The sequence below is a fragment of the Argiope bruennichi genome, chromosome 10, assembly GCF_947563725.1.
Source record: "Argiope bruennichi chromosome 10, qqArgBrue1.1, whole genome shotgun sequence".
Taxonomy (NCBI): domain Eukaryota; kingdom Metazoa; phylum Arthropoda; class Arachnida; order Araneae; family Araneidae; genus Argiope; species Argiope bruennichi.
In genome coordinates, this window is record NC_079160.1 from 106,064,750 (window position 1) to 106,353,107 (window position 288,358).

A 288,358-nucleotide genomic window follows, 5' to 3' on the forward strand; every position below is an offset into this window, starting at 1 on the left:
CGGCCTGGTATGTTTTTGCTTTCCCCTGACCATTAACAACAGGGGGTAAACTTTCCCGCGTCTCGACCATCGCCACCCCCTAAACACCGGGGATTTTGAATAGGACTGACTGATCAATCAAGTAATAAATCTGTCGACGCAGGGCAATTGCCATGCGGTTTTTCAACTAAGAAGTTGGTTTTCGCTCTGAGAACTAAGAACTTCTCTTTTAATCTGTAATGTTTGCAGAAAATAGAATTTGTTCAAAAATAAATTTAAAAAAAAATCCGCAGTATGATTTTATAAATTTTTATTAGTAATAGAAAAATTTGTTTAATAAATTATTTAAAAGGAATTATCATTCATCAAATTGCATTACGAATATAATACATTCTTTTTACTGACATTCAGTGAATTTTACTTAAGTTTTTTCTAATTTTTAGTTGTAAGCCTTTTACTCGCATATTTGGTATTCGAAATGAAAATAGCATGATTTATAGCTCCCTGATTGAAATAAATTATAAAAAATTATTATTAATTTAAAAATACTACATTCATTTCGGATATAAATCTGTTATAATCTGTTATTGAAAATTATAAATAAAAATTTATAAAAATTTTTTGTTTATTTTTTGATTTTTGTTTTTCATTTCATTTTTTTTAAGTTTTGAAAAATAATAAAACAATCTTTTGTCAATATATAGTAGGTGAATATTTTAATGATAATATGTTGATGAAAATATTATTAACTTGAATATTTTTGACTAATTATCTTATTTTGAAATAATTAAAAAATAAGTTGAAATAATAAATTTTTAAAGTTAATTTTAATGCTAAAATAAGAAAACATAGTGTATCCATTTACTCACGAGGCTTATATCTGATAAAAATCATCATTTCATTCATATTTTTAATAAGTGAATATTTTGAATGTCAATTTCTTATATCATTCCTAATTTTGTCACAAATCTTGGTAAAAATGACTTATAGTCAGTGCAGAAATATTTTCATAAATCCAAGCATTTCTCTGCCGTTAAATATTGCGAAGAATCTTTCTTTCATCTAACTCCATCAATGAAATCAAAATTTCAACTGTACCCATTTTATTAAGTTACAACATTATGATTTTTTATGAAAATTCGTAAATTATCTCGTAGATAATTTACGAAAAATGAGACTTAGCTGCATGTGTCCAACAGTTAAGAATTACCCTTTCAGACTCTTGCTTCCATGCTCTTCATTTCTGAACAATTCAAACGAATTTCACTGGCAATATTTATAAGGTATTTCGCTGCATGTGAATTTCAAAAGGTAGATGCACAATAAAATAAATGAAAAACAATCTAGAGTAAGTAATCATAACTTCAATAACGTTTAAAACCAGTGAGTGAAAATTAAGGTTTTTATTTCATTGCAACAATAAAAATACTTGCTACAAATTTTGGCACACTCATTAAAATAAAACAAATTATAGATATTAATGAATCTGTAATTATTTTATTATTTTACCAGTTCCTTATTTTTCCAGTTTGTGCAAGAAGGGCAGAAATTCTTCATTTAAATGATCTTATCCTCCGGTCACAAAAATTGGATGGGAGAAAATTTGCTTAACAATGACATTACATATTAAGAAGGTTGTGCTAAATCAGAAATAATATATATATATAAGTTATTTTATATTTTTAAGAAAAATAGAGATAAGCGTGAATTGTTACATCATAGAATTAATTAGCAAAGACAGGTCGGAGAATCATGTTGGTGTGATAAAGCAGAAAGTTATTGGTGGTCTAGTCACAGATGACTCATCGTGGTCTCATGATGTTAAAATGTTCTCATAATGTTAAATGTCTCATGATGTTCTTATCATCTGTAACTACTTTTTATCAAAGCAAAAATAATATTCACAAATAGCTTTTTAAAAATCCAAACGCTACTATTTTCGTAAATTATGAATTTTTAAAGCATAGTAAAAATTTTAATTAAAATTTTTCCGTGGTAATTCGAAGAAAAGTAAATTAACTAATTTGACATTTGTATATTAATTTATCGAATTTAAGCATATTTTACATCAATATATTTCATTATGGAAGTGAAATTAAATTGTCTTCATTGTTGCTTCTATCATTTCAACCTAATTTTTTTCCATTGTTGATATCAAGATATGATCCAACTAATTATTTAATGCTGAGTATCTTTCAGTGGTATGCTTTTGTTAAAAATTCTGTTATACTTTAGATAAAGTTCAAGTGCAGAATCAAGCATTGGTGAAACATTTTTAGCTCATTTTTGAAAATTGCTATTAGGATTGCCCTTAGGAAGTGCATTAGAAATAAATTTCCTAAAGGAAGCAATTTTTCTATTGGAAAAAATCTTCAGTAGTATCTGATCAATAGCCGAATTTCAACCAGAATATAAACAAATTTAGTAAGAAAATCCATTTGCATTGTATTAGTGAACAGAGAAATCGAATTTTTTATTTTATTTTTTAGTCATTACTTATTATTGAATATATTAAGAAATACGTCTTTAAATCTTCTATGAAAAAAAACTTTAATGGATATGAAAATCAAAAATAGTAGAGCACACACTTTGTTTGACATAAAATCTAAAACTGATTAAAGAGCAAAGCTTAAAAACTTTTTTTTCATAGATTATTGCCATAATACCCAGGTTAACTTAATAAAAAGAACACCGCTTTCAGGAGTGATGAATTAATCTTTTGAATCCAAGACTCATAAATTTCAAGAATGGTAAAGATTAAAAGAACTACTCAAAACCTCTTTCAAGAATTAATTCTTGTCTTGCTGAATGCCTAGCAAGGGAAAATATCCTCCCTTTCAATGCAAGATTCGTATTAAAAGTACTTCTATTGTACAATCTGCCTGGCGCATGTTCTATATAACCCATTTTGAGACACTAATTTTCCTTGAATAGGCTGTTGTTCACCAGATGTAACACTTCTCTTTGTAATGTAACTTGGGCAACTTTAAGCACTAAACCTACCGACATTTTACTGCTTGATTTGATCGTAAAACTTCTTTTAACAATGCGAACAAGCCGAAAAACTACTTTCACATAGAGAAACACATGGATTTTCTTACCGAATACTAGCAATTGAAAGGAACCGAGATCCATAGATAAAAAAAGTTCTGAATCCACAGCCTTGTGATACGTTCAAACAGTTAGAAATCGTATCAGCCTTTAATACATTTATTTAATTTCATTAAATAGTTAATGCTGTTTTATTGCAAAGCAATAATTATAATTGCACAGATACATTCATTAATTCTATTCTTCAAAGCAATATCATACACATCATCCAATTTTGAAGAATATAAATAAATGTTTTCCATTTATTAAATATATTTTCTTTCTTTCATATGCCATTTTTTTAATAGTCCTTATTATTACCAAGTAATTTTTTTCATTTACGCTTTTCACAGCCCGTCACAAGACACAACTCTTCCTCCCATTTCAATGTGCTTTGATTTTTTTATAGAGATTTTAAATATATATTTATAATATAATTATATATTTTAAAGATATAATTTCTAAAAAAATATTTTTTATATTTATAAAAAAAGCGGTTTTTTTTATAACCTGAGCCCTCTCCCCCCCCCAAAAAAAAACGAAAGACAAATATGATTTGCAAAAACCAGTGAACAACGCTTGTATTTAAATAGTGAAATAAAAAATAATATTAAGCAGTATAAGAGAATAATAGTAACTACATTTATCAAGATACTTTAAATAAAAACGTCTATAAAAAAATTAAAAACGCTTTTACTAAAAACTCATTCTAAACAGTAAAAAATAAATAATTAGATCCAAAAATTTTCAAATTTGCCTTTCATTACGTATTAAATGCTTGGCCAAAATCTATATACAAAGCTTAAACAATAGTTAAAATTACATTTATAAATAAATATTTGTCTCGCTTAATAATTGGGATGAAAATAAATTTAAAAATTTTATATAAGGATTTGTTTTTTTATATTTTACAGCATTTTAATAAAAGTATTATTAAAAGTTCAAACGTACTTTTTTATGAACTAATCACAATCATTAACTGTTATACATGATTATGACATGTAAATATGAGGGATTCCCTACCTTTAATAAGTATAATAGTTTTCATTTGGATATTAAATTTGTGGCGAAATAATGAAATATCCAAATCAGAAATGAAGTATACAGCTCATATCACCAATCGATCCTGCAATCGCGAATTCTTACGAAAAGCGTTATTTCCCCTTTTCGGGAGTTCGTTCCCCTAATTGGAGGGACCACCCAAATTCTAACTGTCAGCGAAAACCACAAAATGACCTTAACAAGCAGATGACCCACCCCGTTTATTGCATTTAAGGGGGAAAGCATTGACGACTTTCTACGTTGGAGCCGGGTTAATAGCAGTTTGCGGAAAGCAACTTCCTACGTTCCAGCCGGGTTCAAAACAGTTTTCGGAAAGCAACTTCCTACGTTCCAGCCGGTATTCAAGAGACACGTTGGAGCGACTTTCTACGTTCCAGCCGGTTGAAGGGTTAACATTATTAGTACAGTAGAAGATTATAGTCTTATATAGTATTATATAAAAGATTATACCGTAGAAGATTATAGTAAGAAAGAGAGGATGAGGTGTTGAAAATACGCCGTTGCCTTATTATTTTTTCTCTATACGGAATAAAATGAGTATAATCAAAAGAATATCGAAAGAGAGTCCTTGGTGATTAAATATATATATTTTCTACATATTACATAAAGAAAAAAGGAAAAAGGAAAAATATCACTTATAATCTTGAGCCTTACTAAACATGATAATTTAATCTAAATTTACATAAAAAACATTGTGAAGCAATATTTTTGGTGAAATGTTTCTGCCTTGATTGCATCAATCGTTACCTGTTCATGTCATAACTGTTCAAGATGCATGTTATGACATGAACGAAATGTCAGCCTAAAGATATTATTTTAATAAAAGTAAAATTGAATATCCTAATTTGGAGCTAAAGTCTTTTTTATAATAGCTTTAATATTGGCAAAAGCCTACGAATAAAAAATTAGACAAAGTAAAAAAAAATTTAATTTCAATTTTGAATTTAAAAAAATTAAATATATATAAGAAATTAAAATTGGTGTAACTGAAAAGCTGATATTTTGAATTTTAAAAAGATGCAACAGTGTTTCTGTTACATTGTTATCGTTCAAATTGAGAGAGAAAAAAACTTTAAAATTTTGACAAATTCAATTTTTAAAAACATCTTCCAGTTATCACCAGCTTTTAACCCTTTAAAGGCCCATTTTTTTTCTAGTCATATTATGTTAAATTTTTAGGCTTGAAATTAGAATAAGAAAAGGGATTCATTTAGCTTATTAGATAAATTTCATTTGATTAATTAATAATTAAGTAACAAATCAAGACACATCATTTTGATTGAGGTAAAGAACTAAAGCATCTAAATTTCTGTCTTTCTAAAAAAATGTGTCAGAACTTATGCCAACCTAGAAAATTTTATACAAAGATTGATAAATTTGGTGGGAAGCATACTTCCCACGGCCCTAGAAAGGGTTAAACAAGTAATTACATTGCAAAGTTGGAAGTTCTAAATCCATTTATTTGTCCTGAAAGACATTTCATTCTCTGCGTTTTAACACTAACTTTATTTTTATATTTTTTTGAATCACAATATTCACGGATAAAAATGCTGCCTTAAAGACATTATAATGTTAATATAATTCCTAATCTGCTTAGATATTAGCACTTTTTTCAAATACTAATGTCTTTTGAAGCAAGGATAAACCTCTGTGGAATTGGCTCAATACTATTTTTATCACTAGTGACGAAAGTTGTTTTCAGTCATACCTTAAGATGATATAGATAGTTATCCGGTATATCTGCATACTTGATTAAAAGTTGCATCGTACCATTTGCAAATAACTCTATTCTAAGACTCATTTCTCACGTCTGACGTTTAAAATTTTTAGACAGAGATAGACCAGCTGCCAATTGCTTGAATTTCAGCAAACTATTTAATCTTTCAAACACGACGGCAGATTTCTACAGCGTCATTAAATGGAAATATTTTGGGAAATGGAAATGTACATGCAAAACTTTCTTTGATGAACGTGCAGACAATATTTGAATATATAAAGAATAAAATAAATGGTGCTTTTAGAAAAAGAATGCAGAAGATAATAATTAAAATAGAGCGTGTAGTCATGTCTACAGAAAAGTGAATGCGATTTCATTAAATATTTAATTTTTCTATGTTATGAAAAAAAATTTAAAATTTAAGTGCTTATTATTACTTTCTTAACTATTCTTTTATAAACAGTCTAGATATGGAAGCAGAAGAAATTTAATCCTTAGATTTTTGTTATTACTTTTTTAAAAACTTTTTTCGTTTATAATGAGGAACTTTCATTATCAAATAACCTTGATTTCATAGTACATTAAATTGCTAAAATTCATGCAGTTTTGTGTTCTCGATGATAATAGGATATTTTTAAAATATTAAAGCATAATTATTTGTCAATTGATAAAATTTAGTATAATTTTTATTCTATACGTTAGACTCAGAAACTGCAAATTTCAATGTATGCGGCATTTCTTGCGGAAGCCATATAAAGAGAGGGTAATAAATATCAGCTTTTATTTGTAATTTTGAAGAGACTTTACGAATTAACGCTAAAACACCTCTGTACCACTCATAAATCCTGAAAAATTTCAAGTACTAATACAATATTGGATTGGATTGAATTTTAATGGCGCAATAGTCAAATATGGTAATATTGAACCAAACAAATGCTCCATGTAAAGGCCCTATGTAATAAAATTGTTAACCCTGTCACTGCGAACAGCACCTTTAGGCGTTCCGTTATAAATGCTCACTCAGAGCGAACAGCACCTATAGGCCAGAAGGCAAAGTTGCTCTCTCCGAACGAACAGAGCCTTTTGTGACATATCCTACCCTTAAGAAGGTTTCTAAAACGTTTTTATAAGTAATTGTTTTATTCCGTTCTTGTGCGTTAGGGTTTCGATTTACCTGATTTGGATTGATTTTTTATGGGATAATTATGATTAGTTTTATTTATAGTCTTTTGTAAATTTAAATAAACAAATAATTAAATGGAGAAAAAATAACAAATAAAAAAATGATAAATTACTACCATAAATTTGTGGGAATACGGCAATTTGTTATCAATAACTGTCTAATAATGTCCATTAAGTCGTTGGTTTTCAACACGCTAGCACTACACGCTTCTTGTGCAGAGATTTTTTTACATAATCAAATATAATTATCCACAAATTTTGTCCCGATCATGGGCAAATAGACGACGAATATGAGCTGCGATGATATAGAATTGTCATCGAATTCTGACCTGTCTGAAACGTATGGTGAAATTGGATTCAAAGGTAAAATTCAAAATATATACAAGAGACACCTACTTCCAAGTAGCTCGGAATCTGATTTTGAAAACATTGAAGAATTACCAGACATCTATCCGAGACAATTTCTTTGGTGCACTAAATTTCACTCCAAAAGCTTTTAATTTTGATCAACAGGACCATCACGCCGGCTGCCTATAGCGTAATTCATTTTTGGGCTCTCCGCCGTGAAAGAATTAAAATTATAAAACAGTAATACTTACAATAAAAAACGTCCTATTTGTAAAAACATATTAAAATCCAGCAATAAAAATTTCCTAGCCTCCTTTTTGAGTTCGTTTTAGGCTAAATATTGTTCCAACAGTATTAATTGAATTTCCAAACTTCAATATTTCAATGAAGTAAAAATTCGAAAACAAATTAACAAAGATAAATCTTCGAACGGTTATTAAAGAAAATCACTGCTGGCTTTTGACATGGTGCTTTTTTAAGTACCTGTGATAGGCGGGAGTATTTGATGTTTTAGCCTGAAAGGTTTTAAAATTCACCCACTGAAATGAGCTCTGATTCATATTTTGTTTGAAAGTTGCTTCAACTTTTTTTATTGTAAGTTGTTGTTCTGAAACAACAGGAGAAAAGTCTTCTATGATTTCATTTGGATTATATTCTAAGATATTTTTAGATGTAGATGCTTCAATTTCATGGTGAGTATCTTGGTGAGAGATGTCTTTTGACTTAGACTGAGCGTCAGAATTTAAATGTGGTGGCTGACTTTCATTACTACTTGCGACAACTTTTACAGCATGTGTTGAATGAGAAATATTGTCTACTTCCATAGAAGGAGAGAGACGAGATTTGTTAAGTTTTATAACCAGCTAAATCCTATAAAGTGGGAACTGCACCGAAGGTCGAAATAGTATCACATTTCTGAATGGAAGTAGAAGGAATTTCAGTTTGTGCAATCAATGGAACTAAATAAGAAATTGTATGTGTGTGTTTACGAACTGGGAGCGTTGTTTCTGAATAATATTTTCATTTGGCATATTCTGAATGTTTGCCTTTTTAATCTCATCCAAAGAACCAGAAACATAGCTATTGACTGGAGTAGGTACTTTTGATGCAACCCTTCTCCGGGCCTCTGTATATGTAATTTGCTTCTTTACTTTTGTTGCGAGGATTTCATTTTCAAATTTCCAAGCCATACAGTTTCTAGAAAAAGAAGGACGGTCGCTTCTACAGTCGACATATCTCTCCTTTGCAGTGCATCCAGTAATTTCGTAGCCTACTTCAGCACAACGGGCGCATGTCTGTGTCACTTGGCCGAAAGTCTGTTAATGCCCAAAACTCTGGCACTTGAAACATAGTAAAGAGTTCGGGATATAAGACATAACAGACCGATGCATGTATCCTACTTTTATATATTCTGGTATATCATGATTTCTGAATGTAAACACAATATGCTTCGCATTTAGAAGCTGGCTATCTTTTCGTAAGGTTATGCGCCGCACAGGGCTGAAGCCCTAACTTGCAAGTTTTTCAGCGATTTCCTCTTCAGGTATATGAAACATTCTCCACAAGTAATAACACCTTTTGAAAAAGCTAGCGTTTGATGAGGGTTAACAGATAAAGATATTGTAGACATTAATTTCAGTTTTATTATTTTTTGGGATTGCTTTCAGTTGCGGCCTTTACAAGTAAATCTCCTGATTTAAGTTTTTTAATTTATTTGACTTCACCAACAAAGATTTTTCAAGTAAAAATGACGAAATGCCATGAAAACTTTTTTCACGGACAAGCGTTTAGTAATGAAAACTTTGGAAATGACGCAGAGGAAATGTTAGTAGCATCTTGTTGCCCACTGAAAGGACAAAGCTTTCGTTACCCATATGACATTGTTTAAACTTCAGACCCGACAGCACTACCCACCACGGAGCCTAACAAGGAAAGGCAGCCACCGGTTCTGGTCATTCCCTGTCTCAGCGCTTACCTTAAGCGGCGGTCCCACGACCGGTCCAGACGGCAGACGGGTCATGCATTCCCCTTTCGACCCCTCTTGCGGTTTTCTGGGGTGCTTTGAAGTTTGTCCAGTTTACCGGCAATTTGTCGGTAAACTGGACCTATAACTGGACCTGGTAAACCTATGCGCTCAGAATCATTCCCGGAGACGGTGACCACCCTTAACACCAATCCCAAGAAATGACCCCTTCGCTTCTTCCTAAGCAGACTAACAACTGAGGTGGCTAGCTACCGGCCAATTGATACACCGGAGACCACAATGCACCACCCGTCTAATGGGTCGTCACGCACGGCTAACAAGTGGGGTTTTTGGCTGTCCATGAGAAGCAAACAGAGTGGCAGCAACTTCTCATGGAGAGCTCTCTCGCTTGCCGTCGAGGGAAAGAATAAATAAATCAGCTTTAGAGGAGTAGAATCTGGAAGGCAGACCGGATCCCTAGGGTACCCCTGTATTTTGAAAACCGTCACACATGAAGGAGGCGTTTCCCTACGGAGCAATGCAATATTAAAAGATACAATATTACTTACATAATATGTAGAGAATTTCACCAAATCTTTTAAGTTTTAATTGCATTTACTTGCCGTTTTTCAAGCATCATGAGGATTGTTTCTTAAATTTTGAGCAGTGGTCAGAGCATGGAACTATACCTAGGTCGCCGGCTCTCTATATTTTTATATCGCACAGGCACGAGAGGGTCTATGGAGCCTAAAGGATTTTGCACATATCACACCTACTTTCAAGAGTTCTTTGACGGAATTTGATTACGAACCTGGTTGAATGTAGCCCCATGGTCGAGATTATAATACCAGATCACAACCATCTCCTATTTAATACAAAGAATATTTTAATGAGTACAATTCAAGATACGACAGTTGAAAACTAGAATGCACACTTTCATATATTTTGTATAATAACCAATAATTTATAATTTAATTCAATCACATATGCTTCTGGAATCAAAAGAATTCCTCCACATCCGCTCAATACTAAGGATTTATAATTAATAACACCTTGACTACCGTGATCACCGGTGGCCGGCGGGCCATATAAATTACATTGCGAGAAGTTCAAAGCGGCAGTCAACGTGTTAAATATAATTTCTTATGCAATGAAAAATCCTCATACTAAAGAATGTATTTCAAGTGGCATTAAATTAGAATAAATGAGAAAATATTGTTTCTGCATGAAAATACAACCGAGAAATATTCTATCAGTTTGCTCTACAGATATTCCTTGAAGATTTCACTCTATTTATTTACACGAAAATCTCTTGATATCTAGAATACGATACTATTCCAGAAAACTCAGATCTCGGTCCAGTTTGACAGATGAATCAGTCTGATTTTATAAGTGATGGCATTATGTCTCCGTGTTTCCTGTATAATCATTTTGGAGGTCACTGAGGCCATTTGGCTCACACTTGTGACTCATGCCTGTTATAAAATTAGATTATCTTTTCTCTACAATTTGTTGTTTAAAATAGAGAAATAGTCATCTAAATAGAAGACCCGAATGATAGGTATGGACGAGAATGGAATCATGCCAGAGAACATGTTCATATAAATACGAATATGTGTGGTCATAACGACCATCATTATGGTTATGGAATAAAAGATAGCCTTTTTTCCCCCTCTTTGAAGTACCAAGTATCATTTAACAACCAAAACGGAAAACAAAATATAGCCGTATTAAGAAGGCATCAGAAAGGATGAAATTATAATAAAATTAAGAATTGGAAAGACCAAAACCAATTCAGATTTTATACATTGGATTTGATCTAGAAACATATTATCATCATCACTTTTTATTTTACAAATATGGAATAGAATACAACGTTTCTACGGAATACTGGATTGTAGTACAGATGTGTTCTAAAGGAAAACATACAAAAGATTTTTCAATTATTCAAAAAAACAGAAAGAAACATTTTCTTTCATTCCGGCGGCAATTTTAATTTCAACGGCTGAAATGCATTTATAAATTATGGCGAGTCATAAAACCATTATTATTTTGTAATTAACTTTTATATCTGTCAGTAAGACATAGATAATGTCATCACCTGTAGGCAATGAAATCTCCAAATTTCCTCGAAGCGATGATGTTCAAAATCAAAAGACAGCATGCATTAAAATTGCAAGAATTATCTGTCATTTGCATTCTTATGTCACGACCGACTTATTATTCTGAAGAATAGGTTGTTTTTGGCCTATTGTTAGAAACTGAGTTATCAGAGCGGCATGATAGCAGAAACTCACCAATATTTAGGAATTAAAACAAAACTATAGTTATATTTCAAGATTACTTAGTTCTGTTGTTGTTGTTGTTTCTAATGGCACTTGTCATAGACAAGCCCACTGACTTTAGAAGTCAGTGATTTTAAGCCAAGGGTGCATCTCTTGTTTTTTCAGTAGCGCCCTCTAGGGCCAAGAGTACGACTTAGCTACACACATCTCACAACCCTTTTTCCGGGGTAGATTTCATTCATGCATTACATTCACTCATCTACAGCTCATAATTTAGATCTGAATCAGAGAACGCTCACCCCTGATCCAGTACCCCCCAGTGGTATTACTCTCGACATGGAGGACTTTGTGACCACGACAGATTTATACGTGCGCCAGCCACCACACGCCCGGAGAGTCTTCGGCCGGCGGGATTCAAGCTCTCAACCCAAGGGATGCGAATCCAGCGCCCAACCAATCCCGGTCCAAATTCAATTCTAGCAATGCATAATTGCTAAATTGAATTTGGACCGAGAGTATCGAGTAGTTCCTGCTAAATTGTCAGGAAGCAAATATTTTAATATTGGTATGTCATGATGAAGAAGATAACAGATTACTATCCATTTTTTAATGTTAATTTCAGAATTTTTAATTTTTTGACATAAGTTTTTACTATCCAAATTACATATGACATAATCATTTTTGGAGAGATTTTATTTGATGATTTTTGGCATGAGATCCTGCAATAGGATACGATGCGTCAGAAACCAAAAATATTTAATTTTTGAGGGGATTGATCATCACAAAGTATTTAAATGACATCTGAATAAACATAAATTGCATAATTGAATCTATTAAAATAGAATCAATTTGAAATCGCAACTTACTATTTTTAAAAAATATTTTATATATTTAGTTAATGTTTATAGAGATTCGGGCCTTATTTTTTTTTTTTTTTTTTTTTTTTGTACTTACAAATTTAAACAGTCACAATAATTTTTGTTCAATATAATGCTATTTTCAATTAATTATTCTAATTTTTTAGGAAGATCGCCAATAGTAAATGGAAACGATTTAAATTTTTTAAGAAACGTCGCAAGCGTAGTTTAGCGATGCAACAATTGATCGGAAATTGATAAATAAGATAAAATAAGAATATCAAAAGATAAATCAATATATATTATTTTATCATCATTACATTACCACAGAAGATACTCAATGTTTCAACTACTTACGTGAAACAAGTTGAGAAGAAGCATTGATTGATAAATAGTCTCTTTAAAAGTCCATATTTCAACTACAATCCCCATTTCACTTGTATTTTCGTCATCTTATGCAGACTCTTATTTGCTTTCCCTTCAAAAAAAAGGAATAAGAGAAATCCAAGTTTGTTCTTTATTTTGTTTTTGATCCAGTGGTGAATAGTGGTTGGAATAGCAGTTTTCATGAAATACCGCAATTAGTCCATCGCATTCGCCTTTTTTCTAGATTAAAATCTCATTTAATTCACGAAACATGTTCAGATATATGTAAAGACAGAACTACTCGATAAGTCGGGCCTTAAAGCAAGCGTTCGAATCTTCCTATTACACGTTGTGGTGAAAATTCACATCAACTCTAATCCATAGTCTAAATGGGTCAGTCGATGGTGTAAAAGAAATCGATGCATCGATAGTAGTATTGTCTTACTCCAGTCTGTTAGTCCCAAAAAAGCAGACGTAAAAATATATTTCGTGATTAACGGTAATAAATGGACTGGTTCCATATTGCCGTGCGACACTACAAACGAATGACTTCGTACGAATGTCCGAGCCTTCTTTTGATGTCCGTATGAAAGATATACAACCACTGGACATCTACAAATGCAACTGTAAGACTCTTTATATTGGTAGCTTGTACGTAAAAATCCCAGCACACGGTGTTGCAATCATGCGTTCAATCCAAGAAGGCGCTTTTAGCAACATGTTGCGCCATCTTTATTTCTAGGACCTCAGCTTACCGAATGATGGTCATCTGAAGGAATCGAACTGTGTAGGTGAGCAGAAGTTATAGGCATGCAGCAACTTCTATTCCTCCATTCACACTTTTACAGCTTTAACTATTTTTCATAAAATTGTATTGTAAATGGTAACTTATTAATAGAAGTCCTGACACATGTTGCTGCAAACTATCATGCGCCCAATCCTGGAAGGTGATTTTAGCATCACGCAGCATCATATTTATTTCTAGAAGTTTCGCTTGCCCAATAATGGCTGGCTGAAGTAATCGAAAAACTGTGCTTGTGAGCAGAAGTTGTGGGCATGCAGCGCCCTCTATTTCACTATTCACAATTATAACCTGCTTTCCTGAAATTGTATTCTTTGGATATTACCACTTCCTGTCATACTGCAATAATCATTTCAATGTTATACTTCCTCAAAAGAGAGATTACAATTATGACCGACATCTATAATCAAGGTATTGGAATTTTCCGCCAATTAATTTTGCCGTATTTTGCGAGACTGCAGTAATCGAACATGTGAACAGAAGTGTTGGGTATACAGCGCCCTCTATCTCACTACTCACAACTATAACCTTATTTCTTGAAATTGTATTCTTTAGGTATTATCCACTTCTTGTCATATTGCAATAAGTTATCCTATACTTCGTCAACAGATAGATTGCAAATATGGCCGACATCCATAATCAAGGTATTCGAAATGTTTGCCAATTCATTTTGCCGAATGATGGCCGACTGAAGTAGTCGAACAACTCAGCATGTAAGCAGAAGTTGTGGGCATGTAGCGCCCTCTATTTCACTATTCACAACTGTAACCTTCTTTCGGGAAATTGTATTCTTTGGATATTACCTCCTCCTTGTCAAACTGCAATACATTATCGTATACTTCATCAACAGATAGATTGCAAATATGACCGACATCCATAATCAAGGTATTCGAATTATTGCTGATTCATCTGAAGAGCACAAACTTTACTATATGTTCTCTATACCTGAACTCGATGCCAAACAAGTAAGGTCCTTTGTAGATGATTATCACACTAGCTGTGACCGTTTTACAACTTCGTGGAGGTTTGAAATGATCTTTGAGAGGCAGTTTGACAACAACTGTGTGTTCAGATCTCTTGCTCTAAGAAGAAAGGATTCTACGAATCGCCACGTTGAGGTGGTTATAACAGTATCCTATTTTGATGGTAATCATCCCCATCCTTTCTATTCGGAACATTTTAAAAGAGACAGAATGCTACCCGATTCAGAACTGCATGAATCTGTTGCTCGAATCATACAGTATGCAAGACCCAGAATCTATCCTTATAATTCGTTGGTTGTTAAAGTCTCCATATTTATTCGAAATTGTCATTCAGAAAGTAGTATGGATTCTGCAACGATTTTATAACGCATTATTACTGTTGTTAAAATCTCAGATATATTCAAATTTTTTACTGAAAAAGTAATACAGATTTTTCATCAATCTAAGTATTTTAAAATGATTAAGCGCCTTGTTGAAATGTACAAAAATTGTAGATTCCCAGTTTATTGTAAGAAAAATATAGATTGCAGTTTTTAGATATATATATACAACTATTTTCCTTAAATGCGAACTTCTGAACTTCATAATTATTGTGCATATATTTGGAAGAAAAATTGCATAAATAACCAAATGAAATTAGAATGATACGATTCTGTTGGTTTTAAGATATTCCAAGATAGAATAAAAGGTATCTTCTTCAAGTTTAAGCTTGGTATGCATTGCTTTCTTAACGTCAAAGACATTTTAGAAAAATGTTTTAGTTAAGTCAGTTGATATTGGAATTTTATTGGAAAAGAATTTTAGCATAGTTTTTAAAAATATATTTGTGATAAGAAGGATTTAATAAATCTATTATTTTTAAAAAAATCATAAGGATTTGAGCTACCAGCAGAAGTTGTGAAATATCTTCGAAAAGGAATTATATACATTTATTTTCTTTACAAACAAATAAAAAGATTGAAATTTTTTTTCATTTATGCTAAATTTTTATTGAATAGTACTTAAATTGTATACTCATAAAAAAAAACATATAAAACATCATAAGGACTTTCAATGTCTCGGATTTGGTTTATAATTTCTTTAATTGATTTGTTTAGTATAATTTTAGTCTTACAAGTAAATATGTTATATTTTATCATTTATTTTATACGACAGATAATATGCAGCATTATAGAGTTCACATAGCGTTGTGTGCTTATTTAGTGCTTTTGTTGTAATTATCTGTTTATATTACATTGTTATTCATCATATTTACATTTAAATTTTATAAATAAAGTACTTTTTAACTATGTATGACTCGTTTTGTGAGACTTTCGAATCTAGTGATCACATTTTCCAATCTAGTGATAAAAATAAAGATGTTAAATTTCAATCATCAAGCTGCTTCCGTTGACAAATTATCGATTTCATAAGTAATGGATAAGCTAACGTCTCTTGAACGTTTTTATGTTTGAATCCTAATTTAATGTAATCCCGAGTTTGTCGCTAATATGGTAACCCAAAAAAGCAAATGGAATAGTTTTCCTATTAACACTAATACCGATTTGTTTACAATATTTTCACTTGTTGAGTTGTGCATTTATTATAGCAGTTTTGTAAGAAATGGAAATTAAAAGTAACTGGCAAATAAACACCCTTAAAAATTTAATTAAAAATTACATTTTATAATTGAAAGTATTTTTACTGCTAATAAAACATTCAATGTTATTTTTAAATTGAACTATTATAATCTTTATTCTTTTGCAATTTTTACCGAATTATGTTATTCTAATTAAAATCGTCTGTATATGAATTTATTGGTGCAGAAAATAAAAAAAAAAGTAAAAACATCTGCTTGAACATTTTGAATCGTTTGTCTTTATCTCTTAATTTATCTTTTAATGATTAATTAATATCTTACCATTCTAATATATATCTTTGTCATTTGTTTTATTCGTGGATTTGCAGTAATTATTCTATAAATTTGTGTGTTCGATAATCCGATAGCTCATTATTGGGGTAGTCGGACATCGGATGGCGCCGACATAATGATGTTTGCATACATGAAAAGCTCTGTTTTTTTTTTTGTTTGTTAATGGAAATTATTTTCAGCTCAAATGAAGAATTAGTTGAACCGAGTAAGTATATATCTTCAACTTTTTTTTTTTTTTAGAAAAGCTACAATTTTTAGTTGCGAAGCTATTACAAACGGTTTACAAATGGTTCTTGTTAGTTTTAGAATCCTTAAATAAGAGAAACTACAAAGCATCTTTAGTTCGAATTTTACTGTCTAAAGTACAGACTTGCTCAGCCGATGTACAAAAGTTTGTTATTTCAGAATTCAAATGAGATTCAGCAATTGTGACTCATAAAGATTAAAAAAAAAAGCGTTTTCTTTGATAAAACGATCTAGTCAATAAATCTCATAACTTTAGTAAAAATAGTGGATAACTGTAATTTTTTCTCAGTTTTGTTTATATGGTCAGCCATATTCATTGGCGACTTTGTACTGATGGCCCCCTTGGCGATATATGGGGTCCACTAAACTAGGATTTTATCATTTTCAATCCTAAATATGGTAAAAAATCTGCATTTTTTATGAAGATCTCCAAACCAATTTACATTTTTCTAGCTTGTTGCATTATTCGGTTGTTGAGCATAATATCCGACAGAATGTGATTACCTTCAGACATAATTCCAAAAATGTCTAATTCGGACTCTGAGAGGTGTGGCAATTGAAGATTCATCATACATCAAAATCAAAATTTTTAACAATGACGTTGCTTCCATGTTTCATTTATAAATATATAATAATGTTAAATTTTCTATAAATAATTTAAATATTGCATCATCACTATAGCTATATCAAGAACAGATCCGATCTATTCAACCAATATATAAAAATTTAAATCAGTTAATTTTTATTCAACTGTCCTAAGCGAAGTCCTTCTATTGTGTTTTTAAACCGTGGGATAGGATTCTCAAAACTTTCTTCATACTCTCTAATAAAAAATTTTATTCCTACATCCCTATAAAAAATACATTCATTTTTGTGAATGCATCTAATTTTAATGTGTAATATCCGATTCTTGTCTGCATTTGAAATATCACCACCCGTTGAAAACAGTAGTGGTTAAATTTGCAATTCATTATCTGGAGGAAATAGCTATACAACGATCTTTTTTTTTTTTTTTTGGCTTAATATTAGCCTTCTACTTGAAGCAAGGAGTTGACAAATCTTTTTATTCTTTTGCATTTGAATAAGGAATTCATTGATATGCCAATTGATGGTTTTAACTCAACTATTTTTTTTTCTTTTGTAATTTTAACGTTATGACCATCGATTATCAATCTGTGTAGGATTACTGCTGGTTTTATTGCATTTTACCATTAACAATAATTACTTTGCATAATAATTACTTTGGAGTAATTACTTTGTAATAATTATATAATAATTACTTTGAAATGGAAATTACGAAACTTATACACTTTCGTTGTCATGATTCGAACCTGAGATACGGAAGTAATAAGTGGATGGCAATTATAGGCGAGTCATGCGGTAACAAATACAGTGGGTAAAAAAAATTTCCGTAAGCAGCTATGACTGTTAATAAAAGTTTAATTTTTGGCACAAAATACTTTGTTATGAAAATGAAAATTTTAAAATTGGTTTAACACAATTCCATTTATTATTTATGAATATTATAAGGGAAAAACTATGAAGAAAATTAAATACTTAAATTGAAGGAATAAAAAAATGCCACTAATAAGGAACAAAAAAGTTTCCGTACGGTATTTATATAGTACATGAAAAACCTTTTTCATACTGACTAACTTGTATTTAATGATCAGTAGGCCTTCCTTTGGACTTTATCATTTCTCTCAAATGTTGTGGCATAACCATCAGTTTTTGTTGTTGTTGTTGTTGTTGTTGTTTCTGAAGAAATACTACTCCAAATGTCTTAATTGGCCCTTTTGAGTTCAACCTTGTTCTTTGTGTCATAGTTTTTTTAGTTCACGACCGATTTCTTCCAATAAATGTCCTATAAGGATTAAATCGGGAGACTGGGGAGGGCTATGAAGTTGTTTTTTAACATAATAGAGACATTACTCTTGACAAATCTTGGAGGTGTGCTTAGGATCGTTGTCCTGTTGAAAAGTAAAGTTCATTCCAAGGAACAGTTTATCTGCATTGGTTAAAACATTTTGTTTTAGAATGTCAAGATATATGTACCTATCCATATTTCTATTTATAAAACATAAATTCCGACACCAGCAGCACTTATACACCCCCATACCATATTCCAACCCTCACAATACTTCACAGTTCCACATAAATTCTTAAGTAACGTATGCTGTTTTGATTCCCTCCAGATCATAACTCGACCATCTGACCCACGGATATTAAATTTTGATTCATCACTAAAAAAGATCGATTCCCAAAAAGATAGAGACTTGCTTATATACTTCTTCGTAAACTCGAGACGCTTTTTCTGTAGCAGAGACTTATAACAGGCTTCTTATGGGCCCCACATCCATTATAACCTTTTTTTAAATGACATTTCTTACAATTTAAGATGCGAATTTAATGTAATCAACCGTTAAATCAGCTGCAAGTTGAGGTGCACTAATACGTGGGATTATCTTGCACCTTACACATGATATTTCTTTTGTGCAAGCGATTTAACTTCGAAGTTCTTCCGGATCGATCTCTATCCTCAAACGTTTACACATACGGCATCTTTCAATTATATACTACACTGTAGACTTTGGTTTGTAAGTCATTTCACGGATTTTTTTTTCATAAATAATCCATTTTTTCGCAACCGAATCACTAACTCTCGAATGGATTTCTGAATTTTCATTTTTAAGACGATCTGCGAAACATTGGAATTAAATAACTGTTGTTATGCCGTATTCTTCACTCTAACAAACCATCAAACTTCGAATATTTACTGTGGATTAGCTGTAGAGAAAGTCGGGAGGAATTTGCATATTGCTTACGGAAACTTTTTTTGCATGATACTTCGTCATTTTTCTTAAAAATTGCAAACAGACTTGCTGAGTTTTGTAAAAAAGAGAAATTTATTATGAAACTCCCTTTTAAAGACTCATATTAACATTATATAAGTAGTTTATAAAGATAAAAAGCAAAGATTAGAAATTATGCTAGTTTATTTTTATTTTAGTCTCCCGTCAGGAAACTCTTTTTACCCACTGTATATCAAAACACATGAAGAAGAAAGCTTTGGTCATATTGTGAAAATATTTGACGTATTTCAAGGCAGTTTCCCATTCATTTCTTTTTATATTTGCGTAATTATTTATCTTGTTCGGTGTATGGTTTGTGTGTGAGAGAGAGTTTTATATTTTGTTTGATATTTTTCACTCGAAAGAGCAATATTTTCTTACTATTTCAACCCTATGATTATAAACTATCTACACAATCAATGTAGAAATATTGTGAGATTTGCTGCCTCCTATCGCCATCATTACTGACATTCAGGATGCAAATTCTGAAGCAATCTTTAAATTAAAATTATGAAGAATTACTTCTATAGTGTATCTCTTATGATGGTTTTTTTTAATTTCCTCATTCATTTCTTCTACAATTATTATATCTTATCCTCATGAAATTTATCTGCCATAAATGTAGAAATATCATGCGAATATTGTTGCTATTTTTATCATAGACAGATAAAAGCATATATACTGCATATTTTAAAAATTCAAGAATTGTTTTGTAAGAATGTTCTAAATTCAAGAATTTAGAACATTTTACTTCATTTTTTATGCATTAGTATTTATATTATGTTTAATAAAATATTCTAAATTCTTGAACTTTTGAATTCCGAAGAAAGTGGTACAGAAAAATTTATGAAACAACGTTTACAATTGCTTCAGTATTTAAAATAAAACAGAAATCCTTGGTTAGACATCTGAATTCTCACGCAAGAAGCATTGAAAATACAACTGATTTCGTCAAGAAATCGATATTTTCATAAAAGCAACATTCCATGTATCAGGAAAACTTCACAGGAAACTAAATAGTCACTATTTTAGAGAGTGGCATTATGTAGTTGTAGAGGAATTCACAAAAAGTGAATACTTCTGTGCCATGTCACAATAAAAAATGTTTAACACCTTTTATTCAGAAAAACGGAAACAGGTAGAAATTATATGGACATGTTGGGAATAAAATTATTTCACAACTACTTGAGTTCAATTCACTCTTTCAACAAAATGAAGTCTCACCTTATTGGTATTTGGATCATTTAAGTGTTTTAAATTCGACAATGAATTCGACACTGTTTTCTCAAATTTAGATTTTTACATCTACTTTAAAACTTGGCATACGAATTTAATTAACTTCCTGATTAGATGACACATCCTATCTTGGACATTTAATGCCATTTTAATTTTTATAATACTATAAGGAGATTTAAAGATACTGACGCATTTTTAATGATTTTTACATTTTAAATTATTTAATACCTTCACTTAATTGTAGATTTAAAGTTAAAAATTTAGTAATTGGATGCACATGGGAATACGATTCGTCTTTGCGTCCCTTGGGTTGTGATTTCGAACCCATCGGCCGAAGACCGTTCGTGATTGTGCTGGGTGGCGCACGTATAAATTCATGGTGGTCTCAAAGCTCTCCATGTATTTAATGTACTTGAGGTGGTCTGTTTTTCAAATGTACTTCGTAAGTAATCTAAAATGTTTCAGTATTAAACAATATGCACTTTGTGTTACCAGAACGCTATTAATCTACAGTTATCGCTTTTTTTTTTAAATTTTACTTGTTCTATTATAATTTCAAAAACTTGCTTTTATATTGAAAGTTTTATTAAAAAACATTAAAATCTTTTTAATTAGATTTATATACTTTCCAGGTGTATTTAAAATAATTTCTAACGCATTTTTAACTTTTCGAATACTACAGTATTAAGCAATGTAACAGCTGCATCACAAAGGGCCTGGATAGCCTCGTTGATAGGGAGTTGGATTCGCGTCCCTTGGGCTGCGAATTCGAACCCACCGGCCGAAGACCCTTCGTGCGCGTGGTGGCTAGCGCACATATATAAATCCGTCGTGGTCACAAAGCTCTCCATGTCGAGAGTAATATCACTGGGGTACTGGATCAGGGGTGATCGTTCCCTCATTCAGGTCTAAATTACGATCTGTGGATGAGTGAATGAAATGCATAATTATGAAGTCCGCCCCGTAAAAAGGATTGTGACGTGTGGGTAGCTAAGTAGTACTCTTGGCCCTAGATGGCGCTACTGAAAGACAAGAGAGGCACTCTTGTCTTAAATTCACTGATTTCTAAAGTCAGTGAGTTTGTCTATGACAAGTACCATTTGAAACAACAACACAGCTGCATCATATCTTAAAGTTCCATTGAAAATATTCTTTTTCTTCGTCTTTTTTTTCCGCTTGTGAATCTTTGAAATGACGATATCTAATTCGAATATAAATCGATAGAATGTTTCAAATAATTTATCTGCGACTGAATAACGACTCAAATAAGAATTGTTGGCACAATATTTTTCTCTGCTGTTTCTCCGGAGAGAATATACCTTTCTATTTGAATCTATGGTTATATTTTTGTCGTATGACTGAAAATTTTAATCCACAGATATTGCAATAGCAGTGAAACTAAATATATTTTGAAGAAAAAAAAAAACACATAATGTTATGTTAGATACTATTTTAATGTTTGTAGTTATGATTTTATTAGGAAAGTCTAAGATTTACGTTTGTGTTACAAGCATTGCGTTCTTACAAAATTTTCAGTTATAAAATGATTGCTTGGTAACAAAGAATTCCTGGGAAACTGGAAAGCTTCTTTTCAAAGATATCGTTGAAGTAAATCTCAATTTTGTAATCAAATCGTAAAAATCTCAATTGTCAGAGTCTCTCCAATTTTAATCATGCATTACTTATGTAATATATGTTACGATAAGAGTGATAAATCGATTAATCAGTTTAACAATTATTATTAATAATACTCACATGAGGATACTGATTTAAAGTATGATCTTGTATGTTTATATGTGTGTGTGTGTAGTGTCTTTGATCATTATTCGTTCACATATTCTATTCCGACTGTGATATTCTAGAGTGCCTTTCACCTTCAAAAATTGGAAACAATTTTTTGTAATGATTTAATTTAGCTATGATATTAATTTTAGTCTACGATATAAGTAATTCTAAATTTTATTAAATATAGTTGTCCAGTGTAACTATCAGTCTTCATTCAGGAAACGAATTTGCGTGATAATTAAGCATGTAAATTTTTTTTATGTATCTCATTTTGGGAACATTGACAGAGTGTAAACACATTGGCAACATACTCATGTGCCTTTTGTCATTTTTATTGGTATGCATATATTATTACTTTTTGCACAATCTGATATTGACTAACTAACTATAATAATATCTGATTATAATGTTATCTAATAATTATTCACAGTTTGAAATGTTAATAAAATAATTATCTTTGTTAGTTTGAATTCGTTATTTTTGATGTTTTACATGATAGACATTTTTTAAATGAGTGGTAGTGGTTTCCTTCCTCCGCATCCAATTGTAATGGGTAATGCTATGATTTTAGTTTTAGTTTAGTTATATTAACGTCCCGTTGTTAAGCAACACTAGGGCTATTTTGGGACGGATCTTGTAATTTTGAACCGTGGTCAGATGACGAGGATGGCATCTGAGCTGGCACCCCCTTTCCACGGCACACCACACCAGCGGGAGGACGTTTGGCGTGACGGATTTATAGTGCAACAGACCCCCTTTCACAATGATTCTTCTGTGGAATCGGGTCTCGAACCTGAAACCCTACGGCTCACAAGCCGAGACCTTATCACCCGGCCACCGCAGCTTAGGTAATGCTATGAAGAACTTGCATTGGTGAAAGGTAGTTACAAAATAAATCTTTGGTCCGTGTTTTACGGACTTTATAGCTAAAATATATCCTTTGATCTATTTTTGCTGGCCGCCGATTGACCCCAAAATTTGACTCACAATTTCACTTGTAGTGAGTTACAAGATAATATATCGAATATATTGATTTAAATCATTATATTTAGGAATTATTGAGCTTACATGTATGTGAAAGAATAGACTTGTTAGAAAGTAAATCTTTTAACGGGTTCTGTTCAAAATTTGAAAATTATCTATATTTTAGATGCTAAACTTGTCTAATAAATTTCATCAACCTAGCTCTTTGAGTTTTATAAATGTCAAGTTCTCTTTTACTCAAACAAAACAACAATCAGAGTTCTTGTAAATGGGTTTCGTTCAAAATGCTGATAGAAATCTACAAATTTCTTCGAATTTCAGTCGTCTGGTTCAAATCGTTTTTGACTTATCATATTCAGAGACCCACATGCCGAAAATGTCTATTTCGTACTCGGACAGGTCTGAAATTTGAAGATTCATCAAAATCTAGGGTTAGAGGTTTTTGACGATTGCAATACTTCTTCTATACTTCATATACGAGGAAATAAAATATTCGATTTTTATGTCAGTGCCTAATACTTTTCTTCACAAATTTTTCTTTGAGAAAGTTCTCATTGAATATCTGACTCAAGATAATTTAAATAATAATGCGTGCTGATATTATGCCAACTGATCACTCATTGATTATAAAAGACTTAGGCAAATTCGAGTTCGAGTTTGGGATCAAGCGGCAACTTCGAGTTCGAGATCAGGCGGCCTCCATTCAAAATTCCGATTCTACTAGATTCATCGTGTATGCAGACATAATAGATACTAAATCTGACATTGTGGCCAAACCCTTTTCCCAATTAGTGAGATGTGGAAATTTAGGAACAGTTTTCGGCTCTTTCATCTGAACTGGGTACAAATTAACGAGGTTTGTCCTTTACATGACATTAAAACTATATCTTAGTTATAAAATATGATTGTTTTAATTATTTTGTGTTTGAATATATCTTTCAATAAAACATAAATATAATTGAGCACATATAAAGAAGAGCTTTGAAAAATGCAATGCCTACAATGTTTAAATATTTATTTAAATTTCAGAATATATAAATATCTTTTTCATGGAAATATAAAGAATGGAAATATAGTGCTTTTCCACTTTTTCGTCTTCTGATTAAAGCCATTGTATCTAAAAAAATTGAGACATCTGTTAGTAAATATATCATTATAATATATATATATATATATATATATATATATATATATATATATATATATATGCATCAAGTAACATCGATAAAAAAAACTTCCCCGGCTCTTTTATCTCATTTTTCAAAGACATAAATCGAATTGTATTATTGATTATTTCATTAAAAATATATTAAAAGAATTTTTCAACATTTTTATAAATTTTAAAGGTTTTATTCCTGGAATTTATTTCTGAAATATTTATTTTTGAATAGTTGGTCAACATTTTATGAGTGTTTCAGAAAATTATTTACATAAAATATTATAAAAATTCTCTTTCAAACGGATATACAAGATAGAAATGTATGACTTCATTGCACAATGTTTGGACACTATAAGTGATCACACACATTGATGATGATCTAACAGCTAGTCACCATGACAATGTTCACGCGTGGTTAAATAGCTAATACGAAGTTAGTATATTTTCCATTAGTATATTTCCACCTCTCGAAGTTAGTATATTTTCCATTAGTATATTACCACCTCTCGAAGTTAGTATATTTTCCATTAGTATATTTCCACCTCTCGAAGTTAGTATATTTTCCATTAGTATATTTCCACCTCTCGAAGTTAGTATATTTTCCATTAGTATATTTCCACCTCTCGAAGTTAGTATATTTCCATCTCTCGAAGTTAGTATATTTTCCATTAGTATATTTCCACCTCTCGAAGTTTGTATATTTTCCTACAAAATTTGTTCCGTTCACTAATCAATTATGATTTGAGATAATGTTGTATCCTAAATGTCAGCTCCAGATCAGCTGTCCTTATATTATTTTCATTGATTTCATGTTTTTAACTATCTTACATGACTTTCATGTTTGTAAATTGATAGAACTTTATTATCAATTTTCACTCATTTTTTTATGTGCTATATGAATGGAAAATATTGCACATTAGTTTTCTTAATGATTATGCATTATTTTAATGTTCTACTTATTTATTAATCAAAGATTAATTTTTTGCTTCTACATATGTGGCGCCATCTAGTAAAATATTTTAAAACTAAATATCTAAATTAAAAAGAGGAAATAAAACCAAGATAAGTATTACATTTAATATATATTACGAAATATATTTTTTAGAAAATTCTTTAATAAAATTTATTGAAAATTATACTTATTGTGCTATTTATAAAATATGGAAAAAATAAAATTTTAATAAATCCCCTTTCTCTGCTTGGATTTGATGTTTTTGATAACTAGAAGATTTTCTACAAATGAGCTGTTTGTCAATGAAAATATATATTTATTTTATTTTTTAACCATTATATGTATATGTTAGAACACAAAAAAATTAGGAATCTTTTGAAATAATTTAATAATTTACGGTTCACAATTATTTATAAGAAAATAAAAATAGTAGACATTAAAATTATAATTTTCTTAGAATCTTTCAATTAACCCTGTATTATTTGATTATTGTATTTTAATTCTTATTCTAAAAATAAAGGATCTTTAATCAAACTAAAGAATTTGAACGAGCTTTAATATAAATCTATAATAATATAAGTAAGATAAGATTGGCATAAGATAAAATGCCAAATTTGATGCATTTTTCCCTTATGTTATTGAAATATGGTGTGACCTGTGACAAGAAAAAAACACTTATTTTCTAAATATTTTTTTGAGCATAGAAGATTCAAAATATTTTTTCTTCAAAAACAAATCGAAATTGAATTATTCAAAGATAACAATGAATTACTTTTAAAATACAAATATTTTGCAAAAAAATTGAAGATGAGCATTTAGAAAGGGTTTAATTTTCAAATAACTCATTTTCAAACGGAATACTTAAAACTATGTAATGAAACTTACCTATGAAGTGCAAAAAGTTACGTTTGAAGTTTCGTTTCTTATAAGTCAGAGACTTCCGACACCACTTGTTAAGGAATGCAGAGACTCTAAAAAAATAATTAAAAAAAACCCACATTCATAGAAAAATTTTTTTGATCAAAAATAATTTTGATTTTTTTTAATAAGAATTAGCAGATTTTATGAATAATTCTAATTCTCTTAATAATCTTATTCACGAAAAGGTTTTTTTCGAACATTATTTTTTTTCTTCTGTGAAGTGAATGATCTTAGTGTAACGAGGGAAAAAGAATTTTTTGAATTAGGACTTCTACCGCTGAATTACTGATTAGAAAATTTCTACAGATTCGAAAAGATAATTTTTATTTGCCTACGGCCTTATAGAGCCATATAACAGGAAAAAATGATCCCCTGTAAGCACTTTTGTTTGAGATTGCTTTGCTTTTAATTATTAGGAAATCTTTAAAATATTTTTGCGTAAGAATGTAAGATTTTTTTCTAAAAACCAACAAAAATTTCATGTACTTGGGGTTTTATATGGAACTGCAGGTAATATTTCTTTTTGATTCTTTTTTATCATGGCATTTATTTATTCATTGAAAATAATTTAGTATTGAATTATTTATTTATTGCTTTGAACGAGATATGTAACCGATAGGGATTGCAATACCGAACCAAAATTTCAATACCGGTATTCGGTATTTTTTAAATCTTAATACCGGGATACCGGTTTTAATACCGGTATTAGAAATTTTTAAAAAAGAAAGAAAACACAGGTGTTCCTTTGTTTTATTTGTCAGTTTTGTTAGAGAGTGTAAATATCACAAAAATTAATTCGTAACTTATAAATTATAACAGTATAAAACCACAAAAAAGTAAAGAAACATCTTATTTATTTAAATCACAAAAAGTATAAATATCCCTATTAAGTCTGTGGTACTATTACAAATTTTTGAAATGTGATCTTAAAAAACATAATGCATCAATTTTGCTGTCATTAAGACTGAAAAGTAATTTTGTGTAAAAATTACCAGTTGTCGAAAACGCTGTTTCGGCATATTCGCTAGTTGGTGGTACTGTTAGCAATGCGCGATATACTTTTTCCAAGTATTTACCTCTAAATCCCTCGTTTTCAAATGAATCGATTTCTCGTCGGATGGTTTTGGATATAGCTGATTTCTGTATTGTATTTTGGTTCATTGAAATTTTTTTATTTATCGCTAATTCTAATTTTTGTTTCAAGAGACAATTCCTTTTCACTATCGACAGTAGTGACATCATAATCTTCGATAATTGAACCGAATTCTTCTGAATGTGGATAGGTTTGTGGGTTAAAAATTTTAAGAAAATTTATTCTAAACTTAATTAGATTTGAATCCGTTATTTTCTTTTCTTCTTTTTCATATTCATTTTTAAAATCATTATAATTATGTAAATACCATAAGACATTTTCTATCTCGGAATGCCTTTCTCCTGTGCGATTTTTCAATGTAATATATAATTCTTCAGATAGTGATGTGTACTGTTCTTTCAGTGACTGCAACATGAAATTCATTGTTGTATCAGCTGTTAATAAATTAGAATCTCTTCGACGTAATGCCTCAATAGTCAGTTTTATTGGAAGTAGAGCTGATATAGTTTTGGATATTAAGTCGAATTCACTAACTGAAAAATTAAATTACAGGTTTAAGTCGATTATTGCTTTTTGGATTGGATTTCTCAGTTTCAAAAATCGTTCCATCATTAGGAGTAAACTGTTCCAACGTGTTTTAGAATCTAATATGAACATATATTTTGTTTTATTTTCAGTTAGTCTATATTTTAGTAAAATTTCTTTTTTATAGGGGAACGTTTAAATATCTTTACAATTTTTTGAACTTTATAAATTATAGGAAGCAATTCTTGATAGGTTAATATTTCATCCTCATTAGCAATAACTTCTTCAACAATTACATTGATATTATCTTCATTGTCAATATCACTCTCACTCTTATTTTTTTTGAAAGTTGGAATCCGAAATTTCTATATCCACAGTATTTGGATTCTTCTGTTCTTTATCTTTTTGATATAATACATCTATTACTCCTAATTGAATTCCATGTGCATAGCACAACTGCTGATTTGTACCAATCAACTTCACAACTTTTTTCATAATTGTTGCTTCATCAGTCGTTAAGGATACAATATTTTCTTTCAGGGATAATCCATGTTTCGCTAATTTAGAATTAAGCTATTAATTAAGCCATTAATTAGCTAATTAATTTTGCCCGTTAGGGAGACATAAAAACAAAAACGTATACTATTTTGCTATGTTCGCGCTATCTGAACATATAGTGGAGACAATTTTAAAAATTTCTAGTAAATACCGAAAAAACGGTATTTAAACTTGTGAATATTGGTATTACAAAATTGTAGAAATGGCTCAAAATACCGGTATTCGGTATCCCGGTATACCGGTATTGCAATCCCTAGTAACCGATAACTGTTGATATATTTCATTCAATGGAATGTAGAAGCTTGGAATTTTATGAAATTACAATGAGTGATGACAACAGATGGTTTACAAATTTGGCAATTAGTGCTATTAAATTATAAACTAGCAATATTATAACCATAGAAATCAAATGGTTAAAAAGCTGTACACATAGGACAGAATATGAGTCGTGTAAAGTAAATGTACTCATTAAATAATGAGATATGTGCGAATTTTTATGATCGACGATCATTTAACACTTGACTAGGGAGGTGAAATTTTAGGACTTAACAGGAGAGGTGCGGTCTACGAGACCGCATTTCATTTACACTGAAATTAAATTTCTAATAAATGTATTAGTATGAAAAATTGCCAATATATTTCGCAGATATTTTTCTTGATATATAGATATGTTTTAGAAATTTTTCAAAATATATAATCATTGAAAAAGTAAATACGTTGGAACATACATTTTCTTCTCAAATTACATGTTACAATAAATAATATCCTTGAAAAAACATATTGCTTTTTACTTTATAAATAATATTTATTTTTTATAGTATATAAAGATATATAGAAGACAATATAATGTAAAATTCAACAATTATATGAAAAATAAAAAATAAAAATTGACAATATGTAAAATTGGCCCTATTTTTATCGGCTTGTGTGACTTCCATAGCACGATTTTCTAGGGCATTTTAAACATACAGGTTAAGAACCAGTATAAAAATCAACCTATAAATTCTGTATATATATCTCTTGGTATATTAATATATTTAATTAATTTTTCAAAATACATTATCACTTGAAAAATTAATTATGTTTGAACATACAGTCAGTTTCAGTTCAGAATCAGTTTCATCAAAAAAACCTTCTATACAATTATCCTTATCACTAAAACCACTTTCTGCTTCACTTAAAAGTGTCTGGAACACTGCTTCATAATAGGATCAGTAAATTGGATGATATTTCGGGGCCCAAGTTTAACGTCATCTGCTAAGCTTTGTTTATCACTGAGACACTAACAGGGAGGTGCGATCTTAGAGACCACGTTCATATAAATATCTGAATTATTTTAAAAAGCATCCGCTGAAATCGGTTGAAAAAGTGCACGTGTATTGAAGGTCACAAAACAGGAAGCTATTTGGTCAATCCATTCAATAAAGTTAAAAATAGAATAGGGGTGACCGAAAATCCATCGCTAGCGATCTCACAGACCGCACGTCCTCAGTTAAGGGTTAATAGTAATTTTCATTACGAATGTCTTGAACTTAGACTAAAAGTGATTTAAGAATATTTCAACTTCATACTTTTGTAAACACCATCATTACTCTAAAAGAAAAACAATTAGATAGTTGAAATATTAAAAAAATGGTACTTACTCAAACTATGACCAATAGAATCTGAAATATAATTATAAATAGTTTAAAATTAATTTTTCTCTACTTTTTTAAAGAAGCATCGCTGCATAAATGTATTTTAATTAATTTATTACATTTAACGTCAGAATTTAAAGTTTTGAAATTTGCTTGTATGGAAATAAAATATTTTATTTCTATTACAGTATTTAAAAAAATATCTTCTTTCATAATTTGAAATTTTTCAGTGAACAGAAAATTAATTCATTATTACTCACGTGATAATATTTATACGTTAGTATACCCCCTGTAAATTTCATAATGCGTGATTTATAACGGTAATACATGCAGAAATCTACAAATAATCTATTGGATTTAGAGGAACCACAGTTGGCAGACAAATATTTCTTGGGTGATTTTCGTTTACTAAAAAAGATTTTTAATGTATAATTCGGCTTTTTAATTAAAAGATAATAAAAATTCAAAAGTTTCATTTAATAATTTCAAATGGATTTGTTGCAAGGAAGCTATTTTCATGATACTTTCATACAAAATATCGTCAATGATAATATTTACCATGATTCAATGTTTATCACTGATTTTAATAAATTGAAAATATATTTAAAGTTCATTTCACACTATACTTTAACTTTTTTAGTAAATACGTTTATAAACATGCAGAGTGCAATAATATTAAATAAATTATGTGTTTATTTTAAGGTAATAAATAGTATTAATAATAAAATTAATAAATATTACAAAGACTCTTATTAATACTGAAACATCATCAAATTATTATATTTCGGAATAAAGGTTTTACTCTTCTTTAATATTTCAAATTAATTATTCGTAATGCTTTTTGTTAAAGTTTTGAATATATTTTAAAATTTTTTTTTATTTTATTAAAAAGCTTTTTTATATATATTTTCTTATAGATGTTTCTCATTTCATTGAATTCAAATCACGAATTAAGAAAAATTCTTCAAAAATCCTGCAATCATTAAAAAAAAAAGAAAAAAAAACCCTTGAAAAATAAATCACAAAATTCAAAAAAAAAAAAAAAAAAAAAAAAAAAAAACCTTGTAAAATAGATCACAAAATTAAAAAAAACAAAAAAAAAAAAAAAACCTTGAAAAATAGATCACAAAATTCAAAAAAAAAAAAAAAAAAAACAAAAAAAAAAAAAAAAAAAAACCTTGAAAAATAGATCACAAAATTCAAAAAAAAAAAAACAAAAAAAAAAAAAACCTTGAAAAATAGATCACAAAATTCTTGAAAAATCGCGCAAATTTTTAAATGCACAATTTTCGCAGTGATACAAAAGCATATTTCTTTTTATTTAGTGATTCGTATTGTAAAACAAATTCTTCAAAATATTTTTGCAAAATAATACTGAATCACTGAAGATTTTTCATATTATTTCAAGAAAATTTATGATAAACTCTTGGAAATATTTTTCGAAAATTGTTTTCCTTCATTTTAAGAAAAATTCGAAGAGTTTCATTCCTTTAAAAAAATACCAAATATTACTTTAAAATGAAAAAAATACATTCATTTATACTATAGTAAATTTACTATCTCTAAAACAAATATTCATTCACCATTTATAGTATAATTATCGAACACAATGTTGAACAAAACTAATTTAGACATCCCTGATATTCAAAGAACTCTTTTGCTTTCATTTTTTCCATATAAATGTTACCGATATTTATGTTATATTATCAATTTTATTTTAATTTAAAGTTTGCAAAAATTATATTACAAATTAAAAATTAATTATTGATTTTGTTTTGTGTATCTAAATATCTCAATTATAAATACAAATAAGTACAAATACTGTGCATTACCAAAGTAGAATATATTTCGTCTTGAAATTAATTTATTTACTAATAGTAACAAAATATGATGTATAGATTGTTGCCAAATGCAGATGAAAATTATAATAATGTTTGATAAAATGTTTTTTATGTATGTGTGTGAAATGATCTCTTTATAATAAATTTTGACAGTAGTTGTGTTATACAGTGTACACGCCAGTGACAATATCGAACAAAATTCCTTACCTTTGATAGCTGTCAAGTCATCTGCAGAACATAAAATAAAATTTTGTTGATAAAATATATCAATACTTCTTAGTTAAAAAATTTCAAAAAGTTTTAAAATTACAAAAATACTATGTAAAATTGTGCATTTGAACAAATTTAAAATAAGTTATTTAAATTTTGAGTTGCATTCTTTTAATTATATATATATATATATATATATATATATATAAGTAACCAATCTTAAGTAAGAAAAAGTTTGAAAACGAAACTAAAATGAAAACAAAACAAAACAGTTTCGAAATCGCAACTAAAATTTGTAACCTATTTAAACTAAAACCAAAAAAGAACTTCATAGTATTTAGAGAGCGCAATTGCAGCTACTTCTAAAACACAGATGAATTGATACAAAAGTATTAGAATCAAGTTAATAGGAAAAACAAAAAATCAAATAAAAATTAAACCAAAAAAATTATAAAAAATATAAAAAAAGAATCCGGCCTGAAGATTTTTTCAAGGGTCACCCTCAGGCAGGGATTCAAAGAAAGGGATTTTTTCTGTGAGGAAATACAGACATTGTCTAATAATGATTCCTCGTGACCCGAAAATCCCCTGAAATTTTGCTCAAGAGATATACCATTTTAACAGAAAGGAAATACAAAACAACAAATTAGAAGAAATTAACCACAACAAAGTAAAAAAACAATAACAAAAATAACAATAAAAACAAAAAATAGCACTAAAATTAAAAATTAAAAACGAAAAGGCCAGTACATACCATCAACAGTCAAGGAAACTTTAAACTATCGATTATGATTCCCTGTTTTTAAAAAACTAACGAATCCGAAATTTTTTAATTAAACAAGGTATGGTTTGGGATTAATCCTTTGGCTTAAATAAAAATAGAACTTTCCTTGCATATTGGATCACTCAATAGATGGCGCTGGGAGCCTGCATCTGTTTACATAATTTACCGTTAGTTTTTTAAAAACAGGGAATCATAATCGATAGTTTAAAGTTTCCTTGACTGTTGATGGTATGTACTGGCCTTTTCGTTTTTAATTTTTAATTTTAGTGCTATTTTTTGTTTGTATTGTTATTTTTGTTATTGTATTTTTACTTTGTTGTGGTTAATTTCTTCTAATTTGTTGTTTTGTATTTCCTTTCTGTTAAAATGGTATATCTCTTGAGCAAAATTTCAGGGGATTTTCGGGTCACGAGGAATCATTATTAGACAATGTCTGTATTTCCTCACAGAAAAAATCCCTTTCTTTGAATCCCTGCCTGAGGGTGACCCTTGAAAAAGTCTTCAGGCCGGATTCTTTTTTTATATTTTTTATAATTTTTTTGGTTTAATTTTTATTTGATTTTTTGTTTTTCCTATTAACTTGATTCTAATACTTTTGTATATATATATATATATATATATATATATATATATATATATATATATATATATATATATATATATAAATGATGAAAAATTTCATTATCAAAGAAGTAATTTCTTGATACTTCCACCTTAATTTTCTAACTCTCATATTCAATTTTAGGTCGATGATATATTGAAATTTATACTGAACGAACAACCATATCCGTACTTATGATTGCTTGGATACAGTTGGCTTCTGAAATTTAAGATGTCTTGTTTGTGGTCTGATTCAACTATAGATCCACAGAGCATGCTTGCCTTTATCTCGTAAACTGAGACATCATTGCTCAAGTGTTACCATGATGAACTAAGAGAAATGAAGAGATTGAGGAAAGTGAAATATCAACTCAGCTTCTGCAATTTAAGGTCTTTAAATGCTAGCTCAATAACAATTTTGCTGTTCAAATTTTCAGAGTTTTTATGCTGTAAAAGTAGTAACAATCTTATAAATTTTATATCATATAATTTTACGCACTTCTATTCATAATTATTTTTTATAAAAATTGTTTCCTGGCTTGCTTCTTCATTCATATCCACCCCCCCCCCAAACTGATGAGGAGCAACCTACACTCTAGGAAATTGGATGTGGCATTTCTTAATATTAGTTTAACCCCTGATTCAATAAAAAATCCACTGAGTATACTGGTTTATATCTCTTTGGCTTTTTAACATGATCACACTTGTCAATGAAAACGCAGAGTTCGATAAAAGTCATTTGATACTTGATTCAGCAATAAAAGTCCATCAGCAATGAAATGAGCAATAAAACTCCATCGAGTATAATGACTTATACTCGATGGAGTATAAGTCACTCCTTAAATGCAACGTCATTGGTCGAAAGCCCCTTGCAGAAGAGGCAAAGAGGTCAATAAAAATCAAATATGACTTCAAGTACAATCATTATAGCTTCTTACTTGTAGCAATTAGTAAAATGTATGTGACCACAGCGGCATACAATACAATATGTATTGTTTATACATACAATCAATATATATATACAATAAGTGTGAATATGCATATATTGTAGTTACTGATATATATTGCACATACATATGTTAAATATAGAATTTAACAAGGGTTACTGATATGTCCCATTAAAATACCACGTCATGGTAAATAAGAGATATCCAGCTACAATGGAGGTATCGTTTACTTTCGAATTTAGTAACTGTCTTGGAAATTACTTTGCATTAATGAATGCAATATTTTCAATTCATTAAATGACTTTGCATTCCATCTTGAGACTCCCATCTATAAATTGAATATTATTCAATGTGAAGTAAAATGAATTAAAAATGTACTTACCCTTGTTTAGATTATCTGCAATAAAAAACAATGATTTTTAATAGATAAAATGAAGAGGGTATTTACAAATTTTTAAAATAATTTCGGGGCCATTTAATGTTTAATGTAAATATTACTTTTTTAAACGTTCGTTCACATAGATTTTCTGGGCTCTAAATGTGCATCACGATTATCATGATAAAAGTACTTTTCGTAAAATTTCCAACAGTATTCATTTCTGTTCTGCTCTTCTCCAGAACCTCTTAATAATTGTGGGTTTACCCTTAGAAGGAGCTCTTTTTTAATATTCCATCGATATAATATCAAGGAGACCTCGCAGGAATGTGTTGCAAAGGTGTATATGCAATACTTGAAATAGTTTTTTTTTTTCAAAGGAGGTAATGGTATTTTTCAAAATATCACTAGCAGCTTTATCTTGAGAGAATTTAATTCTTTAAAATTCATTGCGATAAAGAAAGAGAATTTATTCTGTAAGTATTTATCAAAAAATTTTCTCTCAACAGCGCGTTTTAACATTTTAACATTTTCTTGGGGCCCCTCGAAATAAAGGTTGAGATGCTTCCGGCATGGTGGTTGGATCTCGCCACCCTGGAGGGTACACTAATAGGTGAGGGATCTGACTCCTCCCATCGATGACGGGACGTACTTCCTTCGGGATAGGTTGTACCGTGGCCGGTGATGGCCTTTAGGACTCAACCACAGTTCCCTCTAATGTTGCTGTTGTGGCAGTCCGATCATTCAGTTTTTATGGTTTAAATCCGTGTGCCTTCGTGGCGAGTCGGAGAGTTAGATGGCTGACTTATGTTTCATTTTCTAATATAACAGAAATCTAGGACTATCGCAAACTCCTCATTGAAACTTTCTCTACATTGAAGGAAGAAGATTTGTACATTTTTTTTTCGTTTATAAATAGATCAAATTTCACTGAGATAATTTAGGTAAATCCATACTTCACCTTCCATTTAACTTCTATTAAATAACTTTTATAGATCCATAGTTGAATAATTCCAGAAATTTCAAATTACTCGATCTAGCAAACTTCTTTTGACTGATCATATATTTAGCTATCTGATTACAGTTTAGGATTTCTAGATCTTCGTGTATCGTCAAAAGCGCAGGATTAAATAAATTGATTTTGAAGTAATAGATCTGAATCCGGAATCAGAAATAAGATGCGAATAATCAATTTAAAATTTCACATAATCTTATGAAATTATATTGACAACACAGATAATTATTTGGTTATAATTTTTTTCCATAATATTTGCAATCAGAAAAACATATTTTTATACTTAAACAGATCACTTTGATGAAATTACCAAATTAATGAATAAAAATGAATTAAATTGATTAATTAATTATTAAATTATTAAATTCATATTTTATAAATTGTTTCTTTTTCATATGGTGTTTGATAAAATAAATAAAATATTTCGATCATCAAACTTCTTTTTAAAATCCCATAATTCAAATATTCTATATTAAGTATATTAAAAAAACAAAATTCATTATTATTCATTTTAAATATTACTTACGTATGGTAATGGTAAGCACCTCTGTAAATGAACAAAGAATTAGAATATATCCATAATTGCGTTCATAAGTTAACAATAATTTAAAATGCATACAATATAAATGCAAAAAAACGGGTTTCTATATTATTAAGTATGATAGTATAAGTCCATTTTAGTTGGATTATGTGGTGTCTCAAATCAGTTAGTATTATGAAAATGGGGATCTAATTATGCTAAATTAATAACATAATACGCAATGTATTGCTACTGATTGTTATCTAGCAGAAATTCCAAATTAACGTTATTTAATTATAACAAATACAAAATTCAGTTACAAAATGGTATAATACGATTAATATGGCACGAAATGACTCTTTCTGAATTTAAATACGAGGAACAGAAAGCAAAGTAAGCTCGTTTGTTTGCTCATGACTTCAAACCATGACGTTCTAGCCTGTCTACTGGTTTTCAGATGTGTTCAACATCTATTATCCGTCTTCGCAAGCCATAGCAAAACTTTCAGTGCCCATTTTTATCTAATAGCATGCAAAACTGATGCAGGAGATGTTGTGGCTTTGTAGTAAGATCTCGGCTCATGAGCCATAGGGTTTCAGGTTCGAGACATGATTTCACCGTCGTGTAAGGGAGTCGGTTGCACGTGAAATCTGTTCCGGCCAAACGCCCTCCCGTTGATGTGGAGAGAGGGGTGCCAGCTCAGGTGTCGTCCTCGTCATTTGACGGCGGTTCAAAATTACAAGGACCATCTCAAAATAGCCCTGGTGTTGCTTAAAACTGGACGTTAATATAATTAAAACTAAAACTGAAAAAAGGCAACGCTGTTGCACGTATTATTTGCGCATCATCCAAATCCAACCCAGTGTTTAGATACATTGGAAGAGATATCATGCGCATTAATTTTGAAAATCCACATCCATCTTCGTCAGTCACAACTCAAATCTTAATTAATCTTACTGTGTTCGACTTTCATGTCACGATGATACAAAAGAATTTTTCATTCAGCATCGAAAACCCTTACCATGTTCAAATGGAATGACCTAAGGACCATTCATTTAGAAAACTGTAACCGAAGGGTGCATTTAAATCTTAACCTGCAAATTCATATGGTGTAGGATGACTACAAAAGACAGCCATTGATATCACTATTTTTAATTATTTGTTTACAGATTAATTCCCTCTTGTCAAACTGCCATCGTGTAAATAGTAGGAATGGTTTCCCTGAAACTTTCTCTCATTCTTCCTAATAAGGATATTGTGCCTCTCCCTACCCCTGCTTAAAATTCTAAATCTTAGACAAATATGGGAATATCACGAGAGCTAATTTAATCGGTATCTATGCTTTAGATGATAAATCGACATACTAAATTTTATCCACCTATGTCGTTTTATTTTATAATTACAATATAAATTTATAATCGGATAAACGGACAGATATGCTTCTTCTAAATGGATTTAGTTCAAAATTTGATCAAAATCTAAAAAATTTAGTGGAAGATCATATAAGAAATTACATCCATATAGCTTCAGATTTTCGGTAACAGAACATACGATACAAAATCCTTGAATATGAAATATATTTAGTTTCTGCTAATTCACTTGTCTGCTTGGAAAACAACTATTCAATACAAAATTCCAGCCACTTCATCTGTTGAAAAAAATAATTCAGAAGCAGGGCGTAGAATCAGGGAGTAGGTCAATTTCTCCAAAATTTCATTTCAATAAATCTGGTCTATAAATTAAAAGCTTAATCCCAACAAAAAAATTCAGAGCGATTAGCATCAAATCTTTCAGAACTAAAATGAAGATAAATTTAAAAAAAGTAACTGTTATTAATAAGTTTATATTTAAATATCCATATATTTCTTTTAAGTGAAATAAGTAAAATATAAGTAACTTGATAAATTTGTCAACCTTATAATTTATTTAATATGGATTCTGCTCAGATTAGATTGATTCATTAATAATTGAAGGTAACTATTTAGTTATTAAAGCACATAGATATCTCCTGAATCATTATTATATTTAATAAATTCCACATAGCTTATTTATTTAATTGCTTTTTATTTATTATTGCAAGTGCAACCATTATATTGGAAATATCTTTAAGCCATTGTGATTTTGGTTTGAAACCTTTCCCTCAAATTTTCGCCCTTCTTATTTTTCTTAATTCAAGAAATTACAGAATCCCTTTTCTATGACCAACGTTTATGTTTGCCTTATTATTGCCAAAAATGTGAATTATAACGAAGAAAACGAATCAAATGTTGAATAATTTTTTTAATGTGAGAACTGCGCCATATGAGTTTAGATAATATGTACGTACGCAGCATTTGAAACACCGCAGGTAGAGGAATTTATTTATTATCAATTATGACTGTATTTGTCATATGGAATGGAGTCAAATAAATTGTATTCATTCAATGATAAAATTTAATTTTATATCATAACAATTATGGTATTTTTTTCCATTTATATATAACAGTATTTATATTTCATTCTCACATACATTAGTCAAAAGATTTTTAATGAATGAATATAATAGTACAAAATCTTTTTCACTTACTAATCAAAGCCTCTGAAAATCAAATACAGCCATTAGATATGATTGAATAGATTAGATAATATATCTTAAAATTAAATAGTAAATATTGTGTCATAAATGTAATTTTCATTACCACCATAACAATTTACCAAATAAATGAATATCACATTATAACGCAGAACTTCTAAGCAAACATCTAACGTCTATTTAAGACAGAAATGTTTAGAATCGCAATTATTATTTTCATTTTTCCTTTCTCTTTGCTACTTGCTAATTTTTTAATTCAGTCCATTCATCCATGCCCATTTGAGCTTCCTAAGTAGATAAGAAAAATAATCCAAAAAGTGTGAAAATATGTAATTTTCAAAATAAATAAATAAATATAAAAAATATTCAAAAATATATAAGTAGATATATTTTTTGTAGTAACTCTTAAAATGTAAACCGTTATTCAATCCTTCATTTCCGATCCATTCAAATCCGATGTTAAAAGGTTAAAAAGTTTGCAAGGTAAATTTGATACGTAACTTGAAGTTTAAGCCTCATTTATATCCAAAAATTATTAAGGTTTTGAATTTTTTGAGTTAGCCCTGAGCTTTGTGTACTTTGGTTTGTTTGACTACTCATTTTCTGGTTAATTTCTTCAAATATGATTGAGTTAAATATATAGAAAAATAATCATTGCATAGTACCCGGTGGTTATAATTAAACATCCCCTATAGACAGCATCTTGCAACGCAAACGGATAAACGGATTGCAGCGAAATTTGGTATATAGACTAGACACGAGATGCGCTCACGCAATACCGAATAAAATTTTTAGTTCCAAAATGTCCACCAGAGGGCGCCTTTTCTTGAAAAACATTAAATTTAACACAAAATAGAATACAGAAACATTATTAACAATCCAAAACAAGAATTATGAGTAATAAAACATAAAACATGAGAAAAGCTGTCAATTCTAGGGAAAAAATTGTCGAGATTTGCATGTTTGCGAAGAGGAGGAAGCTTTATGCAAATCAGGTTAGGGTAAGAAACGGCTGCAATCGTTGTCATGTTTTATGTGGAAGTTTCCGGCTGTAATGATGATGATATCTTGCTGCGATGGTGTTGCGACGTTGAATGACTTAAAGAACTCCATAACGCTTCATGTGCGAAGCATCACAACTGATCATCATGATCTGCTGTTAAACACACTGTACATCTACGTGAAATTTTGCTGATGAGTGAGGGTGGTCACATGGCCTTTCCTTACATCATCCTGGACTCGATAAACAACTGCTCCTCTAGTGCAATTTCGTCCTAATCTGTTCTTGTTTCTGCAAACTGAACTGTTTCTTCCTCTCAAAGACCGTACTGTTATTTTTTCCTTACCTTTACTTAATATGGTTCGATGACAAGGTAATCAGAAACTAGTCAATAAATGTTAATATGGTTTCTGTATTCCGTTTTGGTCGTTTATTGTGTTAAAATTAATGTTTTTCCGGAAACGGCATCCTCTGGTGGACATTTTGGAACTAAATTATTTTTTTTTTTTCGAAATTCTGTGAGCGCATCTCGTGTATAGTCTATATACCAAATTTCGATGCAATCCGTTCATCCGTTTGCGTTGTATGATGCTGTTTATAGAGGATGTTTAATTATAACCACCCCTATACAAAAATGGACTAAGCTCAAAATTTTCTATTTTCTACGTGTTTTTTCCTCTGTATATCAAACGGATATTTTGATTCCGGTCTCTACTAATAAATAAAAACAAATGCCTTTGTCTGTGAGCGTATGCGGTTGTCTGTTAAATCTCTACAAGACAGGTAATTGGGTTTAGAATTGATAAATTTGACAAAAGCAACTTTAGCAATTAGTTGAGGGAGAAACGTTTTTTTGTCTTGAAATTTAACTTAAATTGTATTCAATTATTTAATTTAAAATTAATTTAATTTAAATTTTAATTAATTATTGATATAATTTCTATGTTATTAAATTGGTTATTTTATTTATACTATTTGTTTAATTTAATTTAAATTTAATTTATTAAAATTAAGAAAATTTTTGAAGTGTTCGTTTATAAATTCAGAAAAATGGCAACAAAGGCATTATACTTCATTAGTTTTAAAATTTAAAATTATATCTGTAATGATAGCAATTTAACTGTAGAGCAATTTTTATTTATTGTTTTTTTTCAAAAAGTTTTAAATGCCGTTTGTTGTATCAAGTCTTATTTTTGTGTTAAAATACAAGAAAAAAAAACTGCAAACTTTCATTGTCATAATTAATAACTAGATTTTCTTCTGTATGAAACACTGAAAAATAGAGATTCTGCTTATTATTATTTGGCAAATCCAAAGTGAATGTTAACTTTCTGGTTTAATTATTATTTATTTTTTTTGTGAAATCTCAGAATTGAGCCCCCTGAAATATTAAAAATAGTACGAAATTAATCCAATAGGCCAAATGATTATAACTGCCATTTAATTTTTTCAGTATGATTCAATTCAACTTCCATGCTGTTAGATCTATTACCATAATACCTGCAAAATGAGGTGCCCCAATTAAATGTTGTGATCCATAACGAATCTCACATTAAATTAAATATAGTGAAGTTGCAGCTCCGCTTAAGAGGACTTGTATATAAATGCTAGATAATCCATTTTATTATGTGATAGTGGCACGTTCCTCCACTTCATTGAAAGAATTCATGTACAAAAAAAAGCCGGATAGATGCTCGACTATTAAAACAAATCTACAAAAAATTTACTTAAATAATTTTATAATAATTAGTTAAATTACATCAAATTGACGTTAAATAATACTTTCTGAAGGAACTATTCATACCAAGTTATAGAAATATATCTTTAATTGAGATTAAGAAATAAACATCAACAAAAAATTCAGTGAACAGTTTAATCGGTCAATGAGGGTTTCATAAAAAATCAGTTTTACTAAAAATTAAGAAATCTACGGGGTGGTTTTAATTAAAGTTTCATTTTGAAATGGTCATAAAAGGAAAAACTACTGGACCAAATGTTTTCAAAAAAAGTTAAAAACTCACTACCAGGAGTAAAATGACGCTGTATCAATATTGTTAAGCAAAACACGATATGAAGACATCGGTTTAAAATGTGTTTAATCGTTTCTGAAACGTTTTACAAAGCATGTTGAAAGTATGTTACCTCAAAAGCACTCTTTAAAGTGAAGAACTGAAAGATGCGATACACTGACATGTGCATAACATTCCTCCTGATATACTAAGAGCTACTGTTGAGAATGCAGTGATGCGATTTAACTTGTTTTCAGAAAATGATAGACGCCACATTGAACATGCTTTGTAACATGTTTCAGAAACGATTAAACACATTTTACACGTTTTCATGTCCTGCTTTGCTTAACAATATTGCAACAGCGCCATTCCTCCCTGGTGGTGAGTTTTTGAGCCTTTTTGGGGAGGGGGGGGGGGTGAAAAGAAATTCCCATGGCCTTCTTTAAATTATTACCTAGTTCAATAACAATTGGTCCAGTAGTTTTAATTTTATGACTATTTCGAAGTCGAACTTTAATTATAACCTAGCCACCTTTTGGTAATAATCTGGATCTCGAGAGTATTAATTTATTTAATTTCAATTAAACCTTTGGTATATATCTTGAATTTAGGATTTCTTCAACAAATTATTAATGTGACAAATATTAAGATCTGTTTTTTAAGCCTTACAACTGTCTGCTTACAAAAGTTATATAAATGGCTCTTGTAAGCAGACAGATTTAAGACTGTAATGGCTCCAAGTCAAAAGACATCATAGCATCATTAAAAATTTTAGTGTCTATTGATCTATTCCAAATTGCACCTTTTTTTTTGAGGTAATGTAACTTTTTTTTCTGATTCCTCACGTTAAATACTATAAATTGAAACTCTGATGCTTTCTCCAATGTTTTATTAGCCTCATTACATACATAGAAGAAGAATGAACGGAAGAATTACATATTAAGAATGAACATTCTTCTTCATTCTATCATTCTTTTTATATTTCCATAAAAAGTTGTACAGTCTCTATGAAATTAATTAAATATGAAAGTTAATGTTATCTTACCATCAGGAGAATCTAAAACAAAGATACTTTCTCATAAATCGTTGCCAATAATAATAATATATAAAAAAATTCTTTTAACTATCAAATAGAGTAATGCTACATTCTTTTTTCTGTTTTCTTTTTTTTTTTGCGATATTCTGCGTGATTATTAATGCCATGGTTGCATGGCTATTCTAAAATCATTTATTGTTGCTAGTACCTTACATTGATTTTTAACTTTTCACTTCGTACGTGATTGTGATTTTGCCGATTTAGGAAGTGTTACGGAGTTTTTGAACTCAAGATTCTTAACTACGCGATTGAAGAGTAATATGATTAGTAGCATGACACTAAGATTACTTAGTAAGTGGTTGTGCTTAGCTGCATTAAATTTTTTCTTAAAACAGTAAACTGATTATTAATTATATATCAGGAAAAGAAAATTAAGAAGGCAGAGTTTTGCATAAGTGTTTTTTTTCGATAATCTCGATCCAGAAACAAATCGGTGTGACGAAGCTACAATGAAGACGTAGGCATAATAAGATGGCTGGGACTTTTAGCGCTTTTCGGAAATGCAGGATCGCAAGTTTAGTTTTTTTATCGCGATGTTATCACTTATATCTATTTTCTCGATTAATCTTATTAAAAGTTTCCAGTGGAATTTTGGCAATGTTGCAAAATAAGGTCTCTACGGATTTCTTTATTCTTAATAAATCATAGCTTGTTACTAATTTGCCGAACCGTCCTATTTTTCAATCTCTCTAATATAATGATGTGAGTCTTGGCACATTGAAAAGTTTGGTAGATTTATAATGGTGTAAAGCTTTGGCTTTAGATCGTAGGTGTTTTAAAGCTATGGTGAAAATTAGACGTTCTTCGGAAGCGTATGATTGTAAGTTTTAATCGCTTTGATGACTACGTTATCACTTTTATTTGTTTTCTGGAAGAATTTTATTGAAAGTTTCTTGCTGAATCTCTGCAATGTTGCAAAAAATAAGGTCTATATGGATGTCTTTATTCCTGACAAACCATGGCATTTATTGATTTGCAGAACCGTCATAGTTTTCAATCTTTCTAATGCAATGATATGAGTCTTGGCACATTTGGCAAGTCTTGGCATATTTAAAATGGAGTAAAACTTGGCTTTAGATCCTTTGTAGTTCTTTTTAATTTTGGTAATATATTTTTCAAAAGTTAAGTGCTTATCTAGAGAGACGCCATGCTAACGTGTATCATTACTCCACTGAATAACTTTTCGAAACAAATGTAATGGTGAGCATTTAGGATGTTTCATCAATCCTTCCCAAGGAACCAGAATACCAGAAACTTAATAATGAATATTAATATCTTAGTTTTCTATCCAAAGAATTTCCAGCTTTCCTCATTCTTTGAAGAAAGAGTTAAGAATTTGATAATTTATAATGAATGCTAAGGTATTAGAATAGGTGAGATGTGTAGAAAAGTACACCCAAAATATATTCAAGTAGACCTAGCTTTACTAATGGCTCAAGAAAGATGAATATTTGTGTAGCAATTGTGGGTGGGTATTTTGAAAAAGAATAAATAAATGCTGTAATCCATTCTTAAAATAAGTTCACTGACTAAATTTCATTTTTTTTAATTGCAACTTTAACTTTCTCCATTTCATAAGTTTGTAACACATGATATTGAATTATAACAGAAAATAATATCTCCCAATAACTAAATAAAGAGAAAAGAATTGAAATTTTATTTGCCTATGTTTGAGAGAATTTTTAAAGCAAAACCATTTTTTTTCCTTAATTCATATTAGATAATATTATTTAAAACCTTTCCCTCTCTGAATATTAGGTTTATTTGATGTATATTCACACGAGTGAATATTGAAAAGATCGAACAAAACAGCTATGGAAATGGATAAAATATCCTAACCGTAAAAAAATCTAAAGCATTTAAGGATATAAGCAATTGCAAATATAAGCAAATATAAATACAAATATTAATATTAATATATAAATTACAAATATAAGCAATTGCATTGCAATTTCTCCAAAAGTGGAAATATCATCACTTCCTAATTTACAGACAGAGGAACATTAAAATGGTACTCAGCCAACAAATTTTTTTGTATTATTTGTAACACGGTGAACAGTTTATTTAAAGGTTACAAAGCTAAAAGTTACAAAGAAATGCCAAATATTATAAAGAATCGATTACTGTTCAAATGTTTTCAGATTTTCTTATAAATTCACATAGCATTATTGAAAGAATTGTTTCTGTTAATGAGACTTAAATTTTTAATAATTCATTTGTGATTTTCTCAATATAAATTATTAACTCCGTAGGTCATTACACCAGATATTATGTGTATAATAATAATTTGCTTTTTAATAATTCTGCCTCCTAAATAAAATGGTATTTCTTTAGTTATTTGGCGCAATTTAGCTATTTGGCGTTAATAGGCGCAAATTAACACATTTACTGCTATTTACGAGATATCTCGTATTAAACGGCTGTAAAATGAAGCGTTTATAAATTTCGCTGGCAGTGAATATGTTGACCGTTCAGCTTTTACATGCCTGATTTAGACTAATGTCTCAAAAGAAAAAAATATTTAGACATATTTACTTGTACTAAAAATTTTCAGCAATTCTTTCACATTGCCTGAAAGTGGAAAAATAATATCATATCATTCAATAGTCGATAACAGTAAAAACTGAAAGCATTTAAATTGTAAATACATGATATAACAAAAAATATCTCAGATTTAAAACAAAGATAACTCTAACAAACAAATTAGAAAAACATTTTATAAATTTAGGAGGGGGGGGGCATTCTCAAATTTCATTTCTTTAACATTAGCTGATTATTTCATTGTACGACCTTGCATGTTTATTTTCAGTTCCACTGAATTATGATAATTTTCATTGAGCTAGTATTGTATGTCTTGAATTTGTTTTGAGGAGCAATAACACAATGACACACTTTTTGTGTCATCAAATCATATGGAAAATTATTTGCTAAATGCGTTTCGTTGCAATTAAGACCATCTTTATCCCGGCAAGTAGAAAGTCAATAATACATTGGTTTCATCGATTTATTTAGTTTATGCTATAGTCGGAAGCAAAGGGTTATATGTATAGGAGAGAATGTACTATGGATGCAGTAAATATTTGTTCAGATTATTAATAATATTAGCCATGGATTGTGAAGTTCCTACCCGACTTCTTGCAAAGTTTGAGAAAGCAATTGCCTTATAAACCCGAATTTCAACATCCGATGCAAGCTGTGTACTATAATCTGACAAGTTCCATAGAAATGAAAGATAAGTTTAAATAAATAGTAGATATTGTTAGGGTATCATATTGAAGTAACAATGATCTTTTATATGGATAATGGGTAAAATTCACTTCATTTAAATTTTTTGATTAAGACTAAATATCTTAAGCCTCTGGGGAAACAGTAATTGCTATAAATCTTTTATTTCATTTATAGTTTTAACTAATACTGAATTTTTTGAGCCTCTTTGAAATAATAATTGTTATAAATCTTTAATTGCACTTAAATTGTAGAAGTCTTATTGTTCTTAAATATACGCACTAAATATTAAGGATCGTTGCGATTTTCTACCTGGTGTCACATATACGCTTTCCTTCGGGATATTACTCGATAGACAACATGTTTCACAATATTGTCTGATATTATATTGTATAATATTATTTAATTTAAGCAACGTTCAACAATATTGTACAATATTGTATGCACTTTCAATAATATTGTACAATATTGTTAGATATTATTCATCGTTAAACAATACAGTACAATATTATTCAATATTCAACAATATTGTACGCTATTGTGCGATATTATTCAATATTCAACAATATTGTACGCTATTGTGCGATATTATTCAATATTCAACAATATTGTACACTATTATGCAATATTCAACAATATTGTACACTATTATGCAATATTCAACAATATTGTACAGTATTGTGAGATATTACATTATATTCCATTATATTCAACAATATTATACGAAATTGTGAATATTGTCTAATGCCATACAATATTGTCCAATATATGTGCGCTACTGGCGATGGGTCTTCAATTATCCCCGTGCAATAAAATCCTAATCAGTTAAGAAACTTAAATATCTAGTATCTTGTACATCTGCTTACTCTCACATATCTTTTTATATCATTGCATCAATAATTATTTTTCATGGTTTCATGGATTATGTTGTTATAAATTGATTTTAAAGAACTGCATTGTCTTTATAGCACTGAATTAATCTTAGCGTTTCATATATAGTAGCGGGGAATGGTAAAGCATCATTTGTGCGAATTTTTTTATCAAAATGATATATATATATATATATATATATATATATATATATATATAATTTAATAAATAATACCATTGAAAAGTGAATAATTTTGATCGATTTGTAATATGAATGCAAAATATTTTGTGCTTTTGCATTATTCTCTAATTATTTATGCCCACCATTTTTATGAAAACAATGGGGAAAGACTATAGTGATAATTTTTTTCTATAGTGTTTATAGGTTCCCATTACGAGTATATGTTTCTAAATACAATGGAATTTCGATATACAAGAATAAAATCAGATATTTGAATCTGCTTTAGAGAGTTACATGTCTATCACGTATTCAAGTGATTCATTTAAACAACTGAACGCGCAGTAAGGACACAATTTTTCGATTCCTTTCCGGCATGCAGATGTAATTTTAATAAATTTTAAAACAGAGCTAATGCTAAGGATCACAAGACTGAACAAATCTTATGAATATATCAAATTGCTAACTAAGTAATCATCAACAATAAAACAGATAACTCACCAACTGTTCCATCTACAGGGAAACAATTTTTATGATTATTTGAACCAAAAATTTAAAATATAAAGATTTGAAAAAGAAAAATTGATATTCTTTATATATAATTTGAATATTAATTAGTCTTAAAAATTAACAATTGCAAAAATTCTGTATGTTGAAAAAGAAAACGGTGAAAGTATAAAATATTGAAGTTATGGACTTAACCCTCTCTTTCTTTAATCTTTGCCCAGAAAATTTTGCGGAGAATTTCCGGAATTTACTTGTACATACTATTAAGTCTACTATTTAATCATCTGTTTTCTATGAACATGAGAACAATTGGGAATCTAAATACTGAAATGCCTCAGTTCATCTTTCAAAAATAAGAAAATTTCGCTAAAACTTCAATAACTGCAATAATATATCGAATTTCGAAGACATTGATATACAAAAAGGCCTCTGCATAGATGTTAGCTATTAAAAGGATTTGTGAAAAGAAATCTATTAAGTTGTTCCTATTTTCAGGGTGATCCACTCTAACGAGCAAAGCACACGCCTCAGACATTCACACTACAAAGGAAATTACATTTAATGTTCTTGGGATAATCGATCATTTGCAGTAATTTGTACGGACATTTAGAAGGCTTCATATCGAAGGTGTAAATTTACTTATTTGCACGTAATTAAAATGTGCAGATAAAACATTACTTATGAGATAACATATACAAAACTAATATTAATTCATAAAATGATGTAATAAAGGATCTCTAACAAAGTAGGTATTTCAGATGTTGAAAACAAGAAGAAAATTACACTTAATAAAGTTTGCTTGGATATTGCAGTAATTTTTTTGAAAGGCCGTTTTGGATGCTTTATATCGAAGGAGCAAATTTGTTTGTTTACCCATATTTACTAAGTAATTATTGCAATAACAATTCCTATGAGGCAACAAAAACAAAACTGTTGTATTAATCACAAGATTACTTTCACTTTGCAAATGCAGTTCTTATGCCAGCGTGCAGCATTCATTACTTCTAGGCCAAAACAATCACCTGATTTTGGAGCAAATTACATTTGGATGCAATATTTCTTAAAATACTTCAAATATCAAGATCACTTTCAGGGTTCCCTAAGATTTTACATTTAACAAAAAATCATACGTCCTTTCATCATTTTTTTTCCTTTAATGCAATAAATATGATATTTTAATATATCGACTATATTAAAAGTGATTCTTTTGTGATTATTAATTATAATAATAATTGTATGCGTAACATGAGTCTAAATGAAATACTGATTATCTGGAAAACAATTATAGTTGAAAATAAGTAAAATTAAATTCTATGTAGTGAATTGTATTGTTTCTCTCTAATACGTCAGAAATCATTAAATAATAAATTATTTCAAAAATATAAATGAAAAACGAAGTATTGTAACGCATTATGATAAAAAAATCAATTAAAATTCAAATGAATTATAATTAAATTACCCTCAAGATAATAAAAACCAAAAGTTTGAATGATTATAGCAATAAGGAAAAAAAATATTCCACCTTACTAGGCAATATTATTCTACGACTTTTGAAATACAGTCATGTAGTTCGAAACAATTATTTTACCATGAAATATAATATTAAAATGCTTACATTAAAAGAAATTTTTATTACCTTTAAATTAGAAAATTTGTTATTTCATGATATATCTTATTTAAATAATGGATTAAATTAGTTTAATGTAAGTTACAGTTCTATTTTACACTTTAACTATTTAGAAAAAAATAAAACTAATTTAAAACCCAAGATAACAATCTGAAAGGGAATAATTCAATTGTATCTAATTAGCATAAAGTTAATACATTTCATAATTTAATTTTCAGACATTAAAACATTGGATATTTAAGGTTCGAAATTCTTTTCAATAACAAATTATTTAAGTGACAGGAGACACAAATTGGAGCTTTAAAGTATCTTTAACTTCAATAAGTAAGCTCCATTTTAAAGATAATAGAAGTTAAAAGCGTATTCATCAGTAAAATAGTGATTTTTATTAATTATCTGACGTTTATTAGTTTATAGAATGCCTATTTATTTTATAAAGTAATTAGCAATTAGCTTAGTTTGTGAGTATTTTTTACTAGACTCTTTTTGCTTATTTCATATCTCAGTTGCACACATTATTAAACTGCATACAATGACGAGTTTGACTTTTGTATCAGATTACTGAATTTTTAGTTTTAAATCCGCAATTAAGTGAAAGAATTAATTAATTTAAAACAAAAATATCGCTTAAAAACGTATCATTATCTGAAATACCCTTATATTATAATAAAAATTAAAATAATAATAATTTTTCCCAATAGAGTATACTATTTGAAAAGGAAGTTAAGTAAATTTGTATATCAATAGACTAATAATGTTTATAATACATAAATTCGCATCCTATATAAATAACATACTCTTAGGCAATGATTAATCGAAAATTATAAGATTATTAATTCAGAACTTTTGCTAAATAAAGTGCCTTACTAATAAACATCAAAAACAGAATAAATGTTATTTAAAGATAATCAAACAAGAGAAAGAGAAAATGTCTTACTTGTCAAACGAGCTGAAAAAATATTGTTAATAAATAAGACATTAATGTAAAAATATTTTTGATTTCAAATTTTATGATTCCTGAAAAATTTATGTTATTATTTTAGAAAATATTTTGTTTCAACAAATATATACTTTTGTAATCGAAAAATCGATTGCATTTATGGACATTGCAAGCTATTATACAAGTGAGGTTGCAGGATAGGTTTGTTTTAAAACGAAGAAGTCAATTATGCATTTGGTTTACTTTTTCAGTTGGTTTAATATTTCTATAAATTAACTAGCTGATAAGTTGTATTGTGAGAACGTTTTGTAGTTCTGATTCTAGTGCATATCCACTGAATACTTGAAATACTTTTATATCCCTTGTGGCTTTTGTACTGAATTATAACAATTTTGAATGATTTAATTGTTGCTTAAAAGTTTAAAAAAATCCATGCATGCCCAGCATAGGATAAATCGGTGAAATTGATGAAGGAAGGAATCGGTGAAGGAATTGAAAAATGGTAATGATACAATTAGAAACTATTAAAAAAAAAAACAAAGTAATTTTTTCAAAAACTTTCCATTCATTTTTGAAACGTGTTTTTTCAAAAACGCATTCGCGCTGATATTCGCTTATCTAAGCCATTATAAAAAAAGAATCAAATGAATATGTTAATAACTTTTTCAGTTCACTATTTAAAGATCTATCTGATGTAATGTTTGTTTTTAAGAAAAATCATTTTGTTTTTTCTCTTCCAACATTCTTTCCTTTTTTCAGTTGTAGATAAGATGGACAAAATGTCACATCTGTTAGAAGAAAGGACAGTAATTTGTAAAAATTGTTATTGTAGATGTAGTCAAGAGATCAACTTGTGCTGTCATATTATTTTCGGCTTTAGACCAGCAGTAATGAAAGTAGTACACTTGTATTTTCAATAAAAATTAACCATTATTTTGCTAACAGAAAACTTTCAACACAGTTTGCTCATTTAAACGAATATTTTTATGTTTACTTTCATTAATTTATTAAAGATTGAACAATTTTTCTTGACAGATTAATCAAATGATATATTAAAATATATCTTGTCTCATATTTGGTGCAGAGGAAGCAAAAATCAATCATTCTTAATGTTGAACGAATAATTTATATTTGTTTTACCTATTAACTTCCAAGTTGTATAAGTTAGAAAAATTATATATATATATATATATATATATATATATATATATGGTTTTTTACAAATGGATATCGTTATAAAATGATCAATAAACTCATTTCAATAAAAATCAAAAGTTTAAGTAACAGATCTATACTATAACTACTAAATTATGTACAGGGTATCCCACAAGGTATTCAGCGTCTAATAGTTCGGATAGAACACGTCAAGATGAATATTTTTATATATAACATGTGGGGTCTCCGAATATAGCGTCAAAGTCTAATTACACGAAGAACGTTAGTTACGAATCCGACAGTTTGTGTTCTAAATTATGATGCATGCGACGATTGCACAATATGTCAGCTTCCCTAGGACTAGAAATTTGTGACAACCAATGAGAGGAAATGCGCGTCAGTTTGTGGATATGTAAATTCCTATGCGGTTCTGCTCCCTTACAAAATTCAAATCAATCACCATCGACCAATGGTTTAAGGAGGTTTGATTTTGCAGGCAGATGATTAATAAAGTTGAATGCAGCGAAATTGATTTTAATCGGATGGGTTCAGTGACGAGGCGCATTTCCACCTAGAAGAATAGGTTAATAAACAGTTCTGGAGTTCTTTCCACCTAGAAGAATATGTTAATAAGCAGTTCTGGAGTTCTTTCCACCTAGACGGATATGTTAATAAACAGTTCTGGAGTTCTTTCCACCTAGAAGAATATGTTAATAAACAGTGGCCTAGATTTGGAGGTTCTGGGCCACTGAAAATCATCATGCAACAGTTCGACCACTGCACCCACTTAGGCTCACAGTTTGATGTGCGTTATCTCCCAAAGGTGTCATTGGCACAGTTTATGTTATCGAAAATATCATCGGTGCAGCTTATTTTGTCATGTTGAAAGACGGTGTCACCCCATTCTTGCCTGGCATAAACAAGATAAGCAATAACTGGTTTATGTAAGATCGTGCTAGACCTCATCGCACTCAGGGAAACTTCGATCTCTTAGCAGAACGTTTTCACGATGGACTGATCGGATTGTATTCCATTATGAGTACAGGCAATGGCATAGAGTAACCACTTTACTCGCCGGATCTTAACCCGTGCCACATTTTTTATGGGGATGTCTGAAAGACACAGTATATCTCATACAGCACTCTACACTGGACAACTTGAAAGCTGCAATGGAAACTGAGGTTAAGAACATTGGAATTGTTTTGTAGAAAGCAGCTGCGAAATTCTATTCCACACTTCATTATGTCATTTGTTCGTATGGACGACATTTCGAAAATTTGTTATATTGAAAGTTCTCAATATACATTTATTTTCACTTTTTTTTCCTCTCATTTCTTGAATTTTTCTTCACACAAGCTTCACACCTTAATTAGACTATGACGCTATAGTCGGGAGCCTTACATATTATAAGTCAAAATACTCGCCATGACGTGTTCTATCCGAATCTGTAAGTATTAGACGCTGTATGCCTTGTGGGACACCCTGTATTTATGAAGGATATTTTGCATTATGATACAAAAAACATAGCAGAAATATAATGTTTCAAATATGAAAATTCTATTCCGTTGAACTTAAAAACGAATTTTAAATTTGTTCATTTGTTGTATAGAAACGAAGCTCTATTCTGTACACAAATACAGAATACCCTTTTTTCTGATACACAGCTATGACAGTAAAACTAAACTGCCAGACATACCAAATATATTTTTGGCGACTAGTGGCTACTCAAAATTCCAAATTATCAAATGGGAATCGAGGCAGCTAATGATTTACAAAATGCTCAATTTATCTGACTTTAAACTTTACTTTAATGAAAAATCACTTTAATGAAATGATTTCGTTATTTTGATTGCATATATTTAGTTAAAATTTTAACGATTCAATGAAGGTTTCATAAAAATATTAACATTTGGTATAAAGGGCGTCTGTTATAACTTTTTCTATATAGAAGTACGCACAGTAAAATCTTATGAATAAAACCAGATTTCATATGTAGATTGTGAAAGGCATAAAAAGATAAACTGCTTAAAAATATATCATTAAAAGTAATCAACAGAAAAATCGCTGACGATGTCGAAGCGGAAACCTGTCAGTGCGCACAATGAAACCATGCAAATTGAAAAAAAAAATTATGCCGAAGTTTATTAATGTTCAAGTTATCAAAAAATACACATTGTATTGAATAATTCATTGTGTATTAAATGTATTACGAAAACTAATTAACTTAAAGAATGAAATTAAAAGGAAGTAATCATTTATTAATGAACAATGGGATGTCCTGGCATACTTGTAGCATTCCCAATAGCTGACACTTAGTGTTTATAAAATATTGCATCGATAAAATTTGTCACGGGATTCATTCTTTTGCCATTTTTGGAATTCATCCCCTCATACCCTCCACAATCTGTAAACGAAATTTAGTGTCCTTCCGTTCATTAATTTTATAGAAAAATGCTTCAAAATAGGAAAAGTATCTTTTTAATATTCACTCTATTAAATTGAATATAGACCATGTTACAAAAATGAAGAAGTTTTCTGTTTTTATTTCTACTTATATTGTTGCCATATCTGAAAGTATAATAATCTCTACAGAATAGAAATTTTCAAGTCAAAGGCCTTCAGTAAAGAAGAAATTAAAAAAATTTCTATTCATAAGCCATTTAATTTCAAATATAAATCCAGATTAATTTTAAAATTGCTGATTAAAAGTTTAATATTTATTTCTTATGTTTATGTCTTTGTGGCAGTTATTGAATAGGAAAGAATAGCAATAAATTTCCCGAATTCAGTAGTGTTTCTATTCTTTTTATCGATACTTTTGTATCACAATAAAGCAACATACCTTTTCTTTTGATTACATTATATTAAACATTCATATACAAAATCCTATTAATGTAAGTGATGTAAATTATCAGATTTTTAGATATAATGTAAATAATTGATATACAAAATTATAAAATATCGATGCATATAATTTACATGAATTTTAATATTTCAAGCAGAACTTGTAACTTATTGACAAAACTTACAACAGAGCTAAAAAGTTTAATATGATCAACCATTTTCAAATTTTTATTAATGCTGCTTGGTTTCATGAAAAATATGTGATATTCGAATGAATTCATTTTTGTATTTATTCCAGATTCAACTGTAATAGGTTAATGAAATACTTTTATGTAATTGAATGATCATACATTTATTAGAACAGAATGTTTGTCCTGTAATTTAAAACAAAATATCTTGCTATTATCGAACGATGAATAAAATAAGTTAACAATATTAATAACACTTTTATATCTGGCTTTTATGGAGAATTCAAATGAGCGTTTATTGAGGGTACTTTAATGTACTTACCTACACTATCCATAGCACAATCTGTAATGAACATAAATTTAATTAAAGCTAACTGTATTTTCAGTTACTTAAAATTTAATGGGAAATTATTTTCTTTAAACACGATTTCAAATAACAAATTATTGAGTAGAATATATATTTGGAAATCAGAATAAAGTGTAAATTTGGTTAATATTCTGTGATATAATTATTAATCTTTCTCTCATTATTATGCATTTACGCTTGAAATTCATGAGTTGGAGCATATAGATTTTCAGTATGATAAGTTATTTCCGTTGGGTATATTGAATATACTTAAATTACTTCCCATTAAAGTTAAAAGTCATAATTGATTAGAAGATTATTTTTATTTGACGCTATTCATAATTAAATTAGGAGAAAACAAATGGTTAACAAATTATTAGTTAGAATAAATATTTGGAAATCAGAATAAAGTGTAAATTTGGTTAATATTCTGTGATATAATTATTAATCTTTCTCTCATTATTATGCATTTACATTTGAAATTCATGAGTTGGAGCATATAGATTTTCAGTATGATAAGTTACTTCCGCTGGGTATATTGAATATACTTAAATCACCTCTCATTAAAGTTAAAAGACATAATTGATTAGGAGATTATTTTTATTTGACGCTATTCATAATTAAATTAGGAGAAAACAAATGGTTAACAAATTATTAGTTAGAATAAATATTTGGAAATCAGAATAAAGTGTAAATTTGGTTAATATACTGTGATATAATTATTAATCTTTCTCTCATTATTATGCATTTACGCTTGAAATTCATGAGTTGGAGCATATAGATTTTCAGTATGATAAGTTATTTCCGCTGGGTATATTGAATATACTTAAATCACTTCTCATTAAAGTTAAAAGTCATAATTGATTAGGAGATTATTTTTATTTGATGCTATTCATAATTAAATAAGGAAAAAAACAAATGGATTAACAAACTATTAGTTAGAATTAATATTTGGAAATCAAAATAAAGTGCAGACTTCACTAATTTGCTATAATATAATTGTTAAAGTTTAACCTCTTTCACTACCTCGCATATATACTTACATGCATGATTCATTCCAATTTATATAGGAGAAGAATTTGTTCTTAAGGAATGGGATTTCTCCATGTTCCATTCTTATTTGCTTCAACGCCTTAAATTACTTCTCAGTAAGAAAAGTAATATAACTCATTAAGGAGGGAGATTAATTTGATGTTATTTATAATTAAATAAGAAGAAAAGGAATGGTGAACAAATTATTGGTTAGACTATAAGTGTAGACTTATAAATAAAGTGCAGATTTTGTTAAAATATTATGATATAATTATTAAAACTTAATCTCCTTCATTATCATGCATATACAAATATATGATTCATTATAATTTATATAAGTAAGATAAAAATTCGGTATATTTATGTGGCAATTATAATGATTTCGAATGAATCCTATTAAATGAGTCTAAATAAAGAAACAATGAAATTTTCATAAACGTCTAATGATAAGATAATTAGAATTCTTAAATGATAATTCTATAAATATCTATATCATAAATTGAATACACAATTAAAATAAAGAAACTGAAGATAATTAGAATTCTTAAATGATAATTCTATAAATATTCATATCATAAATTGAATACACAATTAAAATAAAGAAACTGAAGATAATTAGAATTCTTAAATGATAATTCTATAAATATTCATATCATAAATTGAATACACAATTAAAATAAAGAAACTGAAAAAAGGTCTTATCTTACTTAGAATGGCTGTTGAAGCATCTATAAAAATTACAAAGAATCAATATTTCAAGCTATATAATTACATTATTTAATATTGATAGTCAATTTATTTGAATAATTGTAATTCAGTTCTAGACCGCAATCTAAACCCTTGACCACATACTTAATCATTGCTAGTACATCAATTCGCCAATACAACTACGGAAGCAAGAATGCTTGTAATATGATTGAAATGACAAAGAATTACAGAAAATGTAACATTGTTAAAATAAGATTCTATTGTAAATAAACAGCTGGAAAATATTATAATTATCAGTGGATTTATTATTTATTATTATATTAAACTTATGATTAATGATTTTTTTTAATTTTAAGAAATATATCTGATACTCTTAAATTATATTGCATATCATATTTATGAATTACTCTCCCAAGTAACTATTATTCTACAAATAACTGCAAAAACGTGATATTTCGAATATAATAAAAAATAGTTGAATCCTAAATTGATATGGAATTTAATAAAATCATCATTGTAATTATTAAAATGCAGCATATGAAATTTTTCCATACAACTTACTAATGAAAAACTGTTATTATTTGATTATTAATGAAACATAACGTAAGTTACTGATATTAAATTTTATATATGATATGCAATTGTCTTATGTTACTGTTGGCTATAATGCCACTAGTAATTTATATTACATCATCATTATTTTTTACTATGTATGATTTTCGACTTGATGATATAACATTGACGCTATATATTATTTTTCAATATATTTTAAGTATATACTTTTACATCTTATTTAACAATTATTTGTAAATTACCATTATAAATATTTTGTAGTATTTATATGCTGCAAATTAAAATAATATAAAATAATTCATTCATTATTAAATGCACTATTTAATGTAATTTTAATTTTTGGTATGTAAAAATATTCAGGTATTAAAAATCATATGATTTTTTAAAGAAATATTATGAAACTATAAAATATTTCTTAAGATTTGAACAACAAAAGGAATTTATTTTCCTTCATTCTCAATGTCATTTTATATTTGACATAAAATATTCACAATTTATTGCAAATATCAAGACAAAAATCTAAATAATTTTATCATAAATCATTATATCACGGTGAGAAAATGCAATCAAGGTAGGTGAATATGTTAAAAAGTAAAATTTTTTTAGGAATCTATGATTTTTTTAAATTTAATATTCTTAAAGTTTAAAAAGTTTTCTTTATAATACAGCTTGAATTTTATTTTAAGTCATTTGGGGGGGGGTAGGAGGGGAAGTTTCATTAGTTGTTATATTTGATTTGCATACATTTTAAGGCTATTTTTAGACGCTTTTTTTTCAAACTCTAATCTTTGATTGTATTTTTTCATGAAAAACTTTATAAATTAAAATCTAATGCACATTATTTATTTAAATTTGGTATCATAATTTCACAATATGATTTTTAGCTTCTTAACGAAAGAAAATAAGCTATTCATTCAGATATATTTTATAGTTGTTTTAATGCTTCCCAATGGGGAAAAAAATAGAAAATTTCATCTTCTTTATTATTCGAAATCCAATATTAATGAATAGATGGAAAAAAAGCTTATTTTTTAGCTCAGAAACTATATAATATATTTCTTAAGTTTAATGCAAAAGTTTAAGCAAGTCCTTCACTAATTCCCTAAACTAAAGCGTGTCCCAAAATTAATGCACACCAAATGGGTGTCTAAAATTAACGCAAATTTGAATTTGCTACTAATCATGCTGTAAAGTATTGACAACAACATTAAAACACATTGAACAGCTGATAGTTTAGGGCTAATAAAAATGGAAAATTACACGATAGAATAACGTGTTTTCATTGTGGAACAATATTGCAAAAATAATGAAACTCTGGTGGCCCCAGTTCGAAAATTTTAGAATTGACCCCCTAGATCGTGTTATTTAACACCATTGAATTTCTTTTTATGGAGTATTTTGAAATGACAAAGGCCCACAAGCTTGCAAGCTAACAAGCACGCGTGCTTGAAGGAGGAAATTAAAAGCTGCATCAACGAATTCAGTCACATTTATGCAAAATAGTCATGGAAAATTTCACAAAAGAGTGCGCATGTTCCTGCAAAGGTGTGGAGGCCATTTACCCTATTTTTTATTAATTACATAACCCTATCCTGTGTACTTTACGATTCAATAAAAAATATATCAATTTAAAGAAAAAGGACTGTGTTTTTTATTTAATTCAAACCTTGCATTAACACGTTGTTCCATCGTGTAGCGCTCTATTTTTACGAATTTTAAACTATAAGCTGTGAAGTTCTTTTTTAACAGGGTTGCCAACAGTTTGCTGCACAAATGGTGGCAAATTCAAATCTTGCGATAATTTTGGTACATCCTTTGGAAGAATTCTGATGTATTCCACTTTTTAGCCATAAAACCCCCTGTTTTTTTAAATTTTCAAAATTTTGTTTCACTTATCTGATATATTTTGGCTTTATAGATGTTTCTTTAATACCTTTTATTCAAAAATTTAAAAAATAAAACTATTTTAAAATGATTTTTTTTAAGTTATCCCGAACATACCTTAATCAAGATAATCAGAAAGCATTATCGAATTGCTACACATCTTAATATGTCTATACAGTTTAATTGCTATGCATTTTGATTTAAATGATTAATGATGATTGCTACCTTCATCAAGATAATCAGAGAACATTATTGAATTGCTATACATTTTAATACTAATTAAAATAATTGATTATGATTACTTTTAACAGAAATTTCAAATGCAAATTTAAGGCAATAAATTCTAAATATTAATAAAAATTGATTTTAATTTTATTTGCTATTATTTTGAAGATATCTAGTAATAAAGTAATTTTAGCACATCAAAAATAGAAGCTTATATTCTTACCACCAACTGGATTTGCAGGAAAAGCAGTAGATCCATCACCTATTTTTTTTGACAAGAGAAACAAAAACTAAATACATGTGAAGAAAATTATTGAGAACACTAAAACATAAAGTTTACTCTAATGTCCTGTTTAGTTTGGAATTTTCGTTAAATAATTATATATGAAATGTACTAAGAGGTAATACTGGAATTGAGAAATATTTTATTATTAATATTTTGATAAATTTTCATGCTTAAAAACTCTACTCGATCATTTTGGGAACTATATCTATCTTTTCTTCCATTTTATGTGTACCTGAAAAAATGTAGAAATCTGGAATTCTCTTACAATAAAATAGTAGGGTTTTATTTATTTATTGAAATTTCAACGAAATTCTTTTAATGGAAGCCTACCTGTATGTTAATTTATATGTATGCAAGCATGATGTTTCAAAATTTTAACGAGTTAGTCGGAATTTCAAATGCAATTTTATTATTAAAATTGTGGATAATTATTACACAAATTGTGGATAATTTGCATAAAAATATCAAATTCTTTACTGTCCGTCGATCTATCTATTTATATATTATAAACGCGAATGCGATGATTGGAAAATGCAATAAAGGCTAGTAATTGATTATTAGTAAATGCACTTAAGGATCCAAATACAGTTCTGTACTCAATTTTGAATAATTTAATTTTAAGTCAAATTCTTAACTGTCCTTCTATCTGTTCTATCTATGTCTATGAGAATGCAATGACTGAAAAATACAATAAAATACAATACAATACAATACAATACAATACAATACAATATAGTGAATGATTTTAATATATGCTCTTAAGAGTTAAAATGCAGTTCTGAACCTAAATGTGGACACATTATTTGAATATATATGAGTTCTTGTATATATGAACTCTAAAGCTGAAAAACACTAAGTTCGATAAATAGAATTCGATAGGTGTACCTGTAGTTGTTTTGGTATACGCATTTTGGACAAACCAATCAACAAGAAGAGGTCAAACATTTGAAATTTATTAACGGCTAGAAGTTTGTATTGCTTATTTAATTTTCAAGAGAGTAATAAAAATATAAGCAAAACAAATGTGACTTTTGTGTTTAGTATATGTCTCTGAGTTATTAAAAATTCAAGGGAAGAAAAATCTAGCATTATTATTAATAAATGAAAAATATATAATTAAAATCAAAAGATGCACGATTTTAATCAATAATAATTTTATAGTCTTGATATGGTTCAATAATTGTTTCCGAATGAAACTAGCCAGTAAATATGGCTTTCATATTTGGAAAACAAAAATAAATTAAAAATATTTCTATATATATGAAGCATAAGCATACGACAACGATGGTATGCACTTCCGTATGCTAAATTTAAATGTATAAAATATAAATTGTGTTAAATTGCAATATACAGAATTATCAGTAAAGCTCTATTAAGCGCTGTAAATTCAAATTGGCGTTTCATATAGCCAGGAAAGTAGCATGTACTCTTACTATGCTGAAGTAACCACTATGAAAGTGACTTATATATATATATATATATATATATATATATATATATATTACCCAACATTATTAGAAAAATTCATGTTATAGCATAATAAAATCTTAAGGAAAAGTTTAATGGAGTTATCTTTAAAATTGACGGAGATATTTGATATAAAATATGAGATTTTGACTTGAAAAAGAGCTTCCCAAAATTGAAAATGCATTCTCCAGCAGTATCATACAGTTTTTCGAATTAAGCAGGTGTGCAAGAGCGTATTTTTCAATACATTAAGAATATATACATTTTTCAATTTTAGAACGCACCCTTTTTTAAGTTACGAAAATCTCATAATTTTAATCACAAATGTTTCCACCAATTTTACAGATAGTTTCATTAAAATTTTTGATGTTTTATTATGGTATAGCGTACATTTTTCAAATGGACTTTCCGGATGATATCCTTTATTATTTTTTTAAATTTTATGTAATTTCCCTATTTCGCCTGTAAACTTTCTGGAGCAGTGTAAGCTTTCTCAATAAATTTATGAAGTGCGAAACGTCTAATGTCTATGATGGTATTCAGAAACATTACAAGAAAATGGAGATAAGTATCAAAGATTTCCCAGATAATATTCTATGAAGGAAACTCAAATGGTAATGGGGTTTTGGTTCTACTAGTAGTATCCGCTTTACGTATGCTGATGCTATGCATGTCAGGAAAAATCTTATATACAGTTGTTTCAATTGTAAACCGTCAACTTTTACGAACCTATCTATCACCACCATCATCTCTTACTTATATATCCTTTTACAATAAATGATAAAGTTGTCAGAGATAAGAATACGGTGCTGTCTCAAAATTATTATCATCTGCTTTGAGAGATGCGCATTATCATTGGAGATAAGGTCAACAGTTTTTGTATTTGATGCTGCAGAGGAAGCTACAACGAGCTTATAGGACTGAGGTTTCTCAAAATTATCATCATCTGCCTTTGAGAGATGCGCACCATCATTGGAGATAAGGTCAACAGTTTTTGTATTTGATGCTGCAGAGGAAGCTACAACGAGCTTATAGGACTGAGGTTTCTCAAAATTATCATCATCTGCCTTTGAGAGATGCGCACCATCATTGGAGATAAGGTCAACAGTTTTTGTATTTGATCCTGCAGAGGAAGCTACAACGAGCTTACTAAGTAGGACTGAGGTATCTCAAAATTATCATCATCTGCCTTTGAGAGATACGCACCATCATTGGAGATAAGATCAACAATTTTTGTATTTTATCCTGCAGGGGAAGCTACAACGAGATTACTAAGTAGAACTCAGGACATATCTAAAGATGAAGTGTGATAGAAATCGAAAAAGAAGAAAGAACTCTTCATAGATTGCACTAAAGAATCCTATAAATATGCTCAGTGTACAGTGATTTCGATTTTGTCAGGAAAATATCTTTTGTTATCGAGGTTTATAATCGATTGAAGAAATTAAATGGAGTTGGATTGTGTATAATAAAGTGTAGTTTCTTGATAGTTTAGTAAATTTTGTAATAATGATGAACGCCTTCATAGCGTGACAATTAATGTGTCAGATCATAATCACATATTCATGCATGTAAGCAGGACGGAAAAATCATGAATGAAGGCATTACACCATTGAAAAATTGTATTAACCCTTAACTGGGGACGTGCGGTCTGTGAGACCGCTAGCGATGGATTTTCTGTCACCCCTATTCTATCTTTACCTCATTTGAATGGATTGACCCTGCAGCTTCCTGTTTTGTGACCTTCAATACACGTGCACTTTTTCAACCGATTTCAGCAGATGCTTTTTAAAATAATTCAGTTATCTCTTCGAGCGCGGTCTCTAAGACCGCAACTCCCTGTTAGTGTCCCACTGATAAACAAGGCTTAGCAGATGGTGCTAAAACTTGGGCCCCGAAATATCATCCAAATTACTTATCCTATTATGAAGCAGTGCTCCAGACACTTTTAAATGAAGCAGAAAGTGGTTTTAGTGATAAGGATAATTGTATAGAAAGGGTTTTTTGATGAAACTGGTTCTGATATGTATGTTCAAACATAATGAATTTTTTTAGTGATAATGTATTTTGAAAAATTTATAAAATATATTAATATACCAAGAGATATATATACAGAATTTATAGGTTGATTTTTATACTAGTACTTTACCTGTATGTTTAAAATGCCCTAGAAAACCGTGCAATGAAAGTCACACAAGCCGATAAAAAAAGGGCCAATTTTACCCATTGTCATTTTTTTTATTTTTCATATAAATGTTGAATTTTATATTACATTGTCTTCTATATACCTTCATATACTGTAAAAATAAATATGGTTTAAAAAGTAATATGCCTTTTCAAGAATATTATTTATTGTAACATGTAATTTGAGAATAAAATGTATGTTCCAACGCATTTACTTTTTTCAATGATAATATATTTTGAAAAATTTCTAAAACATATCGATATATCAAGAAAAATATCTGCAAAATATATTGGCAGTTTTTCATACTAATACATTCATTAGAAAATTTAATTTGAGTGTGAATGAAACGCGGTCTTGTAGACCGCACCTCCCCAGTTAAGTCCTAAAATTTGACCTCTCCAGTTAAGGGTTAATTTCTATACATACAGAATTATAAATAAATAAAAAAATGCAGGGAATCTGATTTTTCTCATCAACGTTACAAAATGCGCATATATGCCCACATGCATATATGCAGAAAAACATATATCATTATAAAAGTTAGATAAGAACACACACACACACACACACAAAAATCTTACCATCAGGAGTTGTAGAAATTACTGGTGGATCCGTTGGCATTACTAAAAACAAGAGGAAAATATCATTACAAGGAGTATCGCATATTTCTGTTTTTATATTTTCGTTTTAGATTTAATCTTTCAATACAAATTTCACAATTATAAGTTTGTATCTTATTTAGTAAAATTAGAATAAGCGAGAAATATTCATTGAAATGGAAGGTTTTGTGCTTCGACCAATTCTCAAAGGTCGCGACAAAATTCGCAAGTTTGAGTCATCTATCCCAACAGACTTAAGCATATGGTGGCTGATACTACCATGTTTATAACGCAGTACAATGAATAAATCAGAGTGTAAATTTTAAATATCTTCCTTGCAACAATTTGTAATACAGAACTACAAGTTTAGCAACAAAACCGCATACAAAATTTTGTTTCTCCAAATACTCACGAATATATAGACCAAAATATGGCCATTTCATACATGGACTTAATCAAAAATTTAATATTCTTATGGTTAATTTTAATTTTATACCTCGGGGGGAACTCAAAACTTTATTTACAGATGAGAAACTTTCAGCATGGTATTTGGTTCTGCCTGTCTTTGTTGGTACAGAAATAGTGTGGGGTTGGATATCCCCTACCAACTCCGGGACGTGCCTTCCACGAAAGGATTGATACTGTGATTTGTGTTTGTAATTAGAATTGCCCCATAGTTCCCACCAATGCTGTAGCGGCTTTCCGAAGCATTCGCTTTCAGATTCGGTGTGTTTCAAGATAGGCCAGACTAATAGACCGTAATATATCCTTGTATATTTCCACTGATCACTGATGCTTAATACCATTCTTTTAGCTTTTTGCTTTTTTAAGTTATCGAATTTGCACACACATGGGCAGATAGATAAATAAACCATAGGAATATTTCGTCCAAAAATGCTCAGAAAACTTCAGCTTTGTTGTTAAGACCATCAGTTGCATTTGACTCAATATATCTATAAATATGTTCTTATAGACAGGCCATAGCTCCAAGAGATTCTAAACCGTAGATACTCGATATTTCTATTGTAATGAAAATTTCTGCTAAATTATTTCTTATGAAATTGAAATTACTCTAAATTTCTCGAATTTCCAATATTATAACGATTAAATTGCTTTGAAATTTCCAGTCCAAGGAAGGAAGAAGCGGCTGTAGTCTCCCCGAATCTTTTCTCGCCTATTCTTCGATTATGGCCCTATCCTACCTTCCATAATAAGAAGTTTTATGGACTTTGGATAAGATGGCATTAGGGAGCAATAGTTTCACAACATAGATCTTTAAGATAAATCTTACTAACGCGTGAATATGTGTTTGGACCTCCCGTTTTGCAGAATGAATGGAATCAAAATTTCACACGGAGCTATAGTATTGGGTTGTTTATTTATAGGCAGATGGAATTTACACTTTCTTTTGTTTTGTTACCGTGTTCAAAGTACCTTACCAATATTTTTTTCTTATTGTTTGGACTTCTATAATTCATTTAGTGAAATATATATATATATATATATATATATATATATATATATATATATATATATATATATATATATATATATATATATATATATATATATATATATATATCGATTTGTTCTTTAGTTTTGTTTTTATCTTAATTTAAAAATGGAAGAACAAGATTTGCACTTCAGACATATTTTATTGTATTATTTCCGAAAAGGCAAGAATGCATCGTAAGGGGGTAATCGCATACGGCACATAACAAGAAGTTATGTGCCGTATATGGAAATGAAGCCTTGAAATAAAGGCAATGTCAAAATTGATTAGTCAGATTTCATCCTAGTAATTTTTCATTGAAACATGCCATGAGATCCATAACAAGGCCATTATCGATTCATAGAATCATAGCACAATGCGTGATATTACACAGAAGCTCAGTATATCGCCTGCATGTATAGAAAAAAAAAACTTTAAAAGTTTGGTTATGTGAAGAAACTCAATCTACGGATCCCTCACCAACAAGAGGAAATTTATTTGGCGTAATGCATTAGCATCTGCGTTCGCATCTGACACGCAACGAAATTGACCCATTTTCTAAAAGACTAATTACTGGCGAACAAAAAGGGGATAGCTTATAACAATATTAATCTGAGGAGATCGTGGGTCTTTCAAAATGAATCAGCCCAGACGGCATCAAAAGCAGAGATTCATCTAAAAAAGATTATGCTATCAGTCTGGTTGGATTATATAAGGATTCTGCACTTTCAACTTTTACCAAACAACCAAACGATCAAATCAATCGTGTACATTAAACAACTCACCAAACTGAGGGATGCAGTTCAAGCAAAGCGACCAGAAGTGGCAAATCGTAAGAGTGTTGTTTTCCACCATGATAATGCAAAGCCCCGTACATCTTTGGTCACTCGCCAAAAATTATTGGATCTGGATTGGGATGTGTTGTCACATCCGCCATTTAGTCCAGACCTTGCAAATTCAGACTATTTATTTCGTTCCATATAGAACTCGTTAAGCTGTAAAATTTTCAATGACGCTAATGATGTAAAATCACACTTAATTCAGTTTTTTGATAGCGAAGATCAGAAATTTTACGAATGGGGAATTATTACATGTCTGAACGATGGCGAAAGGTCATCGACAAAAACGAACTGTACCTAATTGAATAAAGCTATATTTTTAAGCAAAAATTTTGTATTTTCATTCTTATTTAAAATCCACAATTACTTTGTTGCTAACCCAATAGTAGTAAAATTCCATTTGCCATTGAATTAAGTCATCATGTTTAGGAGTTATTGTGCTTACAGAAAAGAACAGACAGACAGACGATAAATTTATTGACGGATTTGCTTCAAAACTTGACAAATATCTATATTTTAGATGTTAAACCTGTTTAAAAAAATTTATGTGTCTAGTTCACTGCGTGCTGGAGTTAGCAAATTCACTTGTAATCGGCCAGTCATACAGACAAATTTCCTCTGAAAAGATTTCGTTCAAAATTTGATAGAAATCTTCAAATTTGGTCGTCAGCCGATATATCAGATTTCATCCATGTATCTCAAAGCATTTCTGAGTTGTCATATTCACAGCCTGATAGATATAACATCAAAAATGTATTTTTCAGACTCCAGGAACTCTATAATCTAAAGATTCATTAAATTTTCAAGTTCGTTTTTTTTTTTTTTTTTTTTTTTTTTTTTTTACGTTTACAGTACCTCCTCAATACTTCAAACAAGAGAAAATAAAAAAAAACTATTTACAACTTTCCATTGATAAAGTTTCCATTCAAGAAATACTTAAATGATATACTTAACTATATACATCTAATGATAAATTTATTAATGCAATAAATGCAATGATATACATTAAAATGATATATATATCTAAAGATTCATTAATTGTCAAGTTCGATTTTTTTTTCTTTTTTGCGTTTACAATACTTCCTCTGTACATCATATACGAGACAATAAAAAAGTATTTCACGATTTTCGATTGAGAAAGCTTCCATTCAAGAAATTCTTAAAATGATATACTTATCTACCTAAACTATCGACAGCATTTCATATAGTTTACATCCTCCAAGCAGTTACAAGCAAAATTTACGCAATACTGGCGAAAACGTTGAAAGATTATAAATGTTGCGAGTTACTATTGTGGAGGATAGTTATGAGCGAGGATAGAACCTGGTATCTTGTGGTTCGCAGCCCAGTAACAAGACCACAAGACAAAATCAAAACTTGCGTCTGGTAGCTGTTATCTGGCTTATAAACTTTCACCACCCCGTCAATAAATTTATCAGCAGTGATTATTTGATTACCACTAAATTTCTACCTTCAAATCACTATTTGCTCTGTCTTTAATACTCTCATGTAGCTGTGATTTTAACTATGTTTGGCGCAGCATAGTTAATATCTTGACTTTTGCGCCATGAAAAAAAAACAAAAAAAAACAACAATCAAAATCTGCTTTATCTATAGGTGCATTTCATAAGTTTTTTGAATAAAGACATTTTAGAAACTCTTTGAATAGAGGGATTTGAATGGAGGAACGTTCAGAATTGCCATAGACAATTCTGAACTTTCTCTCCTACTTTTAAAGTCCTTCATAGTAAAACTGAAAGAATAATTGACAAGATATTGCATCCTGATCAAATGCATCCAGTAAATGAACATAATCTTTCCCATTTTTTTAAGCCGAATATAAAATATTATAGCACATTTCTGCTTGCTTAAGTTCTCGCCATTATAACAACTACGAACTACAAACAATATTATCTGTTCAACTGAATACATATTCATCTGATTTAGCAATTTTTCGATGAAATGATACAAATTCAAAAAAAAAAAAAAAAAAAAACTCCAAATGGATGAATAAGTATGTACAATTAATAAAAAAGAATGAGTTTGCTGCCGCTTTATAAGACACACTGTTTAACATACAACTATCGAATTTAGCACAAATAAATTATGAAGGATATGAATATGCATCTTGGAGCAATTTTTTTTTATCAAATTTTCTTTGAAATTTAAATTAATCAAATTTTAAATGAGTTTTTTCCATAGGTTTCAAAATTCTTATGGAATAAAAATTAATCCTACATCATTTTAAAACATTACCCTTTAAGTGATATATATTTTACGTTTTACACAATTTTTTCTTTACTATTGCTATCATTAAATAACTTTATGGATTTTTGCAAATATATATTTATTTTCTTCTTAACAAAGTATAGAAAAAGCTAAACACCAAAACATTCTGACTAGAGATTTTGCCTAATTTCTTCTATTCAGACATCTTTAAGTTAAAAAAAAAAAAAAAAACACACATTTTTGGAATAAGGTCTGTCTGTGAATTTGACAAGTTAAAAACATGCTGAGCTAGAGATAGGAAATATGGTATATAGACTTTACATTTTATTTCTAGATTGCTACCAAACTTTTAACAACTCATTCAGAGGAAGTCTGTGTTTCTAATTGTTCGAATACAATAGAATTTGATATCCACATTAGTGAGATAAATTAAATTTGGTACACAGATTTACCAACTAAAACTCAGATTCGTATCAAAGGTCGAATCAAATTTGTCATAATCTTGATCATCTGTCTGTCTGCATTTTTATGTGCATGAAATTTCAAAGACATAGATAAATGAATTTTGGAATATTATCATGTAGCAGCTATCATATCTGAATTTCAAATTTTTATTTTAACTAGTGGGTCAAAAGATGTAAAAATACAAATTCGGTTTTCTTATATTTGTTTAGTAATTACATGTCTTTCTAGCTGTTGAATGCCATTGGCTTGTGTTTAATAATATGCAAGTAGATTTATTAAAGAATATTCGAAAAAGTTTAGAAGAGACCACACTTGCTGATCTCCCTTGTTTCTAAAAGATTCAAATCTTGTCCTTGTTCCGTTAAACTTTTAATCACATGATGAAATTATTATCGCATTTTATTGCTGAAAGTTAAGGAAGAAAGTTTATATTTATTTTCTTAGTAATTTACATCTTTACTGAGGAAGCGAAGCTCCAATGCTGTGAAAAACAAAGCACAATTAGAAAATCAATTAAATTTACAGTTATGATTACGATTTTTATGATTTGCAGTTATAATTAACTCCATCTGGACATTTCCTGTGTACAATCAAAATACTGTCTAGAATCTACTGAAATAGTATCGTTTCAATGTCTGTCTTAATTCGATACTTAAAAATATGCCCTACAGAGAATAATGAGCATCAAATTATGCGTAAGGGATGCAGTAGAAGTTAAACACAGCCACTAATTCTGGTGACTCAGTTGGTCGTCAAAGTGGCTAGAAATTTATAAAAAAAAAAAAGAAGAACAAATTCAGCATTTACCTCTATATCGGCGGCGAGGCCTTGAATTATGATTACTGTACCATCCTGAAAGAAAGTAAGAAAATCTTTAATATTTAAAATTTTCTCGAAATCGCAGAAAAGCAACATACTTTGGCCTTTCTAGTTTCACTAGGGGTAGATAAATACTTTGAAGAAAACGTTTTTTAATAAATTTTGTATTCGTATTTTGAATAGAAATCCTTTTATGAGATTTCAGATAATTCTTCCTTAACCCCTGAATGCTGAGTATCGATCATGTTAACAAATTTTGTATTTTTATTTTGAATACAAATTCTTTTATGAGATATTAGATCATTGCTCACTAACCCCTGAATGCTGAGTATCGGTAATGTTAATAAATTTTGTATTTGTATTTTGAATACAAATTCTTTTATGGGATTTTAGATCATTGCTCACTAACCCCTAAAGCCTGAGTATCGATAATGTTAATAAATTTTCTATTCTTAATTCGAATACAAAATCTTTTCTGAGATTTCAGATCATTACTCCTTAACCCCTGATTGCTGAGTGTCCCTTTTAAGTAGCATAACTAGTTTTTATCTTTTAAAATATCATGAAAATATGTTTCAGGCTCTAATACCTATTGTTTCCAGTGAGATGCCTATTACTACAATCTGACATCGCATCTTCTTTCCTAGAACTTGTTTATTCTAATCAGTTTGGAATGGATATGAATAAAAAAGGGAATTCTGGAGAAGTAATTTCTTTTGAAATAGAAATGCGAGAAGTTTTTTGACAAAATTTAGAAAGGTGGAATTGTTTTTATCTCATACGGTTCTCCAAACATCAACAGAAAATGTTTTACTGAAACAGTCTTTCACATCATCATTTTTTTGTTGTTGTTGATTAGCACTTTTCTTTTCTGCACAGAATACTTACGAACTTGAAATATGTATCCCAGAGTTGAGTAAGTATATGTGATTCCCTGTCAGTTGAGTAAGTATAAGTGATTCCTGTCAGTAGAGTAATTATATGTAATTTAATGTTAATTGAACAAGTATATGTGATTCCTGTCAGTTGAGTTAGTATATGTGATTTCTGTCAGTAGAGTAAGTATATGTAATTTCCTGTCAATTGAATAAGTATATATGATTCCTGTCAGTTGAGTAAGTATATGTGAAAAGATTTATTAAGAAAAAAATTATGTTCAAGTTTACATACAGTACACAAAATAATATTGCGATATTTATACCCAATGCAATACAACTAAAAAAATTAGTGTTTAATGGGAGGAGGGAAAAGAGTAAGCATCGAGTTTTATTAAGTATATTCCAAACATGAGCAAACCTATTTACAACATGTCAACACGATATCTACTTTTAAAATATCAATGTTTTCCCGTTTGTGATTATATGTCCTTTTTGCATTGTTTGTATATTTGGGAGTTCTATATTTTGTTCTGTAATTCTGAAGCAGAATTTGCTACTTAAAATATTGAGGTATTTATATCTATAACTATCTCTGTTCATAGTTTTTTTCTCGATTGAAGTTCAGTGTGGATGATTGGCAACAAGTTGTTCAGTAATGGTTTATTAGGTTTCGAACAAAAATGTGATTTCTTAAAACATTTTTTTTTGGTATGATTTTTTGGTATGAACCAACGAATAATTTTAAAAAACATTTTTAAATCGCGTTTTACAAAATATAATTCTTAAGTGTTAAAGTGAACACAAACATCGAGATAATTGCCCCTATGCATAGAAAATTATAAAAACGCAGTAAAATCTACTGTAATGGCAATGAAAAATATTGACTTTTCGAAGGAATAAAACGAAAATGCTGAGAATTTTAATTATAAAATGCAGAATTTAGTTACTTTAATCGAAATAAAAAATAATAGTAAAGAAATAAGACTTGCATCAGTTTTAAAATAAATATATATTGCAGATTGGCAATGCATGAAACATATAAATTGCAAAGAGAAAAATTCTAAAATATATCAGTGCAATTAAACAGAACTTGTTTTCAGTTTAGTTTAATCTTATAAATCGAAAACATTTTTTATTATACAAAAATAAAACTTACTTGAACGTGGAAACGGTTGAGGAGCAGGGTTTGATTGACCTGTTAAAAACAATTCAATTATTTTCAAAAAAATAATTTTAGTTATATCCAAATGTATAGAGGAATAAAAAAATTTTATGAATCAATTAAGAAATATATTTGCAATTATACTAGTTCATTTATTATCTTATTTTTATTATAAATTGTATAAAAAAAATTTAAAAATCAGTTAAGAAATGAGATTGTTATTACTCTAGTTTATTTATTATCTCAATACATGTAGGGAAAAAGTGAATTGTATTCGTTTTAAAATTGAAACCAAACAAAACAAACATATAAGAATTAATAAAATGCAGCAAATTTTATTTTTCGCTTCTTCATTTCATTCGCTTATATTGGACTGGTAACTAAGTGATTGAGGATTTTATATAAGAAGAGAATTTGAAAATTTTAATTAAAAATATAAAATTAATACATTTGAAATTTTTATTTGAATATGAAAAATTAAATCAATTTTGTCGAACACCTTTTGCTATCTTTCAGTCAGTGCTATACCGCCATCATCGTAAAATTCTGGATTTTTGTTAGTAAATAAAGGAATTAAATGAGATTTTACACTGTCAGTGTCATTAAAAGTTTTATTATTTAATGAGTTCTGCAATGAACCAAATAAATGGAAATCTAGCGGGGCTCTCAGAAATAACACGGTGGATGTAACAACACATTCCAACCTATTTCTATAATTTCCGATGACCTGAAATGCTCATTTCGAAATAAAACTTAGAAAAATATCTACTAAAATACAGAAAAGTACTTTATTTAAAGAAATATCGGTATTTAACATGATCTTATTTTTATTCCATATGTATTATAAAAGCCAATTTCAATACTGGTGTGTGAAGAAAACTTAATCTTTTTTTTTTTCATCTATCGTAATCACGTCGTGCAGTCCGGTGCTCTATGAAAACATGAATATTCTTATTCCCATAATAATTCACCCATAATAATTCACACCAGGCACTATGGAATAGTTTAGATATTTATCTTTGTGTAGATATATAATGCCATATAAACTTGTTTTACATAAATATCAAATTTATTTTTTCGGGGTGAAAAACTGAATCGTTGAAGAAATAAGTCGCATTTCAGAAAGGGAAATATATTGTTACAAATCTGTAATTTTGCTATCCGGCTCGAATAGTGTCATCCTGGAAAAACCGTTAAAACTTTTGTAAGATCTGTACTGTGCGTGCTGAGCTTGGCGACCATTTGGCGACTTGGCGTTGAATTTGGAGAGTTTGGTGACTAAATGGATAATACCGGAAAGTTCGAGAAATTTCACGATCCATCCAGTAATAACAGAGATACACCCAGGTACGCCCTGATTGGTCTGAAGTTTCTAGCCCCGCCTCCCGGAACTATAAAAGACGAGCACTCTGAAGCTGCGGAGAAGAAGTTGTGTGGATCGTCAGAAGTGGTGTGTGAGAGAGTCGGAGTCGCCGACAAGTAGAGAAACTGGAGGATTAGACAGCAAAAAAGCTGCTGAACTATAGAGATATAATGAGCTGCGGTATTACGATTTATTGACGGTATTTGTAGAAAGAAGAAAAATTTTGTAACAATATGCTGATAAAAGATGTCAATTCACATCATCTTGAAATTAAAGAGTTATATATTAATGCATTAATATAATAATAAATACAAATATATCATTAATATTATTCAAAGTTTAAATTTGATTTAGTTTGTCAAAACTATTGTCCATTTTTTGGACCTCTTATAGTTTGTGTTATTTTGTCTGGATAACTAAATTTAATATCTTAAAACATGTAGAACATACCGGAAACGTATACATTTTGAAGCACAAAATGAAAAATTGTTGACAAATATATTTTTGCAGCTAGTTTTATTTTATTCAATTATAATATTTAGCCTTTTTAACTCTAAAATTCTTACCTGGATCCCCGAATGCCTGTGAGCCGCTAACAGCATCTGTTAAAAAACAATAATATTTTTTTAGAAAAGACATTTTTAACTACATCAATATAGTCAGATAATTATAATAAATAATAATAAAATAACAATGATTCTAATTATTCCAGTTTAAATTAGCCTTAATCATGCATGAAATACACACGATTTAAAGCTAAAGATAAGGAATCATAAATCAACAAATCCGTTCAATTTATTTCCTTTTTTCAATTATAAACTTTGAGAAATTTTAGTTGTAATGAAAAATTTGTTGGAATCTGCGAAAGCTTGAGCACCGTTTAATGAGCCTGCTCAATGAAAAAATTAAAATGAGTATTTATTTTTTAAAAGGGATTTGTAAAAATATTTTAATTCTATCGATTTCTCGCAAAATTATAAGAATAAAAATTTATAAAAAAAATAACTGTGGAAGCTGATCGTTTTATATCAAATTGATTTGTATCAAATACATTGGATTCATCTTTAAATTTTTGAGTTATAAAGGTAAAAATAAGATTATTTTTTTATCTTATCCAATTAGTAATGCAATCCTCAGATTAGTCTTCAGTAATCCTCATGCAATTAACAGGATACAGCCGTATCCGTGCAACAATATTCAGCAGACAAGCGTATCTGAGCTCAAGTGTCATCGACAAGTTTGCTAAAAGTGTCTTAGTCTTATCAGTATAAAATAAATCAGTAAATTTATTATTTCATTTGAAATATAAAATACTCTTCTAATAAATAAAATTTTAATACTTTTTTGCTCCTACAAATTTACTTCGTCATTCTACAAATATTTAAATTCCTTTCTTGACCTTCCATCATTATATTCTATGTGTCAGTGATCTTTCCCAAAGGAAACATTTAAATATTTTCTGCATTTTTAGTGCTATTTTGCAATGTGCACTAATTAGCAATCCGACATTCAATAGAATTGTCTACGTTCATTACAATATTTAGATATATCTGCTATAAATGTAAACTAAAAATGTTTAAAGATCTAAGTGCAAGACAATTTATTCTTCTTAAGTTTACATTAAAACCTCGCATGGGTAAAGAATTGTTCATTGCAGAATATGGAAAGTGTGTGGCTGTTTTTTAAATGGCTTAAGGCATCAGAGCACGTTCGGAGCACTTTTTTAAAAAAACATGGTGTAGACATACTTTAACCATATTTCGGGATTTAAGACTATTCAAAATTAGTAATGAGATGTGAATATTTGAAATAAACATTAAAACGTTTTGAAACACATTAGGAGCACTTTTTTAGAAAAACATGGTGTATACATACTTTAACCATATTTCTGGATTTCAGACTATACAAAATTAGTAATAAGATGCTAATATTTGAAATAAACATTAAATAAACATTAATTAACATTATTAAATAAACATTAATTATTTGGAGAAACTCGAAAAATTAGATCAGATTATATGTGGATCCGTTTCAAATCATAATGTATTTTTTTATAGAAATAGAAAAAAAGTCCATAAAGTTAATTCTACAGCATATGAATTTTTTATCCTTATTAGTTTTGTTAGTGTACACCATATGGTATCTTAACGCATGTTTATCAAACATTCATTGTTTTCCTAAAAATTTAGAAAATAATGAAATGAAAAATTAATTTAAGTTAAGTAGATTACAGATTCCCGCGAGTGCGAATGATATAGCATTCATTTTCATTGTGAAGCAAAGTAAGAAGAATATTATGGTATTCCAAATTCTTTATTTAATTCAAAATGAGAAGAAATCGCGTTTCATTTTATCCAACTTATGAAAATGTTTATTACAAGCGAATGAAAAGTTTAGAAAACATAATTTCATCAAGGAGTAATAAAATAATTATTTATATTTGGAGGTCTAGCAAGTATAGGTTTTAACAAAGGTTTAATAAGGTATAGTAAACAATTTAGAAAATGCTGTAATTGAAGATTAATTCCGATTAAGTGAATTACATTTTTAGAATGTTTGCGAATGTGAACGCTACATTATTCTTTTTTTTTTTCTGTTTGTTTGTGATGCAAAGTAATATGAATTGTTATGGCATTCCCAATTCTTTATTTAATTCAAAATGAGAAGAAAATGCGTTTCATTTCATCCAACTTATGAAAATGTTTATTACAAGCGAATGAAAAATTTAGGAAACATAATTTCATCAAAGAGTAAGAAAATAACTATTATTAGCCAATAATGGTTTTAAAAAAGGTTTAATAAGGTATAATAAATAATTTAGAAAATGTTGGAATTTAACATTAATTCCAATTCAGTGGATTACAGATTTAGAATGTTTGCAGATGTAAAGGAATGAGCACATCATTTTCATTGTAATGCAAAGAAATATGAATGTTATAGCATTCAAATTCTTTATTTAATTCAAAACGCGAAGAAATTGTGTTTGAATTTATCCAGCTTATAAAAATGTTTACAATAAACAAATGAGTAACTTAAGTAATATAATTTTATCAAGGCTTAATAAAATAACTATCTGTGTTTGGAGGCTATCAGAGGCAAAATTATTAAGCAGAAAGATATTAAATTTAATTTTTGGACGTTTGAATGCAATAGGAAACTGTATTCTGAAACTGAAGAAATATGTACCAAACTTCAACAATTCTGGAAATTTTGGCGCCATTGAAAGAGTAAAACGGCCATATATTTGCATGAAATTGTTTAGTGCTTTTACGTGTGCATAATAATAATGTCACTAATTTACTATAAAGCATTTCTTAATGGTTTAGTAAAAAAGTGTGTTCTCCACAATAAACTATGCATTATGGGCAAACAATAGATATCATAAAAGGACAATATTGTTTTTGGGTATGATTTTCAGTAACACTGTGACTTCCACCACGCTATGAAGAAAATGATCTAGAAATTTTTTTCAATATCTTAGATTCTACAAAGACACCGCTTGGTATCGACAAAAAAGAAAGCCACAAATTCATTTAGTTTAATTCTATTAACATCCCGTTTTAAAACAACACCAGGACTATTTTGGGACGGACCTGTAATTTTGAACCACGGTCAGATGACGAGGACGTCACCTGTTAGCACCCCCTTTTTCCAAACTTCCACACCACACTACCGGGTGGGCGTGTGACCTCTACGGATTCAGCGTGCACCGGACTCACTTATAAAACGATTCTTCGTTGAGTGTTGAACATAAAGACCTCCACTTCCAAAGCCTAGACCACCCGACCCTAAAACATACCTTCACCCTCTGTCCCAAATCTATTTGCATCTTCTCTTCACTGAAAAGATCAGCTATATTAACAGCAAAATTTGCCCGATAGAACGGTCAGCTTCATTCTCGGATATTACTCCATAATATGTAGCGACAAGTTTGAATTGGCGAGCTTTTTAGAGACTTAGTGTTTAAATTTGGTGTCAAATGCTTATTTTGGAAAATTCTATGTCTTGATGCTTAGTGTAACTATGTTCATGAAACACTGGAAAATTTCCAGAAAGTTTAGTCCCTCACTTCGCCAGGTTATAAAGGCTGCATAATCTTCAGGGAATGGCTTTTAGAATTGGTATAGCTGTTGAAAGCAGGAATGTTTACCAATCTTGGCGATATCTGTGATTTGCGCTAATATATAACTATCGCTAAGCTCTATTGTTATTAAGTTCTTCAGTTAAAAATATAAACATATTTTTTCTCATTTTGGGAATTTGTCGTGCACACAAAAGAAATTGGTTAGTACAATTAGATGTGATTCTGATTCTAATTAATTTCTATTTTGTTAAATAAATCACTAAATTTAATTAGATTAATCATAAATTGAGTTTTTTAATATATGTTATGATTATAATGAGTCGCATATTTTGGGTGAATATCAGCTGACTTTCGTTTACAGAAAAGAAAATTGGAAAATTTTACAGTTGCTCTACACTTGTATGTAACTATTTTTAACTCCGTCAGCGTGAAATTGTGTGTATTTTTAGTATATATAATGGTCATCATAAGACACATATTTTGGAAGAATAGCAGCTGAAATTCATTTACACAACTAAAAGTCGTGAAATTTTACCGTTGTTTCTCACTAATAAATAACTATTTTTAACTCGGTCAATAAGAAATTTTTGTTTGTGTTTTTATATATATTATGATGATAATAAGACACATATTTTGGAAAAATATCGTCTGACTTTCATTTACATAACGGAAAATTAGAAAATTTTACAGTTGCTGCTCACTAATATATGACTATTTTTTACTCTGTCCGGGTGAAATTGTGTGTATTTTTAATATACATTATGATCATAACGACACGCATATTTTTGAAGAATATCAGCTGAAATTCATTTACACAACTAAAAGTCGGGAAATTTTACTGTCGTTGCTCACTAATAAATAACTATTTTTAACTTCGTCAATACGAAATTTTTATGTGTTTTTTTATATATATTATGATGATAATAAGACACATATTTTGGAAAAATATCGTCTGACTTTCATTTACATAACGAAAAATTAGAAAATTTTACAGTTGCTGCTCACTAATATATGACTATTTTTTACTCTGTCCGGGTGAAATTGTGTGTATTTTTAATATACATTATGATCATAATGACACGCATATTTTTGAAGAATATCAGCTGAAATTCATTTACACAACTAATAGTCGGGAAATTTTACTGTCGTTGCTCACTAATAAATAACTATTTTTAACTTCGTCAATACGAAATTTTTATGTGTTTTTTTATATATATTATGATGATAATAAGACACATATTTTGGAAAAATATCGTCTGACTTTCATTTACACAACGGAAAATTAGAAAATTTTACAGTTGCTGCTCACTAATATATGACTATTTTTTACTCTGTCAGGGTGAAATGGTGTGCATTTTTAATATACATTATGATCATAATGAGACGCATATTTTTGAAGAATATCAGCTGAAATTCATTTACACAACTTAAAACCCAGAAATTTTACCGTTGTTTCTCACCAATAAATAATTATTTTTAACTCCGTCATTACGAAATTTTTGTGTGTTTTCTATATATATTATGATCATAATAAGACACATATTTTGGAAAAATATGGTCTGAATTTCATTTACATAACGGAAAGTTGGAAAACTTTACCATTGCTACTCACTAATATATGACTGTTTTTAACTCCGTCATCATGAAAATACCTCTCTTGCTGAATTTTTTCCTGAAGAATTCAACTTCACCATAACCTTATTCTAGAGGAATGTGTAACACGTTTACAGGAAATATCGAATGGAAGATTTTATTTTAAGTAGATTTATTTAGGAATCTGTTATATCATCCATCACCAGCTTCATAACATCATATTCTCAAACATCAATGGATATTCATGACAGATGTGTAAATTAACCGCAATAATTCGTAGAATTGCTTTGCATAAGAATTACATAATGTTATACAGATCTCGCATGATGTATATGGGACCTGTTATTACCAGCGGATACATGTTTCATCTATTTACAAACTCAATAATCATTTTTTTTTAACGAATACTCCATTTTTAGTTTTCAATTTTTTTTAATATGTTAATTTACATTTAACAAATAAAACAGACTGAAAAAAATTACTTACCATCATTATTTTTATCACCTAAATAAATGGTGTAAATAAATTTTATGAAAAAATACAATACACATAATTTAAAGTAACGTCTTCTTTAAACTATCAGCTATTTAATTCAACGATATGTCAATTGTTCGCAAGTTTAATTTCAACATGAAAATTAAGATATTTTTCCTATTTACGAGCTTTAATTTTAAAAAATTCCTATTTTTTGTTTTTTCGATTTAAATTATTATTATGTGAGAACGTGATGTTGTTTTGGTTTGAAGTTTTTGAAGCCTCAAAATTCGTACGAAACGACTTGTTCAATCTTCAAAAGAATTATATATATATATATAATGACTTCAAAAATAATAATGTTCTCACATGATAACGTGGAATTTGCGATCATAAGTTTCATTTTTTTTATTAATTTACATTTAAAAAACAAAATCTTAAGAATGCAGAGAACAATTCACCATAATTATTATTTTAACATAAAGAATGAAATTTAATTAATGCTTATGAAAAAAATCTTCTGTAGAAATAAGTCTTCTGTAAAATATCGGTTAAAAAATTAAACTACATTTCTTTTCATTAAAATTTCAATTTCAACATAAAAATTAATTTTTTAAAATATTTTTTATATAAATATTTGGTTTATATCCTTACGAGCTGATGTTTAAATTACCTTTGAATAAAAAAAAATCAATTTTTATTTTATTGGCTTATTATATTTTACTAACTTACATTTATTTAATAAATTGCTAAGAATTGAAAAGAAACCTTACCATCATCATCGTTTCCATCTAAAAAAAGAAATTTAAATAATTTTTAGGAAACAAAAACTCAACAAGGAGCAAAATAGGAACAAAAACTCATGTGATTTGAATACTTGAAGAAGAAAGGTCTTTTTTTTTTTTTTTTTTTTTTTTTTTTTTTTTAAATCGGTAACTTCAAAAATCTACTGATATTCCACTCGTCCAAAATTTTCATTTTTTTTTAAATCTGTAACTTTCACTCATCCAAAATTTTCATTTCTATATAAAATTATAAATTTTTCATGTCTTTTTAAATATAGTATTTGTTTTATCTGTTACGAACCCAAAGCTGAAAAATGTTAGAAACAAAAGTTAATTTTCAATTTGATTGATTTAAGTTTATATTACATATTTACATTTAAGAAGTAAGCGATTAAGAATGCTTAGAATAACTTGCCACCATTATTGTATCGACTTGGAAATAAAGAATTAATCACTTTCTTCAAAAAATTATTGTAAAGTTGAATGCTTTAAGAAGTAATGTCTTCTTCAAGGATGAAAAATATTTCTTTCATTTGGTCAAAAATTGCATTTTATTACAGAAATTATAATTTTTAAATGTTTTTTTCTCTGCAATTATATATTTTATTTATTTACAAATTCAATAACTTTTGAAAAAAAATCAATTTTCAGTTTGATTAATTTAAGCTTATATTACATATTTACACTTAGAAAATAAGCCTTTAAGAATGCTGAGAATAACTTGCCACCATTATTGTATCGACTTGAAAACAAAGAATTAATCACTTTCTTCAAAAAAATTATTATAAAGTTGAGTGCTTCAAGAATTAATGTCTTCTTCAAGAATAAAAAATATTTGTTTCATTTGATTAAAAATTACATTTCATTACTAAAGTTATAATTTTAAATATCTTTTTCTTCAAATAATGTTTTATTTATTTACGAATTCATAAATTTTGAAAAAATTCCACATTTTGATTGATTAAGTTAATATTATATATTTATTTTTTTAAATTAAATCGCGAAAAATGTAAAGAATAACTCAACATGATCATTGTTTTGATCTAAAGCGAAGTATTTAAACAAGTCTCCCTAAAAAAAAAGTTTCTAAATTTGAAATATTGAAAATCAGAAATTTTTATAATATTCAGTTACAAAATTGAACGATAATTCGTTTGTTCAAAATGTTCATTCTAATACGAAAACTTTAATTATTTGGTATCATTTTATGCAAAATGCTAGCTTTATCTATCTTCAAGCTCAATTTTTTAGCGAAAAATATTTATTTTTAATACGTAAAAGAGAAAAAAAGAAAATAATTGCTTACCATCCTCATTGTTCAAAACTAAAAAACATAAGAATTAATCTATTTATAAGAAATAATTCCTGTAAAATTGAATACTTAACGAAGTAAATTCTTTTTTAAATTATCATTACAAAATTTAATAATAATTCTATTCATCACAGTTTCCATTATTACGTGACAACTTTAATATCTTGGTGTCTTTTTTTATGCAAAAGACTCGGTTTTATTATTTACTAGCTAGTACTCGGAGCGCTGCTTCCGCAAAAGAAATAATTATGGAAATATTGCTTAAAATTTAAAATAGCTGTCTTGCTTAATTAGGAATGATAGAAAGACTGATATTTATTTTCTTATCGGCAATGAATGCATTCATTGAAATTGATATAATATATAAAGGAGAAGTACAAATAATATTTTTTTTTTACTTTATTATTCAAGTGCTTTAGAGTAGACAATGTTTTTTGTTTTTCCATCTTCAGCAAAAATAAATAAATTTCTTGGCTGTTCGACTCGTAAGCATACACAATACAGCTGGCCATGTGAAAAACATGGATTTTCTAGATTCAATCCTCACACTTGAAGTGATTGACCTTGCTCCTTGTTGATGGTCATCAAGAATGCAAGTCGAATGAAAAACTGCAGTTGTTTGAAATCCAAAGGTATATCGGTGAGAATAATATGAATGCGTGGAAGAGCACGTCTTCTCCAATAGACTTTCCGTTAAGAATAGTTGCCTCGCTTCTTGCCTCATATGGACCTTTTAATTCTGATGCGCGTGATCAAGTAGCATATGCACATTTCTTTCGATTAGTGCCACATGTTGATTTTGAGATTCTGAAGCATATAAGCATATGAAATTGCAGTTCGCAAACGATCTGCTTTATTGTTATCTTGTAGTTCCTCGTTTGTTTGGGGAACTCAAATTGGCTTATTTCTACTTGCTGCGTTGGTATATCTATTAAGTGACGAACGTTTGGGGACATGTTTTTTGTCAAAGCAATCAACACGATATACAATTGTATAACCGAAATATTGTTTGTCGATTCATTGAATAAATAGAAAAATTACTGTTTGTACTGGAAAATTTCCATTTCGTATAACTTAATGTGATCGCCATTTGTAATAATAATTCTATTTTGTATGAGATTTGAGATAAACTTTGAATAATATGTGCGGTTTGTCGCAGACAAAATATTGTGCATGATGAATGACAACATCCTGTGTAGATAACTATTCATTAAGGTGTATGTATACACTTGAAACTTCAAAAATCGTTCAAAATATCGAATATTTTTTTATTGTTTAATAACGTTTTCTGATCCTTTAGCTTTCAAACGATACCAAGATGTTGTCAATATTCGGAATATTTCTCGAGTTATAATTATTTTTCTTGAGGTGCTTTCATTAAAACCTCTAGTTACGGTGTTTTTAAAACTCATTTTATGAAGAATGATATTTTTCCACTCTGTTGCTTCATTCAAACAATCATAACTCAACAAGAAATGAACCAAATACAGTTATTTATATATCAAAATAATCTGTATGAAATAGCGGATGTTTTGTGCCTCAATAAAAGTTATATGTATAGAAATAAATTTTCAATAGCTGTTTAAAATTTAAAATTACAGATAAAATCTCGCTTTTTCTATTCATTGTTGATGAAAAAATTGTTTTAAAAAAACTATACATTTTTATAACTTGTTTGAGGCAGACAACATGAAGACTCATATTAGGCATCATTTCCAACTAGAATTGTGTGTCTGTACAAATTAGAATTTAAGATATCATGTTTCAAAAAATAAGCTAATTAGCTCATTGAATATTATTTAATTAATTAATAATTAGTGTAATATGGTTTTTTCTCACTGAAATGAGTTTAAACATATATTAATAACCTACTGTGAAAAAACTGGATTTTTAAAGTTAAAATTTAAAAAAAAAATCTTTAAATGTGTACGTACACCTTAATGAGAAGAAAAAAAAATCAGTGCTTTCACTAAATATTTTAGATTTCATTCCACTCACATTGATTGGAATCAATCATAATAATTTGATTTGATTTGATATATGAGATGTGCTGTTTGCCGTTCACTGTTTGTCTTTTATCAGTTGTCAATTTTAAAATATGTCCTTCCCGCAGGTGCACGCAATAAGTTGACCAAGTTCCCTCGCAATCAGTTGAAAAGATACAAACAGCGGAAAAGGTACAAACAAAAAAATCATTTTTATTTATTAGATATGATAACTGTACTATGCCAAATAACCGTACAGGTGTAAGCAATAAGTTCGTACCTTATGACCAAATTTCATCTGAATCATTTGAACGGTACGGCAGCACATAAGGTATGAACAAATAAAAAAATTCTTTTTTATATATTAAATGGACCACATGTATTTTCGAGTAAAAAGTCCATTCTAACTTTATTAAATTTTGATTATAATAATTTGCATCCAATAAGGGATAAATAAGAAAAGGATAAGAATAACTTACCGCCAATATTGTTTAAATCTGAAAAAATAAAAATTAATCTATTTTTCAGAAAAAAAATCCTTATAAAATTAGATGTTTGTCAAAAGAAACTCTTCTTTAAATTGTTAGTCACTAAATTCAACGGTAATGTGCTTCATCAAAATTTTTACCTCTAATTTTAAACTGTTTTTAATGTAACTGTTTAAAATTTTAAAATGTTGAAACTGTTTAGAAAAACAATTTTCAATTTGATTGATTTAAATTTATACTATAAACTCATGTTTAAACAGTAAACAATTAAAAATAATAAAATAACTTACCGTCATTATTGTTTTGACCTACAAAAAGAAATTTAATGATTCTTATAAAAAAAATTCTATTAAAGTTAAAGGCTCAGGCATAAAATCAATCTCCATATTATTAAAAATAAGATTCACTTATATTTCGTTCATCTCAAATTTCCATTTTTGTTAAAAATGAATATTTTTATACAAAATTCTTTTTATATCTATATACTAATGTACGCTTTTATTTTTTATAAGGAATCCCTTTTATATTTTGATTGATATAAATTCGTTTTATAAATTTATTTTTAATAAATAAATAATTTAAAAATAAAAAGAACAGCTTACCATCACTATTGTATCCATCTAAAAAAAAATTAATAAATTCATATGAATATTCTTCCGAATCTGAATGGTTCATTTTAATCTCTAATAACAAAAGTATTTCTTCGTGTTCTGCGTTTTCCTACTTTAGTTGATATACTTTAAGTATCATTTCATAATTGATCCAGCTTTGAATTTTTGAATGAAAGTGTCCATTTTGAGGTAATTATTTCAGTATTTATGTAAAATTTTCAATTTAAAATATAAAATTAACTTTCAACATTTATGATCTTAAAAGTGTAAGCAAATATTCAGAAAATCTTTATCTTCTTAAATTAAAAGAATAAGTACAATTTAAGGACCACCAAGTTGATAAATTTTTGTATTTGTTATAAAAAATACAAGTCTTCGGGACTGTTTAATAATAAGATAAATACTAGGGTTTTTACTTGGTACTCAATTTTTCCGCTGGAGTTTATTATTTTCTCCTTATTCATATTTTAAATTGCAGAGATATCCTGCTCTTTACAGATTTTTATAACCTAAAGAATATGCTAATCATAATGTTAAATAATAATATGTTAATAACTAATATATTATTTTTGAATAATAATAAAGAAAGAGTTTAATAAATAAAGAATAAATAAATCGAAATAAATGCAATTTTGGTTTTTTAAGGAATTGCTGATAATTCAGCTCGTTTAATAGTTCGAAAATTTAACGATATTAAGTTTATCCATAATTCTCATTTCATCATTAAAATTATTTTTTAAATTTCTTTTTATTAAATTTATTAGTTTTGCATACTATATCGTGTAAAAATCTACTATTTTTAGCAAAAATCATATTTTTAGTTTCATTGTTTTAAATTTATTTTGTTGATTTATAATTCATAATAAATAATTAGAAAAAAAGAGCAGTTTGTCACCGTTATTGTACTATCTAAAAAGTGTCATTATTCGTGTTTAATATATTAAGAATTTTTAAGTATTAGTGTTTAAACTCTTTTTAAAATTAATTAATTCAATATATATTTTATCACAAATAATATGATTTTATTGACATTCTGCAGGACAAATTTCACTTATTACTTTTGGATTTGGTCAAGTGCTCGTCATGAAATCATTGTTCCAGAATTGATTATTAATGATTGATTTCTGATTCTTTAAAAATAAAACACAATTTAAGCATCTCTCATTAGAGTTTAAGTAAGCCTTTAGAAAACTTGTTGTTATATTATCCTAAAATTTAAGTAGAGACCTTACTTAAAATGTTATTAGTTTAATAAATGTAAATTATAAATAATTTAAGTTTTTTGAAATTAATTCATCAAAAATATGTTTACAATTGATTTTTTCCATTCACATTTATTGATTTATAATTACTTTTTAACTTTTAACTGAGAGTTGTCCATTTCAAGTTTTTATAGCATATCGTGATAAATATGTTAAACACGTTTCTCCATAAAATAAGTTTTATTTCGATTTCTTATTTAAATATAGCTTATTTTATGGAGAATCATTGGGCATTCAAATATATTACATTTATTCAAATGAAAAACAGCTGTATAAATAACACCAATGTAAATTCAATCATTGAGCTTTCAAATACATGGTGGAATAATTTTAAAAAATTTAAAAACACAATATTATTTTAGATTTGAATTTAATCATAAATTTTACAAACTCATTCAAAATATTTTTAAAAAGGATCTGTTAAAAATAGCTCAGCTTATAATATAAATTCAGCTGCATAGCTAACAGCTAGAAAATTCGTTTATAATACGTTTATCCAAAATTTCCATTTTATCAAGAAATTTTAATAGTTTTATTTTTATTTTATATAAATTATTGTTTATATCTATTTATGAAAGGAAACTTTATTATTTCTTAATAAATTTACCATTTTTTGTTTGACACATTTCTTATTACTTATATTTAATAAATAAATCATTAGAAATAAAAATACAAACTTACCATCAGTGTTGAATTCATCTAAAAGTAAGATTAAATCGGTTCTTCATTAAAAATAATTTTAAAGTTGAGAATTTCATTGTAATAATAATAATTCTGTATGAATTTTCTAACCCTCTGCTCAACAAATTATTCATAATGATCAAAAATTTGGTGCAATTATAAGTAGAAGATTTTAATGATGATTTACACCATTTATAAATAAGGTTTAAGCAAATAGTCACAAAATTAAAAAATAAATTGAATGAAAAATAAAATTGAAAATGAACTTTTACAGTGTATACTAAAATGTCAATATAATAAATTATTATAATTATATTATATAATCAATTTCAGTATAATAAATTATTTTTATAGAGAATATTAACTCAATTTTCCATTATTCCTTAAATAAATTAAAAACAGCATAGTAAGAAGAATAATTTTTCATCCGCTTTCAATTCGACATTACTTATAATATTAGATAGAAACAAGGAAAATAGTTTTAATTTCGGTGAAACAAGGAAGTATTTTTTTTAAATCATAAACAAAATACTTTTTTTAAATTGTCAAACTTTAGGTAAACCTTACAAGACAATTAAAATGTTATAAACAGCAATAATTTTTTCAACTTCTAAAAATGTGGAAAAATAACTTTGTTTGTAATGCAATTATTGAGGAGGATAAAAAATAAAAATGTCGGAATCTTATTTAATTTTAATCAATTAAATCATTGTCGTCAGTTCGTACGTTTCTCAGATGTTTATATGTGCCAATATTCATAGTTGTAGAGTAGACGATCTGTCCTGTAGAGGGCCAACATAAATTTTCTTTTATTCTATTCGTTATTAGTATTTATTCATTCTTTTGTCTAATAGCATGCATACATACATTGTACAATGATGTATGATATTAAACAAAATTCTAAATATTGTATAATATTGTTAAATATTGAATTATACAATATAATATCATTGTCAGACAGGATATGTTACATGATACTGTAGAGATAACCATATTTATTTCATCATTAAGTATGCATTTTGATCCAATAAGATTGGCATATTGAATCGAAATTTTGATTTTTAACAATAATAATAATGTAAAAATCTCATATCCAGTTGCATCAGAAACGTTATTTCAAAACTAAGTAAATTCTGTATCTCGATATCATGAAGTACAACATGATGATGAAAATCGTTGAAATCGTAAATCTTCGAGATATATCCATATATTGAGAAAGAAAGTTTATCATAATTTGATTTCCAAATGAAAGAGACACTTTAAAATTGACATTATAAGCCTCTGAACATGATCCTACGATCTGGTAAAATCTATGCCCGAGAATTAAAAAAACAAGTACAACCAAAATCATTACTTATAGTGTTGCTTCTTCGAAATAATTAGCAGCGTTAAAAGCGGTTACAAACAAGCAATTAATAGTCTTCAGTTTAAAAGAAAGAAGCTGATTGGATAACAGGAAAGTTTTCTGACATCTAGTATTTCTAAGTGCTTCAGGAAATCGGTGTTTATTTATTTATCATTAATCTCTAGGGCTACTATTGTTTTCTTTAGCTGGATTTACTAAGATTAAAACTATTTATGAGCAAATTATTATACTTGTTATTTCTGCTTGGCAGAAATTGTAATTTATTGCAATAATATGCATATTCATACATATATCGACAAATACCACAGAGGTACAAGTTATTTTTATGGTGGAAGTACTCGTTTACTTTTACATTTATTTTTAACTTTTAGATAATTACATAAGAACACCAAGATAATGGGTCTATTTGGTGACTTTAGGGTTACGCCAAGATTGGGAAGATCTATTATCTTTAAGATTCAAAGATTTCACCACGATGGTTGCAACCCTATGTTTAATTAGCAATTTTCATATTACGCCAAAATTTTCAACTTCCAACTTACAAATCGCCAAGTGGGCAACGGTTTGCCTTTTTTGGCAGTTTATCGCAGGATTTGTACTAAAAAGGGTACTTATGTACGTATTAACGCAACCAGGCCAAAATTCGCATAAATCACCAAATTTGGCGACCCTACTTACGGCAACCCTACGTGTTATACGTGGTTTTTCGTAAAGAAATTATTTTGCTTACTGGTTAGATTGAATGCCGTGAAATACTTTAACTATGGGTATTTGGGATCTGCCTGCGAGTAAAAAGATGCAGTTGAATTGTTACAGGGATATGGAATTATACCGAACGAACGTACTTGTAAAAATTCTCATAAAATGAAACTGTATTTTGGAAAGCAAATCTTCTGGAAATGTAACGTCGAAGAGTGCAATCAACACTTGGGTCGCCAAAATCGCCACAAATCGCGCCAGCCTGGTTGCGATAATACGTAAGTACCGAAACAAGAAATTATGTGGTGAATATATGAAGTTAAAATTCAGATATCTAAGTTTTTATTGTTTAGATCGTATTGACAAATTCACTTATTTAGAATATTTTGAAATTTTAAATTATTCCCCTCCCCACACACACACACATACGTAGGAGAAAAAAATAGATTGAGAGTCAAATATTTGAAAGATTTGTGCTAAGATAATCTATAATGCTAGAAAATTGAAATATCATGTTTAAAAGCACACTAATGGAGGGGTAGATATATTCTATCAAGAGAAATATTTATCCCTTAAATTTCATTTAAAAGATTTCCTTGCGCATTTGTTAGAAATCTGCAATTTTGGTGAAAGGTTCGCATTCAGTACTTAATTTATGAACATACAGTAGACTCCCGATTATCCGCGGGCGGGTTATCCGCGCCTGCCGCACAAAGGTTTTTTTTTTTTTTTTTTGACTGATTTTTTCAAAAAGGTGCAGTTTTACAGTCATGCTTTTGTAATTACATAATACATTACAGTATTGAAACAATACATATGCATTAACTTTTCTGTGTATCCTTGATGCCTCTCGTAAATACAAAGCACTTTTCTGTTTTCATTAACAAAATGCATTTTACGTTAGTTTTGAGTGATATACTAAAATATTAAGCTTAGTTAAACATTTCCTACTGTTTATTTTACGTTTTATTGTACATAAAACGATTTTTCAAAGTTGGAATGACTGTTTTCTTTTTTTGCTATACACGTTTTTAGCTTTTTTTCGGATTATCCGCGATTTTTGTTATCCGCGGCGGCCGCGCCACCCAATTCCGCGGATAATCGGGAGTGTACTGTAATTGTCTTTTATTTAATAATTGTATTCACCGTCTAGGGAATATGCTTCCATCTTTTTAATTATGCTTGTGGCGAATTTGCGATGAGCGAGGATAGAACCTGGGATCTTGTGGTTCGCAATCCAGTAACATGACCATAATACAAAAGCAATTGCTTGGGTAGCTTAGCTGTTAACTGGCTTATAAGCTTTCACCACAGACTCTCCCTCCAGTGAGACGAACGATATGGCTGTTTAATGGTGATGTATTTAACTGTTGATTCTAATACGCATGTACCCATTTGGGTAGCGCCAAGCGTTATGGCGAGCATGTGTGGTTGCTGATGCCTTTGCTGCGTCAAGTGAGTCTGACGACATTGGGTTGCTGCGGCCTTTTTGCGTTGCTGCTTCAAATAAATCTGACGACTTTGGTTTGCTGTGAGTAGATGGTGCCACAACAGCTGTACGAAGGTTGAAGATTCATCGCTCGGGTCACCAATGTAGCAGACTGAATTGGGCGAGGATTGAACCTGAGACCTTGTGGTTCGCAGTCCAGTAGCATGACTATGATACAAAGCAATTGCTCGGGTAGCGTCGCTGTTAACTGGCTTATAAGCTTTCATCACACACACACACACACAAGAAAATTTAAAACAGAGAAATCTAACAAGTTTGGAGGCAAAATTCCTTTTTCATGTTTCACTCGATTCATTTATTTTGTGTACAAGAAAGTAAAATTTTGAACATTATATAAAATCGAGGAAATTGATGCATCAAAATAAAAAAAATGAGGAAATTAAACAAATATGCAACAATGCGATTAATATGTTTCTTAACAAAGAATAATCATCACTGCACCTTCTTAAAAATTTTTTAATCTCAAGAATTTTAAATAAAACAATTAATTGCTACTCGTAAATACACAAATTAATAAAAGTTCTGTTATTTTTTTTTTCATTTCATTCTTTTTTGCTGCTGTTCGATATTGTCGGCAGACTATTTATTTTGATTTTAGGAAATCAAAGAAATGCAAACTACTTCTAAAAAGAAAAGTATCAAAACAATTTCTTTTCAACAATTTCTTCAATAAATTTCATTCTTTTTTTAAATAATTACTGAATATCACATATTTGACTGAAATACTTACCGCAATCATCGTCTATAAAATTATAATTATATTAGATAATATATTATAAAATTGCACAGAAACAATTCAGTTTATAAAACTTATAACTCTAAAGATATTTGCAAAAATATTTAACTTATTTTCAGGAACTTTAAATCATTTGAATGAATGTCTTTGTTGTTTGCTTTTCCTAGTTACAAAATTAGTTCAGTTATATTTTGGTTATTATACGGAAACATAACTTATAAAAATAGAATTTACAAAAATCATTTTTAGAAATTATATGAATTCTAACATAACAGCACTTTGTCTAAAATAACTTTGCATGGTTTAAATATAAATATTGTTACATTTCTAAATTCTTCTCTCAAAATTTTTATTTAGAAAATTCAGACACGAAAGTATAATTTCAACGAGAATAATTTCTCCATGTCATGTGCTTATGTCTTACTGAACACATACTGTAAGACGAGCAGAAAAAAAAGAGAAAAGATTTTTTTTAGAATAAAAGAAATTTAACAATGGTGAATTCCGTTCTATCAAAAGGTTCTTGCTGTTTGGCAATTGCTTTGCCATTTAATTCTGTAAAAAAATTTCGGTGAATCTTATTTCTCCACAAGGAATTTCTTGAAAATTTTCAATCGAATACTTGGAAATTCTTTTTTTATTTATTTTGTCCAGTAATTTGGGAAACATTTTCCAAAAAAATATTTTCTGAAATTCTGAAGAGAACTAAAGCTGTGTCTGCTAATTATATGTTGTGTAACATTAACAAAAATGTTTAGTTAAATTATAAAAACAGAACACATTTATACAAAATTTAAAATATTACAAAAAATTAAATAAAATTAAGAATATTGTTATTTTATTATTTTTAAAATTTCTATAATATATATATATATATATATATATATATATATATATATATATATCTTACCAGTATTAGGATCATTTAATGACTGTAAAGTGTCTGAAAACAAAAACAAAAAAAAATAATGAATAATTATTAAATATTTTTTTAATAATAAAAAACAATATTCATGTTTTTAATCCTAATTCGAAGAGGTAATTCTTTAATAACATAAATTGTTCCTCTAAGATTAGATCAATGTAAGGGTTGATTAGTGAAATTCAGTCTTCTTCACTGGCGAAATAGAACTCAAAGTAGACATTCACTGCAAAATAACAGCTCTATTCATGAGGGGGAAAAACCCTTTCTAAATCGAATAGTTAGAACTTTCTATTTCGAAGATTGGAAATCGAGTTTTGAAAGCGTTGCATCTTAATGTGTGAAAATTTTTACTTTCCATTTATTTATATTTTTAGAAATTAGTTAGAAAATAACAATTTAGACTACGTTTAGAAAATGATAGTAACTCTATAGATTCAGCATATGCGTATTGAAGAAAACGAGATCCATGCTCTAGGATGGTGTGAATGCTGGAATGAAATTTCTCTAGAAGAATTTTAACGGATGAAATAGATCATGGTTTTACACAGAACTCATACAAAAAGGTATCGAACTATTGAAAACTGAATTTGTCTAAAAATAAGAGATTACTCCCTTTTTAAATGATCAATTCTATTCGTAATTTAAAAGATAGGGAGTCATTTTTTTCTTTACTTTGAATTTATATCTGCTATAAATTAAACCAGAAATACCAATTAGAAAGTACAACTTACCACCAAGACCGCCAGTTACTGGATCTAAGACACCTAAATATTGAAAAGATCATTGAAATCCAAAAACGAATTTTCAATTTTTGTTAAATTGTGTCATATATTATAAAATCTGCTTAAGATTTAGTAAATACTTTCATTTAACTTGCTCCGTTTTATACTTGCGTAACAGAAGGTAGTAATAAAATTCCTAGTATCTTTCTGATCAGCAAGATTTTGAAAATTTTCTCCACTACAAGTTATTTTCTGAACTTTAGTATCCTTTACATATTTTTATTCGTATCAATAATAATAACTAAATGAATATTAACTAAAAATCTAGATTTAAAAGGTAGAAAATTATTGATGTAAAACCATTTATCAATTGAATATAAATGCCGATTAGAAAGAACAACTTACCACCAAGACCGCCAGTTACTGGATCTAAGACACCTAAATATTGAATTGAAATTCAGAATTTCAATTAACAAGTAAGTTTTTAAAAATTAGAAAGTTATATATCCAATTTGATACAATTTATTTATTAAAGTCACTAATGATCGAAACGGTATTTCTCATTCTCAATTTTTGTTTTCAAAAAGATATTATGTGCCAAAATGAATAATGTGTTTCCACAAAGTGCACACAATGGAAACACTTTGTCAATTAACAAGTCTTCACAAGTGATTTTATTAATAAGCTACATTCAAAGCTTTATTCCAATATGATATCAAACATTTTATATTAAAAATGCAGGAAATAAATACTATTACGTAGTAACAAATGCTTAAATATTTTTATTTTTTTATTTATAAAATAAACTTACCAAATTTGTTCTCTTGATATTAAATACCAAAAACGAGATCAAATCGAGTTTTAAGAACTACTTTGGTGTGTACGTATGCTTGTATATGATAATAGTAATTAATTAATCATAATAAACTGAACAGATCAAATTTCGTATGGACAGATTGCATAAAAATTGATAGTAGTTCAAAAGTTAGAACATATCTTGAGCCCATACTTTATTTTTTCACAGTACTTTAAAACTAAACAAAATCTAAGCATTAAAAAATATACTTTTAACAACCGCATTATAACTAATGATAAGAAAGGATTGAAAACATTAGATATTTCCTTATTTGTTACATATACTTACTTACGTGTTACTTCTTCTTCAAGAAAAATTGTTAATTTAAGCAAAGACGATTTTACTGATTAACTTGCGAAATGAGACAACTAGAATTTTCTTTTACACTAACTTATTTATCATGGTTTACTGGCAACTATTATTTACCATCAACACTTTTGTATAAATTTATAAAAGTCTCAAGCAACATTTTTAACCCTTTAACCAGCACAAGCTATTTTCCTTCAAAATTTTCATTTTACGATATATTAAGAGAAAAGAAGCTAATTTATGACCAAAAAAAGTTTTTTTTAATTTTATTATTGCGGTTGTTGTTTATAACAGGGGTGGTAGCATATTTACCACCGCCCAATACAAGCAATAACATTTTACTGACTTATACAATAGAAAAAATATGAAATACATTAATTTCATAGATAATTGTGCATTTTTGTAAAGTCATTTATTATTAGTTATTTAAAAATTTAAAATATATTAATTGCACATGAAATAAGTGGTAGAAAAACCAAATACAATGTTTGCAATGAACAATAATGTTCTACAATATTTTAAGGCAGTGATAAGATATTTACCACCGCCTTAAAAAGGGATGCCTTTTTACTTATTTATGTACTAAGTGTAAAAAGAGAAAGTGTTTCCAACATGCAAGTATTCGATCATATTTTGAGGAATCTAATCGCCTTTTCTAGAATCAATTATCTTGGATGCCAGACGCATGAATGAAACGTACGAAATTTATTTTAAAATTGTAACTATGCATCAATATCTGGTGAAAGCTCATTAATAAAGAAAAGGATACTTTACTTAACACACGCTGCATTTTTTATAAAAATAATTTAAAAAAATTACATGCAAATGTATGTAATGTGCGTATCTAAAAAATTACAATTTTCTTTGAAAGAGAATACACAGTGGATTTTTAATTGCATCATATTTTTGTATTTGTATAGCCATATCATGAAGTTATTAACTGGATATAAACTAACAGCAAACGATAGTTAAATTTCAGAAATTACATTTACAAAATCAATTAATGCATCTTGAAACATGGATATGGATATATACATTTTAATTTCTTTTTAACGTTGAATATCAGCATTTTATATGATCTAATTACTGCATGGCTTATTAGAATGATTTTAAGTCGATTAAATATCGAAGTAAATTTAAAATTCGCAATTTTCCACGATATGTAAAGATTTAAAAACAATTTCTTTTCTTGGCTTAAAATGCATTAGTTATCGTTTGGTCTAAAATGAATTTTTTAGCTTTTTCTGTTTATTTTTTATTGTGCTGATTTTTATAACATTATTTTGCGTAATAGAATTATAAATATATACATATTAGAATAATATCATCACATAGCAATATGCGAGAGTAAATTACTCTAATCTAATTTTCCTATGTTTCTTGTAATTGACAAGATGTTGATACTATCGCTCAATAGAATAACTTACCACCAAGTTGATCAGTTACTGGATTCAAGACACCTAAATATGGAAAGAGTCATTAGACTGCATTCGCACATTTTGAAAATGAGTAAACTTATCTTCATTATCATAATTAAAATTGCTTAGTATTTGATTGAGTGATGGAAATGAATTCATTTTTGCCATTAATTAAATATTGTCTAGATTAATCATGAAGTTATTTTCGATTTTAAATTTCTGCATATATAATTTTCTTGATTAGCAGCATTCATAATGATACTTTCTGATTTCTTTCGAAATTATAGAGAGGCAGAAAATAACTTGTAAAAATTTCTTGTATATCAAAATCTGGAAATTCATAAAAGTAATACACTACATGGGCCAAAACTTACATTTGTTAATTATTCAAAAATTGTTCATCTTATCAAATTTTGGGCACAATTTGTCCATTACGTGAGGTAATTTTCTAAGCTTTATTTTCTTCTAAATATTTTAAATACAACTGATAATTTTATAACACATCATTTTAGAATACATTTATTAATTTTCCGCGGCTTAAAAGAAGCAGAATGAATTATTTTTAAACGATACTTATATTTTTTAATAATTTAGATATAAATATTTTTAACCGATTTATAGCAATACTCTTTTTTGTTGTTGTTGTTGCTTAACTACTTAATTTATTTTTATATAACATTCTTTGTACTGATATCTTTATTTGAAACGTGCAGTTTATATTATTTTTTTTAAAAAGCTAAAATACATTTTTTATAAACATTTTTAGATTCTCATTATACGAAGGATATAAAATGGAATTACTATTATGAAGAAAATTCGATTTGCAGATTATGATACCTCTCGCCTTTATGTATTGAATGTGATTAAAGTTGGAAAATACGGCTGAGTCAATGATTATCTGGAAACATTTCTGAGACTCCAGCCCTTTTTGATTCAATAATTTGATTATTTAGAAAATGCTTTTTTTTTAGTCTTTGAATTATCTTCCCATTTAGAGAAGCCATTTAGTTTACTCAAAGGACTTATCATCAGAAGCTTTTAATAGAATGTATCTAAAAATTTTCAATACCAGTAATTTTTACAATTAAATGTGAAATTCAATTGCTTAAATTGTATTTTAATATTTAAAAAAAATCTAATAAGCATAAATGGAATTTGCAAAAAGGAATTGCTTACCTCCAGTAGGCTTATTCAGATTACTTAAGAGACCTAAAAATAAAATGTTTTATTTGAATATATTTTAAAATCTACAATGTAAATAAATTTAATTATTCAACTTGAAATGAAACAGCATATATTTTTATTTTTTATTGGAAAAATCTATTGAACGCAAACAAACTTATTTTTCTTAATAGTTTTTTATTAAACCAATATAATATATAATTTGAACGAAGTAATTCTTAAAAGCAAAAGTATAATTAGAACAAAGTAATTCTTGAAAGCAAAAGTATAATTAGAATGAAGTAATTTTTGAAAGCAAAAGTATAATTATAATAAAAATAATAATTATTAAAACTCTGTCTTAACAATAACAAGTATTACAATGTTTTTAATGTTATATTAACCGTTTTATTTTAGCTTATCTTTTTTAATTTGTTTTCTAACAACATGAGAAATCGTCCCCAAAAACGTTTTTCTATATTTTCGAAAAGACTAGTTACATTTACTGTTACTTAAAAATAATCATTTATCTATTAAATAGCCTGAATCGAACATTTTACTATATTTCTTCATAATATTTATTAGAAATTAATATTTAAGGAAATGAAAGGATAACTACCAATAATCTGCTGTGCAACAGTAATAAAAATGTTGAGTTAAATTATAAAAACAGAAAACTTTTACTCTCGAGGATGGTGATAATAATAATAATAATAATAATATATATATATATATATATATATATATATATATATATATTTGTTTATGCAATTACATGTGTTCTTGGAGACAATATTTTATATATATAATTTTCAATAATAAATAATCTTATCATTTTACGAAGAAAAAAAATGCTTACCATTCAAAGGTTTTTTACCGTTTAATGGTTGTAAAGTATCTAAAAAAGGATAATCGATATGAATTAATAATTATCGATTTTTTTCAGCAATATTAAATAACTCCTACAATTCTAAAAACAGCTGATTACACTATATGGCAATGACTTTATTCTGGATGTTAATTCCAAATTATTTCAATTATCCCATCTTTAGCCTCCCATCCTCTAATATGTTCTATCATAGAAAGAATATACGTTGAATAATTGAATTTCATTAGTGAATAATCATCTGGGCAAGATTGCACATTTTCTGAACTCAGTATACTGAAAAATCCGAAGAAAATTAAAATTTAAAATGTTTTCACTTTTAAATTTATCAAATTCATGATTTAGTTTTTATTCCTGCTGTGCAAAGGATCTGTTATGTATAAATTCAAAATTATTCCATTGATTTTTATAAAGGAAATAGTATAAATGATGGCGAAAGTTTCTAATTGTATTAACTTCATTTTCTGGATTTATTTTATGAAATTCACTTTTTTTCTGTCTTTAATTTCATTCTTTTTAATATTTTTATGCTGCCAAAATAAAGTGATGTAATAGAAATTAGTGGAAATTTTAAACAGAAGATGGAAATATAACCTAAGGTATTTCATTAACAGCACTTTATGCTATTTCTTCAAAGGAAGATTAATATAAAGCTCATATTTTTTTCAATTTTCATTAACGAAGATCTAGTAAAAGTATGGAAGCTCAAAATATTTTACAAGCCACAAAATGTTACCTATACATTTTGTAGAATGTCTACATTTCAGACGTCCAATACAAACTTGAGAATTTCTTTTCCTTAATAAAAATTTTCACAGAAAAGAAGCTTTTTTAAAGTGATTTGAAGTTGAATGAAATTATTACAAGCATATAAATACATATACATACCATTAAAGCTGAACTACCAATTTCTAAAAGGGTCGTCTTCTTTTTTACACATTTTACAAAAGAATCAAAAAATAGACATTTCCATAATTTTTCCTCAAAATTAAAATCAATTATTTTCTGTTAAAAAACAGGATTATATACGATGTTAAAACAAATCTACATAGTAATGGTCTTACAAGATTTGAAAAATTGTTTTAATGCTGCACAAAGGGACACCATTTTCGAAATTAACATGGATATCTGAAAGAGCAAATCCAACTTAATTTACGAAATCCTATGTTTTCTTTTAATCTAAGCTAAAAACCAAATAGAATTGCGAAGACTTATTGGATTTTCATAAAACAGGAATAAAAAGTAAAGGACAAAACTCCAAATATTAAAGAGCTTTATTCGTGTGTAGTTTTAGCCACTAATCCATTAATTCACAGTAAAATCCTTTGTAATTCACTAGTATATACTGGAAGAGTTTCCATATGCCCAGCATTTTTTTAAATATTGATAGAAAATATTCCTGATTAGGTAGATTTGTTTTATGGATTAAGAATAAGAAAAGGAAAGCCATCTTGTCCCAGATTCTTCAATAGCAGAAAATGTTCCTCTAAGATGCTATTGACATGGGATTTGACTATTAAAACTCTCGCTCTTTCAACTCAAAGCAATCATTAGCTACGAAATATCATTTCTACTCTTCAAAAATAACTTTTCCTAACTTCGAATGGTGAGAACTTTCTATTTCGAAGATTGACAATCGAGTTTTGAAAGCGATACATCTTACTGTGTGTCATTTCTTACTGTCAATTTGCTTATATTTGTAGAAAATAATATCACGTTTATAGAGTCAGAACACTCGTATTGGAGAAGATGAGACCCATGCTCTAGGATGGAGCACTTTCAAATTAGATGCTGAAATAAAATTCCTCTAGAAGAATTTTACCGAATGAAATAGATTCCGTTTTTACACGAAGCTCATGGCGAAGAACATCAAACTACAGAAAACAAAATTTGTGTAAAAATCTGAGATTACTCCCAAAGGCCAATTCATTTGGCAATTTATAAGAGAGTGGGGTATTTTTTTGTTTTATTTATATTTATATCTGCTATAAATTAAAATACGGTTTGAATAGAATAACTTACCACCAAGAACACCTGTTGTTGGAGCTAAAACACCTATATTTTGAAAAGATAATAAGAAGGTAAAAGAAGTTATTCAAATTTAGTGAATTATTATATACTTTGTAAATTAAATTATGCTTAAAAATTTTTTAAATAATATTTTTTTATCGTGTGAAAACATGATGCTATTTTGGCTTGAGGTTTTTGAAGTGACTTGAAGGCAACAAATTTTTGAAGCCTCAAAATGTGTAGGCAACAAATTGGCGATTTATCCCTTTTTTTTTATTTTGGAGTCGGCTTTCACAGTATAGCTTTTGAAATATCTATCGACTGCTAATGTAGTTTTATTTATTTTGGAGTCGGCTTTCACAGTATAGTTTTATCATTATTTATCGTCTGCTAATGTAGTTTTATTTTGGAGTCGCTTTTCACTGTATAGCTTTGGAATTAACTATTGTCTACTGTTATAGTATTTCCTTTGGAAATCACAGTGTTATTAAATAACTCGCACAACATTTTTTTTAAAATAAACCAAAGTTAAAACATTGTTTGTTTAATCGATAAAGATTGTTGTTTCAGGGATAATTTCAACTAATTAAAATAAGGTTATTAGAAAATGATGCAGAAAGTTGTCACATTTAGCGATTTATCGCCAACTAAAGTCATAACTTGATTTCCAAATTGTACATTCTCTGAATTCTTACGAATTATCTTAATTAATTTAAGTCATTAACCAGTTTAAACTGGTTTGAAACAATTACGAGACTATCAGATTACACATGCGTTGATATTTAGAAAAACGTGTGTGTGTTTTTTTTTTTCTTTCCAAAAGGGGAGATAGAGACCAATAGAGAAGTCTTGTGATTTTTTCTAACTGGTTTAAACTGGTAAATGAATTAAATTAATTAAGACAAATAATAACTTAAAAAACAATAATGTTCCCACATGATAACTTGAAATTTCAGATAGTAGATTTCATTTTTTTAAACTTGTTTTCTTTCATGCTTGCACAAGAGAATTATGTAATACATTTCCCAATATTTTTCTGATGTGCAAAATTTTGAACATTTTCTACAATGCATTTACTGTTTACTGAGTATTGAGGCTATTAAATTATTAATTTAAGCAAAGACGATTGTAGACAATTTTTTAAACGCAGCAGCTATAAGTTTCTATAACATGAACTTTCTTACCACTGATTTACTGGCAATTATAATTTATTATCGGCACTTTTGTATAAATTTATAGAAGTCTCAAGTAACATTTTAAAAGCATTTTTACTTGCTTATGTATAAGTATAAAAAAAAGAGAAAACATTCCTTTCATGCAAATATTCGATCACATTTTGATCATTCCCATTTTTTCTGGAATCAGTTATGCTTGATTTTATATCAAACAGAGGAAGGGAGCGTACTAAAATTATTTTAAAATTGTAGCTATATATCAATGGATTTTCTAAACTCATTAAAAATGAAAAGAAACTTTATTTAAAATATACTAGATTTTTTATTAGAGTAGTAAAAAGATTACACGCCAATATTAATCTTATCTAAAAAATTTTAATTCATGTTTAAAGAGAATAAAAATGGATTTTTAATTATGTCTTTGTGCATTTTTTTATTTTTATATTTGTGTGTAGTTGTGCATTTTTGTGTATTTCCTTTTGCTCTTCAATATCATGACGTCTTTATTTGATTTATACAAAGAGGAAATGACAATAATATTGCACAAATTTTACTTTGAAAATCAATTAACGTATCTTGAAACATAAAGATGGAAATTTAAATTTCTTTTTAGAATTTTATACTCTCAAATTATTCTATAATTTATTGGAATTGTTTTAAATATGCTATATATTAAATTTAAAATCCGCAATTCTTCACGATATTATAAAGATTTAAAAACAATTTCTTTTCTTGTCCTAAAATGCATTGGTTATCGTTTGGTCTAAAATTAATTTTTTAGATTACATCAATTTTTTTTTATTGGGCGGGTTTGTATAGTATTATTTTGTAGAATAACATTATAAGTATATACAAATGAGAAAAATATCATTATATAGCAATATATGTTGTTAAAATACTCTAATTAATTTCTATTTATTTTTTTATTCTAGACAGAAACCTAATAATATCACTCAACTTACCGCCAAGTTGATAAGTCACTGGATCCAAAGAACCTAAATTTGGGAACATTCATGTCACTACCATTGCAATTTTTTTTTTTAAATAATCTTCATTCTCAAAAATAAAACTATTTAGTATTTGTTCTAGTGAAAGAATTAAAGTCATGTTTTTATTTTTTATAAAAAAAATCTGCCTTTAAAGAAAATATTGTTTCCACAATGATAAAATTATTCACTGACTTAAGTGCGTATATATGTAATGTTCTTAATTGGCAACACTCAAAATGTTACTTTCTTATTCTTTTTTCGAAATGATACAAAAAAAAAAGATTTATTAATAATTTACAAAAGAATAATTCATACAAAAAATAATTTAAATAGAAAAAAATAATTTATTAATAATTTAAATACACTTTTCTAGAAAAACTTGGTGTAGACATACTTTAACCATATTTCTGGGTTTATGACTATTCAAAATTAGTAATAGGATGTCAATATTTAAAATAAACATTAAAACTTTTTTTGAAAATTGGCATTTAATAGCAGAAATTTAAGTAAATTCTTTAAAAACTTCAAATTAGCTACACCAAAAACTATTATCCTCAAACGAGCAAAACTGATACCAAAATAAACTACATAGTTTTATCTAGGGAAAAAACTACAATCGTATGGTTATAATAATAAATAAAAATTATAGAACCAGTCGAATTAGATTATCTTAAGATCTCAAGATTATCTTTTTTATCTTGAAATTATTAGTAAATTTGTGATGTTATTGTTCAGACAATAGGCTGTAAATTAAAAAGTATTATCTCAATCTAAATTCTTTTAGTTAATTCTCTAAAACATAGTATAAACACAAAGTCCACCAAATTTCATAATAATATGATAATTATATTTTGAGTTATTTGATTTGAAGTGAGCAAAAAAATAAGAAAAAATCAGTTTTGAAAAAAATGCATTTAAAGTAAACACTAACATGTTTTGATAATAATTTTTGTATGTACGTACTTAAAATTCACCTCATTTATAGGCTTTACCTTCTTCCTCCTCAGCATTTAATAATTTTAATCTTTTATATCACCTTTTTTAATCAATTTATCTTTTTTTCTGGCAATTTTTGTGTTTGGCAGTGAATGTCGTCTACATTCGTATATTCTGTTTTTGTCGAGTTCAACACTATTACACACTCCAATAACCTTAAGAAAATTAAGTAATCCTATCAAACCTTCATTAAAATATATAACATAAATGACACTAATCTGAGGGTTCGGAGCTCAACAAAGATGTCTTTAGGTACAAATTTCCATAAAACACCGTTAAAACTCTCATTGGCACTTTTCATTTTGCAGTTCAAAAATGTTCCGTATTTTCAACCAAATTTATATTTATACAAATTTTTGACATGTTTTAGGCCCTTTAAACAGGTTCTTCCGGTTATTTAAATGTCCACTTCTGGTTTACCGCTCATTACGAAAATATTAATATCTTGATTTCTAACGTAGAGATAAAAAGTAAAACTGTTTTGGATAGCTCAAAGACTTGTCTATCCAATAAAAGAATTTTTTTAAAAAAAAGTCATTTTTGGCGAAAATCGACCTTTTTAACTTGTTCCGATACCTTCACACGCTGATTGCGTATCACTCAAATTCGCGTGACAGCAAAAGTTCTCCATCAATTCAGAATTTGATGCGAGTCGAACAAGCCTTTGTTTTAACAGATTGCTCAGCCCGTAAATCACCTACGATTCATACGTATTATCTAATTAGATAATTTCTTCCTCTCTACAATTAAAATAGAGCATATAAGTAGCCATCTTACTCGATAATGGTACAAATCAAAGACATTAATCGTGGAAACGAATATTTTAAAAAAGCTTTTGATGGACTTGCAATAGTTTAAATCCCTTCTAATTGATTTGGAAATGATGGAAGTGTAATGCAAGACTTATCTAAAGACCATAAATTAAAAAGAAATGTTATTAGGAGAGAAAAATCATTGTGTTGTTTAAATGTGACTTGAATCGTTTAGGTACATAAATTAGTTCAATTAGTATAATAATTATTTATTTGAGTTGCGCTAAGCACAGGTAAGTTAAAAAAAAAATCTATTTTAAAAATATATTTAAAAGGGGGAGAGCGAGAGAGATTTTGTTGCTGCATATTCGCTGCTCGCTTGGCCTTGATTGAAGCTTTTCAGTTCCAAATGATTCTCTTTCTCCAGCTGATTAGACTTCAATTCAATAGCCCATGGAATGATTCGAAAAGCTCTCACCTGTCAGAAAGGAACTGAAGGCAACTAGTGGATTTTTCACATTTTATTCACACACAGCAGGAAACAGGAACAAACAGCAGGAAAGACAAAGCAATACACCATGACATCACCAGGTACACAACAATACTCGCTAATATTCACAAAACCCAAAAGGGGACACAACGCCCTCTGGCGGAAAACCTTGGACCTCGAGGGGTGTAAAAGTGTTAACACTTGCCTGAGACATTCAGTTACAGTTAACGTCACCTGAAGGATTATCAATTCCTCCTCTGTTTCTAGTATGTGGCTTTTGAACTTCATGTGTTGAGCTATTAAGTTACTGTCTTACGAAGAAGCAATATTAAAAAATATAGAGCAATAATTAAAAACGTGATCAATGTATGGAACATGTTTTTATAAACAAAAAAATGTAATTATCATAAAAAGGCCTTAAATTTATTATTTAAGGCATTAAAGGATGTTTCATTTTGAGGGTAGGTTAAAATCGCAAATATTGACAGCGCCAAATCTAGGCAAAAAACAGTTGTATGCTCTTTTTCAGCATTTTTTTTTCTTTTATCACATTTTAAAATTATCGCTTTTAGTTCTCATTTACCTACCACTTGACACCTCCATTACTCAATATACACTACGGTTTTTGTAGATCATCCTCACATATAATTTGAAAATATAAGACTTTGAGTTCAAATGATATTATGCGAATTGATATATTAAGTGATCACGTGTGATAAGAATGTCAAACAAAGATTTACCTCTGACATTCCCTATTTGATTTGATATTAACTCTCCCATAAATTTGCTTAATTGATTGAGACTTGAGTGATCCTATAAATTCATTGATTTAACTGCTTGTTCAAGGCATAAATAATTATTCAAGATTTGATCAAAAAGATTAATAAATACAATAAAGGAATTTAAATTTGAATTAAATGTGAAAGTTTGTTCTGCTCCAATGTATGAAAAATATGTACTAAAACAAGACCAGCATTTACTTTTATAATAAATAGTTAAACAGTAAATGTTCTTTTAACACATGGAAATCAACCTTCAATTAATCTTTTTGTTACTATATATATTTAATTAACTCACTTATCCCTAACAGAAAGAAGAGGAAAAGGAGAAATGAAAGGTAAATAAACACGTGGAAATCAAATTTAATTTCAATCGATCTATTCGGATTTAATTAACTCACCCTTTCTTACCAAGAAAAAATATCACTTATAAAATTCAAATGATTTTGTAGCCTTGATTTAGAAAAGATTCAAATGCATCAAATTTTTAGATCGATACGTGTTGTTCAAAATGTTTAACAGTTGGTTATTTGTTAAACGTATTTAAACAAATCAGACCAACTCTAGATATAAAATAGAGAATTTCTGTTCATCAATTCTCGAGTATTGAGAAGATTTGATTCTATAACATTTGTAAATCAATGAGTTGAAACAGATAAATCAAATTTATATTTATTGACCCTTTGTTTCATATATATATACATAGGGTAAAATATTAATTTGGAAATAATTATATTTTTAACCCACCAATGAGAAATAAATATTCAACGTTTCATCAAAATTACTTCAAATGGTGGGAAGTGGCATACAAGCATATAAACGCGATCCCTGGTTTGATGTTTGCATATTTAAAGCTTACCATTAATATTTTATGTAAGAGAGTATCCGCAATTATTTGAATTTTTAAAACAATGGTAGTCTATTCCTGCTTAAAATCTACAGTCAGCTCACATTTTTATTTTATTTTCATTTATTTTCTTATAGTTATTTGAAACAAGACAATTTTTTCCTTTTAAGTCCATGGGATTATGCAAAATTCATATGAATTTATTCCGTAGATAGAAAGGAAATTTTAAATTCCATTCTTAATTTTCTGTAGTTATATACTATTTTTATAGTATAAAGTTTACACGAATAAAAATTTTCCAGAAAATTAAGAACTCATTTCACCATATTGGTATGAGCAGGGTTAGCAAGAAATAAATTTCCCACTTCAGAAGGATCTAAAATTCGTTCTATTGATCCAAATGACATAAAATTTGAACTACAAAATATTGATATGATGCGCTTCACATTTATCAAATAAAAAATAGTAAAAAAAATTCTTAGTTATGTGAAGTTGTGATACACGTAGATAATAGTAATGGTTTATGATTGTTAATGAAGTAAAATTAAAATTGCTCAATATGTCCTCCTTCATTTTCAACAATATGCTCTAATCCTTCAGTTCTCGTAAAGATGATGGCCTTTGACGGTAGACATTGTCCTTCAAATAACTCCACAACTAAAAGTCGAAAGGGATGATGTCCGGCTAGCAAGGAGCCCATTCTATTAGGAAATGACGGCTGATAATTCTGTGAAATATTGTAGTAAAAAACGCTTTACACATCGATTAAGTATGAAGTGGTGCACCATCCTGCATGAAAATGATGTATTGAAGGCAACCTCGTTGTAGAAGAGTTAGGATTACAAAATCCCTCAGCATATCTTTGTACCATTGTCCTGTGACGGAACAAGCTTGGATTCCATTTAAAGTTATATCTTCGTAGATTTATGTTCCAATGATAAAGGTAGATGTAAAACTACAACATGCTGTCACTTTTTCAGGAAGCAAGGGTTGTTCCTGGATAACGTGAGGGTTTTCCTCTGAACAAATTTGACAGTTGTGGGTGTTAGCTTGTACATTGAGGCAAAAGTGGGCTTCATGACTCCATAGAATGTTCCATGGACAAGTTGTGTCAATTACCATTCGAGCAAAGAACTGAAGTGCAAAAGTTTTACGGACCTTTAAGTCCCCATCCTGCAACAGGTGCACAGACTTGATTTTGTATGGATAAAAATGCAAAATCTGACGGCATATCCAGAACACAGGAAGCAATTGGCAAACTAAAACTATTATGCGGCGAATGACTGCTGGCTTCAACGAGCGCAATCGCAACATTTTCGACACTGGTGGAGGGGATTTTTTTTCGTCCTCAGTTGCCTAGTTTTTTCAAATTTCTGCATCATCTTGGATGGTACACTTAGAGACATTGCACCTCTTCGTATCTGCTTCATACAATATTCCTTTAGAAATTTTTTTAGAGTTGAAACAGAGTTTAGTTTGTTCTGGTAGAACAATTTCACCAGTAGCGCTTTTTCTTGCAAAGTTGGCATGACGAATAGAGAAGAAACTAATGTTTGTGCAGAATCCACCTTCTTTTTATCCAAAGAAAAGTTTTAATAGACATGCGCTGTAACGCAACTTATGTTTCACATTTTTAATATATGCAAATAAATGCTATTTGTGTTACAGCGCCATCTATTGGTGAATTTTCGTACTATTTTTTTAAATTAATATATCAAAAGCGCATCATCTGAAAAATCTGCAGTTCAAATTTTATCTTATTTGGACCAATAGAACGCATTTTAGTGCCCTCTGAAGTTTTAACTTATTTCTTGCTAACCCTGTAATTCTAGAAATTGAAAGAACATCTTACCTGGATAATTGTAGTCATACCAATCCCCATCGCTTTTTACATCTAAAAACGGGGAAAAAAATTTAGTAAGCAATTCTTATTTTTTAACTCTCATTTTATTGCACTAAGTAGAAGCATAATATTATAAATCATTTATTTCTTATATTATCGAGAGCAATCGAATTTTTGCATGAAAAAAAAGTAATCAGTTGATGAATTACAAACGATAGACATTGTATACACATATTAGAGTAAAGTGCAAAAGGAAAAATAAAACATTTCTGAAGCGCGTCTATTTGTTTGTTTACACTCGATATTCCTACAAATCATAGGGATAAAATTTGTTGTAATTTCTTCAATCAAGAAGTTACAGATTGTGTTATCTTGGTGGTAATATCTGATCAAGGGGTAAAAGGTTTTTAAGTTCATATCCACTCTTAAGTAAGTATCATCGTGTTATGAGGCTTAGTGTACAGTCAAAGATGAAACTTTCTCCAATTATATGACAATTCTGGGAGGGCATGAAATTTCATGTCTTAATCTCATACATACATACTCTCCCTCTCCCTCTCCCTCTCTCTCTTTATCAAAATACCTCAGTGTGATCTCATAGCGAAATGTATCTCTGGTTAAATTAATCAAATTTCTATCACAATAGAAATATCATACACTTCTATGTCTTATTTTTTATTGCTCTTTTAATATAATTAAGGTTTTTAAATTTCGATTTCAGAATTCGATTTGAAGTCAAAGAGGAAGCTATCTCACTTGTAATTAAAATTTACTTTTGGAATAGATTATGGAAGTTTGGTACAAATATAGTTACATTTTGTTATTATTGTGACTTATGACATTTTATAAGCCCACTGACAGTTATCTGCCAGCGATTTAAGCCGAGTGAGCATCTTCTGTTTTTCAGTAGCGCCAACTAGGGCCAAGAGTACGACTTAATTACTTCATGAGTCCCATTCGCTTGCAAAACCCTTTTTTACAGGAGGGGGGGGGGACACATTCACACCCCTCACAGATAGAACACAAAAGAACAATCAGGCCCGAACCGAGACGTCCAGATCATAGGGAAGATGCGCTGCCCCTATGCCAGGACACCGGCTAGTTACATTTTAAATATACTATAAATAAAATAATAATTATTAATCCGAAAATATTTACCATTACTGAAATAATAATACTGAAAATTAAAATTTCATTATTCACAAAAAGATAAAATATAATTCTCAGTAAAATAAAAGCTGTTCACCGAAATTGAAGAGTTTGCTGTAAAAAGGAGGTAGCTCCAATGATTCAAGTTTGAGGAAAGCCGTAAAAAACATTTGAATATTCTAAATTTCAAATTGTGTGAAGATTTTTTTTTGATCAATCTTCTTAAATGTTCCTACATATTATGATAGTTTTTTCACTCAAAAATATATTTTCCGGAAAACGTGGCACTTGTTGGAATGTTGGAGCTACCTCTTTCTTGCAAAAAATAGACAGTATGTCTACTTTTGTAAAAAATATTTTATATTAAAAATGCATTTTACAATAATATTATTTTATTTAAAGTAAACTAACAATATATATATATATATATATATATATATATATATATATATTGTTAGTTTACTTTATATATATATCCATTACTTATCACACTCCCCCTCTGTAACGTCGGGCTCATCTGCTGTGTCTTAGGGTTGTGGGCCATCGTAGAACTACATATCATTTTCTTAGACGTATTTTCGAGTTAATTCCATTACATCTTTATATTTTGAGTTCTTAAGTGGAAGGCAGTGGGTTTAAGAAGGCAGAATCTTGTTTAACATTAACGGAGTAATGTTTTGGATGTTGAATATTCTTACGGGCTTGTTACAAAGCAGTCCCAAATTCGTTCTACATAACATGTTTCGTGTATTAATTTGGAATTTTTCATAAGCAAAAACTCTATATTTCGTTACAAATACTTTTGTTACCATTAGAAATGATGTAAGGAGTGTTCAGCTAGAAACTTTTTAATTGGTCAGCGAAGTTGAAAATCATTCCTTGGGTAATTTTAATAACAACAAACTTTTCACTCGTCTTCTCTATGATACTAGAATACTCATACGGTAAAGAAACTCTCTCTACTTTCCTTGTACATTTTTCAATGTTTCTGAAGTCAGAATCGAGCGGGGGAGATGGCGATAGCTCCAGGAACTGCCTCTATATTACAAAAAAAACTTATGAGGTAGACAACTCCATCGCTTGAGTAATGCAATAACTAACGATTGGAGCTATATCTTTCTGGCACCAAACGAACAAGTTTTTTTGTACCACATAATAGTACATGTAACTCCAAATTCGTCTATTGGAGATACATCGTCTTTGCAGCAAAGTCTTCAATTAATTATTTTTCTTCCGGTTTTAAACATTATTTTACTTTAAACAAAAAATCAAACTAAAATAAAATATCAGAAAAATTTATCCATGCTAACTCACCACTTCAGGTGAAAAAAAATATATAAATGAATGATATCAAGTGTTAAAAAGAATAATAAACTGTTACATCCTATTATTAAATACATAATTTCCAGATATAGCATCACAAGACTGATTAACATAAATAAATGTAAAATTCCTATTATAATTTCTACCATATTCTTTGACGTTGTCTAATGCAGAATTTTCAATATTGTTTTCACAATATTGTGCAATATTAGTCATTTAAGGAAACATTATTCTAATTAATACTTTGAAATAAAATTTTAAATTAAATGAATTACTAAACAATAGCTAATATATTCTGTTCCTGAATTTTACTTTATCAATGCTTTTGAATGTTTTCAGTGCTTTCGAATATTATAACAATATTGTGCAATATGGTTTAAACAGTATTCGATATTCCACGTTATACACAGAATTGCTGCATATGTAGAAATATTATACAATATTCTGTTGTTACTGGGGGTGGGGGAGGGGACATATGATTTCATTACTATTTTTTCTATTGTCTCATCCTTTATCTGATTGCATGAGCTCTTTATCTAAAGCAAGCAGTACGTAAACTACGGAGATTATTTTCATAACATTTTACTTTTTAAGACGGTGAAGATATATTTTATTAAATGGTGGATTGAAATGACATTAAATTAGGTTCCAGACTGATTAGGAAGGCTGTACCGAATATGAAAGGTCAGTAGAGACACCAAAGACAAAATTGTTGACACAGTTCAGAGAAAGCTAAGAATAGAACATATCAGATAACATTTTAAATCTTCAAAATTTTAAGGGGTCTCTTCTTCTGATTATCAACAAATATCTGGATAAGAGAAAATCATTTTTTAAACGAATTTTATCCTCCACATTTAGAGAAACGATGGAAAAACATTTCTATTGAAACATTTTTAAAGATTGGAATTAACGTGAACAAATTGATCAAAATTAATATCATATTGATAATTGATCTTCATAAAAATTTATCAAAAGTAATGGAAATTTTTAAATTAAATTCGAATAATTGTAAATGGGATTTATGCCCAAAATGACAAAGGAACGACTACAGAAAAGATTTTTTTTTTCAGAAATTTCTGTTGACTTTTTGTGGGTTCTGTTTTCACATTTCTGTGGATTTTCACATTGCTAATAGGTACCAAAAAGACTTATTATAACTAATACAATGAGGTTGCCACAATTAGAGATAAATTGTTTAAAATTTAAATAAATTTTCATGTTTTTTTTTAGGGGTTTCATAGTTTTTTTAACTTTATTTTTCGAAATTTAAGAGGTGGTGATTTCTCTTTTTGTCACACCCTATATCTCAGCAGCCATCTTCTCATTGTCATTATAGATTTCACATCTATTTGGCAATGTGAGGGTTTGCAGATTAGTTTACTTCAATTAAAGGAAATTTTCGATATAATGCATGTACTTTAACTGAAAAATTATTGATGACAAATTCTTTTCAAAAAGGATGTATTTTTTCCGGTATGTTCATAAGAAAAGTCAGTATATATTCCAAAATGCTATTTTTTATAATATTTAAATTAGATAACAAAGATTGATATAATATATATAAGATTCTTATGAATTAATTCCATATATTTATTCACTTAATCCTTTAAACATTATCCATTTAATACTTTCTTTCTAGCTAAGAAGCTGAAATTATTTTGTAGAAATACTTGCCTTTGGGAGTCATCAGGTTCACAAACTAGTACTAGCTTTCCTGGAAACAGTTTTCATGAATTGCATTTATTTAAAATTCAATTTCTTTATTTGATAATATTGAAAGGTACGAATTTAATTTTTCTACTATAATTTACTGCGCATCTCAAAAAGGGAATGAAGTAAATATCCAATGAAAGGATTTTTAATATTTTAATTTTAATACTGACAAAAATTCGAAATTGAATTGTTCCATGGAACCGAGAATTTAACTTGAATTTTATCAGAGAAATAAAAACATTGTTACTGACTGCGTATAATATAAAATCTTTAAAAATTTATTAAAATTGAAGATAATAATGAGAAAATGAAATTAATGACAAATTCAAAAGACAATTTTTCTGGTTTTCATGATACTGTGTAAATAATTTCAGTGAGATATTATTTTTGAAAGATATAGTTTAAAAACCCCAAAAGCTTGCTTTATTTTTAATTAAATTATTTTATTTCACTTTTTAGAAGTAGAAAATTTGGCACATACTACTTTAAGTCTTAAAGGGCACGTTTGCAAAAATTTGTCAAGATCGAATAAATACTGTATGCAAACTTATATAAAAGAACATACAAATATTCATTTTTATGAAGTATATCGGTCCTTATATAGCTAATGATATCGATCCTTACATATTAATTATAACAACTTACCAGGTACAGCGAAAAGAACTACTAAAAAAATTGTAAACCACATCATTATGGTTATAGAGGAATTCATCATTAATGAGAGCAAAGTATCATTCCTGGGTTTCCTTATAACTTCTACTCTTGTTTCGCAGCTTCTTTTTATATTCGCTTCTTTTCCTCAAATTTCTATATTTAAGAATTTTACTTATTGCAAACTGAATACATTCACCTGTTTCATAATTACATATTATTCGCTCGATTTCCCACATCTTAATCCGAAATGCGTAGATTTCTTTATATCGATTAAGGAAATCTTTTAATAAAGACGGATGTCTCGAAGGTTATCGTATATATTACCTACATGAGCAATTACCCTGAACTAGATACATTCCAGTAAAGGCATATCTATTATGTGCATGTGTTCGATATCATAAAAGTTGCATTGATTAATTTGTGTCGAAGAATATTGGACCCATCTCTAACTTCATTATCCTTGCCTCCACATAAAATACCCCTTAATTATTTTGTCTTTTAACCGACAAAACAGTCAATGCATAATGTATGGAAACCTTGTTTTAAATATTTAATTCATATTTCACCATTTTTAACTTTCATATATGCTGTGTGTGTTTTAACTCTCATATATGAGTTTTATTGCAATCAGTATTAAAATGTATAGTAAGTATCATTCACAAATTAATAATTATAACGTTAACGTAATAATTTATTAATAATTTAACGTTTTGGTTTCAATATTTTTACATCTGAAATTTCAACAACTAGTAGAGTTTTGACACTCTCATTTAACAGAATTTAATTTTTTTTTTTTTTTCCTTTTAGCACAGGATTAGTTAAAGAACGAGTAATTATATTTTTAATAAATTATATAAAGTTATTACAGTTTTTGAAATAGATTTTAATTGTACATTTTGAAATACATTTTATAATAAATTGTTTAAGGTCAAATTAATATTTTAATATCCATCTAAATGCTGAAATGCCTATTTTTTTCTGCGTCCAAACTTGATTAAATTATTTCTTGACTGCAATTCACAAATGTCATTTAATTGGACCTTTCATTCACATCTTACAAGCAAGTTTGTTTTGTACATGAAATTAATTTCAGAACGAATAATCATATTTTAAAGGAATTATTTAAAATTTTATTAAATTTTAAAACACATTTTTATAGTAATGTTGAAACTATCTCTAATTTCTATCACCTAATTTCATAATTTGTTTCTCCTAACTGATTAGTATGTAGCTGTTTTCTCTTTCAGTCGACAAAATTATCAATGCATAATTTATGCAAGCCTTATTTAAATATCTAATACATATTTAAAACTTCTTAATATTTATATATACTGTGTAAATAAGTTTTATTGCGATCACTATTAAAATATGTGGTAAGTATCTTTCTCAAAGTTAATAGTTTAACGCTTTGATTTCAATATTTCAACATCTGAATATTAACTGTTTGTAAAACATCGACACTCTAACTTAACTGAATTTAATTTTTTTTTCTTCTGCACAATATTAGTTATAGAACTGATAATTATTTTTTAATAAATTATTTAAAGTTATTATAGTTTTTGAAATAAATTTTTATTGTAAATTTCAAATAAATTTTATAACAGATCGCTAAAGGTTAAATTAATATTTTAATATCCAACTCATTTCTAAAATGCTTATTTTTTCTTGCGTCTAAACTTGATTCAATTATTTCTTGACTTCAATTAACTGAAGTCTCTAAATTGGACCTTCCATTAGCATCTCACTAGCAGGTTTGTTGATTTTATACGGGATTATTTTCAAAACGAGTAAACATATTTTAAAGAAATTATTTAAAGTAGTATTAAATTTTAAAATACATTTTCCTAGTAATATTGGACTCATCTTTAACTTAATACTCTGTGTCTCCTAATTGATTATCTTAATTATTTTGTCCTTTAGTCGACAAAACCATAAATGCATAAAATAGGGAAACCTTGATTAAATATCTCATTTATATTTCATTTCTTAATATCCATATATGCTGAGAACACATTTAAATTGTATTAACTAATATTAAAATGTATGATAAATATCTTTTAACGAAATCACTAAATTAATATTATAACGGGTTTTTTTTTTCATCTGAATTTTAACTACTCCTAAAATTGCGACATTCCAATACAAGAGTATGTGATATTCTATTCGATTTTCTTCTTCTAGTTTAGAATTAGTTGCGAAAAAGTAATTATAATTTTAATAGATTATTAAAAGTTATAATAGTTTTTAAAACAAATTTTATTATTAATTTTGAAATGTTATAATATATTGCTAAAGGTTTAATTAATAATTTGCTAATTAACTCGTTTCTGAATTCCTATTTTTTCCTGCTTTCAGAATGTATCGAGATATTTTTTGGCTTCCATAAATAAATATCACTGAATTGGGCCTTCCATTCGCAACTCACTAGATTTTTGTTTTTTTACTTAGGATTAGTTTGAAAACGAGTAACTATATTTTAAAGTATGTATTTAAAGCGTTATTACATTTTAAAATATATTTTCACAGTAATATTAATATTTGAATAATCAATGTCGTTTACAAGTCGTTAACCAGTTTTCTTTTGTATCCACAAATGACTGCGAAATACTTGTGTTCAAAGAGACAAATTTCATTCAATTCCACTTAGCCTACGGATTTCGTTAAATTTCCCTTTTCTGTATGGAATTAGCCAAGCAATAGTAATTATATTTTTTGGAAAACTATAAGGAGTTATTATAATTTTTATAACAAATTTGTACAGTAATTTTAAGAATTTCACATTTTATTCAATGCTTCAAATAATTTTTCAATTCTTCATTTCTGACTGTGAAAAATTATGAAGTTTTAGACAGATATATTTCAGTTAATTATTTTTTTCAATTCATGATGTGCTCGATTATTTTTTTAATTATTTAAAAAATAAATATTTATATTGCGATAGTAACTCATAAATGACAGCAAATTGATATTTATAATAGGGCAATTAATTAAATCATTAAAATTATAAAAGCTACAATTTTTTCATTATTTTTAGATATTATAAGGGAATTTTCAAAAATATATAAAATTAGTATGTCTGCGACGGCTGTAAAAATAACCTTTTTTTTGAAATATGACATTAAACACTCTTTATATTCGTTATTACATGAAGGCAAAATTTCCTGAGCTATCGACAAAATTAATTTGAATGTTTATGTCGTTGTTGGTTGTTTTAATGTTCTGTTTCTATTTTGGTACAAATTTATATTCATTTATTATGGAAATTCTGATTAATTATTCTTATTTTTTATTTTATCATATACGTAGTTTAAAGAAAATATAGTAATCTACAAAAAAATTCGAATTTGAGATTTTGACGAATCTCCAAATTTTAAACTACCTCGAGTACAAGAAACATGTTTTTGGAAAATGTTCGTCTATCTGTCTGTGACAAAGGTAACTCAAAAACTCTATGAGATAGACGAATGAAATTTGGCATACAGTCTTTACAACAAATCGGCAGATTTCTATCAAATTTTGAGTAAAATCTATTCAGAGGAAGTTCGGTTATACGGGTATTCGAATATACACGACACGTACAAATAAAGAGAACTAGATAAATAAGATTCGGTACATATATAGTATATATCTATCTATGTTATCTAGTATCTATAGTGTAGAAACCTCAGAAAGTTTGAAACAAAACCAACAACGGATTGACTGTCTGTCGGTCTTTATTTTCAGAAACATGTTTACGCGATAGTTCAAAAATACAGTGACGTAAATATATCAAATTAAGTATAGGATTTTGTGACTACTAGTGCTATTTTGTGTCATTTTTTGTGTGACTACTAGTGCTATTTGTATCAAGCATATTTAAAGCCCAAATTCAATTTTTGGATCTATTAACCGCATTCCAGGGATTACTCGGCCAAAAAGTCGCCAAAGTTGGCACAATCGATTGAGTAAAAATGTTAAATTCACGCTAAAAATTAATATTTTGTAACTATTGTACGCCAAAGTCCTACAAGTTGTTCCTGGCATGAGAAGTTAATTAGAGAGTATTCGAGAAAGTTTTGAAGAGACCACTACCGCTGATTTAAATTTACTATTGTAATGCTCTCTGAAATTGTAAAATGTCATCTCCAGAGTAAAAAAAAAATTTTTGACTATAATTTCTTCTGCGAAATCGGACGGATAAAAAATATCTATAAGCACTTATTGGTGCCTATATTTTATTTATTCAACAAAATTGAATTTTTCGAAAAATATTGCCGATATTGATATGAAATTTTTATCAAGTGTTTTATTTTCTCTGCATAGTGCGTCTTTACTTATAATAAAGACAAATAAACGTGTGTTTGCTGCGTGAGTGTGTGTGTGTGTATGTGTTTGCGATCTAATGATTGCTGCGTGCGTGTGTATATGTTGGCTATCTAATGATTGCTGCGTGTGCGTGTATGTGTTGGCGATCTAATGATTGCTGTGTGTATGTGTGTGTGTATTGGCGATCTAATGATTTGACTACCCAACTTATCACATACATACATTTTTGAGTGAAATTATTCACGACAGAGAAATTTTTAAAAAATTCTAATAAATTAAAAATTAAATAAAATTTCGGCGTTTCTCCGGAATAACATCTATAAATAATACAAAAATGATTTTTGCATCACATTGAAATTCAAAATATTATCCTTTCAATGATACTAACTTCTTAATATATAAATTAATTTTCTATTTTTAATAAATGTTTAAAAAAATATTTTAAACATATTTTCTTGCAAATTATTTCACACAAACTGAAAATAAAAAATAATCCGCATCAGCATGTTAAGCGTGAATAGGAAAAATTAATTTTTATCAACGTTTTGCTATTACGTGGACAAAATTTCAAATTAAAAGATTAAATGAAATGCTACTGAAAGCAAAACGGAATTGGAGATGCAGAATTGTTTTCTTTGAATGAGGCAGGAATCCCGAGCAGGATGGCAGGCAAAACTTCGATGCATTTCTCAGAAGCGTGACACATGATTGCTGCCTTCAACTGTCGTTGAAACCTTCCTCCCACTCCGTTGGCTTGAGGGTGGTAGGCCGTTGTTCGGGTTCGGTGGATGCCCAGGAACTGTGTGAAACCTTTGAATAAATATCCGTCGAAGTTACGACCATGGTCCCTTGTTATGAACTCCGGTGCTCCAAAACGGGAAATCCAGCCGTCGAAGAAGGTCTTGGTCACGGTTTCAGTTCTCTGGTCAGGCATAGGAAATGCTTCAGGCCATCTGGAGAGCCGGTCGACGACTGTGAGGTGGTACTGGCATTCATTGGAGGGTGGAAGAGGAACTGATGATGTCGCAGTTTATGTGGGGAAACCTTGCGGATGGAAGCGGAAATGTGGCCAGACTGCTCTTTGTGTGGTGGTGGACCTTCGATCGTTGGCAATCTAGGCACACTCGGGTCCACATGATGATGTCTTGTCCCAAATCCTTCCAGATGAAGCGCTTGCGTATGAGATCTACTCTAGCTGTTACTCCAGGATGATGAAGTTGGTGAAGGGTTATGAAAACAGATTCACAGAAACCAAGGGGGACGTAAGGTCTTAAAATTCCCGTAGAAATGTCACAATAAAGTTTTGGAGCATTGGGTTCGATTTGAAGAAGTTTAAATTCAAATTTAGGATCAGATTTCAAAAAATTAGGTTCTTTAGGTGTGCATGTGCCATGCCTTGATAATCAATAGAATTGGGAACTTCAATGTTAGAAACGTTTGTCAGTGCGTCGGCCACAGAATTGCTCTCCCCGCTCACATAACGGATATCCGTAGTAAACTGAGAAATAAATTCGAGGTGACGACGCTGTCTAGGAGGACTGTTATCGTTAACTTTATGAAAAGCAAAAGTCAGGGTTATGTTGCAGGGTCCGTTAATGTAGGGTCCGCCATATGCTGCCAACGTTCTGGCATATGGTGGAAGTGTTTTAACGAGCTGTAAATTGCCAGAAGTTCCCTGTCGTAGGTAGAGTATCTCTTTTCGGTGTCGGTCAGCTTCCTTGGAAAGAGTGATAGGGGCTCTGTAACTGCACCATGGGATTGCTGCAAGATTGCTCCTATAGCGTGATCCGATACATCGACTGCAACGGCTAGGTCAGCTTCCAGCTTAGACGATGGAATTCTTGCACTTTTCAAAAGCTGACTTTGCTTTATTCGACCACTTGATGGTATAATTGTCCCTCTTCAGCTTTCCTTTGCAGAGGTCATGCAAGGGTGCTTGGTTGTCGGCAGTATTTTTCAGAAACCTATGGTCGAAGTGCAAGATTGCTAGAAATCTAAGCAGCTCGCTCACCGTCTTGGGCAGTGGGAAATTCCGCAGGGTTTTGACTTTCTCGGGTAGTGGAGAAATTCCTGCATGAAATCAACTGCCCCAAAAACTATATTTGGGTTTGCCCGAAAAGACACTTTTCAGGGTTTAGGAAAATAACATAACTGTGAAGACGCTTGAGGACCTCTTCCAGGTCTTTAAGATACTGCTTCTAGGACTCAGGTGCTATTAACACATCATCCAGATAGGCGTAGCAATTTAGATCTCTCAAGACGTTGTCGATAAATCGCTGGAAACTTTGGGCTGCGTTTGACAATCAAAAGCACATCCGGTGATATTCTAAGGAACCGAACGGGGTGATGATTGCAGTCTTCTTGATGGATTCCTCCTCCAAAGGAAGCTGATGGTAAGCTTTCACCAGGTAGAGCTTGAAGAAGATAGTTTTGCCCTGTAATACAAAAAAGAAATCCTGCAAATGAAGTGGTTAATCCCAAGGAAAGCTGAGCTGGTCAGGCTTGGGAACTGGTTCAGCAGCTTGTGATACGGAGAAGAGTCGCTTACCGTCTTCAGTCCCAAGGGTGATCCGTGAGCGCTAGAGCCCTTTACATCGACTGATGTCAAGCTGTCAATCAACCGAGAGTACTTTATGTCGACTAGTAGACCATAATTCTGAAGGAAGTTAGCTCCCAAGATGGGTTACTTCACATCAACCAGGAAGAAGGACCAAGAGAATAATCGGCGCAAGCCGAAATCTAGAGTGAGTGTTTTGCTGCCGAACGTTGGAATCCTAGTCTCGTTAGCTACGTAAAGAATGAAGTTTGGATCAAGAGCTTTACTAGGAGAACTCATGCAAGGAAACACACTTAAACTTGCTGCAGCATCCACTAGAAACTTAAATCTAGATCTCCTATCATGGACAAATAAGCGAGATAACTTGTGCTCATCCCCGGTCGTCGCCATAACAGAGGATGTATTTTGTTTCCCTGAAAGGAACAGGGTTGGACGCACTTGTAAGCTTTAGCACCGAATCGTGTGTGATACTAAAACATTCCAAGAGACTGGCAATTGGATCGTTTGTTACTTGGACCCTTTGAGTTTGAGCGTCTAGGTCTACTGTACTTGCTACCTTCTTGCCTGTGATTCAGCTGTTGTACTACTTCCTGAAATACTGCGATTTGATTTAGTGACGGCTGACGATGAATATTCCTGTATCTCAAGGTCAGATTCTAAAACATCGACTATTTTATCGGCAATTTCCGACAGTAACGACAATTTTAGACTGAGAGTGACTGCTAACTGCCAAGATTTGTTGCATGCGAACTGGCAAACGTTGAATCCATAGGGATTTAAGAACTTTATCAGTTACTCTAGTACCAGTCAAAGCTCTCATCTCCTGAAGTAGCCACGAGGGTCGTCTGTCCCCTAAGCTGATATCTTTAAGAAGGGTTTTCAATATGGCATATCCGGATGGTAAAAACTTTGTTAAAATTCTAGATTTTAGATTGGGGAAGGAATCGTTAGTGACAGGAGCGCGAACTATGTCTGCAACGTGAGCCAACACTTCGGCATCTACAGACTACACGATGCAATGGAATTTCATCCTATTATCCGTGATGCCGGATACCTCGAAACCCGACTCGATTCTCAAACACCAAAGGTCTACGTCTATCTTCCAGAAGGGAGGTGTTCTGAAAGCTATTCTGGAAACTTCTCTAAGGTGATCATCATCAACTTCCAATGCAGGTAAGGTTTCCAATAATAATTTAGGTTCAGTTTCAGTCATGGTAACAAGAAATAAAGGGTTCAAATCCTCGATCCAAAGAAGAGATAAAATCCTGTCAGCTCCAGTTGCAAGTGACTTTCAAATTCCACAGCACCAATGTTGACTCCTGAAAAATGCATTCGAAAAAAACAAAATTTTAAATACTAAATTCCTGATTATTAAATTTAAACAGCAGGTCACCAGTTATTATGGTGCGGAAATTAAGGTAAAGTGGCTTATGCGCTTTCAAATTAAGAAGAACCAGAAGTTTTAACAACACCAACGTTTATTTAAAAAATATCCTTAAAAAATTTACCATAACCAAAAACGAAAGAATTCTTTAAGAAACTCGTGCTGCAGAGCACCGTGAAAATGTTGTCGCGAGTTTTTTTTAATAGTGTTGCCACAAGTTTGACAAATGCTTGAAATATACAAAAACAGCAACTACCATGTGGCACCAATCTCTAATGGTTGTCGGCGGAGCACTCTACACGTTATGATGTTATGCTTGCTGATAGATCTACAATAATAGACAGTCTAGATTAAATATATATATATCGCTCATAAGGTTTTCAGGGAAATTTCCATGAAACGTATCACTCTCAATATATTCATGAATATATGAAAACTAATCTCTGATGTATGCATGCTCTATGACAGCTGATTGCAGTTATTAGTTGAAAATATTTTGATATCTTTTTTTTTCAAAGGCATCCAAAATTATCGCTCATAAGCCTTCAATCGGAAGTTTCCTTCAAATGTATCACACTCAATATATTTATGAATATATGAAGGCTAATCTAAAATGAGTGTATATTTCATGAGTTGATGATTGCAATTATTAGCAATATACATTTATCCGACTTCCTTTCGATAATATTTTAATAACTTTTCCGAGTAAATTAACTTAATTATACACTGATTACAGAACATCAGTGAAAAAGTATTTCTCAAAGTTTTCGAAAACACACTATTCGAAAAATATATATTATTCACAAAATACGAAAATCTAATTCATTGAAGAATTCATGCTTCATTTTATAATCAGTACATTCGTTCGGCAGTAATAGGCATTTGTTTTTATTCTATATCCTTCATTAAAGTTACAGGATACCTTTCGAAAACGTTTGCCTAAAAACTTATTATACAGGAGGAGAATTTCACTTCCTCTGTTTTAAAACACTTGCGTTATTTAACTACTTGGACACCTGTCACTTTCAAGTAATGCCTTGATACCGCAAGAAAATTCATTAACGTATCTAGAATTTGCTCAGGAAGTTCACCCCTCAAAGCAAGTCAAGCAACGTTCCGCAGTTCACTTTGGATTAAGTGTCGTCTTTCAGGAAGTATCTTCCACTCTTGAAGAGTTCTTGCCACTTAGAACATTTTTTTACGATTTGCCGTAACAATATCTTTAAATAATGTGCAATGTCTTTGCGACCTCTTTGGCAAGTTTCACATGAATTTCACATTCCTTCTTTGTTCATGTTGATATAAAAATAAGTGTCAAAGTATGGAATCACGAAAGCACTAGGTGCACAGCATTGTCTTTTGGTACACTGACTTAAGAAAATCGCCGCCTTATGTGACTATGTGTGCAGTTTTGTTACATCTGTTGACATGCTACCTGGTGATTTTTGATACCTCTAAGCTGAAAAAAATGATCACTAAAATAATTTTGATCCAACATTTTTAAAACCATAAAACTCCATATCCATATGTTGATACTTCTTCGATCAGTGGTGTCGGGGTGGTGGGACGTACACAAGAAGTTCCATATACATTCTTCATCATAAAAGATATTTAATCACAGGTGATTTCATTTATTATATCGTGATTTTGATAAACAATCTATAAGACTAAAAATAAGATCCCATGAAATGTATATGCTGCATAGACAGATAAATAGATTTTTCTTTGCCAGACTGTGCTTGAAATATGATGGATATTTAACATTTTGATGTATAGGTCAAATAATTCAATCTTTTCCGACTTGATCACCCCGTATTTTGGCTGACGTACCCAAAGAGAGAAGAATTTCTGGCAGGCAGAAAGTCGTGATTTGAAAAATGTTTGAATTTCGACCCGGGGGGGAATAGAAACTTAGAAATTCATTGAAATCTTATTGATGAATAGTTAGAAAGTTCGATGCTTTTTTATTTCTACTTTTCAGATGTGAGGAAATAAGAAGGCATTGGGGCATTGGTGAGGGCATCAGTGGCAATTTTAAATATGGGAATAGGAAACGTGACACGGTTCAATAAAACGGATTATTCAAAATATCGATGAAAGTCACAATCATTTCTGAAAATAATTTGAAAGGAAATCTCTTAACGTAGAGTTTGTAGTTAATTAAATCTGGGAATTAAATTAAGTTAAAGAATATAATTTATTAAAATTATCTTACCTTTCAATGCTTCCAAATTATCTATTTAAAAGAATCATAGTTTTCAAAAATGGAATAAGTAATTTTTCATGGAATAAATTGTATCAAATTTTGATAAATCATTTAATTATATATGATAATGATAAAAATATCTAAGAGCTCATAGTGCATATGAGCTATATCTATCGAGCTCACATGCACATAAACGGAGTGATGGATAAATTGTCTATAGAGAAATTTTGGCCAAGTTTGTTATCGAGCTCACATGCACATAAACGGAGTGATGGATAAATTGTCTATAGAGAAATTTTGGCCAAGTTTGTTATCGAGCTCACATGCACATAAACGGAGTGATGGATAAATTGTCTATAGAGAAATTTTGGCCAAGTTTGTTATCGAGCTCACATGCACATAAACGGAGTGATGGATAAATTGTCTATAGAGAAATTTTGGCCAAGCTTTTTATCGTGCTCACATGCATTTGAACGGAGTGATGCATAAACTGTCTATAGAGAAATTTTGGCCAAGTTTGTTATTGTGCATAGAAAGGAATCTAACGTTTTTCTTAAAATGAATCACCTACATTACTTCAGAAATTATGAAATAAAACTCATTTATAGTTTTCTACTTATATCGTTCATAGTTTTAAGAATCTATATTTTATTGTTTTTTAGCAATGTGAGTCTCAAATGAGAGATTTTTTAAAAAATATTTTAATGAGTATCAACTAGTTGTCACGTCAATGATACCTAGGAGACTATTTTGCAACATGGTGAAATTTGGTAACTTTGGGGACAGAATAGTTATGGAAAATACTGGAATTTTCCCGATATCTCTATTAACAATCGAGTTTTGGTAATGGAAGTTTTATATCTTATACCATAGACTATATAAGCACAGGATCTCACAGGAGTCAAGTGAGTTTTCTCTTTAGAGTGGTGATAATGACACTATTGAGTACTATTGTTGTTTTCTGTCTGCTTATGGTGTAAGTTTCTGCAAGTGTTGTCTCATACTATGGTTGAGTTTTGCTACCTCTGATTCATATTTACTTTCAGAAGCTGTAATCCTATTGGGTGAATTTCCGCTACACAAATTAAAGTACAAATAACGTTATTTTCCCTGCTACTCCCCTTAGACGAAAAGAGTATTCGCTTAAAGTAATAACTTTTCTTTTAGTTAGAGCATTCATGAAAAATATATAAATATTTCATAATTTCACAAATAATCTGAAACTAAATTTCATAATATTCCGTAAATAATTTTCCCATTTGTAAGCTTGATATAAGACAAATATTATTATTTAATGGAATCTGAAAATTAAAAATATCATAATTAGTTTCTAATCTCGCTTTTAGAAAATATACAATGTGGTGGAATGAAGATCATTATGATTCGTGCAGTGGAATCAATATGACCCATGTTTTCGGGAACATTTCTTTAATGATCACATTTCACACAAAACAAACACAAATACGAAAGACAAGACAAGACATTAACGCTCACATCTCTTTTACAGAACAGCATCCATCTCATCCCATAATAATTACAATCACAATGCACTATGGGATGCGTAATCAGGCATCGCCATCTATTATCCAAAAAAGAAGTTGGAGTAATGTAACTGCTACAAAAATATTTTAATAATGACTTCTCAAAATAAATAACCAAGACATAGCAAGTTATAGGAAAAGTCAACAATACAAAAGTCATGAATATTGGATGAAAAATAAAATGAGGATGGAATAAAAAAAATTGAAGAATCCTGAAAATGAGTCTAAATCTCTAATACAACTAAATTTCTGTGGTAAAATCGTATATCTTCAAAAAAAATTACCGGAAAATCAATTTATAAATTTTATTTTTAATAAAATCAGGCAATTTTTAAATACATTTAAATATCGAATTTCGTTAGCTTAATATAAAGCAATATTTGGCATTGTTTACTCTTTATATTTTCATTTACAGATTTATTAGCACAATAAATGAACCCAAAATACTTGCTGCAATTTTACAGCAATAAATAAGTTTAATAAATGAAAATTCCTAAATGTTGAAATTTTCCATCATTTCGGTTATGATACTTTGTCTAGCTTCAAACTTCTTCCATAAAGGCCAAACTTAATTCTCCAAACAATCATTTTTTCTTCTGATTCATCATAGAACAATTAGGAGTAAAAAGATTTTTATTGGATAAAAGAACTTGTTCGTCACTGGCTTCGTATACGCCCAGTTACTTTTTGTCAAACAGGAATGAAAAAGCTTTCAATATTTTGTACACTGTGTAGATATTAAAATGAAAAATTATCATTGTCGTCACTTTGATAAGAAATATTTTTAAAAAGATTTTTCTAAAAAGACAACATTTCACTTTTAAATATAAGATGCATTATTGTTATAACTTACCCGATACTGCTAAGAGTACTTAGAAAAGCACTACAAACTCCTTCATCGTGACTACTGAGAAATTCATTCAAAAACAATATCAAAATAGTTTGATCGATCGCTTTATAGCAGTTTTAAAATTCATTTTGTATTTTTAAATTCCGCCCTTTTGTTCTTCATTTCTGTTTAAACATTCAATTCAATCTAAAGTGAAATATTTTCAGCTGTTTTCTGATGGCTTGTCACCAGAATCGGCTCTTCTGGTATTAATCCTAACAGAAGGCATTTTTTTGTATTATTTTAGAATTAAGTCAAAGAATGTAATGCAGTATTCTGCACCTTCTTAAATTTCTATTCTTATGTTTCACCACACTTTTATTCAAGGAGAATCTCCTATTGGTTATTGCTTAGGAGCACTGTCAAAAATAGAAAAAAGCATATTCTGTTAATTAAGTATGAATTCAAATTGCATGCATTCAGCAATTTAAAATTTCCTCTTAATGAAGTAGGACCTGGTGACAGTTATTGCTTATTTTTTCTGCTTTTCTCAACCATTGTTTGAATCTAGATTCAAATAATGAATCTAGATTCAAGAAGAATCTAGATTCAACAAGCGCATCTAGATTCAACAAGTGAATGAATCTAGATTCAATCTAGATTCAACTAGCGCAACTTGGCCCTTAGTGCAATATTTTTAAACTTAAAATTTTTTGGGTATCAAAGCTATATTATTTTTATAACAATATACCTGTTTTATTTATTCTGTGTGTAAACAAATCTAATAGAGTCGAGTCCCGTGAGTCACAGCGTCACTAATACATCACTCTCCGTGTAATTCATCTCTCAATTTTGTAATTACTTCTGATGTAATACAATTTCATTATCTGATTATTCATATAAACGGCACTGATCCAAGTAGAATTTGTTTGGCTTTTAGCAAAAGAAGAAAATCCTTTAATTAAATATTCGATGAAACAAGGAAACCAATTTGAATTTCAATGCAACAATAAAATGAAATCTATTGCTAAAAATAATGCAAAAATTCTTTCAAAAAATTACAGGCTAATTAATTGGTATCATTAAAATGGCACTTCTTTAAAATTTTAAAATTGTATAAAAATCAATTTTCTGCAATTATATTTTTGATAATTATCGTAGACAAATGCCAAATTTTAATTACGTTTGGTTTTAATAATTTATAATCCTAAAATTAAAATTAAATATGCAAGTGTTCCAAAATCCTAGGTACATATGTGCCAAATGTGGTACATATATGGCCAAAGTTTAGTTAGATTAACATTTCATTTTTTAAAGCAGCACTAGGGCTATTGCGGGACGGCCCTCGCAATTCTGAACCCGGGTCGGATGACGTCTGAGCTCAGACACCATCACCAAGATTCCACACCACACCACACCAGTAGGAAGACGTTTGGCACTGACGGATTTAACGTGCCCCAAACCTCCTTACACGGCCGTTTTTAGGTGGAATCAGGTCTCGAACCTGACACCCTCCTGTTCTGTAGCTGAACAGGAGCGCACGTATGAGGGAGCAGACCAAAAGAAAAAAAGATTAAAGCAAAAGAAAAATGATTAAAGCACGAGTAACAGACAATTTTAGTGCTTCTAACCACACATTTTGGAAGCTCACTGAATTCCAAAGTGTATATACTTTCGGCGCAATAAACAATAAAGGCCGAAATCTCTCAAAAATATTTTATGAATGTATTAAAATATCTCATTATTTGTGAAATATTTGAGCAAATTAATCTATCTGTGTTATTTACTATTTTTTTGTTTGTTTGTTTCTATATGTTGTTTATATGATTGTTGCTATCATTTTTCATATGTTTAAAGCATTTAAACATTAAGCAAAATAATAATAATAATAATCTCAAAAATTAAAATCTCAAATATAGCTATTCCTTTGTATTATAGGCTTCATTAAATTTTGACACTCAGTATATTCTATTACACACTCTGTATGCCACTGAAAGGCATGTTTTTAAATTAAAAGAAATGCCAAAAAAATGCCCAATCAATTTTTGATTGAAAATTTATATATTCGTGTTAATAATAGTTTTCTACAATAAATTCTATTAATCTAACCATATTAAGAAAATTCTTTCAATCAAATTATGTCATACCAAAGATCAAATATGGTTAGTTACAAATTGGACGTTTCCAACGCTTTTATTCATTGCTGTAATCCATTATTCATTGATTGTAACATGTCCTTTTTGTTTCAAATTCTATAAAAATTATTGCAAAAATGCATCAATTTTTACATATATTTCATAGGAATATCGAATAAATTAAAATGTTCAATAAAGCTCCTTGGAAAATTTTCAAAATAAAAGGCATTTTAAATTTATCCATGTAAACATAGTTTGTTTCAATTTGAAAATGCATGATAATAAGTAAAATATTTTCATTTCATTTAAATATTCATGTCATTGATATCATGTGTATTAGTGTCATGTCTTTTACATAATTTTCCATACACATACATTTACAGATCATTTTTCGCCTCTTATCGTTTAATCAACAAAAAATATACAATATATGTATTGTCAATCAACAAATAAAATACACCAATAAATTTCAATATTTATTGTTTTTAAAAATTAAATGGTACAATCTCATTCAAGAAGCAGTAAATTTGGAATACAGGGTGTCTGTCGACTTCTTAACTCCATCTGGAAAAAGAAATCAATTGTTAAAAAGTAAATTGCTTTAGTAGAAATTAAAATGAAATCAAAATTGAAAAGAATAGGACACTCCAGTGGAATCTATTATCCAATTTTATCAGTTTTGTTATGTATGAGATATATGAAAAATATTATGTATTTGTATTTTTATAATATTTTTCACTTGTTGTGATGACAAAACTTTGGTTGGGAGATTTTTATTTGAATCAACTGTTGACATCACATGACGGTTTTCCCGTTCATTGAGCCAGATTTTTTTTTGAAAGCAACCCATCTTTGAATGTAATTTAGATGATGGAACACTCACGAATTGCGTGCCTAATTGTCCTCACTATAAAGTAATTAGAAAAATCCTTTTTCCTTTAGGCTTTGAAAGTTTAAGATTTTTGGTACTAATGGAAAGTAAAATGACACAACACAGACTCAGGCTCATTTCCAGGATCTAGTAATGGGTCTCCATGAGATCTGACATTTTTATTTCTAAAGAATCATCTTATACAGGGTGTTGCCGAATTTGACCGACAAATTCAGAAAGGTGATAATAGACATCGAAAGGATAAAAAAATCACCTTCCGACATAGGTTCCAAAAAGAGTTTTAATAGGTGAAAATCGCAAAAATATAGAGCGTATGAGAATTGTTGGAAACTGTAAAAAATTAATTAAAAAATAACAAATGAAGTTTCAACTATGAATTTTTTTTTAGGTGAAAGAATATTCTTAATAGTTTTCTTTCATGTAGGTAAAGTGCCTATTACCGTAAATTACTGAAAACGAAAAAGTAGTTTAGAATCCTTATCTGGAAAAATATTAAAACTTGAAGAAAAATAAAGGCTTGAAAATGTAAGGAATTTCATACTCTTTAATTTGATATAACAATAGTGTAAAAATTTTAGAGTTCTTAAGGTATTCTAGAAAAATAAAATGAGTTGGAGGAAACATCAACAACAATATTGGTAACGGTGTTTTCAAATCTTGCCAAATTCGAAAGATAAATTCAGAGAGGTGATAATAGGCATCGTTTATCGTCGCAGGTATCGTTTAGTCAGTGAAAATCGCAATAATACACGTAGAGGAGACAATGAGCCTGGAAAAGAGAATAGCCCTATGAATGCGAGGATAAGGAAGAAGGTAGTCGAGAAGAAAAAGCCTTCTCGTACGTAAATTGTTCTAGGAAAATAAAAGCTTGTATTTTCCTCAAACAGTTTATTTTTTATTTTATTTTTTACAGTTTTAATTCTCGTATATCCTACATTTTTGCGATTTTCACCTACTAAACTTCATTTGGTCATCTACTAAAACTTCATATCGTGTTATATTCGAACAGACGGATAGAAGATCTTCCTCTGATCAGATTTTACTCAAAATTTGATTGAAATCTGCAAATTTGATATAAAGATAGTATACCGAATTTCAACCATTTAGCTTAAAGCGTTTTTGAGTTACCTTTGTCACAGACAGGCAGACGGACATTTTTCATAAAATGTTTTTTTCAAACTCAGGTGGGTCTAAAACATGCAGCTTCGCCAAAATCTCGATTTCAAATTTTTTGGTGATTTTTATACTTTCTCTATACTAAGTATACGGGAAAATAAAAAGCAAAGCGCTGCCTCCAGCTTTCATATATTGAGTTTATCCAAAGGCTTGTGGGAAACATTGACTTGTTCTGTATATGTCCGACCTATCCATGAAGTTTCATTCAATTTTTTTTGTCCTGTTCTGTAAAATAATTAGCCCATATATACAGTTTATGTTGTTTAATTGAGCGTTTTCAACTCCTGTCATCATGAGCGTTCTAATAGTTTTCATTGACTTTTTACATCGAAAAATGTGCTAATTTATGTTTAATTGGCAAGAGAGATGATCATCAAGGATCATTAAATATATGTTTATATACAATATGTGCCCTTTAATTCATCAGAGAACTTATGTTCATTCAACTTTCATAGTACTGAACATTTTATAATCAGGAACGTGAGAATAGAAAATTAGATATAAATAGGAAATATGTATCCAAATCTAGAACAAACGTTTTCGAGAAGCATTAAGGAAGCATTTTAATATCAAAATTCATAAGATTATTCAAAATCCATTTATTCTAAACAGCAAAATTTTAAAATTAAAATATATAAAATTACATCGGTTTCGGCTCGCATAATTGCATTTCGATGATCGTTCCCATTCTACTTCCTTTCTTTCAATTTTGGTAATTTATTTCTATTGATTCATAAAAGTTTGTGTAAACACCAATTAAAATGACGAAACATTTAACTCAAATTATTATAGCAAAAGGATTGTTTTTGAAAGGTAACAGAATGTGCTGTACTATTTTGCTCTTTTTCATTCTAATAGATAGAAATTAAAACTGAAGAACAATTTTTAAAAACATTCGACATAAGTATTTTTTTTTCAATTCAAAGAGGATTTGATATGATATTTACCTGTTTAGTTAAAAAATAGATGCAGACGACTCATTCACATGTTTAAGTATTTAAACAATTTTGCTAAAACAAAGAGCAAAAAAAGTATAAATTAAAATAAAACACTTTTGGATTGTTAAGGAAAATAAACATTTATATTTCATCAAAAATTGATTTTGAAAGTCAGTTTATCCAATATATCTTCTAATAATTAAAAAAAATGAGTACGTGTTGGCGCTGGACATAACAGACCGTTTAGCGAAAGCAACAAAGTCTAAAAACTGCTTCAAGATGCATATCTCCTCTTTATAATGTGCATTTGTAAAAACAGCTCAAAAATGAAACCGCTATCAAATTTGGTAGCTCTAATTAAACAGTCTGGCCCGCAGAGCGCAAATATATATCTAACACGCCCATTCGTTTTTATTATTTGCGAAATATAGTTATATTATTTATCTATATAATGTAAAAAGCTTTTTTATTTTAAAATCTTAGTATCCATTTGAGTATTCAAGAAATCAAAACATCTACTAACAAAAATACTAATTTTTAAAGTAAATTCGACAGAACAATTGAAGCTAATTACAACGGAACAATTAAATTAAAACTGGTTTTATTAAATTGTAAATTAAGTACAATTATTGATTACTGGTTTCATTATTAAATACAGTATTATTTTCCTTAACAGTCAAATAATCATGTTTAAATTAGGATTCCCAAAAGTTTCTTTCGCATCGCACTATGAATGGCCCTACCTGGTTCTGCTTGTGCAAACATGCAAACTTATCTATTAGCCGTCAATGTCTTTGGTTTCATACTTCCCAGAATTCTTTTACAGTACTTTTCGTTTGTGTCACAGCCTCTTTTAAGATTTTTATCCACAGCATTAAACATGGGTATCGGAAGGCGACATTTACGCTATGAAGACGGCATCACTGGAGACGAAACTAGGATTTTATATGGAAATGTGCATAGAAAACGCACTTGGTGTTAGGACAATAGGCCTTCAATTGGCTCAAAGTCGTGACTACACCCCCAAAAAATTATTTTGTCTATTTGGTGGGATTGTAAAGGCGTAATTTTCTACTACCACCTTCCTCTAGGTGAAACAATAAATTCTACAAAATACTGTCATCAATTGGACAATTAAAAGCTGCCATAGCAAAAAAAAAACCCTGCTAGAATTAATGAACCTACGGGGCTTTGTTTTTCATCATGACAACACGAGACCACATATTGTATATTGCAGAGAAGCTGTTACAGTTTGATTGGAATGTTTTTACGGTCATCTGCATACTCTCCAGATCTCGCTCCATCTGATTATTACTTCTTTCTGTCCTTAAAAAATTCTTTTCGTGTAAGTGCTTTAAATCCATCTGGGAAATAAAAGCGCACCTCGAGGATTATTTCTTGTCCAAAACACAACAATTTTGGAAATAAGATGTAATGAGGCTTCCTGAGAGATGGAAAAATGTTATAGAGCAAAAGGGTTCTTATATAACAAAATAAATAATGTCTTAAACAGTAAATATTGTGTATTCATTTCATTTTAGAAATAGGAAAGAAACTTATAGGGCACCCTAATATTTAATGCTGAAAAAATTAATATAATTTATTATATCTCTGATCTATTTTGAAATCTTTAATCTTTCGTTAAAAAATTCATTAAATATAAGCAAATGAAACTTAGTATTTTTTAAGTTTGTTAAATGAATAATTTATTTATTTGTATTGATAATCTACATTCGATTAATTTCTAAGAAAAAAATGCTTACCAAGAAGTTTCATGATTAAGTCTAAAATAGAAAGACATTTTATTAAAACACAATTAAACATTAAATCATCTTTTTCTCCTCGCAATTATTCGAAAGATTTTGTTAGCAGAAAATTCAAAACTTGAGTATTCAGTATTAATTTTTTTGCCCGCATGATTTGGGACTAAAGGCTAGCCAGTTACTAAACATGCTAAAAGAAACCGCAAATTTTTGCCATTAATATCGCGGAAATGGCATGGCTCTTCATTTTAGTCACGGAAGTATAAAATTTTCTGTTGCAATCGAAAATTAGTTTATTAATTTCTCCGAATTCATAAATGAAAGTAACTGTAAAACTGTTCATTTAATCAATAATATATTTAAAAAGTGAATGTTTTTTTTAATTATTATTATTGATTCCTTTTAATTCCTTAATTTTAGCTTTTCCGAATTCGTAAATTAAAATATTTTGAGAACCGCTAATTTAATCAATAATAATTTTAAAAAATAAATGTTTGAAAGAATTTTTTTTCTAATTTTTAATAATTCCCTAATTTTACCCGCTACGAATTCGTAAATTAAAATAACTGGAAAACCGTTCATTTAATCAATAATATTTTCAAAAAATAAATATTTGAAAGGATTTTTTTTCAGTTTTTAATAATTCCTTTTAATTCCTTAATTTTAGCTTCTCCGAATTCATAAATTAAAATAATTACAAAACCGTTCATTTACTCGATGATATTATTTTTAAATTAATGTTTGAAAGAATTTTTTTTTTTAAATTTTTAATAATTCTTTCTATGCTTAAAAGGTAAATTTTTGCCGACGTTGTCAAAAAAAAAGAATGTTGCGATAAAATTATATGGTTTAATAACATTGATAAACAAGATTTCTGTCTCTCAATAAATAAGAGGTCATTTTTATATTTTAAAGTAAATTAGAAAATATGACATTAAAAAATATCTCATTACCCATAGATTTAAAAAAACACTAATCTTGAAAATCTCAATTTCATGAAATTTTTTTCAACATATTTATTAATACATTTTTCAATATATTGCATTGATAAATGTATAAACACTTATAAAGCTTAGAACTAATATAAATCACTAAAAAATTACCTTTTTATGAATTTTTTTGAAAAATGAATGAAATTTTTAAAAAGATTGTTGCTGATATAACCCAAAATTTTTTTAATTCCTTAAAATTAGAGGATGGTGCAAATAATTTTTAAATATTTTTCCCCATTCTAGATTTTATAAGGAATGTCCAATATGCGCTAAAAAACAGATAATTCATTAAAATTTGTTTTTCAGTGTAATTATAAAGACAGAAAATTGTCCAATGGTTGTCTTAGATTGCTTCATTTTAATTGATTTTTAAATGAATTCTTTCAATAACATGAAGAAAAAAAAAGAAAATATTTTTACATTCCTTACCTACAAGATCTTTCATATCTCCTGCAATAAAAAATTTTGTTTGCAATAAAAATGTTTTATAATAAAATACATTTATTTTTGCAATGGAAATAAAACAATAATGTTTACAATTAATATTTTTCTAAATTATATACATTTTAAAAGATAAATTTCTGAAATTACAATGTTTCTTTCAATTCGTGAAAAGGTGCTATTATTATTCTGCTTTTTGTGTTAGAGTTTCTTCATTACTAAACATTATTTAAAGTATCACCTGAACTCCGTGCGTATGAATCTGCAAGTATTAAATATTTTATTCTTTCTCGATGCTATTTCGAACTAGTATTTTACTAATTATTTAGATTTTCATTGATACCAAAAATTTCGTAGTTTCTAAGACGTTATATAAAATAATAACTAAATTTCTTCTCAATGAATCTGCAAGCTTTAAATGTTTCTAATGCTTTAACCGATAATTTGCTTTTAACCGAGATTTTGATGTAATTAACCGAATTTCATTGCATTCATTTAGTTTGTTTGGATCAGTTATTTTGGATGGTAATAATTTAAATGTTCCTAATGTTCATTTTTTCATCAAATTTTGAGATGGAAAACAAAATATTTTTAAGAATTTTAATGACGTTAATTTAAATATAAACCATCGGGAGTGGTCACTCGGAAACTTTCTCGAATATTCACCAATAAAAGCCCTCATTTCTGGCACAGTGACCTTGGATAGTGCCGCGAATGCCTTGCATATTGTTAAGGAACAATAGTAGCAAAATACAAATCTTTGCATTTTTATTGATTTTTGTGCAAATAATTATTTTGTATTCGTTCAAGTAATTACTGCACTCGTGAAAATAATTATTTTGGACATCTTTTTTTCTGACCGATAATAAACAAACTTTGACGTGAAACTAGGTGCGTAGTAAAAAAAAATCGAATACCGAATTCAATTAATGCATGGGAAACTAACGAAAGGTCAAACTGTTTACGGATTTGATTCAAAATTTGGTAAGTATCTATATTTTAGATGCCAAATATGTATATACAATTTTATCAGTACTTTTCCATTAGCTGGACGCAAGCGAAAAATCGCCAAATAATGTAGGATTCCTCCAAATTCCTTACGCCATATTCGCGTTTGGTTCATAATCCGTTAGCCGGGCGCAAGAGAAAAATCGCCAAATAATGTAGAATTCCGCCAAATTCGCGTTTGGTTCACAATTGGCGACATTTGCGCCCGGCTAATGGAAAAGTACCATTTTATCTACCAACTCTTTGCAATTTGTAGTTAATGAGTTCACTTGTACTCAAACTGCTAAACTTCTATCTATCAATAGACAGAGCTAGCGTGGATAGATTCCATTCCAAAATTTAAAAGATATCTGCAAATTCGATCTTAAGTCTATATACCAAATTTCATGCGTTCTGTCCCAAAGCGTTTTTGATGTATCGTGTTCACAGGTAGACAGACAGACATAATACAAAAAATTGTGTATTTCGAGCCCAAGGGGATTCGTGAAAAATGGAGATTCATCAAAATCTCAGGTTTGAATTTCTTGCAATTGCAGTACTTTCTCTGTATTTTGTAAACAAGAAAGTAATAACCTAAACTCTTCAACTAATTTTCTATAAAAAATTGTTACATATTTAAATTGCATCATAAAATCAAGCTTAAGTTATTCAAAAAATGCAATCGTTTTCTATTTATTCAAAATAATGCTGGATAGTCTGGTTTGTAGGGCGTTGAACTCACATCCCGCCAGCAAAAGACTCTTTGTGTATAAGATGGCTGGTGCACGTCAAGGTCAAAAAATGCTCCAAGTGGAGACAATACCACTGAGGATTCTGGTTCAGAGGTGATCGTTCTCTGATTCAGGTCTAATTTTCGATTGAGTAAATGAAATGCAGAAATGAAGTTCACCCCGTAAAAAGGGCCGTGACGCATGAGTAGCTAAGTCGTACTCTTGACCCTAGATGGCGCTAAAACCTGAGACATTTAAAATCATTGACCTTTTGAGCGGGCTTGTCTATGACATAAGAAACAACAACAGCATAATAATTGTAATATTTTATAAATGTCCCCAGCTAATTGTATAACAACTATAGAATCTCACTGCAGTTCAACGTATATTTCCTCTTTCAACTTTTTTATTTTGTGTTACGCATCGATGAGTTTTTAGTGTCAACCTAGAATCTTTAATTATTTAAAAGAGATAACTAGTAACTATGTACATTTTTTATTTTTACTAACTTTCGAATTCTAACTACCTCTATAATAAAAACTTTTTATTTTACACTTCATAATCAAGTTAAAAAAACAGCAAAATCATATTAGTTTCTTTAAACGAATATTTTATTTTACTTTGAAAATTAATGCTTAGACAGGAAAAAATAATTTAAAATACAGATTTATTTAAAGTAGTTAAGCTAAAGCCATTTTTCCTATTTAGAATCTTTATAGATAAGTTTATAAAAAACACTGAAAAATCCTTTACCTTTCATAATTTCATCTGCAAAATATAAAATAGTGTTAGAGTGAATACATAAATCTTAACTATAAAGCAGAGTATTTTCACTTAACTATGAACTATAGAGATTTACTCTCTTGCTTTAGTGATATGAAAACATAAATACTTACGGTCATACATGTGTTTGCATTAGTATCAAACACATTAAGTGATCCCATTTTCAAAGTTTTAAAAAAATATATTATTTGGAAAAACTCGAAAAATTGGATCTGATTATATGTGGATTCGTTTCAAAACATAATGTGTTTTTTTATAGAAATAGAAAAAAAGTCCATAAAGTTAATTCTACAACATATGAATTTTTGATCCTTATTAGTTTTGTTAGTGTGCACCATATGGTATCTTAACGCATGTTTATTAAGCAATCATTGTTTCCCTACAAATTTAGAAAATAATGAAATGAAAAATTAATTTAAGTTAAGTAGATTACAGATTACTGCGAGTGCGAATGATATAGCATTCATTTTCATTGTGATGCAAAGTAAGAAAAATATTATGGCATTCCAAATTCCTTATTTAATTCAAAATGAGAAGAAATCACGTTCCATTTTATCCAACTTATGAAAATGTTTATTACAAGCGAATGAAAAATTTATTAAAATAGTTTCCTTTAGAAGTAATAAAATAATTATTTATATTTGGAGGTCTAGCAAATATTGGTTTTAACAAAGGTTTAATAAGGTATGGTAAACATTTTAGAAAATGCTGGAATGGAAAATTAATTCCAATTAAGTGAATTACAATTTTAGAATGGTTGCGGATGTGAATGCTATATTATTCTTTTTGTTTGTTTGTTTGTTTGTGATGCAAAGTAATATGAATTGTTATGGCATTCAAATTCTTTACTTAATTCAAAATGCGAAGAAATCGCATTTCATTTTATCCAACTTATGAAAATGTTTATTACAAGCGAATGAACAATTTAGAAAACATAATTTCATCAAGAAGTAATAAAATAATTATTTATATTTTGAGATATAGCAAATAATGGTTTTAATAAAGGTTTAATAAGGTATAGTAAATAATTTAGAAAATGTTGGAATGGAACATTAATTCCAATGAAGTGGATTACATATTTAGAACTTTTGCAGATGTAAAGGAAATAGCATTCATTTTCATTGCAGTGCAAAATAATATGAATTTTATGGCATTCAAAATCTTTATTTTATTCAAAACGCGAAGAAATCACGTTTGAATTTATCCAACTTATGAAAATGTTTACTATAAACGAATGACTAACTTAAGAACGATTAATGAATGACTAATTTAATTGTATTAAGGCTTAATAAAATGACTATCTACGTTTGGAGGCTATCAGAGGTAAAATTATTAAGCAAAATTATATCAAATTTAATTCTCGAACTTTTGAAAGCAATAGGAATTTGTATTCTGAAATAGAAGAAATATGTGCCAAAATTCGCCGATTCTGGAAATTTTGGCGCCATCGCAAGAGTGAAACTGCTATATATTTGCATGAAATTTTTTAGCTTTTTTACGTGTTCATAGTAATAATGTCACTAATTTACTATAAAGCATTTCCAAATGGTTTAGTAAAAAAGTTCGTTATCCACAATAAACTATGCTTTATGGGCAAACAATAGATATCATAAAAGGACAACACTGTTTTTCGGTATGACTTTCGGTAACTCTGTGACTTCCACCACGCTATGAATAAAATGATCTAGAAATGCTAGGGAATTTTTACAATATCTTAGATAACTACAAAGACACCGTTTGGTATCAGCAAAAAAGATTTGTTTAGTTTAGTTCAGTAACGTCCCGTTTTAAAGCAACACCAGGACTACTTGGAGACGGACCTGTAATTTTGAACCGCGGTCAGATGACGAGGACGTCACCTGAGTTAGCACCCCCTTTCTAAACTTCTACACCGTACCAACTGGAGGGCGTTTGACTTCAACGGATTTAGCGTGCCCCAGACTTACTTATGCGACGGCTCTTCCTTGGAATCGGGTTTTGAACCTGATGACCTCCACTTCCAAAGCCAAGACCACCGCGACCTTAAAAAACGCACCTTCATCATCTGTCCCAAATCTATTTGCATCTTCTCTTCACTAAAAAGATCAGCTATATTAACAGCCAAATTTACCGGAACGGTCAGAATGATTCTCGGATATTATTCTATAATACTGTAGCGACAAGTTTGAATTGGCGAGTTTTTTAGAGATTTAGTGATTAAATTTGGTGTCAAATGCTTATTTTGGAAAATTCTATATCTTGACACTTAGTGTAACTATGTTCATGAAATACTGAAAAATTTCCAGAAATTTTAGTCCCTCACTTCGCCAGGTTATAAAGGATGGATAATCTTCAGGAATTGGCTTTTAGAATTGGTATAGCTGTTGAAAGCAGGAATGTTTAGCAATCTTGGCGATATCTGGGATTTACGCTAAAATATAACTATCGTTAAGCTCTTTTGCTATTAAATTCTTCAGTTAAATATATAAATATATTTTTTCACATTTTGGAAATTTGTCGTGCACACAAAAAAATTGGTTCATACAAGTAGATGTAATTCTAATTCTCATAGATTACTATTTTGATAAATAAATCACTAAATTTAATTATATAAATCATAAATTGTGTTTTTAATATATGTTATGATTATAATGAGTCGCATATTTTGGGAGAATATCAGCTGATTTTCGTTTACACAAAAGAAAATTGGAAAATTTTACAGTTGCTCTACACTTGTATGTAACTATTTTTAACACCGTCAGCGTGAAATTGTGTGTATTTTTAGTATATATTATGATCATCATAAGACACATATTTTGGAAGAATATCAGCTGAAATTCATTTACACAACTTAAAGCCGGGAAATTTCACCGTTGTTTCTCACTAATAAATAACTATTTTTAACTCCGTCATTAAGAAATTTTTGTGTTTTTTTTATATATACTATGATCATAATAAGACACATATTTTGGAAAAATATCATCTGACTTTCATTTACACAACTGAAAATTAGAAAATTTTACAGTTGCTGCTAACTAATATATAACTATTTTTAACTCTTTCAAGGTGAAATTGTGTGTATTTTTAATATACATTATGATCATAATGAGACGCATATTTTGGAAGAATATCAGCTGAAATTCATTTACACAACTTAAAGCCCAGAAATTTTACCGTTGTTTCTCACCAATAAATAATTATTTTTAACTCCGTCATTACGAAATTTTTGTGTGTTTTTTATATATATTATGATCATAATAAGACACATATTTTGGAAAAATATGGTCTGAATTTCATTTACATAACGGAAAGTTGGAAAACTTTACCATTGCTACTCACTAATATATGACTGTTTTTAACTCCGTCACCATGAAAATATCTCTCTTTCAGAATTTTTTCCTGAAGAATTCAACTTCACCATAACCTTATTCTAGAGGAATTTGCAACACGTTTACAGGAAATATCGAATGGAAGATTTTATTTTAAGTAGATTTATTTAGGAATCTGTTATATCATCCATCACCAGCTTCATAACATCATATTCTCAAACATCAACGGATATTCTTGACAGATGTGTAAATTAACCGCAATATTTCGTAGAATTGCTTTGCATAAGAATTACATAATGTTATACATATCTCGCATGATGTAAATGGGAACGGTTATTACCAGTGGACACCTGTTTCATCTATTTACAACCTCAATAATCATTTTTTTAACGAATAGTCAATTTTTTTAATATGTTAATTTACATTTAACAAATAAAACAGACTGAAAAAATTACTTACCATCATTATTTTTATCACCTGAAAAAAATGGTTTAAATAAATTTTATGAAAAAATACAATACACATAATTTAAATGACTAAAAAAGAAACGTCTTCTTTAAACTATCAGCTATTTAATTCAACGATATGTTAATTGTTCGCAAGTTTAATTTCAACATGAAAATTAAGATTTTTTTCCTTTTTTATAAAAATATTTTTTTCCTATTTACGAGCTTCAATTTAAAAAAAATTCCTATTTTTTGTTTTTTCGATTTAAATTGTTATTATGTGAGAACATGATGCTGTTTTGGTTTGAAGTTTTTGAAGTCTCAAAATGTGTACGAAACAAATTGTTCAAGCTTCAAAAAAATTATCATTATATATATATATATATATATATATATATATATATATAATGACTTCAAAAATAATAATGTTCTCACATGATAACGTGAAATTTGCGATCATAGGTTTCATTTTTTTTATTAATTTACATTTAAAAAGCAAAATCTCAAGAATGTAGAGAACAATTCACCATAATTATTATTTTAACATAAAGAATAAAATTTAATTAATGCTTATGAATGAAATCTTCTGTAGAAAAGAAGTTTTGTAAAATATCGGTTAAAAAATTTAACCGCATTTCTTTTCATTAAAATTTTAATTTCAACATAAAAATTAGTGTTTTAAAATATTTTTATATAAACATTTGGTTTATATCCTTACGAGCTGAAATTTAAATTACCTTTTAATAAAAAAATTCAATTTTTTATTTTATTGGCTTATTATATTTTGCTAACTTGCATTTATTTAATAAATTGCTAAGAATTGAAAAGAAACCTTACCATCATCATCGTTTCCATCTAAAAAAAGAAATTTAAATAATTTTTAGGAAACAAAAACTCAACAAGGAACAAAATAAGAACAAAAACTCATGTGATTTGAGTACTTAAAGAGAAAAGGTCTTTTTTTTTTTTTTTTTTTTTTTTTTAATTTGTAACTTCAAAAATCTAGTGATATTCCACTCGTCCAAAATTTTCATTTCTATATAAAAATTATAAATTTTTCATGTCTTTTTAAATATAGTATTTGTTTTGTCTGTTACAAGCCCAAAGCTGAAAAATGTTAGAAACAAAAGTTAATTTTCAATTTGATTGATTTAAGTTTATATTACATATTTACATTTAAGAAGTAAGCCATTAAGAATGCTTAGAATAACTTGCCACCATTATTGTATCGACTTGGAAATAAAGAATTAATCACTTTCTTCAAAAAATTATTGTAAAGTTGAATGCTTTAAGAAGTAATGTCTTCTTCAAGGATAAAAAATATTTCTTTCATTTGGTCAAAACTTGCATTTTATTACCGAAATTATAATTTTTAAATGTTTTTTTGTCTGAAAATATACATTTTATTTATTTACGAATTCAATAACTTTTGAAAAAAAATCAATTTTCAGTTTGATTAATTTAAGCTTATATTACATATTTACGCTTAGGAAATAAGCCTTTAAGAATGCTGAGAATACCTTGCCACCATTATTGTATCGACTTGAAAACAAAGAATTAATCACTTTCTTCAAAAAAATTATTCTAAAGTTGAATGCTTTAAGAAGTCATGTCTTCTTCAAGGATAAAAAATATTTCTTTCATTTGGTCAAAACTTGCATTTTATTACCGAAATTATAATTTTTAAATGTTTTTTTGTCTGAAAATATACATTTTATTTATTTACGAATTCAATAACTTTTGAAAAAAAATCAATTTTCAGTTTGATTAATTTAAGCTTATATTACATATTTACGCTTAGGAAATAAGCCTTTAAGAATGCTGAGAATACCTTGCCACCATTATTGTATCGACTTGGAAACAAAGAATTAATCACTTTCTTCAAAAAATTATTCTAAAGTTGAATGCTTTAAGAAGTCATGTCTTCTTCAAGGATAAAAAATATTTCTTTCATTTGCTCAAAACTTGCATTTTATTACCGAAATTATAATTTTTAAATGTTTTTTTGTCTGAAAATATACATTTTATTTATTTACGAATTCAATAACTTTTGAAAAAAAATCAATTTTCAGTTTGATTAATTTAAGCTTATATTACATATTTACGCTTAGGAAATAAGCCTTTAAGAATGCTGAGAATACCTTGCCACCATTATTGTATCGACTTGGAAACAAAGAATTAATCACTTTCTTCAAAAAATTATTCTAAAGTTGAATGCTTTAAGAAGTCATGTCTTCTTCAAGGATAAAAAATATTTCTTTCATTTGGTCAAAACTTGCATTTTATTACCGAAATTATAATTTTTAAATGTTTTTTTGTCTGAAAATATACATTTTATTTATTTACGAATTCAATAACTTTTGAAAAAAAATCAATTTTCAGTTTGATTAATTTAAGCTTATATTACATATTTACACTTAGGAAATAAGCCTTTAAGAATGCTTAGAATAACTTGCCACCATTATTGTATCGACTTGAAAACAAAGAATTAATCACTTTCTTCAGAAAAATTATTATAAAGTTGAGTGCTTCAAGAATTAATGTCTTCTTCAAGAATAAAAAATATTTGTTTCATTTGATTAAAAATTACATTTCATTACTAAAGTTATAATTTTAAATATCTTTTTCTTCAAATAATGTTTTTTTTTATTTACGAATTCATAAGTTTTGAAAAAATTCCACATTTTGATTGATTAAGTTAATATTATATATTTGTTTTTTTAACATTAAATCGCGAAAAATGTAAAGAATAACTCAACATGATCATTGTTTTGATCTAAAGCGAAGTATTTAAACAAATCTCCCTAAAAAAAGTTTCTAAATTTGAAATATTGAAAATCAGAAATTTTTATAATATTCAGTTACAAAATTGAACGATAATTCGTTCATTCAAAATGTTCATTCTAATACTAAAACGTTAATTATTTGGTATCATTTTATGCAAAATGCTAGCTTTATCTATCTACAAGCTGAGTTTTTTGAAGCTGCGGTGGCCTGGTGGTAAGGTCTCGACTTCGGAACTGGAGGGTTTCAGGTTCGAGACCCGATTACTCCGAAGAACCGTCGTGTAAGGGGGTCAGTTGGACGTTAAATCCGTCCTGACCAAACGTCCACCCGCTGGTGTGGTGTGGAGAGGGGGGTGCCAGCTCCGGTGTCGTCCTCGTCATCTGACCGTGGCTCAAAATTACGAGGTCCTTCCCGAAATAGCCCTAGTATTGCTTCAAAAGGGACGTTAATATAACTAAGCTAAACTTAGCTCAGTTTTTTAGCGAAAAATATTTGTTTTTAATACGTAAAAGAGAAAAAAAGAAAAAAGTTGCTTACCATCCTCATTGTTCAAAACTAAAAAACATAAGAATTAATCTATTTATAAGAAATAATTCCTGTAAAATTGAATACTTAACGAAGTAAATTCTTTTTTAAATTATCATTACAAAATTTAATAATAATTCTATTCATCACAGTTTCCATTATTGCATGACAACTTTAATATCTTGGTGTCTTTTTTTATGCAAAAGACTCGGTTTTATTATTTACTAGCTGGTACTCGGAGCGCTGCTTCCGCAAAAGAAATAATTATGGAAATATTGCTTAAAATTTAAAATAGCTGTCTTGCTTAATTAGGAATGATAGAAAGACTGATATTTATTTTCTTATCGGCAATGAATGCATTCATTGAAATTGAATGGTATATAAAACAGAAGTACAAGTAATATATTTTTTTTACTTCGTTATTCAAGTGCTTTAGAGTTGACAATGTTTTTTGTTTTTCCATCTTCAGCAAAAATAAATAAATTTCTTGGCTGTCCGACTCGTGAACATCCAACATACAACTGGCATATGTGAAAAACATGGATTTTCTAGATTCAATCCTCACACTTGAAGTGATTGGCCTTTCTCCTTGTTGATGGCCATCGAGAATGCAAGTCGAATGAAAAACTGCAGTTGTTTGAAATCCAAAGGTATGTCGGTGAGAATAATATGAATGCGTGGAAGAGCACATCTTCTCCAATAGACTTTTCGTTAAGAATAGTTGCCTCGATTCTTGCCTCATGTGGACCTTTTAATTCTGATGCGCGTGATCAGGTAGCATATGCACATTTCTTTCGATTAGTGCCGCATGTTGATTTTGAGATTCTGAAGCATATGAAATTGCAGTTCGCAAACGATCTCTTTTATTGTTCGCTTGTAGTTCCTCGTTTGTTAGGGGAACTCAAATTGGCTTATTTCTACTTGCTGCGTTGGTATATCTATTAAGTGACGAACGTTTGGGGACATGTTTTTTGTCAAAGCAATCAACGCGATATACAATTGTATAACCGAAATATTGTTTGTCGATTCACTGAATAAATAAAAAAATTACTGTTTGTACTGGAAAATTTCCATTTCGTATAACTTAATTTGATCGCCATTGGTAATAATAATTCTATTTTCTATGAGATTTGAGATAAAATTTGAATAATATGTGAGGTTTGTCGCAGACAAAATATTGTGCATGATGAATGACAACATCCTGTGTAGATAACTATTCATTGATGAGAAGAAAAAAAATCAGCGCTTTCACTAAATATTTTAGATTTCATTCCACTCACATTGATTGGAATCAATCATAATAATTTGATTTGATTTGATATATGAGATGTGCTGTTTGCCGTTCACTGTTTGTTTTTTATCAATTGTCAATTTTAAAATATGTCCTTCCCGCAGGTGCAAACAATAAGTTGACCAAGTTCCATCGCAATTAGTTGAAAAAGTACAAACAGCAGAAAAGGTAAAAAAAAAATCATTTTTATTTATTAGATATGATAACTGTACTATGCCTATAACCGTACAGGTGTAAGCAATAAGTTGACCAAACTTCATCGCAATCATTTGAACGGTACGGCAGCACATAAGGTACGAACAAATAAAGAAATTCTTTTTTATATATTAAATAGACCACATGTATTTTCGAGTAAAAAGTCCATTCTAACTTTATTAAATTTTGATTACATTAATTTACATCCAATAAGGAATAAATAAAAAAAGATAAGAATAACTTACCGACATTATTGTTTAAATCTAAAAAAATAAAAATTAATCTATTTTTCAGAAAAAAATCCTTATAAAATTAGATGTTTGTCAAAAGAAACTCTTCTTTAAATTGTTAGTCACTAAATTCAACGGTAATGTGCTTCATCAAAATTTTTACCTCTAATTTTAAACTGTTTTTAGTGTAACTGTTTAAAATTTTAAAATGTTGAAACTGTTTAGAAAAACAATTTTCAATTTGATTGATTTAAATTTATACTATAAACTCATGTTTAAACAGTAAACAATTAAAAATAATAAAATAACTTACCGTCATTATTGTTTTGACCTACAAAAAGAAATTTAATGATTCTTATAAAAAAAATTCTATTAAAGTTAAAGGCTCAGGCATAAAATCAATCTCCATATTATTAAAAATAAGATTCACTTATATTTCGTTCATCTCAAATTTCCATTTTTGTTAAAAATGAATATTTTTATACAAAATTCTTTTTATATCTATATACTAATGCACGCTTTTATTTTTTATAAGGAAGCCCTTTTATATTTTGTTTGATATAAATTCATTTTATAAATTTATTTTTAATAAATAAATCACTTAAAAATAAAAAGAACAGCTTACCATCACTATTATATCCATCTAAAAAAATTAATAAATTCATATGAATATTCTTCTGAATCTGAATGGTTCATTTTAATCTCTAATAACAAAAGTATTTCTACGTGTTCTGCGTTTTGCTACTTTAGTTGATATACTTTAAGTATCATTTCATAATTGATCCAGCTTTGAATTTTTGAATGAAAGTGTCCGTTTTGAGGTAATTATTTCAGTATTTATGTAAAATTTTCAATTTAAAATATAAAATTAACTTTCAGCATTTATGATCTTAAAAGTGTAAGCAAATATTCAGAAAATCTTTATCTTCTTAAATTAAAAGAAAGAGTACAATTTAAGGACCACCAAGTTGATAAATGTTTTGTATTTGTTATAAGAAATACAAGTCTTCGAGACTGTTTAATAATAAAATAAATACTAGGGTTTTTACTAGGTACTCAATTTTTCTACTAGGGTTTATTATTTTCTCCTTAATATTATTTTAAATTGCTGAGATATGCTGCTCTTTACAGAGTTTTATAACCTAAAGAATATGTTAATCATAATGTTAAATAAAATCAGGTTAAGAACTAAAATATTATTTTTGAATAATAATAAAGAAAGTGTTTAATAAATAAAGAATAAATAAATCGAAATAAATGCAATTTTGGTTTTTTTAAGGAATTGCCGATAATTCAGCTCGTTTAATAGTTCGAAAATTTAACGATATTAAGTTTATCCAAAATTCTCATTTCATCATGAAAATTATTTTTTTAATTTCTTTTTATTAAATTTATTAGTTTTGCATACTATATCGTGTAAATATCTATTATTTTCAGCAAAAATCATATTTTTAGTTTCATTGTTTTAAATTTATTTTGTTGATTTATAATTCATAATAAATACTTAGAAAAAAGAGTAATTTATCACCGTTATTGTATCCGTCTAAAAAGTATTATTATTCGTGTTTAATATATTAAGCATTTTTAAGTATTAGTGTTTAAACTCTTTTTAAAATTAATTAATTCAATATATATTTTATCACAAATAATATGATTTTATTGACATTCTGCAGGACAAACTGCACTTATTACTTCTGGGTTTGATCAAGTGTTCGTCGTGAAATCATTGTTCCATAATTGATTATTGATGATTGTTCTCTGATACTTTAAAAATAAAACACAATTTAATCATCTCTCATTAGAGTTTAAGTAAGCCTTTAGAAAGCTTGTTGTTATATTACCCTAAAATTTAAGTAGAGACCTTACTTAAAATGTTATTAGTTTAATAAATGTAAATTATAAATAATTTAAGTTTTTTGAAATTAATTCATCTAAAATATGTTTACAATTTATTTTTTCCATTTACATTTATTGATTAATTACTTTTTAACTTTTAACTGAGAGTTGTCCATTTCAAGTTTTTATAGCATATCGTGATAAATATGTTAAACACGTTTCTCCATAAAATAAGTTTTATTTCGATTTCTTATTTAAATATAGCTTATTTTATGGAGAATCATTGGGCATTCAAATATATTACATATATTCAAATGAAAAACAGCTGTATAAATAACACCAATGTAAATTCAATCATTGAGCTTTCAAATACACGGTGAAATAATTTTAAAAAAAATTTAAAAACACAATATTATTTTAGATTTGAATTTAATCATAAATTTTACAAACTCATTCAAAATATTTTTAAAAAGGATCTGTTAAAAATAGCTCAGCTTATAATATAAATTCAGCTGCATAGCTAACAGCTAGAAAATTCGTTTATAATACGTTTATCCAAAATTTCCATTTTATCAAGAAATTTTAATAGTTTTATTTTAATTTTATATAAATTATTGTTTATATCTGTTTATGAAAGGGAACTTTTTTTTATTTTTAAATAAAATTACCATTTTTTTGTTTGATATATTTTTTATTTCTTATATTTAATAAATAAATCACTAGAAACAAAGATACAAACTTACCATCAGGGCTGAATTCATCTAAAAATAAGATTTAATCGATTCTTCATTAAAAATAATTTTAAAGTTGAAAATTTCATTGTAATTTCTGATAATAATAATAATTATGTATGAATTTGCTAGTCCTCTGCTCAACAAATTATTCATAATTATTAAAAATTTGGTTCAATTATAAGTAGAAGATTTTAATGATGATTTACACCATTTATAAATAAGGTTTAAGCAAATAGTCAAAAAATTAAAAAATAAATTGAATGAAAAATAAAATTGAAAATGTACATTTACAGTGTATACTAAATAGTCAATGTAATAAATTATTATAATTATAATATATAATCAATTTCAGTATAATAAATTATTTTTATAGAGAATATTAACTCAATTTTCCATTATTCCTTAAATAAATTAAAAACAGCATAGTAAGAAGAATAATTTTTCATCCGCTTTCAATTCGACATTACTTATAATATTAGATGGAAACAATGAAAATAGTTTTAATTTCGGTGAAACAAGGAAGTATTTTTTTTAAATCATAAACAAAATACTTTTTTTAAATTGTCAAACTTTAGGTAAACCTTACAAGACAATTAAAATGTTATAAACAGCAATAATTTTTTCAACTTCTAAAAATGTGGAAAAATAACTTTGTTTGTAATGCAATTATTGAGGAGGATAAAAAATAAAAATGTCGGAATCTTATTTAATTTTAATCAATTAAATCATTGTCGTCAGTTCGTACGTTTCTCAGATGTTTATATGTGCCAATATTCATAGTTGTAGAGCAGACGATCTGTCCTGTAGAGGGCCAACATAAATTTTCTTTTATTCTATTCGTTATTAGTATTTATTCATTCTTTTGTCTAATAGCATGCATACATACATTGTACAATGATGTATGATATTAAACAAAATTCTAAATATTGTATAATATTATTAAATGTTGAATTATACAATATAATATCATTGTCAGACAGGATATGTTACATGATACTGTAGAGATAACCATATTTATTTCATCATTAAGTATGCATTTTGATCCAATAAGATTGGCATATTGAATCGAAATTTTGATTTTTAACAATAATAATAATGTAAAAATCTCATATCCAGTTGCATCAGAAACGTTATTTCAAAACTAAGTAAATTCTGTATCTCGATATCATGAAGTACAACATGATGATGAAAATCGTTGAAATCGTAAATCTTCGAGATATATCCATATATTGAGAAAGAAAGTTTATCATAATTTGATTTCCAAATGAAAGAGACACTTTAAAATTGACATTATAAGCCTCTGAACATGATCCTACGATCTGGTAAAATCTATGCCCGAGAATTAAAAAAACAAGTACAACCAAAATCATTACTTATAGTGTTGCTTCTTCGAAATAATTAGCAGCGTTAAAAGCGGTTACAAACAAGCAATTAATAGTCTTCAGTTTAAAAGAAAGAAGTTGATTGGATAACAGGAAAGTTTTCTGACATCTAGTATTTCTAAGTGCTTCAGGAAATCGGTGTTTATTTATTTATCATTAATCTCTAGGGCTTCTATTGTTTTCTTTAGCTGGATTTACTAAGATTAAAACTATTTATTAGCAAATTATTATACTACTTATTTCTGCTTGGTAGCAATCATAATTTATTGCAATAATATGCATATTCATACATAGATCGACAAATACCACAGAGGTACAAGTTATTTTTATGGTGGAAGTACTCGTTTACTTTTACATTTATTTTTAACTTTTAGATAATTACATAAGAACACCAAGATAATGGGTCTTTTTGGTGACTTTAGGGTTACGCCAAGATTGGGAAGATCTATTATCTTTAAGATTCAAAGATTTCACCACGATGGTTGCAACCCTATGTTTAATTAGCAATTTTCATATTACGCCAAAATTTTCAACTTCCAACTTACAAATCGCCAAGTGGGCAACGGTTTGCCTTTTTTGGCAGTTTATCGCAGGATTTGTACTAAAAAGGGTACTTATGTACGTATTAACGCAACCAGGCCAAAATTCGCATAAATCACCAAATTTGGCGACCCTACTTACGGCAACCCTACGTGTTATACGTGGTTTTTCGTAAAGAAATTATTTTGCTTACTGGTTAGATTGAATGCCGTGAAATACTTTAACTATGGGTATTTGGGATCTGCCTGCGAGTAAAAAGATGCAGTTGAATTGTTACAGGGATATGGAATTATACCGAACGAACGTACTTGTAAAAATTCTCATAAAATGAAACTGTATTTTGGAAAGCAAATCTTCTGGAAATGTAACGTCGAAGAGTGCAATCAACACTTGGGTCGCCAAAATCGCCACAAATCGCGCCAACCTGGTTGCGATAATACGTAAGTACCGAAACAAGAAATTATGTGGTGAATATATGAAGTTAAAATTCAGATATCTAAGTTTTTATTGTTTAGATCGTATTGACAAATTCACTTATTTAGAATATTTTGAAATTTTAAATTATTCCCCTCCCCACACACACACACATACGTAGGAGAAAAAAATAGATTGAGAGTCAAATATTTGAAAGATTTGTGCTAAGATAATCTATAATGCTAGAAAATTGAAATATCATGTTTAAAAGCACACTAATGGAGGGGTAGATATATTCTATCAAGAGAAATATTTATCCTTTAAATTTCATTTAAAAGATTTCCTTGCGCATTTGTTAGAAATCTGCAATTTTGGTGAAAGGTTCGCATTCAGTACTTAATTTATGAACATACAGTAGACTCCCGATTATCCGCGGGCGGGTTATCCGCGCCTGCCGCACAAAGGTTTTTTTTTTTTTTTTTTTTTTTTGACTGATTTTTTCAAAAAGGTGCAGTTTTACAGTTATGCTTTTGTAATTACATAATACATTACAGTATTGAAAAAATACATATGCATTAACTTTTCTGTGTATCCTTGACGCCTCTCGTAAATACAAAGCACTTTTCTGTTTTCATTAACAAAATGCATTTTACGTTAGTTTTGAGTGATATACTAAAATATTAAGCTTAGTTAAACATTTCCTACTGTTTATTTTACGTTTTATTGTACATAAAACGATTTTTCAAAGTTGGAATGACTGTTTTCTTTTTTTGCTATACACGTTTTTAGCTTTTTTTCGGATTATCCGCGATTTTTGTTATCCGCGGCGGCCGCGCCACCCAATTCCGCGGATAATCGGGAGTGTACTGTAATTGTCTTTTATTTAATAATTGTATTCACCGTCTAGGGAATATGCTTCCATCTTTTTAATTATGCTTGTGGCGAATTTGCGATGAGCGAGGATAGAACCTGGGATCTTGTGGTTCGCAATCCAGTAACATGACCATAATACAAAAGCAATTGCTTGGGTAGCTTAGCTGTTAACTGGCTTATAAGCTTTCACCACAGACTCTCCCTCCAGTGAGACGAACGATATGGCTGTTTAATGGTGATGTATTTAACTGTTGATTCTAATACGCATGTACCCATTTGGGTAGCGCCAAGCGTTATGGCGAGCATGTGTGGTTGCTGATGCCTTTGCTGCGTCAAGTGAGTCTGACGACATTGGGTTGCTGCGGCCTTTTTGCGTTGCTGCTTCAAATAAATCTGACGACTTTGGTTTGCTGTGAGTAGATGGTGCCACAACAGCTGTACGAAGGTTGAAGATTCATCGCTCGGGTCACCAATGTAGCAGACTGAATTGGGCGAGGATTGAACCTGAGACCTTGTGGTTCGCAGTCCAGTAGCATGACCATGATACAAAGCAATTGCTCGGGCAGCGTCGCTGTTAACTGGCTTATAAGCTTTCATCACACACACACACACAAGAAAATTTAAAACAGAGAAATCTAACAAGTTTGGAGGCAAAATTCCTTTTTCATGTTTCACTCGATTCATTTATTTTGTGTACAAGAAAGTAAAATTTTGAACATTATATAAAATCGAGGAAATTGATGCATCAAAATAAAAAAAATGAGGAAATTAAACAAATATGCAACAATGCGATTAATATGTTTCTTAACAAAGAATAACCATCACTGCACCTTCTTAAAAATTTTTTAATCTCAAGAATTTTAAATAAAACAATTAATTGCTACTCGTAAATACACAAATTAATAAAAGTTCTGTTATTATTTTTTTTTTCATTTCATTCTTTTTTGCTGCTGTTCGATATTGTCGGCAGACTATTTATTTTGATTTTAGGAAATCAAAGAAATGCAAACTACTTCTAAAAAAAAGTATCAAAACAATTTCTTTTCAACAATTTCTTCAATAAATTTCATTCTTTTTTTAAACAATTACTGAATATCACATATTTAATTAAAACACTTACCGCAATCATCATCTATGAAATTATAATTATATTAGATAATATATTATAAAAGGCACAAAAACAATTCAGTTTCATAAAAGTGTATAACTTTTAAAAAGTGAAATTTAACTTAAAACTTATTATCTCTAAAGATACTTGCAAAAATATATGATATTTCCAACTTATTTTCAAGAACTTTAAATCATTTGAATGAATGTCTTTGTTGTTTGCTTTTCCTAGGTACAAAACTAGTTCAGTTATATTTTGATTATTATACGAAAACTTAACTTATAAAAACAAAATTAACAAAAATCATTTTTAGAAATTATATGAATTCTAACATAACAGCATTTTCTCTAAAACAACTTTGCATGGTTTAAATATTTCGAAATTCTTCTCGTATTCAAATACTAAAAGAAGAAATGTCTAATTTCCATCTTTTGTTTTTCATTATTAAAAATTTAGTTTCTTTTATAAAAGAAAAAACTATTTACTTTCATACTTTTTAAATAATGAATCTTTATTTGGAAAATTCAGACACGAAAGAATAATTTCGACGAGAATATTTGCTCAATGTCACGTGCTTATGTCTTACTAAACACATATTGTAAGACGAGCAGAAAAAAGAGAAACATTTTATTTAGAAGAAAAGAAATTTAACAATGATGAATTCCGTCCTATCAAAACGTTCTTGCTGTTTGGGAATTACGTTGCCATTTCATTCTGTGAAGAATTTTCGGTGAATCGTATTTCTCCACAAGGAATTTCTTGAAATTTTTCAATCGAATTCTTGGAAATGTTTTTTTTTTATTTATTTATTTTGCCCAGTAATTTGAGAAACATTTCCCAAAAAATATTTTCTGAAAACTTTTAAGAATCGTGGGTACATAAATTAAACTTCTTTCTATTAAGAATTTTAAGAATCCACTTTTTATTACATTTCCTGGACATAATTATTTAGAATTTTAAATTAAAGGGAAATGAAGTGTTAACTATTGATTGTCTGTTATACAACATTAACGAAACTGCTAATTTGAGTCATGAATGCAGGTACATCTGTTATGAAAGCAGCATTGAAAAAGAAAATAAAAAGAAAATTATATTTGTCTTTTTTGTGGGAATTTTTCGGGGCTCTTGAATGTATCATTTTATACAGGAAAATAACCCATTATAATTCATGCCTATCATTTTAGATCAAAAAGAATCTTATCATTCGTAAGATCCATTGAAGATCCTAATAGATCAAAAAATAAAAGTATGATTAGATCAAGATAATGTCCAAATGCAAACTTAAAACTATAAAGAAATAATAATTATTAAAAATTTTTCAACTATAACAAGCGATGCAAATTTTTTTAACATGAAAATTATCCTTCATTAAGTCTGTCTTTTATCTTATATTCTTTAATCCACTTTATTTAACAACTTCAGAAAATTTTCTCGGAAAACTTTTCGATATTTTTAAACAATACAAAACAATTAATTTATTTAAAATAATCTAATAAATAGTCCAAATCAAACATTTTATTGTATTTCTTGATAAGGTTTATTCAGGTTTTTAAATTAAAGAGAACTAAAGCTGTGATTACTAATTACATGTTGTGTAATATTAACAAAAATGTTTAGTTAAATTATAAAAACAGAATACATTTATACAAAATTTAAAATATTACAAAAAATTAAATAAAATCAAGAATATTGTTATTTTATTATTTTTAAAATTTCTAGTGTTTTTGAATATATCATTTCATTATATATATATATATCTTACCAGTATTAGGATCATCGTTAGGACCATTTAATGACTGTAAAGTGTCTGAAAACAAAAACAAAAAAAAATAATTAATATTAATGAATAATTATTAAATCTTTTTTTAATAATAAAAAACAATATTCATGTTTTTAATCCTAATTCGAAGAGGTGATTCTTTAATAACATAAATTGTTCCTCTAAGATTAGATCAATGTAAGGGTTGATTAGTGAAATTCAGTCTTCTTCACTGGCGAAATAGAACTCAAAGTAGACATTCACTGCAAAATAACAGCTCTATTCATGAGGGGGAAAAACCCTTCCTAAATCGAATAGTTAGAACTTTCTATTTCGAAGATTGGAAATCGAGTTTTGAAAGCGTTGCATCTTAATGTGTGAAAATTTTTACTTTCCATTTATTTATATTTTTAGAAATTAGTTAGAAAATAACAATTTAGACTACGTTTAGAAAATGATAGTAACTCTATAGATTCAGCATATGCGTATTGAAGAAAACGAGATCCATGCTCTAGGATGGTGTGAATGCTGGAATGAAATTTCTCTAGAAGAATTTTAACGGATGAAATAGATCATGTTTTTACACAGAACTCATACAAAAAGGTATCGAACTATTGAAAACTGAATTTGTCTAAAAATAAGAGATTACTCCCTTTTTAAATGATAAATTCTATTCGTAATTTAAAAGATAGGGAGTCATTTTTTTCTTTACTTTGAATTTATATCTGCTATAAATTAAACCAGAAATACCAATTAGAAAGTACAACTTACCACCAAGACCGCCAGTTACTGGATCTAAGACACCTAAATATTGAAAAGATCATTGAAATCCAAAAACGAATTTTCAATTTTTTTTAAATTGTGTCATATATTATAAAATCTGCTTAAGATTTAGTAAATACTTTCATTTAACTTGCTCCGTTTTATACTTGCGTAACAGAAGGTAGTAATAAAATTCCTAGTCTCTTTCTGATCAGTAAGATTTTGAAAATTTTCTCCGCTACAAGTTATTTTCTGAACTTTAGGATCCTTTATTATTAATTAAATTACATATTTTGATTCGTATCAATAATAATAACTAAATGAATATTAACTAAAAATCTAGATTTAAAAGGTAGAAAAGTATTGAAGTAAAACCATTTTTCAATTGAATATAAATGCCGATTAGAAAGAACAACTTACCACCAAGACCGCCAGTTACTGGATCTAAGACACCTAAATATTAAAAAGATAATTGAAATCCAAAAACGAATTTTCAAATTTTGTAAATCATGTCATATATTATAAAATCTGCTTAAGATTTAGTAAATACTTTCATTTAACTTGCTCCATTTTATACTTGTGTAACAGAAGGTAGTAATAAAATTCCTAGTCTCTTTCTGATCAGTAAGATTTTGAAAATTTTCTCCGCTACAAGTTATTTTCTGAACTTTAGGATCCTTTATTATTAATTAAATTACATATTTTGATTCGTATCAATAATAATAACTAAATGAATATTAACTAAAAATCTAGATTTAAAAGGTAGAAAAGTATTGAAGTAAAACCATTTTTCAATTGAATATAAATGCCGATTAGAAAGAACAACTTACCACCAAGACCGCCAGTTACTGGATCTAAGACACCTAAATATTAAAAAGATAATTGAAATCCAAAAACGAATTTTCAAATTTTGTAAATCATGTCATATATTATAAAATCTGCTTAAGATTTAGTAAATACTTTCATTTAACTTGCTCCATTTTATACTTGTGTAACAGAAGGTAGTAATAAAATTCCTAGTATCTTTCTGATCAGCAAGATTTTGAAAATTTTCTCCACTACAAGTTATTTTCTGAACTTTAGTATCCTTTACATATTTTTATTCGTATCAATAATAATAACTAAATGAATATTAACTAAAAATCTAGATTTAAAAGGTAGAAAATTATTGATGTAAAACCATTTATCAATTGAATATAAATGCCGATTAGAAAGAACAACTTACCACCAAGACCGCCAGTTACTGGATCTAAGACACCTAAATATTGAATTGAAATTCAGAATTTCAATTAACAAGTAAGTTTTTAAAAATTAGAAAGTTATATATCTAATTTGATACAATTTATTTATTAAAGTCACTAATGACCGAAACGGTATTTCTCATTATCAATTTTTGTTTTCAAAAATATATTATGTACCAAAATGAATTATGTGTTTCCACAAAGTGCACACAATGGAAACACTTTGTCAATTAACTTAACTTAAGTCTTCACAAGTGATTTTATTAATAAGCTACATTCAAAGCTTTATTCCAATATGATATCAAACATTTTATATTAAAAATGCAGAAAATAAATACTATTACGTAGTAACAAATGCTTAAATATTTTTATTTTTTTATTTATAAAATGAACTTACCAAATTTGTTCTCTCAATATTAAATACCAAAAACGAGATCAAATCGCGTTTTAAGAACTACTTTTGTGTGTACGTATGCGTGTATATGATAATAGTAATTAATTAATCATAATAAACTGAACAGATCAAATTTCGTATGGACAGATTGCATCAAAATTGACAGTAGTTCAAAAGTTAGAACATATCTTGAGACCATACTTTATTTTTTCACTGTACTTTAAAACTAAACAAAATCTAAGCATTAAAAAATATACTTTTAACCACCGCATTATAACTAATGATAAGAATGGATTGAAAATATTAGATATTTCCTTATTTGTTACATATACTTATTTACGTGTTACTTCTTCTTCAAGAAAAATTATTAATTTAAGCAAAGACGATTTTACAGATTAACTTGCGAAATGAGACAACTAGAATTTTCTTTTACACTAACTTCTTTACCATGGTTTACTGGCAGCTATTATTTACCATCAACACTTTTGTTCAAGTTTATGAAAGTCTCAAGTAGCATTTTTAACCCTTTAACCGGCACAAGCTATTTTCTTTCAAATTTTACATTTTACGATATAATTAGAGAAAAAAAGCTCATTTATGACAAAAAAAGGGGGTTTTTTTGTAAAATTTTATTATTGTGGCTGTTGTTTATAACAGGGGTGGTAGCATATTTACCACCGCCCAATACAAGTAACAACATTTTACAGTCTTATTCAATAGAAAAAAATATGAAATACATTAATTTCACATATAAATGTGCATTTTTTTTTGTAAAACTATTTATCATTAGTTATTTCAAAATTTAAAATATGTTAATTGCACATGAAATAAGTGGTAGAAAAACCAAATACGATGTAAATTACCAAATGCACTATTTTTTTTATTATTCTGATGAAACAACATAAAACAATGAGCTGCACACAATGGAACTTTACATGTTGAACATGACATTTTTTTCCGTTTCTGCTTAGTTTTGGTGCTACAATGTTTGCAAAGTACATTAAAGTGCTACAATATATTAAGGCTGTTGTAAGATATTTACCATCGTCTTAAAAAGAGTTCAATTCTTTATACTCACTTATGTACTAACTGTAAAAAAGGGAAGTATTTCTAATATGCAAATATTCGATCACATTTTGATGAATCTAAGCGCCTTTTCTGCAATTAATAAATGGATGCCAGGCGCATCAATGAAACGTGCTAAATTTGCTTTATAATCGTTATTAAGTATCAATATCTGGTGTAAGCTCATTAAAAAAGGAAAGGATACTTTACTTAACGCATGCAACATTTTTTATAAAAGTAATAAAAAAACTACTTGCAAATATATGTAATGTGCATATCTAAAAAATTACAATTTTCTTTTAAAGAGAATGCACAGTGGATTTTTAATTCCATCATATTTTTGTATTTGTATCGCCATATCATGAAGTTATTATCTGGATATAAACAAAGAGCAAACGACAATTAAATTACAGAAATTACACTTATAAAATCAATTAATGCATCTTCAAACATGAATATGGATATAATAATTTAATTTCTCTTTATAAAAACAGAACACTTTTACTTTCGAGGGTGGTGATAACAATAAAAAAAGAATATTTTTGTTTATGCAATTACATGTGTTCTTGGAGACAATACTTTATTTATTTTATATATATAATTATCAATAATAAGTAAACTTAGCATTTTACGAAGAAAAAAATGCTTACCATTCAAAGGTTGTTTACCGTTTAATGGTTGTAAAGTATCTAAAAAAAGATAATTGATATGAATTAATAATTATCGATTTTTTCAACAATATTAAATAACTCCTACAATTCTAAAAACAGCTGATACATATACACTATATGCCAATGACTTTATTGTGGCTTCTAATTCCAAATTATTCCAATTATATCTTTAGCCTGCCACCCTCTAATAATTTCTATCATAGATAGAATATAGATTGAATCATTGAATTTCATTAGTGAAAAATCACCTGTGCAAGATTGCACATTTTTTGAACTCAGTATACTGAAAAATCTGAAAAAAATTAAAATGTTTTTACTTTTACCTTTATCAATTTCATGATTTAAATAATAAAAATGCGTGCCAATGTATGTAATGTGCGTATCTAAAAATTAATACAATTTTCTTTGGAAAAGAATACACAGTTTATTTTTAATTGCATCATATTTTTGTATTTGTATCGCCATATCATGAAGTTATTATCTGGATATAAACAAAGAGCAAACGACAATTAAATTACAGAAATTACACTTATAAAATCAATTAATGCATCTTCAAACATGAATATGGATATAATAATTTAATTTCTCTTTAACGACGAATATTAGCGTTTTATATTATCTAATTACTGCATAGCTTATTAAAATGATTTTAAGTCGATTAAATATCGAAGTAAATTTAAAATTCGCAATTTTCCACGATATATAAAGATTTAAAAACAATTTATTTTCTTAGCCTAAAATGTATTAGTTATCGTTTGGTCTAAAATGAATTTTTTAGCTTTTTCTATTTATATTTTATGGTGCTGATTTTTATAGCATTATTTTGCACAATAAAATTATAAATATATATAAATTAGAATAATATCATCGCATAGCAATATGCGAGAGTAAATTACTCTAATCTCATTTTCCTATGTTTCTTGTAATTGACAAGATGTTGATACTATCGCTCAATAGAATAACTTACCACCAAGTTGATCAGTTACTGGATCCAAGACACCTAAATATGGAAAGAGTCATTAGACTGCATTCGCACATTTTGGAAATGAGTAAACTTATCTTCATTATCAAAATTAAAATTGCTTAGTATTTGATTGAGTGATGGAAATGAATTCATTTTTACCATTAATCAAATATTGTCTCCATTAATCATGAAATTATTTTCGATCTTAAATTTCTGCATATATAATTTTCTTGATTAGCAGCATTCATAATGATACTTTCTGATTTCTTTCGAAATTATAGAGATACAGAAAATAGCTTGTAAAAATTTCTTGTATATCAAAATCTGGAAATTCATAAAAGTAATACACTACATGGGCCAAAACTTACATTTGTTAATTATTCAAAAATTGTTCATCATATCAAATTTTGGGCACAATTTGTCCATTGCGTGAGGTAATTTTCTAAGCTTTATTTTCTTCTAAATATTTTAAATACAACTGATAATTTTATAACACATCATTTTAGAATACATTTATTAATTTTCCGCGGCTTAAAAGAAGCAGAATGATAATTAGTGCATAAACATTCGAAGTTAGAATGTTTTGACATTCTTGTTCTATTACTAACTGAAGAGCTTTTAATGGAGCAGCGATTGTATAGGAGATATATAAATTGTAAAACATTTTTGTGTCTCAGAATCTGGAAATTAATAGATGTGAAACATAGTCATAAATTTACATTTGTTAATTATTTAAAAATTGTTAATAATATCACATTTTGGTCACAATTTGTCTATTAGGTGAAGTAATTTTTCTAAGCTTTATTTTCTTCTATGTGTACTAAATATAACTGAATTTTATAGTTCATTTATAATAGATTTATTAATTTCTCGCTGCTTTAAAGACAAAGAATGGTAATTAGTGCATAAACATTCGAAATTAAAATGTTTTAATATTCTTGCTCTGTTACTAACTGATTTTTTTTTTAATGGAGCAACGTTTCTATAGGAGATATATTGAAAAAAAGCATCATTTTCATTCAAAAATATTTTTTTTCAACAGAATGAGAGCCACACTTAGGCTGAATTATCTTATTTAAAATTCTCAATGACAATTGATGGTGAATTATAGATTGAATTTTAATACAATATTCATAATTATTTTATTATGCATTTTAACTACTATTTATACAAAATTTTAACTACTTATTTATACACTATTCATAACAATTTATTTTATTTCCATCAAATAATCATAATTTTATATACGCATTCTACTCCTTCTTCTTAATTAACAAAATCAATAATTATCCCTATTATTTAATATATTATCGTCTGCTCTCTGCTATTCATAGAATAAATACGGTTGCACAGAGTCCGATCGAATAATATGTAATTAAAATCCAGTAATTTAAAATCGTTTAGGATTTTAAGAGATAATAAAATAACAAAATTTGAATTTATTATTATTCAGCGTTAAATTTAAATTTTAATATTTTGCTGTTTACAAATTAAAATTTAATTATAAATCAAGCATTGAATGAATGTATATTTTTAATACAAAAAATGATTTGGATAAAAAAATTCATTACAATATGTTGGATTTTATATTATATTTGAAATAATTTTGAAAATAATTAAAATCACATCATTCAGTAAATGCGTTCTTTATGAGCAAAAATATTTTTGCGATAAAGAACGATATATTTTCGGTGTTTCTGTTGGGAAAAATTTCTTATTTTATGAAGTTTAGCTTTTTTATGTTTCAAGACTATGCCATGTGGAATTTCTTTTCATTGACAGATCATTAATTGTTTCAAATGGATTTTTTAAATTATTTTTTATTTGAGTTTCCATGAATATTATGAAGAGTAAATATACCACTGTAAAAATGCAAAATTTTATGATAATATATATCTGTATTTAAAGTATACTTAAAAGTATTTTAAGTGTGCTTTTTTTATTTTTTATGCACAGTGTTAATGTTCATGACATTTCTTCTACAATAAATAAATGTGTTAATCTATAACAATAAATATGAGAAATTGTTAATAGGATACCAGCACATTTGGATATCTTCTAACAATTTTATAAATACCAAAGAATATTCGCAAGCTTAAAAATATTTGATTAAAAAATTAATTATTTTTATAATTTTATCTAATACTTTTTTTCTCTCGTTTAATTTTTTTTTAATATAAGCAATTTTATCAAAGATATAAATACATACATATGCGAGTGGTATATTTATGTGAGAGTCTATACGATACTCGAAAGTGGAGCATAACGATATGGATTTATTAGTTAGAAAATGCAGATAATTTGACTGAAAAAGAGAAAACTTACCACCCAATGGATTTCCATCTTTGTTCAAAAGATCTAAGAAGGGGAAATTTTATATAATTATGTCAACAAATTCTTAAATTAATTAGTTATATTATTTAACAGAAAGTAAAGCTATTTATATTTTTAGTGCTGGAAGAAAGCAATGAACATAAGTGTAATCTTTTCTTCTAGATTTATATTATTCAATGGAAAACCTTGTACTAGATTTAAAAAAGAATTTTGCATTGATAGCATTAAATTCTGAATCCAATACACGAATGGAAAGAGAAACTATTTTTAAACAATTGCATGAATTCCATTAATTTATTTTAAAGCGGAACAAAATATGGTCACATACAAATATATTTTTTAACAAGCACGTTAAGCTTCATTTTGAATAAAAGTACTATGTACTAGAAGTCGTTTAAGATTATTTTGTTGGATAAATGATTGCTAAAAACTTCACCAAAATATTTTTTGTAAATTGTTTTAAATGGCTTCCCCGGCAGAATAATTCTGCACTTCACACATTGACTCTGTCTTAACTCTTATTATTTTAAATGGCTTCTTTTTATTTTAGAAACTTTCTAACTAAAACTCCTGCTAATTTTGCCCTGCATTTAATTAATTTTCTATCTGCATATTTTTTTCACATCCATTTGAATCACGGAAAAGAGCAGCTGCACTTAAAAATGGTCGCCATTGCTTGCTCCTGAAATTAAATATACTACATTTGTTATGCAATATAATCGAAAGCTATGGTAAGAAGAATGACAAAATTCCATTTAAATTTTAATTAATTAAAATATCAAAAATTTATTCAGAAATGCAAATTTTCAAAGTAGGCATTTGCTTAAATTAATAGTTTCAGATGAAACGATCTGGCTTAAAGAAAGCCAACACAAATATATAGATAAAAGCACACATTAATTATTTAATTATTAGTAGTAGTAGAGATATATTTTAATTGTTCCATTTTTTATCTGCATTGCTTCTATTGTATCATAATTCAAATTAATAATTTCAGTTGAAACAAACAAATTAGGTCAGTTTCAAAATTATTTTTAAACGATACTTATATTTTTTAATAATTTAGATATAAATATTTTTAACCGATTTATAGCAATACTCTTTTTTGTTGTTGTTGTTGCTTAACTACTTAATTTATTTTTATATAACATTCTTTGTACTGATATCTTTATTTGAAACGAGCAGTTTATATTATTTTTTTTAAAAAGCTAAAATACATTTTTTTTATAAACATTTTTAGATTCTCATTATACGAAGGATATAAAATGAAATTACTATTATGAAGAAAGTTCGATTTTCACATTAAGATAAATCTCGTCTTTTTGTATTGAGTGCGGTTAAAGTTGGAAATTATGGTTGGGTCAATGATTATCTGGAAACATTTCTGAGAGCCCTTTTGATTCAATAATTAAATTATTTAGGACATGTTTTTTTAGGCTTTGAATTATCTTCCCATTTAGAGAAGCCATTTAGTTTACTCAAAGAACTTAATATCAGAAGCTTTTAATAGAATGTATCTACAAATTTTCAACATCAGTAATTTTTACAATTAAATGTGAAATTCAATTGCTTAAATTTTATTTAAATTTTAAAAAAAATCTAATAAGCATTAATGGAATTTGCAAACAGGAATTGCTTACCTCCAGTAGGCTTATTCAGATTACTTAAGAGACCTAAAAATAAAATGTCTTATTTGAATATATTTTAAAATCTACAATGTAAATAAATTTTATTATTCAACTTGAAATGAAACAGCATATTTTTTTTATTTTATATTGTAAAAATCTATTGAACGCAAACAAACTTATTTTCCTTAATAGTTTTTTATTAAACCCAAAAAAATAAAAAATAAATCTTATACAGAAAAGAACTATTTAATTCCTATAAATGATAAAAATTATGTATAAATAGAGCCAACACAAATAATTTGTTTAAATAATTCTTTCACAAAACATTAAAACGTTCTTATTGTATGTACAAAGGAATTTAAGATTATTATACACAGAAAGCATTACTTTGTATAGTAAAATAACCCATTATAATTCATTCCTATCATTTTAGATAGAAATATTCTTAACATTCGCAGGATCGATTGATAGTCATAAGTAAAAAAGCATAAATAGAACGGGTAAAAGTAGCAATTCTTGAAAGCAAAAGTATAATTATAGTGAAAGTAAAGTATAATTATAATTACAATAACAAGTAATACCCTGTTTTTAATGGGAAATTAATCGTTTTTTTACCTTATCCTTTTTTATTGGTTTTGTATAGAAACATAAGAAATCTTCTATAGAAAATTTTTTCTATATTTTCGAAAAAAACAATGACCTTTACTGTTACTTAAAAACAATGATTTATCTATTAAATAGCCTGAATCGAACATTTTACTGTATTTCTTCATAATGTTTATTAGTAACTCATATTTAAGGAAATGAAAGAATGACTACCAATAATCTGTTGTACAACAGTAATAAAAATGTTGGGTTAAATTATAAAAACAGAACACTTTTACTTTCGAGGGTGGTGATAACAATAAAAAAAGAATATTTTTGTTTATGCAATTACATGTGTTCTTGGAGACAATACTTTATTTATTTTATATATATAATTATCAATAATAAGTAATCTTAGCATTTTACGAAGAAAAAAATGCTTACCATTCAAAGGTTGTTTACCGTTTAATGGTTGTAAAGTATCTAAAAAAAGATAATTGATATGAATTAATAATTATCGATTTTTTCAACAATATTAAATAACTCCTACAATTCTAAAAACAGCTGATACATATACACTATATGCCAATGACTTTATTGTGGCTTCTAATTCCAAATTATTCCAATTATATCTTTAGCCTGCCACCCTCTAATAATTTCTATCATAGATAGAATATAGATTGAATCATTGAATTTCATTAGTGAAAAATCACCTGTGCAAGATTGCACATTTTTTGAACTCAGTATACTGAAAAATCTGAAAAATATTAAAATGTTTTTACTTTTACCTTTATCAATTTCATGATTTAAATAATAAAAATGCGTGCCAATGTATGTAATGTGCCTATCTAAAAATTAATACAATTTTCTTTGGAAAAGAATACACAGTTTATTTTTAATTGCATCATATTTTTGTATTTGTATCGCCATATCATGAAGTTATTATCTGGATATAAACAAAGAGCAAACGACAATTAAATTACAGAAATTACACTTATAAAATCAATTAATGCATCTTCAAACATGAATATGGATATAATAATTTAATTTCTTTTTAACGACGAATATCAGCGTTTTATATTATCTAATTACTGCATAGCTTATTAGAATGATTTTAAATCTATTAAATATCGAAGTAAATTTAAAATTCGTAATTTCCCACGGTATAAAAAGATTTAAAATTCATTTCTTGGCCTAAAATGCATGGGTTATCGTTTGGTTTAGGGAATTTGTCTATTTATTTTTTTACTGTGCTGATTTTCATAACATTATTTTGTGTAATAATACTATAAATATATATAAATTAGAATAACATCATCGCATTGCAATGTGCGAGAGTAAAATACACTAATATCATTTTCCTATGTTTCTTGTAATTGACAAGATATTGATACTATCGCTCAATAGAATAACTTACCACCAAGTTGATCAGTTACTGGGTCCAAGACACCTAAATATGTAAAGAGACATTAGATTGCATTCGCACATTTTGAAAATGAGTAAACTTATCTTCATTATCAAAATTAAAATTGCTTAGTATTTGATTGAGTGATGGAAATGAATTCATGCTTGCCATTAATTGAATATTGTCTCCATTAATCATGAAATTATTTTCGATCTTAAATTTCTGCATATATAATTTTCTTGATTAGCAGCATTCATAATGATACTTTCTGATTTCTTTCGAAATTATATAGATACAGAAGATAACTTGTAAAAATTTCTTGTGTATCAAAATATGGAAATTTATAAAAGTATCACACTACATGAACCAAAATTTACATTTGTTAATTATTCAAAAATTGTTAATCATATTAAATTTTGGGAGCAATTTTCCCATTGGGTTAGGTAATTTTTCTAAGCATTATTTTCTTCTAAATATTTTAAATACAACTGTTAATTTTATGATTCATTAATTTATAATGCATTTATTAATTTCCCTCGGCTTAAAAGAAATAGAATGATAATTAGTGCATAAATATTCGAAATTAAAATATTTTGACATTCTTGCTCTATTACTAACTGAAGATTTTTTTAATAATAAGTAATTTTATCAAAGATATAAATACATATATATGTAAGAGGTATATTTATGAAAGAATCTACACTATACTCGAACGTGGAACATACCGATACGGATTTATTACTAAGAAAAGTCAGATAATTTGGCTGAAAAAAAGATAACTTACCACCCAGTGGATTTCCATCTTTGTTCAAAAGATCTGAGAAGGGAAAATTTTATATAATTGTGTCAAGAAATTTTCAAATTAATTAGTTATATTATTTAACAGAAAGTAAAGCTATTTATATTTTTAGTGCTGGAAGAAATGAATGAACATAAGTGTAATATTTTCTTTTAGATTTATATAAATCAATGGAAAAACTTATACTACATTTAAAAAAGTATTTTTAATGCAAACACTTGCTATATACAACTGCTACTTTCTTATTATATCGTAAATGTATTAACAGATCCAGCCTGATAATCCACTCGCATTTAATTACACGCATCTCTTCAAGTAAATAAGAAGAATGTGCGGTAGTCAGTGTGCATGTTTTGGTTGTCTACAAACTAAACACTATGACTTGGTATTGTCTAACATCTATGTACAGGGTAGCTAATTTATATAGTGGAAATAAGCGCGTAGGCGATGTTTTTATTAAATTTTTATAGGAACAATGAATTAAAAACTGAAAACTGCTCTCTTCGATAACTTCTGAAAGTATTATCCCATTGAAAATGATTCTTACACTGTTTTAAAATTAAAACAATTACCTTTTTAATGATATCATTTTATTTGACATTTAATTTATTTCTGAATATTGACAATTTTTAGCAAAATGTTTCAAAAATATATTTCTTTATTATATCGGAATTCAAAACTTTCTAACTATTTCATGAAATATTTCATCATATAGATTTTCGTTTAAAAAAGCTAAAAAAGGAAGAAGGTGTTTGATACTTTTAATAAAAAGAAAATACAGTAAAGAACCGAGAAATGTCGACGATAGATGAACCGATTACTTCTAACCAATATTCCTCACGTATCAAATGGAAACCTAAAGCGGCTGGTATTAAATAATATTGTGAAAGAAATACAAATCCCGAAGAATTCAGTTTCGAGATTTCGACACTGTTGAGGAGAAAAAAATTTGGAATTAAGCGAATTTATCTTTCAAGCAATTCATTGAAATAATAGACTAGATGAATTACATTTACCATAAAATTAATGCTGCACATTTTGATTGCATTAAATTCTGAATCCAATACACGAACGGAAAGAGAAACTATTTTTAAACATTTCCATGAATTCCATTAATTTATTTTAAAGCAGAACAATATATCGTCAGATTTAAAAATATTTTTTAACAAGCAAGTTAAGTTTAATTTTGAATAAAAGTATTATGCTCTAGAAGTCGTTTAAGACTAGTTTGTTGGATAAATGATTGCTGAAAACTTCAACTAAATATTTTCTGTAAATTGTTTTAAATACCTTCCTCGGCAGAATAATTCTGCACTTCACACCTTCACTCTGTCTTAACTCTTATTATTTTTAAATTGCTTCTTTTATTTTAGAAAATTTCTAACTAAAACTTCTGTTTATTTTGCCCTGCATTTCCCTAATTTTCTATCTACATATTTTTTCACATCCATTTAAATCACGGAAAAGAGCAGCTGCACTTAAAAATGGTCGCCATTGCTTGCTCCTGAAATTAAATATACTACATTTGTTATGCAATATGTTCGAAAGCTATGGTAAGAAAAATGACCCAATTCCATTTAAATTTAAATTAATTAAAATATCAAAAATTTATTCAGAATTGCAAATTTTCAAAATAGGCATTTGCTTAAATTAATAATTTCAGATGAAACGATCTGGCTTAAAGAAAGCCAACACAAATATATAGATAAAAGCACACATTAATTATTATTACTAGTAGAGACATTAATTGTTCCATTTTTTATCTGCATTGCTTCCATTGCATCATAATTAAAATTAATAATTTCAGTCGAAACAAAAAATTTAGGTCAGTTTCAAAATTATTTTTAAACGATACTTATATTTTTAAGTAATTTAGAAATAACTATTTTTAACCGATGCATAGCAATACTCTTTTTTTGTTGCTGTTGTTGCTAAGTACTTAATTTATTTTTATTTCACATTCTTTGTATTGATATCTTTATTTGAAACGAGCAGTTTATATTATTTTTTGAAAAAAGCTAAAATACATTTTTTATAAACATTTTTAGATTCTAATTATAGGATATAAAATGGAATTACTATTATGAAGAAAATTCGATTTGCTCATTATGATAAATCTCGTCTTTTTGTATGGAGTGCGGTTAAAGTTGGAAATTATGGTTGAGTCAATGATTATCTGGAAACATTTCTGAGAGCCCTTTTGATTCAATAATTAAATTATTTAGGAAATGTTTTTTTTTTGCCTTTGAATTATCTTCCCATTTAGAGAAGCCATTTAGTTTACTCAAAGAACTTAATATCAGAAGCTTTTAATAGAATGTATCTACAAATTTTCAACATCAGTAATTTTTACAATTAAATGTGAAATTCAATTGCTTAAATTTTATTTAAATGTTAAAAAAAATCTAATAAGCATAAATAGAATTTGCAGAAAGGAATTGCTTACCTCCAGTAGGTTTATTCAGATTACTTAAGAGACCTAAATATAAAATTTTTTATTTGAATATATTTTACAATCTACAATGTAAATAAATTTTATTATTCAACTTGAAATGAAACAGCATATATTTTTATTTTTTATTGGAAACATCTATTGAATGCATGCAAACTTATGTTCCTTAATAGTTTTTTTATTAAACCCAAGGAAAATAAAACAAAATCTTATACAGAAAGGAACAATTTTACTCCAATAAATGATAAAAAAATTATGTATAAATAGAGTCAACACAAATAATTTGTTTAAATAGTTCTTTCGCAAAACATTACTTTAAAACGTTTTTATTATATACTAGCCGCCTTTGGCGACCAGCCGGTGCGCCAGTATTACCGCTCGCTACAATTTTCAATTAAATATTTTAAGTAACTGCTCTCTTAATAGATTCTCAAACAAAATATTTTTAATCTTCCAATTTTGATAGTCATTCCAAACTTATATTGTTGTTTAGATCGTTTCGTTCAATTTACTATATATATTTTCCTAATGTGTTGTCATTTCCGATAAAACTTCAACTTTAATTTAAAGTGGAAATGCTGAAATTGCAATTAGTATAAAGATATTTTTTTAATAAAACCAAGCTTTTTATTTTATTTATCATTTTTATTTTTATTTTTTTATTATTGAATATGGGTATTGCAAACAGAATCACTCGGTGTTTAAGTCTTATGTGAAGTACAAAATATTTTTCATAATTTATGTAATATCTCAAACAATAATTCAACAAAAATTTCTCAGATTCAGCATAAAATTCAGTTTTTAGTTTTGCTTTCAAAAGGATTGAAATGAAATCAATAAAAATATTTTGCTCTGGCATATAAATATATTTCAAAAATTATGAAGTCTAAATTTAATGTAGTAAGGTATCAGATTCTGTGAAATATTCTGGACACACCAAATTTTAAATAAATGAATGAATGTTTCTATTTTCAACGATCAACTAAGACTTATTTATGAAGTTAGAATTAAGACGTTTTAGAAGTTAGAAATTTAGAAAAACTCAACATTTTCAGAATCTTAGGCCAAATAATCTTGAGAAACCTGCGCGCTGATTGGCGTATTTTCTTTGAAACGATCGATGGAAAATCTAAAATTATCCTTTTTTTATTGAATAGTGATATTCAAATTTTCATAAATCAGTCAGTTTAAGTGATTGATTTAGTTGATTGGAAATTAACTCTTTTTATTTAAAATATTAGTGTTTCAAGAACATTTTGTTATTCGTGATTTCAACAGCAGAAGCTTTATGTAAAATCAAAAATTCGTTATTTATTAGAGCATTTATTGAATCAAGTTACATAAAATATAATCATTTTCCATTTAGAACATTTTAACAGATCTGTGTTATACTAAAGGTTTACAAATTAGCTGTGTGGCCCTGATTTGAATGGATATCCTTTCATATTAAGCAAAACTTGCCTTAAAATAAAACTGATTTATTGGATTAATAATATAGAGAGTGTAAAAGATCATAAAATAATTTTTATTGAATTTATTTTTTCAAAAAAATAATATTTCATATTTGTTTCATTTCCTACAGACACGTGACGAAAATCATATTTTTGCAGATTTCATTTACAAAAAGATTTAATTTATTTTTAATTGGAGCTTTAATCAATGTGATGGCAACACTTTGAAAAAAGCAAATTTTTCCCATGAATGCGAAACGTGCCTGTACAGCTTAAATTTTATTTTTATTTTGTACGAAAAAAATTGTTGAAAAATATAGTTAAAATACTTATTTAAAAATTCATTAAAAATAGAAATTTAATTTTAAGGCTAAAACATTGGTATCATTTAAAAGATAAATTTTTTATCTTTTTATCTTTAACTTCATGTAAAAATCTTTTTTGTGCGGTAATATTTTCGGAAGTTATAGCAGAAACACGCCAAAATTTCGCTTAATTTTTAAATAAATAAAATTCTAATTACAAATTCGAAAAAATAACCCCCAGGTGCACATTCCCTGCCTCCAGGGTATACACGTGCCAAATTTGGTAGCTGTAGGTTGAATGGTCTGGCCTGTAGAGCGCCAACACACACACACACACATTGAGCTTTATTATAAGTATAGATATAAAGGAATTTAAGATTATTATACACAGAACGCATTATTTTGTATAGTAAAATAACTCATTATAATTCATAGCTATCATTTTAGGTAGAAATATTCTTAACATTCGCAAGATCTATTGATAGTCATAAGAGAAAAAGTATAATTAGAACGAAGTAATTCTTGAAAGCAAATGTATAATTATAATGAAATAATAATTTTTAAAACTCTTTCTTAATAATAACAAGTAATGCAATGTTTTAAATGTGAAATTAACTGTTTTTTTTATGTTATCCTTTTTTATTTGTTTTGTCTAAAAACATGAGAAATCTTCCCCGGAAATTTTTTTCTATATTTTCAAAAAAACATTTAATTTAATTTTTTTTAAAATCTAATAAGCATAAATGGAATTTGCAAAAAGAAATTGCTTACCTCCATTAGGTTTATTCAGATTACTTAAGAGACCTAAATATAAAATATTTTATTTGAATATATTTTAAAATCTACAATGTAAATAAATTTTATTATTCAACTTGAAATGAAACAGCGTATATTTTATTTTTTTTATTGGAAAAATCTATTGAACGCAAACAAACTTAAGTTCCTTAATAGTTTTTTTATTAAACCCAAGGAAAATAAAAAAAAAAAATCTTATGCAGAAAGGAACAATTTTATTCCAATAAATGATAAAGAATTATGTATAAATAGAATCAACACAAATAATTTGTTTAAATAATTCTTTCTCAAAACATTACTTTAAAACGTTTTTATCATATGTACAAAGGAATTTAACATTATTATACACAGAAAGCATTATTTAAATAACCCATCATAATTCATACCTTACATTTTAGATAGAAATATTCTTAACATTCGCAAGATCGACTGATAGTCATAAGAGTAAAAGTATAATTTGAACGAAGTAATTCTTAAAAGCAAAAGTATAATTAGAACAAAGTAATTCTTGAAAGCAAAAGTATAATTAGAATGAAGTAATTTTTGAAAGCAAAAGTATAATTATAATAAAAATAATAATTATTAAAACTCTGTCTTAACAATAACAAGTAATACAATGTTTTTAATGTTAAATTAACCGTTTTATTTTACCTTATCTTTTTTAATTTGTTTTCTAAAAACATGAGAAATCATCCCCAAAAACGTTTTTCTATATTTTCGAAAAGACTAGTAACATTTACTGTTACTTAAAAATAATCATTTATCTATTAAATAGCCTGAATCGAACATTTTACTATATTTCTTCATACTATTTATTAATAATTCATATTTAAGGAAATGAAATGATAACTACCAATAATCTGCTGTACAACAGTAATAAAAATGTTGAGTTAAATTATAAAAACAGAAAACTTTTACTCTCGAGGATGGTGATAATAATAATAATAATATATATATATATATATATATATATATATATATATATATATATATATATATATATATATATATATATATATATATATATATATATATATATATATTGTTTATGCAATTACATGTGTTCTTGGAGACAATATTTTATTTATTTTATATATATAATTATCAATAATAAATAATCTTATCATTTTACGAAGAAAAAAAATGCTTACCATTCAAAGGTTTTTTACCGTTTAATGGTTGTAAAGTATCTAAAAAAGGATAATTGATATGAATTAATAATTATCGATTTTTTTCAGCAATATTAAATAACTCCTACAATTCTAAAAACAGCTGATTACACTATATGGCAGTGACTTTATTCTGGATGTTAATTCCAAATTATTTCAATTATCCCATCTTTAGCCTCCCATCCTCTAATATGTTCTATCATAGAAAGAATATACATTGAATAATTGAATTTCATTAGTGAATAATCACCTGGGCAAGATTGCACATTTTCTGAACTCAGTATACTGAAAAATCCGAAGGAAATTAAAATTTAAAATGTTTTCACTTTTACATTTATCAAGTTCATGATTTAGTTTTTATTCCTGCTTTACAAAAGATATGATATGCATAATTTCAAAATTATTCCATTGATTTTTATAAAGAAAATAATATATATGACGGCGAAAGTTTCTAATTGTATTAACTTCATTTTCTGGATTTATTTTATGAAATTCACTTTTTTTCTGTCTTTAATTTCATTCTTTTTAATATTTTTATGCTTCCAAAATAAAGTGATGTAATAGAAATTATTGGAAATTTTAAACAGAAGATGGAAATATAACCTAAGGTATTTCATTAACAGCACTTTATGCTATTTCTTCAACGGAAGATTAATATAAATCTCATATTTTTTTCAATTTTCATTAACGAAGATCTAGTAAAACTATGCAAGCTCAAAATATTTTACAAGCCACAAAATGTTACCTATACATTTTGTAGAATGTCTACATTTCAGGCGTCCAATACAAACTTGAGAATTTCTTTTCCATAATAAAAATGTTCACAGAAAAGAAGCTTTTTTAAAGTGATTTGAAGTTGAATGAAATTATTACAAGCATATAAATACGCATACATACCATTAAAGCTGAACTACCAATTTCTAAAAGGGTCGTCTTCTTTTTTACACATTTTACAAAAGAATCAAAAAATAAACATTTCCATAATTTTTCCTCAAAATTAAAATCAATTATTTTCTGTTAAAAAACAGTATTATATACGATGTTAAAACAAATCTACATAATAATGGCCTTACAAGATTTGAAAAATTGTTTTAATGCTGCATAAAGAGACACCATTTTCGAAATTAACATGGATATCTGAAAGAGCAAATCCAACTTAATTTACAAAATCCTATGTTTTCTTTTAATCTAAGCTAAAAACCAAATAGAATTGCGAAGACTTATTGGATTTTCATAAAACAGGAATAAAAAGTAAAGGACAAAACTCCAAATATTAAAGAGCTTTATTCGTGTGTAGTTTTAGCCACTAATCCATTAATTCACAGTAAAATCCTTTGTAATTCACTGGCGAAGAACATGAAAATGGAAGAGTTTCCATATGCCCAGCATTTTTTTTAAATATTGATAGAAAATATTCCTGAGTAGGTAGATTTGTTTTATGGATTAAGAATAAGAAAAGGAAAGCCATCTTGTCCCAGATTCTTCAATAGCAGAAAATGTTCCTCTAAGATGCTATTGACATGGGATTTGACTATTAAAACACTCGCTCTTTCAACTCAAAGCAATAATTAGCTACGAAATATCATTTCTACTCTTCAAAAATAACTTTTCCTAACTTCGAATGGTGAGAACTTTCTATTTCGAAGATTGACAATCGAGTTTTGAAAGCGATACATCTTACTGTGTGTCATTTCTTACTGTCAATTTGCTTATATTTGTAGAAAATAATATCACGTTCATAGAGTCAGCACACTCGTATTGGAGAAGATGAGACCCATGCCCTAGGATGGAGCACTTTCAAATTAGATGCTGAAATAAAATTCCTCTAGAAGAATTTTACCGAATGAAATAGATTCCGTTTTTACACGAAGCTCATGGCGAAGAACACCAAACTACAGAAAACAAAATTTGTGTAAAAATCTGAGATTACTCCCAAAGGCCAATTCATTTGGCAATTTATAAGAGAGTGGGGTATTTTTTTTTGTTTTATTTATATTTATATCTGCTATAAATTAAAATACGGTTTGAATAGAATAACTTACCACCAAGAGCACCTGTTGTTGGAGCTAAAACACCTATATTTTGAAAAGATAATAAGAAGGTAAAAGAAGTTATTCAAATTTAGTGAATTATTATATACTTTGTAAATTAAATTATGCTTAAAAATTTTTTAAATAATATTTTTTTATCGTGTGAAAACATGATGCTATTTTGGCTTGAGGTTTTTGAAGTGACTTGAAGGCAACAAATTTTTGAAGCCTCAAAATGTGTAGGCAACAAATTGGCGATTTATCCCTTTTTTTTATTTTGGAGTCGGCTTTCACAGTATAGCTTTTGAAATATCTATCGACTGCTAATGTAGTTTTATTTATTTTGGAGTCGGCTTTCACAGTATAGCTTTTGAAATATCTATCGACTGCTAATGTAGTTTTATTTATTTTGGAGTCGGCTTTCACAGTATAGTTTTCCCATTATCTATCGTCTGCTAATGTAGTTTTATTTTGGAGTCGCTTTTCACTGTATAGCTTTGGAATTAACTATTGTCTACTGTTATAGTATTTCCTTTGGAAATCACAGTGTTATTAAATAACTCGCACAACATTTTTTTTAAAATAAACCAAAGTTAAAACATTGTTTGTTTAATCGATAAAATTGTTGGTTCAGGTATAATTTCAACTAATTAAAATAAGGTTATTAGAAAATGATGCATAAAGTTGTCACATTTAGCGATTTATCGCCAACTAAAGTCATAACTTGATTTCCAAATTGTACATTCTCTGAATTCTTACGAATTATCTTAATTAATTTAAGTCATTAACCAGTTTAAACCGGTTTGAAACAATTACGAGACTATCAGATTACGCATGCGTTGATATTTAGAAAAACGTTTTTTTTTTTTTTTTTCTTCCTTTTTTTTTCCAAAAAGGGAGATAGAGACCAATAGAGAAGTCTTGTGATTTTTTCTAACTGGTTTAAACTGGTAAATGAATTAAATTAATTAAGACAAATAATAACTTAAAAAATAATAATGTTCTCACATGATAACTTGAAATTTGCGATAGTAGATTTCATTTTTTTAAACTTGTTTTCTTTCATGCTTGCGCAAGAGAATTATGTAATACATTTCCCAATTTTTTTCTGATGTGCAAAATTTTGAACATTTTCTACAATACATTTACTGTTTACTGAGTATTGAGGCTATTAAATTATTAATTTAATCAAAGACAATTGTAGACAATTTTTTAAACGCAGCAGCTATAAGTTTCTATAACATTAACTTTCTTATCACTGATTTACTGGCAATTATTATTTATTATCGGCACTTTTGTATAAATTTATAGAAGTCTCAAGTAACATTTTAAAAGCATTTTTACTTGCTTATGTATAAGTATAAAAAAAAGAGAAAACATTCCTTTCATGCAAATATTCGATCACATTTTGATCATTCCCATTTTTTCTGGAATCAGTTATGCTTGATTTTATATCAAACAGAGGAAGGGAGCGTACTAAAATTATTTTAAAATTGTAGCTATATATCAATGGATTTTCTAAACTCATTAAAAATGAAAAGAAACTTTATTTAAAATATACTAGATTTTTTATTAGAGTAGTAAAAAGATTACACGCCAATAATAATCTTATCTAAAAAATTTTAATTCATGTTTAAAGAGAATAAAAATGGATTTTTAATTATGTCTTTGTGCATTTTTTTATTTTTATATTTGTGTGTAGTTGTGCATTTTTGTGTATTTCTTTTTGCACTTCAATATCATGACGTCTTTATTTGATTAATACATAGAGGAAATGACAATAATATTGCACAAATTTTACTTTGAAAATCAATTAACGTATCTTGAAACATAAAGATGAAAATTCAAATTTCTTTTTAGAATTTTATACTCTCAAATTATTCTCTAATTTATTGGAATTGTTTTAAATATGCTATATATTAAATTTAAAATCCGCAATTCTTCACGATATTATAAAGATTTAAAAACAATTTCTTTTCTTGTCCTAAAATGCATTGGTTATCGTTTGATCTAAAATTAATTTTTTAGATTATATCAATTTTTTTTTTATTGGGCGGGTTTGTATAGTATTATTTTGTAGAATAACATTATAAGTATATACAAATGAGAAAAATATCATTATATAGCAATATATGTTGTTAAAATACTCTAATTAATTTCTATTTACTTTTTTATTCTAGACAGAAACCTAATAATATCACTCAACTTACCGCCAAGTTGATCAGTCACTGGATCCAAAGAACCTAAATTTGGGAACATTCATGTCACTACCATTGCAATTTTTTTTTTTAAATAATCTTCATTCTCAAAAATAAAACTATTTAGTATTTGTTCTAGTGAAAGAATTAAAGTCATGTTTTTATTTTTTATAAAAAAAATCTGCCTTTAAAGAAAATATTGTTTCCACAATGATAAAATTATTCACTGACTTAAGTGCGTATATATGTAATGTTCTTAATTGGCAACACTCAAAATGTTACTTTCTGATTCTTTTTTCGAAATGATACAAAAAAAAAGATTTATTAATAATTTACAAAAGAATAATTCATACAAAAAATAATTTAAATAGAAAAAAATAATTTATTAATAATTTAAATACACTTTTCTAGAAAAACTTGGTGTAGACATACTTTAACCATATTTCTGGGTTTATGACTATTCAAAATTAGTAATAGGATGTCAATATTTAAAATAAACATTAAAACGTTTTTTGAAAATTGGCATTTTATAGCATAAATTTAAGTAAATTCTTCAAAAACTTCAAATTGGCTACACCAAAAACTATTACTCTGATCCGAACAAAACTTATACTAAAATAAACTAAAAAGTTTTCTCTAGGGAATGCACTACAATTGTATGGTTATAATAATAAATAAAAATTTTAGAACAAGTCGAAGATTTATCATGAAATTTTTATTAAATTTATTACTTTATTATTAGAGCAATAAGCTGTAAATTAAAAAAATATTCACTCGATCTAAATTCTTTTAATTTATTCCCTATAAAATAGAATAAAGGCAAAGTACACCAAATTTCATAGTAATATGATAAATATATTTTAGGTTATTTGATTTAAAGTGAGCAACAAGTGAGTAAAAATCCGTTTTGAGAATAATGCATTTAAATTATACAGTAACATGTTTTAATAATAAATTATAAGTGTACATCCTTAAAATTCGCCACATTTATAAGTTATGCCTTCTTCCTCCTTAGCTTTTAATAATTTTCCTTTTTTACTCATTTTTTTTTCGGTCAATTTTTGCATTTGGCAGTGAATGTCGCCTAGATTCATTTATTCTGTCTATGTCGAGCTCAGCAAATGCTCTAACTGCATTTGCACTAGGATACATTCCAGTAACTTTAAGGATATTCAGTAATCCTATAAAATCTTCATTAAAATGTATTACAGACATAAATATCCCTAATCTGACAGTTTAGAGCACAATAAAGACATCTTTAGATACAAATTTCCACAAAACACAATTGAAACTCTCATTGGCATCTTGCATTTTGCAATTCAAAACATTTTTTCCCAAACCTGTTTACTTCAGCTCAAAGACTAGTCTATCCAATAAAAGAATTTTTTTTTAATTTCATTTTTAGCGAAAATTGACCTTTTCAACGTGTTCGGATACCTTTAAACATTTCCTCTGCGTCGGAATTTGAAAATTCATAAAAGTAATACACTACATGGACCAATGTTTACATTTGGTAATTATTCAAAAAAATTTAATCATACAAAATTGTGGTAATAATTTGCTTTTTGACAGAGGTAATTTTTCAGTCTCTGTTTTATTTTTTCTCTAAATGTTGCACATTTTAATCTAATACTAAATGTTGTACATCTATTTATCATACATTTATTAATTTTAAGCGACATAAAAGAAGCGGAAGGACAATAAGTGCATAAACATTCCAATCTGAATATATTTTGATTTTTGCGATTACTAATTCATTTTTTTTTCAATATAGCAACGTTTCTATATATTGGAAAACAATCTTCATTTTCATTCAAAAATATTTCTTTTCATCAGAATGATAAGCAACACATATATTGAATTATCTTATTAGAAATTCGTAGTGATAATTAATGGTGAATTATTCATTGCAGTTTAATACAATATTCCTAACTATACATATTTCGCCATTTTATTTACAACAAATCAGAATTCTGTATAAGCTTTCTGCTCTTTTCTTTTAATCAACAAAGTCGAGATTATCGTTTGCTCCCTGCTATTTCTAGAATAAATACAGTGGCTCAAAAAATTGAGAGTACACCTTACTTTTACTTGATAAATCCGACTTTCAATATAAATAACACATTACCGGGAAGTGCAAACATGTTTTTATTTTTACACATAACAAATGGTTTAATTTAGAGTAAAAATAAAGAAAAATCAGCGAAAAACTTCTAAATTGAAAAGTTTCAGAAGTATTTGAAATAAACATACGCAGAATTTTGCCTCAAAAAATTGAGAATACACCAATGAAATTTTTGCAATATCACGCATAGAAATAAAGTGTCACTATTAAATTGCATATCTTTTGGTTCTTATAATGGCCTCTAAACGTCATAGTACCAATTGGAACAATTTTTGGTGGTATCTGAAGATATTTTATCCCATTCTTCTTGCACCACTTGTTTTAAATGGGTTTTGTTTCTAATTTTGTGTTTTTGAATCACTTTTTCCAGTATTACAGGCATATTCAATGGTATTGATGTCGGGATACTGTGGTGGTGTGTGTAACTGCTATTTACAATGAAAAAGATACCATATTTTGAATTTACGTGTATTCTGTTTGGGGTCGTTTTCCTGCTGGAAAAGGAAATTTCCATCTAAAGACAAATTTTTAGCACTTTCCTTCAGATTGCTGCGAAATATATCCAAGTAAACCATATCATTTATAATGCCATCTATAAAAATTAAATTTCCTACCACAGATGAAACCAAGTAACCTCAAATCATGACGGAGTCACCATCATGTTTAATTGTAGGACGTACGTTTTTTGGATCCAAAGCAGTATTAGGCTTTCTCCATACAGTAAGATGGTTGTCACTGCCACGTTGAGTTTTCTTTCATTACTAAATATAGCTTTCTTCCAAGGGTTATTGGTCTTCAATTGATGAGTTTTTGCCAACTTCAAATGCTTTTTCTGAATTTGCAAGCTGATGAACGGTTTCTCTCTAACAATGCAACTTTTATATCCAGCTTGTCTTATGGCATTTAGCACAATTTCAGCACTTACACTTTTGCCTATGATTTGAAAAGTTTCTGCAACAAGTTGGATGAACCATATGGTAGCAGCAATCTAAAAAAAAGTGTTAAAAATTTGGGTTTAGATGGAAATTTCATTTTCCAGCAGGACAACGACCCCAAATAGAATGCACGTAACGTCAAAATATGGTGTCTTTTTCATTGTAAACAACAGTTACACACACCACCACAGTGCCCCGACATCAATGCCATTGAATATTCGTGCGCCATACTCAAAAAAGTGGTTCAAAAATACAAAATTAGAAACAAAACCCATTTAAAACAAGTGGTGCAAGAAGAATGGGGTAAAATATCTTCAGATACCACCAAAAATTGGTCGAATAGGTACCATGAAGTTTAGAGGCCATTATAAGAGACAAAGGACATGCAATTTAATAGTGACACTTTGTTTCTATGCGTGATATTGGAAAAATTTCATTGGTGTATTCTCAATTTTTTGAGGCAAAATTCTGCGTATGTTTATTTAAAATGCTTCTGAAACTTTTCAGTTTAGAAGATTTTCGTTAATTTTTCTTTATTTTTACTCTAAATTAAACCATTTGTTATGTGTCAAAATAGAAACATGTTTGCACTTTTCGTTAATGTGTTATTTATAATGAAAGTCGGATTTATCAAGTAAAAGTAAGGTGTACTCTCAATTTTTTGAGCCACTGTATATTTTCATAGAATTGGATCGAATAATTATTAAAATGAGATCATTTAGAATCGTTAGGAATTTTTAGGTAGCTGAAATTTAATTTATTGCTAATCAACATTAAAGTTATATTTTAATTATTTGCTTTTTAAATATTAAATTTCCTTTATAATTTAAGCATTCTAAACCAGCTTTGCATTCAGTAAGCGAGTGCCTTCTCAACAAAATTATTTAACTTCTAGCTCTTCAGTTGAGAAATAAATCATTATTTTATGAAGTTCAGTTTTTTTTTCCTATTCTAAGCTTGTGTCATATCAGATTTTTTTTTTGTTAGTGGAGAAATATTTGTTTCAAATCAATTTTAGTAATTATTTTTGATTTGAGTGTTTTTGAACATTACGAATATATAAGATTCAACTGTAAAGAAATCAAGCTTTTAATGCTTCTAAATATTTTCATTAAAAGTATGCTACAAATAAATTTTTCTGCTTCTTATATACATTGTAAATGTGCATATGATTTTTCTTCTACCATTTTTGATAGTTAATCTCTGACAATTATATCTGAGATCTCGGTAACAGTATAACAGCCCATTTGGATAGGCATATCATTTTATAATATTATAAATACCTAAAAAATATTCGCAGCCTTAAAAATAATTTATATTTTAGGAATTTATTTTAAACAGTAAATATTTTATCTGTTTAAATATGGGTAATATTTGTAGTTTTATTCGAGATAAAATTAATGCACATGCGAAAGTTATATCTATGTAAGAATCTATAAAGTTCTCGAGAGTGAAGCATTCCAGTTAGATTTTGTTATTTAAAAATTACAGATAATTTTACTAAAAAAAGCTAACTTACCTCCCAATGGATTTCCATCTTTGTTCAAAAGATCTAAACAGGGAAAAGTTTATGTGAAAGTGTTGACAAATGTCCAGATTGAACTAGTTATATTAGTTAATAGAAAGTACAGCTATTTAAATTTTTAAAGCTAAAAGAGATTTATGAACACAAAAGAATATTTTAACCATATTTTTATTATTCAAGTAAAAATCTATACCCCAATAAAAATAAACGATTTTTAATGTCTGCACAAAATGTTTACTATACACAATTGTAACTCTATTCTTTTTTATTATATTGTATATACAAGAATCAATTCTGTTGGAATATAAATATTTATTTTGCATTCTTTTCCCTACAAATCATAACTATTAACATCTCTGCTAATTATAAAAAAGAATGTAAATATTTGCGATAAGTAGGGCATTTCTTGTTTTGGCACTCTACAAATTAAACAGTATGACCTGCAGTTATCTAATTTAAATTAAATATGTAATGCAGCAAATTGTACTGTGACAATATCCCCCTATGGAAGATTTTTTTAAATTTAATTAGTTCATTTATTTAAAAATTAATATTTCAGCATTTTTCCTCAAACATATTATACCACAAAATTGTTTTTGGACATTTTTGAAAGTGAAATGACTTCCTTTTTATTGATACCAATTCATTTGGCAAATAATTTATTTCTAAATATTGGCAATTGTTTTGTGAAGTACTTCAATAATATTTCTCTTTATTGCATTGAAATTCAAGGCACTTACACTATTTCATGAATATCGAAGATTTCTATTGATAAAAGCAAAGGATGAAAGAATATGTTTAATATCTTAAAGAATAAGAAAGTGAAGTTAGAAAATGTACGAACCGGACAGTTGCATTTTCAAAAAGCATTAGTATGCCATTGGATTAGAGTACATTAGTAAGATAAATTTATACAACGGATGATACAAGCATAAAGCTATTAAAATGACAAGGCTCTAAAATTTATTACAATATGTTTCTTAAAAGTACTTTTTGAGAGTAATACTTTTAAGATTTCATGTGCAAACTCATGGCAAATGATTATTATGCATAATATATTTAAACGCAGCCAATATTCCCGATGACAAACTCGTAGCCAAAGAATGCTAATGTTAAATAATATTGAGAAATCAAAGCAAATATCACAGAATTCGGTCTCGAGATTTCGATGGATAAGAAAGAGAAATAATCTTAGAATTACACATACTTGGATAATTTTCATATAATTTCTTAAAAGCAATAGATCAGACGAATGGCATTTATCATAAAGCTAATATGAAAATATTTTTAATTTTATTAAATTCTGATCCCAAAGCATAAATGGGAGAAAAACAAGTTTTAAGAAGTTACAGGAATTTCATTTATTTTTTTAAACGGAACAAAATATAGCCATATTTAAAAATATTTTTTAATTTGCAAGTTTGCATCCATTTTGAATGAAAATATTAAATACCAGATGACTTTGATGAGCAGTTTGTTGGATAAGTTATTGCTTAAAATTTCAACTAAACACTTTCTGTAGCATGCTCCCAATGACGTTTTCGGCGAATCATTTTCGAATTTCACATTTTGATAATGTAATTCCTATTATTTCAGAAACTTTCACCATTCTGTTAATTGTACTGAGCATTTCGTAAATTTTCTGTCTACACATTTACACGCCCAATAATATCACAGAAAACAAAAGCAATATTTAAAAATGGCAGGGTTTAAGACGTTTCGTCATTGCTTAGTTCTAAAATTAAATATGTCGCATTTTTGTACTACAATATATACCACAGTTATCGTAAGAAAACGTGAAAATTGTGTTTAATTTCTAATTAATTAATTTTTTTAAATAGCTCCGTGGCACAAATTTTCAAAATAAATATATCAGAATTTAATAAAATTAAAAATATTTTCATATTAGCTTTATGATAAATGCCATTCGTCTAATCTATTGCTTCTAAGGAATTATATGAAAATCATCCAAGTATGTGTAATTCTAAGATTATTTCTCTTTCTTATCCATTGAATTCTGTGATATTTGCTTTGATTTCTCAATATTATTTAATATTAGCCTTCTTTAGCTACGAGTTTGTCATCGGGAATATTGGCTGCGTTTAAATATATTATGCATAATAATCATTTGCCATGAGTTTGCACATGAAATCTTAAAAGTATTCCTCTCAAAAAGTACTTTTAAGAAACATATTGTAATAAATGTTAGAGCCAAAATATTTCTGCGGTACACATTTTCAAAATGTACCATAATTGAAATAGACTTTGATAGATTTATAGACTGCCGACATGCATGTATTTTCAAAGAAAATATATGTACAAAGTTTGGGGCTTTGAGCAAATGGTTAGAATTATTTAATGCCCACGCACATACATTTTAAAAGTTTATATGGGCCAGGTTTGATATTTTAAGACAAATGGCCTGCTTAATGGAGTGCCAACGTGCATACACACACTTTCATCATTTTTATTGTTAGATATATTTTAATTGTTCTTTTTTTTTTCATTTTCGTTGATTCTATTACATAATAATTGAAACTAATAATTTCAGCCAAACTGGATCAGAAATGTATTCTAAACTATACTTTTAATGGGTAAAAATGGATATCTTTTTTAATTTTTGTTCCATAACCAAGCAACTAACTAAGCAATTCCATAACTAACTTATTTTTATTTAGCGTTCGATGTATTGATGTCTTTATTTCATATATGCAATATAACTTTTAGAGAAAAGCTAAGAAACATTTTTTTATAAATATTCTAATTTCTCATACACGAAGAATATAAAAAGGAAGTACTATTTTGAAGAAAATTTGATCTCCACATTATGATAAATCTTCTTCTTTAAGTATAGTATAAATAAGTATAAATAAGGAGTATAAATAAGGTTGGAAATTACGTTTGTCTATAAATATCAGGAAATATACCAGAATTTCGAGCACTTAAGATTCAATTAAATTATTTAGAAAAAGTGTTATTCATTTTAGTCTTAAAGGACATACAAGTTACACAAGGAACTTAAAATCAGAAATTGTTATTACAATGCATCTGCAAATTTTCAACATGTGTAATTCTTACTATTAGACATGTAGTCAAATTGGTTATTTTGTTTTAATGTTAAAAATCCTATTGAACATAAAGGAATAGCTTACCTCCAGTAGGGTTATTCAGATTTCCCAAGGATCCTAGGAATAGAATATTTTATTTTAATGCACTTTAAAATTTTCGATGTAAGTAAATATTATCATTAAATTTAAAGAGAAACGGGATAATTTATATATTATTATTTAAAAAAAATCTATCCAACGCAAATATATAAATGTTTTCCTTCAGATTTTTGCATTAAACTTCAGAAAAACAAAATGAATCTTATACAAGAAGGGAGAAATTGTACCTTAAAAGATAAAGAACTATCGATAATTGGACCGATACAAATAGTTTACTTAAATAATTCTTTCTCAAGATGTTACTTTCATTCCTTCTTATTACACACATATATATATATACAGGGTGTCTCAAAAACCTTGACCGCGGCTTTTATTCCTTAAATATTGATCATAGACATATACTGTAAATTACAAAGTTGAGTTAAAAAAAAAGGTGCGAAATATTATGAAAACGATTAAAAATTTCAGGGGCTTCAACTTCAAAAAATACGAAATTTAAATTTTCATACGGATTCCGACCCAAAAAAATTCCTAGTGAGTAAAATGTGCCCCATCCTCTAATAATGTACAAATGTACAACTCATGTACAAAGTTTCAGCAATTTATCACAAAAAGTCTCAAAGATATGAAACTACCTAAATGCCGACTTAAACCGCTTTTCGATGCCTGCATATGAGATCTCAAAGAGGAAAAATCAAGTTGGATGTTCGTGTTTTAGGAGTCGTATACAAATTAATAAAGAAAGTAATGATTGAATAAATAATAATTTTGAGATTTATTGGTTCAAAAGTATTAAAAATTTGTAGAAATAATAACTTAAAGGAATTTTACATAAAGGAAATATTACATAAAGGACGATTACATAAGTTTTTTTTTACAAGTTCATTGACTGTGCTATTTTTAAGTTATATTCTGTAATTCGTGATATAAAATTTTAAAGCATTTTTCAGGAAGTATACATTATAAGATTTGTATTTAAAACTAAATATATAAAGCATATTTTATTTCCTTATGGTGCATTCCTGCGTCGCGTCATCTGCATTGAAGTTGTAAACATTTGCATTTTTATTTGTGATTGACCCTTCACCAACTTTGTTTTAACGTATATTTGACAGTTTTTATGATAAAATTCTGAAATTTTGTACATGACCTTATTAGAGGATAGGACGCATTTTATTCACTGGGAAAAAATTTAAATTTTGTATTTTTTAAAGTTAATTCCCTGAAAATTTTAATCGATTTCATAACATTTTGCACATTTTTTACTCAACTTTGTAATTTAAAGTATATGTCTGTGGATAAGGATATAAAAGCCATGATGAAGGTTTTTGAGACACCCTGTATGTGTGTATATATATATAACTTTTTAATTTCTAAAATTCTAAATATATATATAACCTTCTAATTTCTAAAATTCTAAATATATATATAACCTTCTAATTTCTAAAATTCTAAAACAAACACTATAATAACACTATGAGATAACTATTATTTTTTTAAAAGGCAAATGCGCAAACATAATTTTTTTTAATTAAAAATGTTATTTCATTAATTTATTATTGTTGTTTTTATTTACATGGATAATATTATAAAATCAAACAAAACCCCTGATTTTTTTAGTAATGAACAAATATAATGTAACACTTTTTGAATTTTACTGAAAAGATTGTAAGATTGAAATACATATATTTCAAATTGCAGCCACGGATATTTGTGTTTCTATTTGCTTTTCCACTGATACATACTTAAATCTGTCATGACTTAACCAATTTATAACTTATCGAAATTGTTTTCACTTCAAAAGCCGTAAGTAATTTAAAATTCAAATTTCCTACTATATAGCAAACCATTAAAAATAATAAAATATCGGTTTTTTTTTTTTTTTTTTTTTTTTAGCTTTCAGTTATTTATTTTATATATTGCAATTTTATAACTCCTTTACACCTGTATAATATGTTTAATGTTATTCATCATTATTAATGTACATATATCATTATTAATGTACGTACATTTATACATACATTAATGTACATAATAATGATGAATAACATATGTTTAATGTTATTCATCATTATTAATCTACATATTAATGTAAATATTATGTACATATTAATGTACATACATTTATACATACATTAATGTACATAATAATAATGAATAACATATGTTTAATGTTATTCATCATTATTAATGTACATATTAATGTACATACATTTATACATACATTAATGTACATAATAATGATGAATAACATATGTTTAATGTTATTCATCATTATTAATGTACATATTAATGTACATACACATTAATGTACTTATATGCAAAAGGTAAAATTATACGAAAATACACAAAATCTCATTTGGAAATAGCTAAAATAATGATAATGTTTTTGGAAATAGCTAAAATAGAGATAACTTTTGAAAATATCTAAAATAGGGATAATTTTTGTCTAAAGCAATAGCTTACCATCAAGACTTTTCAAAGGACCTAAACATGAAAAATTTTATTAAGATACTTCTAAAAATTATACAATATATCGTTTGGAAATAGTTAAAATGGAACTTAAATTTTATCTAAACAAAAATAGCTTACCACGAAGAGATCTTTTCAAAGGACCTAAAAATGAAAGTTTGTAAGGATGATTCTTAAAATTTACAGAGTAAGTTATATTGTTTAGTATAAAGTAAAATTTCATAATTCTTCTTTTATTATTGAGAAAAAGACGTAATAAAGGCAAATCAAAAATCTTTCACTTAATTTTTATTATTCATAAAAGCAATTGAGGGGGGGCGAGTACAGCGAATAATAAATTATTTTCAAGAAAGTCAAAAAACATTTTATTAATAATGACAACACATTTATCAAAGGTTTATATACTATATATGTATATATATCGATATACAGAAAATATTTTTCTTATTTCTTTTAATATCAAATTAGTTGAAAATGGCACTGCTTGAACCTAATTTCTTGTTGTGGTTTTTGTTTGTTTGTTTGTTTTTTATATATGAAATATGGATGCAGAAATTTTTGCAAACATTGACAAAGTCGATATTAAGATTTTGATGAACTTGAAAAAAGGCTAAGAAATGTCTTTGCATTTTCGTAATATCATTTGTAATATCATGTTTTCGTAATTTGGGATAATATTTTTTATCCCTGTATATTCGAAGCCAGTAAATGGCGCAAGCAACTAGCTAGTTGGATGAAATTTGGGAAAACACTAAATTTAATTCGATATAAATCATCAATAAGAACACGTAATTTTATCCGAATATTTGGCGAGTTACTCTCCCCCAAATTTTTAAATTTAAATGATTATCATCAAGTTTCAAGATCAAGCACTTCAAAGAACTGGAATGATTATACTTGCCAAATGTCATATTTATTAATGAAACGTTCTACTTAATCTATTCAATTGTCGATAAATTTAATAATTTTGCTGTATTCATTACAGAAAGTAGAAAAAAATTCTAAATGCTAGAATTCTATGACCAAATATTCTATACAAATGGGTATTGTAAATGCGTACACATTTGCAATTTTGTAAATAGGCAGCGATGAGTGCATAATTTTAAAAACTTAAAGATAGACTAAATCATTTTCGCACATGTTTGCTGGTATTAAATAAAAATATAAAATTCTTTTTAAATTGCTCTGTTTGTTTATTTTTGTGTGGCTTTTTCATCATGTTAAGTTATCAATTTAATAAATATTTTTACTAAAATTTTATTTTTAACGCTTTTTTAAAAATTAAATTATTTTATTTTAAAAGAACCACTTACCTTTCAAAGGAAGTTTGTTACCTAATAAGGAAATAAGCAATGTGATTAAAATAATAAACTCCAATTTTTTAACATGCATGAAACATATAATACTTTGTAATGAAAACGATTTTTTTTTTTTTTTTTTTTTTTTTTTTTTGTTCAAATTTTGAATTTCGCATAGTGAGAAACGGAAAATTATTTCACAATGATTTCCATTTTTTGCAAAAAAAAATTCTATACTGAAAAAGCAGTGTTTTTTTTTTTTTTTTCACAAAAAGGATGCACAATGAAAATATGTTTTTCTTAATGAAATAAGAAAAATAATTTCTTCATTATTTCCTTACATTTCTATAAAATTTCCTATAGCTGAAAAATCACACTGATTGATAATAACGGAATGAAATATCATTTTCAAACAATGCAGTTTTTATTTATTGCATAGTAAAATTATTACATATTATAGTATCCTTATGACGCTCTTCTAGTGTAACACGGATTAATATAACACAACAAAATAACTAGGACTGTCATTATACAGCGCAATAAGATAAACAATTCATATCAAGCTTAAAATAAAGGTAACATAACTAATATAGTTTTTGAATTTTTGTGTAGAAAATCATTTCATTTCCTGTGAAACTAAACTTCATTCGGCAGTTTTTTTTTTTTTTTTTTTTTTTTTGTAAAATGTGTTTTTTTGGAGAAAATATTTAGATACGAATTGCATACTAATTACATATGAATTTCTTTCAATCTTACCTCCATATGAACTAGTCATTTAAATAAAAAAATCATGAATGCACTCAGTTTAACATGTTATTCTAAATGATCCGCTACATTACAGTATTCATTTTACAATTTATCTATCATAATTTATATTTTTGATCTTATATCAAATTTTACCATGGTGCAATCGGGTTCGAGATATGACATTATCAGCATGATAACAGAAAGAAAAAGGTTCCAATACTTAGTTATAAAAAAATGTTTTATGTTTGTAAAAAATGTTTGTATTTTTCAGGAAAGGCATCTATATAGTTAAAAAACAAACGTATTAAATACAAATACATAAGTAAAAAATATTGCAAAAAGTTTGACTCGAGCCAAGGACCCGCAACATACGCGTCATCCATGTTGTCCTTTTTACTTTTTTTACTTTTTGCAATATTTATACTGCACGGCCCACACTTCGAATCGGAAATTAAATATACTTATTCTAATAGTTAGTAATAAAAAAAATATGTTGTGTGTGTAAAATCACATTTCTTCCAGAAAAATGCAATCTATTGATGGAATTAAATAAAAAATATATATATATTTTTAATATTGTTAAGATTTTGAAAAAATCAATATCATTAAAACGATTATAAAATTAGTATCATTAAAAATACAGTTTTTTAAATTTCAGAATGGATTAAAATTTTTATTTATGCATTAAAATTTTCGGAAGTTATCGCAGAAAAATGAACAAAACTCGGCATAAATATTAATTAACTAAAATTCTATTTAAAATTACTTTTGTTTATACTAAAACGCCAATTGATATACCCAGTGCTTTGAATTGAAATCTTCACAAGTACTAAATTTTTTAAGTAAAATTTTTTTGCATAAGAGAAAATGGCTTTAATCGTTAAAAATATTTAAAAGTTTTAAATAAGAAAATATTAAGAAGCTTTTAATAATTAAATAAAATAAATTAATTAAGAAACTTAAATAAAAATCGAATGTTTGTGATAAATAAATTCATAATTATTGTAAATAAAGCATTTTAATATAAATATTTCATCGATTTTATTGGTAGTTTCGTTGCATAAGTAATTTTAATGAATAAATTGTACGCAGCTATTTAATCACAACTTTTACTGTAATAAAAGTTTCAAATAAATAAAATAATTGCATTTAACAACACATTTCATTCAAGAGGAAAATCAGAGAATTTTTTTAACTGAATACGCTGTACAGCTGTAAACCTATGAATGAACTGAATTCTTATAAAATTATACTCTTTTTATCACTGTAAATACAAACTATAAAGCATTTGAACGATCCAATATATTTCATAAGTGAAAGAGTTTTTGAACAATTTTAATTTAGACTTCATTTCAACCAAGATAAATCCAAATTTTAGATGATATTTAAGCAATACGTTAGTTTAATTATATAATATAATATAATAATATGATATGATAATTAAGAAATATGTTAGCTTAAAATATAATACGATCTAATAATATAATACAATATTTAAGCAATATGTTAGTTTAGTGCATTAGAGAAAAAAACCCAATTTCAGACTAATTCAAATAAAAAAATAACAGAATTGCCAAGCTGTACTATAATACGAAATTCACATTAAACATATAAAAGCAGACGATATGAAAACAAGATAATATTTTGCATGTAAGCTATTTTAATTAATGCATCAAAGAGAAAAATAACACTTACCAATATCATCCAATAACCCGTTGGTTTGTGCCACTAGAAAAAGAAAGAAAATTTAATGTAATAAAATAACGGATATGAGAGACTGGGGAAAATTGTTACACTTTCTTCGAGAAATTTTTTAAGAAATCTCTTACAATTCTTTTATGAAATACTCTTTAATATCTACTCTATTTATTAACATCCATAATAACATATTTATTAAAATGTCTAAGCAAATAGTTCAACAGTATTATCAGTTTTATACAATTATGTATATCATAACGATTTACATCTCAATGTGGTAAGTTATTACTCTACATGGGATATGTTGTTACTCTACATGAAGTATGCTATTACTCTACATGGGATATGTTGTTACTCTACATGAAGTATGCTATTACTCTACATGGGGTATGTTGTTACTCTACATGAAGTATGCTATTACTCTACATGGGGTATGTTGTTACTCTACATGAAGTATGCTATTACTCTACATGGGGTATGTTGTTACTCTACATGAAGTATGCTATTACCCTACATCAGGTATTTTGTTATATACAATAGGTTAGCAATAAAAACCAATATCTCCAGTTCCATTATTTTGTAGATTATGGGGTTCAACAATAGGTCTATGAACTTTAATTCATAATGCAATAGATTTTTTTAATCATTCTGATGAATTATCATCATAATTAATGTATGAATTGCAATTTCTACAAATATGCAATTTGTGAAATTAACTTTATGATCGTGAATTCATTAATGTAATCAACAGCAACAATGAAGACAGCCTGAATTTTAAAAGTGGTTCAGACAACTATATGCAACAAATTTTGGATCTCAAATGAAAGTTATCTATTAATATAATTTATAAGAATCATTTTAAAGAAATATCTTTAAAACTTAATGAAATGTATCTAGATTGCTTATTTATTTAATTACTTTAATTTAAATGTCTTTTAAAGAGTTAAATTAAAAAATAATGTTGATTAGAATTCCAACTTACTATAATTAAAAGCTTTTATTTTATCAGAATCTCTGGGGTGTCATGAAATTTATTTCACATTAGCAGCCACCTATTGCAATGAATAATTAGTTATTCAATTACCTCTAGAAATATCTCGTATGCGATCCAGGGTTTTGTTTTTAAGTTTCTCATATTTTTAAAAGGAAAATGCATAGTTACGGAAAATTCTCCACAAATTTCGAAAGTCCAAAAATCAATTACAATCAAACAGATCTGACGTATTGGGTGTATGCTGAAACTATCGACAGGTTCAGTTATAAATATGGATGTTTATTCAAAACGAAGACACGAATATACAGGCGACAAAACGCAGTCGAGAATACACAAGAGCAATATGCTAACAATAAACGGAATCATGCTAGAGACCAATATTAACAATTGCAACAGCACAAAGAGGTCAGACAGAACTCAGCAGGTAGAGAGACTTCACACGACTATTAACGTCTCTCAAACTTTTTCTTTTATCTACTGTTTCCTCACTTTAGCTGCATTCAGTTTCTGTCTCACTAATGAGCTCACTGTATTGGTACTCATCTTAATACTGCTTCAATACTTGACTCCAAGGCTCTGCAAATGGCTCATTTCTCAACTCATTCAACACTGATTGATAAACATAGGTCGATAACAGCTTTAAAGCTTCGTTTTCTTGTAATAGTATCTTCCCTATCCATAATTTTCACAAACATTCAAATCAAAATTAACCATTAATACCTGATTGGTCACTGAAATAGTAAGCTACCAACAGAAACAAAATATAAGGCCAAATTCGAAATTTTCAAAAACATTTCCTAAAAAAATTAGAAATAACTTTCAATTTAGTACATGAAAGTCAAAATATATAAAAAAAATAAAAACTGTAGAAGTCATCTCATTCGTTTCTATTGTTTAGTCATGCTTACGTTTATCCGCAAACCGATAAATCAGTCAATTTATGCATAAAAACACTATCTTAGTTGCTAGACACTTAAATGGAAGTTAAAATTTTGCATACGATAATGACCAAGACTAAACAGGTGAGAATAGTTTTAACTCCGCCCAAGTTATAGGCGGTGGTGGACGATATATATTAGTTACAGAAGATATCAACTACAAACCAGTAAGTAAATTCATCAATTATTCGTAAATGGAAACAGTTAGAAATGAAGTCAGATATACCTGAGCAAAATCTGAAGGGGGGGTACGAATAGCGAATTAATTTATTAATTTAACTTGCGTCAAAAAACATTAATTAAAACTGCATTTATCCTAGATGTAAAATAAAAAAAAATCATGAGACTAAAATCTCTTCTCAAAGATGTTTGTTTTAATAATTCTATTCAATATGGCGACTGCAGAGGGTTCACGTTAAGATATCTCAATTGTTGTTTCAGGTTCGAAACATTACCTCGATTGTTATATTAACATACTGGTATGGAGGAGGGTAAATTCAATTTCAAAGATAAAAACAAACGTTTTAGTTTTTATGACTTAAGTTTAAAGAAAAAATGAAAACTCAGGTGTCATAACTGTCCTCTGACTGTGGTTCGTAATTTCTAAGTCAGTTCCAAATTAGCCTTCCTATTGCTTCTAAATAGAATTGATTATTACTAAATTAATTACAATTGTTGAACATTTTTACAAAGGACTTAACTAAGGCCTAATTTTACACGAAAAAAATTATAAATTCTTTAAAAGAAGGATTTTTCTTAAAAATGAATATGAATGTCTGATATCTATTTACTTGAAGCAAAAATGAATCCCAATGAAAAACATTTTCGACATGATTGATAAATTCATCATTTTGTTATAAACTCCTATGGCTTCCAAACGGGACGATATCGTTACTAAATTAATTACAGTTACTGGATGTTTTTCAAAGGACTTAACTAAGGCCTAAATTTACAAGAAAAAATTATGAATTATTTAAAAGAAGAATTTTTCTTAAAAATAAATATGCATGTCTGATGCCAATTTATTTGAAGCCGAGATGATTGCCAATGATAAACATTTTCGACATGATTGATAAATTCATCATTATGTTATAACCTCCTATTGCTTCCAAACTGGGCGATATCGTTATTAAACTAATTACAGTTCCTGGGTGTTTTTCAAAGGTCTTAACTAAAGCCTAAATTTACACGAAAAAAATTATGAATCCTTTAAAAGAAGGATTTTTCTTAAAAATAAATATAAATGTCTGATATCTATTTACTTGAAGACAAAATGAATGCCAATGATAAACATTTTCGACATGATTGATACATTCATCATTGTTATAACCTCCTATTGCTTTCAAACAGAGTGATATGATTATTAAATTAATTACAAATCTTGGTGTTTTTTTAAAAGGATTTATCTGAGGCTTAAATTTATATGGAAAAAACCTTATGAGTACTTTATAAAAAATATCTTTTCTTGAGAATGCATATAAATTTCCCACACTGATTTACCTGACTTACCTTATATTCATCATTATGTTATAATCCTCATAATGCTTCCAAATGTGACGACATTATTACCTAACTAATTGTAAAGTTTAAATACATTTTTAGAGGATTAAATTGAGGTCTAAATTCACACAAAAAAATTTTGAAAACTTTAAAAGAAAGATTTTTCTTAAAAATGAATATGAATATCTGATACTGATTTATCTAAAGTCAGGTGGTCAATGACAATGCAACAAGCATTTTCTACAATTGAGCCATTCGTCATTATGTTATAACCTTCCTAATTTTTTTCAAATGGGACTATATTATTTCTAAACTAATTGTAAAACTTGCATATTTTTTCAAAGCATATAACTTAGGTCTAAATTTACATTAAAAAAATGTGAATACTTTTTTAAAAAAGAATTATTTAAGAATGCATATGAGCTTCTCATACTGATTTACCTGAAGCCAGGATGACTGCCAATGACAACGCAGCAAGCATTTTCGACATGGTTGAAGTATTCATCATTATGCTATTCAACCCAACAGTGTAACAGTGTGATGGTTACGCTCTTTCGCTCTTCTTTTTATGTAGTATGTTCCATGTTAATCATTAATCATTTAATGCCTCTTTAAGCATGTTTTAGACTTTTTTCGGTTTATTACTTCCATTTCGTTCCTTATCAATTGAATTCACCTGTCTCATAAAAGTATATCTCCCATCTCTTTTATGTCAAGTTCATAAATTTAGTACTTCGATCAATGTTATTGAGTCTAAAATGGCTAAGAATAAAATTATGAAGATCATTCCATGTATCAAGCATGTAATAATGCAAACTATAAAAGGAAAAATCTGTGAACTATAAAAGGAAAAATCCACGAAAAAAATTTATGAAATTCATAATGATGTATGGAAATTTCTAAAAACGCAAATAGATTTACACAGATTTTTTTTTTTCAATTCATATATTGTTGCTTTAGAAATTATCTTTTTAATGTATTTGCAATGAAAATATATCTAAAATTCATTGGCAAGACAGTAATCACAGGTTAAAAATCTTTCACTTAAAAATAAACTCTATTATGTATGTCAAAACCCAAGGCTTTTGAGAATTTTTAATATTTATAAAAATTAATGTCAGTTCTGAACTATCCATTCATAAAATATTTGTAATCGGATCTTTCTTCTTATCTTTCGAATTTTATAGGATAGATGATGTTTTTGAAGAAATTGAGGTCCAATAAACGTTAGAAATTTAAAAAGTTTTATGACTTATTGAATAAATTTATTTTAAAAAATAGAACAAGATTAAATAATTTTATGGTTGTAGAAAACAGAATTTAATACTGATATTTCTGCATTTATTCATGAGAAAACTCTGCATAAAATATTTTCTTAAGTAAATTTATTTTACAGTTGATACAAATTTTATATGCTTGCTAAGAAGGCTGAATTCATATTTTTATAGTAAATTAAATTTAAAATCATGATGTTTGTAGACAGGAGTTTTATCTATATGTTGAGATTTTTATAGGAAAATAAATTTAAACTCATGATGTTTGTAGATAAAAGTTTTATCTATATGTTGAGATTTTTATAGGAAAATAAATTTAAACTCATGATGTTTGTAGATAGGAGTTTTATCTATATGTTGAGATTTTTATAGGAAAATAAATTTAAAATCATGATGTTTGTAGACAAGAGTTTTATCTATATGTTGAGATTTTTATAGGAAAATAAATTTAAACTCATGATGTTTGTAGACAGGAGTTTTATCTATATGTTGAGATTTTTATAGGAAAATAAATTTAAACTCATGATGTTTGTAGACAGGAGTTTTATCTGCATGTTGAGATGTTGTAGACACAAAAAAATTATTCAATATTCTGTGAGGGCGAGAGCTGCTATACCTAGGCTTGTATACCTAGACTGTTAATCTAGAACTAGGGATTGCAATACCGGACCAAAATTTCAATACCGGTATTCGGTATTTTTTAAATCTTAATACCGGGATACCGGTTTTAATACCGGTATTAGAAATTTTGGAAAAAGAAAGAAAGCACAGGTGTTTCTTTTTTTTTATTTGCCAGTTTTGTTAGAGAGTGTAAATATCACAAAAAATAATTTGTAACATATAAATTATAACAGTATATAATCACAAAAAAGTAAAGAAACATCTTATTTATTTAAACCACAAAAAAAGTGTAAATATCACTATTCTGTTTGTGGTACTATTACAAATTTTTGAAATGTGATCTATAAAAACGTAATGCATCAATTGTACTTTCATTAAGCCTGAAAAGTAATTTTGTGTAAAACTGACCAGCTGTCGAAAACGCTCTTTCGGCATCTACGCTAGTTGGTGGTATTGTTTGCAATGCGCGATATACTTTTTCCAAGTATTTACCTCTAAATCCCTCATCTTCAAATAAATCGATTTCTCGTCGGATGGTTTTGGATATAGCTGATTTCTCTATTGTATTTTGGTTCGTTGAATTTTTTTTATTTATTGCTCATTCTAATTTTTGCTCAAGAGACAATTCCTTTTCACTATCGACAGTAGTGACATCATAATCTTCGATAATTGAACCGAATTCTGAATGTGGATAGGTTTGTGGGAAAAAATTTTTTAGAAACTTTACTCTAACTTAATCAGATTTGAATTGGTTATTTTCTTTTCTTCTTTTCATTTTCATTTTTAAAATCATTTGAATTATGTAAATACCATAAGAGATTTTCTATTTCGGTATGCCTTTCTTCTGTGCGATTTTTTAATTTAATATAGTTGGAATCCGAAGTTTCTATATCCACAGTATTTGGATTCTTCTGTTCTTTATATTTTTGGTATAATACATCTATTACTCCTAATTGAATCCCATGTGCATAGCACAACTGCTGATTTGCACCAATCAACTTTCCAACTTTTTTCATAATTGTTGCTCCATCAGTCGTTATGGATACAATATTTTCTTTCAGGGATAATCCATGTTTCTCTAATTTAGATTTAAGCAATTAATTAAGCCATTAATTAGCTAACTAATTTCGCCCGTTAGGGAGACATAAAAACAAAAACGTATACTATTTTGCTATGTTCGCGATCCCTGAACATAGAGTGGAGACAATTTTAAAAATTTCTAGTAAATACCGAAAAACTGGTATTTAAACTTGTGAATACCGGTATTACAAAATTGTACAAATGGTTCAAAATACCGGTATTCGGTATCCCGGTATACCGGTATTGCAATCCCTATCTAGAACCCTACGAAATGAGATCCATAATAAGCTCTTCGGCGTTAGATGCTCAGTACGAAGTAATTCTTCAAAATTGAAATTAGATTTTTTTATTTAAAAATAAAAGAAAATTTTAATAATTATTCAAAAATTACTTCAAAATTGTAGTTTAAATTTTTAATTTAAAAATAAAACAAAATTTTAACACTTATTCAAAAGGTTCTTCAAAATTGTAATTATATTTTTAATTTAAAAATAAATTTTTAAAATTCTCATATTATGATATATATGTGCAATAAGTCATTGTTGCATAAAGGTCATTTTATATCACTTTAAAATTCCAAAAATAGACATTTCAAAGATGTACGATATAATACTCGCAGAAAAAACATCTGATTTTAACATTTTTTTAAAGTTTTTAAATGCATTATACAGCAATTTATCGTACTGTTTTAGGTGCTCTGTCTATTCCCATGCTCGTTGCGATGGTATTAGATAGATGTTCAGCTTGCATGCTATTTCTTCAATATATGTAAAATCATATTTTAAAAATAAATATACAAACAAATCAAATCTAAAACATTTCGATGCTACGATGTTTTCAATTAAAAATTGGAATTTCTTTTCAATTAGGAAAAGAATTTGTTAATTCAAAAGAATTTTGATTACGCTGGAATTACTAACCAGTATTTTCTCAATTAATACAAAATACGTACATACATGTACGAAGAAAATTAAAGCATATTCGATCTCCTAATCTCCCTATTTCTCCTTAATCTCCTTATTTCTTAAAAGGGTTTACTTAATTATGGCAATGATAAAAAACTCACTGAATTCGGAATTTAAAAAATTCTAGTAAAATAAACCAGACAGTAATAAAAATGAATGTGTGTGTGTGACTGAATGCGTTCAGTTTGCTTATAAAATTAACTCAGCTGTACAGATTCAATGCAAGTCAGGGTTTCCATGAGAAGGTTCGTTCTGGAATTAAGATTAAAAAAATGGCACGGGCCACCGTAAGAAAGACTAATTATCCCTGAAAACCAGAAAGAAATCCTGGCACAAAAAATGGTCAGAAGTATGGATAAATGATGCAAGTCAGTACATTTGCCTTTTAATATCTCGGCATATTTTACAGCTAGAAGCATGGAAATTTGTTTCCTTCTCGATAAATTGAGGAAAAATGTTTTAATAATTGATATTTTCCCTCGGGGAGGGGGTCTATGAAAATAATTTGTTTGAAGATGCCCATTTGAGGCTTCGGGAAAGGTGTTTATTTTCCTCCTTATATGAAGTGAAATAGAAATGTTATTTTCATTTTTTTACGTGCATTTTCGATAAATTAGATTAATTTTAACTGGCCATAGAAACTCTAATGACTCATCATACTTGCAATAAATATTTATATTTATATTCAATAATTCCTTTAGATAAAACCTTTCACTTTTAGAGCCCAATCGAAATTCCTGTGCTTGATTATTGGCATAGATTCGATTGTTCAGATGGTAATAATTATCATCGCATTTCAATTGTTATCGAACAAAAAAGTATTTCAACAGTCACTTCTGTTGTTATTGTCAACAGCAATGTAATTGTTTAAATACTCAACAAAATTACAAGATTCAAAGACTGTAGCAGAGGGAACAATGAAAACATACACTGTTGCTTTCTACTAAAGTTCATTTACTGTTCTGCAACCGATCGTTGCGTGACTTTTTCTTCTTCTGAGCAATGCTTAGTGCGTCTCTTGACTGTTTCACTGTGGCTACGGCCGTCGGTGGACTCATCGTTTTTGTGACTATTTGGGAATTGATAAAATATTCCCTATTTCCCCGTTTACCATCTTCTGGGGATTTTGTTTCTGATCCTGATTTGAATCCAAATGCGGAGATACCATCTCCTCCACCTGAACCGCGAGTTGCCATAGTGCGCTCGTATGCAGTGTTTAGATTTTGCCAAGCATTGGAGATTCCAGCTGAACTAGCTTCTACTCGAGTCCAGAAAGCTGATGCTCCAGTAGTGAAATCATACATGATTTATAAAATGTGTTGTGGTTTAAACTTGCCGGCACGATTGGCTCCCATTGGTGTCCCAGTGGTAGAGTCATATGAAATCTATCTGTTTTGCTTGGCTTTGGACTTACCGGCAGAATACCGACAGCGTTTATAATCAGTTTAAACTCAAAACTGTCGAATACTGCTTATAACTGATCCAAAGATTGTCTGTTGCCAAATGTTCAAAGACTGCTCCGGATGACGGTTCAAAAACTGTCACGTGCTTCTGGAAGCTGTTTAATGTTATTTTCAACATCAAAAACTGTGGATAACTGTCATATAAAATTATTGAAAAAGCATATTGCCATCATCAAAAAAAAAAAGGCCATCACCAGCAGCAACAAAAAAAAAAAAATTTGCCGGTTACAGCGATGAAGGGAGGGTTGGTGGGTGGGGAACGAAAGTAGCCCACCTCCACGTGGTGTTCCCCGGACAACGGTGCAGTTCACTGGAACTGCAACGGCTAAGAGGCTACTCAAGCATGAAATAGAAATAAAGTTGTTTCATTTCGTCGTTAAAACTGCTTGCATATCATTTTAAAATTCTTTTTCATTATCTTGAATTTTTTTATAGGAAACCAATAATTAATACTGGAACACAAGTTTCTGCATTTTTAACATGTTAAAGTTTATGCATACTTTCCACATATAATTCGAGTGATATGTATATCCTTAAACATTATTCAAAACTTCACTATACGTCGAATATTTCATCCCAAGCTGGCAAATTCAGAAAAAGATACTTCTAGGGCTGTCGGCTTACATATACCAGATTATTCGCAATATCAAACAGCATAAAAATCAGAGGCAGTGATCTCTGCAATACTTACTCCCACGTTCTCTAATAATGCTGGTATTCTTCTCACCCTGCATAACTACGTGCACCTTGGGTGGGACCACAAATAACTTGCATGCCATTGGCGAATTTTAATAACGAAACAAAGATCTTTGGTCTTAATTTAACATTTGTACTGAACATGATGCGGGGTGATCTTTTTTCGACAATCTTTTTTTTTTTTTTTTTTTGACCGATTGTAACCAAAATTTGACACTCATGAATTATTGCGCTCGAATGCGTACAAAAATACATAGTACATAGAAATAGACAAATAGACAAAATACATAGAAATAGACAGTCAACCCTTTGAAAGATTTGGACATAAATCTGGGTAATCTTTGTAAAGATTTGGGTATATAACATTTTAGACGCTAAATCTGTGTACCAAATTTTATACATCTAGCTGTTTATGCTTTGTAGTTGTTATCGAGCGTGTTTATACTCGGGACAGCTGGAATGGCACGTTTTCTCTGAATGGATTACCTTCAAAATTTTATAAATATCTACAAATGTAGTGTTAAGTCCACAATTTAAATTTCATCCGTCTTTCTCAAATCTTTTTTATCACTTTTCTGAAGCAGATTAACAGAACGATGGCAAACACATTTCCAAAAATGTGTTTTTCGTGGAGATCTGTCAAAATCTCGTGTTGGAAATTCTGGACGATTATAATATTTTCTCCTTGCATCACATCGCATTCAAGAAAGTCAAAATATAATAATTTGTTTCAATATAGGCTCCTACGAATTAAATATTTTATAGTTTTCTACAGATCCTCGGTTTTTTTCAGTCCTAATTAGAAAAAGAACTTTGAAACTCTATGATTTGAAATAAAATGAAAGGTCCATTCTGTTGCGACTAGAAATGGGGTAGTTATGAAAATTTAAATATGACTAACTTATAAAATTGCAGATCTTAGGTTAATTCATTGAACATCTTTAAGATGGTACGTAAATCAATAACAGGACTAACTCTGAAACTGATTGTCCTAAAATACTGTTATTCAAAACTTCATAAATCGGTTAGATGCGTTCGTAGAAGAAAGAAAATATTATTTTTACTTTCTGTTTAAGCTTTCCAGTGTCAAGAACATTTTATTTCATAATTCCTTAAGATTAAAGATTTAAGAAAGATAAAATGCTGGCTTCATAACTTTTTCAGCAGTATATTTATTGACTGAAAGGGAATGAAATATTATTTATTGCATTATTTAAATCCTTTTGAAATTAAAACTAAAAACTGAATTTTATGATGAATAAAAGAAATATTTTCAGAAAAAATTTTGAGATTTTGCATAAATCATAAAAAAATATTATTTTATACATATAAGAATTAAATGCTGAAGGAATCTATTTTCCATTCTCATATTTTTTTTAATGTTTCGTTTCAGCAAAAACTCTTTTAAGATTAATGGAAAATTTATCACTTCCTTTGTATCTCAAAGTTCAAATTTTTGGGAATTGACAAAAAATTAGGGAAGTGGTACTCTTAACACAATGGGATATGGCTTCTATAATAGCGTGGGTTATATGACTATCAAAATTTAAAACTTATATATATTTTGTCGAAGGAAGTAATTATAAAATATTTAACTGAACATAATTTAACTGAACACTTTAGCTACCATGAGCATAGCGATCCAGCTGGTGTCCAAAGGTCATTAGTTAATAATAAACATGAATACGTGTTTGTATGTGAAAGAGAACGAAGACAAAAATGGATTTTTTAACTATATAGGAATTCCTTTTATTTTATTTCTACCTGAAATCAAGCTCATTGTCAAATGTTGTAGCTTGTATAGAATTGATATATAAATAAATTAATCGATTAACTGACAAGTTCTGAAAATATTTTTAAAAAAAGAAGTGTATTGTTTTCGATATCATCTGAATGTACAAAATTTCATATTTCTGGAATTCGATGGAGTGAATTAAAAATGTATTAAAAAATTACTAACATGAATCAATTTAAGTATAAAAATGCCACACTGTTAATGTAACAGTCCATTTCCTTCATACCATGTGTCTTGGCCCAACGTAACCAACTCTGGCTCTTGTGCCATAAAAATCCAATCCAAGCAACCAACCAAACCCTTTCCTTCATTTATTTTATGAAGCCAAGATTTGAAAACTTCAAGGCACATTTTTCTAGAGGATAGAGAGACTTGAAACTCTTAATTTGAAACTTGAAAGTTTGAAATTATTTTACTCCAAAAGATCTTCCTCCTAATTTTGAAACTGGAGGCCTACAATCTCAAAGCTAAGGCTTCACCCTGAGGCCACCACAATTTTGGTAAACTAGGAACAATGAAAACTTAAGTGCGCAGCGCAATGCTTTTTGTCTGCGAGACAGGTAATTAATTTTAATCTACTAAACAGTAAATATCGAACATATTTGGCACGGAAATTGTTCACTATGACGAGTCGATTATTTAACTGATTTGCATACTTTTTTATTTCAGTAGATTAGATATTAGAGAGGAAAATGACTGTCTCATCACGTCCCGAATATCTTTTGATATCGATGACATATCTACGAACTCGTTAGAAAAAGTCACCCTCCATACACCATGTTCCTCGCTTGTACGAATCTAATCAAAATGGCTGTAGTAAAGAGTGTCATTCTAAATATAAATTTTAACATGTGCCTCAATATGCAGCTCAAATAAATTTGTAAGCCTAAAAGTAAAATAAAAGGATAATTTATAGAAGTCCATATTTTTCAAAAGATGCAAAACTGCTCGCTGTGATAAACCGCGACTCCTTCAATAGTGCGCTCACACACACACACACATCAAATAGATGCAGTCCTTCCTTGTAGTCTTATGTGTACATTTTCTGCCTCCAATTGCATCCTTGTTTAGAAATGTTTGAACTAGATGAATGAAATCTACCAAACATCAGAATTGTAGATTAATTGATAACAACATCAAAGTTTGAACCGAAATTCTCGATTGAAAAAAGACTAAAATGCACATTTCGATATCCTTAGTAGAAGATGAAACTACGCGCAAAAAGTGTCACTTTGTAGATGTAAGCGATAAAGTCGAAGGGAGGATACAATCTCTAGTTCATCTTATGACATAAAATTATATATAAAAGTTAAATATCAATGTTATGGTTCCATAGAGCGTCATAACATTGTCATTGTAATATCCATGCCAGCGGTCTGTCAACTCCGAAATTAATCAATTAAAAGGAATGAAATATTTCCTACACCTGAAGGTGATACGTCCAATTAGAAATTAGAGAACAAATATTTTAGGGAATTCAGAATTTAGTGGATATACGAACCTACAATTTGCATCGTGATAATGCTTTAAGACTGATTCGCCTAGATTTATATTGTAAAGTTTGCTCTTAATTTTATGTATGTACAAAATTAATAATGTCGCAAAACTTCGAAGTCCAGTTTGTTAAATAAAAATGAATATATGTAAAGCATGTTTTTAAGTACTCATAAAATTTATTTAAATTATAAAAGTAAATCATTCTGAATTAAAACTGATGGTTTTAAAAGTTTTCATTTTTTTATTTTAAAGCGATGCAGAATCAGGATTTGTTCATTAATATGTTCCGATGAAAATGAAAAAAAATTATTAGAATATTGATTAATATTAAATTAAAATGTTGAAATAAAATTTCGCTGATGATTATCAACTGAAAAACAAGTAACTACGTACGTGTCGAGTTCGACAACATTACAACTGACTGCCTAATTTAGTATTTTGTGAGATACTTTCATCATATTGTAATGATTCAGCTTCTTCCCTGGGTGACCACTGTGACATTCCTTTTTCCCACACTCGATAATTTACATTCCGGGCCATTCTTCATCAACGAAACTCCCACAGTGTTAAGTGCCTCCAGATTGCCAAATGGAAGACCCTCCTTTTAAGTACGGTCGTCTGGCCAATTAGTGCTAATCCAGATAAGGAACCACACGTGCGTTTCCCAGGGAAATAAATCGTGTCTTCGAAAGGCGAGAGTGTCAAACACTCCAGATGTCCAAATGTCCTTCATTTTTCCCATTGTGGATGGTGGATCATCAATGGACATTTCCCACGGGCGACCAGAGACGATTCAGGTTGTTCTGAACTGTGATTGGGTAACAGGGAATGGACAGGAAAGGTGGAGTCTGAGAGAAAGATAAAAGGTGAGATTTTTCGGAAGAAGAGAGAGAGAGGAGCTTGGTATGAAGTGGACTTCTGAGAAAAATTCAACCCGAAGGAAATTCGGTGGATTCCTAGAGCTCACCCTGCAGTAGCCTGAGACGCCAACCGCCTGTTAGCTGTTCTTGTGAAGGCGTTTTCTCCAAATTTGTTCAAGGAACTATTCTTGTTTAAATTTCGTGCTATAAATAGCATCATTCATTTAACCTAGATGAGAAAGAGTTTTTTTATGTAATAAAGCTGTAAATAAAGAATTTGATCATAACGCTACCTGTTATTGGATCGAGACTTTACAATATATATCTCTTACAATATGTAGATATGTCGCATATATTTTACAGACAGTACATTGTTCTATAAAGGATCGTATCAAAACCAAAGGTACCTGCGCCAAACAGAAAAAAAAATCCATAAAGCAGAAAAAAATTTAAAAACATGATTCTGAAATTAATTAAAATAAAGGAAGCCACTAAAAAAAGAATGAAAAGTCAGTTAAGCTTTTTTAAAGAAATCGAGATTGAAACATTAATCTTTAAAACTATGACTTTTGGAAAGGTAAGAAAAGTGATGTGGGTTCCATTTTACACAACAGAATGCTGATTGCTGACAGGTATATTCAGCAAGTTTTAATTGGATTTATAATTTAACTATGGAATGGATTTTCTTTTTTTGTAACTGCTCGATACATTTTTGAAGACAATATCAAAATGTTTGTGTTTTAGCCACTAATGATGAATTCGTTCTCACATGTGAGTGCATTAGTATATTAATGCAACTTCGTTTATTTCTACTGTATTTTCTTTGTAAGGACTATTTAAGAGTTAACCATGGAGAGTAAATTATGAACAAAAAGGATAGCAATTACATTGATTTAAACACTTTTTACTAGGCATGAAAACTCAGTAACCTTACATGTATAATCATTAATCGCTTGTCTATTATGTGACATTCATATATTATATATATGCCGCTTTCTCGCCAGTACAGGCATACAGATGACAAACCTGTTCACTAATTTGATGCGAAATTTAATATGCGTCTTCCTTTCCGACGATGAAATTGTTGCCAAATTTTCTCCATTTTTGTGTTTTTCTTTTTCTTTTTTGAATTTTCAAGTTATTATGTATTAGAACTTGCCGGACAGGCTTCTCTAAACCAGGATTTCGATATTTTTGCAAAAATACATCTACTGCTTCAGTTCTTTGTTCCTAGATGGCGCCACGAAGCATGATTTAACCTATATCCTTTTTTTTTTTAATTTAATTTACCAGCAAGGCCACTAGCTTCTGTCCCCCGAAAATGCCAAATCAATCTAATGGATACTCAATTAGACAGATTAGACAGTTGCCTAATGCCTAATTAAACTAGATTGTAGGCAGGTGCAATAAAAAAAGTAACTTAGTTTCCAAATAAATCAATTTTTGAAAAATATAAATTCTTTGATTCATAAAATATAAAGACACCGTATGCATGCTCATTGTATTATGAAAATCATTAATTAAAAGTATAAGTAATCATTTTTATAATATATTAGAAATATTTTTGTAAATAATTTCTGTTTAATTTATAAATATTATTATAAAGAACTATTAATTAATGAATATAACTCTAAGGCAACACCGGGAAAAAGGAATTAGATAAAAGAATGCTAGCTTTCGCAAAAAAAACCAAAATTAAGACTTGCTCTTTAAACTATCCTTATTTATTCCCAACAGTTAAATTTCATAAATATCCATTAAAATTCAGATTCGTGACTTGTAGCACCGGCAGTTACAATTACTATACTTGAAAACATTTCTTTAAATACTTAAAAATTATTTTGGACAAAATCAAAGAGGCAGATAACTTTACAATTAATAGTAACAAAGAAGTACTGGATTTTCTTAAAGATAAAATGAATAAACTTAATACTTTTGGTTTCGAAATCACCAATCTACTACCTCATGAAAAATTAATAACTGTCTGTACTTTTATATATGACGAATATTTAAATGAAGATGTTATTCCTAAAAATAACTGGCTAGAATAATGTGATTTTAATATTACTGAAAATTACTTTTTAATGGTATTAATTTTTATAAACAAGTCAAGGGCATTCCAATGGGAACAGCTTTCTCAAGTACTTTAGCTAATATTTCCCTACATTACTATGAGAAAAAAATAATTAAATATAATTTAATAAACGGGTGGAGGTATATTGATGACTTACTTTTGATAAACTTAGATAATACCAATATTGGGAATAATTGCTATCCAAAAGATTTAATTCTAACAGAAACAAATAAAAATCAACTTGAGGCTACCTTTCTGGATTTAAAAATCGAAATAGCTAATGATAAAACTATAGTTAGTATCTACGATAAAAGATGTGAATTCAACTTTAAAATAACGAAACTTTGTAACTATCATTGTAATTTAAACTCTAAAAATTTTCAAAAATCTGATTTTCTCACAATTTAACAGGATCAAAAGAGTTTGTAATAACAAAATTTCCTATATTGAAACAACAAATAATATCATTAAAAATTTAACTAATAATGAATTTCCCAGAAACTACTGCAATATTAATTTTTTAATTAAAAAAGGGATGATTTGGGATCAATCCTTTAGCTAAAATAAAAATAGATCTTACGTTGCATATTAAATAACTCAATAGATGGCGCTGATACCCTCCAATTATTTTTTTAGATTGTATGGCTTCAGCTAGGGCAGTTAAGGGCGTGGGAAACACAATGGGAGAGCTTATGTTAAAACATTTTGTCTGCTGCTGGTATGTGCTTTCCTTTTTGTTTTCATAATTGGTTTGAGTGTTATTATTTGGTTATTTTATATTATTGTATTTTGGCTTACTAGTGGTCGTATTCTTCTAATTTATTGCTTTGTTTTCTTTTTTGTAAAAAATAGTGTATCTCTTAAACCCAATTTCAGGGGATTTTTGGGTCAAGAGGAATCAATAATTGGACTTTTTAGTCTGTATTCCTTATAGAAAAAATCACTTTTCTTTTAATCCCTGCCTGAGGGTGACCCTTGAGAAAGTCTTCAAGCCGGATTCTTATTTTATTTGGTTTAATTTTGATACTTTTTTTCCTATTAACTTGGTTCTTATTACTATTGTCTTGATTCATCTGTGTTTTAGTAGTAGTTGTTTTTGCGCTCTCTAAATACAATAGTGCTTTTCCTGTTCTTTTTTTAGTTGTTCAGTTTGAATCAGAAATAATTTTTTAGTTGCGATTCCGAAATAATTTAGTTTCGTTTCCAAAATATTTTTAATTTTAGATTTTTTAGATTAGAAATATTTTAATTTTTGATTGTTTAGATTAGATTGTTTAGTTTAGATTAGAAATATTTTTAATTTTAAATTTAGATTGTTCAATTATAGATTTTAATTACCTAATGCTAATATTTTTTGTTCCTTATATATATATATATATATATATATATATATATATATATATATATATATATATATATATATATATATATATATATATATATATATATGTGTGTGTGTGTGTGTGTGTGTGTGTGTATATGATTGAAAAATTCTTTGACTTAGCTTCCGCTAGTAAATTTAATTTAAGATATTTGTGACACAGATTAAATCATTCTCGTAATGTTAGTTGTGCTATCTAAGAAAAACTAATTAAATAGAGTGGTAAATAGCAGTGATTCAGGAACACTCAGATTTCGTCCCTATTTATAAATTAGTTTTTATTATTTCATGCAAGATTTTAACACTCAGCTCAATGCCTCTTTGAGTTTTCGTATCTACAAACAAAAACGACAGACGAATAAACAGAATTTCAAAAATCTGTTCTTAAGATTCTAAAAATTCTAAAAACTTTGAAGCTCCTTAAAATTTTGAGGTCGAATTTTTTCATGATCACAGTACTTCCTCTTTGTATACTTCGCATGTTTATGTGTATAATGATAACATATTTTTAAAAAATATCATGAAAAATATAGCTGCTCAATATAAACAACATAATACGAATGTGTTGAACGCATCAAATGTTTCGAAAGTGTTGAACGCATCAAACAAAAAATTAAAATATTTGTGTGGTGCATCACATGCGCTCAGTCTTACGTATTAAGTGACCTAGAAAAGAGTTAGCGATCGTGATGAGATTTAAAATACTGCCACTAGATAATCAGCTGTTTCATAGCAAAACGTAGCCTGGCATGTTGTATAATTGAGACCCTACGAGTAAAGAAAGCATTTATGTTTTAACCACTTAGTTGTTTTATTTTCTTTACTATCTAATAAGATGACACCTTCTATTTTGGAAATACTTTCTTATTTTGATTCAAAGGAAATCCATTGACTTATCTATGTATTCGAAATAATTTTAATATTGAATTATAATCGTTATGAATGGTTTATTTTTTTGCATACAACTATCAAAATTCGATAAATCTATGCACGCGTGACATGCGGACAAAGCAATCAAGCGGTTAAAGTTGATATTTTTTTTTTTTTTTTTGACAAAATATTAAAAAAGAAGTAACAAAGATTTTTAACTAATTCTGAACACTGAAATACAGAGTTTATCAAGTTTAAAGATTTTTATTCCAATTAATTACCCACAAAAAATATAAACCTCACTGATCTCTAAGCAAATTCTAAAACATGGAAAAAAATTTAAAGATTGTATTTTAAAACGTTAGTGAGAATTCATTTGATTTTGAATATTTTCGAAATACATGGTCCTTGAAATAAAATGAAAATATAAAATTAGAATCTAAGAATGCCATAAAAATTGCGGAAGAATAGTTCCCTATTTAGCAATTTGGCCTTGGAGTGAAGCGAGTATGTCCTGTACAGAAGCATATCAATTTCACATTATTCCATGTTATAGGAGGAATAGGCCACAGAGCATCCAGTTGCAAATTCGCTCCTAAAGAATAATTTTCCTAAACCCTATTTTTTTAAATCTGCGCATTGTAATGAATTCATTTTAAGTTAAATTATTTTGTAATAAAAACATGTTGAAAGGTTAGAGAACAGGTGTGTTTGGTATCGTCAGTTATTACAAATAGGCCGAAAAGGTTCGAGTCGAATTAATTACAAATCGCTCTTAAAATCTAATTTTTTAATTCCCTAGTCGAACAAATTGATTATTTAGACTTCAGTGGTTTCAGTTTTCAGTTTGACAATTTTAATAAATCAATTTTAAGTGAAATTACGTAGTATTAGAAACAATGAATTGAAAGTTAAAGGAAGTTTTAGACTTTGAAACAAATTGTTTTCGACTGAATTTCGGTCTTATAAAACAGATGACAGTTTACCAATAGCAGGAGCATGTAGAGTGGGGATGATCAAAAAGTAATGAAATAACTAAAAAAAAATTTAATGGAAAGAGCCAATATAGTAAAAATGTGTCATTTCTTTGTTAGTTATTTTTATTTTTGTCATTTTTTAAAAGTATTTTTATTTTTAAATTTTAGATATAAATATTCAAATAATTTTTCTACGCAGAAAGATTAAATTTTACGCTAATACCATATTATTAGTAAGAATTTTGCATCGTTCAAGTTGATTTTTATTTATTTACTGTCCACCTTCCCCAGCTAGTTGTTTTTCTAGGAATATTAATTGTGTTTAATATATCAATTAATGATATAAAATTATGTTTATCTACATTTTTTACATATTTATGTGACGTCTTTGATTTCCTACAATGTAAAATCCAATTATCTCTTTCACAAAGACTTAATTTTTACCTTAATAAGTTCATTTTTATAGAAATTTGAATAACGTAATAACAAAGGTTGTTTTTTCAATCAATTCAATACTCTGAATTGACTGAAATAACTCTAATCATAAGGACTGCAAAAATGCAAGCGATAATTTATTATTCAAATAACAGTATTTCTCTAGTGTAAATTTTTAATCTACATAATAATAATTCTTTGTAAGAATTAGATCCAAATAATTTATAAGTAATACAAATAATTTATTAGTAATTTACTTTTAGTTAATTTTTAATTAAATAAGACGACAGAAATAATAATGATAGTTCAGGGTTTGCTTGTTCGGCTTTTGTCTTTCATTCTTTTCAATTAAAAAAACAATGTACGAAACAAAAAGGAAGTCAATGCGCTTGCGATCAGCCAATTTAAATTTGGATTAAGATTCGAGTCAGTTTAAATTTGGATTTTCTCGTATAAATATTGATTTTCTCGTATAGATTCTCGTATTTGGTTTTTCTCGTATAGATATTAGTTTTCTCGAATAGATTTTCGTATTTGGTTTTTCTCGTATAGATAAGAATAATTCTTATATTGATAGAAATAACTGGGTTTTTTATTAATAAGTTGTTTAGTAATGTAATTCTAATTCGTATTACAAAGTATAGTATTTTTTATCAGGTTTCAAATTTTATAAAACATTTCACATTTCAACAATAGAATCTTTCACCTACTGGTATTTTTCAAAATTCGTAATATATAAGGCTAATTTTATTTAAAGCTTTCATTAATTTATATCATTTCTTTTACGGCTTAATTAATAACTTTAAATGTAAATCAATGTGTTAAATATCTTTAATAATATTAGGCCTAAGAGAATTCAATACAGACTTAGAAAGCTTAGTTTTAATTTTCACAAATCATTACTTTAATAATTCGGGATTGCTGAGTTTTATGGCAATCGTGTTTCACTTTCGCTTTACAACAATAACAAAAAATCCAAGTGAATGACTCAAAGATTTACTTAATATGTAAACAAAATGGAAGATATTACTGACAGAAACACCTGCATCGGATGATGCAGAGGATTGTGTAGATAACACGCGTTATCTATATTTCTTACACAAAGAAATAAAAAAAGAGATTAGAAATTTTTTACTCTTGTCAATATCCCTTTCCAGTGCTCGATATAATCTTTTAATATCCACTCAAAATAGGCTTAACTATATCATGATGTTTTACTTAATAAATTTATATATAAATAAGAAAACAAATTCCTAAGCATTAAGAATATTTTGAAAAACCAATTTTTGAGAAAAGACGGTTCGAAAAATTTATCTTGTATTATATTTCTCTTTATTTTCTATTTAAAAATTACTGAACATATCCATGCCATGTTATACGCTTATATTTTATGACTTAAACATTCTTTAGTAAAAGATTGGCATTTTATTAAATCTTTGAGCAACTAATCCTATTTATTGTAATTAAAACTACTACCTACTGAAGAAGAGTAGTATTAATTACTATTTTTACTAATTTTTGAATTAAAAAATTTTTGAAATTAAAATTTAATGAACATTTCAGACGAAGATAATTTTGTGATAAATGATGGTATTTTTATAAAACTCATCATTTAAAAATCTTTGCCGTATCATCTGAGAATATACATTTGAAGAAACTTTCACAGAATCATATATTTATATTGATTATTAATTGCTAATTAAAAGTAATATACAACTAATTACTCATCGTGAAGAGCAGCTGTTAACTACTATTTTTATTATTTAACTATCCTGTGAATTTTGAAACTTGTGAAATTAAAATTCAATGAGCATTCAAGATGAAGTTAATTTTGTGAAAAATAATGGTGTTTTTGTAAAACTCATCATTTAAAAATCTTTGTCCTATCATCTGAGAATATACATTTGCAGAAACTTTCACAGAATTATTTATTTTTGTTGATTATTAATTACTAATTAAAAGTAATATGCCACTAATTGCTCATCGTGAAGAGCAGCTATTAACTGCTATTTTTATTATTTCACTATCCTGTGAATTTTCAAACTTGTGAAATTAAAATTCAATAAGCATTCAAGATGAAGCTAATTTTGTGAAAAATAATGGTATTTTAGTAAAACTCATCATTTAAAAATCTTTGTCCTATCATCTGAGAATATACATTTGCAGAAACTTTCACAGAATAATTTATTTTTGTTGATTATTAATTACTAATTAAAAGTAATATACCACTAATTACTCATCGTGAAGAGCAGCTATTAACTGCTATTTTTATTATTTCACGATCTTTCGAATTTTAAAACTTGTGAAATTAAAATTCAATGAGCATTCAAGAGGAAGATAATTTTGTGAATTATTTATTTTTGTTTATTAATTACTAATTAAAAGTAATATACCACTAATTACTCATCGTGAAGAGCAGCTATTAACTGCTATTTTTATTATTTCACTATCTTTCGAATTTTAAAACTTGTGAAATTAAAATTCAATGAGCATTCAAGAGGAAGATAATTTTGTGAATTATTTATTTTTGTTTATTAATTACTAATTAAAAGTAATATACCACTAATTACTCATCGTGAAGAGCAGCTATTAACTGCTATTTTTATTATTTCACTATTGTTCGAATTTTAAAACTTGTGAAATCAAAATTCAGTGAGCATTCAAGAGGAAGATAATTTTGTGAATTATTTATTTTTGTTGATTATTAATTACTAATTAAAAGTAATATACCACTAATTACTCATCGTGAAGAGCAACTATTAACCGCTATTTTTATTATTTCACTATCTTTCGAATTTTAAAACTTGTGGAATTAAAATTCAATGAGCATTCAAGAGGAAGATAATTTTGTGAATTATTTATTTTTGTTTATTAATTACTAATTAAAAGTAATATACCACTAATTACTCATCGTGAAGAGCAGCTATTAACTGCTATTTTTATTATTTCACTATTGTTCGAATTTTAAAACTTGTGAAATCAAAATTCAGTGAGCATTCAAGAGGAAGATAATTTTGTGAATTATTTATTTTTGTTGATTATTAATTACTAATTAAAAGTAATATACCACTAATTACTCATTGTGAAGAGCAGCTATTAACTGCTATTTTTATTATTTCACTATCTTTCGAATTTTAAAACTTGTGAAAATAAAATTCAATAAGCATTCAAGAGGAAGATAATTTTGTGAGTAATGATGGAATTTTTGCAAAATTAATATTTTGGCAATCTGTGTCCTATAATCTGAGAACATATTTACAGAAACTTTAATGAGAAGATATGCTTATGTTAACTGCTAATTACTCGTGAAAGTTAGTGACCAAAATTAATACTGAAATGTAAATATAAACTGCTGTTTTTATAATTTTACTATTTTTTTATTATCTTTTTTTACATTTTAAAACTTGCGAAATTAAAATTCAATAAGCTTTCAAGATGAAGATAATTTTCTGAATAATGATGGAATTTTTGTAAAGCTTATCATTTAAACATCTTTTTCCTATCATCTGAGAATATCCATTTGAAGAAACATTCACCAGAAGATATGTTTATGTACCATAAACGCACTTTACATTTTACATTTTACTTACTCGCAAGCAAAGCATAGGAAATGACAGTATAGTAACCAACAAAAATTTTGATTCTCGATTTTGTTGATATATAAGTTCACTAGTAGGCTGACTCCCATGGTTTACCCATCAGTCAGTCTGTCTGTAAACAATGCAAATAAAAAATACAATAGAATGACAAGAGAGATTCCATATGATTTAGTATCATGCCGAAATGATTTTAATTTGGTGATTACAACAAAACTGATTATTTTTGTCAGACTTTAGACGGAATCGGTCTATGCTAGGAGTAGCTGAATTTACAATTGTTTAGATAATCTTAATTAACTTTGCTCATTGTTTATTCATAAAGAAACATAAAGAGAGATAATGTAGTAATCCTTAAAAACAATTCGATATCAAAAATTTGTTAGTGTCCTTTTTTTAACTATTTGAATCCGCCAGCACAGTTTTAGATTATGTATCTGAAAAATAGAATATTATATGATTTGATACTCATAGGATGTGATTTTCGTTTGGAATTTACACCAAAATTTTATATATAATTAAATAAGTTAATTGATTATCTGCTTAGTTATTCGTTTAAACATGATGCTTCAAAAATACAATTTACAATATGAATGAAATGACGTAAATATTTTGTAGCCAGAATTGTAAATCAAATTTTGGAAAAAATCCGTCAAAATATTGTTCTTTCCGTTCATGGTTATATGAGCATGAAAAATTTAGTCAAGCTAAGTAAATAAAATTTACTATTTGGTGGTTGTACTAGAGTCGCAAATTTGTACCAAATATTGGTCACAGTTGATGAAAAGAAAGAAGTACAAAATACAAACTTGTCTTTCTTTGTACTGCTGTAAGAAACATAATAAGGAAACCGATGAGTTTATTATACAGGATTTAGATTTTTGTATAAATTTGTATTCTGTGTTTTTAAAAATAATTTCAGAACAAAATAAAATGGAAGTTATAAAAAAATTTAATATATTTATTATTAAATAGCAGACCATTATCATTATTATAATTATTATTTTGTTTCTTAAAAATTATTTTTGTCAATCAGTTATTTGTTCAAAGCACTAATTCTGAATTTTTACACATAAACTTGTATCCCAGTAATTAGGTCAGCAAATTCAAAACTGATGAGCCAGAAAAAAAAAAAATACAAAAAATTTAATTATTTAGAAATTGAAATTGCTACAAATTTTATACTGAAATTATAACAGAATGAAAAAATGAAATTTTTAAACATAAAAATTGCAAAAATAGTTTATTTTTAATGTAACAGTTTTCAATAAATAATACATAATTAACTCATGTGCAAGAAATTATTGTTATAAATAAGGTAATGATAATTATAATTTTAAAAAAATATCAGCAATTTTTTAAATTTCTAAATAAAGCAATAATAAATTTAATTTTAAAAAGTAACAATAAAAATAATTAATATATTCATTATCAAGTAAATAAGTAAATAATTTTATTTAAAAAAATTGTATAAAGCTCTGCGAATATAGCGGTTGTGCAAATAAATTCCAAAATAAATGGTATGAATCAAATTTGCTGTGTTTAAAGCTGTTTCTCACATTTTTTCCTTTGCTATTTTCATGTAAAGATGCGGAAATCATGGATTTAAAATCATTAGTTCTCGATTGTTGAAGTCGCAGATTGTATATTTACTTTTGGAATACATTTAAATAAAGAAAACAATTTAGTAATGAATAATTTTTGATTTTCATTACAAAATAACTAATATAAGTAAATATATAAATATATAAGTAAATTTGAATTACTGATGATATTTTAGTGCGACTATGGAAGTTAAGACATCAGAAAAATAATCGAATTAATTAAATTCATATGTAGAAATAAATTTTCCAAAAATATTAAAATGCTATAATTTTAAGGTAATTATTTGAATTGTATCATATTTCACATATTTAGTTCACAAAAGCAAATAAATTTTACTTTATTATATTCATTATAAAAATCCTTTAACCCTTATCGTGGCAAGATTGCTTTTTTGAAGAAAAGCAAAAAAAAAAATGTATATAGGTAGCTTTTTTACACTATAAAAAACATCAAAAAATAAATTTTAAAAAAATCGTGTAATAAAAATTGTTTAATAAAACTAAGTTAAAAATTATTTTATAATGGTAGTATATTTTTATAAAGTTGTATGTATGGTATACTATACAAAATGAACATAAGGGTTAATATAACTATAATGTTATTTATACCCTAAAATTACGTAGAAAAAAGATAATTTTACAGTATTTTAGTAAAAAAAATTCTTCATTTGATTAAAAAATATAAATACTTACACATTTAGTTATCAAATTCACCAGCTTTTTATTAACACATAACAAAAGATTCACACAAACGAAACAAAATTTAACATCAATAAATTCTCTAATATCACCTTAAAAAGTGTTCATTCTGATTTTTTAAAACATAAAATTAAAAATTATCCAAATATTTTTGCAAAAATTCTCATTCGCGGGTTTATATTATTGATAGTCTTCTTCAATAAAAGAATAGAAATCGTTTGTTAAAAAAATCAGATTCATATCCGATTCTTCTAAAATTTATTTGTAGCATGTTTACTATATATCTCAATCTCATGAGCATATTTTCCCTCATTATCAAATATGGACACTCATTATCAAATATCACCAGAAATCATCAATATTATTTTTCAGATTTTTTCATGTACATCTTCTGCATTGATTCAAACGCTAAGTTAATATGATTCTTTGCCAATTCATCCCAAGCTGCTGTATTCATTACTGTTTCTCCATGACTTATCATAAATTCTAATGCCAGTTGCTTTAACTCCTCATCTTGTTGCTCATCAGCAAAAATTAAAACATTGCAAGCATTAGATTCATTGATATTCTCTTTAATAAATTTCAAGCATACATGTATCAGAGCTGACACTTGATAGCTATTTGCTGCTGAGAACAGTTTTAAAGCTTTATTCACAGATATATTTCCCAACGTATTGGTATAAATAAAATCAATTAAATATCTTAAGGTTACAGGATCCAAATCTAAGAGTTTTATGCAATTTTTTGATAAATCTTTCATAAATATTTCTTTGAATTTGCGAGATTTTAAACTAAGAATCAGTTTGTGGGCGTAGATTGCTTCCTGCCCAACTGTCAGACAGACGTCACTAAAAATTCTACCCTGATAAAACTCCTTGAGGCTTGTTGCATATGATATTTCTTCCATACATTCATTAACTGTTTCATCCTTTATTGAATAAGATTCCTGGTTTAGAACTTGAGATGAGCTCTCAGTTGACGATGAAGAAAAATCTTCATGTAAAAATTCTTCAGTGATTTCTTTGCTTTTGATAACATCAACATTCTCTATCTTATTTGGATCTTTTCTCATGCTATCGGTATCTTGTCTGAATTTTGGAATTCTTTCGTTTTCAGTTGATGTACAATCTCCTTTTACAGCTGAAGAAGTCGTTTCAACTTCAAAAGAAGGCTTCCGGAGAGGGTTAGTGTTTACAAAGTCATCAACTCTTTCCCTCTTAGTTGAAAAAGATTCCATATTCTGTGTAACAGAAGAACTGTCATCAATTGAAAGAGAAGTATCTTTGTAGGAAAATTCTTCAGTGATTTCTTTTCTTTTCTCTTCTTCAGTATTTCCTTCTCCTTTAAGGATATTTCGGAGAGTACAGATTTCTTGTCTGATTTGGGAGATTATTTCATGCCTTGCTGGTGAACAGTCTTCATTTTCACTTGAAGACAACGTTCCATCTTCAAGACATGGACTTCTGTAGCCATCTATGACGCTTGAAGTAACACCAATTGATACAGTAATATCAAACTTCAAAACTAATGTGTCATTTTTCAAATAAACATTCTTTTCAGCTGTCAGAAAACTTTTCTTCAAAAATATTGGGAATTCCCAAACTTTTCCTACCGAAAATGTGGAATCCTTTTTAGAATAGGCAACATCTTCAAAAGCATTGATCAAACTTATTTCGCAATCTATCATATTGGGTTTGCTCATATGAGCATGGGATATCTCAAACTGCAACGCTTCTTCTGGCTTAGAAGTCAAAGAAAGCTCTACTTTGATATATGGATCTCTTTTCCGTGTTGCTCTTATCATACCAGGGCGAACTTTGCTAAAGTCTCTAATGTTCCAAATGAATGAACTTTGTTCTACGCCAATGACTGTATTAGCTGAGCAAAATACAGGCTTCTGATGCAGAACACCAATTCGCTTCATTCTGCAGCAAGCAGTTAATGTGTTTTCTGGCAAATATTCATTTCTCATATGAGTGAAAACTGCAGTCTGTTCCATGAAATCGGCAAAACCCTTGAATTCGCCTTTTTTGAATGGGGCTTCTTTCGTTTTCTTCACCAATCGACTGCCATAACTGTCCAAAAACGAAAGTTCAAAGGTCACTCTAATAACTTGAGGTCCGCTTTTACATGCTTCTCTTTCCAGATAATATTCCATGTGGGTGCCATTAGAATACCTCTTTGGCCATAGTTGTAAACACCATTTTGTTTTGTTCATTGGTTCCACATAGAAAATGGGACTTTTCACCCATGTTCCCGGTAAACAGTGACTAAAATTTTTTATCTTCCAAGTAAAAGTAAATTCTGCATTAAAACTATCATCATTTTCCATAACTGTAGATTTTTTTCTTACAGAGTTTACTGTAAAAGCTGTCACATTCAGTAAGCTGCCGCAAAAGAAATGGAACTTCTCTATATTCTGTTGAATAGAACAAAGTAGTTTGAATTCAGTTTTATCTTCAAACTTGATAACAGAGTTCAAATAAGGAGCTTATCATGATCCTTCCTATTATCTATCATTTTGTTTCAGTAGCTTTATCGATGCATGTATGAAAATAAAGATATACAATAATATTTTTTGATAGTATTTATCTATCAGAATTCAAAGTTCTGATATATTCTTTTGGATTTCGAAGATGACAATTCAATTTTTCAATTTATTTTTCGATATTTTGATTTAAGTAAACATAATCCATGTTTGTAAATACTTAATGTTAAAATTAATTTCTCGCTCACTCTCTTATCTCCTACAAGTTTGAATTTTTGTGCATCTTTTATTTACAATAATAAGACACGCTATTTTAATATTTTCAGAGCTAGATTCTTACTTTATTATTTAAATTAAATTTTTTCCTATCTATTAATGTTAAATTATAAAAAAACTTTGAAACATGAGATACCAATGATCAACTTACCAATGTTGAAAATAGAAATTAATTTCAATAAAATAAGTGACAGGAGTATCACCAAATTTTTCTCGCATATTCTCTTTAAGGCATTGCCATTACCTCAACCCTCCCCCCATAAAATTGTGAACTATAGACAATTTCAATAACAATGTAAGTTCTCAGATTTTTATTTTCAGAAGGGTTATTTTTTTGTATAAGAGTTGCGTACTTAGTAGCACAATAAAAAAAGTACGCAACTCATACTGCATTTCTTTTAAGACCAACTTGAAAAAAAAACGATACTTGTATTAACCGAGATACCATATGGCGAATATTAATTATAATTAGCTTGTGATTTTTCAATCATCTTTATTCTGCTATTAATTTCTGGGATAATATTAATATATAATTGGAAGAATATTGGGCATTTTTTCCGACCGATTCAAGCTAAAACTTTACACAAAGCTACAATTGCAATCAGAAAATCGCTAACAAAATTTCATTTATTTAAGAAATTTGGCAAGCGATCTTGTGTCAAAATTGTGCTTTTGTGTTACCGCGTTTAGAAGCATGGAAATTATAGACCGACAAATAACTATTATATAACTCGTGTTTATTGATTCTTCAGATATTTAATCGCTTAAATTCCTTTAATGGTTTTAATTGACTAACAATAAAGGGATATTCAGACGTTTTCCCGCGATATCTTTCTAAACTATAATCCAACATAATTTTTAAACCCTTCTAAAATTTAAAAACTACTTATGATTTAATTCATACCAATTTAATGGACTTGCAATTTTTTTATGAATGTGTTTGTGTCCGTGTGCGCGCGTGTGTGTGTTTGTGTGCGCCTATGTGTATTTTTTGTGTGTGCTTGCGTGAATGTGTGTGCCTGTGTGGGCCTATATATTATGTGCACTGTGTGCATGTGTGTGTGTTTGTGTGTAAGTGTGTGCGTGTGTATTGTGTACACGGTATGCGTATGTGCGTATGTGTGTATGTGTGAGTGTGTTCGAGCGTGCCTGTCCGTGTCTGCACATGAATGCGCTGGCGCTCTGCAAGACTGACCCTTTGACTTAGATGTAAGTCTATTAAAATAAGATGTCACTCTATATTAATAATATATATCACGTATGTGATGCTTAAAATACTTCTTTCAGCTAATCATGAAAATCAAGTACCTAATGCATGAAAATTTTAATTTGAAATAAATGCAACCATTTTTAGAGGCGACCTAGCTGGTCTTCAAAGAAGTTAATCTATACTTATAATAAAGCTCAATGTGTGTGTGTGTGTTGGCGCTCTACAGGCCAGGTCATTTGACATACAGCTATCAAATTTGGTACATGTATACCTTAGAGGTCGGGAATGTGCACCTGGGGTCCCTTTTTTTGAAATTTTAATTAGAATTTTAATTATTAATTAAAAACTAAATTTCCCGCCAAAAAAATCTTCCATTTTCCCCACCGCCAAATGAGTAAAGCTTCAGTTTTTGTTTTTTTTCTCCCAACAGTAATGAGGCTAGGGTTAATAATTTTCGGCGGATTATTTCAAACGATTCTGTTTATTTTCTTAATGTTTTATGCATTTAAAATTAAACATTGTTAATTAATCCATGTTTCAGATTCATTCTGAAGTACTTTTGAATTAAAATAACACAGAATAAAGGAAATTAAAAATGAATAATCTGCATAGCGTTACCCCAACTGGCGTAGAAAAATTCATGCATTTGCGTTACCTAACTGGCGAAGAAAATTCACGCATGCGCATTGTTCTGATTGTTGTCATGACAACCACTTCAACAGATGATTTAAATTATTTTTAAGTTAGTTGCATGCTTTTGTAAGTAAATTGTATTTATGTTAGTTATATATTTTTTGTATATGCTTATAGTTTTAAGTACATCGTTTTTTAAGTAGTTTTTTTAAACCTGTTTTAGACCGACTATTTTAAACGATTCATTTTATTTTTTTTAGTGTTTGATGCATTTAAAATGAAACATTGTTAATGAATCGATCTGTTCATGATGAATCTGAGAAATTTTTGTTGACAAATTCTTGAGATATGACATAAATTAAGAAAGATATTCTTTAGTGCCCATAAAGTTTAAACGCTCAGTGACTCTATTATAAGTAATCATATTATTAAAAAATGCTTTGTTTCAGTAAAAAATATTATTATATTAATTGCAGATTAATCATTTACACTTTAATTTAAAGCATAAATTCTACGAGGGGTAACAGAAAATGAGAGAGATACATATCACGTTATGACTGAAGGCCTTTATAATATTATGAGTAAATTATATGACTATCAAAATTTGAAGTTTTAAAATATTTTTCTGAAGAATCTATTAAAGTTGGAATTGCATAAAATATTTAATTATTAAAATTTTAACGAACATTAAGATTGGCGAGCCGGCTGGTCGCCAAAGTCGGCTAGTGAACAATAAAGCAATTTATTGAGACAAATAGCCATAATATTTGTCAAACTTTATTTGTTTCTAACATATTTACCATCCAATGACTTTACTTTAAATAATTAAAAGGCCATCTCTTCTGTATATCTAACCTGAAAAAAATAATATTTATATTTAAATTGCATGTAATCATTTGAATTAAAATAAATTACTGAATTGAAATTTGAATTAAAATAAATTACTGAATTGAAATTTGAATTAAAATAAATTACTGCAAAGTCAAAAAGAGTATTATCGTTCATTTATATTTCACTCTTTAACATTCCACGTCCTTTGCAAAGTATATAAAATTATTTTTGTGATTCACTCGCTCATCCTGTTTACATCACTACTCTTTCAATATTTTGAAAATGTAAAGCAGAGAAAACATTGCTAATTGTTTTACTCTTTGTATTGATTGTTTATGAAAAATTTTATCTAGTTTTACATTATTTTAACTGATATTTTTAAAAAATATTTTTGCTTCCAAGTTTATTCAAAAAGTGTTAATTTGATGCCCTTTTCCCCCCTAATTTCTTTCATGAAAGTCAGCAAAAAAGTGTTTCATTCAGAATAGGGCAATCTTTATGAAATTAAATAATTTTGCACTATTATGCAATATTTTTATTTTTTAAAATATTTTGTACAGATTTATCATAAAGAAGTTTCTTTTTATTTCGAGGCATCGACATTTTAAACTCAGATTTTAAACTCAGATACAGATATTATACGTGTCAGATCTTCTAAATTTCAGAAAACATCTGTAGCTCCTTTTATGTTTCCTAAAGGAAAAAAAATCTATGAAAATAAAACTTAAATGAAATAACATCTGAATTCTTGCTTTCTTTCATATTTGAGCGTCCAAATTTCATCCCAAAATAATTTCTCTCTTAAAAAGTTTGATTTTTTTTTTTTAAGAATTTAAAAAAAGTAGAAGAATGGAAATTTTGTACGCATATGATCAAATAGTACAATTTTACTCAAAAGTATTCAAAGTTGATTCCATAGTAGTTCTGCATATGATAGACATTTACGCATAACAATAAATAAATGGGTGGTTTCTCCTATCGACTCTCTCTCATACTGACAAAATCGATACTTTCTTTTTCTATTCTCCTTTTATCCTCCTTTATATCCCCCGAACATATAGAGGAGTTGCAATGATACAGTGATTCTCCGAGGATGTTGGCAAACTCTCGAATGTCAGAGCAGTCCACAAGTGTCAGTTCCGTATGTATAAACACAGTATGGAACGTTTCGCACTTCGTAATGTAAACAAAGAAAGCTGAGTATGTATTTAGAGCATTTACTTTTCCACCAATCGGTTCTAAAATTTGATATAGGTCAATAATTTAGGCCTCAAGGATGTATACTAAATTTTATTATCAAAATCGTTATCTTTTTTAATTTTAACATACAAGCGAATATATAGACAAACAAATATTACACCATTGATGGATTTGTTTCAAAATTGGACACAAGTCTACAATTCTAATGACAAATCTGTATAAAATCTTTAGGCATATCAAGGATTTCAAAGTATGAATAACGAGAGATCTTTGTTTAGTCACGACAAAAATCTAGACTGTATTTGTATTTTCTCACAATTTTCAAAATTTTGAGTATGGGCTAAATATCTTCATCCAGCCACAGATAAGAAATGTTTTTTGGTAAATTATATTTAATAATTCACGTATAATTTTTCTCTTCATAAAATCTCCCTTTTGGCCCATACAATCTCCTACAGAAAGAGCGTAGGCGTTTCATATCTGTAAAAGTTAAAAGAGCCCGAGAATGAAGTGGCTCGCTATAAATTCTCATTCTATTGTGAGTTAAAAGTTTAAAGGCCACTGGATTCCATAATTTATAAATAGTAATATCCTTAACATTCAAACTTTAACTGTTTCGAAAGCTTAACTGTTTTAATTCTATACCAAGACACCATATTCATGATTCAAGTTAACTCTATTTACAACTTATTTCTGACTAAACACGTACATATCAGAAGCAAATAATCAAATGGGAAAAGTAGAAAACCATCTAAGGACTCTAAAACTTTGGGAGTATCGAAAATGTTTTGGAAATTTTTCAGGGTAGTTTAATTGTGTACGTTATTTGATTTAAAGTATTGTATGATTGAATTTCATCAAAATCAACGTCTTTCATAAAAATCTGCCATCATTTCTAATCAAATATTGAAACAGACATCTTTAAAGTTTTAGAAAATTATTTTTAGAATATTTTTCTTATTCATTTCATGTTTGCAGATCAGTACAGATTTTCATGACTCAATTATTTGTATGTCAACAATCTTTTTCATATTTGTATTCAAACAATTAGATAATTTTATAAAATTATCTAATAAGATAATTAGATATTTTTTATATTATAGCAAATATATAGCTTTTCTCTACAATTCTATTTAAAATCGTTTTTAAATTTAATTTTTTGTATACTTGGTACTGACATTCATTTGAAAATGATTCATGATTAAATGTTTTGTTATTTCAATTTTCAGTTTTAATTTGTCAAAATAATCGTTACATAGAAACTTCTTAGGTACTGAATTCCTATTATGGAATTTAGAAGGGAAAATTAGTCTAGACATGTGCATTACTTCACGGTCGTTTTAGTTTTTAATTTGGTTCTGACTTTGGAGATGACCATATATGATAAGTACTCATAAGAAAAAATAAATTCCATCAGGTTTGTGAAACGGAAGAAATAATATATATAAAAAAATATTTTATTTCGGAATTTGTAGATTCTTTTTTCGATTATTTCTGACAGAAATACAAAATTAAAATAATTTATAAAGTTATGAGATAATATTTGTCCATTCTTGTAACTATATATGCTTTTGTAACGCAACTCCATGTTTCATTGATTAGAATCATCTTGCCAAGTACAGGGTGATTCAAAAGTCTGTTAACATTTGAAAATTCAATAATTCACGGAATAATGTAGGTAGAGAGGTAAAAATTGACACACATGCTTGAAATGGTATGGAATTGTATTGGAACAAAACAAGAGTGCAAAAAATGGGGAAGATGATGCTAGTTTGTCTAACGTATTGTGGACCGATGAAGCCCATTTCACACTCCGAAGGTCTATCAACTCCCACGACTGTCGAATTTCAGCTACCGAAAATTCCAGAACTGTGGTGGAAACCCCATTGTATGACGTTGGTTGTGAGGTTACCTAAAGTCAAAAGTCTACCGTGATCGTCCGACTTCATTAGGGATGTTAAAAGACAACATCCAATTAAAATTTCTCACCACACTTGTAGATATGCTGTACAATACTATTCACAACACTGTTCCTCGACGACAGGCATTGCTGGCAAATTACGATCTATATATTGAGCATTCGATATAAAGAACATATTATTTGCGAAATATCAATTGTTATACTAATTATTGCTTTTGTTATTCTATAACACGTCATATATTGGCCAATTTTTAACATTTTTTAATTTCAAAAAATTGTAAAAATATCATGTCAAGAAGAATAAATGTCAATAGAATAAATATCTATCAACATTTATTCTATTAATTACTGAGGGCCACGGTGGCCTGGTGATAAGGTCTCGGTTCGTAATTTGTAGAGTTTCAGGTTCGGGACCCGGTTCCACCGAATAACCGTCGTGTAAGGGGGTCTGTTTCACGGTAAATCCGTCAAAGCCAAACGTCCTCCCTCTGGTGTGATGTGGAGAGGAGGATGCCAGCTCAGGTGTCGTCCTCGTCATCTGACCACGGTTTAAAATTACGAGGTCCGTCCCAAAATAGCCCTGGTGTTGCTTCACAACGGGCGTTAATATAACTAAACTAAACCTATTAATTACTGAATTTTTAAATGTTAACAGACTTTAGAATCACTAGGTATTTAAGCTTTATAAAACCATAAATTTGAGCTTGAAAAACCATTAAAAAATTTGAACTTGAAAAACCATAAAAAAAAATTTGAACTTGTAAAACCATAAAGAAATTTGAGCTTGATAAAACCATAGTCTTTTGTCCATATTTTAATTTCAAAAGTTATTTAAAGATATTCTTTTGTTTCTAAGAAATCATTTCGTAATAATATATAAATAGAATGTAAATATCAAATAAATTTTGTGAGAAAAAATGGTTAATAAAATAGATTTTAAAAAATTCCTTTTTTAAAAAAAAATTTGATTTATGGTATTATCACAATAAAGCACAGTAGATAAAAATAATTACTGTTCCGAAATAGGGTCGTAAAAAGCTCTAAATGTTACTAATTCAAATCAACTTCAAATCGAATTTAAAAATTTAATAGTTTGTTGTAGAGGAATTTTTGCAATTTTGAATAATTAGCGCTTTGGTTTTAACAGAAATAATTTTTACAAGTCTTAATAATCTGCGCTTCGATTTAACAAAAATATTTTTTACAATTTTGTATTGTCTACACTGAAATTTCTGTTTTCAATAAAAAGAAAATATTTAAACTAATATTCTTTCGTAGTTAATCTTCATAAAATTTTATTGACCAAACCCTTATATCATTAAAAGAAAATTTACAGATTATATTTACCAAATACCAACTTCAGTGTATCTGCAATAGAATATTATAATATGAAAGTATTGTCAACACAATAGGGTTTTGCAGCTATTTGCTGGTACCGTACATAATCTTTCATTAACTAGCTGTAATATTGAAAATTTTAAATAATTTCAATTATTTAAAGTGTGATACTTTAAATGATGGACAAGGGGTTTTTTTTCATAATAAACAGATATCAGAATTTTAAAAAAAAATCTTATTCCCTACTGAAGCAGTATCAACTCATCTTGAATTTATTTCAAGCATCAAATTTACATATTTTCTATCTCTTTTGTTCAATTTTCCTAATTCTTCCAGGTTTTTATCGGCAGTTTTTACATGATAATATTTTTAAACTGACATTCTATGTTAAAATTTATGATTCGAAACATTCTGTGGTGGAATTCGTTTAATCTAAAATATGCACAATTAAAAACAAGTTAGTATTCCGTTGGAAGTAGTTCTCTTTCTCATTTATTTTTAATTAATTTGAATATAAATTTTTATGCTTTTTATTCTCAGTATATTAAAGCACAAAACTCAACCTTTCATAATGTTAAAAATCCTATAAATAGCTTTCCATTTATATCAATTTTATTTTGAGCAATGTTTTAATTAATTTTAATATTTTTCAATTTATCTTTTAACAACCGATATAATACATATTTACCATCTTTTGGCTTTTGAAACGCTAAATAATTTGTTTATCTGTGGAGTCAGTTTACGTAGTATAACTTTTTATTCGAAATATTTATAAATTTGCATTTTAATAATATTTAAATTTTCAAACCTTTCTTTAAAATTTCTTTCTCAGATTTAATGAAAATACTCGTATTTGTATAATTTTGATAATATTTCATTCCTAAACTTGATTTATAAAAGACAGGGAAATAATAATATAATAACGCAGACGACTAAATAAATAAAACATTTAAAATGATGCCATTATTATGCTTCCATATTTTTAACTGGAACATAGAATTTCCTTTACCTTTTTGACTACGTGTTTCTATATTTTACTACTTAAAAAATCCTGGCATCGGGCTTTGAAACTAATTAGAGGTAGCATTATAAATTGCTTATAAAAGCGATCTCTGAAATCGCTAAAATCTCTGAAATCGTTATTATGGGTGGAAAATTCATATTGATTATCACATCCGTAGTTATAGAAAGATAAAATAATGTTACATTCTCAAATTCAAACAAGATACAAACACATGAAAAAATCAGAAGGCATTCGAATTAGATTATTGTATATCAGATTTATGGCTTTTCATCTCTTTTCTATTCGCTCAGTGTTTCCATTCTATCATTTCTTTTAGTTAATTTCAGTTAGTGCAATTTCACATTTAAATAAAATATTTGAAAAAATCAGATAAAATTTTGCGCAAAAATTTATATTATTGCTGACAAAATTTGAATACTGTTTTGCAATTAAAGCTTAGCGTATATCTTGGCAGACATATTGAATATCTGCATTTTCAATATGTCTACACATAAAATTGTATTTCGACTTTATGCAATAATAACTTTCATTTCATATTGAATAAAGCTCAAATGTGGAAAAGAATCGTTCACATCTCTGAAGTGTCAGAACATCTGTGATCGATTTTTGAAATTTATATATTTTGAATGAATAGAAAATAAAATATGAAATAAAAATTTTAAATGAAGAAAGAATGATGTTTATAATATTTAAATATTTCTTACTGATGAATGCCTTGAAATCTGAAATAGTTTCAAAATTAGAACAATTCATTTAACAATAAATGAAACTAAAAGTAATTTCTATAATGTTTAAAATGATTGTTAATTCGTCTCAAAAGTTATGGAAACTATTATAGTGTAAATATCTGACCATATTTCAGAAAATACAAATTACAGAAATGTTGCTTTGATATACATCTATAATGGGTATACATATGTTTCTTAGCAAATAAAAAGGAAAGGTTCAGTTTAAAAAAAATTATCCTAACTTTGATGTTTCATTCATGTATTTCATAATTTTTTTAGCTTTTTAGAGCTTAATATTTTAACTAAGAATTTTTATTTGATTTGAATTCTTCCATTGTTTAGAAAAAGGGTTACTTGTAATCAATTTTCATTCACTTCTTGATATGCGGGAAATCTGAAAATTTTTCTTTTTCGAATTTATTTCTAAATTTTTTTAGCTACTTAATTATTTTATAGATTACTTTAATACCTACATCTTCCTTATTTAAATTTATTTCTCACTTTAATATTTTTTTAATTTTTATTTTTTTTTATCTTCTATGAAAAGTTAGTGTTTCAATTTTCTTTCTCCTTTTCCCATTATTCGATATAACATCCTGGTGCAAATATAATTGCATGTTCGGGATGATAAACCCAACAACTTATGGCACAGCAACAGCTGATATGTAATTTTTATACATTTTGTTGATAATTTGATTGTATTATGCTTTTCATTTTATATTCCAGTTGGGTAAGTAAATTGCAATGCCAAGTTTTATAAAAAAAATTAATTAATTTTACTTTTTATTTCTTATATTTCTAATTTTTTTTTATTTCTACTTCTTTTATTTCTACTTTTATTACTCTTTTTTCTGCTTCTATCGAGATGGATTGAAGACTTAGTTTCTGTGCCGATTTTTGATTATTCTGTGTGTTATTATATCTCCTTTCTTTTGGGAAAAATTTCCCTTCGTTCTGTTTTTTTAGCAATATTATAAGAAAAATACTTTTAGAATTTATCTTAAATTTTATATTACATTCTCTAATCCTATGTATTTTGTAATTCAAGCAAGTATAAAACTAACTTACTTAGAAACAGATTTTCTGAAATAAAAAAAAATACTAGTTACAAACTGAAAATAAATTATAAGAAAAATTTAGTAGAGTAACTTAAAATCTAAATTTGAAACTTGTCATAAAAATACTTTTATTTTTTTTTATTTTTTATGTAACGATTTCATTGATAAAGGATTAGTTATTAAGCAACGAATTGCTTAACATGCACTGTTGTATGATTTTCAGTTAGGTTGGCATTTATAGTTGGAATAATGATGTATGACTTTAACTTAGGTTGGCTTTTACTCAGTACTCTCAGTCATATTAATCCTATTCAGTAAAATAAAGTAACGAACTGCTTAATATGCACTGTTGTATGATTTTCAGTTAGGTTGGCATTTATAGTTGGAATAATGATGTATGACTTTAACTTAGGTTGGCTTTTACTCAGTACTCTCAGTCATATTAATCCTATTCAGTAAAATAGTAAAATAATTTTGCTATAATATCATAATATAATAATTTATAACATTACAGTAAAATGTTAAACAAAAAAAAAGCTCCAATCTTTTACGATTAAAAGCAATAGAGTAAATTTCTTCAGATTTCATTCTTTTTCTCAGTCAAGGTGAACTTGATGACGAGTTGCTCGTTTATAGGTCAATCATCCTCTAGGCAACCATTGAAATAACCAAAATTCATTAAAATAATAATACTCTAAAAGTTTAGTAATTAGCCATTTGATCAACATTCCAGTGGACAACTGAAATACATATAATACATTTACAGAATCGCATATAAATAATAAAAAAATGCATACATTAATTCATTATTAATAATGTAATGTGTTATAAAATATTTGGATCTATTTGGGCATATTGTATCAATTAACTATTCAAAAAGTTATTATCTTTGATATTGTCATGAATTCATAATGTTGCTTTCCTTTGCAGTAAGTCTGCTTATAAAGAAAGTTTTATAAATATAATAATTGTTATTGGATGCCGAGTCAGTCACCCCCGACATAGGCGACTAACCTGACGACCATTTAGAGACTTGGGGATTATTTTGGATACAAAAAATAGAGTAATATTAATCAAGAATCTTGGCAATAGTTCCATTAGGACTCGAGTTCTAACGCTTGCTGTAGAACATTCGATGCCCTGTCTTGGTAGCTTTGAAAGGCAGAAGCGCACATACACTGGAGTCAATCAATAGGATTCGAGTCAGCAGTTCAATTGAGTTTAAGCTATTGAGTTGATTTACTACTTTGTTACTTGTATTTTCTGGTTTGGTATGGAATAAAGAGACATTACCAATTTCTCACCTTGTTGGACTTTTGATTCTGAACCTACCGTATGGATTATGTTTTTTACTGTAACAAGGTGGGTTTTAAAGTGAGAAAAACACATTTTTTACCATGTAATAGTATTAGAAGATTAGATTAGAATTTAAAAGAAAGGTTTTAGAAAAAATAGAGATTTTTAAGAATAATAAAATAATAATTATTGTTCTCGAACTAAATAATAAAAATTGAAGAAAAAAATAACATCAATTTAACCCTTTTCTACGGTTATCTTTTAAATAACACTTCGCAGTTTTTTCTGAAATTTTGCCCGAATGTTTTCTTTAACATGTGGCATTTGAATTTTACATTTTATAAGAAAAGAATTTTTAAACATTAATAGAAAGAAAGTTATGAACATCTCATGATTTAATTCTTCAAGCTTTATGAAATTATTTATTTCATGGTATTTCAGCAAATTACAAGTGTTTGAATAAAGAAGATTGAAAAATAACTATAATTATACATTTTAGGTTAGAATTTAAATTTTTTTAATAAATTTCAATTAGAGAAATTATTGAAAATCACAATATATTATATGATCAACTTTCCTTATACTTACGAACGATATCTTGAAAGACATCTGTAAGTAATTAATATTTTAATCATATTTTGTCAAATATTTTTTCACAAAAACGTTTTTAGTAAAAATAAAAATAAAATTATATACTTTTTACTGTCATATATTGTAAGCATATATCTATTGTGATTGTCGAAAATTTATCCCTAATTTTAAGGAATCGCCACTTTTCTGCTCTCCCCTTTGTTTCATTAATCCACAGACACAAAATGTAACTAACCGATCGAATAAAATTTATAAATAATCTTTGAATTAAAATTGTATATTGATATCAAATTTATACTTAGAGGTAGGTCTTTAGCATATCATAAATATAAACCGAAAACCTGACATCTTTCATTTTTGTAATTCAGATTTATTGCTGGTCCTAAAATTAAATGCTTAATATAGAATATTTTCATAAATGTACTCAAGAACGTTCAGTTGCGTAGTATAAAATTGCATTTAATATAAAAGTGCTAAATAATGATAATTTTATAAGGTAAAAGAAGATGATTAAACGAAAAGTAATAAAGCTTATTTATGAAGTATATATATGAAGAGTGAATATTTTTAGATTTTAAGTCTTACAAACAAATTTGTATTTTATATTATTTTATAACTCGGAAAAAATATTCTTTTCAGGTGCATTTTTATAAAATTTTTAATTATTCATAGATTACTTTGTACTTGATAGTACTGTTCATTTAATATTATAAGCATTAAATCATTTCTGATCATTCATTTTATATTAAAAATCTTTAAATCAATCTTGTACAAAAATAATTTGCAACATTGCAAAACTGTTTCAACGTGATCAAAAAATTTTTAATTCAAAGCATAATTCCAGTTATACTTACAGAAGATACTAGCTGTAATTAAAAAAATATAAATGAATATTTATAGTAAATTTATTTTTATTCTATACACATTTATTATATATTTATAAAATAAATACATAATTATTTAATAGATAAATTCTAGAATTTTTTTTTATTATATATCTCATTAAATATGGATATGAAATATTAAAAAAAATTACAATTAGTAAAAATATTTTATCCAAAGAGTTTGTTTTATATAATTTTGTGTTATTATATCATATATTCACCATTATATTGACTTTCAGAATGATCATAGACAATTTAAAAGTTTTACTTTTGTATGCATATGACGCAAAAACATGTCTTTTTATGTATTTATCTATTAATTTTATAATTAAGTTTTAGTTTCTGAACTTTGATTTAAAACTTATTATACTCGTTTATTTAATACTATATATTTCAAATTTGTGAAAAAAGAACTAATGTAGCTGAATTTTTACTTTTGTTTGTACTCAACTCTTAACGAGGTAGAGTTTAAGAATTTTGTTCTATTTTGTGTTTTCAGTAATAAATAAATTTCCAAAAGGATGTTAAATATGGTTTCGTTAATTTTGTAAAAAAAAAATTAGTTTGTTTTCAAAAATGTGAATTTTTTTAAAGGTATTTATTACTTATTCAATAAAATTGTAATCTTTCATTTAATCAAGAGAGTTCTTATATGATTCTATAATTTATTTATGAAAATAAAAATCGTTTGCACAATAATTTTATTTCCTTTTCATGCATAAATTTATATGATAAACCTATTCATATAGCATACAATGAAAAAATAAAAATTATAGATAAAGACATTTTACACTATTTAAATACCCTTTCATAGATAAATTTTATATCGATTTATTGAAATATTAACAAAAGATGGAATAAATTTTTCTGTTAGATAGTATACATTATTATGGTAAATAGGGCAATTATACTCAACATCTATTGTCACACAAGAATAAAATTTATAAGAATAAACTCTAAATCAAATATTTTAATCACCAGATATTAGTGGCAAATAAAAATACAAACATCTGAAGTTTTTATGTTAAATATTATGCATAGAAATATAGTTAATATAACGATTCTTATTATTGAAAAAAATACCAAAGAAAATAAAAACTATGATGTAAAAAATATATGTAAAAATTCTCTTACATGGGAAAGGCTCTAATAGAAAAGAAATACATAATGTTAAGACATCAATTTACAGATACTAATATACAAACATCTGAAATAAAGTAATGACATAAATCTACAGAAGAACGCTCTTTAAAAATTTTACAAATATTTTTTTTCAATTTACATACTTTCTAATTATTTTTTATCAAATATATTTTTTCATTTTAGAATAATTACAGTATTAATTGTTTATAAAGATTTTTCAATCTTATCTATTGACATTATAAACATATCCATCATTATCAGCTTTAACCATTTAAAAAACCGGCATCCTGGCCTAGGAGTAGAACGTTTTCCCCGCGATCTAGGCGTTCCAGGTTCGAGCCCTGGTTCGGGCATGGTTGTTCTCTCTGTGAGGTGCGTGAATGAGCCCCCCCCCCCCAAAAAAAAAAGTTCCAACAAATGTTGAAGGGAAGAATTAGAATATTTTATGATTTTTTTTTCCCAGCAATATTTTTGCTCGTTTTCTCTACTTTCATACATTACTTCTATTCTGATATGAAGCTGCTCTCCTTTAAGCAAAACACTTATTTTTCAAAGAGCAGCTTGACCCTGTAAAAAGTGGTTGTGCAAGCGAGTGTGTGTCTGCTAGCTTCGTTTGAGCTAGAAGTCAGCCTTCTGCCCTCGTTTGCTCAGGGATCTTTACCCTCAGAAACTACTGCGCAAAAAAATTTGCTTAAAATAGTCACACGACAAAAAAAAAAAAAAAAAAAAAAAAAAAAATCAAAAGCCGGCGTCCTTGCATAGGGGTAGCGCATCTTCCCCGTGATCTGGGCGTGCCGGGTTCGAATCCCGGTTCGGCCATGGTTGTTCTCTCTGTGAGGTGTGTGAATGTGCCCCCCCCCCCTGTAAAAAGTGGTTGTGCAAGCGAGTGTGTGTCTGCTATCTGCGTTTGAGCTAGAAGTCTGCCTTCTGCCCTCGGGTGCTCAGGGATCTTTACCCTCAGAAACTACTGCGCAAAAAAATTGGCTTAAAATTGGCTGACCAAAAACAAAAAAATCAAAAATGGGTAAAAAGGGGTTGTGCAAGTGAAAGTGCGAGTTTCATCTTCATATGAGCTAGAAATCAGACTTCTGCCCAGGGGTCTTTACCCTCAGAAGCTACTGCACCCCCTTTCCGTGGTAACGCGGACACGACATCATCATCACCAATTAAAAAAGAGAAATATTTATTTTAAAGTATGCAATTTTTTAATTACACAAATAAATAATTTCTTATCGTGCAAATAGGAACTGTAAAACTGCTTATTTATTCTTCCTATAGATTATTGTCAGTTTATAGTCAAATGAAAATATTTTAACGGTATACAAAGGCTTTTAGAGAAATTAGATTAGAATAAGATCATTAGATCATTAGAGTAGAAGAATGATAGAGATCACATGTCATTCAACAATTTTCCAACAAAAACTTATATGAAAAATATAATTTATGAAAGAGTATAATTTGCACTATGTTTATTTATTAATTGGTTTCATTTAAAAATAGTCTAACGTCAAAGAATCTCTAACTGTACTTTATTTTAATCATTTACTGAAATGTGAACGCCGATTTATCACGTGAAAGAGGGAAAATGGTAAGTAATTTTCATCAAACATCAATTATATATTTGAAATAATTTCATGGAAACAGAGTTAATAAAAGATATATAGTAATCGAATAATATATCAAACATCTATGACTAAATTCTAAACTAATTTTTAACTTTGAAATATAATTTCTGGTTATAATATGTGAATTTCGATAGTTGAAATGCAGGCTAAAAAGTTTTAATTAACCCACTATATCTTAGAAAGTTTAAAAAAATCTTCTAGTTGATTAATTCTATGCGTTTGATTAAGAAAACCATTGAAATAGGGAATTTTGAAAATATAATTTCCAAACATGTATAATTACCAAATATTTCAATCAATCCTGTATTTGCATTCGCTTCATAATCATCAATGTTAACACTAGTATAAACAATATAGATTTGTCTAATGAGGGTCAATTAGAGAGATAGCTTAGCAGCTCAGGACTTGAGATGTACAGATGGTAATTCTAGAAAATCAATTAGCATATGGCGAGCTAACAGCACGTGATCAATTGAGAATAACTTCTATTTTGGATGAAAAAGCTCTATATGCTTAAAATTGTATGTATAAGTAATGGTTTTCAGCAAAATTAAATATTTTATTTCTCATTCTTGTTTCGATCTTTTCATGTAACTTTTAACTTTGTGATGTAATTCATTTAGATTATTTATTTAAAATTTAGAAAATTATCCAAATTGCTTCTAATTTTACTTTCTTATTCATTTTTCAATAATTAATTTAAAATTAAATTGATTAAATTGAGCTGCCGTCTCGCACTCTTTAAGGTGAAATTTCTTTTGTCTTTTAATGTTCGGTACTGATTAAAGCTTCTGCTCCAGGACCGACATGGATTTTTCGAATGAACTAAATGTTGATATGTTAATAATCCAGCTGAGAATGATGACACTTTGCTTAGATTTTTACAAAAAATTGTTAATAATTCAAAATTTGCATCAATTTTAAGGTAATTATGAAACAATATATGTTTGATCATGAATGACTTTATGAATTATTGCAAAGGTCACAGAAAATTATAGCAAATTATCTGGTTTGAAAATTTTGAAATTTTTTAAAATGTTAAAAGTAGTCCATTTTGATATTTAAAAACCATAGAATAAAGGGTTTATGAATAGTGTAGTATGTATTGTATAGTGTAGTTTAATATGTATGTACGTATGTATAGTGTAGTATGTAGTATGTACTTGCATCTGATTTCAAAAAAATATTCTCTGAGGCTGAGGACATGAACAAATTTATTTTTAAATGCTCTCTTTTATGTGTAAAAGGTACGAATTTTAATAATACATAAATCATATTATTTTCTCGATTATTATCTCACTAATAAAGCATTTTCATTTAACTTTATTTTACTTCATGTTTATAAAAATAGAATTTGTAATCAATTTTTCTTCCACTGTCTGGTGTCCTAGAGTTTTTGAAATTTTGTACATTTATGTGCTCTTATGACAATGCACTATTTCAATATTTTCTGAAATTATTTATCAGTTAATTAATTAAGTTCGAATCCATACAAATAGCGCCAAATTATTTCAAGATTCTCTAACACTCTTTAGATCATTAAGACTGAAAAGTAAAAAATAAATAAATTTCACAAAAAAAATATGTCTTTAAGAAAATTATTGAAAGTTTTGGTTTTTATTATATTTATTTTGAAACTCAATTTAATTTTAAAGATAAATATAATTTTTTTTTTATTTCTTTTTCTGAAAAATATAAAAAAAATATATATTTAACTTACCACTTTTAATCATATCGAATGCCTTTTGCAATCCACCTAAAGAAAGGTGTCAATGGAAAGTAATAATTTCTTATTAATGAGAAAATTTTGAAATTTCTGATTGAAAAATAGTAAAATTTGTGACTTATAAAACTTTGATTCATTATTTTTTTTTTTATATATTCATCATTCGTACATTGAATCTTGGCTTGGTACATTGAATCTTGGTACATTGAATTCGTACATTGAATCTTGGTACATTGAATCTTGGCTTGGTACATTGAATCTTGGCTTGGTACATTGAATCTTGGTACATTGAATCTTGAACATTGAATCTTGGTACATTGAATCTTGGTACATTGAATCTTGGTACATTGAATCTTGGCTTGGTACATTGAATCTTGGTACATTGAATTCGTACATTGAATCTTGGTACATTGAATCTTGGCTTGGTACATTGAATCTTGGCTTGGTACATTGAATCTTGGTACATTGAATCTTGAACATTGAATCTTGGTACATTGAATCTTGGTACATTGAATCTTGGTACATTGAATCTTGGCTTGGTACATTGAATCTTGGTACATTGAATTCGTACATTGAATCTTGGTACATTGAATCTTGGCTTGGTACATTGAATCTTGGCTTGGTACATTGAATCTTGGTACATTGAATCTTGAACATTGAATCTTGGTACATTGAATCTTGGTACATTGAATCTTGGTACATTGAATCTTGGTACATTGAATCTTGGCTTGGTACATTGAATCTTGGTACATTGAATTCGTACATTGAATCTTGGTACATTGAATCTTGGCTTGGTACATTGAATCTTGGTACATTGAATTCGTACATTGAATCTTGGTACATTGAATCTTGGCTTGGTACATTGAATCTTGGCTTGGTACATTGAATCTTGGTACATTGAATCTTGAACATTGAATCTTGGTACATTGAATCTTGGTACATTGAATCTTGGTACATTGAATCTTGGTACATTGAATCTTGGCTTGGTACATTGAATCTTGGTACATTGAATTCGTACATTGAATCTTGGTACATTGAATCTTGGCTTGGTACATTGAATCTTGGCTTGGTACATTGAATCTTGGTACATTGAATCTTGAACATTGAATCTTGGTACATTGAATCTTGGTACATTGAATCTTGGTACATTGAATCTTGGTACATTGAATCTTGGCTTGGTACATTGAATCTTGGTACATTGAATTCGTACATTGAATCTTGGTACATTGAATCTTGGCTTGGTACATTGAATCTTGGCTTGGTACATTGAATCTTGGTACATTGAATTCGTACATTGAATCTTGGTACATTGAATCTTGCTGCTTTTATAATCATTTCATATGCTGTTTCTATTTACAAAATGGCCAAAGTTTCATTATTCATGCAATGAAAATCTGATTAATTATCCCTATACTTATTATTTATAATTTTAAAACTTATTCATCACAAGTTTCAACTTGGAATATTTACAAGAAAATAAAGAAAAACTCTGATGAAGTATATATTCATATAGATTAATATTTTCCAGAAAAGCGACTGGATTTATACTAAATGAGAATTCATAATCTAGCATGTTAATTAATTTAAGAAAAAATTATATTGAAATCTGAGCCATTTTCATATTAGAAAGTGTATACACACAGATCTGTGAAAATGCCTTGAATATTAACACCCTATATGAAAATAGGTTTGAATATTGACAACTATCTGAAAACATATTACTGTCTGGATTAGTGCTTATACATAATTCTTATACAAAAATTCACTGCCTGTAATATTTTTGGCTTCAAACTGTTTTCAATAAACTAAAAGATTTAAAATATACCTTCTTGAATTGCAATCACAAAAAGCAATTATCAAAGCTCAAATTAAAATGCAATTTTAATTGGTATTTTAGTACATTGTTAGTGTTTTAGTACATTATGTATATTAATTACACGTACTTTTATAAATCTCTAGTACTGTTTTCTTGCAGAATAAGTTTTGTAATAAGAAAGAAAGATTTAGAGATAATGGATGCTGAATGAATGTATCATTCAGCCCGATATTGGCGACTTGGCGAAAGCTTTAGCGATTTCGGGGGCAAAACTGAAGACTCTAGAAAAGCACCAACATTCTCTGAATGATTTTCCGTGATAATATATATACAGAATTTTCGCCTTTTATAGGCTATTTTTTTAAAGCTGTTTGGGTAAAAATAGTGTTGAAAAATATAAATATACATTTAACAGATTCGGTTTCAAGCCCATCAGCCGCAAATGAGCTCGGTCATAAAAGGAGATGGATCTACTTCCATTTTTCAAAACCAAACGCAAAAATTCTGAAATCATTTCATAACATAGAAAATATTTTAAAATTTAATACTTTCACTCTCATTACACGAAATTTAGAATCTTTCCATGAACTAAGAATGTGCAAAAGAGGGTTTCACTTACTCTTAAATCCGACTGTAAATAAAAATAAAATTAATATTTTTATAGTGTAAATAAATGATACTTTTATGTAACACTATCCATTCATATATATTTTTAGCAATTCATTTATATAATGTGCCCAGTATTTTCATAAACAATTTAACAAAATTTGAAAGATGTTAAATGTTTACTTGATGTGAAACAATTTATATTAGATTTAAAATTTTGTAAGTTTACTATAAATTAAATCTAATGCTTTTAAATAAAAACAAGATTTATCTGAATTGATTAAAAACAAATGTAGTCTTGTTTTTATTGAATAGTATATTCTTTTTTTTTCTTATCGTTCTCTTATTAATCGCTTCAGACTGTTTAATGTTGAATGCTAAACAACGGCACAAATGGATTTATTTTAAATTAAAGTAGTTTGTTTATTTTATACTTAAAAATTATAAATAAATAATTTTTGTGCTATAATATTTATCTGTTTTCCGATACTTTTTTCTTATTAATCAGTTTTAAAATTTCGCCGTGCTTTGAAACTTAAAATATCTAAAAATCTTTTTTTTTCTACTTAAGTAATTTTCCTCCCAAATTGTATCAAAAATTATGAAGATTTTTACATCATTATTTCAATATCTTTATTACATACCTAATATATTTTCAATGTCTTTCCAAATTTATGAACGAAAAGACTATTTTTTATTCTGTAATTAATGTAAAAATGTGTATGTACATTTACTTATAGACATTGTATTTTCATGTTCCTTGACACTCTCTACTAACAAAAATTAAATGGTGATTGTTCTTATAAATATTATTCTAGTTCAGTTATTTTTTGTTGTTGTTGTTTCTTTATTCGGCCTTTATTGTGTAAAAATCAGACTTATACTAGATACTTATACTTAAATTTTAAATTGTTAAAAAAAGTAAGAAATTCTAAATTTTGTAAAGAAGTTTCGATTGTAAAAATTTTATATTTCGTTCTTCTGTTTGTTTTAGCTTGAATTCAAAAATTTTCTGAAAGGGAATTTTGATGTGTGTGCTAAATTTCGTATATCTTTCTAACAGGCACTAAAGGATATATTTAAATTCCGGATCAAATCTGAGATATATCTTGAATCTACTTGACTGTAGCGTATGTGTTATTGTCCAAAATAATCATTTTTGTGATTTTAATCCTTAATATTCTGTGATGAATACTGTAATTTTTGGAGAAAGGTTTCATTTACAAAAAATAATTTTCTATCATAAAATATATAATAAACTAAAAAATAATGATGAAATAAATTTGACAAATAATACAAACTTATATAATTATATGTATAACTATATTTTAATTATTAATATATTATAAATATTAATTTTACAAAAATATAATAATTATTATTACAAATTATTTATTTTAAAGAAATTAATATCTAAATTTACATTATAAATAGCATCTAAATCAGTAATACGTTTTCTAAAAAACCAAATTTGTCATAAAGAATAAAATAGCAGGTTATTAGAATAACAAAACGTTGTATTTACCAATCATGTTCTCTAAAACATAAATTATAATTTTTTTCATCCTCAATACTTTCGTTGACAAAATATTTATTTTCTCTTTTATGAAAAATGATGATACCAATGAAATAAAACTTAATTTTTAAAAAAATTATGAAATTCTAAATACTCACTAAACTATTTCGTTTGATTTTTTCTTAGCAGACTTTTAATTTCAATTAAGTAAGAAATTTAACGAAATTTTATCATAAAATTTAAAATTAACATTGAAAAAGGAATTAAATTGAAATGTCGTATATTGAGTAACTTTTAATGATGTAAGAAAATTGTTGGATTAAATAGCTGATAAAATAATGAAAACGGTCTGAATTTCGTTGTAAGAATGAAACATAATATTGAAAAATCAGACAAAAAATATTTTTTAAAAAATATCAAAACTTTGAAAATAATCACATGCTAAATAAATTGGTCTTATTAGAAATTATAATGTTTCAGACTTAAATACGAATATCGATTCACTTTAAAACAATTCATTTTTATTTCTTTGCAAATTTGCATATAAAATAGATTAATTAGATCCCATATATGGAGAATCAATACTTTGTTTCTGAATTTTTATTAGATTATTTGACTATAAAAAAAACTGATTTTCAATTTCTTTTTTTCCCATTTCCATTTAACTAATCTGTCAATGAGATCTGAAAGAAAAATCTCGACTTCGAAAATAGAGATTTCAAAGTTCGAAATACAAATTCAGAAAATTCCCCCGAAAGATCCGTTGAGTATATAAGCTCCGGTGCATGTTAAGTTTGGTGTCGAAAGTAGCCTATCTTCCCACTGGTGTGGTGTAAAATTTTGAAAGCAAGCGTGTCGATTTAAGTGTCTTCTTCATCCTCTGATGAGCCGAGAAGTGACTAAAAATCGCTATCGTGTTGCTTTGAAACACTGTTAATAGAATCTATTTAAACAATTAATAATTTATCTAAAATCTGATCTTAAAAAAGAATAATTTTTTTACTTAAAATTAAATTATTATATTTATTATAATTTTGATTAGTAATGATCAACAATTAATTAGTAACGATCCTTCCTACTTAATACCAAATAAATTTGAAATACCAACCAACCATATTAATACCAACTAAATTTGAAATAAAAATTCAGTAGTGTAGTTTTTCTTCTACTAACCAATTCAAAAAGTATAAACAATTCAAAACATTAACATTCTACGGTTGGATATTAGAACAGTTTAGTACTTTTATCAAATTTTTCGAACTTATACAAGCAAGCGAAAGCAAAACAGTTGCACTACAAATGAACAGGTAATTGTTTTCAATTATCTATCTGATAAAAATTGATAGAAAATTTCACCAAATGACAAAAAAAATGTATAAATTCAAGGACAAAAAAGACTATAACAATTGGTGTTGATAAAGAAGAAATAATGACAATTTATGTCATCATTTTTTTCATCAATGAATTTCTATTACTTAGTATTACAGTAAAAACAATTTTAAAGAATTTGTAATGACATTTTTTTTCTATGAGTAACGACACTTTTATTAAAATAAATATTCTTGCAACCCCTTTAAAATATCTCAAAAAAATTTAACTAATTAAATTTTTTAATATAAAATTTCAAAAATTACGCATCTTAATTTTTGGGTGAGAAAGTAAGATACTGATGGCAAAGAAAATGTTCACGCCATCATCTTTCAACATTTGTAAGCAGAAAGCACTCAAGGAAATCATCTAGATTTGATGGTTCATTATTTGAATATAGATATCCTGATAGTTTTAAAGAATAATATATTTAAAATACAAATTTCTTTCAATATTTCATTTTATTTGAACGACAATATTATAATTTTTTGGTTGCGATTAAAAATTGGTCAAGAATATTTCAAACCCACCTATAAAGGGACACGTGATAGAAAATTTGATTTGATCGTCAGTACAATTCAAATGAAAACAACAATCTCGAATGATATCAGGATAGGTAATCACGATAATTTTTAAAAGAAATGTTAAAAGATAAATATTAATTTAATATAAACTGGTGAGTTCTCAAAAAAATTGATTTTTTTTCTTTTGTTATTTGTCTTTCGATTAAAAATCACAGTATTCTGTAACAAATATAATTTTATGATGCCAATATATAATATAATATTACTGCTAAATAAAATGCAAGAAAAAATAATTTAATTATAATGTGCTTCAATTTTAATCAATAAATTAAATTTAACTGTCTGATTTTTTGATTCGTTAATTAATCTTCAATTCAATCCTAACCTATTAATTAATTTTCAATTCAATCAATAAATTAACGGTGTGATTTTCAAGGCAATTTTGAGTGCAAAATTGTCAAAACATAACCATTATAAATTTTCGAAAAATTGATTAAAATAATAATTGGAATTATAAAATATTGTCTTACGTATAACTTCCCTTATGTCACCTATAAGAAAAAAATTCAGAAGTTACTTGAGACAATAATATTAACATTGAATTTATTTTCTTTAATCTTATTTAAATCTTGAATACCTTAAAAATTTAAAGCATAACTGGATCATCATTTAAAATTTATTTTTAATAAATTCTTTTAAATTTCAAGAAATATTAAAAATATTGTGAATCTCTCATGTTTCATTATATTTCTCTTAAAAGTGAAAACAATTAATATAAAACGACTCTCTAATAATGGAACAAGCTTTTATTAAATTAAATAAAAGTGCGAGCAAAAGATGTGAATTAAGTGATCATATAGTGACTGCAGTGATCTGAACACTGTTTATCCCAAAATAACTACATAATATTCAAAAAATCTTCATAAAATGTCCAATTTAGATAAATAAATATAATAAAATGGAACTTCCTGGAAGTGCTTGAGCAAAACAAATTTTAATTAATAAAACAAAATAATGTTATAAAAAATATAGAACAAAATACAGCAACCAACGCAATCTAATGTACCATGGAATCGAATAATAGGAATTTTCAAATATGTTATTATTACGAAGATGGCAGGTAATCGTCTTTGAATCAAGGAAAAACATTATCATATTGTAAAAATGTATTTTTTTTATTAGTTCGATATGTTTCTTTTTTCCTTCATTAATGAAATGCATTTTTCTTTACAGCCTAACATCGTTACAAGACATAGATATTAAATGCAAAATTTTATAAAACATATTTGATAATCATTTGAATTAATTATCTTATCTAGTTGTATCCCCCCTCCGAGATTATTTTTTCATATAATTCCAATTTAAAAGAGAAAATAAATAAAAATAGATGCTTTCTAATTTGCTGTTCATATTGAGGATACCAATATTTTCTTGGATATAAAATTAGGAAAAAATTATTCTTACCTCCAATAGGTGTATCAGGAACTTCCTCTAAATCTTTTTGCATAAAAGAAACAAACAAAAAAAATTATTATATAAAAAATAATAAAATTTTATTGATAATATAAATATTTTATCGATTTAAAAAAATCATGTTTATTAACATGATTTTATACAAATCATCGTGCTATTAAAATTTTTGAATATAAAAAAAAGGAAAAAATTTTTCATAATGTTTTTTATCATTCACGAAGTCGAGTTCTTTTTAAAAAAGAAAGAAAGAAAATGAAATTATTTATTACCTGCTATAGGAACATAATCCTAAGGCTGTGAAAAGCCTGTAACGGCAAAATTTTAGTTAAATTTTTGATTGAAAACTTATCAACTATAAGAAACAGTCAAACTCAAGAGTCATTCATGTCTTATAGCAACGAAAGTGTAACGAGTGAGATAAAAGTTTAAATAGTTTGGTGGTGGAACAGATGCAGCTTTCGTCATCTGACTACAACTCAAAATTTCCAGGTTCATTACAAGGAACGCTATAGCCTAGTGGTAAGGTCTCGTCCTCGGGACCCGAGAGTTCAAGACTCGATATCCGTGTAAGCGGGTCTGCACCAAATTAAATCCGTCGGGATGTAATGTCTTCTTATTGGTGTGAAAGTTTGGAGAGGGGCGCCGACTCAGGTATCGTCCTCGTTATCTGATCGCTGCTCAAAATTACGACGTCCATTCCAAAATAGCCCTAGTATTTCTTTAAAATGGGGTCTTATTATAGCTAAGCTAAATCAGGTTCATTCCAAAATAGCCCTAATATAACTTGGGAATGGGTAAATAATTTAATTTACTAATTCATGGTACCAATCACGAATATCCTTATGGTTTATTGAATGCAACAGTTCGTACTATAATTTCAATAAAATATCCCTTTTTTGAGCTTAGTTTTAAAATTTTTGATTTGCGCATAGTTATGATAAAAATTTAGATGAAATTCTAATGAATCAGAAGCAGGCTGGAAAAAAACTTATATTAAACATAATAAGAAAGAGGGGGAATCATGTTTTGCAAATATTTAATCTTTGGAAAGCAATTTCATGAATCATAAATCATTTACACCATCATTCTTTTCGCTCATTATCTTCACGGAACACAGACATAAACAAACTGAAGCAGTTAATCTCCAGTGCAATAAATTTGCAATCTCCACAATTGAAAAAATCAATTCAGTGAATCAAAAGATGTTTTAATTTCCAAAATATCATTGGATTAAATATAAATGCCAAGTATATAGATTAAGTACATACTTTCTTAGAAATTGCACACAAGACATAAAATCTTCAATTACTTAAAAAAGGAATTTTTTACAAAGACTACCATTTTGTCTATGTAAATCTACACTTTTTTTCCCTCCATATCTCATCCTGACAGACTTACCCACAATTATTTTTAAAACATATATCTATACTTTTATTTAAGTGAACAGGTGTGTTTTTAATGCAAATTAAAATGGACTTTAAAAGTATTTGACGCCACTTTTTCAAAATAAATCAATATTTTTGAAACTTTTATTTTCTGCCCACGTGTATTTTTGTTCTGAATTGTTCTTTCAATTTCACTTATTTATATTACAATTAACAATGCCGGCGTCCTGGCTAAGGCCTAGCGCGTCTTCCACGTGATCTGAGCATTCCAGGTTTGCGTGAAAGAGCCCACCCCCCCCTATAAAAAGGGGTTGTGCAAGCGAGTGTGTGAGTATCATCCTCATATGAGATAAAGTAAGACTTCTGCCTTCAGGTAGAAGTCTCTACCGCCTAAAGCTACTGCACCCCTCTTTCCTCGATCTCTCGTCTTTGTTTGAATTGATCTAGAGTCCAAGCGGGATAAGCAACAACAATTAACATTGCATGTATTTATAAAATTATTTGAATTAATAAGGGCAAAATCAGTAATATTATTATAGAAAACAAATTTTTGTCGATTTTATCAAAATACGTTTTTTTTATTATTATTATTATTATTCATTAAGAAATTCTATGATCTCCTTTAAACTAATACCAAGTTTGAGAACATTTGGTCCATTAGTTTTCTTTTTATGACTATTTCAAAGTGGAACTTTAATTATAAATGCCCTATACTTCAAATTTATACAGTTAGAAATGTTGATTTCGATGTGATTCATTTCAATGTAAAATTCTCGTATTTGTTAAATACAAATAAATTAATATTACAAGAAAAAACTTCAATTTCTAGTTTGTGAAAGTGCATTTCATCAGGATTTTTTTCCACTCCAAACATAACGAGATTAATAAAATTACGCTTATTTTACCTTCACGTATATCCATTCCTCCTAGAAATAAAGTTAATCTTTATAAAAGCTAAGTAAATCTCTATAAACATTTGTTTTAGAGATGTTGCAATGTTGAGTGATTTAGCAAAATATTTTTATTTGAAAAAACTGCAAATTTTTAAAAAAAGTGTTGAGATAAATTTTGTTTTGTTTCAAAATTTAATTATTAAAAAAACTATTTAATATAATTGTTAGGAAAACAATAATTAAACTTCCTAGTTCTTCTGTTAAATATACTTTTTCGAAAAATAATAAATCACACAAAAATAATTATCTGATAAGAAAAAAAAATAAAAGAATATTGTAGATAATAAGAATTGTTTAGCGAGAACGCTCAGTTAAAATTGAACATGAATTTAAATCCATCACCCCAGCATCATTTGGCGTTATTTTTCCAAGTGCTTCCACTTCATTCATTATGTTCAAAATAATTAGTCTTTCTAAATTATAAATCTTCATAAAATTTTACATGAAATCAGTCAAAAGGCACTACGATGACACGTTTTCCATCGGCATATAAACATCATAATTCAGAAACTCAATGGACGAACTTTGGGTCTATGAAGTTTCACTGAAGCTTTTGTGGCTAAAATTATAGATAGGTATTATACTCGGAACTGTAGAATTATATAAATATTAAATTTATTATCGTAATATTATATATGCAACAAATTACCGAAAAAAATAATAAAAAATATATCAAATTTGGAATGAAATGTCTGTCTATTTATCGGTGAATGAAGTAATATTGAAAATAATGTTAAAGGAAATATACAAATAATGTCTTTGTACCCTACATAATTTTACAAAACTTATGCTATTCCTTCAAAAGGGACTATAATATAATAAGATTACAGGCATAATAAAATTAAATGAAAACTTTACAAAAGAAAAATCCCTCCAGATTTGATAAGGTCTGTAAGTCGGAGTTATAATCTGGCGACATTTTGAAGACTTGGCGAAAAAATTAGTCTTCAGGTGGAGAAGAGAGTTAGGAGTAATAGGAAGAGATTTGTTCGGAAAGAGAGAATAAATATGAAGTTTATGAAGTATTTTCAATGATATAAAAATTATATTTTTCGTTCATTTGAAAAAACCGTGTGGAATTCATTCTTTTAATGTACTTCTTTTAAAAATCTTTTGATACAATTATTTTAACGTTGTTTCTATTCCACGATCGTCAATATTCTAACCATACGACTGGCGCAGTTAGCCAAGGTTGGCCCTTGTGCCACCAAAACTCACAACCAATCAATCATTTAAAAAAAATTATTAAAAAAAATCTCATTTATTCTTTCTACTACAAAAAAAAATCTTACCTCCAAACATTTGCAAATCGTTTGGTATTGCTAGAAAGAAAAGAACATTTCAATTCAGATAATTGTTCAACGCTTAATTCATTATGTTGCTTGAAAATTTTAAAATAACATTTTCTTTTAATATTTCTAATTTCTCATTAAAGACATTTAAAATTATTAATAAAAAAATCAACTATATCACTTCTTAAATATTTTCGTATAAAGTTTGAAAAATTAAAAGGCAAACAGAATAATTTAATGGTATCTACATTCAGTAAATTGTAATTTTACACCTAATAATTTATTGTAAAATTTAATAATCGTTTAAAGGTTTATTCATGTTGAAAAATATGCTCAATTTAAATAAGAAAAGTTACAAACTTTTCTATAAGAAAAATTCTACACAAATAAGTTTGACGTAATATCCCATACGAAATAGGGTGATAAAAGAGCCCATGAGTAACATAAAATATTTACTATGCCAACACTACTCTTGTCTCTTACCGTTTGCAAGTTATGGCGGATTAAGTATCATTCGAAGAAAATACTAATTTAAAAAGATTTTTGTCAGATCTACAAGTTAAAAAAAAAAGAGAATATTGTGAATGTGTGGGGAAAAGTCCTATAAGGTGCTAGACGTTTCATCAAAATACATGGATTTAAATCTGAGAGACAGGATCTGAAAACTTGACAAAATATAAAATATAATTGTTGTTAAAGCCTTTAATGTTAAATATTGCAAATAGTGTTCAAGCTAGAATACGTTGAATTTACCAAATGCTTGTCCATTTAATTAGTTTCCAAATTATATTTAAAAAAACGGTATTTTTTCCGTTAGCTGGGTGCAAATGTCGCCAATTGTAAACCAAATGCGAGACACGTCGCCAATTTTTTTTATGCCTGGCGCAAATGTCGCCAATTGTGAACCGTAAGAAATTTGGTTACATTATTTGGCGATTTTTCGCTTGCGCCCGGCTAACGGAAAAGTACCAAAAAAATAATTCCAATGCCTTAGTTCATGAGTAATTTAGCCTTTCGATTGCAATATATCACTAAAATCGGTGTTCTTCAAAAAAGAAAACTAGAGATTTTCAATCCTTATTTTAATTTTTTTTCCACCTTACACATTCTGTTATATTTAGGTTCAGGAAAACAGATTTTAAATCCAAATAAGAAAACTAACATTTTTATCATGTTATAAGCACAAAGAAAATAAACCAGCAGAAGTCTTCATATCCGAAAGGATTCATATAGGTTGCTTTGCTTTTCCATTTACTCATTCTTTCATTTGCAGATTTTCCGTTGAATGCGATTTTCGAAGACTGCCGTTTTCAGTAATGTACTGCAAACGGAAGACTAAATTTCTCCTGGACTATAAAACACCAGTATGATCTATTGCATGCTTATTCGAAAACTTATCGAATATAAAAGTTTTAGGTAAATTTGACATATTACAATAAGTACAGTATTTGTGATCTATTAAATATTTTGGAGACAGTTTGCATTTCGCCTAGATTTCGATCTTTGAAGTTCGACTTTATATCCAGGTATTTTGATGAAAATGGTTTCATCTTATGGAATTTCATCTGGTCTTCCAAAGTAGGGTCTTACTTTACGTGTAGATCTATTAAAAACTTTTTAAATTACGATTTTTCTCGATAGGTTACATAACTTTATCATTTGTAACTTGCAAACGATAAGAAATAGATCAGTATTGCTTGAATGTTTTATGATCCACATTTGTCCTTTTATCATCCTCCTTCCTTTGACGAATTAGGTCAAACCCACCATTTCATTCATGTATTCGAATAAATATTAATAGAATTTCAATAATTTTCAGTTTACTAACATCATGAAAACATTAAAAGAACATTCCAAAGAAAAGAATATAACACGATAACTTGATTATTCAGACATGTAAATGCTTAATTTTGATTCACAATTTTAGCATCTATCTAAAATATAAATTCTTATCAAATTTCGAACTACATCTATCAAAGGATTGGCCATCTATACTTTCGCATGTATGTAAACACCATAATTCAAGAGTGCAATAAATTAAATTAAATATGGTGTGTAAAATTTTGACTATAACTGTAATTCCGTTTCAAGTTTTGGTGTTAATGCGAGTTCGCAAATTGTACAGACTAAGTCTATGGCAAAGGATACCGACGTGCTCTGATTGGTTTAAGCCTTGACATCTTTTTGGCAATGTTTCGCCAAAAAAGATGCCATATCGAAATATTTTTTTTATAAAAATAAATAAAATATGTGAATTTATCCCCCGCACCTATTTTTTACGGTTTACATGTAATATTAATCTGGAACACATATACAGCAGAAAAGATTAAATCCTGAAACCTAAATTCAAGAAATATAAAAATTACAATTTATTAAAACTATTTTTATGTGTGTTTCTTCTTAATATTATTTTGATATAACTAAAAAAATTAGCTACGAAATCAAACATTCCGTTAAAGCTTACATATTTATACGTTTTGGGCATTAAGTTATCATCTCCTCATATGCAGTTGATGGGAAAGTAACAAACGTTCAGCAAAAAGTTTCAATGACTGCATAAATTATCTAATAAAGGCACGAAAATCATAGAAAAATAAGAATTATTTTATTGCTGCATCATATGTTGAGTAATTACTTTCATATAGTTTTTATACTGCTGTGCATAAACAACATTAGTTACCTGTATTACTAGTATTATTAATAATATTTATTATTATGATTATTGATTAGTATTAGTAGTATTACAAGTAATATTTAGAGAAAACAATTATATTAATAAAAATTAGACTGTGTTGATATTCACTCGTAGCTTCCATAAAACTAATAAAAGGTACAAGGCGTGAGCCAAATAAGCGAAAACTACACTCTTATGAGTGCAAAACATTGCCAAAAAGATGCCAAGGCTTAAACCAATCAGAGCACGTCGGTATCCTTTGACATAGACTTAGTCTGTACAATTTGCGAACTCGCGGTGTTAATAGGTCCACTAAAATTTGTCCAAAATACTTGATTATCTGATGCTTGTTTATTATCCTCATGTCAAAGATCAAAAGCTAAAAAAAATCGTGAATGACCGCACATTAGATTTAGTAAAAATGCTAGATTCATGCTGAAGATTGATATTTTGTCGAAATTGTAATAATGTAATAGCCAATACAATATAATTAATACTCTAGTATTGGTTTTCTTGACTATACTATGGTTTGTATTATTACATTTATACAACTTTCCTGTGTCGGAGTCTAAAAATAAAAATCTGATCACTATTGCCATTCATGACCTGAAAATCTATAAAAGTAATTTAAGAATGAAATATTTCCTTCATACAGATTATCGATATTACAGAATTTCCATTCTTGCTGTGATTTGATAACTGTATAACTTTTTGATAAATATATATAAAGTAAACAACTCTTTTATTTAATAATAATTTTCAGAATAAAAAATGAAAATCTTACCATCATACATCTGTGCATCGCTTTGTGTTGCTAAAAAGAAAGGAATATTGCCTTACAGTTAAATGTTGGATATTTAATTTATTCGATCAGGTGAAAAAGTAAATAACATTTGCTTTTTCACATAATAGCAGTCAATTTATTTAGTGTTATTACCTAAAATATTTAGAGAATAGCATTTACTTTAAATGTTCTTAAGGAAGTTTTTTAACAAAAACTTTCAAAAATATTAAAGAAAATAAAGCTATATCAATTTTTAGACATTAATTATTAAGAAGCATAGAGAAAATTAAAATGCAAAGCTTTAACTCAAAATGCATAATACAATACCTACATTTTCAGTTGCAGTATATAAACATGAAGATTTAACTGCTTTTTAAAGTTATATTTCTATTAAAAATGTAAACAAAATAAATGGGAAAAAAATTACGAAATTTTGTGCAAGAATAGAAACATTTATATATTTGCACCCGTATGTTAGAATAAAAATTCATAGAATTTCAACACTTCGGCTTTCCGTTAATATTTTTATGAAAACATATAAAGATAATTTCATGCAATCAGAACTTGATTTTTACTTCTGAATATACGAAATATAGATAAAGTATTGTAATCAACAAAAAATTCGAATTCGAGATGTTGACGAATATTTAGAATGTTTATTTTAGAACTCTCTGAACTCGAAAATCACATTTTTGGCATTATGTTTGTCTATCTGTCTGTGAAAAGATAATTCAGAAAAAGTTTTGAGCTACACGAATGAAATTTTATGTACGGTCTTTATACCAAATTTGTAGATAAATTTTGAACATCCAGAGGAAATCTGCCTGTCCGAATAGAAGTTAATACGATAGATACAAAATGAAAAAAAAGCTAGACGTATAAAATTTGGCACCCAGATACAATTTAGCAAGTGTAAATACCTATCAAGTAGGGAACCAAATCCATAAAGGAGTTGACCATCTGTTGATTTGTACTTTCAAAAGCACATAACCGAGATAAAAAATAAACTCAATGACTTAAAAAAAGGAAATTTCGTATATGATTTTGTAAATACGATTATAGTTCTGTGTCAAATGCTGGTTTCAATTGATCTGACACAGCGTATTTAAAATGCTAATTCAATTTTTTGACCATTTATTATGAAATACTAGAGATTAATCGGCCAAAAATTTGCAAGTATCGACAGCAGACTCAGTAAAAATTCTAAACTGACGCCACTAAATATTTCATGATATCGTTATCTAATGACAGGAAAAACATTCACACTGTTACTCAAAATCAAAAATTTTATGTAGAGGGGGGGGAGTAATCTTTTTTAGAGTGATTTCCATATTTTTGACCAAAAAAAAGTTTAAGCTCTTTTGTACCTAATTAAAACAAGATTCTGATTTTCTATATATATATTTATTGTTTTTTATACCAATTTTGGATTTGTTCATTTGTTTTCATTATTTTTATACCAATTTACAGCAAATAATATTTCAGTTGTAAAATTACTAGTTATTGAAATATCAGGAAACGGATTTTTTTTATTAATTACTATCCCAATTTACAGCAAATTACATCACAATTGCAAAATTACTAGTTATTGGAATATCAGGAAACCGATTTTGTTTATTTTTATTAATTCCTATCCCAATTTACAGCAAATTACATCACAATTGCAAAATTACTAGTTATTGGAATATCAGGAAACCGATTTTGTTTATTTTTATTAATTCCTATCCCAATTTACAGCAAATTACATCACAATTGCAAAATTACTAGTTATTGGAATATCAGGAAACCGATTTTGTTTATTTTTATTAATTCCTATCCCAATTTACAGCAAATTACATCACAATTGCAAAATTACTAGTTATTGGAATATCGGGAAACTGATTTTTTTTATTTAATTATTTTTTAGACCAATTTACAGCAAATAGCATTATAATTGCCAAATTATTAGTTATTAGAAAATCAGGAAACTGATTTTTTTTCATTAATTCCTATCCCAATTTACAGCCAATTACATCACAATTGCAAAATTACTAGTTATTGGAATATCAAGAAACTAATTTTGTTTATTATTAATTCCTATTCCAATTTACAGCAAATTACATCACAATTGCAAAATCACTAGTTATTGGAATATCAGAAAACTGATTTTTTTATTTAATTATTTCTTATACCAATTTACAGCAAATAACATTTTAATTGCAAAATTACTAGTTACTGGAATACCAGGAAATAGTAAATTAAAATCAAATCCCAAGACATATCCAAGCAAAAAATATATCGAGAATATTATTACGGACTTACCTGGTACAAAGAAAATAGTCAGCGAACAAATCACAAACAATTTCGAGACTGATGTTAAGTTAATCATTGTAATGTTCAACACACTATTGGATGCAGTGAAAAAAAAAATCTCTAATCCTACTTTATATATCATCATCTTTCCCATTATATGAATCTTTTTTTTTACGCTTCAATTAACGATTCTTTATTGTAATTTTCTGTCGCCTTTGGTTTTTTTTACCTTATCAAATTCATTCACCTGCTCCATAAAAAAATCAATTCCTATCTTTGATACTAGTTCAATAAATGTAATATTCTGATAGATAATTGAATAACAATGGTTACGAGTTGAATAACAGAGTATAATCTATACATTAAACACTGAGAGACATTCTTCCCGTGCATGTGATGAAACAATACTTGGATAACAGAATCTGTTAAGTATAAATAGTTTGCAAGAAATAATTTAAATAATTCCATTCAATTTTGATTGCAACAATATTTAGTTAATATTATAGTCAACGATGACGAACAGTTGATTTCCTGAAGTGAATGATTTGTTAAAAATGCTAATTAAATATTTTGTGTAATTTGTTATAATTGGCTTCCTCAGTAAAATATTGTTACAATTAAAATTTTGATGGACATATTATTTAAAAAATTCATACTATTTAGGAAATTTTGGATTCTTTATATTATTCATTCTTCATTTATACTTTATATTATATATTTCCTTAATTTTCTGTGATTTATTCTGAGGAAATTCACAGAAACAAAAAATGAAAATGATTTGGTAAGTAATGTAAACAAAGTAATGAAAACGATTCATATTTAAACATAACAAAAATGAAAACGATTTTAGTTTCAGTTTCGCAATGAAACATATTACTGTATATATATATGCTCATAATATTTTTAAATTAATTAGAATTTAAAAAATATATACAGTAAGAAATAAGTACGCATCACTGAAAATAAATCTTATTAAATTTTAAGATGGCTTAAAAGACATTTTTGTACTACAATTATTAAGAAATTGTCTTAAAAAAATGACAACATATCTTGCTTAATTAAATAAAATTTCCAACATATCTTCATTTAATTAAATAAAATTTCAAAAAAAATTACCCAATTACCATAATTTTGTGTAAAATATATAATTGAATTAAACATTTGAATCTTACAAAATTAAAATTTTATCCAGAGCCTGTTAAATGTCTATCAAAAGAAAATATTATTCAGATATTAATTTCGGTTGAATATTAAAGCTTAGAAAATAGAACATAATAAGCAAAATTTATCTTGAATTGTCTGCCGTAATTTTATCTAAAAACATCTTTTGAAAAAAAATATTGACATCATAATATGCACTTATACCTGCCGATTTTACTAATTTCCGTAGGAGCTGCTAATTATCCATGAATAATTACTATTAATCAGATGCCAATTTTACTTTAAATTTTGCATCTTAACTAATTTAATATAGCAAAATTTTTCATGAAATATCTAATATAATTTTTAATCAAAATATTTATTGAATAAAAACTTTTAATCTTGAATATTTTTACATTTGATAATTTTGGCGACTGCTTTTGAAGTTGTGGTATTTTTCCATTAGCCGGGCGCAAGCGAAAAATCGCCAAATAATGTAGAATTCAGCCAAATTTCTTATGCCAAATCCGCATTTGGTTCACAATCTGTTAGCCGGGCAGAAGCGAAAAATCGCCAAATAATGTAGAATTCTGCCAAATTTCTTATGCCAAATTCGCGTTTGGTTCACAGTTGGCGACATTTGCGCCCGGCTAACGGAAAAGTACCGAAGTTGTTAATTAACTGCTATTGATTAGCATACCTTGCGAAAGTAGCCTTAGATAGAAAATGTTTCTTGAATTAATTGCTGAAATTTGGTTTCTTTTATACTTATTTAACAAAATATTAGCTTTATATTATATTTTCATGTAAATACCAACCTAGGTAATAGGGTTATAGCTATAGAAATTTAAGATTATTTGACACAATGAACCTTGATGATATTTTGAGTATGTAACTAAATTTTTTATATGCAAAAATGCCTTATTTGTTTCAATCTCAACTCCATACAAATATTTGAACAGTCATTTGCAATCACTGCGTATTATTTGCCACAATGCTCCTTATAGTAGTCTTATTTCGAGTATGTAATTAATTTTTTGTATGTAAAAATGGTTTGTTTGTTTCAACCTGAACTCTATATAAATAATTGAATAGTTTATTTCAATAACCCTTAAACTTTCATGAACTTTAGTGAAGCTTCTACATTCAATAACTCATTTAGATAGTTAAAAATATTCTTCAATCCTATATATCATCGATAAAAATTAAAAGAGAAACAAAATCGTTAGTTCGAAATATAGTAAGATGAAGATTTTTTTTAGACGTGTTTCATCTATATCTATTTTAATTTTAAAATTCCCTCTTGATTATGTATGATTAACGAGCGCAAATGGGAGTGATCTCACATGTTCTTTAATAAAGATGTTATCCCACTGAATGCATTGCATAGCATTGGCGCACAATAGATATGAAATATTAACCTTTGGCATGAATCTGGTTTTTTACTCTGATTCTATCGTGTCATTCATGGCGAGTTTTTTGGCGATTAATCCCTGGATGTGGTTAAGGTAACTAGATATCGAATTTGTGTTTTAGATGCTTTTTCTTCAACCGATTAAAACAAAAATTTGATTTAAAAAAAGTACACTTATAGTCAAAAAGTCCCATACCAAATTTGATATATTTAAATAGCTGCATTTTTTAAACATAGCCTTTGCATGTTTCTGAAAGTACGGACCGACAGACATTCAATCCCTAGTAGGATTTGGCTCAAAATTAGGCAGGTGTCTATATTATAAATGTTAAATCTATATTTTTTTATTTCTCTACTTATTATCTATCTATTTTATTTTTCTACCAATCTCCGTTTTGTAGTTATCTTATTAAAATATATTCGAACAGCCAGACAGACAGATTTCCTCTGAACAGAGTTTGCTCAAAATTTGATAGAAATCCATAAATTTGGCGCAAAGACTATACCAAATTCCATCCATCTAGCTCAAAGTGCTTTTGAGTTATCTTTGTCACAAATAAACAAACGGACGCACATTTTCCAAAAGTGTGTCTTTCGAATTCGGATAGTCTAAACCTTGGAGATTCGTTAAAAACTCGAGTTCGAATTTTTTGACGATTGCCGATTTTGACGATTGAATATTTTCTCTATATTACGAATACAAAAAAGCAGAAATGTATTTAAAATTGCCACTACTCGCCTGTATATAAACGTAGTTAATAAAACGCTGAAGGGTGTTACAACGAAATATGCTCAATAATATGGTTAAATATTTATTAATTCTTTTTTTAAAAAAATGCACACAAATTAAATTGGTATCGCTGAAAAACTAATTTTTTAACTTTATATTGGTATTTGTATTTTGTTTAATAATATGCTCAAAAGTTATTAGGAAAAAACTGTAATTCATTTAATTTTAATTAAAATTAATTATAATTTTAGAAATCCCTTTTCAAATCAGAAATTGCTATACAGGGAGTAATTATCTAGCAAATGTTATCTGTAAATCCAATGATCTGCCTTATAAAATGTCTTACGCGATTTATAGAAATGCAGTTTACTTTCTTGGCAGTTCTTGTTCCACTAATCTACCTAGAAGAGCGTTTTACATATTTTTTTATAATGCAGATCGCTTCGTCCAGTTTACAAACAATATATCAAACTATAAACATTAGCATGTTAAAAAATATGTGGCCCAAAATACGCATATAAATAGGAAAATGGATTTGTAACTGTCAGTCAGAAAGAAAATAATTTAAAATGTTTATTGGTGAAATTTCAAAAAAAAAAAAAACGCTTCAAACCGAATTTATATTTTGAAAATCATATTAAAAAAGAAAAAATGGCTGGATTTCTTTTTCTTTTGCTCTTTTAAAAAAATTTTAGATTAAAATTGTTGAGATAGAACTCGTACAACAAGGGGATTTCAATGAAGTTTATGCAATCAATAGAAATCATAATGACTTTTGAACATTAATTTTACTTTTCGTACTTTACTAATCATAAAATTGATTAAAACATGTTTCAAAATTTAATATGTAGGAAGAAACAATCTTGTAGTCTCTGAAAGTGTTTTGTTTTTTTTTCAGAATAGTCCATTCTTGGTATTCTATAAGAAACTAACTCCCTTATATGGTGTAGTATGAAAATTTGAAAAGGGGATTCCATTTAATATGAAAAATCTGGTATTCAAAATAATCTTCGAGTCATTTCAAAAACTGTTACCTGAATTTAAATTAATTAAAAATTGAAATATTCAAAGCTTTGATACTTTGAATTGGGTTTTCCAATTGTTAAAATACTAAAAGGACAGCAAAAACTTACACGAATCTTTCTTTCAGATTCTTCAGTGCATGCAAGCAACAATTGTTAGGAAAATCTTCTTTGAGGATGCTTTTTTTTTAATTTGCTGCATGAATGCATTAATTTCTTTTCAATTTTCCCAAAAATTAAAAAACATGAAAACAGACCAGAAAAGGATTTTATTTTTCTTATTAAACCAAACAAACACAAAAATAAACCAAAGAAAACTGTTTTATGCAATTCAGATGCAAATCCAATCACCATGATTAAATAGCACGTGATTTATTGACGGAGGGGTTGAACAGAAGCATATTTACCTAGGCGATTGTGTCCCACATTGACTGCTAATTTTGTAAAGGGTCAATTAAGGGATATAGTTAAACGTACTGAAAGCAGTGGGATATGAACAATATGGGATTTCCTAACAATTCTTGTGGTATTTTAAGCTACTTTTTTTCAAGTCAATTTCAAGTTCAAAATATATTCTTGGAGGCAATGGGCGATTTGCTGATGTCTTACTAGTGGGTACTTGACTTCAACTTTCTTTTGTTCTTGTTTAATTAAAAATACTTTAAAAAAATAATTTTTGTTTCATTTACTTGTTAAATATCATCTAATTTTTAATGATTATTTATCATAAAATTTGATTTATTTTTTATTTATTAGAAAATTTGATTGACGATTCATTTTCTGGTTCATTTTCACAAAAAAAAAGAGCAGAATAAAGGAAATTAAAAAATCCTGGTTTAGAATATGCAAATTTTAAAAAAAATATTCGTTTCTTGGAGTCTCAAACAAAATTTTTGAAGTAAAATCTGTATAATTATTTTTTTTTTCATGTAACTGAAGCAAAGTATATAAAAAGATAGAATATTGTAATCATTAAAAAATTCCAACTTTACCTATTTCTTTTAAAATAAAAATACATCAGGATAGAGGATGAGACTTGCTTTTCAGCCTTTAAACTAAAATTATATCTTTCGATCAGTTTGCTCACGATATCTGTCTGCTATGGATCTAATTATCTGCACTTCTTTTTCCATTTGAATACGAAATATGGTTTCATATCATGGTGCATGGTTTATCATCACCAAATATCTATTATCAAACTTTTTAAAAAAATCTGACAAAGAATTGACTATCTATTCGTAAATATAAGAACATGATAATTCAAAACACAACAAGATAAGTAAATGAAGTTTGGGTTGTAGTTTTTGTACCAAACTGTAAATCATTATTAAATTTATGAAGCAATTGATCAAAGAAAAGACGTAAACTTGAAAATGTTATGAAACGTAAAACTAAACATGTCATATTTTCAAGATAAAATAAGTTTCAATTTCTATGGAAAGGTGTAATTTTGTTCTAAATATAAGATCTAAAACAGAACAGATATAGTACAAATATATAACTTTTCATGCTGATGTTCTACATTGATGATATTTTTTTATAATTCTTAACATATTTTCTTTATTGGCAAGTTTTTTTCTTTAATTTAATCGTAAATTTATACATTAAATTGGTTTATATTGCAGTGGAACTTAGCTAATTCGAAAATGACACGATAACAATAAAAAAATCGATTAATTCAAAAATGTGAATTAATTTTACAATACAAGATGCTGAACAATATTTTTAGGATATATTTACGATATTGTGAGACCCTCAAAATATCGAACAATGTAGTGGTGATATTCTGAATTTCGCATAAATCATTAATTTCCACATCTTGCGATAACAAAGTAAGAAAAACTAGTATAAAAATTATTACAAGACAGAACTTATTTTTTTTTAATTTAAACTTTTTTAAATGTGATAGTTATAATAAACAATACTTAATTAATAAATAACCAAAAAATAATTGCACTAAATAAAATATTATTATAATTTTTAAAATGTAACAGTTAAAAATAATTTTAATAAAGAAGTAATATATAGTATTTTTAATAAAACAATTTTACAGAAGACTATTCAGATTAAACAGTGTGATTCATATCTTTCATATTCTTTTTTCTTTAAGAAAAAGAATTTACAGCACTTTTTTGATTAAATACATTGTGCAGAGTTAAGTGAACTATAAACCATAAATAATTATTTACGATCAATGGGTATACAATGTAAGGATAAACTTAATTAAAGAAAAATATCAGAAATAAATATTTTTAAACCTTTGGTTTTGACTTCAAAACAATGAAAAGAAAAATTTCTATTGAATAAAATATTTAAACATTTTGAGAATAGGGAATTTAAGACATCAGATAAAATATTCGGTATATAGACAAATTTGAATCAAACAATTTTGAATTAAACAAGTTTAAATGTATGAATAAATTTTCAAAAAAATTCTTCTTTCAATTATTTTAATACCAATTCTTGTAGCATCATTTATTCGTAAAATATCATAAAAAGAAAAGAAAAAAGGAAAATTTTAATTGAAATCATTTTTTTATTTTCATTAAAAGATATAAATATTTCAAACTGCCTAAAAAATACAGTATATATATAAATTTTATAATGAAAAGATTATTTGCTTCAATAAAGTTATATTTCTGAATTTAAATTTTCAAAATAAATCCATGTGACTCTCAAATACTTCACAATCATTTTACTGATAAAATATCAATAGTTTTCTTCCGCAAAAAAACCTAAAAGATTATTTCTTTAAAAAATGTCACATTCAGTTCCTGTTCTTCTAGGTATAATTTGCTATACATCCATTATATTTCATGATCAACTTTATCTACTAATAACAATTTCGAAAACACTCCTAAAGTTAATTTTTTCAATGAGTTATTATTAATTTTTAAAGAATAATACATGTTTTAACAAATCATTGAAATTACTTTTCAATAAATAAATATAATATTTTCATTCGGTAAGATAGCTAACAGTAATGAAAAATACCATGTATGGAAATTTATAATTATAATATAATTAATTATTTGCCGTGTAAGAAATAAAATTTGTAATTCATAAAAATTTATTTATAATGAAACATTCATTTAAATATTTCTAATTCTTTATAACATAGATGAAAAAATCTGTTCAACAATTTAAAGTTCTATATTTACATATTATTTATAATTTCATAAATAAAAACAATATAAAAACAAGAAGTATAAAAGGTAAAAAAGTTCATAGTACTTAATAGAGATTCAAACTATCTAAACAAAAATATAATATTAATTAATTTTATAATAAAATCATGAAAGTTATTTATTTCTATTAGATTACAATTCTCAATTTAAAACTTTCAAAATTCATTTTTATAATTCTCACCCATTTAGCATTCACTTGTCCATATAATATATATGTCTTTTCCATAAAAATATAAAAGACATTAAAAAAATGTCACATTCAGATCCTGTTCTTCCAATAAAATTTTTAGGATATTCAAAGAATCTCCTAATCTCACAAAGCACATCTTCATTCATTATCAATTAAATAACAGAATTCATGTGAACTTTTTTCATCAGGCTTGATAAAGCACATTTTTTATATCGTCTGAAGCACTTAGTTAGTCTATCGCCAATTAATTCCAATCTTTAGTTTTCATTCTTATTTCCCAATGGCTTGCAATAAATTATGTGGCTGGTTGTTTTAACATTTGTCTTAAATCGAGTAAGATTCCTTCACTTGAACCGGAGAAAAATTATAATTCACTGATCAAAATAAATTTTCATTTCAATTTTTTTTTTTATTTTTAAATTTTATTAATCATATTTTAATTATTTTATGAGATACTTGATATCTTGCCTGGAGCTTAAAATATTCCAATTATTTCAAAATCGTTTGGTGATCATCATTTTCAATTGATGACGTCATTTCATATTCAACGCTGTTTAATCCTCAGCTGAACTTGATGTCATTTCCTTTATGGTCTTTCTAAGGGATTCGATTTCTTTAATTTACATTTCTTCAACATTGTCGAGTGCTTTATGAGTCTTTTTGAGAGTTTCGATTTCTTTTATTGTCATTTCTTGAGTTTTCTCCATTTCCTTTAGGGCTTTTTTGATATCATCTATTTCTTGCATGATTTTTCTTTGATACTCATTTGATGAATTGTCATCAATTTCGCTTGATGTCGATGCCTCATCTTGCAAAGAAATCTTTAGAAAATTTTTCTTATTATCGAATGCGCTAAATGAATCACTGTCAATTGAACAAGATGCATTATTCTGAACTGGGGAGGATATATCATTCACTAGTGAAGAAAAAGCATTATGGGAAATATTTTCGTCGGATTCTTTTCTTTTCGTTTCGTTAACATTCTTCGCTTCCTTCATGGATCTTTCAAGAGTTTCGATTTCCTTTATTTTCATTTTTTCAACTTTCTCTAATTCTTTTATTGCCTTTTTGAGAGTATCGATATCTTCTCTGATTTCCAGAATTGAAGTTGAAGGCGTCACTTTATCTGCAAAAGAAGGCTTCAGACGATAATTATCCAATTTACCAATTGTTCCATCCGCAGTTGAATAAGATATCCCAAACTGAGCTGGAGATAAATTCTTTTTCATCGATGTGGTAGAATTTTTATGAGAAATTTCTTCAAATATTTTTTTATCTTTCGTTTCTCTAGCATTCTGCATTTCTTTTTTGGTCATTCTGAACGACCCAGTTCTTTTAAACTTCATTCTTTCAACATTCTCTGTTCCTTTTTTAGTCATTATGAACGATCCAGATCTTTCAATTTTCATTCTTTCAACATTCTCTCTTCCTTTTAGGGTCTCTTTAAATGTTCTGGGTTCTTTTGTTTTTATTTCTTCAATATTCTTCGCTACTCTTATGGGCGGCCTTCTGAGAGCTTCGTTTTCTTTTAATTTCATTTCTCTTGCATTCTTAATTTTTTTAAGAACCTTTTCCAGAGTCTCAATTTTTCTTATTTTCATTTCTTTCTTTTCTTCAAATTCCTTTATGACTTTCATGAGAATACTGGTTTCTTGCTTGATTTCTGAATCTATTTCATGCTTTAATGGTGAATAATTTTTGTTTTCATCTTCAAGTGAAGGACTCCTATAGTCATCTATGACGCTTGAGGTAACACCAAGTGAAACAGAAATATCAAACTTCAAAACCAATGTGTCATTTTTCAAATAAACATTCTTTTCAGCTGCCAGATGACTTTTCTTCAAAAATATTGGAAATTTCCACACTTCTCCTTCCAAATATTTGGAATCCCTCTTAGAATAGGCAACATCTTCAAAGGCGTTTATCACACTTATTTCACAGTTTGTCATATTGGGTTTATGAACATGAGCATGAGATACATCGAACTGCAAAGCTTCTTCTGGCTTAGTAGTCAAGCAAAGCTCTACTCTTACGTATGGGTTTCTTTTACGAGTAATCCTTAGCATACCTGGTCGAATTTTGCTAAAGTCCTTTAAGTACCAATAGAATGAACTTTGTTCAACTCCAATGATTGTAGTGGCTGAGCAAAACACAGGTTTTTGAGACAATCCTCCAATTCGTTTCATTCTACAACAAGCAGTTAGTATATTTTCTGGCAGGTATTCAAATGTCCTATGAGTGTAAACTTCAGTCTGTTCCAGAAATTCTGCAAAGCCTTTGATGTCACCTTTTTGAAATGAAGCTTCTTTCACTTTCTTCACCAACTGAATGCCATAACTGTTCAGAAATGAAAGTTCAAATACCACTCTGATTGGTCCAGGCTCGTTTTTATCTGCCTCTCTGACCAAATAAAATTCTATGTGAATACCATTAGGGTGATTCTTTGGCCATAACTGTAAGCACCATCTGGTGTTGTCCATTGATTCCACAGTAAAGATGGGACTTTTAATGCATTCGTTTGGTAAACACTGACTAAAATTTTTTATGTTCCATTTAAAATTAAATATTGCATTAAAACCATCATTACCAGCCATAATTATAGAATTTGCCATTAAATTTAACTGCAAGGACTATCGTATTCAAAGAACTGTTACAGAGGAAACGAAACTTTGCTATACACTGCTAAACAGAAAGCATATTAGTTTAAATATTATTTTATCATCAAAATTGATAACAATGCGCTGTCATAAATCATTATCAATGCTGATTTCACTTATTTATCGCAATGTTTCAATAAGTTTATCAAAATGTATAGAAAGATAATAATGTTTTCAAAGAATAAAATTATTTTATCTTAATTATTAATGAGAATACAAAATTCATTAGTATCACTTTCGAATTTCGATGATAATTCTTTAACTCTTACGATTATTAATTTTAAAAATAATTATTATGAAATGCAAAAAAAAATTAGTTTATGGGGTATTATATAAAATTCTATAACTTACAAATATATTCCTGGAATGTTTGCTGAAATATTGTAATAAAATCATCTCATGCAGATTTATGTTTAAGATTTCAGAATAAAGATCTTTATAAAATTTAACTTTTTGAATTTTCTTCTGCAAAACTACATCTAAGGCTTGAATTTATAGTAAAATAAAATTCCAATATGCTTGCAATATAATCAATGAAATTATTTTTTGTAATTATTATTAGATATATTACATTTTAAGAAAATGCATATATTAGAAATTTTTCCCTGAAATAAGTAATTAGTAACTGGTTCATTATTTTTTACAAAACTTTTATTCTAGATGCATTTCAAAATAAGGATCGGTTTAAGTCTCTATTTAATTCGTTTTTTAAACATTTTTTGCTTGTTTTAACCATGTTCTGTTACATATCGGTATTCTGACCTAGGAATATCTCGTCCTCCCCTGGAATGGTTGTTCTTTACCCTTTGTCCCATCTGTGAGGTATGTGAAGACGAATTCCAATGACCCGTGATTCTTCAGACGAGGCACGCGTTCTCCCCTTGTCCAGTTTACCGACAAATTGTCGGTAACTGGACAAACATCAAAGCACCCCAGAAAACCGCAAGCGAGGGTCAAGGGGGGAAAGTGTGCCTCGTCTGAAGAATCACTGGTCGTTGGATCACGGCTTGAAAGAGACTCCCTGTAAAAAGGGGTTGGGCAAGCGAGTGTGTGAGTGCCATCTTCGTATGAGCTAGAAGTCAGACTTCTGCCTTCGGCTGCTCAAGGGCCTTTACCCTCAGAAGCTACTGCACAAACTCGACTTAAATCGCTGACTTTGTCAGAGGGCTTGTCTATGATAAGTTTCATAAGCAATAACATCACATTCTTTTATTAGTTTTCATTTCCCACGATATTTCTACGATATTTCATTCAGTAATCATTTTTTATATTTTTATTTAATTTCTTTCCCTTAAATGATAAAATTTCGTATTTGATTTTTCACTCGGTTTCTGAGGTGCTAAAGTTCTGAAATTTAAAAGAATGTGATGGCAATGCAAAATTTAAATAATTTCATATATAGTTACTAATAATTAATTTTCATTAATTGTTAAAATTCAAATTTTTATTAATTTCTATAATTTTTATTAATTATCAACATTTATTAATCATTGGGTTGTGTAAAGCAAATAATGTAATTATTTAACTCACCAAAAATTTATGAATTTTAAAATACTTTCGTACTATTTTAATGTAAAAGCATTTAAAATCTGATATTTCTCTAAGTGCCAAAAATAGGTTAAAAATGAATCGTCTTAAAATAATTCCGTATTTCAAATGGTTTGAATATTTACAATCTTTAAAAATTTAGAACTAATAAAAATAATGATAAACTTTTAAATTTAAAAAAGTGAAAAAAAAATATAGATGCTACAAGCAATTTTTTTTTAATTTTTAATTAAAGCATATTATGTTCGAAATATCTTTTTCTGCACAATAAGAATTTTTTTATTGTTCTAATCATTTTAATATAATTTCTATAATATATGCATCTACACATTGAAAAAAAATGTCCAAATATTTTTACATATTTTGAAATTTCCAAATGAATCGATGAAATTTGAACAATCCCTTCTTCCATTTCCGAACTAATACATATTTAAATAATGCTTTTAATATTATGAAATATTTATTAAGGAATTCCATAACTAAAAATTGAAAAAATCTTCCAGTTATTATTATTTATATCCAGTCAAAACATTATTCATAACTAGAAATTTAAAAAAACTTTCAATTATTATTATTCACGTCCAGTCAAAACATTATTCATAACTAGAAATTGAAAAAATATTCCAGTCATTATTATTCATATTCAGTCAAAACATTATTCATAACTAGAAATTTAAAATATCGTCCAGTTATTATTATTCATATCCAGTCAAAACATTATTCATAATTAGAAATTTAAAAAAAACTTTCCAGTCATTATTATTAATATCCAGTCAAAACATTATTCATTTCTAGAAATTGAAAAAATCTTCCAGCCATTATTATTCATATCCAGTCAAAACAATATTCATAAGTAGAAATTGAAAAAATCTTCCAGTCATTACTATTCGTACCCAATCAAAACTTTATTCATAACTAGAAATTGAAAAAATCTTCCAGAATTTTCATTCATGTCCAGTCAAAACATTATTCATAAGTAGAAATCGAAAAATTCTTCCAGTTATTATCACTTAAAAATAAAATTATTTTTTATCCGTACCTAAACTTTTAATTCTTAAAAAGTTAAATAATTGTAGATACTTGATAACGATATTCCCTTTCGCTTCTAAAAACTGAAATAGTTTTACCTGTTTTTAATTTCTAATGAACCGAATTCATTTTTCCAGAATTTTTTTCTTTTCGGAAAAACAAAGCTCTGAATATTTTCAAATTCTATTATAACATCGATTATTTACATCGAATTCAATTTACGAATACATTTTTCCTTTGAAACCGAAAGGTTAAATGTCACAATCATCGAGATTATGTTTTATCAATTTCGAACACTTATCTTTTACTCTCTTTATCGATCGTGATATCTCAATTCTTTTGTATTTGAAACTGATAAATCATTACGCCTAAATGTATTCAGTTTTATTTTTATTCTAGCAATTACTACACCGACTATTGTTTTCATTCTTTCATCAAAATTCACTTTAATCTCACTTTCATAATTCCTAAAATCCTTTTATTTTCTATCACACTCCGTTATTAGTAAGTACATGCCGTCTTTAGTTGCACCACAGCCGCTTTGTGCATTGGAATTACAGAATTCCAGCTGCTTCGACTTTTTTAGAGTATTAATTTAGACAGAGATATTCATCAAATTCTGTTTATAATATTTTAAATCGCTGATAATCTAAAGTAATTGTCCTTTTGAGGCTATCAGTTTTCTGAGCGGGAAAAAAACGCCATACCCTTTTAATTAAATAACTAATATAATATAACTTACTAATTTATATAAAGTATAAAGAAAGTATTGAAATTCACAAAAAATTCGAACACGAGATTTTAAGAAATATCACTGTTTTACACCTCCCTTAATAATAAAAATAATAAAATATAGTTTTAGAAATTGTCTGTCTGTGACGTAGATAACTCTAAACGGTTGAAACTTGGTGCACGACCTTAACACTTAAATTTGCAGACTTCCATCAAAATTTGAACAGAATCCATTCAAAGGAAGTCTGTCTGTCTTTCTAATTTGGTTTGTTCGACTATTCGAACATATTCTATCTCGATAGTAACAAAACGAATGTAGCAGGATTAGATTATATTCAGTTAACAGTTTTAGATCCAAAGCCACGGGCCGGGATAGATAGCCTGGTTGGTAGGGCTTTGTATTCGCGTCCCTTGTGTGGCGAGTTCGAACCTCGCTGTCCGAAGACTCTCCGTGTGCGTGGTGGCTGGCGTGCGGATAAATCTGTCGTGGTCACAAAGTCCTTCATGTCGAGAGTAATACCACTGGGGGTACTGGATCAGGGGTGATCGTTCTCTGATTGAGGTTTAAATTATGATCTGTGAATGAAATGCATGAATGAAGTCCACCCCGTAAAAAGGGTTGTGGCGTCTGTAGTGGCAAAGTCTCACTCTTTGTACTAGATGGCTCCACTGAAAAAACAAAAAACGCACCCTATCGGCTTAAATCGCTGTCTTCGTAACAGCGGGCTTGTCCATGGCAAGTGTCATAAGAAACAATAGATCCAAATCCAGCAAGAGTTCGATCCATACTTTCAGAAAAATATAAACTCAGAAACATAATAACTTAAATATATCAAATTTTGTGATTATACTCATGTGTTCTGGTCAAATTTTTGTTTCAGTCAGTTGAGAAATGCGAGTCTAAAACAAAAATTCGGTTTTTGGATACTATTAATCGCAAGTCTCGGATTGAGTATCCAAACATTCGTCGAAGAACTCACGATAGATTCAGTAACAATGTTAAATTCCCGCCACAGGGTAATATTTGTACACCAATGCCGGGAAAGGTGGAATAACATCTTTATTAAAGAGAAAAAATTTTGTTCTAAGCACTCTTGCTTTTTTGAAAAGGGAGATTACTTCTTGAACTACAGCATTCTGTCTCAGTTCCGATTTCTATCTCAATGTTCATGAGCAATAAAAATATGGAAGGGTTTTTTTTTTCTCACACAGTTTGAAGAAAATTGGGGTTCTAGATATATCAAAAACTTAATTTTAATATTTCTTAAATATTAATTTCTTGTGTCCAAAATTTGAATGTAAATAAGGAAAATGAAGGATAATTAATATTAAGAGATACAAAGATACATTCTACATTAATTATTTTCTAGTGTACAGTGTATATTGCCGCATTGGAAAAAGGCAGAAGATTCTTCATGGCTGAATAGTCATGGCACTGGTCTCATAATCAAGAGATCGTAAGTTCGAATCCCGCTGGAGATAATGCGATTCATAGTTTGTGTAAATATTTAATTCCTTGATTTTAGGTTTTCCTTTGTTTCATGTTCCAGAAGATTCTGGACATTTCTTTAGTTGACCAGACAAGTGTTCTGGACTTTTCTTACTGTCTCCAGAAAAGTACTCTGGAACTTTCCCTGCTAGTATAAAAGCAGAAGATGTGTCAGTCACTGTTCTCAGTTCAGAGTTGAGTTAATAAATTGGTTTCGCTTTACTTCTTGTGGGTGTCATTGAGTTCCATACTAAAGTACCTACGTGACAATAAGTATGTAAAAGAAAACTCTATTTGAGTATTTATTTTAAGTTCTTTTCACCGGTTTTCTTTTATTGGTCAATATAATTTCATAAATGATTATGCACGAGAGTTTGTTTGGTTTATGGAACAAAAGAGCTTTTTGGTGAAGCTATGGCACACTCATCATATTAAAATATTTATATCAATTTATAATAAAATCGAAACAGTGGAATCGAAACTGTCTAAAAGTATGAAGATGTACAAGTCATGAAAAAAGTGTACCAATGATGTAACAATGACTTTAAAGCGAGACTGTTGTTTATATATGACTATAAAAACCAATATTTAAAAAAAAAACTAAAATGATTAACATGGGGAATTTGGGAAAGCAACTCGCTCAGATCAAGGTGAGATTTCTGAAAAAAATGTAAGACGCTGTAAAGAAAACCGTGGACATTCTACAAGATTGAGTAATACAGATGTAGTAATAGTAACAGGAAAAAAAATAACTAAGAAAATTTTGAACATAAATTTTTATTTAAATTAGCTTCGTAACAATCTATCTCTTATAAAAATCACATCATGTCAAAAATTCAATGCTTTCTTCTTTCGTTTTCTACCATACAAAATTAATTTTTAAATAAAAAGACAAAATCAAAGTTATACGCAATTACATCATAGCGCAAATTATTAACTAAATTGCATTATATCCACTGCTATAATACAGACATCGCTCTTGTTTGTTCCAGATGTTCATGACTTTTTACGACTTATGATAATTCGGAAATATAATATAATCTTGTCACTACTAACGTAAGAATGTTTAGAAGCTTTCAGTTTCATTATTTTAAGTCAATCTATAATCAAATTGAGCAAAGGACGCTCTTCATTGAGGCGATCATTGAAATTATCTAATACAGCTATGCTTAAAACTTCATACGGCGGTCAACTTTAATCACAGGACAGATATTTAATAAGTTGAATTGCGAAAAAAATTTAATTTCATAATTTTTTCAGCATTACATTTATTTACTCAAACAATAGAAAATATAATTAATTATTTCATTTAAACTATTTTCCAATTGGAAACAATTTTCCAATAGAATGTAAACGCCTATTTCTAACAATTTTTTTTTAACTGAGCAACTGGGCCACAATTAAAGTGAAAGCTATTTATATAACACTACCAGTATCATAATATAGCATTTTTTCTCTTAGTTTGTCGAGCATTTTATGCGTTTTCATTTTACTATAGTAAATAATGCAAGTAAATTTTCTTATTCAAAATGTCTTTAACATATAATGGCATATAAAAAATTCAATCGCTTTCTTTTTCAATATAAAAGCCTTCGAAAAAAGATTTAATTGAACTTACTATAAATAGCACAAATAAAGCTAAGGCATGAGTGGCTTTGCTTGAATGATTTGACCTTGACCTTGTTGGTGTCCCTACTGGCAATTGCATCAGTCATGCAATAATATAAAAGTGTCACGGACAAAAATTAATTTTAATATCCTTTATTTGTTATTTTAACTGTGTAGGTATTTTCCAAAAATATTTCGTTTGTTGTTCCATCGATGCTGGTATTTTGTTCATTATGCAAAATTCTTTTATTTTTTGCAACTTTTATTTGTTACATGATCGGCTGTTTCCATTTCCAGCATCAAAAAGGCAAATTGTAGCATGTGATACACTTTTTTGTGTACTTCTGTACAACCCCAAACTTCACCTAACACATTAAACTTCATGTCAATCAACGAACTGAATTTTTCTTTGGGACTGCTTCCAAAGTTGTTGATTGTTGACTGACAGTAGTGCGCTTTCATTTCATCCTTCCATAGTCACCTGTCATTGACTTTGTACATTTGTCCAGGTCACATAAATCGTATTTGATTGACTATATAGATTTAGAAAATTATATCTTCTTAATAAATTGTAATCTGAATATCTTAAATAATACACCTTAATACATGGTATCTAACCGCTATTTTACACAGATCTCTGATTACCAGCATAACAAAGAAATCGGATATCACGAGCTAGACAGAGAGGACGCCAAAATTGATTTGGCACTTAAATTATTAAATATCCAGATTGTCCGGAAATTCTATAGACTTTTTTTCTATAATTTGAAGCAGTTCGTGACGACTTTATTCACTGTTTTTCATCCCAGAAACCCTCATTTTAAGCATAATGCATTTAATCTCAGTTATCAGCATAGTAAAGAAATCGGATATCAAGAATTAGACAGAAAGGACGCCAAATTGTTTTAGCACTTAGCCTATTAAATATCTTCTGATTGTCAATCTAACTCTGTAGATAGGTTTTATTTTTCTATAATTTGAAGCAGTTCGTGGAGACTCTATTCAATGTCTTTCCTACAAAATCCATTTATTGCAGCTTGTAATGCATTTAATCACTAGTTATCAACATATTAAAAAAATCGTATAACACATGCTAGACAGGAAGGACTCCAAAATTGATTGGCTCTTAACCTATTAAATATCTTCGGATTGTCAGTCGAATTCTGTAGACATCTTTTTCTATAATTTGAAGCAGTTCGTGACGACTCTATTCACTGTTTTTCATACTAGAAACATTTATTGCAGTGTTTAATGCATCTAATCTTTGGTTATCAGCATAGCAATGAAATCGGATAACACAGGCTAGACAGCAAAGACGCCAAAATTGAATAGGCACTTCTTATTAAATATCTTCGGATTGTCGATCTAATTCCGAGGATAGCTTTTTTTTTCTATAATTTGAAGCAGTTCCTGACGACTCTATTCACTGTTTTTCATACTAGAAACATTTATTGCAGTGTTTAATGCATTTAATCTTTGGTTATCCGTATAACAAAGAAATCGGATAAAACAGGCTAGACAGAAAGGATGCCAAAATTGACTAAGCACTTACCTTATTAACCATCTTCAGATTGTCAGTCGAATTATATAGGTGTTTTCTTTTTTTATTATTTGAAACAGTTCCTGGCGACTTTATTCACTGTTTTCCACATCAGAAACATTTATTGCGGCGTGTAATGCAATTAATCTCTGATTGTCAGCATAGCAAAGAAATCGGATACCACGAGCTAGACAGAAAGGATACTAAAATTGGCTTTTCACTTAACTTTTTAAATTGTCAATTCAATTATATAAATATGCCGGCGTCCTGGCATAGGGGTAGCGCGTCTTAACCGTGATCTGGGCATCCTGGGTTCGAGGTCTCGGTTTGGGCATGGTTGTTCTTCCGTTGTTCTGTCTGTGAGATATGTGATTGTGCCCTCCTATAAAACGGGATTGTGCAAGCGAATGAGTGATGCGTGCGTAGCAAAGTCGTACCATTGGCCCTAGTTGGCGCTACTATAAAAACAATAGACGCTTCTCCACCGGCTTAAATCGCTGTCTTCGTAACAGCGGGCTTGTCCATGGCAAGTACCATAAGAAACAATATTATATAGATATCTTATTTTTCGATATTTTGAAGCAGTTCGTCAGAACTTTATTCACTGTTTTTCATACCAGAAACACTTATTGGTGCTATTTATATGTGTGCTTTTAATCACTGGTTACAGTATTCCTAAGAAATCTGATATTACGAGCTGGACAGAAAGGACGCCAAAATCGACTTGGCACTTAACCTATTAACTATCTTTTGGTTGTCAGTCGAATTCTGTAAATATCTTCTTTTTTTATAATTTGAAAAAGTTAGTGGCAACTTTATTCACTGTTTATCTTACCAGAAACACTAATTGCAGGGTGTAATGCATTTTTATAGCACGCATTTGTAGGTAGAAGTCGCATTTGCGTATGTTTTGTTCCAAGTTGGAAGCATTTTCTTCAATTATTTGAAACAGTTCAAAGCATTTGTACGCGGCGCAGTGATTGCTTTCCGTGCCAAACACTAATTTCAATAGGTATTGCAATATTTTAGCACACGTCAGTATTCATCTTTCGGCGTAAATCCTGTGATTACTATTCGAGTTTCACGTTACAATTCCAGCAATTACACTGAATACTACCAAGTCTACGAAAATGAAAGCAGATAGGCTTGTTCCATTTAAGATAAACTTAGTGACTAATGAAGATATGCTTATCATTCCGAACTAATCGAAACTCTTCTTGAAAACATAAAAACTTTTCTCTAAATATTTTTCATTTGTTGCTGCTACAACAATAATTTATAAAGGAATGTTTTTTCTTTTGCATGTCACATACAATTATTCATTAAATCCAACATACAAAGTTTTAGGATTTGTTTACAAATTTAATACTTACTGCACTTTTGTTTTAATACTTCTTATAATAAAATTATCTTAAATAAAAATCAAATTTCATATTATTTTAAAAGGATTTACACGTTAACATCTCATTTATATGTGTGTGTGTGTGTGTGTGTGTGTGTGTGTGTGTGTGTGTGTGTGTGTGTGTGTGTGTGTGTGTGTGTGTGTGTAATGATATTTTAAACTCTTAATTTAATTCAGATTGATTTCCAGAACTTTCTCTTGGTTTAGCCCATAGTGGATTCATTCTAGAAGTGTTCTCTTGCTTCGTGGTCCAGTTCCACTTTCGGTTTAATTAATTTCTCTGTAAAAATAATGCGCAATCACTTCTACGTAATAAATGAAAAGTGATATCTTTGGTGCCCTTGAAAAGGTGTCAAAGGTCACCACGTGTATTGAATTGGTGCATGGCCAGAAATCCTAAATTGTATAAGACTAGTGATCATTTGTTCGGCCCTTTTTGCCCTTTTCGCTCTTCTTTACTTCTGCTTTTGTGCCGCGCTGCGCCTTCTTGTAAAATAATCATGTCTGTCTCCCGGAAGAGAATAAAAAGAAATTAAAAATACCAAGTCTCTTCGATGTCTTCGAACCTGCCTTCTACTCACCCAAAATAATGTTACACACACACACACACACACACACACACACACATATATATATATATATATATATATATATATATATATATATATATATATATATATATATATATATATATATATATATATATATATATACTTTCTCGTATGCGTAATATAGAAAAGAATAGCCCTTGAGTAAGAAAAACCCATTTTTGGTAAATGTCCGTCTAGCTGGCTGTACAAAGATGACTCAAAAATGCTTTGAGATAAATGGATGAAATTTGGCACATGAGTTTAGCACCAAATTTGTAGATATTTATCAAATTTTGAATAAAATCTGTTTAGAGACAGATTGTCTATCCGGATGTTCGAATATAATTGAACCCGATAATTATTAACCGAAGAAAGCTAGATATATGAAATTCGGTACACATATTTAACATCTATAATGTAGAAACCTGTTAAAATTTTGAACCAAAGCCAACAATTAGTTGATTGTCTGTCGGTCTGTACTTGCAGAAACATATAAAAGCAATAATTCAGAAACGCATTGATTTAAATATTTCAAATTCGATATGGAATTTTGGGAATACAAGTGTACTTTTGTGTTAAATTTTGTTTCAATCTGTTGATAAAAACGTGTCTAAACTGCAAATTCGATTTTCGGATACTATTGACGCATGCCAGGGATTAATCGCCAAAAAACTCGCCAAATATCATACGATAGATTCAGTAAAATAGCTAAATTCACGCCAAAAGTTAATATTTCGTAACTATTGTACGCCAATGTCATGTAAGGCGTTCTCTGTCATGACAAGTTTATTAAAGCGTATGTGAGAAAATTTTGGCGTGAATTGTTTTTTCCGCTGAATTGTTTGTTTTTTTTAATTGGTTTGTCTAAGAAGTTAAAATATTACGCAGAATTTCCAAGCAATTTTCAGCTGGCATATAATAACCATTAGCTAAATTTTAAAGTCAAATTGTCATTTGAATCGTTTTTGAATTTTTTTGGCGTTTTGTTTTGATTCTTTTAATTTTTGTTTGATTTTTTTAGAATACTCTAAGTATTTTTTTTTTTTTTTATGCTTTGCAGCATTTTAAGAATTTATTTAATATAAATTTTCAAAATAGTTTTAAAATGTCATTTTAAACATTAGTTTCGTCATTTCCTGTAAAAATTAATTTAATTCAAAAATATCATTCCCAGAGAACATAATTTTATAATATACATTTAGTAATGATATAAATGGCAAAGATTTTAATCTTAAAAAACGCAATGGGGACAAAACATTTATAGATTTGTATCATTTTTGTAACAAGAATTATTCAGAAAGGGGCGAAAAAAATGCATTCAAGGGCTAGGGGTCACTTACATTTTCTACGCCACTGCATGATCATGTTTGCGTGTAAGGGAAAGTATTGTTTCTGTTCGTTTGAAATATTGGAAATGTTGAGTATAACTTCGTAATTGGTAGACATATAATGTCAGAACACATATTGAAATGGATATTTTCGAATTGGAAAAAAAAATTATTTTAACATTCTGAAAGGAAATTTAGCATTTTATTCAATACTATATTTTTGTCTATATATGAGAGTAATTTTAATAAATAGTTATATCCTTACAATACTGCTTTTATTTGAGATACAGTTCAATTCATGATTTTGGTGATGTTAGGCTGTGCTGACATCTGTTGAATTCTTTTAGAAAGAAAACAAATTTATACAACGTTTAATAATTCATACTGAAGAAAATTCTGAATTGGAAAAAGATTTTTCTCATTCTTCTGCTCTAGTGAAAACATCTCATTACAAATAATGGTTTTGTCTATATATGAGAGTAATTTTAATAAATAGTTATATCCTTACAATACTGCTTTTATTTGACATACAGTTCAATTCATGATTTTGGTGATGTGCTGACATCTGTTGAATTCTTTTATAAAGAAAAGAAATTTATACGACGTTTAATAATTCATACTGAAGAAAATTCTGAATTGGAAAAAGATTTTTCTCATTCTTCTGCTCTAGTGAAAAGATCTCATTACAAATAATGGTTTTGTCTATATATGAGAGTAATTTTAATAAATAGTTATATCCTTACAATACTGCTTTTATTTGACATACAGTTCAATTCATGATTTTGGTGATGTGCTGACATCTGTTGAATTCTTTTATAAAGAAAACAAATTTATGCGACGTTTAATAATTCATACTGAAGAAAATTCTGAATTGGAAAAAGATTTTTCTCATTCTTCTGCTCTAGTGAAAAGATCTCATTACAAATAATGGTTTTGTCTATATATGAGAGTAATTTTAATAAATAGTTATATCCTTACAATACTGCTTTTATTTGACATACAGTTCAATTCATGATTTTGGTGATGTGCTGACATCTGTTGAATTCTTTTATAAAGTAAACAAATTTATACGACGTTTAATAATTCATACTGAAGAAAATTCTGAATTGGAAAAAGATTTTTCTCATTCTTCTGCTCTAGTGAAAACATCTCATTACAAATAATGGTTTTGTCTATATATGAGAGTAATTTTAATAAATAGTTATATCCTTACAATACTGCTTTTATTTGACATACAGTTCAATTCATGATTTTGGTGATGTGCTGACATCTGTTGAATTCTTTTATAAAGAAAACAAATTTATACGACGTTTAATAATTCATACTGAAGAAAATTCTGAATTGGAAAAAGATTTTCTCATTCTTCTGCTCTAGTGAAAAGATCTCATTACAAATAATGGTAAGCAAATAATGAAATTAAAGATATCATATTTAATTTTCATCGGTATTTAACTTCATCCACATACCGATAAATCAATCACTTTAAAAATAAAAATAATAAACCTTATATGAGATGTTTGACATCAAAACGTATGTTGGAATTTGCGCATCTGATAATGATAAAGGGGCGGGGATATTTTTAAACTCCACCTACCGTTCTAGAAGATGCTGCATGATTATATTGAAGATAAGCGCAAATATTTTCAGCATCACAAAAAATGCACTGTATTCAGAAAAATTAATAGTTTTAAAAAGGTTTTCAAAAATGTATTGTGCTTTTAACGATTTAAAAAAAATTCCTCCATTTTTATCCCGTATGAATATTCTATATCTGTCACATCTGTTAATCCCTTGTAGCTTGATAGTTTGAAGAAAACACAGATATTCCATTTTTCAATACATTTTATTGTGTTTTCGACAGTTGAAACATTAAATAGATGATTTTATCTGATGTTTTTTGGTCAAAATACGTTGTTTAATATGTAATGCCTGAGTTTCGCATAGAAAAGATTTCTCAAGTATCATGTGTTGTAAAAAAAGTAAAAATGCTCACAAAAAAACTTTTAACTCGATAAGAGCTTTTAATTGTTTGCTTAAAGGCTTCTTAATTGTTGTTGTTTCCCTTATTCCTGGCATTTTTTCATTGCCCAAAATTGATTCCAATTTTGAAATATACTTTTGCAATTTATTATCATAAAGAAAATAAATAAATAAAGTTGTTATTTTTTAAATCTAAATAACTTTATGCTATATATATATACTGAACAACTGTAGCTCATTGACAAAATGGTGAGTGAAGATTGTATGGATGATTAGGAATTAAAAATTGAATATTGAAATATTTTTCAGTCTTTTAGGAAATGTGTCACCAGAAGTTACAGATATATTTATATAAAATAAAGTCTATTATTCTTAAGACTTTTTTTATGCTTAGCAACTCATGCAATAATAAGCAGATAGAGAGATTTTTTTTTTAATGAAATAAGGAAAAGCAGACGATTTTCTTCACTCTTTGCATATTTTAAGAATTATGAAAAAGTGAAGGCAACAATCACTTTCATTTATTTTTTGGTCTTTACATTTCTCACTATTTCTTTCTTTCTCGGGACATAGAAACATGAAAAAGAAATTTTTTTGGTCCACTCTCTTATTTATACTTTCTCATAATTTAGGATTTTTGTTTCATTTCAGATATTTAAGGTAACTGGCAGAGTTTTCTAGTTAATTTTTGACTCAGAATCGCAATTTTTTTTTTTTTCTTTGAAAGACCATTTATTTATGTTTCCAAATTTGTGTTTGTTTCGTTTCTACGATTATTATATCAATAGATATAGATGCTTATTTAAATCAAGATTAACGAAAACAAAACCTGAAGTAGCACGGAAATAACCAGAAGTCAGTTTTTTGTGCTTTAATGCCATTAATATTCACCGAATAAATTTACTAAAGGTTATGTTGTGAATGTGTAGGGCATATTCAAAATCTAGAGGGTACTCACTTGAGAGCTTTAAAAAAATATATTAAAGGTCTCGGTGTAAAAGTAAACATAGAAACAATGTCATAAATAAATTACAAAGTTATTATGGCATTGCAATAAGATCCAATGTTTGTAATTTATTGCAGAAGCAAAGTGTGACACTTGCTGCATTTGCTCATGTTTGTTCCAGTAATAAAAAGCCAATGCATGCACAATGCCCAAAGGGAAAAGATTCTTGATGCAAATACCAACGTGCACTTTCAGAAGGCAAAAAATTTAAAGACTCAAGCATAGGACTCACAAAATATATTAAGAATATTATTAATTCTACTTATATTAAATTATGTGGCCAACATCTTCTGAAAAAATGGCTTCATGAGAAAACACAAAATGCTAATGAAAGTTTGAACAATCTATTATGAACAATTATTCCCAAAAACACGTTGAGTTGAACACTTTGTGTTTAGCGGCTAATATATCTGGACGGTTATGGCATAATAGAAACTTTTAATGAACTGGGCATTATTTTAGATCATTACATGCTAACGCAATACATTATTTTCGACAAAGAGCGAATTATTGCTACAAAGAGACAGTCATTGCCTGCTATAAAATTGACCAGAAAAATAAAATGGGCTATTAGAAAGAAAAAAAATAATAAAACATAGAATAAGGAAGGCATTTGCTACCAAAGTAGTGAATTTTAAGCGTTTAAAATGAAATATTGTTTTAGATATATATTAATAAAAACTTTAAATGCATTTTTTAAAGAATGTGTTTTTTTGACAAAATTTTATTACGCAAAACATAGTTTCACAAAAACTTATGGATATATTTTCCTGAAATTTTACATACATATTTCCATACGTAACTAAGTTTGTACTTATAAAGGCAATGAACTAAAGATTTATATCTAATGTTAATAATTTTTGATTTTTAGCAGTTTATTGCCAATTGTACCTATGATTTTTACAATATTTTTACCATAAAATTACTCTAAGATCCATAACATTTTCATTTGTATATTTTGCTTAGCATTTAGTTCATTGTACAATAAATATGTTGTGTAGAAAAATAATTTAAATTGATGAATTTGAATTTAGTATAGAGTGTTTTGCGTTTTGATTTAATTTCATCAAATTTTACCTAAAATACCTCAATTTAATTAATTTAATCATTTTTAAATTTTTCTAATTAAGGTTATTTATTGTTTTGAGCCATAATCATCAAGAAAATTTACTAAAATTGATTTTCAAAGGATTTTTTAAAAAATATGCCTCTGAACAGATACCTTAATTCAAAATTTTATATTTTCTGATGCATCGGTAAAAGCGTTTCTTTATTTATGCTCGTATTTTCTAAATTTAGACTTAAAAATATTTCTTAAATAAATATTTCAATTATTGTGAGATCATGTAAATAAATCCTATGCTGAACAATTTCAATAATTATTTTTTTAAACCGAAATTATTATTATTATATTGTATTTGATACCCCTAACATTTTATTGCGTAAACAAAGAAAGTTTGTTAAAAGACGTTATTACATTAAAAATGCCATACAGTTACTAAAAAAAATGATACTTCAATACTTGATAAATATTTTTTTTCTTTTTGATAAAACAGCATTTAGCCATTTTTATTTTTTTTTAAAGCAAAATCGTAGTTAAAGAAATTTGAAAGTATATTTAAACATTCTTATTCTAGCTTATTGAAAAGTGTAAAATAATTTTGTCAAAAAAAATGGGTCTTTGAATAAAATTTTAAAAGCTTGAGAAACTAATAAGTGTTTTCTATAATTTCTTTTTGATATTGTTTTGAGTTACTAGCACTTTTAAAATTTTGTTTTGCCATCTAAATTTTATTGAATAAAATCACTTTCTTCCTCTTTTTTAACACGCTATCATAAGACTGCTTTAAAAAAAATTATTAAGCTGGATCATTTCCAATTTTTTTTTTTTTAGCTTTTAATATATTTTTCCCTTATCATTATTTTAAAATCTCATAATAAGGTAGTTTTTTTTTTCATAAATTGACTTTCAAATGACGCATAGCATACAATCAAAATTAAAATATATCGGTTAAATGATAATTTAACGCAATAAATATTAATGTATTGTATTTTCTCCAGAAAAACACAACTGTACAAGATTTCAGAACTCTAGTTAATCAGAAGGACAGAAAGTCAATAATAAATTTTCACACGCACTAACATGAAAGAAATTGAGTAAAACTAGAGGTACCCATTTCCTCAAACCTTTCTCTAGTAAACTCGTCATATTAGAGAATGCCTTACATGGAATTGGCGTACAAAAATTACGAAATATTAACTTTTGACTTGAATTTAGCATTTTTACTGAATTTATCGTGTCATTCTTGGCGAGTCTTTTGGTGATTAATCCATGATATACCTTAATAGTATCCGAAAATCGAATTTGTATTTTAGACGCGTTTCTCCCAATCGATTAAAATAAAAAAAATGACACAAAACAGCAATTGTAGTCACAAAATCGAATACCAAATTTGATATGTATATATAAGTCAAAGCAATTTTGAATTGCAGCGTTTACGTGTTTTTGAAAGTTAAACTGACAGGCAGTTAAACCTTAGTTGGATTTAGCTCAAAATTTCATAGGTATAAATGCTAAATCTACCTAATCTCATGTATCAAGCTCTTTCGTTCTGTAATTAACGTATTAACTTATATTCAAATAGCTGGACAAAGGGACTTCCTCTGAACATATTTTGCTCAAAATTCGATAGAAATCTGCAAATTTGATGTAAAGACCGTACATCAAATTTCAACCATCCAGCTCAAATCATTTCTGAGTTATCTTCGTCACAGACAGAGATACAGATATTTTCTGAAAATGTGTTGTTTGAACTCTAGGAAGTCTAAAACATTGAGATTTCTTATTCAAATTTTCTGACGATTACAATACTTTCTCTATACCAAGAGTAATTGTACCAAAAGAGTTTCACATACTTCAATCCCAATGACAAGTAATTATACAAACAACGAGAATGTTATAAGATGTTCACCGGAAATTTGTTTACTAATTCTCACATCACGTATACAGAGTATTTAACATCCGGATATTGGCAGGTGGTGCAATAATATTAGCTGGCAAGTGAAACATTTCCGAAACATTCATTTCTTTCACAGAGTGCATGTAGTTTTTCTAGAAGATGTTCTTCAACGAGAGATTTTCGCTTGTGTTGCTTATAGTATGCCTGATTTTGGCTTCGGGTAAGTCATGCAAATTTTATTAAAAATGTTTTGTTCAACTCAAGAAAATCTTTATTAAAATATTAAATTATTTCACATGAAATTATTTTTATTATTATTATATTAAATTATTATTGTTATTATATTAAATTATTTTTAAAAATATTAAATCAATCAAATGAAATACACCTGAAGAAGAATTGGGTTTGTTTTTAAGATTATAAACAGGAATAGTTTTGGCCATTTAAAGATTTTTTAATATTCCTATATCATCAGAGCTGTGTTTAATAAAGCCATTTATCAAATTGATAAATTCTAAAAGTTAAAAATTAGCATAGAAGTTTGTTGCATAATTAAAAAAAGTCTTTAATCGAATATGGCTATAATTTCAATATTTCTTTGTCTAAAAATATCTTCTTTTATTTTCATCTATTCTAAATTATAAGCCCTATTATTTGTAAATTTACATTAAATTATTTTTATTATTATTATATTAAATTATTATTGCTATTACATTAAATTATTTTTTTAATAATTAAATCAATCAAATTAAATACATCTGAAGAAGAATTGGGTTTGTTTTTAAGATTATAAACAGGAATAGTTTTGGCCATTTAAAGATTTTTTAATATTCCTATATCATCAGAACTGTATTTAATAAAGCCGTTTATCAAATTGAATATGGCTATAATTTCGATATTTCTTTGTCTAAAAATATCTTTCTTTTTTTTTTTCATCTATTCTAAATTATAAGCCGTATTATTTGTAAATTTCTTTTTAAATGCTCTGTTATACTCGAAAAAGTCTTCGTTTTCAAAAAAATATATTAAATCAATTGAAGGAAATATATCTGACGAAGAATTAGATTTGTTCTTTAGGTTATAAACATGAGAGATTTTTGGCCATTTAAAGATTTTAATATTTTTGCTCAATATAACAGTGTATAATAAATCTGTTCATCAAATTGTTGAATTCTAAAAGTGAAAAATTAGCAAAAAGCTTTTTCATAATTTAAAAAAAAATCTTTTATCGAATATGGTTATAATTTCAATATTTCTTTGTCTGAAAATTTTTATCGTGCATTCGGGTAAATATCTTCTTTTTTTGCATCTATTATAAGTGATATTATTTGTAAATTTCTTTTAACATGTTCTGTTAAACTCGAAAAAAATCCATGTTTACAAAAATATATATATATTAAATCATTCAAAGGAAATATATCTGAAAATAAGTTTGTTCTTCAAATTATAAATACAAATAGTTTTTTACCATTTAAAGAGTTTTTAATTTTCCGATCATCATAACGGTATTTAATAAAGCCATTTATCAAATTGATAAATTCTAAAAATTCTAAAAGTTAAAAATGAGCAAAAAATATTGCATAATAAAAATTTATTTATCGAATAGGGATTATAATTTCAATGTTTTTTGTTGTTGTTTTAAATCTTTTATCATATATTCGGAAAAATATCTTTCTCCGCATCTACTATAAATTTAAAATTCATTAAAATTGAATGATGCTCTTTTTTCTTATGCTAATGGTTCGAGGAGTCTGCTTTATTAAGATGCTTCCCAGCAAGAGTCCAAAAACGTTTTTTTAGGCTCTTTTGGCTAATTCCGAGAGAAGAAGTAATTGCAAAGAGTGCAAAGGGGAATTAATTTCCCTGGTAGGTCATTTCCTTCTCATACTTCATCAACTAAAATGGTAGGAGAATCCACGGCATTCATATAAAGAAAAGTGGAATATGAAAAAATCGAAGACAGTTAAAGTATTATTCTGACAAATGTATACTAACGAATTATGAGAAGCTAAAAATAATTTAAATGTAAAAAATGCCATCCATACTCTTGTTTCCCAAGATTATATCAATATTTAATGAAAGGGAAATGTCTATGCTCTTTTATCCACAAATAATTCTAGATTTACTGACTAAAAGTGGTACGTCTGACATTTTGTTAGCTAACTTGTTCAATATTTACTTCCACAGATATTCTTACAAAAAAAGAATGGAACAAATTGAGTTCAGATTAAATTGTTCACTCAAGAAAACTTACAAATTATATTCATTACTGATAATGTTTTCAAACCATATACTATGATCATTAATGATAAGACCATACTTTAAACTTATTAATGATAAACTTAGTACATAATTCTAAGAATATTTTCATATCATATTTTAGTTCATGGATGATAAGCCAATGCTTAATATTCGTTAATGAAAAGCTTAGCACATACTTGCAAAAAAATTTTAAAACCTATACTTTATGCTCTTAATGATAGACCCAAAATTTATGCTCATTAATAATAAGCTTAGCACATACTTGTAAGAATATCTTTAAACCATATTTTATGTTCATTAGTGATAAACCCATACTTTATATCCCTTAATGATAAGCTTAGCACATGCTTGCAAAAATATTTTCAAGCCTTTGTTTTTTTATGCTCATTAATGATAAGCCAAAAATATATACACATTAATGATAAATTTAGCCCATGTTTGTAAGAATATTTTCAAGCCTTTGTTTTCTGCTCATTAATGATAATTCAAAAATGTATACTCATTAATGATAAGCTTAATCCATGTTTGTAAGAATATTTTCAAGCCCATGTTTTATGCTGTTTAAATAAAAGCTTTGTCCATGTTTGTAAGAATATTTTCAAGTCCATGTTTTATGCTCATTAATGATAAGCCAAAAATGTATACTCATTAATGATAAGCTTAGCCCATATTTGTAAGAATATTTTCAAGGCTTTGTTTTATGCTCATTAATGATAAGCTTAGCCCATGTTTGTAAGTATATTTTCAAGCCTTTGTTTTATGCTCATTAATGATAAGCCAAAAATTTATACTCATTAATGATAAGCTTTACCCATGTTTGTAAGAATATTTTCAAACCCATGTTTTAACCTCACAAATCGCATTTGCATATAAATGAACATGTTAAACAAAAGAGCAAGAATATAAGCGCTGATAAATTTTGAGATATTTAAGAATTTTCAGTGAACATAGTTAAAGTATTCTATTATTGAAATTGATCGTGTAGTTTCTATGATACAGTCGGGTTATTTAAATAGTTTTATAATAGTTTCTAATAAAGTTCAAGAATTTGAGAAAATTCTCAAACAATAATATATGTTAGGAGCCACCATCCAAAAAATAAGAAGCATATTAAATATTTTATTCTTATAAAACTAATACTAATGTAAACGATCTACTTCAATTTTTTTCCAATAAATATTTTTTCTGTAAAAGAAATCACGCGTTTAAATGAAAACTTCACAAATGTTTAGTGATATAAAATGAAATTTAATTGGATAATTCAGTTAAATATGATAAATATAAATAGCAGATTTTGTTGAAAAGTATTAAAAATGTGAATACTGAAGAGTAATTCCAATTATTAGTTTTCATGAAAAAGAAATATGGTTTATTACATATTAAGAGGTATATATTTGATGATAGTTGTTTTAATATATTTCATAAAAGTATAAAATTATTGCGGATTTTTTTCAACCTTTTTTATCTGTGTTAATTCTTTATTTAAATAGAATTTTTTAGGAAACTAAAAATTGGATTAAGAAGGATTTAATTATATTTAAGAGGGGAAAAATCTAGCTCTATCAGAAAAAAAAATATATAATCAAAATTGAAGAAAGTAAGTAAATTAATAAAATAAACTAATATGGACGATTTAATGAACCAAGCCAAGGTCAAAGAAAATGTTTCAATGCATTTGAAAATGAGAAACAAATTACAAAAAAAATGTATAAAATATAAAATTTAATACTGTGATAGAAGAAGTTCTTGCATATTAAATAATTTTCTACGAAGCATATTTTATTAATTTCCAAAAATAAAGTAAAATAACTTTCTCTGAACTTGCGAAAAAATATTTTTTGTTTGGTTAAAAGATTTATTTCGATATTAGTTGCTTAATTAAGATGCAAGAAAAAGTAAATTCCAAATAAAAAAAATATAAAACGCCCATCAATCCCAGGTTTTAATTATCAAATTTACTAACTTTTTAAATAGTTTTTCCTGTCATAATATTTTATAACATCATAATTTCAATAATTTTCGATGTTTATTTTATATTATGCTATATGCCAAAGCGTATCCTGACATACTTTAATAATTTCAATCAATTTTCCAATATAAATGAGAGTTTTTGATATTTTTTAAAATTTTATATCATATATGAAATATTTATTATTAAGTTTTTATAGATTGAAATATTATACATTATTGTGTACATTTTATTTCAGAAATAACATGCAAAGATCCTCCATGTAAGTAAATATTGTAATTTGTATTTTTTGAATGAAAAATTATGCATATTTTATATTTTTTGTAATAAAAAAAATTTATTAGATCAATTTTGAAAAATAATATAAATTATAAATTAGCAAGCGACATCATCTTTATCGTTTTACAACTACAAAAATAAAGACCATATTTCCCACAATCAGTAATTTTTTTTCTCTAATTTTCATTCTAGATGTAGAAAAAAGAAAGCAGAAATATTTGTTATTGGTTAAAAAGAATTCATTTAAAAAAAAACTGAAAAAATTGAGATAAATCGAGTTATTTGTTAAGCAACGAAATATTAATAAAAGCACGTGTTATTTAAAATTTAGGGGTAGAGTTAATATCATATATTATGTATGAATTTGAATTTTCTCTATCTAAAAAAATCAATAAAATCTAGCAAAAAGCTTTTCTGAATTCTCTGTATTAATGCATTTACAGATACAATATGCTCTGTATTTTGATGCTTTCAAACAGCTGTGATGAATTATTTATCGTTATTATTTTTAATAAAAAGAAAAAGTGCTGATGACATAATTTTCAAACTTGCTTGCAAGTTTAGACATTATGTCTAAATTGATACTCAGTTTTGCTGTATCTAGTATAGGTGGAAACTGATATTTGATAGCACGTGAATATTTTTTATCGATACTTTTGTATCTGATACAATCGGTAACTGATTCTCTTTCGCCTCGTTAGATATAAGTTCCCCTGACTTGAGCCTACATTGATAATTGATTCGAATATGATTCCAAATTAGGATTTCGCTTCTTCTGGAGAAGCTGATGATTACTCGCCGAGGGTCTTGGTTTTGACAGTGATTGACGGATGGGTGAGAAGAACAAAGGAAAGGAAAAACAGAGTTTATTGATGCATTTAGTAAAGGATTTTTGGTGACATGTGCACCGTTACATAGGATAAAAGACATTAATTGCTGAGTATTAGAAAGAGAGCATAATTTCCAATTTGATTAAATTAAAACAATGGAACCTTTCGAATTCCGCTCCAATATAATTATCTTCAATAGCTTGAAAATAAGACTTTGAAGACAGCCTTTCGTTTGATGATCAATGTATCTAAGAATACTTATTTTCTTCTTATAACTTTTAGGTCTCTCATTCATAAAATCACTCAAGTTGAGGTATTTCAGAATACTGAAATTCGCAAGTTTCACTTTTAATGATAAAGAAAATTCTCTACTCCCTCTCTCAATAATCGCAATGACGCTCATGATCTTAAGTTATTAATATACAATTAAGGATACGTTTTAGTTGATGGCTTCTAATGAAATATATTCACAGACCTCCTTTGAGAAATCTTGCGAAATCTCCCTGCCCCACAAATGCGTACGGGTGAGCGTCTCTAGCGAACGTGCCACAAGTGCGCAATCAGTTGACCTTAACGAAAGGGGAAGGAAATTATGCGCTTTAATATCTCATTTTATTGCATATAAAATGAGATATTAAGGAGTCCTCGAGCGTTTGCTGTAGATTCGTTAAGCGGACACTTAGGGCCTCTAATTATTGATAAGTTAAAACAATAATATATTCAGTTACAAGTAATTTAGTGATATTACCTTTAAAAAATGCATTCGTGAGAAGTTATTGTTTTTTTATAATATTTATTTCTTTATTCATAAATTTTTTATAGAATATGGCGATACTAATTTAAATTAGGTTCTTTCGGTCATGCTCAAGACTCATACTGACATTAAATTTACTTACACTTTCTCTCCTTGTAGCGAATGCACTTGTGAAAATCATCAGTAAGTATTTTGTCAATTTATTGCATATAAAATGAACAATGTGCGTGCGTGCGTGCGTGCGTGCGTGCGTGCGCGTGTGTGTGTGTGTGTGTGTTGTTTGCATAATTACCATTATCTAGTAAGCATGTTGTCAGCTAGGATTATCATTATCACGAATGCATAATTACTATTTATGGTTACAATTATTTCATATGCATAGTATCAACTTATATTATTTAGGAAATTTATATTATAGCAAAAATTATAGATTTTCATTATATTTAAAATCTGTTCAATCATCACTCAATTATGTTATCATGTCTGAGTTATATCATGAGCACTATTTAACATACTTCTTAGGAGAAAGTCCAAGAAACGAAAATTTAATTTTACTTGTTTATATTATATCTGATATATATTATATCTTTAATTTATATCTGACAGATCCAAGAAATACATAACCAATGCAAAGAATGAATAATGATGCTTAGAAAAGTTTTGATTTCCCTTTTTTAACACGGTTGAGTTTAAAATAAACAAGAATCATAAAATAACATTGAAAAAAAGCTGGAAAGAGTTGCTTGTATTCATCTAGAATGCATTAAAGGATGCACATGTTGATGCATCAACTCAGTTCGTCTAAGATTCACTTGCGCTACTACAATCACCATTCTCAATTACTCCTTGTTCCCAATTGCCCTTTCCAATCCTAAATATCGAAAAAAAAGGATGATATGCGATTGTCCATCATGATATCGGCATAGACAAGGATTCTTTTACGATCAAAATGCTCAATTTCCCTTACGTTGAAAAGAGGATAATGAGCAGCAGGCTCTCGCCAGATGAAGATTCTTCGAAAATCACCGTACTGGATATCAAGTACAAAGGATATTCTCTGCTAAGTATCTGTATATTGTTTATCTACGAATTCTTTTTCAAAAAGTAGCAAAGAGGTCATGAAAAAAACTCTATAACCACTGTCTTCAAATTTCGTCGTGCACTTGATGCCAAATATCGATCCTGTATATGTGGTGTCCTCTTAAGCGACCTTGACAGGCGTTCTACTGATAGTGCCACTTATTTGGAGTCGATTTTACAACTTGGATACCAATTTTGGTACCAATTGTAATTATTTCTGTTTGAAATTGCACAATGCCAAGCCCCCGATGAATCCCCATATCCCTGAATCATCTAAATAATAATGAAAGCTCAATCTCATAGTGTGTGTTTTAATACTGCAGCCGGAAAATCCTGGATGCCTATACAGTCAAATTTATTTCACGTTCTGCTATAAAACCTATGCTAAACATCATTTATTCAAAACCAAATACCAGCATTGTGCTGCCTATTTTTCAAAATATATATATAATACAAATTCTATTCCTTTTACTTGTAACAGTTTAGAATTATTGAGGAAAATGTGTTTGTGATCTGGGGGCACGGCAGTGCCCACGCCAAGTCGAGCAAAAACAAGCGGCACGGCCGTACCATCCTTTTTTCGAAGTAGTTCATGCCATTTTCGACCCCCTATAACTTCGTTGTGGATAAAACTAGAAGCCTGAATTTTCAGTAACCAAGCAGGCATTATATAAACACGGTATATTTCAAATTTCATTAAATTTGAATCGGTAGTTTAAGAATTATAAATAGTCAAAGTTTGAGAATTTTGTCACTGATTGACTGACTGACTGACCGATCATCAAAACTCTAAGGCACTTCTAGCAGACATAGAAGCTTCAAATTTAGAATACAATTAGTGTTTAGTGCATAAATCAAGGAAAAACTAAAATATTTTGCAATTTCGATCTAGTTTTCTAGATACACCAACTGCATAAATAACTTTGTAATCCCATATAAATATATAGGATGCCGTGCCCCCAGATTACAAAGTTACATTTGCAGTGAATGACTCAGTGTACCAGCATATGTATAAAAAATAATAATGAAATAATAAGTGTATATATGTATATACACTTATTATTATGAATACAAACATATATATAATACATACATATGAATGTATAATGAGCGTTGCCATGCCAGTTACGTACGAAAAAGAGGAAGATTATATACAAAAATAAGAAAAAGACTATCTACAAAAAGAAATGAGATGCCGTCAAAAACATAACTTGTAAAAAAAACCAAGTCTCGCAACTCAGTTCTATCGTAAAAAGTTGTGAGATCCATGTAATACCAAGTCGGTCAATTTATTCAGTCCCTACTTAAGGGTCCTTCTGTCTTAAGTTATTACGTAATTAGCTAACCTAACAACATCTTATAGTGACCATATCAATCTTAAAAATCTTTTATGGTTTAAATAAATAGATTGACTTGGCAATCGCACTAAACAATCTAATTTAATATAATATGTTAATGTAATCTAATTTAATGTAAAGATACATTGTGTTTTCATGCGTGAATTTCAACGTGAATGCGTGAATTCTAGTGAATTATGTCAAACTAAATATTAATCGTATTATTATTTTTGGTAGAAATATTTTCCAAACTCATTGGTAAGTATTTTTTTTTTTTTTTTTTACATCCGTATTCTTTACATTCATCATTAACAAGACGCATGTTCTTTTCCAATTTGTTAAAATATTTATTTATTTCTATTTATTTATTTATTGCCTTTCTCTATTTTTAAACTTACCTTATCCAAAAACATTAAATCGATCCACCTATAGTTAATTATGAAATATGTAAATAATAAAAAGATTTGATCTTCCGGTTTCATTGGTACTGTATCATGGGATGTTTACAAAAATCAGAACTAAACGTAATGTAATTTAGATTGCAATTTGTTAAATCTGTTTTATGCTGCACAAAAATACATTTTATGGCTGAATATGATACGATTAATGATGATTCATTTCACCCCGATAATCGATTACCCTATACATAGACAAATAGAATAATCGTCATCGCATTTCACCACTATCATATGAGTGTGCCTCTAGTTAAAAAAAAATACGAGTTGTTTATTATTGATTTATTGATGTGTTGTTCAACAAAATAATAAATCTTGTTTTTTTGTATATGTAATATAGAGAAAGTACAGTAGTCAAAAAATTCGAACTCGAGATTTTGACGAATCTTCAAGTTTAGACCTCTGAATTTGGAAGTCACATTTTTG

General features: G+C 28.0%; 1 protein-coding gene and 3 long non-coding RNA genes across 4 annotated transcripts; all 4 read right to left on the reverse strand.

The window, feature by feature from the left end:
- Positions 1–24,649: 24,649 nt before the first annotated feature.
- LOC129988761 (uncharacterized) lies at positions 24,650–36,814 on the reverse strand. The gene is made up of 6 exons (XR_008785682.1): positions 36,794–36,814; positions 35,259–35,273; positions 32,543–32,563; positions 30,501–30,521; positions 26,646–26,731; positions 24,650–24,766 (listed from the first exon to the last, which is right to left on the reverse strand). It is a non-coding gene; the product is annotated as an uncharacterized LOC129988761 (long non-coding RNA).
- Positions 36,815–48,203: 11,389 nt separating this feature from the next.
- On the reverse strand, positions 48,204–193,439 carry LOC129987698 (uncharacterized). The gene is made up of 44 exons (XM_056095648.1): positions 193,313–193,439; positions 189,437–189,469; positions 187,010–187,030; positions 185,817–185,840; positions 185,691–185,711; positions 183,210–183,242; positions 180,052–180,084; positions 175,485–175,517; positions 173,287–173,319; positions 171,227–171,265; positions 170,052–170,084; positions 167,519–167,551; positions 165,058–165,090; positions 164,286–164,318; positions 163,313–163,351; positions 162,296–162,328; positions 160,647–160,679; positions 158,325–158,357; positions 157,337–157,375; positions 155,212–155,244; positions 154,817–154,849; positions 154,407–154,439; positions 153,996–154,028; positions 95,376–95,408; positions 93,189–93,221; positions 92,793–92,825; positions 92,047–92,079; positions 91,131–91,142; positions 86,826–86,843; positions 84,874–84,891; positions 84,562–84,579; positions 84,263–84,280; positions 81,793–81,810; positions 80,475–80,492; positions 79,714–79,731; positions 74,117–74,152; positions 72,182–72,220; positions 70,136–70,180; positions 64,286–64,327; positions 59,990–60,028; positions 57,084–57,104; positions 55,321–55,341; positions 50,809–50,820; positions 48,204–48,250 (listed from the first exon to the last, which is right to left on the reverse strand). The coding sequence occupies exons 1-44, from the start codon at positions 193,377–193,379 to the stop codon at positions 48,204–48,206; spliced, it is 1,350 nt and encodes a 449-aa protein (XP_055951623.1). The 5' UTR covers positions 193,380–193,439.
- Positions 127,549–133,306, reverse strand: LOC129988762 (uncharacterized). The gene is made up of 4 exons (XR_008785683.1): positions 133,284–133,306; positions 131,863–131,883; positions 130,109–130,171; positions 127,549–127,657 (listed from the first exon to the last, which is right to left on the reverse strand). It is a non-coding gene; the product is annotated as an uncharacterized LOC129988762 (long non-coding RNA).
- On the reverse strand, positions 139,565–147,171 carry LOC129988763 (uncharacterized). Its single transcript, XR_008785684.1, has 7 exons — positions 147,158–147,171; positions 145,204–145,221; positions 144,892–144,909; positions 144,594–144,611; positions 142,875–142,892; positions 140,388–140,405; positions 139,565–139,581 (listed from the first exon to the last, which is right to left on the reverse strand). It is a non-coding gene; the product is annotated as an uncharacterized LOC129988763 (long non-coding RNA).
- Positions 193,440–288,358: the final 94,919 nt, after the last annotated feature.

Excerpts from the sequence above, each read along its gene's own strand:
- LOC129987698 (XM_056095648.1), bottom strand. The coding sequence starts at position 193,379 with ATGATGAATACTTCAACCATGTCGAAAATGCTTGCTGCGTTGTCATTG. Across the intron at positions 160,680-162,295 it reads TCTGAATAAGCCTACTGGAG|ATCTTTTGAACAAAGATGGA; the intron begins GTAAGCAATTCC and ends TCCCCTTCTTAG. Across the intron at positions 70,181-72,181 it reads TCAACCGTTTCCACGTTCAA|GATGGTACAGTAATCATAAT; the intron begins GTAAGTTTTATT and ends ACTTTCTTTCAG.